The 257595-nt window shown below is 45.3% G+C and overlaps 7 protein-coding genes across 9 annotated transcripts; 4 read left to right on the top strand and 3 right to left on the bottom strand.

Annotated features, from left to right (window-relative positions):
* Positions 1 to 12873: 12873 nt before the first annotated feature.
* Positions 12874 to 14664, bottom strand: LOC126029611 (TLC domain-containing protein 2-like). Its single transcript, XM_049787945.1, has 4 exons — positions 14489 to 14664; positions 14224 to 14306; positions 13731 to 13813; positions 12874 to 13326 (listed from the first exon to the last, which is right to left on the bottom strand). The coding sequence occupies exons 1-4, from the start codon at positions 14662 to 14664 to the stop codon at positions 12874 to 12876; spliced, it is 795 nt and encodes a 264-aa protein (XP_049643902.1).
* A 19804-nt stretch (positions 14665 to 34468) lies between these two features.
* LOC126021264 (TLC domain-containing protein 2-like) lies at positions 34469 to 36595 on the bottom strand. Its single transcript, XM_049782631.1, is given in 5 exon segments — positions 34469 to 34973; positions 35560 to 35642; positions 35849 to 35931; positions 36113 to 36255; positions 36258 to 36595. Coding segments are annotated over 5 exon segments (795 nt in total). The 5' UTR covers positions 36291 to 36595; the 3' UTR covers positions 34469 to 34520.
* Positions 36596 to 55729: 19134 nt separating this feature from the next.
* On the top strand, positions 55730 to 67457 carry WDR81 (WD repeat domain 81). The gene is given in 11 exon segments (XM_049782037.1): positions 55730 to 58327; positions 58329 to 59427; positions 61968 to 62075; positions 62222 to 62412; positions 62491 to 62681; positions 62918 to 63083; positions 63158 to 63323; positions 64149 to 64838; positions 65423 to 65568; positions 65793 to 65972; positions 66998 to 67457. Coding segments are annotated over 11 exon segments (5841 nt in total). The 5' UTR covers positions 55730 to 55744; the 3' UTR covers positions 67319 to 67457.
* A 1070-nt stretch (positions 67458 to 68527) lies between these two features.
* SERPINF2 (serpin family F member 2) lies at positions 68528 to 77790 on the top strand. 3 transcript variants are annotated; one of them, XM_049782405.1, is made up of 10 exons: positions 68528 to 68632; positions 70448 to 70511; positions 70624 to 70662; positions 70768 to 70830; positions 71315 to 71516; positions 71923 to 72066; positions 72149 to 72352; positions 72831 to 72973; positions 75587 to 75791; positions 77297 to 77790. In XM_049782405.1, the coding sequence occupies exons 2-10, from the start codon at positions 70452 to 70454 to the stop codon at positions 77710 to 77712; spliced, it is 1476 nt and encodes a 491-aa protein (XP_049638362.1). In that variant the 5' UTR covers positions 68528 to 68632; positions 70448 to 70451; the 3' UTR covers positions 77713 to 77790. The 3 variants fall into 3 exon arrangements, with proteins under 3 accessions (XP_049638362.1, XP_049638360.1, XP_049638369.1); XM_049782403.1 differs by having other exon boundaries at positions 70448 to 70514; XM_049782412.1 differs by lacking the exon at positions 68528 to 68632 and adding an exon at positions 68835 to 68941 and having other exon boundaries at positions 70448 to 70514.
* Positions 77791 to 88358: 10568 nt separating this feature from the next.
* Positions 88359 to 102214, top strand: SERPINF1 (serpin family F member 1). Its single transcript, XM_049782539.1, has 8 exons — positions 88359 to 88495; positions 92825 to 92915; positions 95754 to 95952; positions 96540 to 96695; positions 97079 to 97282; positions 99376 to 99518; positions 101207 to 101417; positions 101820 to 102214. Exons 2-8 carry the CDS (start codon positions 92877 to 92879, stop codon positions 102077 to 102079), a joined length of 1212 nt encoding a protein of 403 aa, XP_049638496.1. The 5' UTR covers positions 88359 to 88495; positions 92825 to 92876; the 3' UTR covers positions 102080 to 102214.
* A 4564-nt stretch (positions 102215 to 106778) lies between these two features.
* SMYD4 (SET and MYND domain containing 4) lies at positions 106779 to 182765 on the bottom strand. Its single transcript, XM_049782651.1, has 11 exons — positions 182620 to 182765; positions 180902 to 181045; positions 156310 to 156454; positions 147027 to 147116; positions 141095 to 142247; positions 119997 to 120179; positions 119241 to 119404; positions 116402 to 116534; positions 115536 to 115652; positions 115232 to 115355; positions 106779 to 107556 (listed from the first exon to the last, which is right to left on the bottom strand). Exons 2-11 carry the CDS (start codon positions 181033 to 181035, stop codon positions 107403 to 107405), a joined length of 2397 nt encoding a protein of 798 aa, XP_049638608.1. The 5' UTR covers positions 181036 to 181045; positions 182620 to 182765; the 3' UTR covers positions 106779 to 107402.
* Positions 182766 to 183012: 247 nt separating this feature from the next.
* Positions 183013 to 252883, top strand: RPA1 (replication protein A1). Its single transcript, XM_049782654.1, is given in 20 exon segments — positions 183013 to 183110; positions 194500 to 194550; positions 195436 to 195514; positions 196226 to 196334; positions 214507 to 214612; positions 228245 to 228335; positions 232091 to 232223; positions 233624 to 233726; positions 237221 to 237289; positions 237443 to 237635; positions 237754 to 237893; positions 238276 to 238424; positions 243117 to 243135; positions 243137 to 243250; positions 246862 to 246981; positions 246983 to 247039; positions 248543 to 248587; positions 248590 to 248648; positions 250647 to 250737; positions 252347 to 252883. Coding segments are annotated over 20 exon segments (1881 nt in total). The 5' UTR covers positions 183013 to 183077; the 3' UTR covers positions 252467 to 252883.
* The last annotated feature ends 4712 nt before the right edge of the window (positions 252884 to 257595 follow it).

Genomic DNA, 257595 nt, shown 5'->3' with positions numbered 1-257595 from the left:
GGGGATGGGGCTGGAGCTCTAGCCTAGCTTCGCAGGTTTCTGGGGGTGTCTCCCCCAGAGGCCTACTTCTTAGCTTCTTCGCTTGCTTTCATGTTTACTTCTTACTTCCGTAGACTACTAGCTGCCAAGATTCACGACATTTGTTAAAGATTTCACGTTATTCTGCAACTAGCTTCAAGAATGTAGAGATGCAATACTAGCCCTGACTCTATTCTCTTTGTGCATGAATGTCTGCATCCATTCATTCACTTTGTGCCCATTATCTCATTAAGAAATAAAGCGCGGGCCCGGAGAGATAGCACAGCGGCATTTGCCTTGCACGCAGCCGATCCAGGACCAAAGGTGGTTGGTTCGAATCCCGGTGTCCCATATGGTCCCCCGTGCCTGCCAGGAGCTATTTCTGAGCAGACAGCCAGGAGTAACCCCTGAGCACCGCCGGGTGTGGCCCAAAAACCAAAAAATAAAAAAAATAAAGCGCAAGGAAGAAATAAATCCATGGAGTTGGTGGATAGAAGGGAGGCAGGCCAGAAACTTGTTTCTTAGGATGAGATGTGATGAGAGTTTAGAATTTGTCACTGAGGGGCTGGAGAGATAGCATGGAGGTAAGGTGTTTGCCTTTCATGCAGAAGGTCATCGGTTCGAATCCCGGCGTCCCATATGGTCCCCCGTGCCTGCCAGGAGCAATTTCTGAGCACGGAGCCAGGAATAATCCCTGAGCAGTGCCGGGTGTGACCCAAAAACCACAAAAAAAAAAAAAAAAAAGAATTTGTCACTGAACCTAGAAAATGAAGGGCCTGGAGGAACATTGGAATCGAGGCTCCACCCCTACTCCAGCTCTCCCTTTCCCACCAACCATTGCCTCGCCACTATTTTTAACTTTCTTAATGATTACATAGTGGAATGTTTAGTCTCAAAATGCTTGTCTCCTCAGACTCTGCCTGTGTTTTTTGGAGTGTTGATATGTTAGTGCATACCTAATAGTGCACAGGCCACACCTATTTCGATGCTCCAGGGACCTATGCAGGGCCCGGGTTCCAATCAAGTGCAAGGGCTGCAAGCTCCTTAACATTTGTACTATCTTTTCAGCCTTTTTCAGTATGTCTTGCTGCCTGTATTATTCTCCATCTGCTGTGATTAAGTCATTTCCCATCTCTCTTCTCTCTCTCTCTCTCTCTCTCTCTCTCTCTCTCTCTCTCTCTCTTTCTCTCTCTCTCTCTCTCTCTCTCATTTTATTTTTTATTTTTTGGCTTTTGGCCACACCCGGCAGCGCTCAGGGGTTACTCCTGGCTCTACGCTCAGAAATCTCTCCTGGCAGACCATATGGAATGTCGGGATTCCAACCACTATCCTTCTGCATGCAAGGCCCTACCTTCATGCTATCTCTCTGGCCCGATGCTCTCTTTTTTGGTACCAATTTAGAAACTGACTTAGTCAAGAGGTAAGTTGGAACACACAACTAGTTTTTCCTGGGGTATGTAGGGAATTGTAACCTGCAGCTTCTCGATCTATTTGAAAATTAAGGACACAAAAATGAAATGATTAGGGAAAACTATAAAGGACAGTTCAGGTGAGTGCTGACATGGGGTGAAAGTTCACACAATTCGAAGAAGGAAAATGGGGTCTAGAGGATTGTACAGCGTATAGGTTGCTTGCCTTGTATGGTGCACTAGGGTTCAATCTCTAGCATCCCATATGATTGGCTGAAGCTGCCAGGAGTGACCCTGGAGCAAAGAGCCAAAAGTAGAACTTGAGCATCACTGGGTGTGATCCAAAAACAAACAAAAAAAAACAACAACAATGGAAAAAAAAAAGAAGAAAAGGAGGAGGAGGAGGAGCAGCAGCAGCAGCCAGGTATACTTCCTCCAAAAAATAATTTGCTGGAGGGACTAGTGGTGATGGTGCTTGCCTTGCACCCACCAACAAAATTCTCTGGCACTTCATATAGACTCTAAGTGCCAACAGAAGTGACCCCTAAGCATAGAGTCCGGATTAGCCATTAAGTACCAGGAACAATTTTTCTTATGAAGGATTTTTTGTTTGTTTTTGGATCACACCCAGCAGTGCTCAGGAGTTACTCCTGGTTCTGCACTTAGAAGTCACTCCTGGCAGGCCCGGAGAGATAGCACAGTGGCATTTGCCTTGCAAGCAGCCGATCCAGGACCAAAGGTGGTTGGTTCGAATCCCGGTGTCCCATATGGTTCCCCGTGCCTGTCAGGAGCTATTTCTGAGCAGACAACCAGGAGTTACCCCTGAGCACTGCTGGGTGTGGCCCAAAAACAAAAAAAAAGTCACTCCTGGCAGGCTCAGAGGGACCATATGGGATATCGGGATTTGAACTATCGGCTGCATGCAAGGCAAACACTCTATCACTGTGTTATCTCTCTAGCCCCTATTTTATTAAGGATTTGAGAGGATTAAGAAATAAGGGAAAAGGTGATGAAAACTGATAATTTAGAGTGAGAAATGAGCATAACAAGCTCTGAAAACAGCCAATATACCAACTACAGTAGAAAGTCCAGCAGCATCATTATTCTGGTCATCACTGTCAACGTAATTAATTTCTTACTATACAAAAGGTTTACTGTGTGCCAGGCATTATCCAAAACCCTGATGAAACGCTATATTGTCTACAGATTCAAATACTGTTGTATAGGGGCTGAAGAGATTGTACAGGGGTTAAGGCACTTGACTTTCACAGTTTGATCTGCAGCACCACATATACCGTATATACTCATGTATCAATCGAGTTTATGTGCCAGAAAACCCGAACTCGGCTTATGCTCGAGTCATACAAGTTATTTGATTCAGTGCATGTGCCGCGCCACGAATCAAATGCAGTCTCCAGTTGTCTTCTGCCGTCTGCTGGAGGATGCGGTGCTTCAACTCAGTCCACAAATTTCTGCTGAGCTGAAGAGGTAGGCGGCTGAACTCGTCTGGATGCCACAATATTCTGCGCTTTGCATGACACCGACAGCAGTGATGATATCTGTGAACTCAGTGATAATGACAATGTCTATGCTGATACCCTCACATCAGATACAGCTGAAGCTCTGTTTGGACATACAGATGATGATGAGGAGGAATCCAATTTTGAAGGATTTTAATCTTTGTGATTTAGCTTGATTACCTCTTAGGCTACAATTTTCTACATTTTAAAGTTTTTTTGTTTTTGTTTTTGGGTCACACCCAGCAGCGCTCAGGGGTTACTTCTGGCTCTATGCTCAGAAATTGCTCCTGGCAGGCTCAGGAGACCATATGGGACGCCAGGATTCGAACCACCGACCTTCTGCATGAAAGGCAAACACCTTACCTCCATGCTATCTCTCCGGCCCCCTTTATTTAAAGTTTAAAGTTATTGTTGCTAGTTTATAGTTTTTCTTTAGCAATAAAGATTGAAAAAACATTTAACCTACTGATTCCTTAATTATTGTAATTGTTTTGGGTATATATTTTTATTTTTGAAATTTACCAGTGGCTGCTGCATTTTCTACCTAGGCTCATACTCAAGTCACTAAGTTCCCCAGTTTTTAAGGTAAAATTAAGGGGGTTGGTTTATACTTGAGTCATCTTATACTCGAGTATGTAGTTATATGAGCCTGTAGCGATCTCTGAGCTCAGACCAGGAGTAAGCTGGTCTAAAACTTATAGGGAAAAAGCTCAGAGGTCTAAAGCACATGCAGATGACCTGTTAACTTATGATCCCCTGAGCACTTCCAGGAATAAACTCAGAGTACAGAGCCAGGACTAGTTCCTGAGCACCACTGCATGTGATGACATATAAATAAATTTTATATCACAAAATAAAATTTAAATAATTTATTGATATAAATCTTGAATAATAAGACGGGATAATCTATGAGCACCTTCGTACGTGCAACAACTTCCCCAAAGATAAAGATAGAATATTCAAACTAGAGAGAGAGGACAATGGACTGGGTACGTGCTTTGTATGTCGTTGACCTGGCTTCAGTTCCTGGGATTTTATGATCCACCCATGCATTTCTGGGAATAACACTAGAGCCAGGAATAGTTCCTGAGAACACTGAGAGTGATCACCCCCCCATTAAAAAATGTTATGAGTACAATTCAGTGATTTTAGTACATTTACTAAATTGTACGATTACCACCACTATCTGTTTTCAGAGTATTTTTATCCCCAAAATAAACTCATTAGCACTTACCCCCGTTTCCTCCCACCTTCTACTTTTTAGCCTGAGGCAACTACTAATGCACGTGCTGTCTGAATAAATTTGCCTATTGTGGATTTTTCAAATGAATGATATTATCTAATACTGCTCTCTTTTTTGGGGGGGCGGCCACACCCGGTGATGCTCAGGGGTTACTCCTGGCTATGCACTTAGAAATCACTCCTGGCTTAGGGGGACCATATGGGACACCAGGGGATCGAACCATGGTCCGTTAATACTGCTCTCTTAAGACATTTAGTTTACCTAGCAATATTTTTTTAGTTTTGTTGAAATTTTTTTTTGATGGGAGTCTTCCAAGCAGTACTCAAGAAGCCTGAGTTTGATCTCCAATGATGCTGTGCTAACCCACTCGGATAGTTCATCTCAAGAGCCATAGGTATAAGAACTACTAGTTGGACCCTGTGGTGCCCAAACCATCTGGGCTACCCACATTGGTTGGTGTTCAGTGGCTATGTGGTCTTGGCATTCAAATTCAGGTCCTGTCATATGAGAAATGTGTGCTCTGACCACTAAGCTATCTCATTGCCTCTTTACCAATGTTTGTGAGGGTTTTTTTGTTTGTTTATTTTGGGGGGGTTGATTTTGGGGTCACACCTGGCGATGCTCAGGGGTTACTCCTAGCTCTGTGCTCAGAAATCGCCCTTAGCAGGCTCAGAGGACCATATGGGATGCTGGGATTCGAACCACCATTAATCCTGAGTTGGTCGCTTGCAAGCAAACACCCTACTGCTGTGCTATCTCTCCGGCCTCTGTGAGTTTTTGATTGTAGGTACCTTGATTCACAATATTGTTAATGACAGGGTTTCAGGCATACAGTTACAATGCTCCAATATTACATCCTCCACCAGAGTGTCTCTCTCAATCTACTCCATCCCTATTCCCTGACCAGGAAAGCTTAGTTCTGTAGACCTATTCTCGGATTCTTTTTGTTTGTTTCTTTTTGGGCCCCACCCAGAAGCGTTCAGGAGTTACTCCTAACTCTGTGCTCAGAATTACTCCTGGCAGGATTGGGGGACCATATGGGATGCTAGGGATCGAACCTAGGTCAGCCCCATGCAAGGCAAACACCCACACATTGATCTGTTCTCATCTGTTCTTAGACAGATTACTTCCAGATTGGCCTATTATGAATAGTGCTCAGGAGGCCTAGAAGCCCTTACCAGAAATTCCCAATCAACTGATGGGGCTGAGAATCAATATCACTAAGGCACAGTGTGTCTTGTAGTTCTCAGGAGCCACAGGTGAAGGTTCAAAGGGCAATATGGTACTGAGGATGAAACAAAGTTAGCTACATTCAAGCACCTTAGCCCCTGTACTATCTCTCTGGTCCCTACATTATTGTAATTCAAGTTTATTTGTCTAATGTTTTATTTATTTGAAGTCCAAAATAATATCTGGAATTTTGTTTGTTTGTTTTTGGGTCACACCCGGTAGTGCTCAGGAGTTACTCCTGGCTTTGTGCTCAGAAGTCGCTCCAGGTAGGCTCGGGAGACCATATGGGTTGCTGGAATTAGAACTGGGGTCCATCCTGTGTTAGTAGCATGCAAGGCAAATAAATGTCTTCCCACTGTGCTACCACTCTGGCCCTGATATCTGGAATTTATTTTTAACTATGTAAGTTATTCCACTGCAAGTTACTAGCCCTACCCTGATACTAATATATAGATTTTACTAAACAATGACTATCAAAAACATGAAGAAAAATTATATATTCCTCTTAGTTTTTCCACAGCCTTTGAAGCTTAAAGTCTATTACAAAGTACATCATTGCCAGAATGATAGCACAGCAGGTGGGGTGTTTGCCTTGCATGTGGACAACCAAGGACAGATCTGGGTTCGATTCTCTCTCATGGTCCCTCAAGCTTGCTAGGAGTGATTTCTGAGCTTAGAGCCAGGAGAACCCCTAAGCACTGCAGGGTGTGGCACCCTAACAAAACAAAACAAACAAGTAAAAGTACATCATAGATCATGAAGCAAAAACTACTTCTGTCTAGGTATTTCAACAGAGGTAGTAGACTGACGTTTGTACACTGAGACCTTTTCTTTTCTTTTGTCTTTTTTTGTGTGTGTGGGAGGGGGCCACACCTGGCAACGGATCAGGGTTACTCCTGGCTATGCACTCAGAAATTGGTCCTGGCAGCCTTGGGGAACCATATAGGATCGAATCTGGATCAGCCACAAGCAACACCTAGATGAATTGGGGGAGGGAAGTGTTTGATATTTGCTAAGGAACCATTCAATGCCAATATTGAACCCAGGCTTCTGCAAGAAAACCATGTACTCCAGCCCTCAGAGACATCTCCCCAAACTCTTTTGTAAACTTTTTGTTGCTTTTTGGGCCACACCTAGTGGTGCTCAGGACTTACTCCTGGCTCTGTACTCAGGGATCACTCCTGGCAGTGCTCAGGAGATCATAAAGGAAACCACAGACCAGACCTGGGTCAGCTGAATGCAAGGTAAGCACCTTAACCACTGTATTATCTCCCTAGCTGGTGCTTTTTGTGAATTAAAAAGAATTTCAGGGGCCAGAGAGATAGCATGGAGGTAAGGCATTTGCCATGCATGCAGAAGGACAGTGGTTCAAATCCTGGCATCCCATATGATTCCCCACGCATGCCAGGAGTGATTTCTGAGCATAGAGCCAGGAGTAACCCCTGAGCGCTGCTGAATGTGACCCAAAAAACAAACAAACAAACAAACAAAAATGCCACAAAAACAAAAAAAATTTCAGGGGCTGGAGTGGTGGCGCTAGAGGTAAGGCATCTGCCTTGCAAGCGCTAGCCTAGGATGGACCATGGTTTGATCCCCTAGCGTCCCATATGATCTCCACAAGCCAGGAGCAATTTCTGAGCTCATAGCCAGGAGTAACCCCTGAGCATCAATAGGTATGGCCCCCACCCCTCAAAAAAGACCCCCTAAAATTCAACTTGCTGGCTCATGTGTTGCTTGATATGTCATTCCTAAAAGATGTCTCCACATCTTTCCTTTAAGATGTGTACTTTCAGGGCCGGCGAGGTGGTGCTAGAGGTAAGGTGTCTGCCTTGCAAGTGCTAGCCAAGGATCAGGACCGCGGTTCTGAGCATCACATGGGTGTGGCCCGAAAAACCAAAAAAAAAAAAAAAAGATGTGTATTTTCTTTCTTTTTTGGGGGGGGGGCCACACCCGGCGGTGCTCAGGGGTTACTCCTGGCTATCTGCTCAGAAATAGCCCCTGGCAGGCACGGGGGACCATATGGGACACCAGGATTCGACCAACCACCTTAGGTCCTGTGTCAGCTGCTTGCAAGGCAAACATCGTTTTGCTAACTCTCCGGCCCCAAGATGTGTACTTTCATACTTCTTTATTTTCTAAAATAAAAACAGGTTTTGGGGGGGTTCTGAGGAAAGCGGGGGAGAGGAGAAGAGAGAAATCCACCTGAAAAAGTTCCAGTACACATTCCAGGATCAAAAAATGAAAGTACACATTCAAGAAGGGAATGCCGGGCCCGGAGAGATAGCACAGCGGTGTTTGCCTTGCAAGCAGCCGATCCAGGACCAAAGGTGGTTGGTTCGAATCCCGGTGTCCCATGTGGTCCCCCATGCCTGCCAGGAGCTATTTCTGAGCAGATAGCCAGGAGTAACCCCTGAGCAACGCCGGGTGTGGCCCAAAAACAAAACAAAACGAAAAACAAAGAAGGGAATGCCGGCAACAAGCACATGCAGGCACCATATGCATAAACTGGCAACACATATTTGTCTCACACTTTTATACTTTAGCTGGGATGTTTACCTGGGCTCTTTCCACCTTTGGAGAATACTATGCTTTTGGTCTCTCCTCTCTCTCTCTCTTTTTTTTTTTTTTTTTTTGGTTTTTGGTTTTTGGTTTTTGGGTTACACCCGGCAGCACTCAGGGATTACTCCTGGCTCTAAGCTCAAAAATCACTCCTGACAGGCTCAGGGGACCATATGGGATGCTGGGATTCAAGCCATCGTCCTTCTGCGTGCAAGGCAAATGCCTTACCTCCATGCTATCTCTCCAGCCCCATCCTCTCTTTCTTTTCTTTCTGGGTCACACTTGACCATACTCAGGGGTTACTCCTGGCTCAACCTTCAGGAATTACTCCTGACAGGCAGGGAAAGGGTTGGGATATGTGGTATGGTTTTTTTTATTTTTGTTTTGGTTTTTGGTTTTTGGGCCACACCCGGCGATGCTCAGGGATTACTCCTGGCTGTCTGCTCAGAAATAGCTCCTGGCAGGCACGGGGGACCATATGGGACACCGGGATTCGAACCAACCACCTTTGGTCCTGGATCAGCTGCTTGCAAGGCAAACACTGCTGTGCTATCTCTCCGGGCCCATGTGGTATGGTTTTTATGTTTGTTTGTTATTTTTGTTTTGGTCACATCTGGAAGCTTTCTGGGGTTACTCCTGACTCTGTGCTCAGAAATCACTCCTGCAGGCTCAAAGGACCGTATGGGATGCTGGGAATCAAACTCGGGTTGCAGTGTACAAGGCAAATATCCTACCCACTGTGCTATTGCTCCAGCCCGGGTTGGGCATATGGGATGCAATGACTGAAACCCAGGTCAGCTGTGTGCAAGCAAGTGCTCTAGGTTCTATACTATCACTCTGACTCACCGTGGTACTCTCTTGCGCACTTTATTCTCTGTCTCTGTGTGTGTGTGTGTCTCTCTCTCTCTTTCTCTCTCTCCCTTACCCCCTTCCTCAGAATTTCCAAGTAAAACTTGTTTTTACCTCACAAAATAAAAATTCAATTGTGTCAGGGCCAGAGCAATAGCACAGCAGTAGGGCATTTGCCTTGCATGTGGCCGATCCAGGACGAACCTTGGTTCAATCCCCAGTGTCCCATATGGTTCCCCAAGCCAGGAGCGATTTCTGAGCGCATAGCCAGGAATAACCCCTGAGTATCACCGGGTGTGGCCCAACCCCCCCCTCAACTCAACTGTGTCAATAAAATGTTTCTGCAGCTGCCCTGGGCTGTACCCCCTCTTTTTTTTTGTGCCACACCCAGCAGCACTCAGGGTCACTTCTGGCTTTATGCTCAGAAATGGCTCCTGGCAGGCTTGGGGGACCATATGGGATGCCGGAATTCAAACCACCATCCTTCTGGATGCAAGACAAATGCCTTACCTCCATGCTTATCTCTCCGGCCCCTGTACCCCCTCTTTTCCTTCCCCTATTTTCCTCCATCTTCCTATACTCTATCCTTGCTTGCTGCCAGGGCAAAAAATATTTGAATGTTCTAAAGAGTTGGATGTAGGAAAAGAAGTGCATGAGCTTGAGAAGAATTATATGCTTTGGGCCTAGGGGTGTGGTTCAGTGGTAGTGTGTATGTTTTGCAGGTGAGGAGAGTTCATGGGTTTGATCCCTAACACTGCCTCACATGCTGAAGTGTTGTTGATGTGTTTAGGATCCCGTGTCTTGACAAAAGTGCGTGGTCTTGGTCCAGTACAGTAGGTAAAGCACTTGTCTTGCATTCAACTGACCTGGATTATATCCCCAGCACTACATATGGTTTCCTGAGTCCCACCGGGCATGATCCCTGAATGCAGAGCCAGGAGTAAGCCCTGAGTATTTCTGGGTGCTAAATGTGACCACAAAACCACACATACTGGTATACAAGCACACAAGTCCAGCATGTAAGATTCAGGATTATGTGTGTGAAACTCTGGATGATCCCAAGATCAAAAAGGTAGGAAAATGGGGAGGAAAGAACATGACAGGATGAGAGGATTGAGTAAATAGGTGAATGATTGAGCAGCTATATTGTGTGAAGCCAGTGTAGCAAGAATTGCAGTGCTCTAGTTCTTCAGACTTCTTGGATGTCTTCCAGAATAGCCCTGATTGGCATCTAGAGCAGAGAGCCACAGTATCCATCTCTCAGCTCTGAAAATGAGCAGTGCTGAGCAGTCAAGCTCATGAATGTGAAGGGCACGGCACTTTTAGGTATATGGGTAGGTGCTTGAGGGAGGGAACAACATTTAAAGTAAAGCAATCATTTACAATCTCTGGGATAATAGACCAACTATCCCAGAGTCTGGATAGACAGGAAATCTCTTCCAAGGACCCTCAGTTGCAATGCATGAACAATCTACCATGTTACCCCTAAAGACAAGTTTGCATCCCTTCTCAGTTGAAAGAGTTCAACTTTGGCCAGAGCCAAAGTTCAATGGGTAGGGAACTTGCCTTGTAATGGGCTCACTAGGGTTCAATCCCAGGCATCTCATATGGTCCCCCTGAGCACTGCAGGAATAATTCCTGATTTGCAGAGCCAGACATATTATTAACAAGTATTATAAGTCACGTTGTCTTATTAAAAAAAGACACTAGAGCCAAGAAGACATGCAAAGTAACATGTTCAAAAAAGACTGATACAATAACTTGCATAGCAATTTACTCTTTTGTGATGGGGAGTGTTCAGAGACCATAAAATACCAATGTCCCCCATCCAGGAAAGCCCATCTGCTGTGCCAGAAGAGAAACCATGAGTCAGACAGTAGCTCAGGAGGCTCAGGACAATCTTGAGGAGCATTTGAGGAGCACAGAAACCTTGTGGGGATCCCCCGCCATTGGATCAAATGAAGCAGTTGCTCATTTCTGTCTTTTTGATTCTTTTTTGAAACTGGAACCAGGCAGTTTGATTCCCATCATTAACTTCTGGGTAACATTATCTGACAAGTTTTCTCAATGACAATCACAATCCAGCCTTGTTTTCTGTGTCACTATGTCCCCTTAAGAGAAACTTGTATGAGATAATACAGTAGGTAGGGTAGCCCATAGGTTTCCCCGATCACCCCAAGAGTGATCCCTGAACACAGAGCCAGGACTTAGCACTGACAGAGTGACCCCTAAACATAGAGGCATGAGGAAACCCTGAGTACCCCTACATAGACCAAAACCCACACACTAAAAAATGTCTGCATTTTTAGGGATACATCTTAGAGATCATATAGAAGTTAAATCCCAAATACTGCACATGGTTCCCCAAACACTGCCAGGAGTAAACCTTGAACAAAGAGATGGGATTAGTCCCTGAGCACCATGGGTGTGGCTCCAAAAGAAAAAATACATTTTTATTTGAAAAGGTCAGTATATACTAAAAACACTAAAAAGGCTGATTCTGGGCACAGGAGAAGTGAAATTACATAAGACATGATGGTGTAGCTTTGAGAACCAGAAAGAGCAGTAACAACTGCTGTGGCCAAGGTTCTCCTGCCCCTTAGCAACTCATGTCCAACTCTCCTGTCTATAGGAAGCCCCCTTTGAGTTTTTTCCCATGCCAGAACTTTGGAGAGTTTTCTCTTCCATCAGATGCTACCTGCTCCAACCATGTCTCCCTGCTCATAGCATCTCACCTGTCTTCCTCTGTCCATGATCTAAGAGAGTTGGGCTGGAGAGATAGTAATGTGGTAAGACACTTGCCTTGGTCATGGTCAGCTCTACGTCAATCCTGGCACTACACATGATCCCTTGTGCTCCACCAGGAGTGAGTTCACAAGAAGTACTGAGCATCATTGAGAATAATACAGGGGCTGGAGAGATAGCATGGAGGTAAGGCGTTTGCCTTTCATGCAAGAGGTCATCGGTTCGAATCCCAGCATCCCATATGGTCCCCCGTGCCTGCCAGGAGCAATTTCTGAGCATGGAGCCAGGAGTAACCCCTGAGCACTGCCGGGTGTGACCCAAAAACCACAAAAAAAAAAAAAGAGAATAATACAAACCCTTCCCTGCACCAAGTAAAATAAGAAATAAAATTAAATTAAAATTAAATAAAGGGGTTGGAGTGGTGGCGCTAGAGGTAAGACATCTATCTGCCTTGCAAGCGCTAGCCTAGGATGGACCTTGGTTCGATTCCCCAGCATCCCATATGGTCCTCACAAGCCAGGAGCAATTTCTATGCTCATAGCCAGGAGTAACCCTTGAGCGTCAACAGGTGTGGACCCAAAACAAAAACAAAAAAAATAAATAAAAATAAACAAAATAGGGGCCGGAGAGATAGCATGGAGGTAAGGCGTTTGCCTTTCATGCAGGAGGTCATCAGTTCGAATCCCGGCGTCCCATATGGTCCCCCGTGCCTGCCAGGAGCTATTTCTGAGCAAACAGCCAGGAGTAACCCCTGAGCACTGCCGGGTGTGACCCAAAAAAATAAATAAACAAAATAGTGTTTCCAGTAGCAGTTTCATCCAGCTTCATATTTCTGTTACCTTTGTATGGCAATGGCTTGTCTTCTTGAGTTTGCTAGTTTTCTGGAAAGAGCTTTGATGTGAAGACAGAATTGTATCAACAAGAGTCAAGCTCCCTCTCCTCCAAGAGTCTCGGCATATCCTCCAGATGCAAGGAATGGTGGTGGTGTTGACTTGGTGAGAAGTGGCATACTGGAAATCTAATTGAGCCTGTAACCACTGGGAGCTGTGCACTGAAGACCCCCATTTTCTTGTCTTGTTCTTTTTTTTGGGGGGGGGTCACACCTGGTGGTGCTCAGGGGTTACTCCTGGCTCTGTGCTCAGAAATCGCTCCTGGCTAGTACGGGGGACCATACCGGATTCCGGGATTCGCTCCACCATCCTTCCTGGATCAGCTACGTGCAAGGTAAATGCCTTAACACTATGCTATCTTGTCTTGTTCTTGCCTCCCCCTAGGATGGTTGGAGAAGCCTGAGGCTTTTCTAGTTTCTCATTCTGAGAGTAGACGAGTGTCCAGCAACTTGCTCACCAATTAAACAGAACCTGGTTTCTGGTGTTTCCTTGTGCCCAGATGTGAATGGGCAATGCCGAGACCGCCGAACATCACTAATAAGGATTTGGACAGCTCCTATAATGCTCAATACACCTACAGTAAACAGTCCAATGATACCTAGGACAACCAGGACAGGATGCACCTCATGATAATGCTGGCTCAGCCACAGAATCATCCACCCCAGTGGCACAAGGCGGAAGATAACAAAGCTGACCATAGTGGCCCAGGAGGCCATGTTGAAGGCCCGGGATGGGGCCTTCCTGGAAAACAGCAGCAACTTCCGTATGTTCTGGCAGATGGAGTTCAGCATCATGAGTAGAGACACCACCATGAAGCCCAGGTAGTAATGAACTAGAATGGCAGTGGTGAAGCAGATTGCTACCTGGAGGGCAGGGTCAGATGTCAAGAGTTAAGAGTCTTGTGATCTGCTACCCATGATATTCCAGTATTCCAGTGCTGAATTGTGGCCATCCAAGCACTATATAGCATACATATTTCGACACCCAAACTTTATGGGGGACCCACCCTTTTATCTGAGAACCTGAAAGGCCTTAAAACAACATTCCTGAGTCTGGGTGCTGTGGTCCTCCCAATTTGCCATCTATATAATTTTATCCCACTTCCAATCTTTCATTATGGCTCAGTCTTTGGGCAAGATTGGGAGGAAAAAGTACCAGTCCATGAGGGAACAGAGGTTTTGGGAACCTAAGAACATGTAGCTGAGCATGGACTCCCACACCAGACATGCCTCCCACGCTGTCTCCCTCCCCTCTCCCAGAATCTTACCACCACATGGTGACAGAGTTCAGGCCAGGTCTGTCTCAAGGCCTGGTTCCAGAACAGTTCAACTCCATCAGCCAGGAAGTAACCTGCAAGGTGGGGTGGGCAGTGGGGTTAGACTCCCCAAGCTGGGGTTACTGGAGAGAAATTGAATCCCAGTTTTTTTTTTTTTGTTTTTTTGTTTGTTTTTTTTTTTTTTTTTGGTTTTTCGGGCCACACCCGTTTGATGCTCAGGGGTTACTCCTGGCTAAGCGCTCAGAAATTGCCCCTGGCTTGGAGGGACCATATGGGACGCCGGGGGATTGAACCGCGGTCGCGATCTTTCCTTGGCTAGAGCTTGCAAGGCAGACACCTTACTTCTAGCGCCACTCGCCGGCCCAAATCCCAGTTATTTAATTTAGTTCAAAGCTGTCCCAACCTTTAACCCCTATAGAAGAGGATGACTGGAACCTGAAATTATCCTCCCTCCAAATGAGTCCAGACTTCCCTGCAGACTCACCCACAGATATAGAAACCAGCGTCAGAAACCAAGGAGAGTGGAAATGAACTGGGTCGGCAATTATCTGGGGGAAGAATACCACCCTGTAGGAAATGGGGCCAGAGTCAGTCAGTGTGGCGAAGCCCCAGCTTGCAGCACCCTGTGCTCTCAGCTCTCCCCATCTCCATCCCCGACTAACTAGCTCAGGATTCCAATGCCTGCTCTTCTCTCAACCTCCCACCTCGTGGCCCTCACCCCGAACCTCCCGAACCTCTAGGTTCCGCACCCGAGCAGCGCCCCGGTTCCGGCTAACACGCTGTGCACCAGCGAGACACAGGTGTACTGCCACTTCCAGCGGTTCCGAGCAGCAGCTTTGGGCATGGGCAGGTATTTCAGGATCCAGTGCAGCCCCCGAAAGCCAGCGAAGGAGGCGCCAATGATGAGAAACGCCAAGAGCTCCATGCTGGGCGGGTGGTAGAGGTTTGGTCCAAGCCTTCGACGCCCCCAGCAGAGCTTCTGCACAGTCTTTCCCGCGGAGCCAGGTTCCTGGGCTCCCAGTTCATCCCATCTCGAAACAGCTCTTAACTTTCCAGGACTTGTCCACGCCCCAATTCCTTTGCCTGGCGGTGATTGGAACAGCCGAGGAGCCACCGACCGCCCCTGGAGCCACGGCAACTGGTTGCTCCCCGCCCCTGCACCGGAAAGATGGTCAGGGGGCTTTGGAGCAACTAGGCTTAAAGCAGATCTGGCTGGGGTGGAGGGAAGACTTTGGGACTTCATAGGGGTCTAGAGTAACTACAAGTTCTGAAGTCCTCTGAATTACACAAAAGAGCTACTCATCTCGGGGCTGGAGAGATAGCATGGCGTTAAGGCGTGTGCCTTGCATGCAGAAGGACGGTAGTTCGAATCCCGGCGTCCCATATGGTCCCCCTGAGCCTGCCAGGAGTGATTTCTGAGCGTAGAGCCAGGAGTAACCCCTGAACGCCTCTGGGTGTGGCTCAAAAGTAAACAAACAAACAAACGAAAAAAAAAAAAAGAGCTACTCATCTCAGTTGGTATTACCTGAGACTTTTTACCTTTCCTATTGTGACCTTTTACCTATCTGGGTGTCCACCAGGCCAACTCACACTGACCTGAAGGGACCAGGATAAACACACATCCTCTTGCTTAAACCTCGCCTCCTCAGTGCCCACACCCTGGGCTTTGAAGGAGGTGATGAAGGAGGTGTCTCTCTTTCCTGTTGATATCCTGTTTTATCCCTCCCCTGAGTTTTTTTACTTAGCACCTCTTAATGGGAACAACATTTTGAAGAGGGGACTCTGGACTCTCCCCCCAACTTATAATGGGGAAGAGGTCTAAGACTTTATTATAATTATATTTATTCAATTATTTGTTTGTTCTTTTGGTTTTGGGACCATACCTGGTGGCGCTAAGTGGTTACTCCTGGCTCTACGATTAGAAATCACTCCTGGCAGGCGTGAAGCACCATATGAGATGTTGGAGAAAAAAACAGTTGGGCCATGTGCAAGGCAAATGCCCTACCAGCTCTGCTGTCATTCTGGCCTCTAAGGTCAGAGACTTTGGAGGAACCTTGTTACAAAGAAGTGGAAGCAGAGGGAACCACTGGTTGCTACTCTGGAAAAGCACTCTTCCCCTCTGGAAAAGCACTCTTCCCCCAGGGATTGGGCTTGGTAGAGATAGAGTTGGGGGCCCATTCAGAAAAGGCACAGAAAGCTCACTCAGGGTCATTTCTATTTTGAGAAAGAATAAAAGATCCCTCTTAATGAATCTGGAGCAATAGTAGGGCACTTGCCTTGCATGAGGCCAACCAGGGTTCTATTCTTGGTATCTTGTAGAGTGCTCCAAGCACCACCAGGAGTAATTTCTGGTGTGCAGAGCCAGAAGAAACCCCTGAGCATAGTTGGGTGTGGTCAAATAACAAAAAGAGCTCATATAGGGGCCAGAGAGATAATGCAAAGGTAGGGTGCTTGACTTGCAAGTGCTGACCCAGATTCAATCTCTTGTACCCAATATGGTTCTCCAAGCAGTCAAGGGTGATTACTAAGTGCAAATTCAGGAGCGGTCCCTGAGCACTGCCAGGTCTGACCCAACAAAAAATAAGAATAAGATAAAGAGCTCATGCAGAGCTGGGGAGTTTCTCCATGGACAGAGCACATGTGTTCATACAGGAGATCTGAATTACACCCCTAGTACAACATGGACCCTGGAGAGAAATAGCTCCTCAGCATCATGGTTATGGCTGCAAAACAACAAAACTAAAAATTCATACATCTGAGAATTACTTCTGTGCCCAGTTTCTGCAGATATATGTCATGGTTTATTTTTTGCCAGGTTAAGGCCAGTAAAGAATATGCTGATGAAAAGAGCCGGAGAGATAACATGGAGGTAGGACATTTACCTTGCATGCAGAAAAATGGTGGTTCGAATCCCAGCATCCCATATGGTTCCCCAAGCTTGCCAGGAGTGATTTTGCTGCTGGGTGTAACCCAAAAAAACAAAAACAAAAACAAAAAAGAATGTGCTGATGAGAGAGTGAAGTAATTCTTAGATCAGCAAAGAAAGGCTGGGTCCGGGCGGTGGCGCTAAAGGTAAGGTGCCTGCCTTGCCTGCGCTAGCCTTGGACGGACCGCGGTTCGATCCCCCGGTGTCCCATATGGTCCCCCAAGCCAAGAGCAACTTCTGAGCGCATAGCCAGGAGTAACCCCTGAGCGTTACCGGGTGTGGCCCAAAAACCAAAAACCAAAAAAAAAAAAGGAAAAAAGAAAAGCTGAGAGGCACTTCTGCCCAATGCAATCAAAGCATTCCTAAACAATAGAGAAATCACATATATTGAGGTAGGAATAAAAAAGATTTGAGGGGCTGGAGATATAGCATGGAGGTAGGGCATTTGCCTTGCATGCAGAAGGATGCTGGTTCAAATTCTGGCATCCTATATGGTCCCCTGAGCCTGCCAGGAGTGATTTCTGAGCGTAGAGCCAGGATTAACCCCTGAGTAGTGACAGGTGTGACCCAAAAACCATATAATCTGGTTTTCAAACAGAAGCATCCTGTGCTATCCTGTGTGATAGCACAGTGGGGAACACAGATGACATGAGTTCATTCACTAGCATCCCAGATGGACCCCTGAGCAGCATCAGAAGTGATTCCTGAGCACAGAGCCAGGAATAATCCCAGAGCATCCTAGATTTGGTCTAAAATCAAACAAAACCAAACAAAATGTAGCATCCTGACTTATAAATAACATTTCAGGGGCCAGGAAGGTGGCGCTAGAGGTAAGATGTCTGAGCCTTGCAAGCACTAGCGTAGGACGAACCCGGTAGGTAGGACGGACCCCGGTTTGATCCCCCGGCGCCCCATATGGTCCCCCCAAGCCAGCAGCGATTTCTGAGCGTATAGCCAGGAGTAACCCCTGAGCGTCAAATGGGTGTGGCCCAAAAAACAAAAAACAAAAAAACAAACAAAACTAAATAACGTTTCAGTGGCAATTTTTTGGGGGGTCCACACCAAGCCATGCTCAGGGGTTACTTTTGCCTCTGCAACTAGGGATCACTCCCAGCAATACTCAAAGCACCTGGGATACTACAGATTGAACCTGTGTCTGCTTAGTCTAAGGCCAGTACCCTACCCACTGTACTATCACTTTGACCTTTGGTTTCTTTCTTTTGGGGCCATTCCTGGCTCTGCTCTCAGGAATACTCTTGGTCAGTTCAGGAGACCATATGGAATACCAGGGATCAAACTCAGGTCAGTCATGTGCAAGGCAAGTGCCCTATCTACTATGCACCACTCCAGCCCTGAATGTCACTGAATGTCTTCCGTGACATTTTATCAGGCTTACCTGACCCTCTGTTTTCAACTGGTTCCTTTTTGGCCCTAGGGGGCCATCAGGTGATGTGTAAGGGTTAGTATTGACTATATACTGAGGGATTATTCCAGGTGGTGCTCTGGGAACAATATGTGGTGCCAGGGATTGAATCTAGGCCATCCCTGTACCAGGCAAGTGCCCTTGTACTATCTCTTCAACCAAAAGGTTCCCATTTTTTTTCTTTATTTATTTTTCTGTAAGGGCCCAGACCCTAGGTGCTTGACCCCTAGATTCTTATTTTCTATCTCAAATTTTCTCCTTCATTTTTCTATAAAAAGAGGAATTGTGTAAAGAATTCCTGCAGGGTGAGATAGGGGTGGAGCAGAGCAATAAAGCAGAGGGTAGGGCACTTGCCTTGCATGCGCCAACCCAGGTCCTACCAGGAGTGTTCCTGAGCATCCTGGCCCAAAAACATATGGAAAAACAAAGATCTCTGGGGTCAGAGAAACAGTATAGGGGTTAAGCCACTTGTCTTATTTGTGTCTGACTCAACTCAAATGATCCTAGTATGTCCTGAGCACTGCCAGGTGTCACTTCTGATCAGAGTCACTCCTGAGCACAGCTGGGTGTGATCCAAAAACACCAACAAAAACTTGGGGAGACCAGAAAAATAGGCTAGGAATTAATGCTTGTCTTGCATGTGACCCACCCCATTTAATTCCCAGCACTGTATATGGTCCCCTACACTGCCAGGAGTGATTTTTTTTTGGTCACACCCAGTAGCACTCAGGGGTTACTCCTGGCTCTTTGCTCATAAATCACTCCTAGCAGGCTCGGGGGACCATATGGGATGCCGGGATTCAAATCACCATCCTTTTACATGCAAGGCATATGCCCTACCTCCATGCTACTCTCTGGCCCTAAAACTTTATTTTTTTATTTATTGTAAATTATTATTATAAAGTTATAAAATAACACATTTTATTTTATTTTTTAGATATTTTTTGGTGGGGAAGAACTTGGCCAGACCTGATGATGCTCAGTAGCTACTCTAGGCTTCTGCTTGAGAAATGCTCCTAGCAGGGATCAAAGGATTCATGAAGTGTCAGGATTTAAACCCAGGCTTCCCACATACAAAGCAAACATTTAGCTATTGAGTTATCTCTCTGGCTAGTTGCATAATACTCAAAGTTGGAGATTCCTATGGAATGTGCTATATATGTAGAGCAGATGACAGGGACATGGAGGGATATTTATTATCATAAAATATCTAAAAATTGGGGCTGAAGAGGTGGCGCTAGAGGTAAGGTGTCTGCCTTGCAAGTGCTAGCCAAGGAAGGACCGAGGTTCGATCCCCTGGCGTCCCATGTGGTCCCCCCAAGCCAGGGGCAATTTTGAGTGCTTAGCCAGGAGTAACCCCTGAGCATCAAACGGGTGTGGCACAAAAAAACAAAAAAAAAGAAAGAAAGAAGGAAGGAAGGAAGGAAGGAAGGAAGGAAGGAAGGAAGGAAGGAAGGAAGGAAGGAAGGAAGGAAGGAAGGAAGAGGAAGGAAGGAAGGAAGGAAGAAAGAAAGAAAGAAAGAAAGAAAGAAAGAAAGAAAGAAAGAAAGAAAGAAAGAAAGAAAGAAAGAAAGAAAGAAAGAAAGAAAGAAAGAAAGAAAGAAAGAAGAAGGAAGGAAGGAAGAAGGAAGGAAAGAAGGAAAGAAGGAAAGAAAGAAAGAAAGAAAGAAAATCTTTTTTTTTTTTTTTTTTTTTTTGGTTTTTGGGCCACACCCGGCGATGCTCAGGGGTTACTCCTGGCTGTCTGCTCAGAAATAGCTCCTGGCAGGCACGGGCACCATATGGGACACCGGGATTCAAACCAACCACCTTTGGTCCTGAATCGGCTGCTTGCAAGGCAAACGCTGTGCTATCTCTCCAGGCCCAAGAAAGAAAATCTTAAAAGTGGGGCCAGCAGAGCCAGAGAGATAGCATGAAAGTAGGGTGTTTGCCTTGCATTCAGAAGGATGGTGGTTCAAATCCTGACATCGCATATGGTTCTCTGTGTCTGCCAGGGGCGATTTCTGAGCCTAGAGCCAGGAGTAACTCCTGAGCACTTGGGGTGTGACCCAAAAACAAAACAAAACAAAACAAAAAGTCATTCCTGGCAAGCTTGAGGGACAATATGAGATGTTGGGGATAAAAACCAGTTGGGCCACAAGTGAGACAAATGCCCTACCAGCTGTGCTAACATTCTGGCCCCTAAGGTCAGAGGCTTTGGAGGAACCTTGTTACAAGAAAGTGGAGGCAGAGGGAACTACTGGTTGCTACTCTGGAAAAGCACCCTTCCTCCAGAGCTTGGGCTTGGTGAAGATAGAGTTGGGGGCCCAGTCAGAGAAGGCACAGAAAGCTCACTCAGGGTCATTTCTATTTTGAGAAAGAATAAAAGATCCCTCTTAATGAATCTGGAACAATAGTACAGTGGTAGGGCACTTGCCTTGCAGGAGGCCAATCAGGGTTCTATTTCTGGTATCTTGTAGAGTGCCCCAAGCACCATCAGGAGTAATTTCTGGTGTGCAGAGCCAGAAGGAACCCTGTGCATAACTGGGTGTGGCCAAATAACAAAAAGAGCTCATATAGGGGCCAGAGAGATAATGCAAAGGTAGGATGCTTGACTTGCAAGTACTGACCCAGATTCAATCTCTTGTACCCAATATGGTTCTCTGAGCAGTCAAGAGTGATTACTAAGTGCAAACTCAGGAGTGATCTCTTAGCACTGCCAGGCCTGACCCAACAAAAAATAAGAATAAGATAAAGAGCTCAGGCAGAGCTGGGGAATTTCTCCATGGACAGAGCACATGTGTTCATACAAAAGATCTGAATTCCATCCCCAGTACTGCATGGACTCCGGAGAGGAATAGCGCCTCAGCATCATGGTTATAGTTGCAAAACAAAAACAACAACAAAACTAAGAATTCACACATCTGAGAATTACTTCTGTGCCAGGTTTCTAGTGATGTAGCATGTCATGGTTTATTTCTTGCCAGGTTAAGTCTGGTAAAAAATGTGCTGATGAGAGAGTGAAGTGGTCTGTCGTATATAGTCATAGCATTCCTGAACAATAGAGAAATCAAGAGTTGACTCATGTATTGGGGTTGGGAATGGGGAAATAAAAAAGATTAGGTACATATAATCTGGCTTTCATACTGAAGCATCCTGAGGCCAGAGTCATAGCACAGTGGGGAACACAGATGACCTGAGTTCAATCACTAACATCCCAGATGGACCCCTGAGCAGCATCAGAAGTGAGTCCTGGGGTTGGCGCAGTGGCGCTAGAGGTAAGGTGTCTGCCTTGTCAGTGCTAGCCTAGGGTGGACCGTCCCATATGGTCCCTCAAGCCAGGAGCGACTTCTGAGCGCATTGCCAGGAGTAACCCCTGAGCGTTACCGGGTGTGACTCAAAAACCAAAAAAAAAAAAAAAAAAAAAGAAGAAGAAGTGATACCTGAGCATAGGGCCAGGAATAACCCCTGAGCTCTCTTAGATGTGGCCTAAAAACAAACAAAACCAAACAAAATATAGCATCCTGACTTATAAATAACACTTCAGTGGCAATTTTTTGAGGGGTCTACACCAACCAATGCTCAGGGGTTACTTTTGCCTCTGCAACTAGGGATCACTCCCAGCAATACTCAAGGCACCTGGGATACTATGATTGAACCTGTGTCTTCCTAGTCTAAGGCCAGTGCCTTATCCACTGTACTATCACTTTAACCTTCACTTTTTGTTTTGGGGCCATTTCTGGTTCTGCTCTCAGAAATTACTCTTGGTCAATTCAGGGGACCAAATTGGAATAATGGGGATAAAATCCAGGTCAGCCTTCTGCAAGGCAAGTGCCCTACCCACTATGCACCACTCCAGCCCTTTTCAGTGACATTTTTTTTCAGTTTTATAATTTTTTATTATGAATTATGAGAACAAAAGATGCAAAGAAAGAGGATAAGGTAAAGTTACAGTGGAAGGACAATCACCCATAACATAATTATCAGAAGAAGTCCCCTTGCTGATATCTTAACTTTGAACTTTCACCAAAGAAAGTTAAGATAAATAAAACAGAATCCATGTGCAATTACTTTGTCCCTCAAGTCCCCAGATTGTAGCACATTATAATATTTCTTAACAGCACACAAGGCAATCTAAAGCCATCAAACTTACGTAACTCCTTAAACATTAGAGGCATAGTATTTTTTACATTTCCATGTACATGCATATTAGCTTAAGTTAACCTCAAATTTTAAGTGGGTGTGTTTTAAGGATTAGAGTCAAAGGAGCACAGTAAAAACGGTGTTAGAGTGGCAATTGTTGTTTGCATAGGCCCACAAAATATGAGAGGCATGGAAAGGAATAGCCTTGGCCTAAATACAAAGAGATCCTACCCCTGAAGTTTCCTGGCATAAGACCAGCTCTAGGCCTCAGGAAAGTTATCGTTCGCTCCAAGACATTGTCCGTAGCGCCAACACACTTATCACACAGTCTCTGTTGTCGGTCTCATGTTTCTGTATTAAAGATTCTGGAATCTGCATGTCCTATATTGAAGTCATGATGTGGAGTGCCTTCTCGTTTCACCTCACCATGAAAGGGGAATGCAGGAAGCCCTGTCCTGTAAGCAGGTTGTTGTTGTTAAGTCTTCTCATGTTAAGGGAAGTCTCTTTTGAGCAGGACGATGTCTGAGCAGTGGTAGGGTCTTCCGTGGTAGAGGATTGCTTCCAGGTGATGTTATAGACAAACCTCACCATAAAGGGGCAATACAGCAAGCCCTGTCCAGTAAGCAGGTCATTGTTCTTGTTGTCTTCTCAGTGTTAAGGGGTGTCTCTTTTGAGTAGATCGATGTCAGAGCAGCTGTAGGGTCGTCCCTGGTACAGGAATGCCTCCGGGTGATGTTATATACAACCTTGGATGTTTTGTAAATGTCTTCTGTAGATCAAGGGGTAAATGGAGAATGCCCATTCTTCTGAGGCCTGTGCCAGGTCTTTATGTCAATGTTCAAGGTGTAAGGTCTCATTGCACTACAAGATTTGTGTGTTCCCATTTCTATTAGATAAGAACTTATTGGTATGTATAGTATTTTCCCATGTTAGTGTGCCTACGCAAACAAGTAATAAAGCCACGTGGTGCTATCAGGTATATGGGGGCATAAGAACATTTCAAACAAGACCCATGACTTGGTTCAAACATAAGTATTAAACTGAGGGATTCTTTCACACCAAATTCCATATTGAGCAGTTCACAAAGAGAAGATAAAAAACATGGGAGGGGGGAATCATCACTGTATAAGAAAGTATTTAGCAAAAGTTATAGCCGTCAAAGAAAACACCCATAAAATGTTGAAAAGATATGCGTCATTTTTATGCCTTTTAAAATAGTTGGGTGGGTGTTAACTCTAGGGCACCATTTTGGTCTGTGAATTAGGACTCAACAGTACTTAAGTTAGAAAGGGTAAAAAAGGAGTAATGATGATAGGAGATAAAGAAGTTAAAGAGAAATATGAACTTATGAAGGGGTATGCAAAAGGGCAGAGTACAAAATGGACATTCTGCATACATAAAAACATAATTCAATGATAGTGAGTACTATTAATATTTCTTGTGAGAGTACTATTAATGTTTCTTGCTAGACTCCTCCTGCTAGACTCCCGGCTCCCAGGAAGGAGAGATCCTTCAAGAAGCTGGGAGACCAGAGGTTCAGAGTCCCACCCAGACCCTCCCTAAGGAGCCGCATGGATAGTGGGGGAAGGCCTAGGGTACCTTCAAGCTCCACCAAGGGACCCAACTCACCGGCTTGCCTCAGTGACATTTTATCAGGCTTAACTGACCCTCAGTTTTTCAACTGGCTCCCTTTTGGCCCTAGGGGACGGGTTAGTATTGACTATATACTGAGGGATTATTCCAGGTGGTGCTCTGGGAACAATATGTGGTGCCAGGGATTGAATCTAGGCCATCCCTGTACCAGGCAAGTGCCCTTGTACTATCTCTTCAACCAAAAGGTTCCCATTTTCTTTTCTTTCTTTATTTTTTTGTAAGGTCCCAGACCCTAGGTGCTTGACCCCTAGATTCTTTTTTTTTTTTTTTTTTTTTTATTTTTTTTTTTTTTTTTGTTATTTTCTTTTTTTTTCTTTTTCTTTTTTTTTTTTTTTTTTTGTTTTTTGTTTTTTGGGTCACACCCAGCAGCGCTCAGGGGTTACTCCTAGCTCCATGTTCAGAAATCGCTCCTGGCAGGCTCGGGGAACCATATGGGATGCCGGAATTCGAACCACCGAACTTCTGCGTGCAAGGCAAGCGCCTTACCTCCATGCTATCTCTCCGGCCTCAGATTCTTATTATCTATCTCAAATTTTCTCCTTCATTTTTCTATAAAAAGAGGAATTGTGTAAAGAATTCCTGCAGGATGAAGCAGGGGCAGAGCAGAGCAATAAAGCAGAAGGTAGGGCACTTGCCTTGCATGCGCCAACCCAGGTCCTACCAGGAGTGTTCCTGAGCATCCTGCCCAAAAACAAATGGAAAAACAAAGATCTCTGGGGTCAGAGAAACAGCATAAGGGTTAAGCCACTTGTCTTATTTGTGTCTGACTCAACTCAAATGTTCCTGGTATGTCCTGAGCACTGCCAGGTGTCACTTCTGATCAGAGTCACTCCTGAGCACAGCTGGGTGTGATCCAAAAAAAAAACAACAAAAACTTGGGGAGACCAGAAAGATAGTCTAGGAATTAATGCTTGTCTTGCATGAGACCCACCCCAATTTAATTCCCAGCACTGTATATGGTCCCCTACACTGCCAGGAGTGATTTTTTTTGCCCTGCCCACTGCCAAGAGTAATTTCTAAACACAAAGCCAGAACCTTGAGTGGTGCGTGGGGGACCATGTGGTGCCAGAGACCAAACCAGGCTTCCCACATGTTCAAGCTCTTTGGGTGTTTACTCCAACACTGTTGTTTTTAATATGTAATTATATATATTTTTGAATTAAAACTTTACTTTTATTTTTATTTATTTATTTTTTTTTGGTTTTTGGGTCACACCAGGCAGTGCTCAGGGGTTATTCCTGGCTCCAGGCTCAGAAATTGCTCCTGGCAAGCATGGGGGACCATATGGGACGCCGGGATTCGAACCGATGACCTCCTGCATGAAAGGCAAACGCTTTACCTCCATGCTATCTCTCCGGCCCCATTTTATTTTTAATTTTTATTTATTATACACAAATATTTTAATAAATATTTTAAATTTTATTTATTATAATTTATTATTAAAAAGTTATAAAATAAGTTATTTTATTTTACTTATTTATTTTTTTGGTTTTTGAGTCACACCGGCAGCACTCTGGGGCTACTCCTGGCTCTACGCTCAGAAATCGCCCCCAACAGGCTCGGGGGGGACCATATGGGATGCCGGATTCAAACCACCATCCTTCTGCATGCAAGGCAATGCCTTACCACTGTGCTATCTCTTCGGCCCCAAGTTATTTTATTTTTTAAGTATTTTTTGGTGGGGAAGAACTTGGCCAGACCTGATGATACTCAGTAGCTACGCTAGGCTTCTGCTTGAGAAATGCTCCTAGCAGGGATCAAAGGATTCATGAAGTGTCAGGATTCAAACCCAGGCCTCCCACATACAAAGCAAGCATTAGCCTATTGAGTTATCTCTCTGGCTAGTTGCATAATACTTAAAGTTGAGGATTCCTATGGAATGTGCTGTACATGTAGAGCAAATGACAGGGACACGAAGGGATATTTATTATCTTAAAATATCTTCTTTCTTTTTTTTTTTTTTTTTTGGTTTTTGGGCCACACCCTGGGACGCTCAGGGGTTACTCCTGGCTATGCGCTCAGAAGTTGCTCCTGGCTTCTTGGGGGACCATATGGGACACCGGGGGATCGAACCGCGGTCCGTCCTAGGCTAGCGCAGGCAAGGCAGGCACCTTACCTCCAGCGCCACCGCCCGGCCCAATTATTATCTTAAAATATCTTAAAATTGCCAGAGAACACAGAGTGGAAATGGTCTAAAGGGTAAGACGCCTGTCTTATCTTCGGTGAACCCAAACTGACCGTGGTTCGAATCCCAACGTCCCATATGGTCCCGAGCCTGTCAGGAGCCACTTCTTTTTTTTTTTTTTTTTTTTGGTCTTTGGGCCACACCCGGTGGTGCTCAGGGGTTACTCCTGGCTGTCTGCTCAGAAATAGCTCCTGGCAGGCACGGGGGACCATATGGGACACCGGGATTCGAACCAACCACCTTTGGTCCTGGATCGGCTGCTTGCAAGGCAAACCCGCTGTGCTATCTCTCCGGGCCCAGGAGCCACTTCTGAGTGCAGAACCAGGAGGAACCCCTGAGCGCCGCCTGGTGTGACCCCTAAACAAACAAATGAACAAAATACAAAAAAAAAAATTGCTGGAGAGATAGCACGGAGATAGGGCATTTGCCTTGCATCCAGAAGGACAGTGGTTTGAATCCCGGCATCCCATATGGTTCCCTGAGCCTGCCAGGAGCGATTTCTGAGCGTAGAGCCAGGAGTAACCCCTGCTGGGTGTGACCCAAAAAACAAACCAAACCAAAACAAAACAAAACTTAAAATTGGGGCTGGAGTAATAACATAGCAGTAGGGCATTTGCTTTGCACTTGGCCAACCTGGATTTGATTCCTGGAATCCCATGTGGTCCCCTGAGCTTGTCAAGACCAATTTCTGAGTGCAGAGCCAGAAATAACTCTTGAGAGCCACTGGTGTGACACAAAAACCAAAAAATATAAATCTTAGAATTATCTTAAAAGATCACTACAAGAAATTAATTCAGGGTCCAGAGCGATATCGCAGTTGTAGGATGTTTGCCTTGCATGCTACTGACCCAGGACAGACCTTGGTTCTATTCCCGCATCCAAGCTAGGAGCGATTTCTGAGCGCATAGCCAGGAGTAACCCCTGAACATCACCACGTGTGGCTCAAAAACAAAACAAAACAACACAAATAAAAAGTATTTAATTCAGGGACCGGAGCAATACCCAATGGGTAGGGCACTTGCCTTGCATGCAGCCAACCCAATTTCGATCCCCAGCATCCCATATGGTTCCCTGAGCTCGCCAGGAATGATTCCTGAACACAGATCCAGGAGTAACCTATAAGCACCACTAGGTGTGGCTCCAAATCCTAAATAAATTAAAATAATTTTTTTGTTTTTGTTTTTGGGACACACCCGGTGGCACTCAGGGTTTACTCCTGGCTCTGCACTAAGAAGTTGCTTTTGACAGGCTCTGGGGACCATATGGGATGCAGGGATTCTAGCCACTGTTTGTCCTGAATTGGCTGTGTGCAAGGCAAAAGCCCTACCGCTGTGCTCTCTCTCCGGCCCCATAAAAATTTTTTTAAATAACCAGATAATGAAGAGAAAAATGAAATTAATTCACTATAGATCACTATAAAGGATCAGGCACTGGGTTTAATACCAGGCCCAACATAAAGGGGGTGGCAGGGAGTAAGAAGGAGGCACTTATAAAGACAGATCCTCTCTTTAACAAAGAAATCTCTGTCCTATTCTGAGTTTTCATGTGTAAACTGGGTACTGTACTTGAAGACACTCTCATTCTTTCCACCCACAGGGCCTTTCCCTATTGTGTAGATTCATCTAAACCAGTCCTCGGTCCTCTCTTTCCATTTATCTCTAGTGTGTGTCCTCTCAGGTATTTGCTCCTTTGAGTAAAGTAATTCATTTGTGCAACATTCACAGGGGTTTGCTCCTACCAATTATGGAAGGTTGAGGACAGTCTGTAATCTTGCCCACATGCATTCCACTCATAAGGATTCATTGCATGGTCTGTGTCACGCCATGACTCTGAAGACACAGACTGTCTGGGATTTCTTCTACGTAGCTGTCAGCCACAGGTTCTTTCCCCACTGCATGGCCCTTCCTGTGCTTTCCTGTGCAGGACACCTGCAGTCTTGCCCCACTGTATGGCCCCACCTGCAAACTTTGCCACACAGAATGCATTCATTGCATTTCTTCCCAGTGTGAATTTTTACATGATTTTTTTTGGGGGGGCACAGGCAATAGTGTTCAGGGCCTACTGCCAGCTCCATGCTCAGGGTTAGTATCTGTAAAGCTTGAGAAGAACAAGTAATGTTGGGCATTATTTAAAGTGTGTGCTCCAGTGCAGGTAGCTATATTCCCCCAGTCCCACTCACATGCCTTTCAAGGAATGAGAAATAACTCACCCCTTACTTAATTCCCTCACTCCTTACTGTCATATGATTGGACTTTAATATTTGTTTACAGATCTTTGAAAGGAGGTGATAGCTGAAAATGTTCCATAGCACTGACATTTATGGGACTGAGTTGACGGCGAGCTCTCCCATGTTCTGCAGGGAAGGAGTCACCACTGAAGAAGTGATCACTCTGCTTTCACACAATTCTCTAGCAAGTGTTCTGAGGCACCTCCATAGGGATGGAGGAAGTCTGTAAACTACACATGCTCCTTACGCACAAACGCTTTTCTTTCCAGGGTGTATTCTCACCTGCAATTTCATAGGCTTGCTAGGATGCTTTTTCATTTTCCTTAATTTCAGACAGTTCTCTCCATATGAATTTTCAAATATGGAGTAACTTTATGATTATGTGTAGGTTTTCTCATATGCTTTGTTTTTGGTGGGGACAGTTTGGGGCTGCACCTGACAATACTAGGGGCTATTCCTGGCTCTGTGCTCAAGAGTGACCCCTGGTGGTACTCAGGAAATCGTGCATGGTGCCAAAGATTCAAACCAGATTCAAACATGCAAAGAATGGTCCTTAACCCCTTGCACACATGAGTTTTCTTTCTCTACTGGTCCTTCCCTTCAGATGTCCTTCAAAGAATAAAGGCACTTTACCCACATTTATAATACTTGTCTTTTATTTATTTATTTTTGTTTTGTTTTGTTTTTTGGGCCTCATCGGTGACGCTCAGGGGTTACTCCCTGGCTATGCACTCAGAAATCGCTCCTGGCTTGAAGGATTATATGGGATGCTGGGGAATCGAACCGCGGTCAAGGAAGATGCCGAACCGCTTGTGCCATCACTCCAGCTCCCAATACTTGTCTTTTTTTACTTCTGAGGTTCACATATATTAGCTTCTCTCCTGAGTATCCTGGCATTTACAGGATAAATGTTATATTCTACAATATCTGTTCCACGAGAGTGCTTGCAGCCAAACCATAGCTCAAATGCAGACATAGAACTTTCCCACCAACCTTACATTGGGTAACATTAGTGTCCAATAATCTTTGCAAATACTTATTTTGGCGGGTGGTGGTGGTGGTGGTGGTGGTGGTGGTGGTGGTGGTGGTGGTGGTGGTGGTGGTGGTGGTGGTGGTGAATCACACTCAGCTGTGCTCAGGATATAATCCTAACTGCACTCAGGGGTCACTTTGAGCAAACTCAAGGGACCATATGAGATGCTTCGAATCAAACTGGATTGGCCACATGCAAGCCAAACTCCTTATCCATTGTACTATCACTCCAGCCCCTCATTGCTGAACAACCGTGAAGACTTTTCTGTACTCTATTCATATAGATTTATTATTTGTTCTCATTGAGACAAAATTTGGGGCCAGAGAAATAGCACAGCAGATAGGGTTCTTGTCTTGCACACTGCTGACCTGAGTTCAATCTCTGATCTCATATGGTCCTATAAGGACTGACAAATATAATTCCTGAGTGTAGAACCCAGTGTAGTGTAAGTCCTGGGCCTGGAGAGTTAGCACAGCGCGTTTGCCTTGCAAGCAGCCAATCCAGGACCAAAGGTGGTTGGTTCGAGTCCCGGTGTCCCATATGGTCCCCTGTGCCTGCCAGGAGCTATTTCTGAGAAGACAGCCAGGAGTAACCCCTGAGCAACGCTGGGTGTGACCCCCCCCCCAAAAAAAAAAAAAAGTAGTGTAAGTCCTGAGCATTTCTGGGTATGATCTAAAAACTAAAAAAAAAAAAACTTCTTTGGGGCTGAAGAGATAGTACAGAGATAACATAGATAGTGTATGCAAAACATCTGTTCTATCACCCAGTCACATCCCCTTTTATATCTCTAGAATCCTCAACTTCCTTGTTAACTAAATATTTATTTGGAGGGCTGGGGAGATAGTGCAAAGGACTGGATTATAAATTTTGCATGCAGATGCTGGGGCTTCTGTCCCTGGCATTGTAGAGTCTCCTGAGTTTTGCCCAAAGTAGTACCTGATAAAAATGCTTGCCTTGCACATGGCCAACCCATGTTTGATTCCTAACACCCCATATGGTCCACTGAGCCAGTCAGAAGTGATTCCTGAACTCAGAGCCAATAGTACCACAGTATTTGTCCCTCACACACACACACAAAAGAAAATAAAAGAAAAAAAAGTAGGGTCCGTATAGTACAGAGGGTAGGGCACTCTCCTTGCATGCAGCCAACCTGGGGGTTTGATCTCCAGCATCTTATATGGATCCCAAACTTGCCTGAAGTGAATCCTCAGCAAAGAGATCAGAGTAACCCCTGAGCACCACTGGGTATATCCCTCTCAAAAAAAAAAAAAAAGACATAATTACTGATCAGTCTGATCAATAGTACAGTGATTAGGACACTTGTCTTGTATATTTCTGACCCAGGTTCATTTCCCAGCACCATGTACCCTAAAATCTGCCAAGAGTGATACTTGTGCACAAAGTCAGGAATAAACCCTAAGCATTGCTGAGAGTGGTCCCAAAATAAAATAACAAAATAACAAAAGTTGTAGTAGTCTCTAGTAATAAGATCACAGTAGTCCTCACACTGTTAGATGTGACCTTCAAATAAAAAAGATATATTCTTCTAATAGACTATTTTGGTTTCAACTGAGACTCATTCCACCTTAACTGAATCTATTGCTAAGTTTACTCTACTGAATACACTGCTTATGATAGTGAAATATTTCAGAACATTTTAGGGCTTCATAGGTCAAAACCCTAGGGCTTATGCTGGAGTGACAGGACACTGAGCAGGGCACCTGCCTTGCAAACATCTGACTTGGGTTCAGTTACCAGCATCCCTCATGGTCTCACTGTGCCCCACCAGGAATGATCCTTCAGCACAATTGGGTGTTGTCCAAAAATCTTAGTGCCAACTGAATACCTTTCCAAGGCAAAGTTTTCATAAGCCCATATTGCATTATGAACCAGGACACTGGAGCCAAGAAAACAAACGCAAAGTAATATGTTCACAAAAGACTGATGCAATAGCTTGTATAGCCGTTTATTCATTTGTGATGTGGAGAGTGTTCAGAGACCATAAAATACCAAAGTCCCCATCAAGAAAAGCTCCTCTACTGTGCCAGACGAGAAACCATTCATCACACAGTAGCTCAGGAGGCTCAGGACAGTCTTGAGGAACACTCAAGGAGCAGAACAACTTCATAAGTATCTGTCCCACTGGATCAAAAGAAGCTGTTTCCACCTCTGTTTGTTTGTTTGTTTTTTGTTTTTTTTTTTAGTATCTTCTGAAACTAGAACCAATGGAAACAACGACAATGATTCCCATTAATTTCCAGGCCATATAATCTCTGACAATCAATTTATTCAATGACAATCAAAAGTCAGTCTTGTTTTCTATGTCACTGGGTCACCTTGAGAGAAGTTGTCAGATAGTACAGCAGGTAAGGTAGTCCACAGGTTTCCCCAAACCCCATCAGGAGTGATCCCTGAACACAGAAACAGAACTAAGCCCTGAGCACCATTGGATGTGGTTCAACCTCCCCACACAATACACACACAATTTTTATTATGGAGGGCACAGAGGGATAGTACAGCAGATAAAGTACTTGCCTTGCACACAACTAGGGATTTTATCTCTGGCACCAATATGGTTTCCTAAGCACTGCTCAAAGAGTTAATCCCTGAGCTTAATTTTAAAATATTGTTTTGCGTTAGGGCCACACCTGGTGATATATAGGGATTGTTTCTGTCTCTGCACTCAGGGATCACTCCTGGTAGGGCACAGGGGACCATATGTAATGCCAGAGACCAAATCCAGGTTGGCTGTGTGAAAGGCAATTGCCCTACTCACTCTACCCGCTGTACTATCTTCTCCAATCCAAAATTTAAAACTTTGTGATGGGATAATTCCCTCTTTCTTGTCCTGTAGTAATCATTTCTTTGTTGATCTGGGACTGAGATAGCATTGGCTATCAATACATGCAGAGCATCTATTCTACCACTGAGCCATGGCCCCTTTGATCTCTCATTGTTTATTTCTGTGTTCTTTCCATTTGAGGAGGGTTGCCCCTTTAGCTATTTAATTACTCTGGCACCCTCCCTTTTCCTCTAAGTCCCTTTGTCTATATTTCATCTCAATTTATATTACTAACTCTGACTTCTCCTCACCTTCTACCTGTCTCTACTGTTCATTCCAGTCACTGTATTTTGCTATGTAGTGGTTTGTCTCTTGCTTTTCTGCCTTTCTCCAACATGCTTCCAGCTTTCTTTTTCCTTTTTTTTTTTTTCTTTTTTTCCTTTTTTTGGTTTTTGGGCCACACCCGGTGATGCTCAGGGGTTATTCCTGGCTGTCTGCTCAGAAATAGCTCCTGGCAGGCACGGGGGACCATATGGGACACCGGGATTTGAACCAACCACCTTTGGTCCTGGATCGGCTGCTTGCAAGGCAAACGCCACTGTGCTATCTCTCTGGGCCCCAGCTTTCTTTTTCTGCCCATCAATCTTTCCATAACTGCCTCTTCTACTTTCTTGTTTGCTTCTCGGCTCCCTTGATAAACCTAACTCCCCTCTCAATTTTTCTCTTCTCTCACTGTTTTCTCTTTGCTGCCTTTTCTTCTGAGTCTGAGCACTCCTTGTCACTCATTACTTTCTTTGAGGAGAACTAATGGTTGGCCCTTTTGGTCCACTCTCTAGTAGATTAGCAACTTTAATTTGCTCTATAATTCTCATAACCTGAGTGTTTTGCTTGAAGGAGAGACCTTGAGGAAGAGGAAAAAGAACAGCTAAAGTAGCAAGGTGGTGATAGTAGTGGTAGTGGTAGGGAGTTTGAAAGCAATTAAACAATTGTCAGGAGAGTCAAGACAGTCCTTACTCCCTCTGCAGTCAGGAAACCTTCCCTATTCTGTATCTATGTCTGCCCTCACTCTCTTGTGAGCCTGGGTCTGAGAGGATCCTGGCCTGATACCTAAAATGGGATGTTGAGTCCTTGCTATGGCATTGGATCTCAATATTATTCTAAGATTATCTCAGGTCCAAATTCACTCCTCAAAGAGTCTGTATTTTCCAGGCTGGAATAATTAATACGGGGGGTAAAACACTAGCCTCACATGGAATGGATCTTGGTTTGATCCCTGGCACCTCATATGTTCTCCTGAGCACTGCCAAAGTAACCTCTCAGCACAGAGGCAGGAGGAAAAGGAAACCCCGAGTACCACTACATGGATCTAACCCCATACACTGAAAAATGTCTGCATTTTTAGGTATACATTTTAGAGATCATATAAAAGTTAAGGCACTTTCTTTGCATGAGGCTGATCCCAGTTTAATCCTGGGTACTGAACACTGAACACTGTCAGGAGTGACCCTTGAGCAAAGAGCTGGGATTAGTCCCTGAGCACCATGCGTGTGACTCCATGCCACCTCCCAAAAAGAGAAAATGCATTTTTCTTCAAAAAGGTGAGGATATACTAAAAACACTAAAAAGGCTGATTCTGGGCACAGGAGAAGTGAAATTACATAAGACATGATGGTGTAGCTTTGAGAACCAGAAAGAGCAGCAACAACTGCTGTGGCCAAGGTTCTCCTGCCCCTTGGCAACTCTTATGTCCATCTCTCCTGTCTATAGGAAGCCCCCTTTGAGTCTTTTTCCATGCCAGAACTTTGGAGAGTTTTCTCTTCCTTCAGATCCTACCTGCTCCAACTATGTCTCCCTATTCATAGCATCTCACCTGTCTTCTTTGTCCATGATCTAAGAGAGTTGGGCTGCAGAGATAGTAGAGTGGATAAGACACTTGCCTTGATCATGGTCAACTCTAGGTCAATCCTGGCACTGCACATGGTCCCTTGTGCTCCACCAGGAGTGATCCTTGAGCTCACAAGAAGTTCTGAGCAACATTGAGAATAATACAAATCCTTCCCTGCACCAAGTAGAATAAGAAATATAATAAAATAAAAATAAAATTAAAACAAACAAAATAGTTTGTTTCCACTGGAAATTTCATCCAGCCTCATATTTTCTGCCACCTTTGTGTGGCAATAGACCTCTTGAGATAGTTTTCTGGAAAGGGCAGTGATGTGAAAACAGAATTGTGTCAACAAGAGTCAAGCTCCCTTTCCTCCAAGAGTCTCAGCATATTCTCCCAGAATGGTGGTGTTGTTGACTGGGTGAGGAAGTGACATACTGTATATCTAATTGAGCCCATAACCCACCGAGGGCTGTGCACTGAAGACCCCATCTTCTTGTCTTGTTCTTACCTCCCTCAGATGGTTGGAGAAGCCTAAGGCTTCTCTAGTTTCTCATGTTGAGAGCAGACACATCCCTGGTGACATGCTCACCAGCACAATAGGCCCTGGTGTCTGGTGTTTCCTTGTGCCCAGATGTAGGTGGGCAAGGCCGATACCGCAAAACATCATTGATCAGAATTCGTACACCCAGTACGATGCTCATGACACCTACAGTGAGCAGTCCAACGCCACCAAGGGCAACCAGGGCAGGAGGCACCTCTCGTTGCTGCTGGGCTAGCCACAGACTCATCCACCCCAGAGGAACAAGGCGGAAGAGGACCAGGGTGGCAAGAGTCGCCCAGCTAGCCATGCTGAAGGCCAAGGATGGGGCCTGGTGGGAAAGTAGCAGCAACTTCCGGAAGTGCAGGCAGGCTGAGTTCAGCTCCAGGAGCAGAGACACCACAGAGAAGCCTACGTAGTGGCCAGACAGAATGGCGGTGCTGAGGCAGCTTATTACCTGGAGGGGCAAGGGCAGGTGGGCAGGTGTCAGAGGTCAAAGCCTTCTATGATCTGCAATCCATGATATCCCAGTATCCTGGGCCGAAATATGGTCACCCGTACTCTATGTGGGCACACGCAGCCCTCCAACACCCAACCTTTATGTTTACCTTTATACTGGGAAACATGAAAGACTTTAAAACAACATTCCTGAGTCTGGGTTCTGGGGTGCTGAGTAAGTCTCCTCCCCAGTTAGCCGTCTACATAGTCCCACCCCACTTCAGTCCTTTCACTATGGTTCAGCCCCTCCTCCAATATGGAGCTCCCACTTCTCAGAAAATCTCCATATTCAACATTCCTGCATGAGCCAGATACAGTACAGATCCAAGATCCAAGATTCTGCAGGCTGTGCTCAAATTCCAGGAGATGAGAACCAACCAAGGCTCAAGCACCCACTTTTAGCCCAAAGTTGGGAAAGATAAAGTAACATTCTACGGGACACTAGAGGTTCTGGGAACCCAAGAACTTGCAGCTGAGCAGTGATTGAGAACCCCACACTAGACATGCCTCCCTCCATCCCTGTCTCCCCTCTCCCAGAATCTCACCACCAAATGGTGACAGAGAAGATCCCAGGCCTGGCCCAAGGTCTGGTTCCGCAACAGATCAGCTGCATCAGCCAGGAAGTAACCTGCAAGGTGGGGTGGGCAGTGGGTTTGGGGTTAGGCTCCCACCAAGTTGTGCTTACTGGAGAGAAATGGAATCCCAGTTAGTAATTTAGCTCAAAGTTGCCCCAGCCTTTTTAGCCCCAGAGAAGAGGGTGACCCGGACCTGAAATTACCCCCCCCCCCATCCACACACACACACAAATGAGTCCAGACTTCCCTGCAGACTCACCTACTGATACAGCCACTAGCATCAGAGCCCCAGGAGGGTGGCCCCGAATTGGGTCGGCAATCATCTGAGGGAAGAATGACAGCCTGTAGGAAATGGGGCCAGGGTCAGTCGGTGTGATGAAGCCCCAGCTTGCAGCACCCTGTGCTCTCAGCTCTCCCCATCTCCATCCCCGACTAACTAGCTCAGGATTCCAATGCCTGCTCTTCTCTCAACCTCCACCTCGTGGTCCTCACCCCGAACCTCCCGAACCTCTAGGTTCCGCACCCGAGCAGCGCCCCGGTTCCAGCGAGCAGGCTGTGCACCAGCGAGACACAGATGTTCCGCCACTTCCAGCGGTTCCGAGCAGCAGGCTTGGGCGTGGGCAGGTGTTGCAGGACCCAGTGCAGCCCCCGAAAGACAGCGAAGGAGGGGCGCCAGTCATGAGAAGCCCGAAGGGCTCCATGGTGGGCGGCTGGGATAGATGAGGCTCCCAAGTCCTAGGAGACCTTCGATGCCCCCAGCAGAGCAGCAGCAGAGGCTTTCCCGCAGGGCCGGGTCCCTGGGCTCCCCCGCGCGCCCCACCTTGGAACCCGCCCTAACTTTTTCAGGACTTGTCCACGCCCTAATTCCTTTGCCGGGCGGCGATTGGAGCAGCCGCAGGGCCACCGCCCCTGGGAGTCAAGACAACGGATCGCTCACCGCCCCTGCAAAGGATGGATGGTCGGGGGGCTTTGGAGCCTCTAGGCTTAAAACAGAGCTCTGGGAGGACCTTCTGGGACTTCATAGGGTTCGCGGCCAACTGCATGTGTTCTGAAGTCCTCTGAATAAAGAAAAGGGCTCCTCATCTCCCATGGTACCACCTAAGGCCCCGCCCTACCAGTTTCCACCTTTCCTATTGTGACCTCTCACCCACCTGGTTGTCCACCCAGCCAACAGTCGTTGACCTGGAGGGGCCCCACATCCCACGTCTTCTTGCTTAAACCCTGGGTTCTAATGGTGAGGAGGAGGCTTCTCTCTTCCCTGGAGCCATTTCACCTACTTTCTCCCTTAATTTCTTTACCTAGTACCTTTCCAAGGGAACAACCTTTTGAAGAAGAGACTCTGGGGACTCTGTTCCCAACCTATTATGGTCAGACTTTGGAGGAAACTTGTTAGTAGGAAGTGGAGGCAGAAGGAACCACTGGGTGCTACTCTGGAAAAGCACCCTTCCTCCAGGGCTTGGGCCTGGCAGAAATAGAATTTTTGGCCCAATTAGAGAAGGCACAGAAAGGTCACTCAGGGTCATCTCTATTTGGGGGGAAGAATAAGACTCCTCTTACTGGGATTGGAGCAATAGTAGAGTGGGTAGAGTGCTTGCCTTGCAGAAGGCCAATCAAAATTCAATTCCTAGCACTCCATATGGTCCCCTGGACCCTGGAGTAATTCTCTTTTTTTGGTTTTTGGGTCACAGGGGACCATATGGAATGCTGGAATTCGAATCACCTACCTTCTTCATTCAAAGCAAACGCCTTACCTCCATGCTATCTCTTCAGCCCCTGGAGTGCATAGCCCTTAGTACTGCCCTGTGTGGGCTACCCAACCGCCCAAAAGAGACTGATATTCCAACTGCAGGATTGTTAAGATTTTAGGACCTTTCAGCCGAGAAGGGAAAATGCACTGCACTCCATACCCCTATCATCCCTATCTTCTTTTTTTTTTTTTTTTTTTTTTTTAGCTTTTTGGGTCACACCCAGTGGTGCTCAGGGGTTACTCCTGGCTGTCTGCTCAGAAATAGCTCCTGGCAGGCACGGGGGACCATATGGGACACCGGGATTTGAACCAACCACCTTTGGTCCTGGATCGGCTGCTTGCAAGGCAAACACCGCTGTGCTATCTCTCCGGGCCCACATCCCTATCTTCTAAAGTGTGCTGAGATGGATTTTTACTGTTTTCCTTACTGCACTCTATACCACATTAAGTACCTAAGAGCCACCAGCAATTCAGGGACATTTACTGTATGCTGAGGTGAACTCCAGTTATTCCTGAGGAAAGAAGCTCATAAGTCATTACAAGCTCTCCCACACATCCTCACATTCCCCTTCCTTCATCAAAACTCCACTATCTGAGGTCCAAGGGCACCTCTTCATATTTACCTCCCCAAAAACATTTACATGGATATTTACATTTTTATTATACAAATCATACACAATATAGGTCATTTGGAGATTACACTTTATTTTCACCCTTCAAATATAATTACTATTGTTAACATTTTGGAGTATGCCCTCAGTCTTATGTTTTATGTAGACAAGTATACACCCGATTACAAAATATTGTAGAATACATACTATCTTTATAACCTTTTTAATATTCAAGGAACACTTCTTTCCAGTCAAATGTTCTTTTGCAGGACTTTTAATGGCTGTGCAGTACTCCACCATCTGGTTGAATATACAATAATTTACTTAAGCAATCCCCTATTGCAGATTTCCATTATAGAAAAAAAATGAATTCCCAATTAAACAGTTGCTTCCCATTTGTCTCTATTGCAATGCTAGATGAACATCTTATAATTAACTAAATCTTTAATTATTTTCTTCAGAAAGACACCAAAATGGAGACTTCATGGGTCCATGTAAAATTTAAGATATCAGACACATATTATCAAATAAACAGGATGGGTATATTCATACCCCATGGGTGTGTCAGCTCAATTCTTTGCTAATATTTCAGTCTTCATTGTTGTTATTTGCCTTCCTTTAACTACTAATGAAACAAACATTTTCAGGGTTATATCTGTTTGAGTTTCTTCTAGGAACTTCCTGTGTATAGACAGCTGCCTCCTGCTCCATGAAGCTGCTATATAAAATGATGGGGGGGGGTGTGGAAGGAGGAGGATGGAGTCACAAGACACTTTAGTAGGATCCCACAACTCCAAGGGAGACAGAAAGAAAGGAAGTGGTGAATTAAATACATGGCTGGAGGCTTGTTGTGGTGACAGAGGCTGGTGGTCTTCTCCTTCTTGGAGTACTTCTGGCTTTATTTATGAGCCCCTCTGGAGGATGCTTGGTTCTTCTGCTGGTCTTTTTTTTTTTTTTTTTTTTTTTGGTTTTTGGGCCACACCCGGTGACGCTTAGGGGTTACTCCTGGCTATGCGCTCAGAAGTCGCTCCTGGCTTGGGGGACCATATGGGACGCCGGGGGATCGAACCGCGGTCCGTCTCCTAGGCTAGCGCAGGTAAGGCAGGCACCTTACCTCGAGCGCCACCGCCCGGCCCTCTTCTGCTGGTCTTCTGCCTGCCTTTTACTCATCTCTGTGCCATGATGGATAAAGATGACAAAGTCAAATACTCAGAGGGATGGAGAGAAACACTGTGTCCAGTAAAGCAAGGAGAGGAAGAAAGAACAGAAGCAATGTCCACAAACAGAGTGACCTTTGTTGCAGCCTACAAGAAGACTGAGCCTGCTCACCCCCTAACCCACAGTCCCACATATATCAAATTTAGGCTACAGAAAGGTTCGGTTCAAAGGCCTACTCCCTGCTTTGCACTCTACTCTCTGCTTCCCATAAATGAAGAATGAAACCTAGCTCCCTATATTACAACCCCCATCACCCCCCAGATCAAATAGCTTCCTGCTGCCCCTGAATTTAAGGCTAGTAGGAAACAGGGGCAGGCAGAATTACATCAGAGTCGAAGCCCATTGGAGAGACTGGATTAGGGCTGCAGGCACAAGGTTTATACTTGATGCCCTAAAAGGGGTATCACATCCCTAAACCTATCTATGCTAGTTGTTGGAAGGGATCACTTCTGGCCCGCACAGGTCTGAGTTTAGCCTCAAGTACTAGAATGGAAAGTGAAACAAGGGAAGAAAAGCCTTTTTGGGTTTTTTTGGTTTTTTTTTTTTTTTTTTTGGTTTTTGGGCCACACCTGGAGTGCTCAGGGGTTACTCCTGGCTGTCTGCTCAGAAATAGCTCCTGGCAAGCACGGGGGACCATATGTGACACCGGGATTCGAACCAACCACCTTAGGTCCTGGATCTGCTGCTTGCAAGGCAAACACTGCTGTGCTATCTCTCTGGGCCCAGAAAAGCCATTTGGGATGTCAGTCCTACTTTGGTAGTGGGGTAAGTCTGAGCCCTCTCTCACACAGTCGGAGGCAAGTGTATATTGTGTAACTACTAGCCTCTTGCTTTGATTTAATCCCCATCCCACTCACCAAACCTCTCCTCTGCCATCCAGCTCCAAGGGTTGTGGTGGGAGGATGGGGAGAGGAGGGCAACAGCCTATGAGAGAAAAGCTGTTGTGTGCCCACCCACAGCAGAAGAGCCCCAGGCTTCAGTCTGCACCAGTGGACTTTGATTCCCTCTTGCATATTCAACTAGATGGTTCCACATTTCAGAGGCAGAGGAGACAGGATGGGAGATCTAAAGGATTTTCATAGTCTCCCTGTGAATCTAAAGGTTGAGCCAGTCACAGGAAATAAGGGAAATTAGAGCAGGGTGAAGACTACCAGATAGTAGTTTCATTGGGAACATTTCCCTGAAGAGGAAACTAACTTTGAATCTTACCAAGACCAAGGAAAGAATGGGAATCAAGGGGTTGGAGCAATAGCTCAGTGGTAAGAACATTTGACTTGCATGTAGCTGGCCTCGACTTGATTCTCGTACTGTGTATGTAGTCCCTCAAACATGTCAGGTACAATCTCTAAGTGCAGAGCCAAGAGAGAGCCCTGAGCACTTCTGGGTGTGACTCAAACTCTGTGTTCCCCTCCCCCAAATCAGGTAGAAGGATGGTCAAGTAAGTATCTACACAAAGTCAATAGACAGAGCTGACCTTGTTCCTTTTTTGCCTCCTCTCATACAAGGACCAGTGAACCTTCGGTTGTTAGAATCATCTACTCCCTTTTTGGCCAGGGTCTCTAATCTAAAACTGTTTTCTTTCTGGACAAATCTGGGTGGAGGCTTTCCAACTGAACATGATTTGGGCGGAGAAATGGCTCAAAGGGCTTTGTAAGTGGGAGCCCTAGATTTGATTCCTACCACCATATGGTCCCCCAAGCACCACAAGCTATAGCCTTTCCTTCTTGCCTCAAATAAACCAACCAACAAAACAGGGTTTTCTTTCTTTTTTTTTTGGCAGGAGATTCTGGGTCCACACTCAGCAGTGTTCAGAGGTTACTCCTGATTTTGTATTCAGAAATTACTTCTGGCAGGCTCATGGGACCATACGGAATACTGGTGATCAAACTTTTTTTGTTTGCTTTTTGGGTCACACCCGGCAGTGCTCAGGGGTTACTCCTGGCTTTACGCTCAGGCTCAGGGGACCATATGGGATGCCAGGGTTCGAACCACCGTCCCTCTGCATGCAAGGCAAATGCCTTACCTCCATGTGATCTCTCCGGCCCCGGGGATCAAACTTGGATTGGCCAAATACAAGGCAAATATCCTGACTGCTATGCTATCAATCCAGCCCCAGCACTGTCCAGATTTTCCCAGCCCCAGTACTGTCACCTTCCAAATGAGCAAGAGGCAGCTCCTTATCTCTTTATCTCCTCCTTCTCCTCCTTGAAGCCAGGGGCAGAGGGCAACAGTTCTTCAACTGGCAGCTTTAGCTGGGTCAGGACATAAAGCTTGCCACTGAAGAACTACTGCGGCTCAGCCAGGTGAGAATGTGGGAGGTTACAGGCTCCTAAAAGGAAAAGGAAGACAAAATAGGGAAAATCTGAGCAGAGCACACGGCCCTGTCCCAGTAGCCATAAAAACCCAGCATATGCTTAATCTTCTAATGAAGAATTCTTGGCCCTGTCCTGGATGGGCAAGAGCTGCTGACTTCAGTGAGAAGCATTTGTCTCTTCAAATAAACTCCGTTTGCTTTTTCCAGAACTGAAGACTACAGAAACCCAGGCTTGCTTTCACCCACTAATCACTGCATAAACTACACTGACCTCTGCCCACCCCCCAGCTTTCTCAACACTACATAAACTACACTACCCTTCCTAACTTTTTCAGAGCTGTATAAACTACACTGGGAGTCCCCCAGCTTTCTCAGCTCTGAGAGTGCAGAAACGGGACCCTGGACACACTCTACTGGTGCTCCAGAGAGGGGGCAGGAAGTTGTACTTGAGGTTCAGGAACATGAGTTCAGTGATGAGTCCAGCTGAAAGAAGAGTTTGGGGGCCTACATCAGGGGAAAGAGGCAAGTCTGGAAGATGGTCATTCAGAGGGTTCCAGGGCAGTTACCAAATGCAGGAGTGGCAGGAGGTATGGGCAGGGCGGCTGGGCAGCTTCCCCAGGACTCTCAAATGCCAGGCATTCCGCTTGCACATTCTCGGTACATCTGGTATGAATTCCAGGCTGTCTGCCGGCCCCTCTGAGTCTGAACTTTGTTCCAAGTTCCAAGCCCCGCCCCCACAGTTCTAACGCATGAATCAGCAGGAAAAGCCTGCAGCATGGCCCAAAGAGGGGGCCGGAGGAGGTGTGGCAGGCTTGAGGACCCAGAGCTTGGGGAGGGCCTGCTAGTGGTGATACTGTCCAAGGGTATGGCCCAGGCCAGACAGGGGCCAAGATGGTCTTGCCTTGAAATCTTTGTACTCAGAGCTTAAGAAAGGCCAGGGTGAGGGTGGGAGGTTTTCAAAGGACAGAATATTTCCTCTTGGGAGGGATGAACTTTGCCATCTCTTCCTTTCCTTAGGTGATCAGACCAGCTGCCTCTGTCTGAGCCTGCTCTGTTCAGCCCTCAGAACCCAGAGGCTGAGAGTCGGTGCCAAGCAGGTGCCCTTGGCTGCTGGGCAGGGTGGCCCAAGGCAACTGACCCTCTGACCAGCTGCTCCATCAACCCTTTGGCACGGGGACAGCGCCTAGCTCCGTCTGACAGCCAGGATGACAGGCCAAAGGCGTTGGAGCTGGGAACCAAGGCCGGAGGGAGGTGGGGGCGATACCCTAGCCGGAGGCCACGGGGAGGGGCCAAGAGTTGGCCGAGAGGTGGGGAGAGAGGGAGCCCAGTGATGACTAACCCAAGCGCCCCACCCAGCCAGCCAGCTTCCCAGGCGGCCAGGGCCAAGTCAGGGCTAGGGGCCCCACAACCGAACAGTCTTGGGGGAGGTGCAGAGGTGACCTTCTCCCAGTTCAAGACAGTCAGCTAGGCTGGGCGGGTGGTGGGTTGGGACAGAGTTTCCAGGCCCTTCTCTGCTCTGCTCCCCGCTACCCACCGCGGTGAAGCCCCAACCTTCGGCTTGCAGTAGCCCCTGCCTCGACGCCCCCTACTCTTTTCCCTCCCCACTTACATAACATCTCCAGCAAGGAGCGAGAGGAGGGGCTGCCGCTCCCAGACGGAGACCCCTTCCCTGCCAGAGCGCTGACAACTGGCTCCGAAGCAGGGAGTGCCGGGGAAGGTGAAGGCAAAGCAACTCCCCGATATCAAATGAGTCCAAATTCTTCCCCAACCTGGGAGGCCGGCCTCCGGTCTTCGGGTGCCAGAGGGCACCGAGGTTAGCCGCCCCCCGTCCTCTGGCCCTTTTCTTCCTCCCAGCTCCCCGCAAGACCGTGCCACACAACTTCTGTCCCGAACTCTTTTCTTGGAATCTCCTGACAGTCAGTCCCAGCCCCTCGTCCCCCCAGCGCCCCAGTCCCCCCGCACCTTTCCCCTTCCCTGGTAGGGCAGGGTGTGGCCGGCAAGACCCACTTTCCCCGCACACCCCGTTAACACATGTCCCTCTTAGGCGACCAGGACCACAGCTCACACCCACCTGGTGCTGGGTGGGGTGGGGGGGGGTGCTGAAGGTTGAGGAGCAAACCGGCGCGTCCGTCCCCCACGGCCCTCCGGCGCTGTCTCTTCCCAGAGCTCAGCACACACCGGCTCCAGTCTCCGATCAGCTGGCGGCGTCGTGACGCACAAGTTGCGATCGCACCGTCCGGAGCCAATCAGCGCCCGGTGCTGGGCAGCGTAACCACACCCACCGGGGGGAGCCGGCACTTCAACTCGAGTCCCGCCTTCCCCGGCCGTATTAGGTTTGATTGGCACCGCGGCCACCCTCTTACCAAGTGGGATAGCATTAAGCCCCGCCCAACAACCCACCGGCCAGCCAATGGGCGAAAAGGTGTGGTTCAGCGCTCCGCTCGGGTTCCTCGGGCTGAAGACTGCTACGTCAAACTAAAGTCCTAAAGAGCAGCAGGAAGTCCAGGAAAGTGTTTGCGGTGCATGTTGGGTAATGTAGTTCTCGGTCTGGCACCTCTTTTCCCAGCATCCAGCGCGCTCTGTGAGTTGGCATTTTTAAACTCCTGTCTGAATTCTTTCCGACCAAGTCCTTAAAGGAGTCCAATTCCTTTCTGTTGGGAGCTGTAACTGCTTCTTTTTGACAATCCCCAATCGGATTCGCTGCGCTCTGCAGCAGATACTAGCTCTCTAAGGAAAAAGATGGAGCCAGTGAAACTATAGGAGGGGGCCAGAACTGAAGTGGAAACCAGCCCACGAGGCAGCAGACTACTCTATAGAACGAGCTCACCCGAGGACTTGAGGACTTTGGCTTGCCCCGTGCCAGCTTTCACTGGGGAGATGTTAACATTATCACTTCTGGGTGGGGGGAACCTTCCTAGCTAGAGGCTTCTCCGTTCCATGCAGAAACCAACAGCAACTTCCTAACAAAAAATTTGGAGCACAGTTCTCACCTGCGGATAGAAAGAAGGAAGGTTCGCGGTAGGAAACTTTACTAGGTCTACCCAACGTGCAACTGGTCTCTAACCCCACGCTCTGCCTAGTACCCCCATTTTGGTCCCGCCTTCCCTAAGCTTTCCACTCTCTTCCCTAAGTAAGGATATTGCTTAGGGAAGAACGTTCAGAGATGGAAACCAATGAAGAAGCTGCTCCTTCCCCCAGGGACCAATCGGAGCCCAGAGGGTCAGGGGATGGGGTGGGGGTGGGGGACCCGAAAAGGACTCAATGACTTGGCAAAAGCTGTTGAGTGGCTTATTAAAGGGAGAAGTCTTGGGCACCCATCCACCCACCCTTATTCCCCGCACTCTCCTCCCACCTTAACTCTAGAGTTCCACTCGTCTAGTAAAAGAGGAACCTAGATCCATGGACTAGATCCTGGGACCTAGATCCAGGACTTTCCCCAAAGTTCCCAACTAGGATTAAAGAGTATCTGGGCTTGAAGCATGAGACTGGAGTGGGAGAAAGTTCTGTAATTAAAAACCACCAAGCGATTGTGGTGCTTCCTAGGAGCTCCTGAATTGCCAAGCTTGTGTTCAGAACCTTGTGCCTTTAAGGAAACTTCCTGCCTTCCACCCCAGCTGATTACTGGAAAGTGTGACCTCAGGGGACGAATCAGCTGTTACCACATCCACTCTAGGCTGGCTCAACTCCATCCCTTCTCCCACCCCCTCCCGAGGTGAGGAGAGGGAGCTAGAACCCCAAATATGGGGAACAGGATCGCATCTTCTTTATTCTACCTCTCACTCTTCCCAGTCTCCTAGTGGGCACCCCTCCCCCGGTTGCTGGTTAGTTCTTCAGAGGTTCTGAGCTTGGAACTTGAGGTATTTCCTGTAGACAGTCAATTCAAACCCGCCCTCCCTGGTCTAGTGGGGAGGCCAGTATTGGGGACACCCAGAATGTGTTGCACTTGGGTGTGGATGCCTCAGGAATGAGTGAGTACTGGGGAAGTCCTGAAAGCGTTGGCTCAAGCCTAGAAAGGAGTGGCCAGGAGAGCAAGACTTCCAGCTCCTGCTGCCCTAACTCTTGTCACCTCCTTTCTGCTCTCCAGACCTGGGCCTTATAAGAAGATTTTCTTGGCTTGGCCATTCATTCCAATTTTTGTTTTGGGATGGGAGGGCCGAAGGTGGGCCACACTCTCTAGTACTCAGAGGTCACTCCTGGCAGGACTTAGGTGACTTTATGCATGGTGTGGTGTTGGGGATTAAACCCCAGGGTAGGCCTTGCACAAGAAAGGTGTGAGTGGGGGGAGAGAGGGGGGAGGGAGAGGAGAGAGAGAGAGAGAGAGAGAGAGAGAGAGAGAGAGAGAGAGAGGGAGGGAGGGAGAGGGAGGGAGGGAGAGGAGAGAGAAAGACAGAGAGATAGAGAGAGAGAGAGAGAGGGAGGGAGGGAGAGGAGAGAGAAAGACAGAGAGAGAGAGAGAGAGAGAGAGAGAAGCCACACCCAACAATGCTCAGGGATTACTCCTGGCTCTGCATTCAGGAATACCCTCTTTAGGGACTATGTCCCTATATAGGGACTACAGGATACTGAGGATCAAGTTTGTGCTGGCTAGGTGCAATCAAGCTCCATACCCACTGTATTCATTACTGCCACCGCTCACTTCTGTACTATCTCTCCACACTCCATTTCTAATGTTCTTAAATGACACCTTGAACTTGGTGGCTTCATGTTTTGACACTTAAATCCCCACAGCAGGTACTAATGTGGAGCTCCCCAGGAGATGCAGGTAAAATGCATTGACTTGGGAACCCGGGGCTTTGGCTGGGAAGTCTTGCAAGAAAGACCCAGAGAAATATTCTTGTCTGAGTCCTGACCAGGGAGTCAGGGTCACTCCAGGACAATCTTAGTGTGAAGTCCCAGAATTGACTTGGCAGGGCCGAGAGAAACTGAGCAGGGCCTGAGCCAAGCTTGGAAGAAAGAACTCTCTTCCCCATTCTCCATTTCTCTGATCCCTACATAGAAATCCCATCCATTCTCACCCAATGCCTCTCTCCATTTTGTTCAGCTAGCTCTCCTTTTCCCTTTCCACACTATGAGAGGAATAGTACAGGTTTTAAGTCCATGCTTTCTCAATTTCAGTACTATGATATATATATAGAGAGAGACATATATATATATACAAATATATACATATATATTTTGGTTTTTGGGTCACAACCAGTGACCCTCAAGGGTTACTCCTGGCTATGCACTCAGAAATTGCTCCTGGCTTGGGGGATCATATGGGATGCCGGGGATAGAATCCAGTCTCTCCTGGGTCAACCACTTGCAAGGCAATGCCTCACCACTGTGCTATTGCACCAGACCCTGGATGATTTATTTTTTTGTTTGTTTTTGGGTCAAGCCCAGCAGGGATCAGGGCTTATACCTAGTTCTATGCTCAGATCACTTCTAGCTGGTCTCAGGAAACCTGATGGGATGCCAGGGATCAAACCTGGGTTGGCCACAGGTGCAAAGCAAGCACCCTACTCAATGTACTGAGCACCACCTGATGTGACATAGAAACAAACAAACAAACAAATTTAGGGTTTGGGGTATTAGGCATTTGCCTTGAATAGACAGACCCTGGTTTAATCTCCAATACTGCATATGGTCTTGCAAGCCCCACCAGAACTATTCCCTAAGCCCAAAGCCAGCCTGAACAACAGATGGGTATGGCCACAAAATAAAACAAACAAAATTCAAAATTGATTGTAGGGTATATTTTTTCCTTTTTGGGCCACACCCAGTGATGCTCAGGGGTTACTTCTGGCTATGCGTTCATATATTATTCTGGCTTGGGGAAACATGAGACACCGGGGATCGAACATCGGTCTGTCCTAGGTTAGCGTGTAGAAGGCAAATGCCCTATCGCTTGCACCACTGTACCCGATTGTAGGATATTTTTTGAGGGGGCTGCCAAGATCTAACTTACACTCTGCAGGCCTGATTCTATCATTGGAATTTTTATTTATCATTGGAATTTTTATAGTTTCCGTTTGGGGTTTGAGAGATTATAGAGTGGGTAAAGTGCTTGCCTTGCATGTGGCCAACCTGGATTCAACCCCCAGCACCCCATACGATCCCCTGAGCACCATAAGGAGTAATTCCTGAGTGCAGAGCCAGGCTTAATCCCTGAGCATCAGATTCCTAGGCCAGGGACTAGAGAGATAGTACAGTGGGTAAGGCCCTTCCCTTGAAGATGAGTTAGAGTCCTGATATCTCATATGGTCCCCTGAACCCATCAGGAATGATCTGAGTACAAAGCCATGAGTAATCCCCTGAGCATGCTATGTGTGACCCCAAAACAAAACAAAAACAGATTCCTGGGCCAGAAAGGAAGTACAGATGATAAAGCACTTACCTTGCATGCAGTCAACTCATGTTCAGTCTGACACCACATAAGGTCACCTGAGCCTTCCAGGAATGGTCTGTGAGCATAGAGCCAAGAGTAAGCTTTGTGTGGCTCCGAAACCAAAAACAACAAAAACTCAGATTCCTGAGCCTAAGATGACACTCAGTTGTAGGTTTTTGCCTTGTAAGGCCCTAAGTTTGATCCCTGCACAGGAAAAAACAACCCCATATTTCGTGGGTCTCACCCTAAACAACTAAAGAAATATGTCATAAAGTTTAAAGACCATAGATTTAGAGGTCAGAAAGGAAAATGTCTGTCTCCCCACCCTGTGTTGGAACTCAATGAGGAGACTGAGAGATGGCTCAAAGGGCTGAATCATTCTTTACATTAAGGAGCCCTTGCTGTGCCCAAAAAGGAAATCCCTTTTCAAGGGAAGGAAAGAATTTTGCAGAGGTCTCAAGGTCATTGCTGCAGTTCAAGCAAAAACCACTAGAGGGCAGGACATACATAGTCTTGCAGAGAGAAAAATTTGTGCCTTCTCGGACTGGATAAACTTAGACCAGAGCAAAATCCAAGTGGACCCAATTTCATTGGTACTAAGAAGAGGATAATACTTCCTGCTCATCAAAATCCGTTCTCTGATCTCAGGTTCTCAGACTAAGTTTGGGAATGTGACATAAACAAGAGACATCTAATTACCTAGGTAAAAAAAATAACAAACACATGACCAAGCAGTAGAGAGAACATTGGTTTTAAAATAAAGTGAGTGTGGGCTGGAGCCATAGCACAGCGGTTAGGCATTCGCCTTGCATGCGGCCAACACTGGACTGGATGGACTCTGGTTTAAATTCTGGCATCCCATATGGTCCTCCAAGCCTGCCAGGAATAAACCTTGAGCAACGCTTGGTGTGACCCAAAAACCACAAAAAAGGGAGGGGGGATGGAGAGATAGCACAGTGGTAGGGCACTTGCCTTCCATGCAGAAAGATGGTGGTTCAAATCCTTGCATCCCATATGGTCCCCCAGCCTGCCAGGAGCGATTTCTGAGTGTAGAGCCAGGAATGACTCCTGAGCCGGGTGTGACCAAAAAGCAAGCAAGCAAGCAAACAAACAAACTCTGGCCGGAGAGATAGCATGGAGGTAAGGCATTTGCCTTTCATGCAGAAGGACGGTGGTTCGAATCCTGGCATCCCATATGATCTCCTGTGCCTGCCAGGGGCAATTTCTGAGCATAGAGCCAGTGTGACCCAAATACCAAAAAAAAAAATAAATAAAATAAAACTCTAATAGAAGCCAGAGTGATGGTGCAGTGGTAGGGCATTTACCTTGTGTGCAGCTGACCCAGGACAGACCTGGGTTCTATCCCCCAGTGTTCTATATGGTCCCCCAAGCCAGGAGCGATTTCTGAGTGCGTAACCAGGAGTAACCCCTGAGCGTTACCGGGTGTGGCTCAAAACACAAAAATCAAAACAAAACAAAACAAAAAACCTCTAACAATAAGGCTCAGTAGTAGAAAGATGTGCCTCAGTTATATCTTGGTACCCTCTCCAAAAATTTTTGGGGACCCCCCCTACAATAAATTTAGAATTCTGTTTTATTTTGTGGCTATACCTAGCTGTGTTTAAGACTTCTTCCTTGGGGCTGGAACAGATTATGGAGGTAGGGTCTTTGCCTTGCAGAAGGACAGTGATTCAAATTCTGGTATCCCATATGGTCCCCCTAGCCTGCAGGAACGATTTCTGAGTGTAGAACCAGGAGTAACCCCTGAGAGATGCTGGATGTGACCCAAAAACCAAACCAAACCAAACCAAAACAAAACACTTCTTTTTAGCTTTGGGTTCAGGATCAGTCCTAGTGGGGCTCGCAGGACCATATACAGTATTGGGAATTGAACCAAAATCTGCCTATTCAAGGCAAGTACTCTGCCCATTTACTATCTCTCGGCTCCTTTCATATTTTCTAAATAAAACTGTTCACTTGGCACACAAAAATATCGATCTTTGGGCCAGAGAGATAGCACAGCAGTAGGGTGTTTGCTCTGCATGCAACTGATCCAGGACAGAATCCCAGAATCCTATATAATGCCCTGTGCCTGCCAGGAGCGACTTCTGAGCACAGAGCCAGGAGTAATCCCTGAGCACCACTGGGTGTGACCCCCCCCCAAAAAAAAAACCCAACCTTATTTTCTCTATAGGGTTGTAGTGAGAATAAAAATAATAAGTATGTGGGGTCTGGAACAATAGCACAGTGGGTTTGCCTTGTATGGGGATTTGCCTTGCATGATATAGACCCAGGTTAGATCCTTTGTATCTTATATGGTTCCTCCGAGGGTGCCAAGAGTAATTTCTGAGATTAGAGTCAGGAGTAACCCCTAAATGCCACTGGGTGTGACCCAAAAAGGGGAAAAAATAAGTCCGGAGAGATAGCATGGAGGTAAGGTGTTTGCCTTGCATGAAGAAAACGGTGGTTTGAATTCGGCATCCCATATGGTTCCCAGAGCCTGCCAGAGGCGATTTCTGAGCGTAGAGCATTGCTGGGTGTGACCCTCCCAAAAAATAATGTGAGTGCTTAACACGGGCCTGGCTACTAGTCAGTGCTCCATGATGGGTGGTGGTAAGTCGTTACAGTCCAGGTCATGTAACTGAGCACAAAAGAGGCTCCAGCTGCCCCTTCCTTGTGTTGTTCCTACGATGAGATACTGAAGTGTTGCAAGTCAGTCCTTGATGGGGTTGACTGATGGAGGGATGGAGGATGGAGGTCTTTCACCTCCAGCTCGGAGCATGCGTCTGCCACCCTGTTCAGCCGGCAGTTCTGAGAAGCGGCCGGTAAAAAGGCTAGCAGACAGTCAGGCTTGTGAAAATATCAGCTTTATTCAGAGGACAAGACTGAAGCCCAAAGCCTCAGCATCTGTTCCAGCCAAAAAGCCCCCCTGCCTTCCACAGACCCTTGCTTTTATGCCCCAGAATTAGGTACCACCCAATGGTGGGAGCAGAATGCCAGGTCACACCCTAGGGTAGGGCACAATCACCGATCAGGGTAGGGCCAGTAACATAATAATCCCAATGAAATGTTTACTTACACAACACTGAAGCTTGTATATTTTGTGATGTCAGAAATCAAATCTGGGGCCCGGAGAGATAGCACAGCGGTGTTTGCCTTGCAAGCGGCTAATCCAGGACCAAAGGTTGTTGGTTCGAATCCCGGTGCCCCATATGGGCCCCCGTGCCTGCCAGGAGCTATTTCTGAGCAGACAGCCAGGAGTAACCCCTGAGCACCGCCGGGTGTGGCCCAAAAAACAAAAACAAAAACAAAAAACAGAAATCAAATCTGAGTATGCCTCGAGTAAGGCACATTCCCTAAGCTTGCACACTTTGTGATGATGGGAATCCCAAACTGCAGACCCCCTCATACCTCCACAACCAACTTCTGCTTGAAGCCAACTCTCCTAGCAGCAAGACTCAGAAAACAAAAGCTCAAACCCAAGTCTATGGTTTCACTGTGGAAAAAGACTTGTTCTTCAGATGAGTGAGCATGGAGACCCTGCAGACTTGTTTCCCAGGGGGCAGCTCTCTGATTTCCACACCCCCTCCTTGCTGCACCCAGACATGGTGGCATCTGCGAGGCTCTAACCATAACAAGGAGCTACTAGGCAAAGAGGCAGCAAACATTCAACAGGAAATAGGTGGGGGCTGGCATTTCCTCCTGAGAGCTCTGAGTTTTTGGGCCAATTCTCTTAGATGGCTTAGATTTTTTTATTAAAATAATTTTGGGGGGCACATTTTGTGGTGTTCAGGGGCTACTCCTGGGTCTCTGTAGTGCCAGAGATGAAACAGGGATCTCCTGCGTATAAAGAATGCTCTCTAGCCCCAGATTTTTCACATCTTAAAATGTTATTATATTTTTGTGCCATCCTGCTGTGCTTGGCAGCTGCTAACAGCTTTTTGCTCAGAGATAGCTCCTGGGGGGTGCTTATGCTTATGTGTGTGGTGGGAATTGTCCCCAACCCAGCAGTGCTCATGCATATGTGCATAAGGGTAACCTCAACCCGGACATCTGCATGCAAAGCATGCTTGCCCTCAGCTCACTGAGCTATGGAGAATAATTTTTTTTTGTTTTTGGGCCACACTGGCAGCACAGGGGTTACTCCTGGCTCTGCTCTCAGAAGTCGCTCCTGGAAGCCTCCGGGGACCTCATGGGATACCAGGAATGGAATTAGAGACTGTTCCAGGTTGGCTGCATGCAAGGCAAATGCCCAACTGCTGTGCTATCACTCTGGCCTTTGAATTTTTATTTTATTTATTTATTTTGTTTTTTGGGCCACACCCAGCAGCACACAGGGGTTACTTCTGGATCTGTGCTCAGAAATCACTTCTGGCAGGCTTGGGGAACCATATGGGATGCCAGATGTCCTACCACTATGCTATCTCTCCGGCCTCAAGAATTTATATATATATATATTTTTTTTTAATTGGTTTTTGGGCCACACCCTGTGACACTCAGGGGTTACTCCTGGCTATATGCTCAGAAGTCACTCCTGGCTTGGGGGACCATATGGGATGCTGGGGGGACGTCCTAGGCTAGTGTTGGCAAGGCAAACGCTTTACCACTACGCCTTGGCTCCAGCCTTGAGAATTTTTTTTCTTTTTTTTTGTTTTTTGGGCCACACCCAGCGGTGCTCAGGGGTTACTCCTGGCTGTCTGCTCAGAAATAGCTCCTGGCAGGCACGGGGGACCATATGGGACACCGGGATTCGAACCAACCACCTTTGGTCCTGGATCGGCTGCTTGCAAGGCAAACGCCGCTGTGCTATCTCTCCGGGCCCGAGAATTTTTATTTTTAAAGGGCTTAGAGATGGGGGTGAACGAGCAAAGTGTAGTACAGTGGGAGGGGTGTTCACCTTGCATGAGACTGACTAGGGGGAAGGGTGTTCACCTTGCATGAGACTGACTAGATTCTATTCCCATCATTCCATGTGATCCCCCAGAACTTCCAGTAGTTATTCCTGAGGTAGAGCCAGGTGTAAACCCAGAGCACCACTGGGTGTGGTGACAAACAAAAATAAAACAAAACAGGTCTTAGAGAGTTGTCAGGAGGGGGCTCCTGGACAGAAAGTCAGTAGGGAAAATCTCAGTTCTATCACATTTTGTGAGGTGGCCACAACCGGTGGCGGCTCCCAGGAATTACTCCTAGCTCTGCTCTCAGAAATTGCACATGGGATGGTGGGGATCGAACCCTGTCTGTCCAAGGTCGGCTGCCTGCAAAGCAAATACCCTACTGCTGTGCCCCTTACTATCACTTGACCAAGTCTGTGGTGCCTCTTGGTTATCACTCATACATGACAAACGATAATAAAAGCTCTCCATACCTCAAGATAGTTTATTGTGAGGTTCAAAATAAATGTTACTGGGGCCGGTGAGGTGGCGCTAGAGGTAAGGTGTCTGCCTTGCAAGCGCTAGCCAAAGAAGGACCGTGGTTCGATTCCCCTGGCGTCCCATATGGTCCCCCCAAGCCAGGGGCAGTTTCTGAGCGCTTAGCCAGGAGTGACCACCCCTGAGCATCAAATGGGTGTGACCCAAAAACACCAAATAAATAAATAAATAAATGTTACTGATAAAACATTTTGGAAAATTATGGGGCCGGAGAGATAGCATGAAGGTAAGGCGTTTGCCTTTCATGCAGAAGGTCATCGGTTCAAATCCCGGCGTCCCATATGGTCCCCCGTGCCCAACTGTTCAGGAGCAATTTCTGAGCATGAAGCCAGGAGTAACCCCTGAGCACTGCCGGGTGTGACCCAAAAACCAAAAAAAAAAAAAAAAACATTTTGGAAAATTAAAAGCTCTTTGTTTTCTATTTCTTAAATTTTTTTTATTTAAAGAAAATGTATCATATAGTTGACATAACTGATCATAATACATTTTTTTCAAGATGAGGTAAAGAAAAATCACTAAAATATAGAAAGAGGGGGCTGGAGAAATAGCATGGAGGTAAGGCATTTGCCTTTCATGCAGAAGGTCGGTGGTTCCAATCCCGCATCCCATATGGTCCCCTGAGCCTGCCAGGAGCGATTTCTGAGCATAGAGCCAGGAGTAACTTTTGAATGCTGCTGGGTGTGACCCAAAAACCAAAAAAAAAAAAAAAAAAAAAAAAAAAAAGAAAAAGAAAAAAGAAAGAGGGCTGGAGAATTAGCATGGCGGTAGGGCATTTGCCTTGCATGCAGAAGGACGGTGTTTCAAGTCCCGGCATCCCATATGGTCCCCCGAGCCTGCCAGAGGCAATTTCTTTTTTTATTCTGTTTTTGGTTTTTGGTTCACGCCTGGCAGCGCTCAGGGGGTTTCTCCAGGCTCTATGCTCAGAAATCGCTCCTGGCAGGCTCGGGGGACCATATGGGATGCCAGGACTCGAACCACCGTGCTTCTGCACGCAAGGCAAACGCCTTATCTCCATGCCATCTCTCCGGCACCCTGGGGCGATTTCTGAGCACAGAGCCAGGAGTAATCCCTGAACGCTGCCGGGTCTGACCTCCCAAAAAAAGGAAGGAAGGAAGGAAGGAAGAAAGGAAGGAAGGAAGGAAGGAAGGAAGGAAGGAAGGAAGGAAGGAAGGAAGGAAGGAAGGAAGGAAGGAAGGAAGGAAGGAAGGAAGGAAGGAAGGAAGGGAGGGAGGGAGGGAGGGAGGGAGGGAGGGAGGGAGGGAGGGAGGGAGGGCGGAAAGAAGGGAGGGAGGGAGGCAGGGAGGCAGGGAGGAGCCGGAGACATAGCACAGCGGTAGGGCGTTTTGTCTGCCACGCGGCTGACCCAGGACAATGGTGGTTCCAGTCTATCTGAGCGCCGCCTGGTGTGACCTCCCCAAAAAATAGAAATAAAAACTAAAAACTGAAATGAAAGAGAAGAAAAAAGAAAGAAGAAAAAGTTCAGTAGCAAGCTTATTTTTGCGTTAATCCCTGGCCCAAAGCGATTTCATATATTTTCTCGGCCCACACCCAGCACTCTGTAGTGTAGAGCTCACTCCTGGTCGGCTCAGGGGACCGAATCGAACCCGGGTTGGCCTTGTGCAAGGCAAAAATCCCACCCACTGGATTACCTCTCCGTTCACTTCCCACCCCATCCCCAGCTCCTTTTTCCGGAAATCACCGTGGAAGCGCCCAGAAAGACCCGAATCCAAAATCCTCCAGATCTTGGAGGTAGAGGCCACCTGGCCCTTAAATGTGGCCTCAATAAACAGGTTGAAGGGGGAGGCTGAGCCGTTCATGAAGGGCTGGGATCTGTAGCCAGAGCGATATAGTACAGCGGTAAGTAAGGCCTTTGCCTTGCACACGGCCAACCCAGGATGGACCCGGGTTCGATTCCCGGCGTCCCAGAGGATCCCCTGAGCCAGGAGCTATTTCTGAGCGCAAAAAGCCAGGAGTCACCCCAGAGCTCCAAAGAGTGTGACCCAAAAGCAAAAACAAAGAAAAAGGGCTTGGCTGGGGGGAGGATGACTCTGGATGGAGCCACCCTCAACATCCCTAGACCAGAGTTCTGGAGGCGGCAGGAGGAAGGGAGTGCCGGGGGCGGGGCCTGCGGGGGAGCGAGGGCTGCGCGGGAGGCGGGGCCTAGGGCTCCGCCCAGCCACGTGCGGTTGTTTCCGTGCCGGGCGGTCACGTGATCCGCGTCAGCTGACCCGTCACGGTGGAGCCCGGCGCTGCCAGTGCTGCTGGGGCCCCGCCGCGCCCGCCGCCTCGCCTCGCCTCGCCTCGCCTCGCGCCGGAGCCTGCGAGGGGTAAGAGTGTCCCTGCTCTGCCCTCCTGCAGCCCCGGTTCCAGCCCCGGCCAGCCCCTTCCTCTCGCCCACCCCGGAAGGGACCCGGAAGACGTCGCTGCGCCTCTCGGACGGCGGCCCCGGCAGGCGTCCTGGCGGGGATGGCCCTGGGGAACAAAGGGCGGGAAGCCGCGCTTCCCGCGGGGACCCCGCTCTGGGCGCCGCCCCCCGGCCCGGACACGCGGGAGCTGCTGCAGAGCGTGGAGCGGGACTTCGGCATCGATGCCCGGCAGCTGGCGCCCGCCCCGGGGGGCGCCCACGCCGTCGCGCTCGTGCCCCTGCGCTGGCTGGCCGGCCTCCGCGAGCGCCGCCTGCCCCCGGGCCCCTGTCCCCGCGCCGACGGCCTGGGCGAGGCGGAAGTCAGGGCTCTCCTGCAGCGCTCCGTGCAGAGGCTGCCGCCCGGCTGGACGCGCGTGGAGGTGCACGCGCTGCGCAAGCGGAGACTGGCCTACCCACTGGGCGGGGGCCTGCCGTCGGAGGATGGCCCCGGCGGCCCCGAGACACTCAATCGTTTCATGCAGGATGTGGCTGCTCAGAACTATCGGAATCTCTGGCGGCACGCCTATCAGACTTATGGGCAGCCCTATAGTCACAGTCCTTCCCCCTTAGCCGGCCCTGCCCTGGATTCGGTCCGACAGGCTCTGCAGAGGGTCTACGGTGGCTCCTTCCTGCCCGTGGGGGAAGCCACCCCGTGCCCATCCGATATCAGAGATGGCTCCTGTGCCTCGCGGGCCGGCCCTGCCTGTCCCAGCCTTCTCAGAGCCGAGGCCCTGCTGGAATCGCCTGAGATGCTCTACGTGATCCATCCTTACATGCAGTTCTCTCTGCACGACGTGGTCACCTTCAGCCCCGCCAAACTGACCAATAGCCAAGCCAAGGTGCTCTTCATTCTTTATCAAGTGCTACAGGCCATGGAGGTCTGTCACCGTCAGGGGCTGGCTTGTGGGGCTTTATCTTTGCACCACATTGCTGTGGATGAGAAACTGTGCACTGAGCTCCAGCTGGACCTAAGGGCTTATGAGAGGCTCACAGAGGGTGAGGAGGGGGAGATCCCTGTAACAAGGACAGAGGCAGCCACTGAGCCTGCGAAAGCAAAGGGAAGGGTCGATGAGTGTGCCATCTGCCAGGAAGAACTTAGAGGCCTTGTGCTTGACTGGGTCCATGGCCGCATCAGCAACTTCCACTACCTCATGCAGCTGAATCGGTTGGCAGGACGACGGCAGGGGGACCCCAACTACCATCCTGTACTTCCTTGGGTGGTGGACTTCACCACACCACACGGTCGCTTCCGGGACCTGCGCAAATCCAAGTTCCGCCTCAACAAGGGCGATAAGCAGCTGGACTTCACGTATGAGATGACACGGCAGGCATTCGTGGCGGGGGGTTCGGGTGGTGGGGAGCCCCCACATGTACCTCACCACATTTCCGATGTGCTCTCAGACATCACTTACTACGTGTACAAAGCGCGACGAACACCTCGTTCTGTGCTCTGTGGGCATGTGCGGGCGCAGTGGGAACCCCACGAGTATCCTGCCAGCATGGAACGTATGCAGAACTGGACACCTGACGAGTGCATCCCCGAGTTCTACACTGACCCCTCTATTTTTTGTTCCATCCACCCTGACATGCCAGACCTGGATGTGCCGGCCTGGTGCAGCTCTGGCAAGGAGTTTGTGGTGGCCCACCGGGCACTGCTAGAGAGCCACGAGGTGTCACAGGACCTGCACCACTGGATTGACCTCACCTTTGGCTACAAGCTCCAGGGCAAGGAGGCAGTGAAGGAGAAGAATGTGTGTTTACACCTGGTGGATGCACACACACACCTCACCAGTTTTGGTGTGGTGCAGCTCTTTGACCAGCCACACCCCCGGCGACTGGCTGGGGCTCCTGCCCTGGGCCCTGAGCCTCCACTCATCCCTAGGCTGTTGTTTCAGACCATCCAAGAGAGCATTGGCCGGGAAGACTATCCAGGCCAGCCTCCTAATGGGGCAAGCCGGCTGGTTTTGGAGGCTACCCCATGTGAGGCTGGCTGGAACCTGGACCGGCCTATGGCCGGAGAAGATGATTTAGAGCAGGCCACCGAAGCCCTGGATTCCATTGCCCTGGCCGGGAAAGCTGCTGACCAGCTAGGCCCCTCTTCCTCCTCCTCTCCTTCCTCTTCCTCTAGTCAGGCCCCCCCAGGCCTCCTCTCTTTCTCAGTGACCTCTGCCTCTCGTCCAAGCCGCAGGAGCAAAGTATCAGGAGCTGACCCCGGGGAAGGGGAGGAAGGGAAGATTCTCCTCCCAGAGGGCTTTAACCCCCTGCAGGCTCTGGAAGAGCTGGAGAAACTTGGCAACTTCCTGACCAAAGGCCTTGGGGGCTGTTTGGAGGTGGCTGAAGAGCCCCAGCTCCAGCACCCCATGCAGCTTCAGGACCTCTTCCATAGGGACATGCAAGCACTGGGGATCTTATTGGCCGAGATGGTATTTGCTACCCGTGTTCGAACACTACAGCCAGATGCCCCCTTGTGGGTACGTTTTGAGGCGGTTCGGAGGCTCTGCACACGCTATCCCAAGGAGATTCCTGTGTCTCTTCAGCCTGTACTGGATGTTCTTCTGCAACTGAGTAGATCTGAAGGCTCCATTGGGGTGGGGCGGGGCAAGCCAGACCTTCTGTTTTCGTACAGGCCCATCTCCCAGGGATTGCCCCCCACCCTCTCCGACCCAGCTCCTCAGCCCTTTCAGCTCTCTGGTCCCCTTCCCGCCCTACTTCCCAGCGCTGCATAAATTCATCCTCCTTTATCAGTCTCGGAAGGTAGAAGATGAGGCCCAGGGCCGGGAGCTAGTCTTCAGCCTGTGGCAGCAACTTGGTGCAGTGCTGAGTGACATCACCCCAGAAGGTCTGGAAATTTTGCTGCCATTTGTGTTGTCCCTCATGTCTGAGGAACACACAGCTGTCTATACAGCCTGGTATCTCTTTGAGCCTGTAGCTAAGGCACTGGGCCCCAAAAATACCAATAAGTACCTTCTGAAGCCTCTCATCGGGGCCTATGAGAGTCCCTGCCGGCTCCACGGCCGCTTCTACTTGTACACGGACTGCTTTGTGGCCCAGCTGATGGTGCGGTTGGGCCTGCAAGCCTTTCTTGTGCACCTGCTGCCCCACGTTCTGCAGGTGCTGGCTGGGGTGGAGGTCTCCCAAGAGGAGAGCAAGGGTCTGTCAGGGGCTGCTGAGGATGAGGAGAGCGAGCTCCCAGGGGGCGGGCCCAACTCCTGTGCCTTCGGGGAGGAGATTCAGATGGGTGGAGAAACTGCTGCTTCTTCAGGCTTGGGGCTTCTGGACTATACGTCTGGTGTCAGCTTCCATGACCAAGCTGACCTTCCTGAGACAGAGGATTTCCAGGCTGGCCTCTATGTGAATGCAGCTCCACAGCCCCAGGAGGCTGAGGCTGTGAGCCTGGGCCATCTAAGTGACAAGAGCAGTACCAGTGAGACCTCCTTAGGTGAAGAGCGAGCAGCAGATGAAGGAGCAGCACCTCTGGACAAGAGCAGCCTCAGGTCAGGTGACAGCAGCCAGGACCTGAAGCAGAGTGAGGGCTCTGAGGAAGATGAGGAGGAAGAAGGCTGTGTGGTGTTGGAGGAGGACGAGGGTGAGCCGGAGGAGGGCCCTGAGGCAACTGAGCTCACTCTCTCTGATACTGTGCTATCCATGGAAACGGTGGTGGCTGGCGGAGGTGGGACAGACCAGGAGGAAGAGGAGGAACCATTGACAGAGCAATCGGAGGGCAAAGAACAGAAGATCCTTCTAGGTGAGTCCATAGCCCTCAGTTATGGCTCCGGTACTCAAGTTTCAGCAGCATGTGCCTAATGCCCCCACTCTGCCCTGCAGTGGGTTGCAGAGATACATAACTCAGACCTGAGGCTGCCCTCTGCAACATGTGTTTATTTTCTCATTTTTTTTAATTAATTTATTTTTTTTGGGGGGGGGGGTCACATCTGGTAGCACTAAGGGATTACTCCTGGCTCTGTTCTCAGAAATCGCTCCTGGCAGGCACAGGGAACTATATGGGATGCCAGGATTTGAACCATCGTCTGTCCTCAACCGGGTGCATGCAAGGCAAACACCCTACTGCTGTGCTATCTCTCCAGCCCATTTAAAACAATTTTTTGTTTTGTATTGGTTTTTTTTTTTGTATTGGTTTTGAGCCACATCTGGTGACGCTTAGGGGTTATTCCTGGCTATTTGCTCAGAAATCGCTCCTTGCTTGGGGGACCATATGGGATGTTGGCGATCGAACCTAGGTCTGTCCTGGGTCAGCTTTGTGCAAGGCAAATGCTCTACCACTATGCTTTCGCTCCAGCCCCTATTTTTGTTTTTGTTTTGGGTCACACCTAGCAGTGCTCTGGGGTTACTCCTGGCTCTTCATTCAGAAATCATTCCTGGCAGGCTCGGGAGACCATATGGGATGCCAGGAATAGAACCAGAGTTCATCTGGGGTTGGCTGCATGCAAGGCAAACGCCCTACTGCTGTGCTATTGCCCTTTTTTATTTTTGTGTCTGGACCACACCTTGTGTTGCTCAAGGGTCAGTTCTGGTTTCCTTGGAGGACCACATAGAATGCTGGGAATTGAGCCTAGGTCAAGTATATGAAAGGCAAGCACATTACTTGCTGTACTATTGCTCCGGTCCCCTAAAGTATGTTTAAAAGAGGAGACATCACATGATAGACAGTCTTCACTCAATGCAATATCTGTTTGTGCTAGAAAGAATCTGTCCAGATGTCCCAAGGGCCAAGGGAGATCGGGTTTTCAGGGGTCAGACAAATTTTTCCTGGTAATTCGGAGGTTGCTAGCAAAAATGGTTAGGTTTTGGGCTGGATATATGGCTCAAGTGTTGGAGGACCACATGACCTCCTGAGCCTCACCTCCAGGAGAGGCCCCATGTAACTAACTACAGAGCCAGAATGGTCAGTTCTGCAGCAGGAAGAACGTTCTAGGGTGGAGGCAGAGGGACACACAGTGAATGTAATTCCTTGAAGTGCTCATTTGTGTACTGCTTCACTTGCAGTTTCTCTTTCTTGCTTTATTTTTTCTGAGGTGGGAATTTGTGCCATACCCTGGTGCTCAGAGTTTACTGCTGACTATGTTCCGTGGCATTCCTGATAGGACTTGGGGGTTCATATAAATGTGGGAATGGGGATTGAACTAAGTTTGGGTGCAAAGCAAGTACCTTAACCCTTGTACTTATCTCTCCAGCCCCCCCCCCTTTTTTGAAGTAGGGGCCACACCCAGTGATGCACACAGGACAGGGGCCAAGGGGTTGGTGTTCATCCCGGGGATCACTTGCACAGTGGTGCTTGTGAGGCTGAGATGCAGGAAATAAACTCAACCACTTGAGTCATTCTCAATACCTGTCATTTTTTGTTGTTGTTTGTTTTTTTTACCACACACGATGACATGCAGGGATTATTCCTGGCTCTGCACTCAGGAATTACTCTTGGTGGGCTCAGAGTATATGGAGTGTCAGGGATAGAATCCAAGTCTGTTGTGTGAAAGGCAAATGCCTTACCTGCTGTATTATCTCTCTGACCCTTGTTCTTTTTACCAGCGAAAAGCCAATGTGTGTGTATATGGGGGGGGGGGGGAGGGTTGCAGAGCAATAGTACAGAAGGTAGTGTGTTTGCCTTGCATGCAACTGATCCAGGTTTGATCCCTAGCAACCCATATGGTCTGTCAGGTATGATTAAATCTGTCAGGTATGATTCTTGAGTACAGAGCCAGAAGTAAACCCTAAGCACTGCTGGGGATTTAAATTTTCTTTTTTGGTTCTTTTTTTTGGGGGGCCCACACCCGTTTGATGCTCAGGGGTTACTCCTGGCTAAGCACTCAGAAATCACCCCTGGCTTGGGGAAACCATATAGGATGCCGGGGGATCAAACTGTGGTCCTTCCTTGGCTAGCGCTTGCAAGGCAGACACCTAACCTCTAGCACCACTCTCGGGCCCCGACTGCTGGGGATTTATACCCCACGGAAAGACACCCCAAAACTAACATGTTTAGACTGAGAGGATTTAAAGAGTAAAGGAAATAGGAAAAATGGAGGAGAAAGACAGCGCCTAGGTGCCATCATTTCAGAGGTGGGAAGAAATGACTTTTCTCCAAGAAGTGCCTGAGGAGAAGGGCCCGGAGTAGCCACCACAGCAGAGGCCCGTAGTGGTGGGAGTTGGGGGTACACCAGGCTCCTAGGAAGGAATGCTGTGAGTGGGCTAGTGGGGTGGGTGCCCCATCCATGGAGTGGGAGGAGTGAGCCAGAGTTATCTCACGAGCTCAGGTCTGTTCCTGCCCAACAGATACAGCGTGCAGGACGGTCCGCTGGCTGGCTGCCAAGCTTGGCCCCACAGTTGCCTCTCGCCACGTGGCTCGGAACCTGCTCCGCCTACTGACATCATGTTATGTGGGTAAGGCAGTTGAGGGGCACTCCCCTATCTCTCACCCCCCCAGGGGACCCTTCTTTGACCATCTGAGACAAACTCCTGGCTGGGCACTGAGCATGGGCTAGCCAGCCTCCCTCTGGTAGGTCCTAAGGCAGTGCCCTTCCTGACAGGGCCCACCCGGCAGCAGTTCATGGCGAGCAGTGGGGAGAGTCCTCCTCTGAGTGCCGGGAACATTTACCAGAAGAGACCTGTGCTGGGCGATGTAGTATCGGGACCTGTGCTCAGCTGCCTCCTCCATGTTGCACATCTGTACGGGGAGCCAGTGCTCACCTACCAATACCTGCCCTACATCAGCTACCTGGTCAGTGTCTTAGCCGGCAGACCTTGGGGCGGGAGGTGAGCAGAGGCAGCCTGGCCCTCATATGCCCTGTGGCCCTAGGTGGCCCTGGGGGGCACCGCCAGCCCCAGTCGACTTAACAGCCGTAAGGAGGCGGGACTGCTGGCCGCGGTGACGTTGACCCAGAAGATCATTGTGTACCTCTCAGATACCACCCTTATGGACATCTTACCCCGCATCAGCCATGAGGTCCTGCTACCGGTGCTCAGCTTCCTCACCTCCCTCATCACGGGGTATGCCGAGGGGGCTACGGGAGTAGTCAGGGAGAGTCCAGTGGCCCTGGATTGGATGTCAAGTGTCTGGGTTCTCATGATAGTTCAATTCTAAGAGAATTGAACCTTCTTGTGTCTTAGTTTCTTCATCTGGTTGCCCTGTGGGTCTGGGAACTCATTTCCTCTTAACAGTTTTTGGATTGATTCTGGCCAATATCCATGGAGTGGCAGTCTGGGCTCATGAGCTCTGTTTCCAGTTTCCCAAGTGGAGCGCAGGCCCGGACAGTGCTGTGTATGAAGACCATCAGCCTCATCGCTCTCATCTGCTTGCGCATTGGACAGGAGATGGTTCAGCAGCACCTCAGTGAGCCTGTAGCCACCTTCTTCCAGGTCTTTTCTCAGTTGCATGAGCTCCAGAAGCAGGTAGGCAGAGCTGCCTGGTGGGGTAGGTGGGCCCAGGCCTGGCCAGGGCTGAATCCCAGGCTTCCTGGCTGCAGGATCTGAAGCTGGATTCAGCAGGCCGTGGAGAGGGCCAGTTACCCGAGGTGACCTTTTCTGATGGGCAACAGCGACTGGTGGACCTCACTGTACTGGACGAGCTGCAGAAGGTGTTCACCTTGGAGATGGCATATACAATCTACGTGCCCTTCTCCTGCCTGTTGGGTACTGCCCCATCCTGTGCCCTTAGCCTCTTGGCTCTCTCAGTTTCCTGGGAGGGCCCTGCATTCCTCCTGCTTTACCCCAAGTCAGTAGTGTATATTAAGCACTGTTTTTTGGGTCACAGCAAAGGGTTCTAGCTCAGTCTTCAACCTTATACTGTGGACCAGCATTAGTCCATAGATTGGTGGTTGAAGACCACAGATCTAGCCTCAAAGCCTGAGTCCCAGGTCCTGTATACACAGGGATTGAGCATTAGTGGGCAAGGAGGCAATCTGCCCTCAGGAAGGCAAAGAGACTGCTGTGCCATCTGTGAGGACCCAGCCGTCCTGTGCTTCGTGCTGGATGGCTGGGTAGAGTAGGCAGAGTCATGGCTGGAGATGTCTTGGCCCCCATGAAGTCAGCTGGCACGTCTGGTGCCCATATTTTATTCTCTTGTTTTGGAATATATCTGGTGATGATCAGGCTGACCCCTGACTCTGCACTCAGGAATCACTCATGGTGGGTTTAGGGGACCATATGGGAACCTGGGGATCAAATCTGGGTTGACCACATGTAAAGTAAGTACCCTGCCCATTGTACTGATTCTCTGGCCACCCTTTCCATTCTCTTTCTGACACCCAGTGGCACTGGCACACAGAAGGAGCCTTGAATATGTCCCAATTTCACATTCTGCTTGGGAGAAGAAAGTTTTTGTGAGGAAGTGCTGGGTGTGCTCAATGTGGCATATCCCAGGCTTATCTCCTGAGGTTCCCAAGCATTGGGCTGGGAGGTGGCAGGCACCGACAGTCTTCCCTGATCTCAGGACCTCTCACTCTATCCCTCATCCAGGTGACATCATTCGAAAAGTCATCCCCAATCATGAGCTGATTGGGGAGCTGGCGGGGCTGTATTTGGAGAGCATCAGTCCCAGTGGATGCAGTCCTGCCAATGCAGAGCCCACAGCACCCAGCACAGGCCCAGAGTGGGACCCTCAGGGTGGGGCCTGCAGCCAGGATGACGGCCACTCAGGGACATTTGGGAGCGTGCTGGTGGGCAACCGCATTCAGCTCCCCGACAGTTCCCAGGCCAACAACCCTGGGCCTCTTGGCTCCATCTCCGGGACATGTGGTGGGGGTCTGAGCAGTGAGAATGAGGACAATGCGCTGAAGCGGGAGCTGCCCCGGAGCACGCATGGGCTGAGTGGGAACTGGCTGGCCTATTGGCAGTATGAGATTGGTGTGAGCCAGCAAGACGCCCACTTCCACTTCCACCAGATCCGCCTTCAGAGCTTCCCGGGCCACTCGGGGGCTGTCAAGTGTGTGGCCCCTCTAAGCAACGAGGACTTCTTCCTGAGTGGTAGTAAGGACCGCACTGTTCGCCTCTGGCCACTCTACAACTCTGGGGACGGAACAAGTGAAACAGCGCCACGCCTCATCTATGCTCAGCACCGCAAGAGCGTCTTCTTTGCTGGTCAACTGGAGGCCCCGCAGTGCGTGGTAACCTGCGACGGGGCTTTGCATATCTGGGACCCCTTCACAGGTGAGTGGTCCCAGTGAGACTACTAGCCTGGGAAAAAAGGGCCATTCACACGAGTAGGCAGAATGGGGGAAGGCAGCATGTTCCAGGGTTTGCAGTTGAGGTTGCATAGGGGAACAGAGCTTCAACCTGAGTTCACCTACCTGTGGATTGGTTCTGCCAACTCCCTGACTGAGCCACCTTGAGCAAGTCACTTAGTGGTCAGAAGGTCCTTTTTTTCTCATTGCGGATGTGGGAGTCAGAATAACTAGCTTGGAATTGACTACGTAGAGATCTTTGGCTCAGCTGTTATGTGTGATAAGCTTGGCAACTGGTTGCTCAGATCTCTGTTAGCATTGTGCTGGGGGGATTAGATTAAAGGGGCTGAGAGGCTGGTACTGCAGGAGATGGGAGGTGGCTCTGTGCAGAGAGCAAGCTGCCTCTGAGTGGGCCCCTGGCTGGCTGTGGATATGGGATGATGATTCAGGGGCAGGAGACTTCTGGGATACAGGTGGAGAGTAGAGTAGGGTAAGACTGTGGAAGAAATCAGACACTCTCAGCAGTGTCTGGGACCCAGATCTGCTGCACCTTCCCTCCTTTCTTCCCAGGAAAGACCATCCGCACAGTGGAGCCCTCAGACAGCCGGGTGCCTCTGACTGCGGTGGCTGTCATGCCTGCCCCCCATACCAGCATCACCATGGCCAGCTCCGACTCAACTCTGCGCTTTGTGGACTGCAGGAAGCCTGGCCTGCAGGTCAGGGGGTGTCTGGTCCCCTAAGCTTTGGTGCATAGGGAGGGTGATTCCAGCCAGAGGACTGGGGCATCATTGCTCATGGGACACCTGGGCAATAGCCTTCTGGCCTGTGACTGGGAGTTGGAAAGAGAGGCTAAGTTGAGCAGACTTGGAGCTGGGCAGGTGTGGAGGGAGAAGTGGACTGTTTTGCAGGGAGTCCTTCAGCCATCCTCCTCTGCCCACAGCATGAGTTCCGCCTGGGAGGTGGGTTGAATCCTGGGCTTGTTCGTGCCCTGGCTATCAGCCCCAGCGGCCGGAGCGTTGTGGCTGGATTTTCCTCAGGCTTCATGGTGCTCTTGGACACCCGTACAGGACTGGTTCTTCGAGGCTGGCCAGCCCATGAGGGAGACATCCTGCAGATCAAGGTGACGCTCCTAGTTCCCTGTCCCTTCCCCTCTGTTCCCCTCTGTTCTCCAGGACAGGCTGGAGCCAGTCTCCCTTGACACCTGCCCTAGGACCCATAGGCAGGTGGCGGGCTCTAGGGGCGGAGAGCAGGGGGTCAAGCTGAATCTGCTGCCCCCAGGGAGAAGTTCTAATCAGTAACTCTTGTCCATATTTGTCTTGCTTGGAGGATAAGGGATCGGGCTCTGTCCGTGACCCAGTTCAGGTTAAATAAAGCTCAGCTGGGTCATTGTTTACTGCCCCCAGTCCACTGAGCAGAGTCCATGCCCCCTGCTGGGCTGCCCTGCTGGGGGAGGGGGAAAAGCCAAGCCTGGCATGGGAATCCTGCTCTGCCTTGTTCTCAGCCACAGTCCTTGTCATGGGGTGGTACAGGAGAATTTCCTCAACCATAGCGGCTGTTCCTCCATCAGTGGGGAGCTGCTACACCAGGCTTCTCAGGAAACCTCCCTCCAGGGGACCCTGGACTGAATGTGCCTCTAAACTCCAGTACTGTGAGGAAAGCGGAAGGAGGTTCTGGGCCAGCCTGGGTGTTAATCTTGGCAGCGGCACATGCTGGTGTTATGGCCTTGGTAGTGTTGCTTAACTTTCTGAACTTCAGTTTTTCCCTCTGTACAATGGGATCAGTACAGCAGCTACTTTATAGTGTACTTTTTTTAAATTGAATTACTGTGAGATTCACAGATCCAAAGTTGTCCGTGGTTTAGTTTCATTCAGTCATACAATGTACCAGCACTCATTCCTTCTCAGTGTCCATAGTGTACTTTTGAAGATGGACTATGGTGAGGCCTGACTAGGCACTTAATCATAGTGATAGCAAGGCCCATGCCACTGATTTACCTTTCAACATGATATGTGTATGTGTGTGGGAAACACATTCTGGGCACCTGACTTGCTGGGAGCTGTGGGAGGTGTTGGGAAGATCTTGGGGCTGTGCGGGCATGTGACAGGGATGGGGGAACATTGCTAAGACTCTGCTGTTCCTGGCCAGGCAATAGACAGCGGCATCCTGATCAGCTCCTCGTCTGATCACTCCTTGACAGTGTGGAAGGAGATGGAGCAAAAGCCCACGCACCACTATAAGTCAACCTCTGACCCCATCCACACCTTCGACCTGTACGGCAATGAAGTGGTCACTGGCACTGTGGCCAACAAGATCGGCGTTTGCTCTCTGCTCGAGCCACCCTCCCAGGCCACCACCAAACTCAGCTCAGAGAACTTCCGGGGCACACTCACCAGCTTGGCCTTGCTGCCCACCAAAAGGCACCTCTTACTAGGCTCAGACAATGGGGTCATTCGCCTCTTGGCCTAGCCTGTGGTGGCTAACAGACTAATCCCCACCATCCCTCCCTTTTCCCATTCTCTGCTGCAGCTCCTCCCAAATAAGCCCCAGGGCCTGTGCTGCCGGAAGGAAGCCTGCATGGGGAATGGTTGATCCCCAAGAAACAGGGAGAAAGAAAGCACCTCTGCTCTGTTCTCTGCTTTGCCGTCCTCTTCCTCATGGAAAGAGGAGCATTCTGGGGAGGGGAGGAAGACTGGCCCACCCTGCTCATCTCTCAGCCACAGTGCCCCGTCCCTGGCTGGGTCCCTCCAGGGACAGATAAGCCTGGGCAGCCAGGCTTTGTGGAGAGTTGGCTGTGGTCTAAGAACTCAGGGCCTTGGACTGGAGTCTTAAGTAAGTGTACACTTATCCAGGCCCTGCCCATGGAAGGAATGTAGGGGAAGAAGAGGGAAGGTGAACTGGACCAGTTGGTGTCCACCAGGAACACCCCAATGCCTTGCCTGCCCACCTCTCTCTACGATGTTTGTGCCTTGAACTGAGGAGGCAGCCCCCTGCTCTCCTGGCCCTACACCCCTGGGACGTGGTCCGTGACCCTGAGAGAAGGGGTGAGAAGAACACTCTCTGCATCTCAGGTCTCTCTGAGAGATCAGGAAGACCCAAGCACCAATGGGTCCCCGATTTCAGACTAGAGATGAGGTCCGGGATGGGCCCTGCTGCCTCTTCATTATTTGCAATAGATGTAAAAAAAATGACCAATAAATTATATGGAAGAGCTATGGAGTGCGAGAGGAACTGGGGATGGAACCCAAGCTCTCCCGCTTGCTAGGCAAGTGCCTTCCATGGAGCCACATTCCTGGCTTCAAGTTTTTTCTAGATGGTACCGAGTTTGAGAAGACTAAGTCCCAGCAACTTCTGGGGATTTGAGGGTGAGACATAGGGCAGAGGGTGGCGAGGCAGCTTGCTCGGGCTCCTAAGCTGCGGAGTTTGAGGCTTGTTCATGCTACCCCTACTATTCGGAGCTCTGAAAGACACGTGACTGGGGAGTGGCCTGGGCCCTGCTATCTCTGTATGCATCTAGATTGGAGGCAACCAACCAGGATTTGGGGTGGGTAGGGTAGGGTATTTTTTCCTGGTCTCCCCTTCCCACTCTGCTTCTCAGCAGGGGAGGAAGGAATACTGGAAGTGGGAACCTGGCAGTGGCTTGGCTCAGCCCCGTCCTTGGGCAGATCATGTGACTTTTCTGAATGTGACCCCAACCTGTGGGCTCAGGGAAGCCTGACCCAGCGTCAAGTGGCTGTCCTGCTTCTGACAGCCTCAAGTGTCTCCTGTTCAACCTTTTTCTAGGTTCGGGTAGGGTTCAGCTTCCTGCGGCCCTGGGTGGTACTTCCAGGATTAGACACACTGATGGGAAAGGTGCTTCTGGCCCCAGTACCAATGTTTAACCGGATGCATGGGCCAATATTTACCAGAAGAGAAAGCACTCTGGAGGGGGTTGGCTTAGAGCAAAGGTCCTGGTGGGAGGGAGGGCTCGACGGTTCAGGCTAGAGCCTGGACAGTGTGTGGGGAGCTTCCAAGTGTGGCCAGAAGGACAGCGTGTGCGACTGGACAGCAAGGAGGAGGCTGGCAGCAGCTCCAGCTTGGGCAGGAGAAGAGGTAGGGAGTATGAGCTAAATGTGATGTGGGGCAGGGGGCTGCACTTTACCAGCCTCCTGGAATGAGTCAAATATGGGTGTTTGGGTGGGGGAGTCCGAGGAACTAAAGAACTGGGGGCCTTTTCTTGCCAGGAAGAGTCTACCCAGATTGGAGTTTTGTGTCTGGTAGCGGTGGTGGTGGGGGTAATAAAAATTCTCCAGAAAAGTGCCAGAGCAATGGTCCAGTGGGTAAGGCACTTTGCATGTGGCAACATGGCTTCAATCCCCAGGACCCTATGATTCCTCAAGCACTGCCAGGAATAACTCATGAACATCACTGGGTATGAGCCCCACCCCCAAAAAGTCTCCAGAATGACTGGTTTGAGGAGGGAAGTGTCAGTGTGAAGCCAGTTTCAGGCCAACCACAGACCAGCTGCCACAGAGCAATGGAGCAGAGGGCAGGGGAAAGACAATGATTCCAGTAAGTCCAAAGGCAGCTCTGGCCTGTCATTCATTGGGTTTTGCTCTGATCAATAGGGCAGCTCTCTTTGCAGAACCCCATCCCCCCGTCTTAGGGTTCTGTTGACCTGTCTGTTCTAGCCGACACCAGATTCAAGGTACTGCAGATAACAGGGTGGCAGTGGTAACCCAGGGCAGGCTTCCTGGAAGGGGCACTTTTGACTAGGCTGGGCTCATAGAAACTCCATGCAGGAGACAGGAATGCTTACAAACATTTTCTTTTTTTCTCTTTTTAAAAATTAAAAAAAAAATTTTTTTTAAATTTTTGTTCTTCTGGTGGTGCTCAGAAGCTACTCTTGGGGGCCAGAGCAATAGCACATTGGGTAGTGCATTTGCCTTGCACAGAGCCAACCCAGGTTCAATCCCTAGCATCCCATAAGATCCCCCAAGAATGCCAGGAGCTATTAGCGTAGAGCCAGGAGTAACCCCTGAGTGTGTGGTGTGGCCCCAAAACAAAAAACAAAACAATTCCTCCTAGCATGGTGCTTGGAGGACCTGCTGGGGAGTGAATCTGGATCCTCTACATATAATGTGTGTGCTCAACCTTTTGGATCATCTCCTGAGCCCATTTATTTTTTATTCAACAGCAACCACAGCTAATGGTGTTGGTGCTGGTGGGGACAGTGCCTGGGGATCTGAATCAGGGACCCATACATATGAGGCTTCTCTACTCCTTGAGTAACAAGGAGACTTGCTGTCACTGGAGCTCATTGTGTGAGGAGAGATGAAGCCTGCGGGGTGAAGGAAGTCAGCCAAGCCCCCTGGAAAGAGGCAGAGTTTGGATTCTAATTTAGGTCTGACTGAAATGGCAAGTCAGGAAGAATTAGAATTTTTTATTTTTAATTTCCATGACTGAGACTAGAGACTGCTGGAGCAGAGCCATGGAGCTGTGCGTTCTCTGTGTGTGTGTCTGGGCTGGACTTTAGGACGGTCTGTCCCTGCTCATGTGTGGGTGGAATCCTTGGTGGATGTGGGGCGAGGTGGGGACTGAGTGCCCTATTCTCAACAGGAACATGGCGCGACTCTGGGCGCTCCTGGTGTTCGGCTTGTCCTGCCTGCAGAGCCTCTGCTCGGTAGTAAACGTGAACCTGGGGTCGGAGAAGGTGTGGGTGGGGGAACCAAGTGGGCTGGGATTTTTGGAAGTTCAGGCTCTGAGGTCAGCTGCTTCTCCCCATTTCTCCACAGTTCTCTCCTTCGATGGCAATGGAGCCCTTAAATCACCAGGTACTGGGCAGTGAGGTGTGAGTGTTGGGGAGAGGCAACCAGAGCCTTACAGGGTTGGGGAGCTGTGAGAAGATTTGCTCTCCATCTGCTTCCTCCTCTCTTCAGCTAAGGAGTGAGCAGACCCAGGAAATAGTGTCCCCACTCACCTTCCTCAAGTTGGGCAACCAGGTACAAACCAAGTGGGGCTGGGGAAGAGTGGTTGGGACCAAGGAAGGAGGGCCAGTCAGCGGGGTTAGAGGGTAGGGCAGTGTGCCCAGGAAAGGGTGTCTGGAGCCAGAGAGAAGGAGGGACTGATGCCCCAGAATATACTGACCAGAGACCTTCCTCCCTCTCCCATCACAACCAAGACGGCCCAAGACAAGGGGTCACTGAAGTAGATTTTTTTTGTTTGTTTGTTTTTGAGCCACATCTGGCAGTACTCAGGGGTTACTCCTGGCTATCTGCTCAGAAATAGCTCCTGGCAGGCACGGGGGACCATATGGGATGCCGGGATTCGAACCAACCACCTTAGGTCCTGGATCGGCCGCTTGCAAGGCAAACACCACTGTGCTAAATCTCTGGCCCCACTGAAGTAGATTTTTAGCTCAGAATCTGGGTGGGGGGCTGGCCCTTGATCTCATGGACCCCTGCTCTATTCACTCTCCCCCCACAGGATACAGATGATCGAAATATTCTAAAGAGGGCCCCAGAAGACTGCAAGAGGTTCCCAACTCCAGAACAGACTCGCAAACTGGCTCAGTCCATGATGGCTTTTACCAAAGACCTCTTCTCTTTAGTGGCCCAAACATCCAACAACCCCAACCTGGTCCTGTCACCTCTGAGTGTGGCTCTGGCACTGTCTCACTTGGCACTAGGTACCATGGGAGAACCTGTTGGGACTAGCAGAGCTAGGAGGTCAGTAGGAATTCACTTCTCTAAGGATACCAAGTCAGGGGGTGGAGGGGCGGAAAGTGCAGACACCTGGGCCCACCATCATCTCTGTCAACCAGAGTTCTGGGTGTTGGGCTCAGGATGTACTGATGGTGCTTTGGATACAATGACTGCACTTCCCGGGAGCATCTCATGGGAAACCTAGGTGTTGAGAGGGAAGATGACTGGCCTGAGATGAGGGGGCTAAGAGTATCAGTGACAGGGCAGGAAGCACACTGGGGAGTCTTGTCTCTCAGTTCAGCTTCATGTGGTCCTATGGGTATGCCAGATAGCTTGGGTGGGTCATGGGCATGGTCAAAGCCTGGTCCCCAGCTGGCATGGTGCCTCCAGGTGCTCAAAACCAGACACTGCAGAGGTTGCTGCAGGCGCTGCATGTGGACGCAGAGCCCTGTCTCCCTTTCCTGCTGAGTCGCCTCTGCCAGAATCTGGGTCCTGGAGCATTTCAACTGGCTGCCAGAATGTACCTTCAAAAAGGTTGGTGCTGGTTATGCCTACAGAGCACTCTGGGCAGACAGGAATGAGGGGGACAGGCTGAGTGGATGCCCCTATTGTGTAGGATTTCCCATCAAGGAGGACTTCCTGGAACAATCTGAACAGCTCTTTGGCTCAAAAGCCATGAGCTTGACGGGAAGGATGGGGGATGACCTGGAGAACATCAATCAATGGGTGAAGGAAGCCACAGAAGGCAAGATTGAAAACTTCCTCTTGGAACTGCCGCAGGACACAGTGCTGCTGCTGCTGAATGCCATCTACTTCCAGGGTGCGTCCCTGGCCCAGTCATATCCACCTCTGCCCTGGAGACCCGCTGAGGCTGCACCAGCTCTATTCCCAGCTCTGTTCTATCTCTGTTCCCAGATTTGTTCCTTCCTCTGTCCCTGGCTCTATTCCCTGCTCTATTTCCAGGGTCTTTCTACCTCCTCGTGTCCAGGCAGTGAGGCAGGGAGAGCTTGAGGAACTGGCTGGCTGTTGTGGAGGAAGTTCTTTCACGGAACTGAGTCTGAAAAAGCTGAAGAGGTTCCTGAGAGCCTGGCAGGGCCTCTGGGGCATTGGAACACAGATTTTATAGTAGCTGCAGGAAGATCCCCTTATTCAGAGGGTGTCAGATTTGCCCAGCACCTCTGGGTTCTTGGCTAACACCTTTTGCCTTCTGAGTGGGTGTTAGGTGAGATGGGGAAGACATGGTTGAAAAAGCCCATCCTTGCCCACATTGTGTTATCCCTGCTCTCTGCTGAATGCAGGTTTCTGGAGGAGCAAGTTTGACCCGAGCCTCACCAAGAGGGACGTTTTCCATCTGGATGAGCAGTTCATGGTTCCCGTGGAGATGATGGAGGCCCGCTCCTACCCACTGCGCTGGAGCCTACTGGAACAGCCTGAGATACAGGTCTCCAGGATACCCAGGCTCTGTTCAGGCGGGGCCTGAGTGCTGAGAGGGGGTGGGGAAGGGAAGGAGCAGCCATTGGGGGAAAACATGATGTGTGTGTGTGTTGGGGTGGGAGGCTTCCTCACTGTCATGTCCCTGGAACAGAAGTCTGAGACCTTGCCCTCTGCCCTTGCCCAAGTTCACTAACACTCCAGATACTTAGAAATGCATTCATTTAACATCCAACAAATACTGGGCATTTGCTGTGTGTCAAATTCTGTTCTAGAACCTAGGAACTCAGTGAATCATGAGGAAGACCACATTCCTGTACTCAATACATAAGCAAATACAAACCACAATAATTTCAGCAAATGCTATGTGCTACAAAGGAAAAGATTTGAGGGGGAAATGACCTGTTTGGGACAATTTCTTCAATAGAATGGGCTGAGAGAATTCTTTGGGGACAGGTCATTTGGTTGAGGACCAGATGATCTTAGGCTTTGAGACTTTTGGTTTTTTTGTTTTGTTTGTTTTGGGCTACACCCAGCAATGTTCAGGGATTATGCCTGGCTCTGTGCTTAGGGATCACACCTGGCAGTGCTCAAGGGGCCATATGGGACACTGGTTAGCCACATGCAAGGCAAGTGTTCATCTCTGGCCTAGATTTTGGGACCATCCCAGGATTGTGGGACAGTACAGAGACTTCCCAAGCAGTCACATAGCTCTAGAGTCAACTGTCAGGGTCTGAGCTACCCTCATCCCCATCACCTGAACTCTTCTGCCTGACCACTTCCTGAGGTTGCATTCTTTTTTTTTTTTTTTTTGGTTTTTGGGCCACACCCGGCAGTGCTCATGAGTTACTCCTGGCTGTCTGCTCAGAAATAGCTCCTGGCAGGCACAGGGGACCATATGGGACACCGGGATTCGAACCAACCACCTTTGGTCCTGGATCAGCTGCTTGCAAGGCAAACACCACTGTGCTATCTCTCCGGGCCCCCTGAGGTTGCATTCTTACTGGCTGCTCTGTTTTGCCACTGACAGGTACCATGTTGTATTAAATATATAAGGAAGGGGCTGGATGGCGATGGATGGAGGTGGATTTCTCTGTCTGCCATCCCAGGCCACGTGGCTCAGCAACCCCCATGCAGCCGGCGAGTCGCCCAGGTGAAATCACTCACTCACAGGCAGGCTTCAGGAAGAATTATCTTTATTTAGGCCCTAGCCACCACATGTGTGTGGCTTACTCATAACCTTTCAAGCATACAGCCATTCTAGGCTTGCCCTGCATCTTATCCTCTTTCAGCCATTTCCCTCAGAGCGCCCAGCAGGGCCAAAAGGCAAAAGCCCCTTAATCCCTTGGCTTCCGGGTTTATCTACCTATTCCAAGACCCCTCCCAGGAATGGGCCAGGCTTTGCAGGTAAAGTCACACCTATTATCCGGTACCCAAGACCCCTCCCAGAAATGGGTGGGTCTCAGGTCGCTACACGTAAATCCAGGGTGGAGTAACAGTACCATACCCTGGCTCTGGCCTTGATGTAGCCCCTTTGGCACAACTAAGAGAACAGTGCTGGGTATCTCACAAAGACAGTGTGACATAGTGTAGCGTTTGACATTGACATATCAGTACTCAATCCTCCACACTTACAGAGCTGCACATCCCAGCTTCTCTTCAGGATATTCAGAAAGAAGTGGGTGTGGCATCCCCTTCCTTCCTCCCTTCCTTCCCTTCCTTCCCTTCCTCCCTCCTTCCCTCCCTCCCTCCCTCCCTCCCTCCCTCCCTCCCTCCCTCCTTCCCTCCTTCCTTCCTTCCTTCCTTCCTTCCTTCCTTCCTTCCTTCCTTCCTTCCTTCCTTCCTTCCTTCCTTCCTTCCTTCCTTCCTTCCTTCCTGCCATCATCCCTTTCTTCCTACTTTTGGCCTACACCTAGTGGAACTGAGGGCTCTGCATTTAGGAATTACTTCTGGTGGATTTGGGAGACCATATAGTTTAACAGGGATTACCTGGGTTAGCTACATGCAAGACAAATGTCCTTCCCTCCTGTTGTACTATTTCTCAGGCCCTTCTTACTGTTTCTCTTCAAACCTTACCTCACTCCCAGTACACTCCTGGCTGTTTCCTACCTACTCCCCCTTCCCACCAGGTTTTCTTCTCGTCCTCTGCTGGCAGCCTAGGCTGACAGATACAGACTCCTGACCTGGGGGTCCTGTAGTCAGGGGTACTCTGAGGTCACAGAAACCAATAAATTTTGGGCTGGCTACAGTAATCTCATTCACATTAACTCATACCCCAAATCATGTGTACAAAGAACCAAGGGGGATAATTCATTGTTGAAAGGATAGGTTGGAAGAGCTGGAAACCAACCGTGTAGTCCATTGTATCTGGGGAGCATCTGAATTGGAGGACTCTCTCCCCAACTCTCTCCCCATGTTCTGGGACTGGCTGGTAATATATGAAGAGAGAAATCCTTCTTCAAGCTTTAAGCACTTCTGTTTTGGTTTTGATCATGTTGGAAGCAAGTGTAGTGCACCCCACTGAGAAGAAAGAGGCTGAAGAAAGCCACAAAAGTACCTGAGCCAGAGGGGTGGAACCCCAGGCCACCCCTCTCTCAGGCCTGTTTCCCTTCCTTGTCTGCAGGTGGCTCATTTCCCCTTTAAGAACAACATGAGCTTCGTGGTCCTCATGCCCACCCACTTTGAGTGGAACGTGTCTCAGGTGCTGGCCAACTTAAGCTGGGACACCCTGCATTCATCCCTGCTTCGGGAGAAGCCCACCAAAGTCAAGCTGCCCAAGCTGCATCTCAAACACCAGCTGGACCTGGTGGCCACCCTTAGCCAGCTGGGTAAGGAAGGGTTGTCCTTGAGCAGGAGGAGGCCCCCACTGCAGGGGACTGAGCCAGAGTGAGTCTTGTGTTGTAGTCTTTGTTAGAGGTCAGGGATAGGCTTTGTCCTGGGAGTAGCTGGGGTCACCCGGGAAACAAGACATATACTGCCCAAGTCTGCACATTGCAAAGAATCCTGGGTGGATGGACCTGGTGGCATGGGGCTTGGCAAGTGGTGTTGGGGTGGCCACTCAGTGGGTCTCCCAGAATAGGGTGGAAGAGAATCTGGGGTGTCATGTCTTTTTTTGTTGTTTCAGAGCCACATAGGTGGTGTTCAGGATTTACTCCTGGCTCTGAATTCAGGGATCACTCCTGATGGGCTCAGGGGACCATATGGGATACCATATGGGAATGCCCTACCCATTCTACTGTCACTCCAGCCCAAGGGGTGTCTCATATGTTTTTATTGGGGGGCACATTTCATGGTATTAAGAGTTACTACTAGGTCTACACTCAGGAATTACTTCTTGAGGGGTCAGGGACCCATGTGGGATGCTAGGGCTCAAACACAAGTCTACCATATACAAAGCAAACTCCTACTCTGACCCCAGGGGTGTCATACTTTTTTGGTCATATCCAGCAGTGCTCAGGAGTTACTGTGGCAGCAGTGCAGTGGACATTTGCTAGGACGGACCGAGGTTCGATCCCCCGGTGTCCCATATGGTCCCCCAAGCCAGGAGCGATTTCTGAGTAACCCCTGAGCATCACCGTGTGTGGCCCAAAAACAAAAAAAACAAACAAACAAAAAAAAAAGAAATCGCTCCTGGCAGGTTCAGGGGACCTTATGGGATGCCAGGGATATAATCCGGGTCCGCCTGGGCTGGCAGCATGCAAGACAATGCCCTGCCGCTGTGCTATTTCTCTGGTCCCCAGGGGTGTCATACTTTTTGTTTTTGTTTTTTTGTTTTTTTTTTTTTTGGGCCACACCCAGTGGTGCTCAGGGGTTACTCCTGGTTATGTGCTCAGAAATCGCCCCTGGCTTGGGGGACCATGTGGGAAGCCGGGGGATTGAACCACAGTTCGTCCTAGACTAGTGCAGATAAGGCAGATACCTTATGGCTTGCACTACAGCTCCAGCCCCGGGGTGTCATACTTTTAAAGAAATGCTTTTCTCCACCAACATTTGCTAAGCAACTGATCCATTCCAGGCACTGAGAGTTCAGCATAGACAAAGAACTCTGTAACGGAACAGGCAGAAGAGGAATCAGTGCTTACATTTCACCATAAGTCATTAGATAGGAAGCTTGTTCTCAGTTTACCTGAGAAGAATAGAGAAAAGGTGCCAGTTTGGACATTGGGGCAGGGAGTCTAGGAAGTGTGCCTGGAGGAAATGGTTCTTAGAATGTCATTGAAGGTTAAATAGGAGTTAACCAGGGACTTGTGGGCTTAATATGGTGAGGAGGGCAGGAAGACTCCCTCCTAGGTGGTGAAAGCTGCTCTGACCAGCTGTCTCATGCCCGGGATAGGCCTGCAAGAGCTGTTTCTGGCCCCAGACCTTCGGGGGATCTCCGATCAGAGCCTGGTGGTGTCCAGCGTGCAGCATCAGTCCACGCTGGAGCTCAGTGAGGTGGGCGTGGAGGCGGCAGCTGCCACCAGCACAGCCATGTCCCGCATGTCGCTCTCATTCAGTGTGAACCGTCCCTTTCTCTTCTTCATCTTTGAGGACACCACAGGCCTGCCCCTTTTTGTGGGCAGGGTGAGGAATCCTCACCCAAGCATGCCGAAGGAGAGGAAGGAGCAGCAGGATTCCCCGGATGACCGGAACTCTGACATCTACCACCTCCTGAAAGTATTTTCTCAGGGAGACAAGTCTTTAGGCCCTGACTTGAAACTTGTGCCCCGAATAGAGGAGGATTACTCCCAGCCTAGCAGCCCTAAGTGAGGGCCGAGGCCCACCAGCTTCCTGAGTCCCGGCCTGGACAGCCTCTTAACTCCTCTGACTCTTTCCAAACAGCTTTGGGGATTAGGGGTGGGAGATGGGGCTGGCTAGGAGAATGTGGGAGCTGGAGACTGATCCCCATTCATTCCTTCCACAGGGCTCAGAGGGGTCATTGTTTGGGGCTTGGGCCGAGTGAGGGGCAGTCTGTGGACCTAACTTTTGTCAGGAAGGCTGGCTTAGCTGGAGCACCTTCATGATGGTTTCCCAAAAAGCAGGGCAGGAGCAATGGTTTGCTCTGGCTGGTGAGGAGAGATGTCCTGGGGGTGGCAAAGCAGTGCCCTGGAGTCAGACCCACTAGGTCACCTTGATTCTGCTCTCAGGGTGAAGGTGGGACATCCACAATCTGCCTCTACCATCATCTCCAGGGCCACCAACACCCTGTCACTTCAGTCTTCCTGCTGGTCCTCAGAGACACCTCACAGCCAGGGTGCCCTGCCCTCCCCTCTCCCATATTCCCCCTTTGTGTAGGGTCTCAGAAGCTGACAGGGAAGGGCCCCATTGCTCTCTTTTGTAAAGTTTTTGTAGTGATTTTTATGCCACCCGAATAAAGAATGAATGGACCTGACTGCTGCAGTGTCTCTATTCTGGGCATGGGTAGAAACTTGGGGCTAGTGGGAGGGGAGGAGTCTGGAGGAGTGACTACAGCTCTCCCAGTGCCACGTTTGAGCCCTGGCCACTGGCCAGTGCTTATCCACCAAGAAGTCCACTATGACCCGGCTAGTCCCTCCAGGGTCACCTCCACAAAACCTTTCTCTGCACTCGACCCACTCAGCCCATTCCTCTGCATGCCTCAGGCAGCCAGGGTGGCTCAGAATAGTGCAGGCCTCCTGGTTTGGGACAAGAACTGGCAATTAGGGAGCTGGCGCAGTTTCTAATTACATGCCTGCCCCTCTGCCAGAAGCTGGCGCCCGCCAGCCTGGGGGCAGGCAGCCGGGAGTCCCCAGCTCCAGCTGGAGGCTGTCAGAGCCTAAAGATTTGGGGAAATGATTGGGGGCCCCTGAGCACAGGGCTAGGGGGAGCCTGAGGGTCCACGTGGGTGGGCCCTTGTCTGTAAATGTGTGCAGAGGGGATCCATGTGGTGCCAGCTACCGTCACCCTAAAATGGAGAGGTTGAGAGCAATTACCTCCTAAACTAGCAGGGTGGGGTGGTAAGACACACATTGGTGAGTGAAATGGCAGCAGAGATTTGAAGAAGGAGATGAGTAGCATCATGGCAATCTCAGGCAAGAGTACCCAGGCAGAGGTGCTCTGAGGAAGTGGGGGTGGTGTTCAGAAAGCAGTACTGGAAGGTTCTGGATGAATGAGATGAGAAGTGAGAGAGGAGTCAGAGAAACTGGGGACTGAAGTCTTTGCAGTTTCTGTAAAGTCGTGCTTGTTTTGTTTCATCTTTATTTTTAGTTTGGGGGTCACACCCAATGGTGCTCAGGGTTAAATTCTGACTCTGAACTCAGGAATCACTCCAGGTAGTGTTTGGGGACCTTTGGTGTTGGGATTTGAATCTGGGTCAGCTGTGTGCAAGGCAAGCACTCTACCCACTGTACTATTACTCTGGTCTCTGGTTTGTTTTTGGTTTTCATGAGCAAATTATACTATAGGCCTAGAGAACTAGTGTAAGGGTGCGTTCTTTACAAGCATAGGATCATGAGTTAAAATCCTGTGTTCAGGGCCTGGAGAGATAGCACAGCGGCGTTTGCCTTGCAAGCAGCCGATCCAGGACCAAAGGTGGTTGGTTCGAATCCTGGTGTCCCATATGGTCCCCCGTGCCTGCCAGAAGCTATTTCTGAGCAGACAGCCAGGAGTAACCCCTGAGCAATGCTGGGTGTGGCCCAAAAACAAACAAACAAAAAAAATCCTGTGTTCTAACATGTACTGGGCATGATCTGAGCAGCTCTGATATCTGTGCTCCTTGATACAGCAAGTGATTTTCAACCACAGCACAGCCAGGTCTGAGTGAGCATCAAAAACACAAGTGCCATCCTGGAGAGATCTACATGAAAAAGATGTGACAGTGCAGGGCCCAGAAAGAGCTCAATAGGCTTAATGCATACATAATGAGCAGGAGGACTAGTATAATCCTCAGCATGGTAGGGAAATAAAAAAAGAGATGGATGGAAAGGGAAGGAAGAAAGGAAGGAAAAGGGAAAAGGAAGAAGAACAAAGAAAGATAGGAAGGAAGGAAAAAGGGAAGGAAGGATGGAAAGAAGAAATGGAAGGATAGAAGGAAGGAAAGAAGGAAGGAAGGAAGGAAAAGACTCAAGTCAATTTGTATTTAAGTTTAATGCATTTTTTCCTTGGCCCAAATATGCCAGCACACTGGTTAGGAAGCAGCTTGCACTCCTCCGATGTTTAATAGTGGATGGGGTTTTCCTGCCTTTGAATTGGACTTGAAGGACTCAGACTCTGTGTGTGGATTCTTTTCTTCCATTTCCTGTTTGCAGAACTCATGCAGTTGTGCGTGGCATAGCTTATTTCCTGCTGAAGGCTTTTGAATTGAGAGGGGCCATGATCTCTGCTCTCCAAGGCTGATGTGGCTACTATGTGGAAAAGCAATTATAGAAGGACTTTAAGTGCAAGTGAGGATACAGGAAGGAAAGGGAAAGGGGCAGATGATGTGGCCCAGAGAGTTGGCTGTGGAAACAGAGGAAAGTAACAGAATTCAGACTTATTTTGTAGGTAGATAGTATAGAATTTCTGGGGAGAGTGTTTGGGAAGTGAGGGAAAAGAAATATTCAAGGACGGCAAAGTTCATTATTCAAATTCCTGGGCATTGGGGTCCAAAAGATAGTTAGCTCTTGCCTTGCATGTAGCTAGCCTCATTTGATCTCCAGCATGTTATATTGATCTAAGAGCCCCACCAGGAGTGAGTCCTAAACTCAGTGTCAGGAGTAAACCCAGAGCACTTCCAGAGGTGTCCCAAAACCCAACATCCAAACAAATAATAAATTCCTGGGTTAAATGGAAGGTTGCACATGTGTCTCGGTGGTTGAGAATATGCATGGCATGTTTGGAGGTCTTGGGTTCAGTCCCAGATGCTGGAAAAAAAGAACAAAGAGAATATTTTATGAAAATATGTATTATTGAGATGAAATTAGTGTGGGGGACAGATTTTATTTTTCTTTTTAATTTCTTTATTTTTGCTATTGAGGATACCAATTAACTACAGCAAGGTGGAAGCTGTTAATATTTGGAGATGAGCAGGTCTGTGCAGAAGGGGAAACCATTCTTCTCTTTTAGTTTATCTTCTCCCAGTGCCAGTGTTTCTTGTCCTTTAAGCTCTTAGAACTAGCCTGAGGATGGGACTGGAGCAATAGTACAGCAGGTAGGATGTTTGCCTTGTTCACAGCTGACCCTGGTTCAATCTCCAGTATCCAAGATGGTCCCATGAGCCCTCCAGGAGTAATTCCTGAGCACAGAGCCAGGAGTAACTCCTGAGCATTGCTGGGTGTACTTTCCTCAAAAACAAAACAAAAACAAAAAAGGAAAGAAAGAAAGAAAGAAAGAAAGAAAGAAAGAAAGAAAGAAAGAAAGAAAGAAAGAAGAAGAAAGAAAGAAAGAAGAAAGAAAGAAAGAGAAAGAAAGAAAGAAAGAAAGAAAGAAAGAAAGAAAAAGAAAAAGGGAAAAAAGGTACTGTCCTGAGATTGCCACACCTAGAGCCAGGAGTAACTCCTGAGCATTGCTGGGTGTACTTTCCTCAAAAACAAAACAAAAACAAAAAGGAAAGAAAGAAAGAAAGAAGAGAAGAAAGAAAGAAAGAAGAAAGAAAGAAGAAAGAAAGAAAGAAAGTAAGAAAGAAAGAAAGAAAGAAAGAAAGAAAGAAAGAAAGAAAGAAAGAAAGAAAGAAAGAAAGAAAGAAAGAAAGAAAGAAAGAAAGAAAGAAAGAAAGAAAGAAAGAAGAAAAAGGGAAAAAAAGGTACTGTCCTGAGATTGCCACACCTAGCAGGGCAGGGTCACAGGATAACATAATATTGTCATTGTCATCAAAGGGGCCTTTGAAACCATTAAAGTTTGCATGTCCTCAAGGATTGATTTCCTTTTGACTGCCAGGCCTATCAGGAACATCCACTGTTCGGGTCCATGGAGGTCCCAGTGCCATCTCAAAAGTTTCATCCTCCATTGGCTTTGTCTTCATTCCAGCATGGCAGTAGCCCTTCAGCCCACTTCTGAGAGCCAGATTTAGGAGTGACCAGAAAGTTCCATCCTTTTTAAAGGTGCTCTGATTGAAATGCCACATGGTATTAATGTAAGATGAGCAGATGGTCCCATTTGCCTGGGACAGTGAGTTATATCTTTAGTTCCCATTTAAGTTGTTTTTTTTTTTTTTTGTTTTTTTTTTGGTTTTTGGGCCACACCCTGTGACGCTCAGGGGTTACTCCTGGCTATGCACTCAGAAGTTGCTCCTGGCTTCTTGGGGGACCATATGGGACGCCGGGGGATCGAACCGCGGTCCGTCCTAGGCTAGCGCAGGCAAGGCAGGCACCTTACCTCCAGCGCCACCGCCCGGCCCCCCCATTTAAGTTGTTAACACCTTCTCTTGTGCACAGTGATATTTGGATGAGAAACTATGTGTGCCTCCAACCTAAATCCAAGATGTCCATGGAATATTATGGTCAGCATTGGAAAGAGATTTAGGAGTATACCGTTGCTCAAAAAGTCATGAAAGTGGCAGAAATTCTCTAAAAGGAGAGGTAGGAAGGGAGGGAATGGGAGCCTAGAATCAAGACAGCAGATGAGACAGGAAAGAAGCCACATCGCAGAAGAGAAACTCAGCAGGGACATAGCAGAGAGAAAGGGCTGGAGGAGGAATAAGGAATTCTTTTCTGCGTGCTGCCAAGGGCAGCGCTTGCTTTGGGTGGGCAAGACAGAGGTCACTTGTAAGTTTTGGCAACCACAGTTGCAAAGTAGATGTGGCTGAGGGGCTGGAGTGGGCAGAGCACTTCCTTTGCACTCAGTTGACCCATATGGTCCCCAACAACAAATGCAGAGCTGAGGAGGAAATGGGTATGAAGAGTGCACAGACACAGCAGGAAGTAACTTTTCAGTGTGACTCTAAGAGAGAACAGAGAAAGGGCAGTAGCTTGGGATGAGGCATAAAGGAAGTGTCTTTATTTTTTTCTTTTGGTGTATGTGTGTTTGACTTTTGGGGCTATAGCTGGCTGTACTCAGGGTTTACCCCTAGCTCTGTGTTCAGGGATCACTCTAGCAAGGCAAACACTTTAATCCTTGAATTATCTCTCTGGCCCCAAAGAAGAGTCCTTAATAAAGGGAATTGGGGGCAGGAGTTATATAGCACAGCCATAAGGATAGGGCATTTGACTTGCACGCGGCCAAACCGAAACAGACACAGGTTTGATCTCCGACATTCCATATGGTCCCCTGAGCCCACCAGGAGTGATTTCTGAGCACAGAGCCAGGAGTAACCCCTGAGTACTACTGGGTGTGACTCAAATTAAAAAAAAAATAAGAGGGGGAATTGGACTAGAGTAATAATGCATGGGTAGGGTGCTTACCTTGCATACACAGACCCAGGTTTGATTCCCAGCACCAATGTGATCTCCTGACCCTTGCCAGGAGTGATCACTGAGCATAGAGCTGGGAGCAAGCTCTGTATACCATTAAGTGTGCTCCAAAATAAAAAAAAAAAGGGGGGGGGACCTAATTGTGGCCAAGGAGATAGCCCAAAGGGTGGTATGCATTTCTGGCATGCACAAGGCCTAAATTTCAATCCAGAGTATTTATTGCATTGCATGGTTCCCTGACATGGTGAGTATAGTGCTGGTACCCCACAGCCTTACTGGGTCACTGCAGTACTCTATCCCCCCAGCCTGATTAATTTTCACCACTGGAGTGAAAATTACAGGTAGTGTTGCCCAGACCCAGAGAATCACTTGGTTGGTTGTTTTTTTTTTTTTTTCCCTTGGGGGGTAGGGGGCTGGGCCATACCCAGAGGCACTCAGGGGTTACTCCTGGCTCTGCACTCAGAAATCACTCCTGGCAGGCTCGGGAAACCACATAGGATGCTAGAGATCGAATCCAGGTCCGTCCGGGTTTGGCCATGTGCAAGGCAAACGCCTTACCACTGTGCTATCTCTCTGGTCCCAGAGTATCACTTGGGAAGCAATAAATACATAAATAAATAAATAAACAAAAAACAAGTAAGTAAATAAATAAGAGAGAAAAAATGGTGCCAGAGTAAAAGCACAGTGGTAAGGCATTTTGTCTTGCACACAGCTGACCCAGGACTGACGGTGGTTTGATTCCCAGCATCCCATATGGCCCACGAGCCTGCCAGGAGCGATTTCTGAGTGCAGAGCCAGGAGTAACCCCTGAGCGACTTCAGGTGTAACCTCCCTCTCCCCCAAAAAAGAGGAAAAAATAAGGTGAGAGTGATAGAGAACATGAGCTATATGTGTGAGGCTCTGGATTCAATCCCTGATATCACAAACAAAAATAAAGGTGTAGTAAAAGAGGCTTGAAAGATATGACTGAGGGCCGGGCGGTGGCGCTAATGGTAAGGTGCCTGCCTTGCCTGCGCTAGCCTCGGACGGACCGAGGTTCGATTCCCCCGGCGTCCCATATGGTCCCCCAAGCCAGGAGCAACTTCTGAGCGCATAGCCAGGAGTAACCCCTGAGCATCACCGGGTGTGGCCCAAAAACCCAAAAAAAAAAAAAAAAAAAAAAAAAAAAAGAAAGAAAGATATGACTGATCCTTCCCTAGGGTACATGGTTATGCTAACAGGGGTCCTCAAACTTTTAAAACAGGGGGCCAGTTCACTGTCCTTCAGACTGTTGGAGGGCCAGATTATAGTAAAAACAAAAATTATGAACAAATATCTATGCACACTGCAAATGTCTTATTTAGAAGTGAAGAAACAAAATGGGAATTAATACAATATGTGGCCCACAGGCCGTAGTTTGAGGACCTTTGTGAGGGACTCCCTGTAGAAGGAAGATCACTAGAGAACCTGGAAGCCCTTAGGCTGGAGGAAAATTGCTTTCATGGTCATCAAAGGGAGAAAGAATTCTTCATTATAATTGTTTGTATAATAGTTAGGACATACACTAAGTGCTACTTTGTGGCCCAAAGCAAACATTCTCAATTTAGTGGCAGCCTCACATTCCTTTCCCAGTCCTTCCTCTGTCTCATCACCATCTACTGGAGTTTGTTTTTATTATATTACATGCATTTCTATTACTTTTACCACAGAAGTTTTCTATTCCTAAGTTATAGTAACAACTAAGTTGTTTCTATTACTAAGTTTCTATTACTAATAGCACTCCACATTGTAAACCATAGAAGAAGCTTCCTTACACAATATAATTTTTTTTTGGGGTGCATGATCCTCACGGGTGATCCTCAGGAATTACTCCTGGCTCTTCATTTGGAAATTACTCTTGGAGGACTTGAGGGACCATATGAGGGGCTGAGGGATTGAATCCAGGTCAGTCATGTGCAAGGCAAGTACCCTACCCTCTGTATTAACCTCTTTGGTCCCAGTAACCCCCGCCTTTTTTTTTTTTTTCCACAATACTTGGCAATGCTCATTGATTACTCCTGGCTCTGCACTCAGGAATTACTTCTTGTAACTCAGGGGACCATATGGGGTGCTGGAGATTAAACTCAGGTTAGCTGAGTGCATAGCAAGCACCCTACCTACTGTACTATCTCTCTGACCACTCCCCACATCATTTCTCAGGTGAGCTCAGATTGATGGCCATGCAAAGAGCTTTGCTGTTTGTTTTTTTTTTAACACTACAAACAGGGCTGCTGTGACTTTTATGTGCCAATTTTTATGGGTGTTTGTGAAGTCTTTTCTACTTATTAGAGGAATTGCCAGGCTCAAGGATAAGTACAGTGGGTAAATCCATGAGCATAGAGCCAGAAGAAACACCTGAGCCACTGTGGCACTTTCAAAGAAAGAACTTTTGTTCTTTTGGGAAGAGATAGTTTAATCTCTCCTATAGTTAAATGAGCACATGGCCCTGCAAATATGGAGCCAGGAGGAGCCCCTGAACATTACTGGGTGTGGCTCTAGAGCCCAAACAAACAAAAAAAAACAAAACACCTCTTTAACTTGGCTCACCATGAGATACACAGTTATAAAGTTGTTCAATAATTGTGTTTTTGTCATATAAGTCCAACAATTCCATCATTTTACCAGTGCCCATTCCTGCCACCTTCACCCACCCACCTGGATTATGGCAGATGCTTCTTCTCACTCTTTCTTTTTACAGCACTGTATTTTGAAATACTGTTATGAAGGAGGTAACATGGCATATAACTCTTTTCTCTTTTCAGCACCCACTTCCATTTGCAAGTGATCATTTTCAACTATCATTGTACTAGGTGATCCCTTTTCTCTACCTAACTGCAGTCCAAGTTTCTTTTTTGTGACAAGCTTCCTAAATCTTCCTGGCCCTTGTTTCTATTGTTTTTGGGTATTATTACATACTATAAAAAGTATCCATATGTAATTTGGTCTTTAATATTTATTCTTGAAATTATTCGGGACCGATTTTTATGTTGAACTGAGTTCCATATCATCGATTTTCAGTTTTCTTTATTTCAGCTAGTAATTTATTGTCAGTTACACATATCTGTTATGAATATATTCTCCCACTGGGAGAAAGTAATTTTATAGTATTCATTGAATTTTATGGTATCTTTTTATGAGAGCAAAATTTTTTGTTTGTTTTGGTTTGGTTTTAATTTTTTGGGCTATACCCAGGGATACTCAAATTATTCCTGGTGGGCTTGGGGGACCATTTGGGATGCTGGGGATCTAAATCCAATCAGCCACCTACAAGGCAATAAATACAGGAACAGAGGATGTGGCTCAGAGTATAGCACATGCTAGGTTCAGGGGGACAACTGGGGTGCCAGGGATCAACTTGGTTAGGTTGTGGAGCAAGGCAAACACCTTATGTCCTGTATATTGCTCTGGCCCCAAGAGCAAGTTTTTTAAATTTTAGTACTAAATTCATCTTTTAATTTTTTCCCTTTTTTTTTTTTAGAGTGTATGGGGGTGCCTGGAGAGATAGCACAGCGGCATTTGCCTTGCAAGCAGCCAATCCAGGACCAAAGGTGGTTGGTTCGAATCCCGGTGTCCCATATGGTCCCCCGTGCCTGCCAGGAGCTATTTCTGAGCAGACAGCCAGGAGTAACCCCTGAGTAATGCTGGGTGTGGCCCAAAAACAAAAAACAAACAAACAAAAAAAGAGTGTATGGGGCCTGACTCGCTGTCCTCAAAGCTTACTCTGGCTCTGTGATCTGGCTCTATGTTGTGCAGGGAATCAGATTCAGGTCAGCTGCATGCAAGGAAGCATCTGCTGTACTAATTTTCCAACCTTAATTTGTTCATCTTTTGAGGTCTTATTTGAAAAAAGGCTTACTACTCATAGATCACAGAGGATCTTCTAGAACAGTTACAAATTCTTCTCCTGTCTGTAGATGTGTGTATTTTTCTTATTTTGGTGATGCCACTGATCAAATAAATGCAGGGCATGTGCTATACTGCTGAGCCACATCCTCTGTCCCTGTATTTATTGTTTGAAGCATAAAAATATCTCTGTGAGGATAAACAGGAAAAAAGATTAACATCAACTGTCTCCAGAGAATAGAACAGAGGACTACATTTTGTCTTTTATTTAGTTTTTGTTTGGGGGTCACTATAGGAGATGCTTAGGGGTTCCTGGCTCTGCATTCAAGAATTACTCCTGGCAGTGCTTGGGGGACCACAGTGGGATGCTGGGGATCAAACATGTGTAAATTGTATGCAAAGCAAACACCTTACCCTCTATACTATTGCTTGGACCCTTTGTCTTTTGTGTGTATTTGAGGGGGGGAAGGACACACTGGCAGTGCTCAGGAGTTTCTCCTGGATCTGCATTCTGGGATCATTCCTTGCAGGTTTGTGGGGACATTATGGGACACAATATGGGATGCTGGGAAACATTCCTGGGTCAGTCACATGCAAGGCAAGTGCCTTACCCACTATACTATTACTCTGACCCATCATTTGTCTTTTTTATTTTTCCTATGCCAGTGATTGAATCTAGGGCTTTCCACATGCAAGACAATTTATTTCTTCTCTCTTTTGGGGGTGCCAAGGATTGCAAACTGAGATCAGCAGCATGCAAGGCAAACACATGCTGTACTATCTTTCTGGCACTGTCCATGCCCTTTCTGATCAGAAGACATGACACGTTTCTGGGCTATATAGGCTATAGAGGTGCACAGGCTCCTCTAGGCACTTTTCAGTGAGGAATGGAGAGACACCATGAAATTTGTCTTGTCCTAAACCAGCTAGTGCCAGAGTCAATGATCCAGAGAAACCTGTGGTCCCAGCACTAGGCTATTTCCTCCTGGTTAGCCTCGTAGGCCCAGGTGGGCAACTTTCTTACCATGGCTTCTTCCCTACAAGCTGGCTAGGGTGGCCTCAGGAGCTTCCAAGAAGTAGAGGAGAAAGCTGGTGGAGGACTTAGTATGTAAATGGAGCACATTGGGATGGGAGCTGGAGGGTAGCTGTGGGTTAACATTAACCACACATAATGATGCAATCAGAGAATCCAAATAGAGCGCAGGCCGCTTTAAGAAAGAAGCAGCTGTAACCTGAAGCCTGTTGGACTGTCTTTGGAGGCTGCAGTAAAAGCTCCCGGGCTTGAGGGAGCCCCTTAGTGCTCAGGGCTTCCAGGGACCCAGGCTGGGCACAGCGGAGCACATCCACAGGTAATGCAGCTCCCTGTCCGGTCTTGTCAGCATCTCTGGGGTGGATGGGAGGGATTCTTCCATGCTGGGGGCAACTGTGGAGGGGAAGAGCAGAGAAGCAAGGGAAAAAAATGTGAGGAGATGGTATCCCCTGCAGTCTGGGCTCTAGAAAGAGTGGATGAGGGAAGAAGAGGGAATGGGGGGCCCACGCCAGGCCCACTTATTTTCTACTCCCTGCACCTCTGGGAGAAATGCTGGAAAGGCTTGAATGGAGCAAGGGTCCACTTTCGGAGGGGTAGTGTGGGGGAAGAGGCAGAGAGCTCAGCGGCTAATCAGCATCTCAGAGGGGTGGAAGCTGCCAGGAGGGGCAAGCATGTTCCCTTGGGAGATTTGGGGAGACAGTTCATCCTGCAGCTCAGCCTGGCTGTGGCTTCACTCCTGCTCCCAGAGGCTTTTCCATAATCAACTGGTGCTGATTTCAAAGGTAACTCTCCAGCCCTGCCAAGCAGCTGGCCTGCTGAGCGGTGCTGGGGCCCCGGATGAAGGACAGCTGGACCCTTGGATCCAGTTGAAGAAAAAGGGTGGGAATTTTTCTTTGGCCAAATTTGCCGTGAGTAAAAGCTGGAAGGCCAATGGGATTTGGGCTTTACATAAACAATGACCCCTGTTCAGCACAGCCAGTGTAGGCGGTGGGGCCCACTGCCAGTACTGGAAAGAATGGAGGTCCACACCCTGCGCCCCCTGGGGCATTTGCTGCAAGGAGTCAGTGTCTCAACCCAGGAAAAGCTGTAGCTTCCCAGAAACCCCACCAATGTCTGGCCAGCCTGGGCGTGGGAGGGACTGGGGTTCAGGGGCTCTACTCCTAGGACTGGTCCTTTTGGGGGTATGGGAAGGTCTCAATGACTCAGGTTCTACAAATTTGAAAGAAATATGGCTGAGGTCTAGTATAGTCACCATTGCAAGGGATGGATTTGGGGAGACCCTCTTAGCCTCTTTCCCAAAGCCAGAGGAAAGGGTGGTGCCCCTCCCCACACTGTGCCTGAGGTCAGGCAGTTCTGGGAGAAGGAGGGGATGGAGTTTGTCAGCACAAACCAGTTTAATCTGAAACACATGCGTTGGCACAAACGCATCCTCAGAACTGGAAGGCAAGAACCCCAGATTTCAGTGCTCCTGCCTTTTTTATTGGGTCTGACCTTGGCTCAACAGAGACTGTCCCTGTGCCCACTCCACCTGGCAGGGCATAAGTCTGGTTTGGATTCTTCCCTTGGACAGGGAAGCATCCAAGGCCTGTGTACTGTCAGCCAGTGACTGCCCACCTGCCTTCCCAGCTCAATCAATGAAGACTCAAGATGCAGAGGGGCCATGCAGACCCCTTCTTTGTCCTCTGTGTCCTTTGCATTCAGTCCTCTCTGTCCATCCCTTCTTGCTAGGCTTTGGTACAGCTAAGAAGGGGCTGTGTCGCCTGAATCAGGGTTGGCTTTGGACCCAAGGGCCAGTGTCTCTCTCTGCCTCTCCATCCAGCCCATGCAGTGACAGTGATCAGCCACATAATCAGGGCTCAGGCTAGGCAAGGATCCCACCAAGCAGGGCCTACCTTTCAATGAATATGGGTGGGTTTTTTACTTTTCTTACACACTACCTAAGATGATTCCCTCTTTCCTTCCTCCTGGTTCATTCCTCTCTGGTCGGAGAACCCAGCTTTTCCTATAGCCTTCCATTGGCACTAACATTTTGAAGTGATAATCAAGCCATGAGAGGTGCGGCCCGAGCCTTAGTGCAGTGGGTAGAGCTCTTACCTTGCACATGGGCCAATCTGGATTCAATCATCCTATGTGGTCCCCTGAGTAAATCCTGTGCGCTATTGGGTGTGGTCTCAAAACAAAACAAGTCACAGAAGATTCCTCCAATCCTGATGGGACTATTCAGGTAGTGAACCCAGGTAGAACACAGGTGCCTCACTTGTTTGGCAGAAATTTTTCCCCTTTGTTTCAGCTGAAATGCTCCAGAGTCAAAGTGCTCAGTAATTGAAGGGCAGTTGCTGAGAATCTGCTGTCAGAGACACTGCTCAGGATCTGATTAGGGATTTGGAAAGTTGGTCCCCAGCATGGGCAGTCCTGAGTGAGCACGAACAAGAAAAGCAAATTTAGGGGGCCAGTTTTTTCTTTTGTCTTTTTTGCTCTGTGTGTGGCTTAAACTAATACCCCTGGTATGAGGCCAAAAATTATGTCTCAGCAGTATGGTGAATCAGTGGGTTTACCATTTTATTTTATTTTATTATACTTTATTTTCAGAATCTTGGGTACAAATCACATGTGGCCCTACCAAGTTTTCTATTTGTATGAAGGTATAAGAAAAATATGTGGGGCCGGTATGGTGGTGCTAGAGGTAAGGTGCCTGCCTTGCCTGCGCTAGCCTAGGACGGACCGCGGTTGGATCCCCCGGTGTCCCATATGGTCCCCCAAGCCAGGAGTGATTTCTGAGCGCAAAGCCAGGAGTAACCCCTGAGCGTTACTGGATGTGGCAAAAAAAAGAAAGAAAGGAAGGAAGGAAGGAAGGAAGGAAGGAAGGAAGGAAGGAAGGAAGGAAGGGAGGGAGGGAGGGAGGGAGGGAGGGAGGGAGGGAGGGAGGGAGGAAGGAAGGAAGGAAGGAAGGAAGGAAGGAAGGAAGGAAGGAAGGAAGGAAGGAAGGAAGGAAGGAAGGAAGGAAAATATGTGTAGGTGCCAGAGAGGTAGAATAATGGGGATGGTGTTTGTCTGGCAGGCAGCCAATGTGGACTGAGTCCTGCCAGGAGTGATTCCTGAGAATAGAATTAAAAATAAGTTCTGAGGGCAGAAGAGATAGCATAATAGTGGGGTGTTTGCTTTGCATGCAGCTGATCCAGGATGAATGGTGGTTTGAATTCCAGCATCCCATATGGTCCCCCAAGCCAGCCAGGAGCAATTTCTGAGTGCAAAGCCAGGAGTAACCTGAGTGCCACTGAGTGTGACCGAAAACAAAACAAAACAAAAAAGAAATAAATTTTGAATATTTCCCTGAATAAAATCCCTGGGAAGTTGGGGGAGAGAGAGTAAGAGAAAGAGAGAAAAAAGAAAAGAAAAGAAGAGAAGAGAAGTGTGTGATAGCATGTATGTGTATATAGGGGGAGTCAGCTGATGACTGAGTCTCTGGAAAGATAATGAAGAAGTCTGTGTTTTGTTTTGGTTTGGTTTTTTTTTTGGGTCACATTCAATGGTGCTTATGGTTTACTCCCGGCTCTGTGTTCAGAGGTCACTCTTGGCATGCTTGGGGGATCATTTGGAGTGCTGGGGATAGAATCCTGGGTTGCCTGTTTGCAAGGCAAGTACTTTATCTGCAATACTATCACTCAGGCCCCAGAGTCTGAATTTTGTGTGCATGTTTTGTGTGTGAGTTGCCAAGGAGATGAGAAGCAGGAAAGACAGATGTTAAATCCCAGATTCAGACACGTGCATAGAGAATGTGGAACCACTGAAGGTCCTGGTGGCTTTGCTTTAAACAGAAGTCCTGTGAGATGATCTTATCTGTGGGCTTCCCTCTAGCTGCATCTACCCCTCCCACCCAGCATCTTGATTATAAGCACCAAGCTGTGAATGCAGAGGGCTAAAGAATGGTGGAGCTAGGTAGGAGAAATGGTAAGGCTCTTGCCTTGCATTCAACTGATCTGGATTTGATCCTCAGTGTCCCATACAATAAACAAAAATTAAGAACTCATCATAGAATTATTACCACAGAATTATTATAGGACTGTCTGAGAAGTGAATGGGCATCCTGATAAGGCCACAGGTCCCAATTCAAGGTGGGTCTGAGTACTTTATAATGTGAGATCCCAGACATGAGATCCAGGCTCAGTCCATCTGTTAGTAGTCATTGCTCCTAACCCTCTGGGAGGAGCTCATCTGCCGCCTCCAGAAAGCAGCCACCTGTGTACCACCTGTGAGCCACCTGTAAGCTGCCTGTGCACCATCTGTGAGCCCCTTTATGAGCCTCCTGAGTGTCACTTATGAGCCATCTGTGAACCACCATTGCCTCTTTCCTACTCTGAGCTCTTGGTCAGACGGGGGTTCCCAATACAGAACATGGGATGACAGCCAAGGTCTCCCTCACCAGGGGGCTGCTAAGAGAAAAAGCTCATTTAGGTGAGGTGCCATTCCAGCTGTGTGTGTGTGTGTGTGTGTGTGAGAGAGAGAGAGAGAGAGAGAGAGAGAGAGAGAGAGAGAGAGAGAGAGAGAGAGAGAGAGAGAGAGAGAGAGTGTGGCCCTGCCATCTCCTGTCCCCTGCACAGGGTGACCTCGCAGCAAGAGAAGCTGCCAGCTGTCCCTTACTTCCTTGCAGGCCAGAATGCAGGCCCTTGTGCTACTGCTCTGCACTGGAGCGCTCTTGGGGCATGGCAGCTGCCAAGACACCCCCCAGTGGCCCAGAGGAGGTGAGTGGGGTGAGGCAGGGGAGGTGGGAGTGTGAGAGGTGAGAGGCAACGTGGGCAGCTAGATCACATACACGGCCAACCTCTGATCTTTCTTTACATCTAGATAGGCCTTGGTTTTCCCACCAGCAAGACTGAGGAAACAATGCCTTTTCTCTCAGGGAACATAATGGGGCCAAAATTCAGACCTGTAGAGTGAAACATGAAGAACTTTAAACAACTCAGGCCTGTCCTGGAAGAGCCCATCATGCAACTTTGCATATTTCTGGTGATCTCCAACAGTGGTGCTGATCTGAGCCAGTGCTGAGTAGAGATGGGTATGGAAAGGCCTCAGCTCCTCTTGAGAGCAGAGTGGGGCGGCAGCAGCAGAGGCCCAGAAGCCCAGGCTCTACAGTGTTGTCGCACAAGGGTTTAAGCAGCTGGTCTACAGCTGGATCCTGAATAATGTTGTGACTCTGAGGCTGCATCTGCCTCTGACTCTCACTCTCTATGTAACTTCAGACAGGACGTTTTTACTGGAGTCTCTGATTTAGATTGATCTAAATCTGTTAGATTACTTGTTGGGTTTTATCTCTAACATTTAGTATAAATTTTTGGATGGGACACACTTGGTGGTGCTCAGGCTTGTTCCTGGCTCTGTGCTCGAGGATCACTCTTTGTGGTGCTCTGGGGTTCAAACCCATTTTGACCATGCCCTGTCTCCCCCCATCTCCTGCTCTGGCCTAACTATATATGGATTTTTACTGTATTATTTTTAAGCTTTTTTAATTCCCATTTTATTTTCTGCAGATATTAGAATTTTTATAGATGTAATATGAAATTTTAAAGAATCTTTATGGGGCGGGGGCCAAAGCAATAGCACAGCGGGTAGGGTGTTTTTCTTGCATGCAACCAACCTGGGACAAACCGATTCAATCCCCGGGATCCTATATGGTCCCCCCTGATCCTGCCAGGAGTGATTCCTTCCTTCCTTCCTTCCTTCCTTCCTTCCTTCCTTCCTTCCTTCCTTCCTTCCTTCCTTCCTTCCTTCCTTCCTTCCTTCCTTCCTTCCTTCCTTCCTTCCTCCCTCCCTCCCTCCCCCTCCCCTCCCTCCCCTCCCTCCCTCCCTCCCTCCCTCCCTCCCTCCCTCCCTCCCTCCCTTCTCCTTCCTCCCTTCCTTCCTTCCTTCCTTCCTTCCTTCCTTCCTTCCTTCCTTCCTTCCTTCCTTCCTTCCTTCCTTCTTCCCTCCCTCCCCAATGGCGCTCAGGGGTTACTCCTGACTGCCTGGCAGGCACGGAAGGGGGGGGGCAGGCCATATGGGATGCCGAGATTTAAACCACCGTCTGTCCTGGATTGGCTGCATACAGGGCAAATGCCTTACTGCTGTGCTATCTCTTTGGTCCCCAGGAGTGATTTCTGAGTACAGAGCCAGAATACTGCCTGAGCACCGCCAGGTGTGGTCCAAAATCAAAAATAAAACTAAAAAGAATCTTCATGGGGCTAGAAAGAGAGTACAAGGATTAAGGTGTTTGTCTTACAGGCAGCTAAACCTGGTCCTTGAACACCATCAGGAGTAACCCCAACGTACACTGGGTGTGGCCCTAAAAACCAAACCCCTTTCTGGGTTGGAGAGGTGGTTCAATGAGCACAGACTTTGCATGCAGGAAGCCCATATTTAATCCCCAGCACCACTTGGTCCCCAGAGCACTGGCGGAATAAGCCCTGAGCACCAGACTGGAAATAAGTAGCTCAGAGTGAGGCCCCAAACAAGCAAATAAAAACCAAACAGATATGGGCCAGGGAATTAGTACAGGAGATAATGCACTTGCTTTGAACACAACTGATCCTGGTTTAATTCCTGGTTTAAATGTTAGGAGTTATCCCTGACCAACAGAGAGACCCTGAAAACCACGGGATATAGCCTCCAAACTTCCTAAAATAAAATAAGACTATTAAAACAATAGCAAAATCAAATAGGTCCTCTCACCCCACGTCCAAGACCAATCCTTATAGGGTCAGTGTGACACACACTTGTTTTTATTCCCTGAATTCCTAACTCTGTGGGTAGAGATACAGAAGATTCATCAAGGACATTTTGAAGATTTTAGTCTTTTGGAGTTTCAGACAATTACATGCACAAATATGAAGTCAAATGAGAATGGCTTCATAGAGAGCTCGGCACAGGGTGGATGGTGGAATATTTGTGCTGCAGGAGGTAGTAACTGACCAGGACCTTGAAAGTGAGGCAAGAGGAGACATTTGAAAGGAAAGTCCAGGTAGAGATGTGGGATCAGAGAGAGTGAACAAGACTGAGAGGAGGGGCCAGAGAGATAGCATAGCAGTAGGGCATTTGCCTGGCACGAGGCTGACCGAGGATGGACAGTGGTTTGATTCCCAGCATCCCATGTGGTCCCCCGAGCCTGCCAGGAGTAACCTGAGCACTGCTGGTGTAACCACAAAACAAAACAAACAAAAGACTGAGGGAATTCTTGGGACATCTTTCTTTTTACTTTGTAATTTTTGTTTTTGGGCCAAATCTGACAATGCTTAGGGGATCGTCAGGTTCAAGCATCAGAACTGAACTTGGGGATTCTGCATACATAACTCATGCTCAACCCATCTAGCTACCTTGTCATCTCACTGCTGCTGCTGTTTGTACCATCTCTCCAGCACTCCGTATATTTTTTTAAAGAACATCCCAAGCTCATGTTTAAACCTAGCCAGTTCCTCTCTTAGGGCTGTATCTATTCAGGAAGTGCAACCAGGCAGGATACCCTGTAGGATCCAGAATGACAGTCCCACTCAGAGTTGTAAAAATTGTCTCTTCCTCCTGTCTCCCCTGATCCTTATACTCAAATCCAGGGCTCCCTGGTCCCCGACTCCACAGGGATGCCTACGGAGGAAGAGGATCCCTTCTTCAAGGTTCCTGTGAACAAACTGGCAGCTGCAGTCTCGAACTTTGGCTATGACCTGTATCGTGCATGCTCGGGTGACAACCCCACCACCAATGTGCTCCTATCCCCGCTCAGCCTGGCCACTGCACTCTCTGCCCTGTCGCTGGGTGAGTGCCCAAGGTACAAGGGTTCAGCAGTTCAGAGCAGCCATTAGCCTTGCTCATGTCCCTTGTTCTGAGGCTTAGGGAGGCCTCCCCCAGGGATCCTGGCGCCCATGAGTGGACTGGGGGAGCTGGGCACAAACATCCCCTGTGCCTCTTGGGTAGGGGGCAGGAGCCACTCATTGGCTTGGTAACTTCATACTCATTCATCCCTGCAATGGGCTGTTGCTCCTAGCCATTGGGCTATGCTAGGGCTTAAATCACATGTTGGCAGTGATGGTTGCTGCCCTCCGGTCACATCTGAGCTCTCAGGAAACTGATAAGTGGGTGATGGGGCAGTCTGGTGGGTTCTATGGAAAGAAAGCAGCAGCTTGTGCTCATCATTCCCACCTCTCTCTCTCTCTCCAGGCCTGATGCCTTTAGCCAATTTAGGAAAATGTATTTCTTTATTGTCTTCATCTCTCTTGGCCACCTAGAAAGTCTGTAAATCAGCAGACATACAAACTAGGAAGATGGAGTACCTGGGTTGACTAAGGAGGCTGTGGGTTGGGGCCCTGGAGGGGAATTATCCAGATCCCCTTTGTGTCTGTCAGGAGCGGAACAGCGAACAGAATCCAGCATCCATAGGGCCCTCTACTATGACCTGATCAGCAACCCAGACATTCACAGCACCTATAAGGAGCTCCTAGCCGCTGTCACAACCCCTCAAAAAAACCTCAAGAGTGCTTCCCGGATCGTCTTTGAGAGGAGTGAGTTGCTAGCCTGGGATCTTGGGGGACGTGTGTATGTAATTCTGAACAATAGATTCTGTCTTCCAAGGACAGACTTTGCTGCTATGGACAGGAAGGGGCCCTGTGGGCTCTAAGAGGATCAGAAAGAGGAAGTAAGTAGAAGAAGACAGGGGAACAGCTGTGGGACCACAGGAACGTGAAGAGAAACAGCAATGAGCAAAGTCTGTTGTTCCCTGTTTGGACAGGGAAGCTGGCACCAAGTCCTGGCAAGTCTCAGGAAGACGCTAGGCAGGAAGTCAGACCTGCTAAGCAGTTAGCCTGATCCCACACCTGGCTCACTCTCCGAGAAGGAACGCTTGTGAGCTCTCAGAGCTCCTAACCTCTTCTTTATCTCTTCTCAGAGCTGCGAGTAAAATCCAGTTTTGTGGCACCACTGGAGAAGGCCTATGGCACCAGGCCCCGAATCCTGACAGGCAACTCTCGCTTGGACCTGCAGGAGATCAATAACTGGGTACAAGCCCAGATGAGGGGGAAGATTGCGAGGTCCACACGTGAGATGCCCAGTGGAATCAGTATTCTCCTTCTTGGGGTGGCCTACTTTAAGGGTGAGGTTTCATCTCTTTCTTTGGGCCAGAACTGGGTGGTGGGATCAGAGGAACTGGGAAACGGGGGAGATGTAAAGATCCAATTCAACATGCACCCAGAGTCAAAGCCACAGGGAGTGTCTGAGTTTTCAAATCTAAGGCAAACAGGGGCCAGAGAGATAGTACAATGAGTGGGTAGGTAGGTCTCTTGCATGCAGCCTCCAGGTACCCCATATGGTTCCATGAGACCCACAAAGAGTGATCCCTGAGTTCAAAATCAGAAGTTAGGGCCGGGCGGTGGCGCTGGAGGTAAGGTGCCTGCCTTGCCTGCGCTAACCTAGGACGGACCGCGGTTCGATCCCCCGGCGTCCCATATGGTCCCCCAAGAAGCCAGGAGCAACTTCTGAGCGCATAGCCAGGAGTAACCCCTGAGCCTCACAGGGTGTGGCCCAAAAACCAAAAAAAAAAAAAAAAACAAAATCAGAAGTTAGTTCTGTGCACTGCTTGGTGTAGCCCCCAAATCAAACCAAACCAAAAACACAAACAAAAACCTAAGACAAATATTTGCTAAGAGTTCACAGAGCGATGGAGGTTTTTGGAGAAAGACCGGTCGAGTGAGAAGGCAATTCCGCACCTGGTCCTGTTGGGGGCAGCACTGTCTGAATTCGGGCTAAATAGAACAGTCCTGATCAGTGATTACTTGCAGTGGTGGCCTGCACAACCCTATGGCCCTTGTGGGCCTATTTCCTCATCTCTACCCAGGAACTGTACATTGATTTCAAGACATTTTGTTTGTCTCTCAACTGCACATCCCACCTTGGCGCTGTGCCCAGCACACAGAAGGAACTTAGTTAAACTGATCTCTAACAACAGCATTGCCAGGACCATTCCATAGACCCAGTGTGAGGCCAGCCCCATGCCGGTCTAAGCTGAGATTCAACCTTCCTGTAAAAAAAGCTTATAAGCAGAAATGGAAAGATGGCTCAGCAGGCTGGAAAACATGCTTTGCATATAGGAGGGCCAGGTTCAGTTGTCAGCATCACATGGATCCCAGAGCACACTGCCAGGAGTGACCCTCCCCAAGAAATGCACTAGAAGTAGTCCAAAAACATCACTGGTTTGGCCCTAAACACTCAGTCCCTTGGGGGAAAAATGCACACAGCTTCTAACTTCTTGTCATCAGTAGTAGCAAAACTAGATGCCTTGGCTCTTTTTTTATTATTGTTGATTTTGGTTTTTGGGCCACACTGGCAATACTAGGGCTTACTCTTGGCTCTGAATTCAGGAATCACTCCCGATGATACTCAGGTAACTATATGAAATGGCAGTGAACTGAACCCAGGTCAGCTGTGTATCAGGCAAGCTTCCTCTCCTTTGTACTCTCCAGCACGGCTTTTTTTTTTGGGGGGGGGGGGTATACTCGGCAGTACTTGGGTTGTTCCTGATGAACTTAGGGGACCATATGAGATGCCAGAGATCACATCAGTTCATCTACTAACTGTACCATTGTCCTAGCCCCTCCTTGGCTCTTTTATGAAAGCTTCTGGTGAGCGGGGGGACATGCCTGGTGGTACCAAGGTTTATTCCTGCCTCTGTGCTCAGGGATCACTCTTAGCAGGATTCAAAGATTTATAGGAGGCTCTGCCAGGGACTGAACTTGGGTCAGCTGTATTCCAAGCAAATGCCCGATCCACTATACTATTTCTCCAACCCTTTGTCTCTAAGAGCTCCATGGCTTCTTACTGAAGCACCAATCTCTCCAGGAAGCGAGCAGTACACACAGATACAGTAAGGGAGCATGCTCATAGATCCTCTGTGGCACCACCATTTTCCTTGACTTACATCCTTGGGCCCTGTTCCTGGACACACCACTATAGAACAGAGACCAGTTTTCTTCTCTTCCAGGCTATCAGAGTTCATGTAATCCAGTGAAACTAAAACCAAAGTGTTCCCAGTCTATTCCAGTCTATCTCATTGTGGTTCAGACCTTGATGTGTCATGGTCTGAGTACTGACTTCTCTCACTGTTGGTTTTCAGCTATCCTCTTCCTTCAAGGCTTCTTTCCTCCCCTTTCTGGTTTCCTGCGGCTCAGGACACTATCTATTTCATTCCAGGGCAGTGGGCAACTAAGTTTGACTCCAAAAAGACTTCCCTGGCGGACTTTCACTTGGACGAGGAGAGGACAGTACAAGTCCCCATGATGTCAAATCCCAAAGCTGTCATACGCTACGGCCTGGATTCTGATCTCAACTGCAAGGTCTGTGGTACAGGGTTGGGGTGAGGGAAAGGCCTGAGGTAGAAATGTGCTGGAGTTGGCTGAGCTGTATCTTCTTCACCTGATGAGTTACTTTGAGCAAGTTAATAGGTTCTTGGAATCTTGTTTTCTCAAAAGGAAAGGAAGTGGGTAGCTCTGTAAACTGTTCCCAATGGCTCCAAAGATTAGGCCACCCAGTGTATGTTTTCTTTCCTCCTCCAAATAGCAGGTGTTCTCTAACCCATGTCCAGGTGTTCACCACTCAAAGGTCAATTGTTTAAGAGACACAGGTCAATCAAAAACAAGTTTTACTCAGGTGCCAGCAATGTCAAAATGGGCAATTTCTGTCCTCAAAATTCCATGCTCTTCTCTGGCTAGAAATAATAGTTTATATGCAGGACTCATTGTTTATGTAATAGTTTATATATGCTAAAGTTAATTAGTTGAAAATCATGTGAAGTTAGTTGGTCAGTGGGATGAAGGCGTTGGAAGAGCTTTATGGGTGTTTTCAGAAGGCCTGTTTCTTTCTCCACTCTTTCATCCAGGACTGCACCTGGTATAACATCAAACATGCATAGCATGAGGACATTTTTGTTGTTATTCTTTTGGGCCATACCTGGTGGTGCTCAGGGCTTACTCCTCGCATGGCTCAAAAAAACATATGTGGTTCTAGGTCAACCACATCAAGGCAAGTGCCCTATTTGCTGTATTATTTCTTGGGCCCCATGAGATCATCTTGGGTTTTTTTTGGATGGATATATGTCACTACATTCATGAGAACATCTTGACCTTGGAGGACTGAGCAAGATTCAAGAAGTATAATTATGACATTTGTGAAGAACAGGATGGAGTATCTAAATTTTACTTGCGAATATTGGTATTAGAAATATTTCAGGGCTGGAGTGGTGTGTGCAAGTGGTAAGGCGTCTGTCTGCCTTGCCCGCACTGGCCTAGGACAGACCGGGGTTTGATCCCTGGCATCCCATATGGTCCCCCAAGCCAGGAGCGATTTCTGAGTGCATAGCCAGGAGTAACCCCGGAACTCACTGGGTGTGGCAAAAAAAATAAGTATTTCACATCTGACTTCTCATTTGAGATCTATAGTTCTTGGTGGTGGTGATTTTCTCAGAGGCCAAGGGTTTTATCTAGGTCTTATGCATGTTTTGCTACTAAGTCAGATCCTCAGCTCTAAGGTCAATAGTTCTTAAATTTTTTCTTTGAGAATCTGACAAAAATCTTGAGTCATTTGAGGGAAAAATCATTTTTGCAACTGCTCAGACCCATATTTCTGGGTATGATTTTAGGGGTTGTCCCAGAGGTTAGGGAAAAAATGACCCATTCTTGTGTTTCAGTTCTCAACTGTGTTTTTATCCCAGATAATCAGTAATTATTGGCAGACACATCTTGGGAGAAAACACAAATGCAGAATTCAATTCTAGTGTTTTGAAATCACAGGAGGAAATTGTTTCTGTGCATGTAACTTCAGCTGGTATTAAGCTAAGGTAAAAAGAGGCAATGGCCTAGTTTTGGAAGTAAGTATCTTTGCTGCCAGCAAGCACTAGCCTAGGGGGACAACTGTTTAAGAGATCAGTATGGGGAAAGTGTGGTGAGGGCCACAGAAGAGGAAACAGCTGGCAGTGAGCTAACCCAAGCTCTCAAGGGCCAATCCCCTACTTTCTCCATTCTTGCAGATTGCCCAACTGCCTTTGAGTGGAAGCATGAGTATCATCTTCTTCTTGCCTTTGAGAGTGACCCAGAACTTGACCTTGATAGAAGAAAGTCTCACTTCTGAGTTCATTCATGACATTGACCGAGAACTAAAGACTGTTCAAGCAGTTCTGTCCATCCCCAAACTGAAGCTGAATTATGAAGGCGAAGTCACCAAGGCCCTGCAGGAGATAAGTATGTTTGCAAGATCCCTTTCCTCTTGGGAAGGGTGGGGTCGTCTGTTGAGCTCAGCAGGACTCAGGGCCTCATTCCTTGATTCAACAAGAGGGTAGAGTGAGTTGCCTACCTTCTTGGTCTAATGCATCAGCCCTGTGAACACATTTCCTATGGCAGGAACTCACACCACCACCTCTACAGATGGCCTGCTGACCTGATTTCTAACCTTAGTCTCACTTGCTGTGTGCTCTAGGCAAATACCTTAACCTTTCACTAATCCAGAACTCCACATACCTTACCCAAGTTCAGAAGATGTGCTCTATTTACCTTTTTTGGGAATAGGAATGAAGAATCAGGATTGCATTTCTGGGGTGTTGGGTAAGATATGGTTTTAATGGAAATTTCCCTCAATTTCTGCAGAGCTACAGTCCTTGTTTGAGACACCAGACTTTAGCAAGATCACAGGCAAACCTATCAAGCTGACTCAAATGGAGCATCGTGCTGGCTTTGAGTGGAATGAGGATGGTGCAGGCACCACACCCAGCCCAGGGCTCCAGCCTGCCCACCTCACCTTCTCCCTGGACTATCACCTTAACCAACCCTTCATCTTTGTACTGAGGGACACAGACACAGGGGCCCTACTCTTCATAGGCAAAATTCTGGATCCTAGAGGCACTTAATGTTCTGATTGAATGTTTATTATTCTAGAATACTCTGGAGACAGGGCAGATTATATATTACTGGAAGGCTGCCAATGTTTCAGTATACTTCGCAATAAAAATACTTTTTAATCCTAATTTTGTTGCCATGTCCCTCCTTGTATTTTGAGCTATGATAAGGATACTATAAGGTAAATTGTTCTTTAGGAATCCGCTATTTCTATTTGAACTCTATTTTTTTTAATTTGATATATTTTTTTGGTTTTGGGTCACTACCCACTGTACTGTTTCTGGTCCCATATCTGAACTCTGTAGAAAGTCACCATTTAGAAGAGTGTTATTGGGGCTGGAGAGATAGCATGGAGGTAAGGCGTTTGCCTTCCATGCAGAAGGTTGGTGGTTCGAATCCTGGCATCCTATATGGTCCCTTGAGCCTGCCAGGAGCGATATCTGAGCATAGAGCCAGGAGTGACCCCTGAGCTCTGCCAGGTGTGACCCCAAACCCCCCCCCCCCCCCCAAAAGAGAAGAGAGTTGTTATCTGCACTTTACAGTGGAAGGAGTGACTGGTTGCTCTAGGGATTTTCATCTGTTAGGACCACTGATCCATTTAAGAAGCCAGCTCATGGGGCAAAAGCAATAGCACAGCAGGTAGGGCGTTTGCCTTGAACAAGAACAACCCAGGTTCAATCCCTGCATCCCAAATGGTCCCCCTGAGCCTGCCAGGAGTAACCCCGAGGACCCCAAACCAACTCCCCCCCCCCCAAAAAAAAAGAAGCTAGTTCCTGCATTCCATTTGCCCCCTCCCCTATCATGCATATTTTGGGGGTGGGGCATACCCAGCTGTGCTTTAAGTACTTACTCCTGGCTCTGTACTCAGGAATCACTCCTGGAGGGAGCTGGGGTGCTGGGGGTCAAACCCAGATCAGTTCATGTAAGACAAGTACTCTATCCAATGTGCCATAGCTCTGGTCCAAAGTAATTCTTTTTTTGTTGTGCTATTTTATTTTTTTTGGTTTTTGGGTCATACCCGGCAGTGCTCAGGGGTTACTCCTAGTTCTATGCTCAGAAATTGCTCCTGGCAGGCTTGGGGGACTATATGGGATGCAGGGATTCGAACCACTGTACTTCTGCATGAAAGGCAAATGCCCTGCCTCCATGCTATGTCTCTGGCCCGTTTTTTATTTATTTATTTATTTATTTATTTATTTATTTATTTATTTATTTATTTATTTTGGTTTTTGGGTCACACCCGGCGGTGCTCAGGGGTTACTCCTGGCTGTCTGCTCAGAAATAGCTCCTGGCAGGCACGGGGGACCCTATGGGACGCCGGGATTCGAACCAACCACCTTTGGTCCTGGATCGGCTGCTTGCACTGCTGTGCTATCTCTCCGGGCCCCCGTTTTTATTTTTAAACATTCTTCACTCAGAAATCACTCCTGGCAGGCTCGGGGGACCATATGGATTGCTGGGGATTGAGCCTGGGTCCATCCTGGGTCATCTGTGTGCAAAGCAAATGCCCTACCATTGTGCTATTGCTCTAGCTCCAACATGATAGAGTTTCGGTTACACAATGTCCAACACCCTTCATGAGTGCACATTTCCTCCTCCTAATGTCCCTGGTTTCCCTCCTGCCTGTTCTGCTGTCTGCCTCATGGCAGACATTTTTCTTATCTCTTTTCCATTTTTCTCTTTAGAAACCGTGGTTTGCTATAGTGTTACTAAAGAGGTATCATGCATATCTTTTTGTTTGTTTGTTTTTTTGGCCACACCCAGAGACGCTCAGGGGTTACCACTGGCTCTGCTCTCAGAAATCATTCCTGGAGGGGCGGGAAAGATAGCTCAGCAGTAGGGCATTTGCCTTGTACACAGCCAACCCAGGACGAACATGGGTTTGATCTCTGGCATTATGGATGGTCCCCCAAGCCTGCCAGGACTGATTTCTGAGGGCAGAACCAGGAGTAACCCCTGAGCGCCATGGGTTGTGACCCCCAAACAAACAAAATCATTCCTGGCAGGCTTGGGGGACCATATGGGATTCCGGGATCAAACTTGGGTCAGCCTCGTGCAAGACAAACACCCTACCACTATTCTATTGCTCTGGCCCTTATGTCTTATTTTTAATCTCTATGTATTTTGGTTTTGGGATCACATTTGGCAATGCTCAAGAGCAATGCACTCAGGGTCATTCTTGGTGGTGTTCTGGGATCAGGTGGTGCCTGGGATTGAACTTGGGTCTCCTGCAGGCAACACATGTGTTCCAGCCCTTGAGTTGTCTCTCTGGGACCCAAAAGAAGCTTCTTTTTTGTTTGCTTTGTTTTTGATCACACTTTATGGTTGTCAGGGATAACTGCTGGTTATTCACTGAAGGATCACTCTTGACAGTATTCTGAGGAACAATAAAGAGTGATAAGGATTAAATCCTGGTTTGATGCATGTAAGGCAAATGTCTTATTCACTTTTTTTTTTTTTTTTTTAGAAATAAGAACCATGACAACAGTATGGAACAGAATAATCATAGGACTAAATAAAAATAGATATATTTTTGGCTACATTCGACTAAATGCAGGGATCACTCTTGGCATGGTTTGGGTGACTAACCATATGTGGTGCCAGAAATTATACCTAGGTCAGTTATGTGCAAGGCAAGCACCCTACTCACTGTACTATCACTTCAGTCCTAAAACTAAATTTTTTACTAAAAATATCTCTGTCTTCTACCTGCTTTAGTGATTTACAGGAAGAGAAGTAAAATTCTGGGCCACTCTTGACTCTGTGCTGAGGTGGTGTTCAGGGAACCATGCAGTGGTTCAAATTGTGGTTGGCTGGGGCTGGAGCAATAGTACAAAGGTAGGAGCATTTGCCTTGAAATAGGTTGCTTGATCCCTGGGTTGATGAGCCTGTAAGCTGAGCAGGAGTGATTCCTGAGTGCAGTTACAATAAGCCCAGAGCAATAGCAGGTATGACCCCCTCCAAAAAAAAAACAGCTAAAACAAATCTTGGTTTGCCTTGTATAAGGCAAGGGCCTTGACCCCTATAATATTCCCTCGATCTCATTATTACATTTTAGTATTACAATGGACACTTCTTGGGTATGGTCAGTGTGGGACAGGACAGCAGATAGGGTGCTTGCCTTGCAAGAGGCTAAATCCTGGCTAAAACAAAACAAAAAATCAAAACAGCATGGCTTTATTTGTTTTGCTTCTGGGCCACACCCAGCAGTGTTCAGGGGACCATATGGGGTGACAGATATGAAACTGGGTCAGGTATGTGCAAGGCAATTGCCTTACTCACTGTATTATCTCTCTGGCTTCTGAACCTGGATTTTTTTTTTTCTTTTGTATTTTGGGCCATACTTGGTGGTGCTCAGGGGTTACTCCTGGCTATGTGTTCAGGAATAGCTCCTGGGGGCTGGAGAGATAGCCTGGAGGTAGGGTGTTTGCCTTGCATGCAGAAGGAAGGTGGTTCGAATCCCGGCATCCCATATGGTCCCCTGAACTTGCCAAGAGGATTTCTGAACATAGAGCCAGGAGTAACCCGAGCGCTGCCGGGTGTGACCCAAAAACCAAAAACCAAAAAAAAAAAAAAAAAAAAAAAAAAATTGCTCCTGGCTTGGGGGACCACATTGGTTGCTGGGGGATTGAACCTTGGTCCATTCTAGTCTAGTGTCAGCAAGGCAGACACCTTACCACTCCGTGCCACCGCTCCAGCCCTAAACTTGGCTTTTTTTTTGGGGGGGGAGGGCACACTTGGCAGTGTTCAGGTTTTACTCCTGGCTCTGCACTCAGAAATCGATGTTGGCAGGCTTAGGAGACCATACGGGATGCCGGAATAGAACCCAGCTCTGTCCTGGGTTGGCCTCATGCAAGCAAATGCCCTACCACTGTGCTATGTCACTCCAGCTTGAACCTGGCATTTTTATTTTCATTAGTCATCTGAACTGCCTGGTCACCAGTGGTGATATTATACATCTCACTATATTATAGACATTCAAAGTATCTCCTGGCCTTGTGAGAAGGCTGGGACCTTAACTAAATACTGCCTTACATCCAGAAGGGAGAAAGATGGTTCTTTTTTTTTTTGTTTTTGTTTTTGGGCCACACTCGGCAGTGCTCAGGGGTCATTCCTGGCTCCATGCTCGGAAATCGCTCCTGGCAGGCTCGGGGGACCATATGGGATGCTGGGATTCGAACCACTGTCCTTCTGCATGAAAGGCAAACACCTTATATCCATGCTATCTCTCCGGCCCCGAGAAAGATGATTCTTATCTTCTCTCCAGTTTAAAATACAAGCAGTAGTGCCTGTACACTCAGTATCTTTTGAAAGCACCTTCTTGATACTTATGCAATATATTTTGGGGACCCTCCTCAGTAGTGCTGGGGATCATTAAGGCCATACCTGGTAATGATAGGTGATGATGTGTTAGTAGATTGTTGCTGGAGTCCTGTACATGCTGGACATGTACTTTAACACTTTTAGATATCTCCCAGACTATATCATTCTGTATTTCATTTGGCAGTTAGAGAAAGACTGGTTAAAAAAGTAGATTTTTTTAGGCTTGCTAATAAATAGAACTCAGAAAGTAGGCATTTGTGTTATAAAAGCAAAGTATTTCATCAGTGAGCTTGCCTAGAGTATAGAAATACAGATAACAAAGATTGGAAAATTGGTAGAAAACAAACTTAAGAGTTGCCATCCTGTGAAGAAACTACTCAGAAATAAAATAGTCCCATATTTATTTCTTTCTCTATTCGCAATTTATACTCCACCAATTTTAACAAAGGATTCAAGGAAGTTAGATATCATAAATGAAATTTTGTCTCTAGAGGTAAAGCGCTTCAGTGATTTCTTGCTTTATAATTATTTTTCAATTACAATACAAGTAGTAAGCATTTAAGTTCCCACTGGAGTGGTACACAACATTTCATTACTACTAGAAACCATAGGAATGTTCCAAGGAAACACTACCATCATTTAGCAAGATGGAGTCTAGCCAAAACCCCAGGCTACTTTCCAGATGCCTGCAGATCAGCTAAAATACCTTGAAAGGGCTTCAGATCTCTAGATACCAGTTTTCAGTCTTTTCTGGGAACTGTTTTTTTTTTTTTTTTTTACTGGAAGGCAGTTAACTATTTCAGGAAACACTCATCAAAATAGTTGAACATCTCTTCCCAGTCAATGTTTTCCAAGACTCCATATCTTCTGTCACACACAATAAGCAATGAATGTGAGTAAAGTCCTGTATTTCCCAGTGGAACTATAGTTCCTCCGCAACAACTGAACCTCTTTTCTTTCCTTCATCTTCCTCATCAGACTATTTTCCTGTAGATCCGAGTTCCCTGGAGACTATACTGATGCTTCTACAGGGACTGGGGGCAATTCCAGTAAGCAGGATTTCATCTTTTGTAGCTCCTGGATCTCATCATCTCTTGGGTCACAATGCACCAGCAGGACCTGTTCTGCCCTTTGTATCGTGCTCAGTGCTTCAGGAATTGCAAAGCTGAAACAAAGAAGCAAAGAGAAGAGAATCCACTCATCTAATTGGGCAGATGCTTATGGAGGCCTGCTCAAACTGTCAAAAACACACAATCACAAAAGAAAATTTTTGTCTCAAAGGATCTTATACCTAGGGCACATACAAGATACTAAGGCATGGCCATAAGTACTCTGCATGACCGCATTTTAAAATTGAAAGAAAGAATAATGGCCAGAGGTGGCTCACAGACAGACGCGTGTGCATGCCTGTTGCTCATGACCTCTGGAGCACTACTGAGTGTTGCACTGGTGGGAATGCCCAGAGATAAAACAACAAAATAAAAACAAAAAACGGTAGAAAATATTTCAGGATCAGCAGAAGCTAGGAGTTATAGTTACTTTTCCAAGCACTGAACTGCTACATGGCCTACGGTTTACTTAAGAAACTTCATTTTTGGGCCCGGAGAGATAGCACAGCGGCGTTTGCCTTGCAAGCAGCCGATCCAGGACCAAAGGTGGTTGGTTCGAATCCCGGTGTCCCATATGGTCCCCCGTGCCTGCCAGGAGCTATTTCTGAGCAGACAGCCAGGAGTAACCCCTGAGCAACGCTGGGTGTGGCCCCCCCCCCAAAAAAAGAAACTTCATTTAATTAATTAATTAATTAGTTAATTAAAATGCCAGAATTTTTGTCAAACTTGAAACCTTTTTTTTGTTTGTTTGTTTTTGGGTCAACCGGCAGCGCTCAGAGGTTACTCCTGGCTCTATGCTCAGAAATCGCTCCTGGCAGGCTCAGGGGACCATATGGGATGCTGGGATTCGAACCAACGTCCTTCTGCATGTAAGGCAAATGCCTTACCTCATGCTATCTTTCCATCCCCAAATTTGAAAACATTTTACAAGGCCTTGGCACACTCCAAATTATTCTTGGTGGGTCTGGAATGATAGTATAGCAGGTAGGGTGCTTGTCTTGCACTAGGGCAATGAGGATTCAATTCCCAGCACCTCATCTGAATCCTGAGCATTGCCAGGAGTGATCCCTGAGCACCACCAGGTATGGCCCCAAAACAAAACGAAACAAAACAAAACAAAACAAACAGAAATGTTGCCTTAGGTATCTTCATTTTAGAGTAAACAAGTGCACCAGTTACCTAATTCTTTTTTTGTTCTTTTTTTTTTTGGGGGGGGCGTCACACTTGGTGACGCTCAGGGGTTACTCCTGGCTATGAGCTCAGAAATCGCTCCTGGCTTGGGATGCTGGGGGATTGAACCATGGTCGGTCCTAGACTAGCTCGGGCAAGGCAAATGCCTTACTGCTCCGCACCACTGCTCCGGCCCCTGGTTACCTAATTCTGACTTTTCTTCTCTGCTTAAATGCACTCCTCAGTCCCACCACTAGATCAGTAGTTATCATCTTTTTCTCTTTTTTCCTTAAAAGAGACAGCCTTGATTTTAAAGTTTTTGTTTTTGTTTTGTTTGGGGCCATACCTGATAGTTCTCAGGGCTCACTTCTAGTATGGTGATCTGTGATAAAATCTGACAGGGTTCAGAGGACCTAATGGGTATCAGAGATTGAATTTGGGTTGGTCTCATGCAAGTCAAGCACTCAATCTGCTGTACTATTGTTCTTTTAAGGATTATTGTACTAAAAAATGGAAAAAGTAACCTGACCTCTGCTACTTTGGTGGGCCCATGTCACAGTTCCTGTACTTTGTTTTCTATGCAACCCTTTCACTTGAGATAATCTCTGGCTAAGATCACTGGCCCTATTTGGAACAGAAGGCAGATGCCTTTCCTTCTAACTATGTACCAGTAGCCTCCACACGGGGCTTCTGTCAGATTAATAGGCCCACCAATGCCACTGAAGTGCTATGCAGTATAGATCTACTGACATACCAATCTACTCAGTAAATTTCACACTGCTCATAATTAGTCTTCCTGTCATCTGAGTGAAAAAGGTCAGGGAAGGAAAAGAGCAATGCCCTGCCTTATCCAGAGTCCCTCAGGGGATCTAACTACAAAGACTCACCCTCAGCACAGCAGAAACACTGGGAAACATATGAGAAAGATGTGCAAGAAGCCCACCAAGCTCAATGAGTGAAAACAGGAATACAGAAGGCATAACCAGAACCAATCAGCTCTGTGAAGCCTCAGAAAATGACTTTACTGACATCATGATGAGAACATTCAATGAGCTCAAAGAAACAATGACATAAGTAGTTAGCAATTCACGCAAAAGTGTGAGAGCCAAAATGAGATTAAGACAAGGAGAAATAAAATAAATAAAAATATGGTAGATGATATTAAAAAGTCATTAGTGACAGCATGAAGAGGAAGTTCAATGAGCTCAAAGAAACAATGGCACAAGTAGTCAATAATGCACACAAAAGTGTGGGAGCCTGGGGGCCGGAGAGATAGCATGGAGGTAAGGCGTTTGCCTTGCATGCAGAAGGTCGGTGGTTCCATATGGTCCCCTGAGCCTGCCAGGAGTGATTTCTGAGCACAGAGCCAGGAGTAACCCCTGAGCACTGTCGGGTGTGACCCAAAAACAAAAAAGTGTGGGAGCCAAAATGAGAATATGACAAGTAGAAATGACAGAAATAAATGATATGGTAGGTGATATTAAAAAGTCACTGGGGGCCGGAGAGATAGCATGGAGGTAAGGCATTTGCCTTTCATGCAGGAGGTCATTGGTTCAAATCCCGGCGCCCCATATGGTCCCCCATGACTGCCAGAAGCAATTTCTTTTTTTTTTTTTTTTTTTTTTTTTTTTTGGTTTTTGGGCCACACCCGGTAACGCTCAGGGGTTACTCCTGGCTATGCGCTCAGAGGTCGCTCCTGGCTTGGGGGACCATATGGGACGCCGGGGGATCGAACCGCGGTCCGTCTCCTAGGCTAGCGCAGGTAAGGCAGGCACCTTACCTCCAGCGCCACCGCCCGGCCCCCAGAAGCAATTTCTGAGCCTGGAGCCAGGAATAACCCCTGAGCACTGCTAGGTGTGACCCAAAAACCAAAAGCCAAAAAAAAGTCATTGGGCCCAGAGAGATAGCACATCGGGCGTTTGCCTTGCAATCAGCTGATCCAGGACCAAAGGTGGTTGGTTCGAATCCCGGTGTCCCATATGGTCCCCCGTGCCTGCCACAGACAGGCAGACAGTCAGGAGTAACCCTGAGCACCGCCGGGCGTGGCCCAAAAACCAAAAAAAAGAAAAAGTCATTAGAAGGGGCCGGAACAGTGACACAAGTGGTAGGGCATTTGCCTTGCACACGCTAACCTAGGATTGACCGCAGTTCCATCTCCCAGCATCTCATATGGTCCACCAAGCCAGGAACGATCTGAGCACATAGCCAGGAGTAATCCCTGAGTGTCACCGGGTATGGCTCAAAAACAAAACAAAACAAAAAACCAAACAACAACAACAACAACAAAAAAACCCAAGTCATTAGAAGCTCTGAGCAGTAGAAAACAGCAGATGAGAGAAATACTGAGACACACCAAGAGGGAGATAAACCTCTAGAAAACATCAGAAGATGGAAAAGAGTTCAGAAAAAAAATTGAATAGCACACCAGAGAACTATGGGATGACAGCTCAAGAAGAACAATGTAATCACTGGTGTCCCTAAGGACCAGGAAGGCAAATCTGGTGAAGAACTAATAGTTAAAGAAATTGTATTTAAGGGCTGGAGAGATAGTACAGCAAGTAGAGCATTTGTATTGTATGTGGCTGACATGGGCTTGATGCCCCTCATCCCAAATAGTCTTCCAAGCCTAACAGGAGTAATTCCTTAGTGCAAAGCCAGGAGTAAGACCTGAGCACCAGGGCCTGAGTGGTGGTGCAAACAGTAGGGCATTTGCCTTGCACATGCTAACCTAGGACTGACCACGGTTCTATCCCCCGGAGTCCCATAGGGCCCCCTATGCCAGGTGCGATTTTTGAACACATAGCCAGGGGTAACCCCTGAGTATCACAGGGTGTGGCTCAAACCCCCCCCCCCACACACACATAAAAAGACCTCAGCACCACTAGATGCAGAAAAGGTTTTATTTTCCTTTAAAGAAGCTCCTTTAAGGATTCTTTTCGTTTTGTTTTGTTTTTGGGTCACACCCAGAAGCGGAGCTCAGGGTAAAGCAAATGCCTTACCGCTGTGATATTGCTCTGGCCCCCTCGCTTTAAGGATTCTTTTTTTTTATATACTAGTTTGGAGGACCACATGAGATCCTAGAGATCAAACTCAGTTTTGTTTGTTTGTTTGTTTTTTGGGTCACACCCGGCAGCGCTCAGGGGCTCTGGCTCTACCTCAGAAATTGCTCCTGGCAGGCTCGGGGGACCATATGGGATGCCGGGATTCGAACCAACGTCCATCTGCATGAAAGGCAAATGCCTTACCTCCATGTTATCTCTTTGGCCCCTAATTCAGTTTTGATCCTGCAATGCAATGTAAGCGCTCTATCTGTTTTGCTATCTCTCTAAGCTAAACCTAGCTAAGGGATTTGATACATTTTTAATAAAGAATTAACATCTCATTTATATTGAATGTTCTATGTCTGATGAGGTTTTATTTTTATATCCATAGGTTTTTATTGTAACCTTTTACTTATTAATGCAGACACTTAAGAAATATCAATAATATATTTTCTAATATAGGGGCCAGAGCATTAGTATAGTGTGTAGGGCACTTTTCCTGTACCGGGTCCAATCTCTGGCACCCCATATATTCCCCTGAGTCTACCTGGAAGAATACCTAAGTGCAAAGCCAGGAGTAAATCCTAAGCACCTCTGGTTGTAGCTAAAAAATAAAAAACAAGGGGCCGGAGAAATGACAAGGAGGTAGGGCGTTGTTTGCCTTGCATGCAGAAGGACATTGGTTTGAATCCTGGCATCCCATGTGGTCCCCGAGACTGCCAGGAGCGATTTCTGAGTATAGAGCCAGGAGTAACCCCTGAGTGCTGCCAGGTGTGACCCCAAAAGCAAAAAATAAAGAAAAACAAAATAAAATTTTTTTTACTTCTAGGGCCGGAGAGATAGCATGGAGATAGGGCATTTGCCTTGTATGGAGGACAGTGGTTCGAGTCCCACATTCCATGTGGTCCCCAAGCCTGCCAGGAGCAATTTCTGAGCATAGAACCAGGAGGAACCCCTGAGTGCTGCTGGGTGTGATCCAAAAAAATTTTTTTTCCTTCTAATATAAAGCCAATATTCCCTTTCTTCTACTTTTTTTTTTTTTAACCTTGGGAAGGCCGCACCCAGTGGTGCTCAGAATTTACTTTTGGCTCTGCACTCAAAAATCGCATCCCTGGTCATCTGCTTGCAAGGCAAACACCCTACTACTATGCTATCACTCTGGACCAATTATTTAGTATTTAAAAAAATATTTTTATTTATAAGTTTGTGAAATTTCAGGAGATTAGCTCTGATCATCTCTATGTGTGTAGGTCCTGCCACATTCATGTATAAATACACAAAAGAGATCTCTCCTGTACATGGGATAAAAAGAAACATCGTAAGACAACAACAAATGGTCAAAGTCATCATTACTGAACATTTCATCCATTGAACTTACAGTGGGAGAGAGGCTTGAAAGGGTCCTTGGGATTCTGGTGGAGGGAAGGGGCTTTCTGATGATGTGTCTAATGTTAGAATGATGGATGTATGAAAAGTGTGATTAACAGTATTGTAAATCCCAGCACCTCAATAAGAATGGTTGAAAACATAAACAAAAAACAATAAAACCCAACTAAGTTATTGCAAAATTAACATATTATTACAAGAACAAAGTTAGCATTTGGCCTAATTGTGTATAATGCAGTGTATTTTCAGCTGCCTGCAAGCATGCAGGCTCTCTTACCAGATGGGAACTGGATGAATTATTGAATGAAACATGAATTATTAAATAAAAAATTTGAATTTTATTTAACTCTTAAAAAAGGAATTGAAAAAGTGATAAAGTACTTTTGGAATTTAATGATTTGTATTTAAAAGGTTGACAAGTGTTGACAAAGATTCACTGGAAATAATGCAAGCAAGCAGGAAAATAGTTAGTAGTACTGAAACATTACCAAAATAATTGTAGGATACAGGGCTGATCTGCTGTAACAACCCTCTTAGGTGCTGTCATTGATGTACAAAGTGATTTTTTTCCTAACACACTGTAGCATCATGAGCAACATTCAAAATACCAATGGGAAAAACTCATAGATCTCCTTAAATGTTTCTTACAGAGAGGATTTTTTGTTGTTATCTTTGGGCCACATCTGGCTGTGCTTAAAGCTTACTCCTGGCTCTGCTCAGGGATCACTCCTGGCAGTACTCAGAAGACCATATGTGGTGCTGGGGATCCAACCTGGTTCAGACACATTTAAAAAAAATGCCTTACCCACTATACTTTCTCTTGCCCCAGATATCACTTCAATTTTTCATACACTAGAAGCGTAGATTGAGTATATTTGGATCAAACAACAATCCACTTAAAAGGAACCGAGTCTAGAGCCTCATAGTACCAATATAGAGTTCAGGAATATAGTACTGATACTCCTAAAGTACAAAACATACATTTTTTAAAATTTTTGTTCGTTTGTTTTTGGGTCACACCCAGTGGCGCTCAGGGATCACTCTGGGCTCTGCACTCAGAAGTCTCTCCTGGCAGGCTCAGGGAGACTATATGAAATGCTGGGATTCAAACTAGGGTCTGTCCCTGTGTTTGCTGTGGCAAACACCTTACCACAGTGCTACCTCTCCGGGCCTCAAACATAAAATTCTTAGATGACACATTGCTATAAGCTCTATTAAATAGCTAGTCATAGAACTGGATCATTGGATAATTTAATTTAATTTTTAGTTTTTGAGTCATACCCAGCTGTGCTCGGGACTTACTGCTGGCTCAAAGAAAACCAAAACAGGATTTTAATACAGGGTTTATTGTGTTTTGTTCTTGAATCATATATCTGGTAGTATTTGGAGATTATTCCAACGGTGCTAGGATACTGTGTGGAGCCAGGGAATGAACCCAAGACCCCCTGTACATAAAGCAGTCCTTTGCGCGTCTCTTGGTGCCTGCTTTTTAAATTCATTTTTGTATGCAGGGGACCAAAGCCATAATTGTAAGGTATTCACTTTGTCAATGAGTCATCCTGATCCTAGAACAACTGCTTAACAGTAACAGAATTGGGCATGGAAATGGTTCAAAGGTCTGGAAGACATACTTTATCTAGGGGTCTATGGGAGGGTCTGATCCCTGAAATTGCATAGGTCCCCAGCACTATGGAGAGTGACCATAGAGCACTGAGCTATGCATAGCTGAGCACCACCAGGTGTGGCCCAACCCGAGCCCCTCTTGCTCTAATATAAATCCAGGATGGAACAGAAGGAAAAGGAAGAGAACCTAGTGTTGAGGGTGCTGATAATGAGATCCTCTCGAGGACTTGGAATAATTGATTTTCACATGGGTGATGGGGTTGTGTGACATGTTTTTCCAGGGAGCTAAAACATCATTTAGAGGTAGGTCTAAGACTTTCAGGAGGAAATATGAAAGCTTCAAGTTTTTTAGCAAAACAGAAATAAAGGCTCTCTCCTGGAAGGGGCATGAAGTTTGGACATGCTTAAACACACCATAGAAAAAAGACTCATACAGAGAAGAAGAGTCTAATGAAAGACAAAACAGGATTATATATCCAAGCCATGTGCTAGAAATGGGAGAAAGACTTACCCATTGAAAAAGATCTGGGCTAGTTTGAAGAGCTCATGGCCCATTTCAACACTGGATGGCCCATGGTGAACCTCAACTACTTGGAGACTCTTCTGTAGGTGGATAGCTGACTTCTGCCAGTCCCCTGCAAGGCAAGAAGAATCTAGTTAAAAAAAAAAAGAACCATAATCAACTGTGGAGGAATAAGTTCAAGGGGAGGAAAGTGAAGTGGAAGGGAGTGACAGCAGATGGTTGAAAGGCTAAGATGAGGCTCGGGTCTTAACCAAACATACAAGCAGGTTTGTTCCTCAGACTCACACCATACCTAACGCAGCATAGGCCTGGGCCAGGCCATCTTCGATCTCTCCCACCACTGTGTGTTCCTCTGACAGGAAGCTCTCAGCATCATGCTGGCAGCCCAGCAACACTTGAATGGCTTGCTCTACTGATTGAAAATAGCCTCATTATGGACAGAACCCAGTCCGAGAAATGAGAATACAGCGCTCAAGTCTATATTGGTGATGTTAAATGTAGCTACCTGCTTCTGTCTCCTTCACTGTCTCCTTCACTAACCCACAACTTCTGTCCCAAGAGACTTGCTACCTTCTCATGCTTTCTCCTCTCATAAGCCTCCCTATATTTACTCTAGGTTTCCAACTGCAGTTTGAAGTGGAATGACCACATTCCACTAGAGTTATTACTGCTCTTGACTCTGAATTCTAAGGGAAAGGTCAACTTTCTTAAAGCAGAAAAAAAAAATTCCCACAATGGCAGTTTTCAAGGGTAATGAGTTCTACAATTTCCTCTCTGAAAAACAAAATGTCTCTCCATTGGAATATGCCCACTGCTCCAGAACAATCTCCCTAACAAGTTTGGTCATTAGAATCCAAATAAAATAATACTGTAGTTCTGGAGCTGCTATGAGCTCATAGGTGTCAGCATCCCCCTTCAGGGGACTTTAACTTGGCTATCTGATGCCTAGAGAACAGGAGCCGAAATCATTTGGCTCCTTTTCAAGGACATCACGTGAGCTAGTTAGGGTTTGGTCTCATTGGCTTACACAGCCATCTTGTGGCTGGCATGGGGATAATTAAAGTCAACTCTTGAACCATCACAGTTTCCTTGAGTCCAAGGTGATCTCAGAATGAAAAAGGGAGGGACTGGAGGATCAAGGCAGGGAGCTGGACTCACCTAGTTTACTATTTTGAAGAAGCTTCCTGGCCATCCTGATCTGTTGCTGGAGGTCCTTTAACTGAGCGATGAGGCGATCCCGCCTGACTGATTCAGTACAAGATAAATTGCTGCAGCTCAGCACTTCATCTCCCTGTGAAAGTCAGTTTTGTCTTTATTTCTACACTAGGGTGGGCTAGTTATATTGCATGTGCTTATATTATATGCCTGGTCTATTGCTTCTTCCCAGATGGGAAAGACTGCAATCATGCCCTGTGACCAAAATCCACTAGACCTCCCTTCCTCCCTCCCTTTCTTCCTTCCTTCCTGTCATTGAGCCACACCTAATTATGCTCTCAGGGTTGCTCCTGGCTTAGAACTCAAAAGGGGTCACTCCTGATATTCAGGATCATATGGTACCATATATTGAACCCAGAACTCCCACATGTTAGATTTAATTTTTGTAACCAAACTGGTAGAGTACATAATTTCTCTTTATTATTGTTTTTGGTTTTTGGGCCACACCTGGCGGCCACTCTCAGGGGTTACTCCTGGCTCTGCACTCAGAAATCACTCTTCGCAGGCTCAGGGGACCATATGGAATGTTGGGATTCAAACCACCATTGGTCCTGGGTCAGCCACTTGCAAGGCAAAAGCCCTACCACTGTGCTATCTCTCCATCCCCATAATTTCTTTATTTCTATGACCCCCACACTTCTCTGGGGACAGAACTCTGAACTAGATACATTTCTAATGTTTATTAAAAAAAACACAACAAAGAAAATAGTAGGAAAAATCAGCCGGAGAGAGCATGGAGATAAGGCGTTTGCCTTGCATGCAGAAGGATGGTGGTTCAAACCCCAGCATCCTATATGGTCCCCTGTGCCTGTCAGGAGCAACCCCTGAGAACTGCCGGGTGTGACCCAAAAACCAAAAAAAACAAAACAAACAAACAAACAAAAAAAGAAATAGAAATAGTAGGAAAGATCATTAGTGAAGTCTCACCACATTTGACCCGGACTGAGCCTGCAGCTTCAGCTTTGGGTTTCAGGCCACATCCTGCAATGTTCAAGGCTTACTCCATTCTGACTCTAGGTTCAAGGAACAATTCTGGCAGGGTTCGGGTGACTGTAATTCACCCAAATAAAGTGCTGGGGATTGAACATGAGTTTGCCATGTGCACATTAAGCGCCCTATCCACTGTATTATCACTCTGGCACTTGTAACTTTGGCTTGCTAACAAAATGATTCCACATTAGTATTGATAGTTCCCTGAAGAACACTGTACCCTATGAGAATAATCTCTAAAGTAGATATTTACTGTTCCTCAGAAGCTAATATCCTTAGTCTCATTTGGAAATAGCAACCTTCTTTCTCCTGAGGATGGCTGACCTTCCCATAGGCAGTGCTGGCAGTTGAGGGAGAAAGCGCATGCCTCACATGCCTCCTGTCTGCTCACTCACTGATCCCAAAGAGCAGAAGAAAATGACATGGTTCAGATTTCCTTCCAGGCAGAGCACAATGAAATTTTAGTCCAGATCTTAGAATGGCACCTGTTAACCTCTTAGCAGAGAAAGAGGTCACAGCTGCTGGTAGCCATGTGGCTACCATAAAAGGCAAGTTTAGGACCAGGGAGATAGAACCAGGGTTAAGGTATTGGCTTTGCATGTGGCTGACATGCTATGGTCCCCTGAGCACTGCCAGGAATTACTCCTGAGTAGAGCAAGGAGGTCTCTGAGCAATGCCAGATGTGGCTCCAATCCTCACCCTCTATCTCCCCAAAAGGAGAAAAGGCAGTATGAGGAATGGGCTGAGAAAATGAAGCTAGAGAAAAAAACTAAGTCTTGGGGAGCCAGAGAGATAGTACAGTGGGCAAGGTGCTTGCTTGCTTCCATTTGATCAGCCCAAATTTGAACCAAACCAAATAAATAAAAATTAGTATTTTAAAAAATTGGGTGTTTGGGGCCGGGAAGGTGGCACTAGAGGTAAGGTGTCTGCCTTGCAAGCGCTAGTGTAGGACGGATAGCGGTTCGATCCCCCGGCATCCCATATGGTCCCCCCAAGCCAGGGGCGATTTCTGAGCTCATAGCCAGGAGTAACCCCTGAGCGTCAAATGGGTGTGGCCCAAAAACCAAAATAAAACACAAACAAACAAACAAAAAAAATGGGTGTTGGGGACATTGAGTCCCTGGATCAGGTTGTGTCAGAAGCACACCTGCCCTAGCATCTTATTCATTTTGTTTCTTTGGCTACACCAAGCACTGCTCAGGGGTTAGTCTTGGCAGTGTCAAGGGACCATATGGGATGCAGGGATCTAACCTGAGCTGGCTGCTTGGAAGGCAAATGCCCTCCCTGCTATACTATTACTCCAGCCTACTTTAATAAAGAATTATTTGGTTTTTGGAGCAAAAATTGCTTAGGGGTTACTCTCTCTCACCTCTCTCTCTTAGGGGTTACTCTTTCTCCTCTCTCAGGGGTTACTCTCTCTTCTCTCTCTGCTTTCTCTCCTCTCCTCTCCCCTCCTCTCCCCTCCTCTCCACTCCCCCCAAGGTTACTCTCTCTCTGCTCTCTCCTCCCCCCCTCTCAAGGGTTCCTCTCTTTCCTCTCTCTGTCTCTTTCTCTGTCTCTCTCTTTCTCTCTCTCTCTTAGGTATTCTTCCTGTTATTTGCAAGTGAAAGAAGAATCACTAAAAGTGACCTTCCTAGTGATTCCTGCAGAGGGCTAAATCAGTGGGGAAGGTTGGAAGGAGAGAGACTGTTCTGCTCTCAGCATTGCTAAATCCCAACAGCTTCTTCCTACAGATTTATGGCTTTTGCCTGGCTTCCAGGAGAGGTAGGGATGAGAAGAAGCACAGATTTACCTGCAAGAGTGCTCTGCAAACTTTACAACAGAAGGCTTCCCACCTGGGTATTGCATTGAAATTGCACTTCTCCTTTTCACAGGCGGGGCAGCAGCAGTCAAAGAAATACTGAGACCTCAGTTTTTGCTGCCTTTCTGCAACACCCATCCTACTTTCATGAGGCCCTGCAGAGAGATCACACTTGGCCAGTTTTTAATGCAAGAGAGTCAAGCACCAATTGAAGAGTCTTCAGCTCAGGAGTAGGTCTGGTTAATTCTCATCACATGACAGGTTCTTTTCACATAAACATTTGAGGAACTGGATAAAAGCATACATTACTCCCAAGTGGCAGATATAGGATGCAAAAGAAGCCAAAATACCATTCTTAGCTCATTTTCAGAATAGGAAGTTTACACAGAGATTAAGTAGTGGACTAATGAGTATTGTAGACAAAATAGGGCCTCAACAAGGAGGCTTTTTTTTTTTTTTTTTGGGCCACACCCAGCATTGCTCAGGGGTTACTCCTGGCTATCTGCTCAGAAATAGCTCCTGGCAGGCACGGGGGACCATATGGGACACCGGCATTCGGACCAACCACCTTAGGTCCTGGATCGGCTGCTTGCAAGGCAAACGCTGCTGTGCTATCTCTCTGGCCCGAAGAAGACATTTTTTTTAAGGAGGGCGGGGGGGGGGGGGGAGTATGTGCTCCCTCTTATAGAAGGCTGCACTGGCAGCACATCCCAGCTATGGCTCCTTCTCACAGGCTAGCTGGCTTACCATAGCAGTGGAGGATCTCCTGCCCTTTCCCAATCTTCTGGGATGCACGAACTGTGGCCACAGTGCCCAGGAAGGACACACTTGTGTTTGGGCTGCAGGAATGGTTCAGGAGGCTGACAACTGGGAAGATGCCTGTGGCAAGGCGGATCTGCCTGCTGTCAGTAATGATGTTCTCTTTAGAGCCTTGAAAAGACAAGAAGATAAAAGAGGAAATATGTCAGGACATTACTCCTGGCTTCGCATTTCGCTATCAGATGATGAGTTGGGCCACTGCGCCTGCAGCCCATCTGAGTCACAGCTCCACTGCCGGATCCAATGTGAATCAGATGGAACATGACGCACCCACAGACTCTGGCCCCCAGGAACCAAAGCAAAAGAGCACAGGAAAAGTCCGCCGGATGACAGATTCTGGCCACTGTGTCGCAGTACTGTTAAAAAATAAAACACAACAGAGGCCAGAGCGGTGGTGCAAATGGTAAGGTATCTGCCTTGCCTGCACTAGCCTAAGACGGACGGGCCACAGTTTGAGCCCCTGGCATCCCATATAGTCCCCCAAGCCAGGAGCAATTTCTGAGCGCATAGCCAGGTGTAACCCCTGAGCGTCACCGGGTATGGCTCAAAAAAAAAAAAAAACAAAAAAAAAACACCACACACAACAAAACAACAACAACAAAACACCCAAAGATTAGAATTAGTATAAAAGAACTAAGCAGGGAGCTTTCATCTTCAATAGTTTCATCTGTGATAATTTCGTAATGAAATGTTCATGAGGACATAGGACACAGAAACCTGACCTGTACAGGCTACTTTCCAGAGACCTGAATCCAAGTGCTTTTGATAACTGGTCATTAATTGCATCATAAAATAAGCAAGTAATTGAGTATCCCAAGCTAAACAATTTTATAGTATATTTTTTCTTGTTTTTGCTTTATTTAGTTTTGGTTTTGGGCCACACCTGGCGGTGCTTAGGGTTTATTCCTGGCTCTGTGCTTGGGAATCACTCCTGGGTTATGGGGAACATGTGGAATGTTGGGGATCAAACCCAGGTTTGCTGCCAGCAAGGCAAATGGCCTCCCTGTTGTATTACTGCTCCAGTTCTATAAACTAGTTTTTTGTTATTTTGTTTTGTTTTTCTGAGCCACACCCAGTGACGCTCAGGGGTTATTCCTGACTACGCGCTTAGAAATTGCTCCTGGCTTGGGGGACCATATGGGACACCAGGAGATGGAACAGAGGTCCGTCCTAGGTCAGCTGCATGCAAAGCACACGTCCTTACCGCAGCGCCACCGCTCCAGCCCCCTATAATCTAATTTTTAGAGAAAAATCAGTATTCCTTATGTTTACCTGTTCATTTTTTTTGTTTTGTTTTGTTTGTTTGTTTGTTTGACTAACTTTATGGAAAATCAGTTAGCAGCAGTTTTCTTTGTTTTTTTTGTTTTTTGGGTCACACTCGGCAGCACTCAGGGGTTTTTGGGCCAGACCCATAACGCTCAGGGGTTATTCCTGGCTCTTGCTCAGAAATTGCCTCTGGCAGGGTATTCGAACCACCATCCTTCTGCATGCAAAGCAAATGTCCTACCTCTAGGCTATCTCTCTGGGCCCCTAAGTTAGCAATAGTTTTCACTAGAAACTATGCTCTGTACTAGTTCTAGTCAAGCTAGTATTTGAGTTATATTCCCTTCTCTGACACATAATCAAGTAATTTAACAAAATGAATTAGGAAGAAAAAAGGCTCCTATAAAAAGAAAAAAATGGGGGAGAGACAGAGACAGAGAGAGGAGAACAAAAGAGGAAGAGAAGAAAAGTATCTGCCATAAAAACAAGCCGGGCAGTATGGAAGGAAAAGTGGGGACTTGGGTGGCAGGAAAATGTATACTGGTGATAGGATGGCTGTTGAAACATTGATTGAAACTCAACCATCTACAATTTTGTTAACTGTGTATCTCATGATGATTAAATAAACAAACAAAAAAAAACCCATAAAACAACAAAAAACAAACCAAGTGAAGGGAGAGGGTTTGAAGCAATAGTATAGTGGGTATGGATTTTGCCTTGCACACAGCGGAAGGAAGGAAGGAAGGATGGAAGGACGGGAAGGAAGGAAGGAAGGAAGGAAGGAAGGAAGGAAGGAAGGAAGGAAGGAAGGAAGGAAGGAAGGAAGGAAGGAAGGAAGGAAGGAAGGAAGGAGGGAAGGAGGGAAGGAAGGAAGGAAGGAAGGAGGGAAGGAAGGAGGGAAGGAGGAAAGGAAGGAGGGAAGGAGGGAAGGAGGGAGGGAGGAAGGAAGGGAGGGAGAGGGAGATAAGGGAGGAAGGGATAGAAAGATAAAAGCATCAAAGTTGGGCCAGAGAGACCATACAGAGGATAAGGTTTTTGCCTGTATCTGACTCAGATTTGATCCTCAGCATCCTGTATAGTATGTCTCCTGAGCATTGCTAGGAGTGATTCCTGAGTACATAACTAGGAGTAAATCCTGAGCATCAATAGGTGCCCTTTCCACACACATAAAAAAAAAAAAAAAAAAAAAAAAAAAGGAAGAAAAAGGCTTCTAAACATTGAAGTGATTTCTTTCCTTTTTTGTGAGGGGAGGGGTCACACCAGGCAGTGCTCAGGGGTTACTCCTGGCTCTGTGCTCAGAAATCACTTCTGGCAGGCTTGGGGGACCATGTGGGATGCCGAGAATTGAACCAGGGTCCAACTTGGTTCGGCCACGTGCAGGGCAAATGTTCTACCGCTGTGCTATTGCTCTAGCACAGATTTCTTTTTGTTATTTTACTTGGACTACACCCAGCAGTGTTCAGTTTTCTTCTGACAGGCTAGATAGAGAACCATATAAGGGATCAAATCGAGATCAGCCATGTGTGTAAGTCAAGGGCCCTACTTGTTTTACTATCTCCTTGGCTCCAGGGGTGATGCTATTTCTGCAGCAAAATCCATGCATGTGGATTCATATGTAAGGTCTCTGTATTCTTCCTGCAGGCCTACTTGCTCTTATTTTAGACACTATTCTAAATGACTCGTTATCCAGTTTCTCAGCATACACAATAGTCCACAGAGACTTGTACAGGGAAGTAGGTATTCTGACAACAATGAGAGAGACAGATGATAGATAGGAGAAGGAGGCAGACATTTACACTAGAACAACAGCCTTAAGGCAAACAAAACTGGTATACCTCACGTTTTACTGAGCTCTAATGTTTCACTTAACCAGACGCTTCTAGACAGATGCTACACTGCCATGAGTTTTTGCAATAGCCACACACATTCCAGGACTATGTACAGGTCATATCAGTAACCTTGGGGCACCCAATAATGGCCTGTTGAAAGAAGCTTTGGTTTAAGTATGAGAAAATGCTATTTCCAATAAAACTGAAAAATGAAAGATAGTGTAACTTAAAGGCAAACTTTCCATTTTCTGGAAAACCCTCAGATATTTGTGAAATATGCCAAGAATCCCAAACTATCAATCGCTCAAGAAATAGAGTAGTTGAGATACAAGTATAATAAAGAAAACATTATGAACTGCCATGTAAAAATATTCTAGAGGGGAAAATATCAAATATAGGAATAATGTTGTTTCTTTGAAGATTATCATATTAGCTATTCCTATGAATGATAAAAATAGATTTGAAAAAATTCACAGGGAATCCAAATGAGTCAATTTTGGTCAATCCTACAAATTGTATTGAAATCTTTTATCAGAGCTTCTCTCAAGTGCTTAACTGATTTTCGTCTCCCCTCCTTGTTCCTCCACCTTGTCCAATGCTTACCTTCTGGCATATGTGCTAATGAGCAGTGAAAATGCTAAAAGGTAGGCAGCAGGAAGGAGAATTACAGGGCATGAACAGTTTGTAGTCTGAATAATCAGCCTCTGCATAATTAAAAGTTGACTTGCATTCCCAACTACTGATAACTGGCAATCTATATTAGAACAGTTGCTAAAATTTTCCCAGAAGAAATGATCACAATACTGTGAGTAATGTCAGCTTCTTGAATTATTTATAGAATATCCTCTAAGAGAAGCAGGCTCAGGAACTGAGTGGGGTGCATATTTATGCCAGAGTTGAGTCTCTAATTGTTTTTAAAAATTAAGTATTGATTAAAAAAAAACCTATTCAATATTTTACATTCTTCATCTATTAGTTGAGGTAATAAAAAGTAAAAAATATATGTATGTACCCTATCACCAAAATTTAATATGTGACATTCTATGAATAAATATAAAAAAGGAGTTATTATTTAACCAAGTGTACCATGCTAATATCCCTAGCACATTTAAAATGAGATTCAAACCAAGGAAGGGGGAAGATTCATTCATTATACTCCAAAATAAACCTATTCTTTAAAAAAAAAAAGTTTTATTTTTATTTTTGGGCCACACCCAACAGTGCTCAGGGTTTATTCCTGACTCTGTGCTCAGGGATCACTCCTGGCAGTGTTCAGGGGACCATATGGTATTTGGGGATCAAATGCAGGGTGGCAGCATGCAGGGCAAGTGCCCTACTTGCTATACTACTGTCACAACAGTATATGTTTAAATATCAAGTAATCAAACCGAAGGCTGTCAATTCTTGGTTGCTGGAGAGTAAAAGCAAAGGACAATGTTTGATCTGAATCTACATAGACACTAAGCCTTATCACTCCTGGCAGGAATAGCCTGGTAGAAAATAGTGTTGTGATATTATACACCACCAATGTGCCTTTCCATGGAGAAACAACCACACACACAAGTCCAGGAGATCATTGGGGCCAACCCGTCCTCAGGATATGTTCCAGAGAGAAGCTTCTGAGCAACTTTGATTAAAGAAGATTATATAAAGACAACAACATACATTTTTATAGGTTTTTGTTAAAAGTCTATCCTTGTTTAACACTTTAATCTTTCTTCTATGTTACTAATGAAACAGCTGCTAATGAAATTCAATGAGAACACTAAACTGGGAGGTGTTGGAATCCCAAAGAAATAATAAAAAGGGATATAAGAAGATTAGAAATTTGAGCAGATAAAAACAAAATTAGATTGAATTCAAAAATGGAAGTGAACACTGCTGGTGGATAACAGGTATGACTTTCCTGGAGGGCAATGTTGTAATATATATTAGTGCCTTGACAAAGGTGACAGGGTCTGGTGAGGTAGAGGGGTAGCATGCTGGCTTCAAGCATCTGTTCTGCAAGTATGTGTAATGAATTCAAATTCCTGGTGTCCCTGCATACAATTCTGGCAACTTGCTGTGTGATTTTTGAGGCCACTCCATAGTTGGGTGTGTGAACACTACAAAACCATATGTGGGGGCCAGAGAGATAATACTTCAAGGCATGTGCCACAGTACTGCCTTCTGTCTCCAATGTGGCAATGTGGGGGGGGGGAGAGAGGGAGAGAAAAAGAGGAGAGAGAGAGAGAGAGAAAGAGAGAGAGAGAGAGAGAGAGAGAGAGAGAGAGAGAGAGAGAGAGAGAGAGAGAGAGAGAGAAAAGATGAGACTACTCTGGCAAATCTTGCAAGTTAAAATGAAACTAAAATGATATATGAATGTCAGGACCAGAAAGTTTGACCCTGGACAAGCACAACTATCATTTACACAAGCCACTAAGTAAGCACCATGGCTGGATGTGTGACCTTGGTCACTGCAACAACAAAGGGAAGAGAGGTGGAGGAGGGAATACATACATTTAATTAGAAAAAGGTTTTTGGGGGCATGTCATCCCAGTAGTGCTTAGGAAGCCCATAGGCTTCTTCCAGCCAACTGGCCAATTGGCTATGGCTCAATGATAGGGCTAGAGGATGCACAGCTGCTTGAGCCCCGTCCTGCCAGTGATGACCCAGGCCACTTTGGTGATGCTTTGGGGATCATGTGATGCTGGAGATCGAACCATGATCAGCAGCAGACAAGACAAATCTGCCTGAATGCCATTACTCTGGCTTTTGTCCCCATCTCCCAATTTAAAAAGTTGACATTAAAAAATACATATATCACTTGAATGATTTTCATTATAAAACAATGAGTTGGGGCGGGATCAGTGCCGCAAGCGGTAAGGCAATTACCTTGCAAGCAGCTAACCCAGGACAGATTGCGGTTCAATCCCTGACGTTCCATATGGTCCCCCAAGCCAGGAGCAATTTCTGAGCGCAAAGCCAGAGTAACCCCTGAGCATCACTGGGTGTGGTCCAAAAACCAAAAAAAGAAAAAAAAAACAAAAAACAAAACAAAACAAAAAAAAAAACGGGCCCGGAGAGATAGCACAGCAGTGTTTGCCTTGCAAGCAGCCGATCCAGGACCAATGGTCGTTGGTTCGAATCCCGGTGTCCCATATGGTCCCCCGTGCCTGCCAGGAGCTATTTCTGAGCAGACAGCAGGAGAAACCTCTGAGCACCACAGGGTGTGGCCCAAAAACCAAAAACAAAACAAAAAAAAAACAAAAACAAAAAAACAAAAAAAAACAACCCAACAAAAACAAAAACAAAAACAAAAAACCAATGAGTTAAGGGGGCCCAAGAGATCATACAGTGGGTAGTGCTCTTGCTTTGCATGCAGCTCATGTAGATTTGATTCCCATCATCTCATGGTACCCAAATGTGCCTAGATGTTATGTCTAGTAGAACCGTGTATGACAGTTTTTTTTTTTTTGCGGGGGGGTCACACCCGGTGGTGCTCAGGGGTTACTCCTGGCTCTGTGCTCAGAAACCACTCCTGGCAGACTCGAGGGACCATATGGGGTGCCGGGATTTGAACCACCATCTGACCTGTGTTGGTTGCGTGCAAGGCAGACACCTTACTGCTGTGCTATTGCTCCAGCCCCTGTATGACAGCTCTTTTCTATATTTTGCTTTCTAAATTTTTCTAGAAAAATTTATTCCTTTTTGATTTTCATTATTTTGTTTTTTTTTTGTTTGTTTGTTTTTGTTTTTGGGTCATACCCAACAGTGCTCAGGGATTGCTCCTGGCAGGCTCAGGGGACCATATGGGATGCCAGGATTCGAACCACCTTCCTTCTACATGCAAGGCAAACGTCTTACCTCCATGCTATCTCTCCGGCCCCATATTTTGGGTTTTTAAAATATTTCATTATTGGTGAGAAGGCCACACCTGGCGATACTTAGTCCCTTAAACACTCTTAGTGACACACTGGCCCAGCAGCTGCTGGGGGTATGCCACGCAATGCTGGAGATCAAGCCCATCCCTCATATCAGCAGGGCATGGGCTCTACCACTTGAACACATCCTTAGCCTCTTCATTTGTTTTATTATTTCTTCTATTTTTATGGTTTCTGGATCACACAGCAGTGCTCAGGGGTTCATTCAGGCTCTCCACTAGGAATTATTCCTGGAGGTGCTCACAGGGACCATATGGGATGCCCAGAGTTAAATTCAGGTCTGCCACATGCAAGGCAAGCACCTTACCCACTGTACTGCATCTTTATTTGCTCCAAGGACCCAAATAAAACTATTTTTAAAAAGACATTTGTGGGGCCCGGAGAGATAGCACAGTGGCATTTGCCTTGCAAGCAGCCGATCCAGGACCAAAGGTGGTTGGTTTGAATCCCGGTGTCCCATGTGGTCCTCCGTGCCTGCCAGGAGCTATTTCTGAGCAGACAGCCAGGAGTAACCCCTGAGCACCGCCGGGTGTGACCCAAAACCCCCCCCCCCAAAAAAAGACATTTGTGGGGCCAGAGTGGTAGCACAATGGTAGGGTGTTTATCTTGCATGTAACTGAGCCAGGACAGACACGGGTTTGATCCCTGGCATCCCATATGGTCCCCCAAGACAGGAGCGATTTCTGAGTGCAGAGCCAGGAGTAACCCCTGAGCATTGCTGGGTGTGGTCCAAAACAAAACAAAACAAAACAAGACATTTGTGTTTTCATGTTTCCTGGAGTGTGATCTACAATAGTCAAGATATAGAAACAACCCAAATGTCCAAGAACAGGTAATGAATAAAGAAACTGATATAAAGGGTTAGAAATAGTACAAGAGTTAAAGTGCTTGCCTTAGAAATAGTACAAGAGGGGGGCCGGAGAGATAGCATGGAGGTAAGGCGTTTGCCTCTCATGCAGGAGGTCATCGGTTCGAATCCCGGCGTCCCATATATGGTCCTCCCGTGCCTGCCAGGAGCAATTTCTGAGCCTGGAGCCAGGAATAACCCCTGAGCACTGCCGGGTGTGACCCAAAAACCACAAAAAAAAAAAAAAAAAAAAAAAAAAAGAAATAGTACAAGAGGGCCCGGAGAGATAGCACAACGGCGTTTGCCTTGCAAGCAGCCGATCCAGGACCAAAGGTGGTTGGTTCGAATCCCGGTGTCCCATAGGGTCCCCCATGCCTGCCAGGAGCTATTTTTGGGCAGACAGCCAGGAGTAACCCCTGAGCACCGCCGGGTGTGGCCCAAAAACCAAAAACCAAAAAAAAAAAAAAAAAAAAAAAAAAAAGAAATAGTACAAGAGTTAAAGTGCTTGCCTTGTATGTGACTAACTTTTTCTGGACCTACCCCCAGCACTGTATATGGTTCCCTGAGTACTACCAAGAATGACTCCAAGTACAGAGCCAGGAAAAGCCCTGAGCACCAGTACAGCTCAAAAGAAACAGAATTGGAATGTATGTACAACAGAATATTATTTAGTTATAAGAAAAGATAAAATCGGGCCGGAGAGATAGCATGGAGGTAAAGCGTTTGCCTTGCATGTAGCAGGTTGGTGGTTCGAATCCCGGCATCCCATATGGTCCCCTGAGCCTGCCAGGAGTGATTTCGAGCATAGAGCCAGGAGTAACCTTAACCCCTGAGCGCTGTCAGGTGTAACCCAAACCCCCCCCCCAAAAAAAAAAAAGATAACCCAGAGCAATAATACAGAGTTCAAGGTATTTGCCATGAACTCAGTCAACTTTGGCTCTATCCCCAACACTGCATATGGTCCCCTGAGCACAGAGGCAAAAGTAAACACTGAGCACTACCAGATGTGATCCCAAAACAAAAAATGAAATCATGTGCCCATATGTGGACAAAAACAAAGGGTATCTGCTAAGTTAAGACAGTCAGCGGAGGGCCCGGAGAGATAGCACAGCGGCGTTTGCCTTGCAAGCAGCCGATCCAGGACCAAAGGTGGTTGGTTCGAATCCCGGTGTCCCATATGGTCCCCCGTGCCTGCCAGGAGCTATTTCTGAGCAGACAGCCAGGAGTAACCCCTGAGCAACGCCAGGTGTGACCCATAAAAGAAAAAAAAAAAAAAAGACAGTCAGCGGGAGAGGGAACAAGAACAGAATAAATCTCTCTCCTATGTGAAATATAAAGAAACACAGTAAGAAAAATAACAAATGGCTGATGGCATGAAGCCCAGAGAGTAGGTCTACAGAGCTGAGTTTATCAAGTCATAGGGAAGGGTTTGGGGGGAACCGTGAGACATTGGGGGAGGGAATGTTGACATTCTGGGTGTGTTGTTATAACATTATATGTCTGAAATGCTATCATTAACAGTATTTTAATCAAGGTGCCAAAAGAAAAACTTAAAAAAATTCTTGGAGCCAAAGGAGAATGATATAAGGAATCAGAGATAGTACAAGGCTTGAGGCACTTGCCTTGCATAGGCTAATTCTGGTTTGATTAATGACACTGGACATGTTTCTACAAAACAAACAAAAATATATATATATATGAAACAAAAAGGGGGGGAGAGATAGCACAGCAGTTGGGAGTTTGCCTTGCATGCAGCTGAACCAGGACTGATGGTAGTTTGAATCCTAGCATCCCCTATGTCCCCTGAGCCTGCCAGGAAGGATTTCTGAGCGCACTGCCAGGAGTAACCCCTGAGCACTGCCAGGTGTGACCCGGCAGTCACAAAAACAAAAACAAAAACAAAAAAAGAAAAAAGGCATGCACTCCATAGTTGGCCACATTCCCAGTAGTGCTTAGCTACTCCTGACTCTGTTTTACCAGTTACTCCTGACAGTGCTTGGCGGTCTAAATGTGATATGAGGGATAGAATCAGGGTTGGCTATATGCAAGACAAGACAAGTACCTTAAGCCCTGTACTACCTCTTTGTTCTCCATAGTATTATTCATTATTAATATTATTATTAAAAAGTCTTTTATGGGCCTGGAGAGATAGCACAGTGGCGTTTGCCTTGCAAGCAGCCGATCCAGGACCAAAGGTGGTTGGTTCGAATCCCGGTGTCCCATTTGGTCCTCCGTGCCTGCCAGGAGCTATTTCTGAGTAGACAGCCAGGAGTAACCCCTGAGCACCGCCGGATGTGGCCCAAAAACCAAAAAAAAAAAAGTCTTTTACATTTGTTTTTTTGGTTTTTTGGGCCACACCCGTTTGATGCTAAGGGGTTACTCCTGGCTAAGCGCTCAGAAGTTGCCCCTGGCTTGGGGGGACCATGGGACGCCGGGGGATCGAACCATGGTCCTTCCTTGGCTAGAGCTTGCAAGGCAGCCACCTTACCTCTAGCGCCACCTCACCGGCCCCAAGTCTTTTACATTTTTATTTGAAGCACTGTGATTGACAAAGGTATTAATAATAGGGTTTCAAGCAAACAGTGTTCTAATATCACACCCTCCACTAAAGTGTCTGCTTTTATGATTTCTTTTATTTAATATATAAAATCTTTATTTAAGCACCATGATTACAAGCATAATTGTAGTTGGGTTTCAGTCATAAACAGAACACCCCCCTTCACCAGTGCAACATTCCCACACCAATGCTCCCCTCCCTCCTTCCCAACCTTTGCCGGTGTTTGAGACAGGCATTATACTTCTCTCACGCATTAAGATTGTCATGATAGGGGCTAGAGAGATAGCATGGAGGTAAGGTGTTTGCTTTTCATGCAAAAGGTCATTAGTTCGAATCCCGGCATCCCATATGGTCCCTCGAGCCTGCCAGGAGCGATTTCTGAGCATGGAGCCAGGAGCACCCGGGTGTGACCCAAAAAACAAACAAACAAAAAGATTGTCATGATAGTTGTTTTTGGGTCACACCCGGCAGTACTCAGGGGCTACTCCTGGCTCTATACTCAGAAATCAGCCCTGGCAAGCTTGGGGGACTATATGGGATGCTGGGATTCGAACCACTGTCCTTTTGCATGCAAGGCAAACACCCTACCGCTCTGTTAACTCTTCAGCCCCATGATATTTGTTAGTATAGTTATTTCCCTAACTGCACCACTACTCTTTGTGGTGAGCTTCAAATTGTGAGCCGGTTCTTCTGGACCTCATATCTATTGTCTCTGGGGATTATTACAATAATATCCTTAATTTTTCTTAAAACCCATAGATGAGTGAGACTATTCTGTGTCTATCTTTTCCCCTCTGACTTATTTCACTCAGCATAATAGATTCCATGTACATCCATGTATAAGAAAATTTCATGACTTTATCTCTCCTGATGGCTACATTATATTCCATTGTGTATATATGTACCAGTTTCTTTAGTCATTCAATTGTTGAAAGGCATCTTGGTTGTTTCCAGAGTTTGGCTATTGTAAATAGCGCTGCAGTGAATATAGGTGTGAGGAAGGGATTTTTGAATTGTATTTTTGTGTTTCTCAGGTATCTCTTGGAGAAATATAGCTGGATCATATGGGAGCTCAATTTCCAGTTTTTTGAGGCATCTCCATATTGTTTTCCATAAAGACTGGACTAGACAGCATTCCCACCAGCAGTGAATGAGAGTTCCTTTCTCTCCACATCCCCGCCAGCACTCACTGTTCTTGTTCTTTGTGATGTGTGCCAGTCTCTGTGGCATGAGATGGTACCTCATTGTTATTTTGATTTGCATCTCCCTGATGATTAGTGATGTGGAACATTTTTTTTTTTTGGTTTTTGGGCCACACCCAGTGATGCTCAGGGGTTACTCCTGGCTATGCGCTCAGAAGTTGCTCCTGGCTTGGGGGACCATATGGGACGCCGGGGGATCGAACCGCGCTCCGTGGAAGGCTAGCGCAGGCAAGGCATGCACCTTACCTCTAGCGCCACCACCCGGCCCCATGTAGAACATTTTTTCATGAGTCTTTTGGCCATTTGTATTTCTTTTTTGAGGAAGTGTCTGTTCATTTCTTCTCCCCCCCCACTTTTTTTTTGGTTTTTGGGTCACACCCAGCTTCACTCAGGGGTTACTCCTGGCTCTACGCTCAGAAATCGATCCTGGTTGGGACTGGAGAGATAACATGGAGGTAAAGCATTTGCCTTTTATGCAGAAGGACGGTGGTTCGAATCCTGGCATTCCATATGGTCCCCTGTGCCGGCCAGGAGCGATTTCTGAGCAGAGCCAGGAGTAACCCCTGAGCGCTGCCGGGTGTGACCCAAAAACCAAAAACCAAAAAAAAAAAAAAAAGAAAGAAATTGCTCCTGGCAGGCTTGGGGGACCATATGGGATGCCAGGATTTGAATCACCATCCTTCTGTATGCAAGGAAAATGCCCTACCTCCATCATATCTCTCTGGCCCCTTTTCTCCCCATTTTTTGATGGGGTTAGATATTTTTTTCTTGTTAAGTTCTGTTAGTACCTTGTATATTTTGGATATTAGTCCCTTATCTGATGGGTATTGGGTGAATATTTCTCCTATTCTGTGGTGGCATTAGTATTATTATTAACAATAATAACATTATTATTATTTTGTTTGTTTTTGAGCCACACCCAGCAGTGCTCAAGGGTTAATCCTGGCTTCTGTGCTCAGAAATCACTCCTGGCAGGCTTGAGGGATCAGATGGGATGCCAGGGATTATACCTGGGTCAGCCGCAGGTAAGGCAAACTACCTAACCACTGTATCCCTCCATATTATTTTGAGTACTCTAATTTGCTTATGATTCCTGACATATACTGGTTTTTTTTTGGGTCACACCCAGCAGCACTCAGGGGTTATTCCTGGCTCTGTGCTCAGAAATCACTCCTGGCAGACACGGGGGACCATATGGGATGTCAGGATTCTAATCTCCATTCATCCTGGATTGGCTGCATGCAAGGCAAATGCCCTACTGCTGTGCTATCTCTCTGGCTCCAGATTCCTGACATGTCTTTTTTTTGGGGAGGGGGGGTCCACGTGCGGCAGCACTCAGGGGTTACTCCTGGATCTATGCTCAGAAATAGCTTCTGGCAGGCTCGGGGGACCATATGGGATGTCGGGATTTGAACCACTGTCCTTTTGCATGCAAGGCAAACACCCTACCCCGCCCTCCGCTATCTCTCTGGCCCTCCTGACATAGCTTTTTTTGTGTGTGTGTGGTTTTTGGGTCACACCCGGCAGTGCTCAGGGGTTATTCCTGGCTCCAGGCTCAGAAATTGCTCCTGGCAGGCTTGGGGGACCATATGGGATGCCAGGATCCGAACCGATGACCTCCTGCATGAAAGGCAAATGCCTTACCTCCATGCTATCTCTCCGGCCCCAACCTGACATATCTTAACCACTATTATTTTTGTTACTTTTGTTTTATTACACTTTTATATATAGAACATAAGTCAGATTTCAATTCTATTGTTTTGGGGACACATCTGGTATATGCTCAGGACTTATTCCTGGCACTGTGCTCAGACATCACTTTGGCAGTGCTTGAGAGATTACACAGTGCCAAGATCTGAACCAGGCTTGATGTGGCCACATGCAAGGCAAGTGCTGTACCTCCTTTTTTTTTTTTTTTTTTTAAGGTGAGAGGGCACACCCAGTAATGCTCAGGGGTTACTTCTGGCTCTGCACTCAAGATCACTCTTGCCAGGGCTAGGGAGACCATATAGGATGCTAGTAATCGAACTCAGGGGTAGGCTGCATTAAAGACAAACATTGCCTGCTACACTCTCTCTCCAGCCCCACGGATGTTTTTCTTTATTAGTTTTGTTTGTAGTGCCCTGATTGAACCCAGGCTCTCATATACACAAGGCAAGTCTACCTCTACAATCCTGTGAGGTTTTTGGGGGGGATGGGAGAGGTGCAGGGACTTCTCATATTGGATTCAGGGAAACTGAGGATAATGCCTGAAGATACTCAGTGCTTGGCCAGCTGGCCAGGAACCTCAGTTATGGGGTTGGTTGAAGTCTATGGAGTTAGACCTGCTGGGGTGACATCCAGTAGTGCAATACGGAGGGCTCTTTGGCTACACCTAGTGGTACTGGGATTTGCACTTGTGCTCTGGCACATGATAAGCACATGCCTCTAGAAACTGAGAAATCTCATCTCTGGTCCATTTTTTGGGTTTGTTTCTGGGTCACACACAGCAATGTTTAGGGGGCTGCTCGTAACAGAGCTTGAGGAACCACTAAGTGCTGGATATAGAACCCGGGGCTGATATGTACAAAGCATAAGCTCAAACCCCGAGTCATCTTCCCAGCCTCCTCTCATATCATTTTTGTATCTTTTATTATTTTAGAGGTTAAAGCATACGACTCAGAAGCTGCTAACTTTCTCCTGTTATACTCTGAAAGCCCCATTTATAATGTTTTTTATATTCAGACAAACAAAACAAAATGAAAACAATATTTTTTTAAATGCCAGTGAATATACACAAGGGAAAACACAATTCTGGGACAATCCTCAACAGATGTAGTTTAGAAGATAGCAACGGCTCAGAGAGGCAGAGAGGAAAATGGAGACGGGCTTGCAGTGTGATTTTGTAGTATCACGGGATAAAGACAGTGCTATTTTTGGATATTCTATGTGCTTCAGGATGGGGAAAAGAATATTGTCCAAAAACACCTCTAGGGAAGTGCCTATATAGCCTGTAACTTGGCAGCTAAATTAAAATTTATGATAAAAACATAAGGGGGTCAGAGAGATGAGATGGGCAAGGCACTTGCCCTATATATTGCTAAACCAGGTTTTATCATCGGCACTCCATTTGGTTCCCAGAGCCTTCCAGGAATGATTCCTGAGTGCAGCACCAGGAGTAAGTCCTAAGCATAGCTGGGGGTGACCCAAGCCCTGAAAAATTAAAAATGAAAAGATTAAAATATAAAAACATAAAAACGGGATGGAGTGCTAGTACAGTGCATAGGGTATTTGCCTTGCATGTGGCTGACCTGGGTTCCATCCCAGGCATCTCATATGGTTCTCCATGTACCACCAGGAGGAATTCTCCATGTACCACCAGGAGGAATTCCTGAGCACAAAACCTGGAGTAACCTTTGCGCCAGATGTGGCCCTAAAATAAAACAAAAACAAAAACCCCAAAACAAAAACCAAATCAACTAACGAACAGGGCAGGAGAAATAGCATGGGGGTTAAGGCACTCGTTTTTCTTTTTTTGTTTTTTTTTTGGCCACACCCAGTGGTGCTCAGGGGTTACTCCTGGCTGTCTGCTAAGAAATAGCTCCTGGCAGGCACGGGGGACCATATGGGACACCGGGATTCGAACCAACCACCTTTGGTCCTAGATCGGCCGCTTGCAAGGCAAATGCCGCTATGCTATCTCTCCGGGCCCAAGGCACTCGTTTTTCACATCAGTTGAACCTTGTTCCATTCCAGGCACCACATATAATCTTCTGAGCACTGATAGGGAGTGACCTCTAAGCATCATTCGTGTGGTCCCCAAATCTAAACAAAAAACTAAAACATACCAACAAAAATTAGAGGAACCGGAGAGACAGCATGGAGGCAGGGCATTTGCCTTGCACACAGAAGGACGGTGGTTCAAATCCCGGCATCCCATATGGTCCCCATAGCCTGCCAGGAGAGATTTCTGAGGGTAGATCCAGGAGTAACCCCTGAGCGCTGCTGGGTGTGACCAAAAACAAAATAAACAAAACCAAAAAAAGTTAGACAAAATCCTAGGTTTCTTACTGTGAGAAGACCATGACTAAGCAGGTATAGATAGTTCTGTTAAACTACCCTTAATAATACCATTTCTATATCTAAGTGCTAGGTTTAGTTAAAACCCAATTTCTCCTCTCATTGAATTAATTAGAAAACTGAGAAAAATGTAGTGAACTGATTGCATTGAAAAACATCTGCCAAACTGGATGTGACAAGAGAGAAATACTGGGGGCCAGAGAGATAGCATGGAGGTAAGGCATTTGCCTTTCATGCAGAAGGACGGTGGTTTGAATCCCGGCATCCCATATGATCCCCTGTGCCTGCTAGGGGCAATTTCTGAGCCTAGAGTCAGGAGTAACTCCTGAGCACTGCCAGGTGTGACCCAAAAACCAAACCAAACCAAACAAACAAACAAGCAAAAAAACCAAGAGAGAAATGCTGTAAACACCATTTCTTATCTGTGCCTAGGATCTGGGTCAATGCAGCCACTTTAGAGCTGTCACCAAGATATAGGCAAATGCCTCATCCACCTTCAATAGGATCTGCTTCAGGATGCAGAAGTTGGCTGGTTGGCATCTACAGCTAAGCCTCAGATTGATGGCCTGACCAGAGTATAGGCTCAACACAGGCTGGTAGTATTGTGTGAAATGCTGTTAAACGTTTATTTTAAGGAATTAGAAAAAAGAAACTCAATTGGATAGAGATGAGACAGAGAAACTAAGCCACACAACCCTGTTAAAATTCTGATTCCTCGGGGCCCAGAGATTAATGGTCCTGACTTGTATGCAGCTGACCCATTTTGATCTCCAGCACAGCATATGGTCCCTTGAGCAACAATAGGGGTCACTCCTGAGCATGAGTCAGGAACAGCCGGAAATGGCTAAAATCAACCTCCCCCAATTATTCTGGTGCTTAATTAAATTTTGTAGCTGGTTTGTGTATTGTCAATTTTCTTTTTTTTTTTTTTTGGGGGGGGCCACACCCGTTTGACGCTCAGGGGTTACTCCTGGCTATGTGCTCAGAAATCGCCCCTGGCTTGGGGGGCCCATATGGGACGCCGGGGGATCGAACCGCGGTCCGTTCCTTGGCTAGCGCTTGTAAGGCAGACACCTTACCTCTAGCGCCACCTTCCAGGCCCCTATTGTCAATTTTCTGTCATCATGAATAACCACCACAAACCAACAGTGATAGGGCTTTTAACTTTCTCTTATTTCTCTCTCTTTCTCACCCCTTTAACTGTTGATACTGTATGCAGGGCTTGCACACATGTTTGGCTGTGGCATCTATACTGTGTGTGTGTGTGTGTGTGTGTGTGTGTGTGTGTGTGTGTGTGTGTGTGTGTGTATTTTTTTGGGAATACCCAGTGGTACTCAGAAATTATTTCCGAGTTCTGCACTTACAGATGAGTCCTCGTAAGGCTTGGAGAATCATAAAGGGGTTCTGGGAATGAAACCAAGGCCGGTTGCATTCAAGACAAGTGCTCTGCCAGCTATACTTATACTATTATCTCCATCCCGGACCATTGGATTTTAACTGAAAGTATTTTACTGATACATCATCTTTACAACTCTGTTATATTAGGAGGAATTAAGCTATTCATTTTACAAAGTCGAGTGGGAACTTCTCAATAAACATAAAATAAATATAAAGGGGCAGGAGAGATAGCATAGCAGTAGGGCATTTGCCTTGCATGCAGTCGACCAGGGACGGACCCTGGTTTGATTCCTGGTATCTCATATGGACCTGAGTCTGCCAGGAGCAATTTTTGAGCACAGAACTAGGAGTAACTCCTGAATACCACCAGGTGTGGTCCAAAAACAAAGAAACAAAAAAGTTTATATTATATATAAATATAAAATGTTTATAAAATATAAAAAATTATAAAAATATTGGGGCCGGAGTGATAGCATGGAAGTAGCGCATTTGCCTTGCATGCAGAAGGATGGTGGTTAGAACCCCGACATCCCTTATGGTCCCCCGAGCCTGCCAGGAGCAATTTCTGAGTGTAGAGCCAGGAGTAACTCCTGAGCGTTGCTGGCTGTGACCCAAAAACAAAACAAAACAAAAAAAATTATATATATATATATATATATAAATACAGGTAAGAGAAATATATATGTTTATATATATAAAATAAATATAAAACTATAATACAAGGCAGTTGTGTTTTTAAGATGGGGAACTACATAGGATGTGATCTTGCACCAATTCATTGTTCAGCTAAACTTTTTTTTTTTTTTTTTTTGGTTTTTGGGTCACACCCGGCAGTGCTCAGGGGTTATTCCTGGCTCCATGCTCAGAAATTGCTCCTGGCAGGCACAGGGGACCATATGGGATGCAAGGATTTGAACTGATGACCTTCTGCATGAAAGGCAAACGCCTTACCTCCGTGCTATCTCTCCAGCTCCTGTTCAGCTAAACTTTACATTAAATCTCAAGACTGGTTTTGGAAATTATCGATGCCAACAGATTCTAGCATCTAGAGACACTGAATACAGGCCAGTTTCCCCTTCCTCCCCCATGACCCACTTTCCTTCATTATATCCTAATTATAATGCATTACCATGATAAATGATTCCCTACCCAAGCCAGGACAGCTTACAATTGCAATGACAACCTCTGGATAAAGCCTTATAAAGGGTTCTAGGGGGGAGGAACCCCATTCCTCAGAGAACTAATTTCTAAATCTTACCCTGCTTTGCACAAAATAAAAACTGGTTATAAAACATCCAACATGAGTCCCTTCAGGATGTGAGCTTGGATTCTGTCCCTCTTGGTGCCTCTCTCTATGGTTTTTGTTTGTTTGTTTGTTTTTGTTTTTGTTTTTGGGTCACACCTGGCAGTGCTCAGGGGTTACTCCTGGCTCTACAATCAGAAATCACTCCTGGTAGGCTCGAGGGACCATATGGGATGCCAAGATTCGAACCACTGTCCTTCTGCATGCAAGGCAATGCCTTGCCTCCATGCTATCTCTCCAGCCGCCCTCTATGTTTTTAAATACATTTTGTTGTTGGTTTTTCTGGGGGAGCACAACTGGTGGTGCTGAGGGGTTACTCCTGGATGTTCACTCAGGATCACTCCTGGTGGGCTCAGGGGATCATATGGGATGCCAGGGATAGAACCTGATTTGCTGTGTGCAAGGCAAGTGCACTACCCATTGTGCCATAGCTCCAGCCCTAAAATCATTTTTGGGGGTGTTTTGTGCCACACCTGGTGGTGCTCAGGTGTTACTCCTGGCTCTGAGCTCAGAAATCACTCCCGGCAAGCTTGCTTGGGGCACCATATGGGATTGAACCCGGATCCATCCCAGGTTGGCCACTTGCCAGACAAACATCCTAATGCTGTGCTATTGTTCCGGCCCCCTAAAATACATTATTATTATTATTATTATTATTATTGTTTTGTTTTGGGTTTTTTTGGTCACACCCGATGTTGCTCAGGGGTTACTCTTGGCTCTGTGCTCTGAAATTGCTCCTGGCAGGCTTGGGGGACCATATGGGATGCCAGGATTCAAACCACTATCTGTCCTAGATTGGCTGTGTGCAAGGCCCTACCGCTCTGCTATCTCTCTGGCACTGTAAAATACATTTTTACATGGAAAGTTAAAGTTTTTCATGATTGGGTTTCAATCATACTGTGTCCAAAATCCACCCCTTCACCAGTGCATATTTCATGCCACCAATACCCCTAGTTTCTCTCCTGCCTTCCCCACCACCTGCCTTTATGACAAACATTTTTCTACTCTTCCTTTTTTTTTTTTGTTTTTGGGCCACACCCATTTGACGCTCAGGAGCTACTCCTGGCTATGTGCTCAGAAATCTCTCCTGGCTTGGGGGGACCATATGGGAAGCTGGGGGATCGAACCGAGGTTTGTCCTACACTAGCACTTGTAAGGCAGACACCTCTAGCGCCACCTCTCTGGCCCCTCTCTTCCTTCCTTTTTACCTTTTTTTGCCGCCTCATTTTGCCCATGTAAAAGTCCTTCATTTTTGGGTTCTTTTGCCTCCATCCCAAGTGACCTCAGTGACTTCTACATTAGTATCACAGCTCAATTCTTTTTTTTTTGTTCTTTTTTGGTTTTTTTGGCCACACTCGTTTGATCCTCAGGGGTTACTCCTGGCTAAGCGCTCAGAAATTGCCCCTGGCTTGGGGGGACCATATGGGACACCGGGGGATCGAACCGCGGTCCTTCCTTGGCTAGCGCTTGCAAGGCAGACACCTTACCTCTAGCGCCACCTCGCCGACCCCACTGTATAGATTATTAATTTGTATGTCTTTTGTTAGTAGTGGAAACATATCCAGTAGTGCTTGGAAATCAAACCCAGGGCTTTTACTGGAATCACAATCCCACCCCTCTCTTATTTTTGGAGATGGAAACATGGGGGCCACACCTTGTGATACCTGACTTGGCCTTAAGGTTAGGAGCTTGGGCCTGACAATGCAATTCTGCTTAGACCTGGTGGTGCTGTAGGTCACCAGTTTTGTTTTTGTTTTTGTTCCATACCCAGCTGTGCACAGAGATAACTCCTGGCTCAGCACTCAGGAACTATCCTTGGCGGGCTACAGGAACCATATGGGATACTGGGAATTGAACCCAGGTTGACTGTATGCAAGGCAAACACCCTACCAACTGCACTATAACACTGGCCCTCACGGTTTTTTTTAAATCCTACCCCTCCAGTTTTTTAAATACTGTTGTCTTTGTTGTTGTTGTTGTTCTTTTTTGGATCACACAGCACTCAGGGGTTACTCCTGGCTCTATGCTCAGAAATTGCTCCTAGCAGGCTCAGGGGACCATATGGAATGCCTGGATTTGAACCACGGACTTTCTGCATGCAAGGCAAATACCTTACCTCCATGCTATCTCTCCGGCCCTATGCTGTTGTCTTTTATCATTATTTCTCTTTAAACATTAGCCAAGTCAAGGGCTTGGAGAGATAGTACAGCAAGTAGGGCACTACCTATTATGAAGTGTACCAGGTTCAATGTCTAGCAACCCATATAATCCCCCTGAGCCCTCCAGGAGTGATCCCTGAGCACAGAGTCAGGAATAGATCTTGAACAGTTTGGGTGTGGCCCAAAAAAGCAAAAACAAAAAATTAAAAAAAACAGTAGCCAGGTTAAAAGAATAACACTGTGGGGATTCAGGGAGTTTCCTGGAAAAGCACCTGCTTCGGGTGCATGAAGCAATGAGTCTATCCTCAGAGCTACCCAACACAAGAACTATCCTGGGGTACAATTAAATGTGCAAACTCTGATGTGCTGCCACCAAGCATGTGCAGCCCTGGACAAGGACTGCAACCAAAATGTGTGTCAGCATGACAGCCAAACGTGGTCAACCTCGGATCATCACAACACAACAATAAAGAAATTCCCTCTTACCTGTGTGTTGTATGGACGATATTGCCTGGGCATTACACTGTAGCTGCAGCATGTGTCTCAGCATGGCCTCCCCCAACAGTGTCAGCTTTGGGCACAGCACCAGAGCCTCTGCTGCTTCCAGTGTGGAGGGTTTCAGACCTGTTGTGGGGGCTTCTACTCTGGAAGCTGCCAGCTGCTTACACAGAACAGAAACACTGAAAGCACACAGGAATTTGTGCTCTGGGCTATGGTTTTCAGTATGGGGCAAAAGGTTAAAGACAGCATTATAGTTATTTTTGTACTTCCCATTAATATCACATCCAGGAACTGGCATCTTAACTCCTTCGTCATTTTTCTTGCTCTCTCCCTGCAGGTGAGAACTGAGTGTTTTGATCAGATTCTTGCTTTCAAGCAAACAGCTGTCCTTGTTATGAACTTCACTACCAGGTCTCCTTATGTCTCTGCCAACTTCTTCAAACCTAGCAGAAAGAGTTGACCTCAGGGCAACGTGGCAAAAGATGCCGAGTGTGAGAAGTAGATGCCCTAGGGAACACTCTACACTGTGGTAGAGATTCCAAGCCTGCTGCAGACATTCTTGGCTACAGTACTTGACATAGCTGCAGCCATTGCAAGGTACAGTGGCTAAGGTGTGCTTCAAACATCGGTGACAGTAAAGGTCTGCATTGGTAACTCTGGTATCAAATTGACCATCTACGCAATGCTGGAGTTGAAGCATTTCTCCAGGGTTAAGGACACTCACAAAAGCCTCCTCCTTTACCAGAATCTGTCCTGGAAGAATATCTTTGGTGGCAACCAGATAGCGGCCTTTTAAAGGGTCTGTACATAAGCTGACAGACGATGAGGCACTGGAAATTTGTTCGTTCTCTTCCCTGAGATCCAGATCCTCACAAGCTTTTGTTAGAGCTCTTGGAAAGGTTTCTGGGAGATTTTCTTGTACCTTCATTTTTAGATGAGAAAGGTTTCTCTGCAGAGACTGGGAAGCTGCTAGGATTGGCTTAGCAGTAAAGTTATTTTCAAGCTCATGGATGGTCTGGCTGGCTTCCTGTGGTCTCCTGAGAGCCACTAAACATTCTGCCTTACGCAACATCATCTTGGGTTGCAATCTTTCTGGATGACCATGCCTCTGGGCTCTAATGATATCTTCGAGACATGTCTGCAAATAGAGAGGAGATGCCAGAATGAGATTTGGCCTTCACTTTCAATGCCTATTGCAAAATCTTAACAAAGGGGCCAGAGTGATAGCACAGTGGTAGGACATTTGCCTTGCACACAGCCAACCTGGGACAAACCCAGGTTCAAACCCCAGCATTCCATCCAAAAGCCAAAAGACTTTGTTTGTTTTTTAGGCCACACCTGGTAGCACTCAGAGGTTCTCTTGGCTCTGCGCTCAGAAATCACTCTGGCAGGCTTGGGGAACCATATGGGATGCTGGGAATCAAACCCATGTCCATCCTAGATGGGTCTCGTGCAAGGCAAATGCCCTACTGCTGTGCTATCTCTCCAGTCCCACAAACAAAATCTTACCAGAAACCTATAGAATAGTTAAAAATTATTAAATAATGAAATAACCATAGTCACAAACTTTTTTTTTCTGTTTTCGGGCCGCACCTGGCAGTGCTTAAGGGCTTTCCTGGCTCTGTACTAAGTAATCACTTCTGGTGGGCTCTGAAGACTATATGGGATGTGGGAGATGGAATCTGGTTGACCATGTGTAAGGCAAGTACCTCCTCCTATTGCTCCAGCCACCACAAATTTATTTTATAAAACATATCCTGTCATGTGACCTTCTATTTAGGGCTCGTACTTTTGTTTGTTTGTTTTGGAGCCATATGCAGTGATGCTCTGAGCTCACTCCTGGATCTGGTCTCAAGAATTAATTCTGGGGGCCAGAGAGATAGCATGGAGGTAGGGTGTTTGCCTTGCATGCAAAAGGATGGGGGTTCAAATCCCGGCATCCCAGATGGTCCCCCGAGCTTGCCAGGAAGTGATTCCTGAGTGCAGAGCCAGGAATAACCCCTGAGTGCCGCCAGGTGTGACTCCCCAAAACAAAACAAAACAAAAAAGATTTAATCCTGGCAGTGCTTGGGGGACCATGTAGGATCTAACCTGAGTTGGCTATGTGCAAGGCAAGAGTCCTACCTGATGCAACCCATTATTTTTCTTTTTGGGTAACACTGCATCAATCCAGCTCCCCCCTTTTTTCAAATAATATCTTTATTCAAGCACCATAATTACACGTTTGTAGTTGGGTTTTAGTTATTAAAAAAAGAACATCCCCCTTCACCAGAGCAACCTTCTTACCACCAATGCCCCCCAACTCCCTCTTCCCCCACCCCCTGCCTGTATTCGAACAGGCATTCTATTTCTCTCACTTAATACCATTGTCATGATAGTTGTCAGTGTAGTTATTTCTCTAACTGCACCCACCTCTCTTTGTGATAAGATTCATATCATGGCTGGTCCTTCTAGCTCTCATCTCTATTGTCTCTGGGTATTATTACAATAATGTCTTTTATTTTTCTTAAATCCCACAGATCAGTGAGACTATTCTGTGTCTATCTCTCTGACTTATTTCACTTAGCCTAATAGTTTCTATGTCCATTCAGAATAGAAAAATTTCATGACCTTATATCTCCTGACGGCCACATAATATTTCATTCTTTATATGTACTACAGTTTCTTTAGCCACTCATCTGTTGTCGGACATCTGGATTGTTTCCAGATTCTGGCTATTGTAAATAGTGCTGCAATAAATATAGGTGTGCAGAAGGCACTTTTATATTGTGTTTTTGTGTTCCTAGGGTATATTCCCTAGAGTAGTATAGCTAGATCATATGGGAGCTCAATTTCCAGTTTTTTTAGGAATCTCCATATTGTTCAGCTCCTTGTTTCTCCTATTCATGGTGCCTGAGGAATCCATGAGGTGTCAGCAACTAAATTCAGGGCTTCTGCATGCAAAATATGCATGCCAATCATTTGAGCTACATCTAGTTGCTTACTATGTGATTTTTTTTTCTGGGTGGGGGGCACACTTGGAGATGCTCAGGGCTCTTCACTCAGAGATCACTTCTGATGGTGCTCAGGAGACAAATATGGGAAGCTGGGGATTGAACTCAGGTCAGCTGCATGCAAGGCAAACACTCTACTTGCTGTACTATCTTCCTGGTCCCACCTACTATGTGATCATTTTTGTTGTTGTTTGGTTTTTGGGTTGCCCCTGGAGGGCACTTAGGGGTTACTCCTGACTCTATACCCAGAAATCACTCCTGGCAGGCTGAGAGGACCATATGGAATGTTGGGGATCGAACCTGGGTCTGTCCCTGGTTGGCCACGTGCAAGGCAAATGCCCTACTGCTGTGCTATCACTCTGGCCCCTTTTATGTGAATCTTTTTTTTTTTTTTAAGTCATAGGTATGTATGTATGTATTTATTTATTTATTTGGTTATTGGGGCCACACCTGTTTGGTGCTCAGGGGTTACTCCTGGATAAGCACTCAGAAATTGCCCCTGGCTTGGGAGACCATATGGGATGTCGGGGGATCGAAACGCGGTCCTTCCTTGGCTAGCGCTTGCAAGGCAGACACCTTACCTCTAGGGCCACCTCACCGGCCCCTTACTTATTTATTTTTTATTTTTGGGCCACACCCGGTGATGCTCAGGGGTTATTCCTGGCTCTGCGCTCAGAAATTGCTCCTGGCTTGGGGGACCATATAGGATGCCAAGGGATCGAACCGCGGTCTGTCCTAGGCTAGCGCGGGCAAGGCAGACGCCTTACCCCTTGCACCACCGCTCCAGCCCCTATTATGTGATCTTTTAATGAAAAGTTTATTAACATTTTTAGGTCATTCTGTTTAATTGTCTAGTTTGGGGTGTGTGTTTGTGTCATCCACCACAATGGTACTCAGGAGTTACTCTCTACTCTGTGCTCATGACTTCTCCTTGTGGTGCTCAGGAGACCATGTGTTACTAGGTGTCGAAATTTGTTTGGCAGAAAACAAGAGAAGTACTTAATCCTTTGTGCTATTCTTCCACCCCATAAATATCTCTGTTTTCAGAAGGGGGAAAGGTTTATAGATAACAGAATTATAGTACAATGGTGAAAGGGTAGACTCAGAAATTAGCAGACCTGCATTTCCATACTAGTAATTTCCATTACTAGCTCTATGACCTTGTGCAAGTTATTTAGTTTCTCAATCTTAATTCTGACACTAAAAAAAAAAGAGGTCTGGGGCCGGGAAGGTGGTGCTAGAGGTAAGGTGTCTGCCTTGCAAGCGCTAGCATAGGGTGGACCTCAGTTCGATCCCCTGGCGTCCCATATGGTCCTCCCAAGCCAGGGGTGATTTCTGAGCGCATAGCCAGGAGTAACCCCTGAGCGTCAAATGGGTGTGGCCCAAAAACCAAAAAAAAAAAAAAAAAGAGGTCTAATAACATTTCACAAGTAATTTTAAGAATGAAATAAGGCAGGGCTGGAGAGATAGCATGGAGGTAGGGCATTTGCCTTACATGCAGAAGGATGGTGGTTCAAAATTCCGGCATCCCATATGGTCCCCCGTGCCTGCCAGGAGTGATACCTGAGCGTAGAGCCAGGACTCCTGAGCGCTGCCGGGTATGACCCAAAAACCAAAACCAAACCAAAACAAATAGTGAAAAAATTTAGAACCTTAAATATTATTAGCAACATGCCTCACAGTTGATCTTGTCACTGAGAACAGCTGAGCCACAGACAGTTCTTGTGGTGCTCAACCCAATGTTTGCTTAGGAGCAATAGCACAGCGGTAGAGCATTTGCCTTGCACATGGCTGACCTGGAATAGGCCCGGGGTTTGATCCCTGGAATCCCATAAGGTTTGGTTCCCAAATCCTGACAGGAATGGTTTCTGAGCATAGAGCTAGCAGTAACCTCTGAGCACCATCAGGTGAGGCTCAAAGCAAACAAACAAAAAATAACAAATTTGGGGGTCCAGAGAGATAGTGTAGTGGGTAGGATACTTATCTTGCACATAGCCAACCACAGCTAGAACCTGATACCTCACTTGGTACCCTGAGCACTGTCAGGAGTAATCTCTAAGCTCAGAACCAGGAGTAACCCCTGAGCACTGTTGAGTGTGGCCCCAAAACCAAATAAAATTAAACTGAAAGAACAAAACTCAAAAACCCCAAAACCAAATTTGAAAGAATATCAATTTGCTTTCAAGTCAATCAATCACAGTTTGGGCCCATTTTAGTGTCCTGACCCACACAATGGTCTATTCAGTGGTCAGCAACCTGTGGCTCGCAAGCCACATATGGCTCTTTACACTTTTTTTTTTTTTCCGGCCACACCCGTTTGATGCTTAGGGGTTACTCCTGGCTAAGCGCTCAGAAATTGCCCCTGGCTCGGGGGGACCATATGGGATGCTGGGGATCGAACCGTGGTCCTTCCTTGGCTAGCACTTGCAAGGCAGACACCTTACCTCTAGCGCCACCTCGCCAGCCCCGGCTCTTTACACTTTTTTTTGTTTTGTTTTGTTTTTGGGCCACACCCGGTGATGCTCAGGGGTTACTCCTGGCTATGCACTCAGAAGTTGCTCCTGGCTTGGGGGACCATATGGGACGCCGGGGAATCAAACTGCGGTCCGTTGAAGGCTAGCACAGGCAAGGCAGGCACCTTACCTCTAGCGCCACCGACTGGCCCTGGCTCTTTACACTTTTAATTTGGCTCTTCTGTGTGCCGGGTGGCAGCTCCAGGAATCAGGACTCTGCTCCTAGCCTTTGTCAGTGCGCGCCCTGTGTGGCTCTCAAAATAAATTTTTTTTTTCCAAATTAAATTTCAATTGTGGTTTTGGTGAGATTTGGCTCAGTTTAAAAAAAGGTTGCTGACCACTGGACCTCGTCCATGAGTGGTCCCATCATAGGCCCCCTTCCAACCTTAGAAGGGCCCTCCTGATACTCACCTCGAACTGACCCAGGTGGAAAAGGGCTGCAGAGCGATTGGCAAAGCACAGTGAAATGTGTTCAGTGTTAGGCCTTGAATGTGCCACTCCCTGCAAAATAATGTACTGGTTAAATGCATGAATGAAAACTAGCATCTTTAGAGGACTTCCTTCTAAAAATAGAGACTTCATCACTAATGCCTGCATGAAACTGGGAATTACTGCATCTCCTTGAGCATTTCATTTTTAGTTACTTTAGAAAAGCTGTGAAGAGCAAGTAACATAATAAATATTCAACGTACTGTGAAGACAGCGGCACCTGACACAGTTTTAGATATAAATAACATTAAAGGTAGATGAAAGAGGAAAATGTTGTAAGCATAATCTACATATAACAAAGCATAAGTAGCACAGACACATTTACAAAAAAGATCTAGTGGCATATGAAAAATAGTTACTTCAAATATAGAATAGAAAACAAAAGCAAAAGAGGGTCATTTTTCTACTACCAAATTGCAAGGATTAATAATAATAATAATGTTGGCATCTTAAATCACTGGCAAAACCATGGATTATTATTTAATAAAAGAATTGGAATAATTTGGTAGCTCACTGGGTAAAAATAAAGTTGGCTCTATAATAAACCTTTAATTTGGATAAATTGCTAATGGATCAAAATTTTAATGTGGAAAGCAAAATTATAAACATACTATAGGAAAATACAGGATTAGCATAAAATCATATTGAACTGAGAATTCTCTTTTTTTTTTTTTTGGTTTTTGGGTCATACCCGGCAAATGCCCTACCTCCATGCTATCTCTCTGGCCCCAGAATTCTCTTTCTAACTATGATACAAAATCCAAAGGACAATTTGGCTTAATTAAAAAATTCAAGGAATAGGGATAGTTTAAGGATATTATCTCTTACCTTGCACATGGCCAACTTGGGTTGGATCCCCAGCATTGTGTATGGTCCCCCAAGCTCCACCAGGAGTGCAGAGCCAAGAGTAAGCCCTGACCTCACTGAGTAGCTCAAAACATAAACTCCTCCAACCCACCCCAAATCTTTACCAGGGGCCGGGTTGTGGTTTAGCTGATCATAAACCTTGCAGAGTTTTTCAAATCCCAATTTGAAAAAGGAGGAATAAAGGATGGGGCCGGCGAGGTGGCGCTAGAGGTAAGGTGTCTGCCTTGCAAGCACTAGCCAAGGAAAGATCTCGACTGCGGTTCGATCCCCAGGCGTCCCATGTGGTCCCCCCAAGCCAGGGGCATTTTTTTTTTGGTTTTGCCCTTGGTTTGTGGGGACCATATGGGACGCTGGGGGATCTAACCATGGTCATTCCTTGGCTAGCGCTTGCAAGGCAGACACCTTACCTCTAGCGCCACCTCGCCAGCCTCCAGGGGCAATTTCTGAGTGCTTAGCCAGGAGTAACCCCTGAGCATCAAACGGGTGTGGCCCGAGAAACCAAAAAATAAATAAATAAATAAATAAAGGGGGCCGGCACAGTGGTGCTAGAGGTAAGGTGTCTGCCTTGCCAGTCCTAGCCTTGGACAGACCGAGGTTCGATTCCCCAGTGTCCCATATGGTCCCCCAAGCCAGGAGCGACTTCTGAGCGCACAGCCCGGAGTAACCCCTGAGCGTTACCGGGTGTGGCCTAAAAACCAAAAAAAAAAAAAAAAAAAGGCGAAAATTATTTTTCTTGGTTTGGGGACTCCCAAGAATTGCTCAGGAAGCCTGCAGCAAGGGATACTACCCCAGATATGTGATTGGGCAGTATGAATCTGAAGAGTCCATGTCTAGCATGGTGATGCAGAGCTGCTCAGACACAGAGAAACTGAAGGTCACCAGGGACACAGGTGGTGATGCTGGAGAAATCATGTAGTCCAGGGACAGAACTCAGGGCCTCTGTGTGCAAATCATGTGCTCCAGCCCTAAATATCTATATCCCTAGAGCCTAACTCCACCTTACATTATTTACAGAGAAACCAATAAAAGCATTATTAAAGCATAAACCATGAACTGCAAAAGACCAGGAAGAAGGTTTAGTGGCACATGAATGCCTGTGCTGAGACCTGAGTTTGAACCCTGGCATCTCATGACTCCTAGAATACCTCTGGATGTTAGCCCTGAAGCTCATGAAGCACCAGTGAAGTGACCCTGCGGTCATTAGCATTGTAGGACCTGAGATCTCCATCTCAGTCCCTAACATTGAGGACTACCAAGTATTGTTGGAAGTGGCTGTCAGCACTGTTTGAAAAGCCCCCAAACAAAATTAATGAACTGGAAAAACTATCTGTAAAGCATAGCAGAGGCAAAGGGTCCTTTTCTCTACTTTATAAACAGTTTCAATAAATGGATCAAAATGACAACCAATAATTCTACCAAAGAACAAATAAATAATTTGAACAAATAGTGCTCTTTTGATTTTGGGTCACACCTAGTAGTGCTCAGGGTTTTCATTTGGCTCTATACTCAGGGATCACTCCTAGAAGGTTTGACCATATGTGATGCCAGAGATGAATTCAGGTTGGCTGAATGCAAGGCAAGTGCCTTACCCACTGTACTACTACTACCCTGTCCCTGAACAAATAATTCTAATGAGAAACAGAAATAGTTCTCAAACTTAAGAGAAATGCTCAATCTCATTAATATGTTATAAAAGGTAAATTAAAATTCTGAGATATAACCTTTATTTATTTATTTTTTGTTTTTTTTTTTTTGGTCACACCAGCAGCGCTCAGGGGTTACTCCTGGCTCCATGCTCAGAAATCACTCCTGGCAAGCTCAGGGGATCATATGGGATGCCGGGATTCGAACCACTGACCTTCTGCATGAAAGGCAAATGCCTTACCTCCATGTTATCTCTCTGGCCCCTGAGATATAACTTTTAACTTAACACAATTATAAAGAAAAAAAACTGATAGCACAATGGGTTGACAAAAGTAGGATAATGGGCATTCTCAGATGTTGCTTATGTTAGGCAATTTATCTATCTATTGATCTATATCTCTCAATATGTATATGTATATATATTGTTCTATCTGTATCTCTCATTACCCAAGAATTCTTCCACTAGAATTTTTATAGGACATTGGCCTTGTAGATATGAACAAAGTAATATAACTCAAAGCTTTTTATCTCAAAATTACTTGAAATAGTAAAAGCCTGAAAACAACTAAACAAAAAATATTGCTCCATAGGACACTGTGAAATAAATGATTGCATACTCATATAATGAAATGTCAGAGAAGGAGGAAGGTCTTTCTATACTGGTGCAAAAATGATCTTCAAAGTATCATTAATTGGGGGTCAGGAATGTAGTTCAGTGGTAGAGCACCTGCTTTGCATAGACCCTGGGTTCAGTTCCCAGCACCACACATAAAAAAAAGTGAAAGAAGGGCCTGGAGAGATAGCACAGCGGCGTTTGCCTTGCAAGCAGCCGATCCAGGACCAAAGGTGGTTGGTTTGAATCCCGGTGTCCCATATGGTCCCCCTTGCCTGCCAGGAGCTATTTCTGAGCAGACAGCCAGGAGTAACCCCTGAGCACTGCCGGGTGTGGCCCAAAAAACCAAAAAAAAAAAAAAAAAGTGAAAGAAGAGAAAGACATTGTTATATTTTAAAAAGTGTGCCTGGGGCTGGAGAGATAGCACAGCGGTAGCAGTAGCATGTTTGCCTTGCAAGCGCTGACCCAGGACCAATGGTGGTTTGAATCCCGGCATCCATATGGTCCTCCGTGCCTGCCAGGAGTGATTTCTGAGCAGGAAGCCAGGAGTAACCCCTGAGCATCCCCGGGTGTGACCAAAAAAAAAAAAAGTGTGCCTGACAGTAGGGCCTGAGTGGTGGCGCTAGAGGTAAGATGTCTGCCTTGCAAGCTCTAGCCTAGGACATAATGCAGTTAGATCTCCCGGCGTCCCATATGGTCCCCCAAGCCAGGAGTGACTTCTGAGCCTGTAGCCAGGAGTAAACCCTGAGAGTCAACAGGTGTGGCCCAAAAACAAAACAAAACGAAACAAAACAAATTAAAAAAATGTGCTTGACAGTATGTGTGTATATAATGTTTATAGGTATATGTGTGTTGTCAGACCATATACACAGTGCCTGCATCAGCACATGTCCCCTGCATCTCCTCTTCTGAGATGTGTACTTTTTTTTTTTTGGTTTTTGGGTCACACCCGATGGTACTCAGGGTTACTTCTGGCTCTGCACTCAGAAATGGCTCCTGGCAGGCTTAGAGGAACATATGGAATGATGGGGATTGAATATGGGTTGGCAGTATAAAAGCAAACAACCTACATACTGTGCTATCGTTCTGGCCCCAAGACATGTACTTTGATACTTGGATACTTTCTCTTTTGGGGGGATGAGTCACACCTGGCAGCGCTCAGGGGTTACTCCTGGCAGGCCTGGGGGTCCATATGGGATGCTGGGATTTGAATCAGCATCCTTCTGCATGCAAGGCAAATGCCTTACCTCCATGCTATCTGTCAGGCCCTGATACGTGGATACTTTCATGCTAGGATGTGTCCTGAGGCTCTCTTATCTTTGGAGAAACCAGTGTTCTCTCTTAGAGAATTTTTCTTTTTTTCTTTTCTTCTCCCTCCCCTTGCTCAGAATTTCCAAATAAAAACATGATTTTACCTTCCATACACACAAAATGTTAAAAGAATGTTATTGAAAAGAATGTTATTAGGGGAAAAAAGTGCAATGCAGAGTGGGATAGAATCTATATATACACACAGAAATGAATATATAATTATTATAAACAAATACATAAATATTAAAAATATTCACATACATAAGTGTCACTAGAAAGGGATGTTTAACACTGCTGGCAGCCTCTAGGAATGGTAAATAAAGTGGGAAGAAAGGTGGCTGAAGATGAGGAAGTAAATTATAATGTGACCCTTCCTAAGCAAATATGTAAATATACTTTCTATTCAAAAACAGAAAAAAAAACCAAGAGTAAAAATGAACCTGGGATGAACATATGACTGAGCAATATCAAAGGGTTGAGCACATGACTGGAGCAATAGTACAATGAGTCAGGTATTTGCCTTGCACACAGCTGACCTGAGTTTGATCCCCAGCATCCCATGTAGTCTGCTCAGCTGGCTGGGAGTAGTGCCCCTGTGGCCCACAACACCATTGGGTATGGTCTAGACACAAAAACAAAAACTAAGAAATAAAAAGTGACAATAGAAATAATAATGCCAGTACTGGGGCCAGAGAGATAGTACAGTGGTAGGTCATTTGCCTTGCACGCAGCCAATCCAGGACAGATCCCGGCATTCCAAATGGTCCTCCATGCCTGCAAAGAGCAATTTCTGAGCACAGAGCCAGGAGTAGCACCTCTGGGTGTAACCCAACCCTCCCCCCCCCCAAAAAAAAGCCAGTACTGCTTAGGAAAAAGAGAATTACAGTTCTTTTTTGTTGTTTTGTTTTTGTTTTGAGGCCACACCTGGTGGTGCTCAGGGATTACTCCTGGCAGGCTCTGGGAACCAAGAGAGGGCAGAGACAGAACCCTGAGCATGCAAGGCAAACGTCCTGTGGCTGGGAGATTGCTCCAGCCTCTGGAGAATTACCCTATACTCTTGCTAGAAGGGATGTTAACAAGTGAGCATCAGGTACAGAGGTCTTAAATATATGTGCATATATAGTCAATTGACCCAGCGATTGCCTTTCCAGGAATTTATTCTAAGGAAATCATCAAATGTCTACAAATATTTACACAGGAAGATGCTTGCTTGCAGCTCTATGAGTCCAATGTTAAATCAAGGAGAGTTCTCTGTACATGAACACTAAGCCAGGCAGAAAAAATCACGTTCTAGTGGGAAATTTAGTAACCTGAGAAAATGGTCAGAATAAATTGTCGAGAGGAAAAAGTAGGTTACACAACAGTAAGTGCAGCATTATCTCAATTTTGTAAAAGAAAATCATTTTCCAAGGAAGAAATCTGGCTGGCTGGCTAGGAACATAAATGTTAACAGTGCCTATCATTGGTTATGCAATTTCTTTCCCAGTCCTTATGTTTCTATTATCTTAAGTATACACATATCACACCTATAATCAGACAAAAACAACAAATATTTATTTCGAGAAAGGAAGAAAATCACAGGCTTACAGAAAATTGCCAAGTGTCATCATCACCTAAACACTAGTTTGCAAGAGAGGGAGGCTCCCTTTCCTTTCTAGTCACAAACCTTAACTTCTTTGCTTTTAGTTTTCACAACACGTTTTTTTTCTTGAACAAATTTCTATGCAATTGTATTCAATTATTTATTTTTGGGGGGGCACATACCATTGGCTATGGCTCCGGGGTTATTCCTGGCTCTGCACTCAGGATCTACTCCTAGTGGGCTTGGAGGACCAACTGGGCTCCCAAGGATCAAACCAGGGTTAGCTGTATTCAAAGCAAGCACCCTACCCATGGTTCTACCATTCTGGCTCCCTTTTTATTTTATTTTTTATTTATTTATATTTTTTGGCTATACCAGGCTGCACTTAGAGATTACTCCTGGCTCTGTACACAAAAATTAGTTGGCAGTTTCAGGGGACCATATAAAATGCCAGGGATCGAGCCTGATTGGTCCTATGCAGCGCAAATGTCCTACCTGCTGTGCTATTGTTTTGTTTTTGGGTTTTTGTTTTTGTTTTTGTTTTTGTGCTATTGTTCTGGCCCTCTGGCCCCGTTTTTTGAGAGACCTCCTTCCAAGACCTTTTGTTTTGATGATGGGGATCAAATTAAGCACCTCACACATTTGAGGTGTGCACTCTAGTACTGACTCCACACATACTTTAACATGCAGGAGGTCTGGATTCAATTCCTTGGCACCATCCACATGGTGAGTTACTCTCTTTTCTCTTATCAATCTGCCTCAGGTTTATCTAATTATTTGTCCAGGTTCTAGAAAACTCAAGGGGTAGATAATGAGATTTATTTTTTGTATTTTGACATTGCTATAAAATAGGGCAAATTACTAATTAAAACAGATTTCTAAAAGCCAGTATTTTCCCTCAAATACCCCAAATCTAGCTCAAAACAATTCTAAATATCTGCTGACAACTTTCAAAATGGAGTTCAGGGGCTGGAGTGATAGCACAACAGGTAGGGCATTTATTTGCCTTGGATGCAACTGACCCAGGTTTGATCCCTGGCATCCCATATGGTCCTCTGAGACTGCCAGGAATGATTTCTGAGCATAGAGGCAGGAGTAACTCCTGAGCACTGCTGGGTGTGCTCCTGCAAAAGAACTCAAAATGGAGTTCAACTGGATTGTAGTGATATGGCTTATTTTCCTTTTTTGTTTTTGGGCCACCCCCAGTGGTGCTCAGGAGACCATATGGGGTGCTGTGAATTGAATTCGGGTCAGCCACATATAAAGTTAATACTTGCTTGTTCTACTAGCACTCTCTTACTGCTTGCAAGCCAACACTGTGGTTAGCCAAATATCTAATTTTAGGCTAGATCTGGATTATGAAACCAAGAGCCATAATAAAAATATATATATAATTCAGGGGCCAGAGTGATAGCGCAGCAGTAGGGCGTTTGCCTTTTATGTGGCTGATCCATGATGGACCTTAGTTTGATCCTTGGTATCCCATATAGTTCTACAAGCCAGGAGTGATTCCTGAGTGCCTAGCCAGGAATAACCCTTGAGCTTCACTGCGTGTGGCCCAAAAACAAACACATAAACAAAAAATACAATTGTGGCCAGAGAGATAGCATGAAGGTAGAGAATTTGCCTTGGATGCAGAAGGACAGTGGTTCGAATCCCGGTATCCCAGATGTTCCCCCAAGCCTGCCAGGAGGGATTTCTTTTTTTTGGGGGGGGGGCCATACCCGGCGATGCTCAGGGGTTACTCCTGGCTGTCTGCTCAGAAATAGCTCCTGGCAAGGCACGGGGGACCATATGGGACACCGGGATTCGAACCAACCACCTTTGGTCCTGGATCGGCTGCTTGCAAGGCAAACGCCGTTGTGCTATCCCTCCGGGCCCCCAGGAGGGATTTCTAAGTGTAGAGCCAGGAGTAACCCCTGAGCGCTGCCGAGTGTGACCCAAAAACAAAACAAGAAAAAATACAATTCAATGAAATCTTACAGACCTGAGTGAGGTAGGGCCAAGGTCAATAAATCATATAGCATTAAGGTACCTAAAGGAATATAGAAATAGAAGTTTCCTGAATAAATTCCGGTCATTTAAAATCAACGCTTAATACACTTAAGATCAAACAGGGCAAAATATAGTCAAGAGCAGAATTTTACCTGTTTCCTTTCTTTTCCTTCCCTTCTCTCTCTCTTTTTTAAAAAGTCTCATTCCTGTCAGTGCATTTATGGCAGAGATCAGTCTGTGGGATGAAGCTCAGGGATCCCCTGCCATCTGACCTGGCTGTCCCTGGGGGCCACTGAGGCTGTGCCTTGTGGTGCTGGGGAGCTGGGAGTGGGCCATGTGATGTGGGGATCAAACTCAGGGTCTCTGACTATGCTGACCATGTATTCTACTACTTGAGTCATCTCCTCAGCCTACAGTTTGCTTGTTCAAATCCAATCCACAAAGAGTAGTTTTATAATACAGTGGGTAAGCCATTTCTCAGATTTGATATCCAGACACCCAAATGGTCTTCTGAACACTACCAGGAGTAATTCCTAAGTGCAAAGCTAAGAAGTCCTGAGCAACAACAAAACAAAATAACCATAAAATTGGGAGCTGGAGAGATAGCACAGTGGGTAGGGTCTTTGCCTTCCATGTGGCTGACCTGGGTTTAATATCCAATATCCCTGAGCCTGCCAGGAGTAATTTCTGAGTGCACAGCCAGGAGTAACACCTGAGCACTGGCCAGGTATGGCCCTAAAAGAAAAAAAAAAACTAAAAACACCAAACCAAACCAAATAAACAAACAAACAAAACCCATAAAACTGACACTGTACAATTGTACAATGAGCTCTATCTTCTGAAAATTAGGTAGCAGGAATCGGGGAGATAGAATGAGGTTAGGGTCCACGTATTACATTTATCTGACCTGACCATTGGGTTCCGCTCAATGTCCAGCACCACTTGGCCTCTGAAACACTGCTGGAAGTAACCCTGGAGGCTCTAAGCACTGCTAGAGTGATCCTGGTGGTCCTCAGCACCATAGGAGCCTTAAAGAACAACATACTTGGGTCCTCATAACAAACCACAGGTCTAGTTGGCCCTAGGTGCTCTGAGTACTGTTTGGTAGGCTCCCTGACCCCTCAAAATAATGCAGTCTAAAGTGTCAGAACAGCTGTGCCAAGTTGATGTCTTGCTAGGGGAGAGGACCTTACCTTAGAGTAAAGCACTGCTGCTCCCACATAATCTTTCTCTTGAAATTTTCTGTTCCCTTGTTCTCTGTAGAAAAGAGGAGCATCAGGGTCCTTTCTCACAAGGTAACTTGCAGAGAGTCTTTTCAAAAACTCCTCATCCTCAGACCTTCATGAAGAAATAAACAAACAAAAAGCACAAATGTGACATTTCAAGGGAGGTTCCAAACAACTGCACTTCAAAGGAAGGGCAGTGCTGTAATACTTGGGGCCACAGAGACTTTATATGGTATGTACTAGGATGGTATGGGGGAATCCTGTGCTCTTGCTATAGGATCTGGGAGTTTTATTTGGAGCTTAGGACAGAAACTATTTTTTTGTTTTATCTTGTTGTTTGGGCCACATTCGGCGATGCTCAAGACTTACTCCTGGCTCTGAGCTCAGGAATCACTGGAAGGCTCAGGGGATAAGGAATATCAAGGATCAAATTCAGGTTGGCTTTATGCAATAATACCCTAACTGTTGTATTATCATTCTATCCCTTCTCGCAAGAGAAGTTCTCGAATGATGAGTTACTGGTCCTATAAAGTTCTAGTTCCTATGAGTTCTGGTCCTATAGAGCAATTCTTTTTTTTTTTTTTTTTTGGTTTTTGGGTCACACCCGGCAGCGCTCAGGGGTTACTACTGGCTCTATGCTCAGAAATCGCCTCTGGCAGGCACAGGGGACCATATGGGATGCCGGGATTCGAATCACCGTCCTTCTGCATGAAAGGCAAATGCCTTATCTCTATGCTATCTCTCCGGCCCCTAGAGCAATTCTTTTTACTAAAAAAATTTTTTGTCACATCCAACATTATTCAGGGATCAGTCCCGGCAGTACAAAAGTAGTCATATATGTTGCCAGAGAGATAGCATGAGGTAAAGAGTTTGCCTTGCATGCAGAAGGATGGTGGTTCGAATCCCAGCTTCCCATATGGTCCCCCGAGCCTGCCAGGAGCGATTTCTGAGCGTAGAGCCAGGAGTAACCCGTGAGCGCTGCCGAATGTGACCCAAAAAACAAAAAATAAAAGTAGCCATATATAGTGCTGGGGATCATACTGGCATCAGGTGTATACAAAGTAAGCACCTTATCTGCTATACTATCTCTCTGGCCCATTATTAGCTATAATGGAATATATATAATGGTATATATGTATATATATGTATATATATACCCACACATGTATTTAACATATATTCAGTATGATGTACTATGGTGAAACCTCACAAAATAGATTGGGGGTGGGTGGGCCATATCTAGCAGCACTCAGGGGTTGTTATTCCTGGCTCTGTGTTCAGAAACCACTGCTATTACTCCAGCCCCACAAAATAGTTTATGTAAACTAAATTAATATTAAATGATTTAATACTTAAATATAACAGAAAACAAAACTAAATAAATAACCCAACAACTGTGGCTAGAGAAATAGTACAGATTACAAAGGATAGGGTGCTTGCTCTGCACACAGGTGACTCTGGTTCAGTCCTCAGCATCCCATATCCTCTGAGCATTGCCAGGAGAGATTCCTGAGTGCTGAGTCAGGAATAAACTGTGATCACACCCAGGTATGACAACTCCCCCTCCCCCACACCCAATGAGTGCTGGAGTTACCAACAGCTGATCCCATGTGAGGTGCTTCCTCAAGCACCGCCAGGTCTACTCCTATATTAATTAATTAATTCATTTATTTCTTGTGTTTTGGACCACACTTGGCAGTGCTCAGAGGTTACTCTTGGCTCTGAACCCAGAACTCACTTGTAGAGGTGCTCAGGGGATGACATGGGCTGCTAGGGATCGAACCAGGTTGGCTGCATGCAAAGCAGACACCCTCTCCACTCCACTGTGCTATTGCTCCAGCCCCCCCCCCCAATTTTTTTTTGGTTTTTGGGTCACAACCAGCAGTGCTCAAGGATTACTCCTGGCTCTATGCTCAGAAATCACTCCTGGCAGGCTCGGGGGACCATGTGGGATGCCGGGATTTGAACCACTGTCCTTCTGCATGCAAGGCAAATGCCTTACCTCCATGCTATCTCTCCGGCCCCAAATTTTATTTATTAAATAAATAAATCACGGGGCCGGGCGGTGGCGCTGGAGGTAAGGTGCCTGCACTAGCCTAGGACGGATCACGGTTCGATCCCCCCGCGTCCCATATGGTCCCCCAAGAAGCCAGGAGCAACTTCTGAGCGCATAGCCAGGAGTAACCCCTGAGCATCACAGGGTGTGGCCCAAAAACCAAATAAATAAATAAATAAATAAATAAATAAATAAATAAATAAATAAATAAATAAATCACCCAGAAATCGCCAGAGAGACAGCACAGCAGTAAGGCGTTTGTCTTCCATGTAGTTGACCCACAATGGAGCTGGGTTTGATTACTGGCATCCTATATAATCCTCCAAACCAGGGGCGATTTCTTTTTTTTGGGGGGGGGGGCACACCCAGCGGTGCTCAGGGGTTACTCCTGGCTGTCTGCTCAGAAATAGCTCCTGGCAGGCACGGGGGACCATATGGGACACCGGGATTCGAACCAACCACCTTAAGGTCCTGGATCGGCTGCTTACAAGGCAAACGCCGTTGTGCTATCTCTCCGGGCCCATGGGGGCGATTTCTGAGTGCAGAGCCAGGAGTAATCCCTGAGAGCGGCTGGGTGTGACACACACACACACACACACACACACACACACACACACACACACACACACACCACACACACCAAAAAACGCTTCTGGCAAGCCTGGGGGACCATAATGGATGCCAGGAATCGACCCATCCAGGGTCAGCCGAGTGCAAGGCAAACACCCTACTGCTGTGCTATCTCTCCAGCCCCCTATTTGTTTGTTCTTATTTAGTTTTTTGGTTTTTTTTTTTTTTTGGTTTTTGGGCCACACTCGGCAGTGCTCAGGGGTTACTCCTGGCTGTCTGCTCAGAAATAGCTCCTGGCAGGCACGGGGGACCATATGGGACACCGGGATTTGAACCAACCACCTTTGGTCCTGGATCGGCTGCTTGCAAGGCAAATGCCGCTGTGCTATCTCTCCGGGCCCTCTTGTTTAGTTTTTAATTAGGTTAAACCTAAACAACTCTAGTTCAGGGGTCTCAAACTCGCGGCCTGCGGGCTGTTTGCGGCCCTCCGTACAACATTTTGTGACGCTGCCTTATAGGAATCTTTTTTTTGTTTTGTTTTGTTTTAATTGTTTGGGTCACACCCCCCAATGTTCAAGGCTTACTACTCAAGGATCACCCCGACTTTGCCTCCTGTGGCCCCCAGGTAAATTGAGTTTGAGACTCCTGCTCTAATTCAAATCATAGGTTGTGGTAAATGGTAATAAGAGCAAAACTCTTCTTGTCTAATAATGTATATTCTTTAATCCTAATCCAAAATGATAATAAACTGTTTGGTACTCAGTCATCAGTGCAACTAAACTTGAGAGAGGCCTGGAGAAGGCTCAAAGGGCTAGTATGAGTGTTTTGAGTGCTGGAGGCAAGGTTCAAACTCTGGCACTGCATGGAACCCCTGGGAAGTGCTGGTGTAGCCTCCCAACAGCAAACTAAAACAAAATACCAAGCTGCAGGGATTGGAGAGACAGCTCAAAGAACTAAGCTGATGCCATTTATTTCTTATTTTTGTAACATACCCAGCAGTATTGAGGGGCTATTTTTGACTCTCTGCTCAGAAGTGACCTCTTAAAGTGCTTGGGGGATCATTAGTGCTAGAGATTCAAACTGGGGCCAGCCAGATGAAAGGCAAGCACCTTACTACCTGTACTATTTCTCTAGTCCTGCAATGATTTAATTCCATATTTCACTCAAAGTTTTAAAAAGGAGGGCCCGGAGAGATAGCACAGCGGCGTTTGCCTTGCAAGCAGCCGATCCAGGACCAAAGGTGGTTGGTTCGAATCCCGGTGTCCCATATGGTCCCCCATGCCTGCCAGGAGCTATTTCTGAGCAGACAGCCAGGAGTAACCCCTGAGCAACGCTGGTGTGGCCCAAAAACTAAAAAAAAAAAAAAAAAAAAAAAAAAAAAGTTTTAAAAAGGAAATGATCTCTCCCCCCCCTTCTGTTATTTTGGGCCACACAGGGAGGTATTGGGGGTTATTTCCAGCTTAGTGCTTGGGGGACACTCTGATCAGTGCTTGGGAATTGGCCTGTACTATCTCATGTGGTGTCAGGGATAGAACCCAAGTGTCTTGTTTGCAAAGCAAACCCTCTAGTATTTAAAGCTATTTCCCTGAACTCTTGTTTTGTTTTGTTTTGTTTGGTATTTCAAATGGTCATTTAGAACATTATGATAAAAAAAAATTGTGGTCAGAGAGATAGCACAGCTTGCCTTGCAAGCAGCCGACCCAGGACCTAAGGTGGTTGGTTCAAATCCCGACATCCATATGGTCCCCCGTGCCTGCCAGGACTTATTTCTGAGCAGATAGCCAGGAGTAACCCCTGAGCCGACCCAGGACCTAAGGTGGTTGGTTCAAATCCCGACATCCATATGGTCCCCCGTGCCTGCCAGGACTTATTTCTGAGCAGATAGCCAGGAGTAACCCCTGAGCACTGCCAGGTGTGGCCCCAAAAAACAAACAAAAAACAAGCAAGTGAAGGACTGTTGAGACAATTTAAAAGGGTTGAAGTGAATGCCTTGTATGTGTGAGGCCACAAGTTTGATCTCCAACCACATGGCCCCTGAGCATTGCTCAAATGACCCTGGGGAACCCTGATTACTAATGGGGTGGTTCTTATGGCCCAGCACCACAGGCCCAAGTCATACTGAATCTCAAGGCTGAGAACATGGGGAGTGACCTAATGGTCCTCTGAACACTGCCTGAGATCCCCCTCAAAACTGAGAAAGGGAGAAGAAACAACAGTCTTTCTAATTTAGTTTTACACTGCAGTAAAATACATGTAACAAAACTGATGGCTGGGGGCCGGAGTGAAATACAAGTAACAAAACTGATAGCATGGAGGTAGGGCATTTGCCTTGCATGCAGAAGGACGGTGGTTCAAAACCCTGGCATTCCAGATGGTCCCCCAAGCATGCCAAGAGCGATTTCTGAGCATAGAGCCAGGAGTAACCCCTGAGCACTGCTGGTGTGACCCAAAACAAACAAACAAACAAAAAGAAACACAAAACAAAACTTGGAGCTGGAACAGCAGCAGTTAGGATGCTTGCATTGCACATGGCCAATCTAGGTTTAATCCCTGGTACCCAAAACAAAACAAAAAAATTTAAAAATTGATCAATTTAACCCTTTACATGATAGTAAGCATATTTCCAATATTGTACTATCATCACGACTATCTGTTTCCAGAGTTTTGTCATAATCCCAAATGACATAAAACAATAAATTCTCATTTTTTTCCTCCATAGTCTCTGGTAAAAATCTACTTTTTTGTTTGTTTGGGCCATACCCAGCAATGCTCAAGGCTCTGTGCTCAAGAAATACAACTAGAGGGGCTCAGTGGACCATATGGGGTGCTGAAAATTGAACACAGGTCAGCTGCATGCAAGGCTGGTCTATCTCTCTAACCCTTACATCAACATCTTTGTTTCTATGAATTTGTCTATTCCAGGTACTTCACATAAGTGGAATTATATAATGTCTATGCCTTTTGTTTTGCTAACTTCATGTGGCCTAATATTTTCATTACCTGTTTTTGGGCCACACTTGGAAGCACTCAGAGCTTATTCCTGGCTATGTTCAGGGGTCACTCCTGACAGAGGTCAAAGGACCATATGGTATGCTGGTGCTCAGACTCAGTTCAGCCACATGCAAGGCAAGTGGCTTATATGCTGTATCATCTTTCTGGCCCTGGCCTAATTTTTTCAAGGTTAATTCATGTTGTAGCAAGTACTGGAAATGTATTCCTTTTTATATTTGAATAGTATTTTGTATACATGTTCAGACCACATTTTGTTTACCCATTCATTTGTTAGTGGACATTTGGTTGTCTTCTACTATAGGCTGTTGTGAAGAATACAGCTATGAGAATTGCTATTCAAGTATCTGTTCAAATCTAGGTTTTCAGCTCCTAGGGGTATAAACCCATCAATGAGATTGCTGCATTATTCAATGATTTTTGGAGGAACAGTCACAGTTTTCTAATGTCTGCAAATCATGCAAAAGGTTTTTTTTAATCTTTTTCCAATTATCCCACACTCTTGACAATGTTGGTTATTTTTGATAGTTTGAATAGCAGATGTGATGTGAGATGATTATCTGTACTTTTTGAAGGGTGAGGGATTTGAGTCACACCCAGCAGTGCTAAAGTCTTATTCCTGGCTATATGCTCAAGGGATCACTCCTGGCTGTGCTCAGGGAATCGTATGAAGTGCTGAAGATTGAATTTAGGCCAGCTGTGTGCATGGAAAACCCTCACCCGCTATATTATCTTGCAGTCCCCATACTGCTTTGTACTTTTTTTTTTTTTTTTTTTTTTTTTTTTTTTTTTTTTTTTTTGGTTTTTGGGCCACACCTGGTGGTGCTCAGGTTACTCCTGGCTGTCTGCTCAGAAATAGCTCCTGGCAGGCACGGGGGACCATATGGGATGCCGGGATTCAAACCAACCACCTTAGGTCCTGGATCGGCTGCTTGCAAGGCAAATGCCTCTGTGCTATCTCTCTGGCCCCACTGCTTTGTACTTTTAATTTTACGTTCCCTTGACATTATTAATGCTGAGAGCTTTTTTCAAGTTTATTGGATATTTAAATAATTTCTTTGGAAATATCTATTTCACTTCTTTGCCCATATCTTTCATTCTTCATGTTGTTTGTTTTTTAGGTCACACTCGAAAGTGTTCAGGAAATAGTCCTGGCTCTGCATGTAATGGTCACTCCTGGTAGGCTTGAAAGGCCATATAGGGTGCCAGGAATTAAACATGGACTGGCTACATCCAAGACAAGTACTCTAACCACTGTACTATCTCTTGGCCTCTGGACACTGTTACAGCTTTAAGTCAAGTTTAATTCTTTGATCCATTAAGAGATTTTTGGGAAGCCATATTCTAGTGATGTTAAGAGTTTATTCCTGGCTCTGTGCATTCCTGGAAGTGTTAGGGAGACCATATGAGATGCCAGAATTCAAACCCAGGTTGGCTGCTTGCAAAGCAAGCACCTTACCCACTGTACTATCACTCCAGTCCTTCAATTAATTTCTGTGTATGGTAGAAGGTAAAGGTATAACTTGATTTCTTTTTCATGTAGATTCTAATCCAAAAGCAAAGAGAACCAAGTTCCTTCTCTTCCAGCACTGACATCTCTCTGTAAAGCCCTAGAGAAAAATTAAATATCCCATGGAGCCAACTTGAAAAGTATAAAGTCTCAGAACCAATACAGAGTCGAGAAGATTAATACTGAGACTGAGAATGAAATAACTTAATAACATACACCTATTCATTTTCCCCAGGGCCCTAGAAAGTGAGTACAGTCATCAAGAAAGTTGGTCTCTAAATATTTCAGCAAGACTCTGCTAAGAGGAAATTCTACTTTATCTTGATATAACAGTTTTTTCTTACCCCAATCAAGGTTCCCTGGTACTCTTAAGTTGTTAGTCTCTTTAGAAGGAGATATATAGTGTGTATAGAGCAGGGATACAAAGCTTCAATTATGCACGGTGTGCTCTACCAGTGAATTACATCCCTAGCACCATGAATAATTTTCTTTAAGACTCAAAGTAAATGAAGCATATTCTTTTTTTCCATTTCTCTTTTCTTCATATAAGGACTATCTTGCAGTGATAGTCTATATAGCACAGGGGATTGAACTCAGGCCCTTGAACTTGTTAGGCAAATACTCTATCACTAATTTATTTTTTTCGGTTTTGGGTCACACCCGGCAATGCTCAGGGGTTACTCTTGGCTCTATGCTCAGAAATCCCTCCTGGCAGGTTCAGGGGACCATATGGGACGCCGGGATTCGAACCACCATCCTCCTGCATGCAAGGCAAACGCATTACCTCCATGCTATCTCTCCGGCCCCTATCACTAATTGTTTTTGTTTGTTTTTTACTCTATCACTAATTTTGCCTCTTGTTTCTTCACTTTCAGATACAGAGAGATAGTACTGCAAGTAGGGGACTTGCCTTACACATACCAATCTAGGTTTGATAATCAGAACCCCATATGATCCTCCAAGTCAACCAGAACTCATCCTTGAGTGAAGAGCTAGGAATAAGCCCTACGTACCACTGGGGATAGCAAAAACAAAAACAAAAACAAAAAAAAACAACCAACCAAACAAACAAAAAAACCAACAAAAACACCAAGAAAAAATAAATTAAAATATTCCCAGGCTAAATAATACTTAGCTGCATGCAGCTGCAGCTGTGGCACTGGCTTGAGTCCCTAACTAATACCACCAGGTGTGAGTCCTGAACACTCTGATGTGTGGGCTCAAAATCAAACCCCCACTCCCGAAAAAAAAAAAAAAAAACCTCACTTACCATATAGAAGAACAAATTCCAGGGGCTGGAGCAAGAGTGCAATGGGTAGGGCATTTGCTTTGCATGTGGCTGACCCAGCAGGTTTTATTCCTGGCATCCCATATAGTCCCCCAGCCTGCCAGAGGCAATTTCTGAGGGCAGAGTTAGGAGTGACCCCTGAGTGCCAAAAACCAATCAATCAATTAATAAAGTTTAAAAAACAAAACAAAACTACTTTAAGATGTTAGTATAAGGACCAGGGCTCAAAGGGCTTTAAATGCACATGCTTTAAATGAGATACCCTGTGTTTGATCCTCAGCACCGCATGATGCCCTGAGCACTCCTGCAAGTGATCCTTGAGAACTACTAAAGGTGGTTCCCAAACCAAAATAAATAAATAAAAGCAAAATAACAATAATATTTCATTATTTGAAAGCAAAGCAGAATATCCTAAAAAGGACAGAACCCAGATGTCATGAAAATATATGACAGACACATGCAGACAATTTTATGGAACACACCAGAGGTTGCTCAGTGGTAGAACAAGTGACCTTGACCATTGGCACAATGCACATGAGCACACACACACATCAAGACACACTTAATGGGGCCGGAGAGATAGCATGGAGGTAAGGCGTTTGCCTTTCATGCAGAAGGACGGTGGTTTGAATCCCAGCATCCCATATGGTCCCCTGTGCCTGCCAGGGGCGATTTCTGAGTGTAGAGTCAGGAGTAACCTGAGTGCTGCCAGGTGTGACCCAAAAACAAAAACGAAACAAACAAAAAAAAAAAACATAAAAAAGACACACTTTATGTAGAAATTTTTTTGTGGGGGCCACACCTGGCAGTGCTCAGGGATAACTCTTGGCTCTGCACTCAGAAATTACTCTTGGCAGACTTGGGGGACCCTATGGAATGCTGGGGATCGAACCCAGGTTGACCGTGTACAAGGCAATTGCCCTAAATTCTGTGTTATCTCTCTGGCCCCCAACACATACACACACACACACACACACACACACACTTTCAAACATAAAAATAGGCAGCTGGAGAGATAGTACAGTGGTCAGTGAACACACACACACACACACACACACACTTTCAAACATAAAAATAGGCAGCTGGAGAGATAGTACAGTGGTCAGTGCACTGACCAACATGGGTTCAATATATAGCCTCCAAGTAGGCCAGGAGTGATCTCTGGCAGAGCCAGAAATAATCCCTGGGCATGTATGGGAATGGCCTACAAACAAAATACACACCACCAAAAATTAATTAAAAAAAATAAGGACCAGGGGCTGGAGAGATAGCATGGAGGTAGGTGTTTGCTTTGCATGCAGAAGGACGGTGGCTCAAATCCTGGCATCCCATATGGTCCCGAGCCTGCCAGGAGCAATTTCTCAGTGTAGAGCCAGGAGTAAAGGAGTAACTCTTGTGCGCTGTCGGGTGTGACCCAAAAACCAAAACAACAACAACAACAAAAAAGGACCAGAGATATAGCTCAGTAATAGAGCAGTAGCCTAACATGTGAGTACCTGGGTTTGATCTTCTGCATCAAAAGGTCCCCTGAGGGGCTGGAGCGATAGCTTAGCGGTAGGGTGGTTGCCTTGCACACGGCTTATGCAGGACAGGGTTAATGCAGGACAGACCCGGACCCGGTTCAACCCCCAGGATCCCATATGGACCCCAGCCTACCAGGAGCAATTTCTGAGTGCAGAGCCAGGAGTAACCCCTGACTGCTGCCAGGTGTGGCCCAAACAAAACAAACAAAAAAGTTCCCTTAAGCACCACCGGCATAGACCCCCATCCAAGCACTGCTAGGTGTGATCACAAAACAAAACAAAAATAAGATACCCTGAATCCAGAGAGATAGTATAGTGGGTAGGGCCTTGCATATGGTTGATGGGTTCAATCTCTGGTATCCCAGATGGTCTCCTGAGCACAGTTAGGAGTGATTCCTGAGTGCAAAACCAGGAGTAGCCCCTGAGCACCACTGAGTATGGCCCCAAAACAAAACCAACCAACCAACCAAGCAAAAAACAAAACAAAACAAAACAAAAAAACCCTATGTAGAGCACAAAGATACAAAATAGATCTAAATAAAAGTAAATAACACATATAGCAAAGAAACTGACAATCAGATTTGTGACATTCTACAAATAAGACATTTCACTAGCAAAATGGGCAAATGACATAAATAATCCACAGAGGAAACAGAAAATGAGCTGTAACATCTGAAATGGTGCATTATTTCCTCAGTAATAAGAAAATTAGAGTCTTTAGTTTGCTTTGTTCTTATTGGTGTTCAAGGTCAGAAAAAAATTAAAAGAAGCTGGAGCAGGGATGTAGCTCTAATACAAGAGCACGTGTCTAGCCTGCAAGAAGCCCTGAGTTGGATCCCCCCTCCCCAAAGTCCCCTGGTGGTTCTTAGTCACAACTGTCCACCCTATTACACATCACCTTGAGTACAGTGTGCCAAGGTGTGAATCTTATAAAAAAGATGAAAGGAGGTGGGAATGCCCCTCATTCATTGTCACTATGTACCATAAATAATTCTGTAAAATATTTGTAATGCACTTTGGTCACAAAAATTTTTATTAAAAAAAAAGATGAAAGGATGCTGGAGAAGATACAGGAAAGTAAGTAGCACAGCTGGTGCACGGTAAACTGGTAGATGCTTTTGCAAAATCTTGAATTCCTTTCCAAATAATCTCTTTTAAATTCTTTTTTTTTTTTTTTTTTGGTTTTTGGGCCACACCCGGTAACGCTCAGGGGTTACTCCTGGCTATGTGCTCAGAAGTTGCTCCTGGCTTGGGGGACCATATGGGACACGGGGGGATCGAACCGCGGTCCGTCCAAGGCTAGCACAGGCAAGGCAGGCACCTTACCTTTAGCGCCACCGCCCGGCCCCTCCTTTAAATTCTTAACTATGTGTTCAAAAACACTATAAAAATTGTTCACTGTAGTATTGTTTATAAGAGTAAAAAAAATAACACAAGAGGGATCAAAACAATAGAACAGTAGGGAGAGTGTTTGTCTTGCATGCAAACAACCTGAGTTTGATCCCTGGCAAACCGTATGGTTCTCTGAGACCAACAAGAGTGATTCCTGAGTACAGACCCAGAAGGAACTCCTGAACACTGCCAGATGAGCCTCAGTACCAAAATAAATAAGTAAATAAATTCGTTAAATTATATAAAAACACAACAGCTAGCAAATAATGCAATTGCTGATAGGGTTAAGAAAAAGAAAATATCACTTCCCAGCAGAAAAATGGTACGGCTCCTCTTCCAAGCTCTAAAAGAAAATAATGAGCTGCCTATACTTCCCACACAGGCCAGTCCAGGCTCATATCGCTGTGGCTTTTTCAGAAAGGGAGTGAGCGGATTCCCCTTTCTGCATAAGCTACAACCACATCCTCACCCTCCAACGGAAACAGCCCAGCTCCTCAACTTAACCTCATGAAACTGCCAATCCACCAAATGTGTTTCAGACCTATAAATCCTGGTCTGTGTGGTTGCTGGCAGCAGCACAACATCTCAGAACTTTAGTGTAATGTCAGCTCAGCAGGAAATCTGATGGGAAAGTAATTTACCGAGCTTAGTGAGCCTAAACAGTAACACAGAAGGCTCAAGTAGAACCAACTGCAGCCCAGTAAATCCTTAGATACTGACTTTAGTTAACACCCCGGAGAGATGTAACCATCATTTTATACTGACCTTTGTTGATTTAATTTTTTTGCTGGGAAGCAATACCTAGTGGTACTCAGGGGTTATTCCTCAGAAATAAGGTTCTGCACTCAGAAAACACTCCTGGCAGGCTTGGGGGACCACATAGGATGCAAGGGATCAAACCTGATCTGGGCAAGTGCAAGGCAAATGTGCTACTGGTTGTGCTATTGCTCTAGCCCCTGATCTAAGTTTTGATAAAGCCATTGGCCTTTGTGTTGTAACAAACAATATGAAGTAAATTTGTTTGTGCCTACTGTGGAGGCAGATTATGGTAGTGGGTGGAAAATTGGAAACACTGGTAAAACGTCACACTAGTGATGGGATAGGTCTTTGAATATTTAATAACTGAAACGATTGTATATGAACAACTTGGCAAATCATGGTGCTATAATAAAAAATTTAAAAGAAAAGAAAAAACCCTAAAATAATGTATAATTATATTAGCAAAATCATATAGTTGTTAAAAGATAAAAAGGAGTGATGTTGAGTGGGAAAAAAACTCATCGAACAAAACAGATATGAAGCCTAACAAAGAATAAGGACAGGATGTATATCATCCACAAATGTATGAGAATACATAAAAAGAACTAGTTTTTAATACACTGCCTATCTAAGAAAAAGAACAAGAAAGGTAAGAGAGAACTCTCACGTTTACTTCATTAAATACCATTTCCCTAACTTTTTGGTGGGGAGAAGCTTCCTTAGGCCCCTGAAGCCTGGCAATATGGTGCTGTTTGGGCAGGTGAGGCAGAACTGGAAGGCACCAGGATCATACTGTTAGAGTCTAAGATTTAGAATTAACTGTAACCTAAAAAAAATTTTTTTTTAAATTTTTTGTGTCACACCCAGCAGTGCTCAGGGTTTCTCCTGGCTCTATGCTCAGAAATCACTCCTAGCAGGCTCGGGAGACCATGCCGGGATTTGAACCTCTGTCCTTCCGGTTGCAAGGCAAACGCCTTACCTCCATGCTATCTCTCTGGTCCCCCCTTTTTTTTTTGGTTTTTGGGCCACACTGGTGATGCTCAGGGTTTACTCCTGGCTATGCACTCAGAAATTGCTCCTGGCTTGAAGGACCATATGGGACGCCAGGGGATTAAACCGCAGTCAGTCCTAGGCTAGCATGGGCAAGGCAGATGCCTTACTGCTTGCGCCAACACTCTGGCTCTAACCTAAATGTTGATTTTAGAATATGGTGTGCCTTTGGTTAGAAATAATATTCACGCAGAAGGACAGTGGTTCGAATCCCGGCATCCCATATGGTCCCCTGTGTCTGCCAGGGGCGATTTCTGACCATAGAGCCAGAAGTAATCCCTGAGTGCTGCCAGGTATGACCCAAAAACCAAAAAAAAAAAAAAAAAAAAAAAAGAAGAAAGAAATAATATTAGAAATAAATATACTCTGCTTGCTTGAGGAAGTTAAATACTGTAAACCTGGCTTTGCTGTGAGCCTAAGTAAAGGCATGACAGGTTGCAGTTTTAATGTAGAAAGACTAGGCCCAAAGAAAATCCTGTTCCTGAACCAGACCCTAGGGGCAAATGCCAGGAATTACACCCATATAAGGCTAACCAGCAGCTGACAGATGGCCAGATGACAACCGCACCCTGGGTCTGCAACAACTGACAGATAGCCAGATGACACAGCACCCTGAGTTTGGGGACTGCAGTCCACCCAGCTGTTTGTCTGATGCTACATTTGAACTGGTTCCAATCCTAGCCCAACCTTGTACTAAGGACCGATGAGTTTTTTTTTTTTTTTGGGGGGGGTCACACCTGGCGGTGCTCAGGGGTTACTCCTGGCTGTCTGCTCAGAAATAGCTTCTGGCAGGCTCAGGGGACCATATGGGATACCGGGAATTGAACCAACCACCTTTGGTACTGGATCGGCTGCTTGCAAGGCAAACGCCGCTGTGCTATCTCTCCGGGCCCCAGGACCGATAATTTTAAAGATCAACTACCCAGAGATGGAAATCCCCTAGACTGAGCCTTAGTACCCTTTAAATTTGACATATGAACCATTCTTTTTCTTTTCTTTTCTTTTCTTTTCTTTTTTCTTTTTTTTTTTTTTTTTTTGGTTTTTGGGTCACACCTGGCAATGCTCAGGGGTTACTCCTGGCTCTACGCTCAGAAATCGCTCCTGGCAGGCTCAGGGGACAATATGGGATGCCGGGATTCGAACCACCGTTCTTTTGCATGCAAGGCAAACACCTTATCTCCATGCTACCTCTCCAGCCCCATTTGAGCTATTCTTGGGGTCTTCATTTCTTAGGAGACGTTGGACTACAGCATGCTGGAATAAATTCCCTTGCATTTACGTTACTGCCTGTCTCCCTAGTGGTCTTTTGGGTGGTGGAGTCCTGAGTTCCAGACTCTAACATTACCTGGTGTGCAGAATGGGGAAGAGCTTATGTCAGTGCATGTGAATGTCTTACATACATGAGTTTCATCTCTGATCCTCATCTGGTCCTAGGATCTAAACCTGGGGCCTTTAGAATGCAAAGAATGTGCTTAAGGTGGTTGGTTCGAATCCCGGTGTCCCATATGGTCCCCCATGCCTGCCAGGAGCTATTTCTGAGCAGACAGCCAGGAGTAACCCCTGAGCACTGCCGGGTGTGGCCCAAAAAGAGCCCCCCCCCCCAAAAAAAAAAAGAATTTGAGATTCTTTTTCTTAAGTCAATGCTATAGGCTACATAGCAAACCTAGGTGGGGGCAGGCTGGGAAAAGATCTACTGAAAACCAATTTTGTAAAGGCATATGAGGTACATTCTCTACTGTGGAGATTTGTATGCATCTTGACCTAAAAGGTGTACTTCCTTTTCTTAGGACACATTCTAAAGAAATGAACCAGTCTGCCCAACTTCACTTCCTCCAAGGGTTAAGACTGACTTTAATTTTCCTGCAAAGAGCAATTCTTCAGTCCAGCCCACAGCTGGTAAGCACCAGTACCTACATCATGAAGATCAAGTGGATTCCAGGTACAGATTGACAGCTGCTTTGTAAGGCTGGTGGGACAGTGGCATCATGATGCTATGAACACTGCTCAGAGCAAGCAGAGTTCTCTGATTCTGATCCACCCCAGGGAATCCCCCAGGTGATGGAGGCAATTTGAACAGGAATGTGGAAACATTGTTTTCTGAAGGCTAACTCCCTTGCTCTCCACTTCATGCAAGTCACCTGCAACACTTTGAGACATATAGGAGTCAGATGACCTGCCACACTATTCATGGGAATGACCTAAATCTTTAGGTGAGAGTTACTTGTCCCATTTGTAACACAATTAATAGAAGTCAGTTCTTAGAGTATGTTATAATGAAGAAATGATGGAAAAAACATTTCTTTTTCTGTTTTTGTTTCAGCCCCCATCCCATGCAGTGCTCAGGCTCCTGGCTCCATGCTTAAGAATCATTCCTGGTGGGGGTTAAGGGGACCATTTAGGGCCGGGGACCAAACCCTGACCAAGCACATTACCTGTTCTCTGGCCTGGGCAAAGCATTTCAAGCAGAAGAAATACAATGAATAAAGTCCATGTGACAAAAGCAGCAGCAGGGAGCTAAAGAAGAACCAACTAGATGGCTCAAAGGTCTGGAGTATATGCTTTGTGTGCAAGAGGCTCAGGTTCCATCCCTGGCACAAGCTTTCTCCTGAGTACCACAAAAGCAAGCCCTGACCACTGAGCCTGCAGCTTGGGTGAACCTCAAACCCCAAACCCAAACACTAAAAGGTAGTTCCTGTCAAGATACGAGAGTCAGGCAGTATAAAAGAGAGAAAGGGGTTGGAGTGGTGGTGCAAGCGGTAAGGTGTCTGTCTTGCCTGAGCTCGCCTAGGAGTGATTTCTGAGAACAGCCAGGAGTAACCTGAGTGCCACAGGGTGTGACCCAAAAACAAACAAAAAACCCAATATATATATATATATATGTGTGTGTATATATATATATACATATATATATTTATATAGGGCTGGAGTGATAGCATAGAAGGTAGGGCATTTGCTTTGCATATGACTGACCCAGGTTCAATCCCAGCATCCCATATAGTCTCCTGAGCAATGCTAGGAATGACACCTGTTTGCAGAGCCAGGAGTAACTCCCGAGAACCACAGGTGTGGCCCTTCATCAAAAAATAGTTATGTGATTATTGTCTACATTTCTATTTTATCCAGAAGCAGAAGTCCTACTCTTCAAGTTTAAAAGAAATCCATAGTATTCTTAGACCTGCAATGAATACAACTGGCATGGATTTAATATGCAGTCTGAGAGGGAGAGAGAAAACTGGGCATGATGGCTACATTTCTGGCTATAATTTAGGCAGTGGTGATGTATTTGACAATAATATTTTGATAGAGAGAAAAGAGTTTAGTTTAGTTTTCGATATTCCATAGATCTCTAGTTTTATGAACAGAATCAAGGTAATGCAACTCACTAAGACTGAAACCACTGGAAGAGAATTTAATTTGAGGGCAAGATTTTGAGTTTAGTTTTAGATATGACAAATTTTAAGTATCTCTGAGACTTTGTGCATTGGATTTAGAGATGTGTGTCTCAGATGAAAGGTGAAGGCTGAAGATATAATTTTAAAGGTCATCAGCATATAGGAAGTAATTTGTTATCTTGGGTGTGAATGAAGCAGCACTGGCTGAGAATATAGTGTGAAAAAGTAAGAGAGTCTTGAGATTTAAGAACTCCAATATTAAATTATGAGACAAATCTTATTTCTAGCCCTTCTAGCACACCAAACTTTCAAATGATCCTTGTGGATTATTTCTTTTTGCTATCAGCAGCTTCATCAATTTATCTTAGGAAAATTGCCTACAACCCAAAAAATTCACTAGCAATTCTACTTTAACTTTGGAACTTCCATAAAGGCAATCCTTTACCGATGCTAAACAGTTTCGGATATTATTTTTCATTTGTTTTTGTTTTTTTTGTTTTTTTGTTTTTTTTTGGTTTTTGGGTCACACCTGGTAACGCTCAGGGGTTACTCCTGGCTATGCGCTCAGAAGTTGCTCCTGGCTTGGGGGACCATATGGGACACCGGGGGATCGAACCGCGGTCCGTTCAACGCTAGCGCAGGCAAGGCAGGCACCTTACCTTTAGCGCCACTGCCCGGCCCCTCGGATATTATTTTTCAAAGTGCAGGTTGTTACTGTATAAATGTTACTGTATCTTTAAGGGGTGATGACTATAAAATGACCCCCTGTAAATCAATGGCCTGGGAAACACTCCTGCAACTGTCAATGACTGGGGAGGGGCCTAGGAAGAAATAGGGGAGAACCTACAGGTCTAATATGCATCTGCTAGAAGCACCTAGCTTCTCTCTCTTCTTTGTCTCTCTGTCTGCCCATCTGTCTCTTTCCTGTCAAACATTAGGTGACCATTAAAGGGCTATGTTCTTTCCCCTCCCTCTCTCTGTTTACATTTCATTTCGTTACACAGGTCATGAATTGGTAGGTCATAATGTCAATTGAGCTACTCTTGATTATAATTATTTCTAGGGGCCAGAGAGATAGCATGGAAGTAATGCATTTATTTGCCTTGCATGCAGGAGGTTGGTGGTTCAAATCCCATATGGTCCCCTGAGCCTGCCAGGAGCAATTTCTGAGCATAGAGCCAGGAGTAACCCCTGAGCGCTGCTGGGTGTGACCCAAAAAATAAAAAAGAAGATTAGCCACATCTGTTTACTCAGGGATCACTCCTAGCAGGCCTATGGGGCACCAGTGATCAAACTCAGGTTGGCTTAATGTAAGGCAAGTGTCTTGTCCACTGTACCATCTCTTCGGCCTCCATATTATTATTTTGGAGTTTGGGGTCACACCTGGTGATACTTGAGGACTGTTCTCTTCAGTGATCAGGGGACCATGTAGTACCAGGAATTGAACCAGGGCTTCCCACGTGTAAATATGTACTTAAGTCTTTTTTTTTTTTTTTTTTGGTTTTTGGGCCACACCCAGTGACACTCAAGGGTTACTCCTGGCTCTGCACTCAGAAATTGCTCCTGGCTTGGGGGACCACATGCGACACCGGGGATAGAACCGTCCTGAATCAGCTACGTGCAAAGCAAATGCCCTACCACTGAGCCACCACTCTGGCCCTGGTACTTAGTCTTTTAAGATATCCTTCTGGCTCCTTTTTTTGGTGGGGGAGGGGGCCCCACACCTGGCAGTGCTCAGGGGTTCTCCTGACTCTGCACTCAGAAATTGCTCCTGGCAGGCTCATGGGATCATATAAGATTCTAGAATTAGGGGGCCGGGCGGTGGCGCTAAAGGTAAGGTGCCTGCCTTACCTGCGCTAGCCTAGGACGGACCGCGGTTCGATCCCCCGGCATCCCATATGGTCCCCCAAGCCAGGAGCGACTTCTGAGCGCATAGCCAGGAGTAACCCCTGAGCATCACCGGGTGTGGCCCAAAAACCAAAAAAAAAAAAAAAAGATTCTAGAATTAGAACTCGGGTTGGCCCGTGCAAGACAAACAACCTACCCGCTCTGTGCTATCACTCCGACTCCTCTCTGGCTCATTACCTTCTACATAACTTAAATATTTTTTTTTCCTTTTTTGGGCCACATCTGGCGATGCTCAGGGAACCAAATGGGATGCTGCGGATCGAATCAGGTTCGAATGCATGCAAGGCAAGTGCCTTACCCACTGTTTAAGGGGTCACTATATCTTGTCCCTAAAATGTATTTTTAATTTCTGTGTATTTATTGTTTTTTATTTTTCCTCCCCATCTCTTCATTGTTTTATGCTGACTCAGCTTGCACATTTGTCTGGGCCGAAAAGCACTGCTTTGAAGTAACCCTGCCCCACAAAGAAACTAATCTTTAAAATTTGAGATAAGAATGATAGAAATTGATTATATTTTATTTTTATTTTATTATTTTTTTGGTTTTTGGGTCACACCCGGCGGCGCTCAGGGGTTACTCCTGGCGCTAAATTCAGAAATCGCTCCTGGCAGGCTCAGAGGACCATATGGGATACCGGGATTTGAACCACCATGCTATCTCTCCGGCCCCTGACTATATTTTATTTGTTTTTTGTTTGTTTGTTTGTTTTTTTCCTGATTATATTTTAAAGTAGGAGTTGGCTAGAAAGAAGGTTAGTGGGTAAGATAAATGTCTTGCATGTAGCTGACCTGGGTTCTGATGCCCATACTGCCAAAATAGGTAAATAAAAAATAGGGGGCCGGGCGGTGGCGCTGGAGGTAAGGTGCCTGCCTTACCTGCGCTAGCCTAGGAGACGGACCGCGGTTCGATCCCCCGGCGTCCCATATGGTCCCCCAAGCCAGGAGCGACTTCTGAGCGCATAGCCAGGAGTAACCCCTGAGCGTCACTGGGTGTGGCCCAAAAAACCAAAAAAAAAAAAAAAAAAAAAAAAAAAAAATAAAGTAGCAATCAACAAACTATATAGACTTGAGGTAAACACTGCCTATTTTTACATGGGTATCAGCTGAAAATGAATTCAGGTTCAATGTTTGAATCTGGTGATGTGATGCTGGTTGGGTCCACTGGAACTGCGTTGATCAGGCCTACCCTAGTAATGTTAGGTGGGGTTGGGCCTACTTCCATTTGCTGCTCAGAGATTGCCAGCTGTGGTGCTTAGAGGACTGTGCAGTGCCAGGGATGGAACTTGGGCATCCTGCATGCACAGCAAGTGCCATTTCCCCAGAGCCGGTGATATAGTACTGGAGTTAAGGTATCTGTCTTATTTGGGGCCAATTGTAGTTCAATCCCTGACCTCTACTGGATGAGTCCTCTCAAACCCCCTCCCCCAAAAGAGTATGTTTTCAGATTTATTCAGGTGGTTGACAGGAGCCAGTTCCTCACAAATGTAAGTCAAAGGTCTCTAGCTCCTTGTTAGCTTTAAGCCAGCTGCAAGCTTCTAGTGCATTCCAGATTTTGTCATCACTTCCATCTTAGAACAGTCAAATCTCAGAGAGTTCTCTCACTTCCTTTGTGCTACCTGCTGGAAATAATTTCTGCTTTTAAAGGTTCTACATGAAGGGGTCAGAGTGACAGTACAGTGGAAAAGGCACTTGTCTAACATGGGGCTGACCTGGGTTCAATTCCCAGTATCCCAGATGGCTCCCTGAACTATCCAGGAATGATTCCTGAGTACACAGCCAGAAGTAATCCCTGAGCACTTCTGGGTATAGCCACCAAACCAAAGCAAACCAAACCAAAATAAAGGTCCCAGTGATTGAATTAGGCCCACCCAGATAACTATTCCTAGGTCAGCTGATTTGGAGACTTTCATTACATCTGCAAAACTTATTTGCAGCAGTACCTGAGTTAATAATGTCAGACAGAATATTCAGGGGGCATAGATGGGCTTGGGAGTATCCTGCCTACCATAAGACTCTGTAGTCAACTTCTGAAGCACTTACAAGGTCATCACGATTTGAACCTTTCGCTTTTCCCCAACTCCCAGGTATCTCTCATTACCTCTGAAGTGATTCTCTCCCTCTGGCCCTGCACAGTCGCTTTCTTGCTGCTGCATAAAGATGCCAGGCACATCCTCTCCTTAGGATTTCTGCTGTGGATGCACTTCTCTCACTTTCTTACTTTGTTAACTGTGGTATCCCCAAAATCCTGTTCAACTGTTTTTTCAATGAGAGCTATCTTATCATTCTATTTAATAACCTGCTCTCACTCCTGGCACTCTCTATTCCTCCTATCCTGTTTATTTCTGCAGCACTTATTTCCTTTAACATATCATATACTTTATCTCTAATGTTTATTGTCTGTCCTTCTGTGGTAGAATTAAGCACCTGGAGGATAAAGATCTTTGTTCATTTTTTTTTTTTTTGGTTAACCGAAATATTTTTTAATATTGTTTAAAGTATTTTTTAGGAATTTAATACAAAATACATGATTAATAAATTCTCTAAATTGGGCCAGAGAGATAGTATGGCGGCAGGATGTGATCCTTGATACCCTATAAGCCTTCCCAGGAGTAAGCCCTGTGCACTGCTGGCTATGGCCCCAAAACAGCAACGCAAAAAAATTTCTGAATGAGAATTCCCTTTTCTTACATATGTGTGCACTAGATTATGATCTAAGATGTAATCGCTAAAATTTTTTTTTTGTTTTATTGTTTTTGTTTTGGGGCTATAATCTTGATGCTCAGTTTACTCCTGCTTCTATACTCAGGGATCATTCTTGGTGGGATGCCAGGGATTGAACCTGGTCCAGCCATATGCAAGGCAAGGGCCTTACCTCACTGTACGCTCCCCACTCCCTTAAAAAAAAAAAGTACAGGTGGAGCTACAGCTGTGGCGTAAGCAGTGGGGCGTCTGCCTTGCAAGCACTAACCTAGGACAGACCAGGGTTCGATCTCCCGGCATCCCATATGCCAGGAACAATTTCTGAGTGCATAGCCAGGAGTAACCCCTGAGCATCACAGGGTGTGGCCCAAATAAAACAAAAAACCAAAAGTATAGGGATCACTATTCCTATACTTCAAGTTCAGCAGTGCTGAGAAAGACCAGAGGGTTCATAGCCATTGGTGCTAAGTTGGAAGAACGTGGAAATGTTCAGTCCCAGGGAAAATCACATACTAGATATATGTTCTACCCCAGGTTTCTAATTTCTTTGATTTATAATAAGCATTCACATTTCTTTTATGTGTATGTGTGTCCATATATTATGGGATGAGTAGCAATCAACCCTACTGCATTATCACTATATTTAAAAAAAGTTTTTAATTTTAAGGGTTAGAGTGATGGTATAGGGGTTAAGACACTGGACTTGCATATGGCCAACTGGTTTCATTTCTTTTTTTTTTTTTTCTTTAGATTTCTCAGGGATTACTCCTGACTCTACGCTCAGAAATTGCTCATGGCAGGCTCGGGGGACCATATGGGATGCGGGATTTGAACCAATGACCTTTTACATGAAAGGCAAACGCCTTACCTCCATGCTATCTCTCCGGCCCCTGGTTTCATTTCTGACACCACTAGATGTTCCTTGAGCACTAAAAGGAGCAATCCCTGAACACAGAGGATTAGTTCTCCAGAGCACTGCTGCGTGGAACATCAGACAACCCCCCAAAAATATTAAAAAAAATTTTGCAACCCCACTGTTCACTTTGCCTTAAAATTTTTTTATATTTAAAATAATTTATATTTATTTCTATCTCATCCATTCCCATTTGTTGTTGTACTGACAGAAGTATCACACACTCTGGCTGTGGTGCTCGTAGAAAGTTGAGTATCAGGTTGTGATGCTTGAATCTATGAAAAGGTGCTCCCTTGAAGCCTGCTTTCCTTTAGCTATGTTGTTTACATAATGCTTGATAAGGGTTGCGTTCTTTAATTTTGGTGCTCAAATACACTCTGGTTATAGCGCTCAGCAGGGGTAACACCCATATGATGTGAGGCTTATACATACCTGGTGGCAGTACAGCCCAAAATAAAATCACTTACAGACCTGGGAATCACAGACTGCAGAGTTTCCTCTGATTATGCCTGGCATGTGTGGCAGCACCAGGGATTGAACTTTTGGACGATATGCTTTCAAGGTAGGCATTGGAAGTATGCATTTATCATTGAATCGCACCTCCCTTGTTAATTTATTTTATTTTATTTTATTTTAGGCTATTGCTGGTAGTGCTCAGGACTTACTCCTGGAAGGGCTCAGGAAATCATATGTGGTATGGAGAGATCGAAACCCAGGTCATCTGAGAGCAAAGCAAAGTAGTCTCCCTACCCCTGCTTTAATGAAGTAACATTAGAATTATAAATTTCAGGTGTGTTGTGTTAAAACAATCACACGTAGGGCCCGGAGAGATAGCACAGTGGCGTTTACCTTGCAAGCAGCTGATCAAGGACCTAACTAAGGTGGTTGGTTTGAATCTCGGCATCCCATATGGTCCCCTGTGCCTGTCGGGAGCTATTTCTGAGCAGACAGCCAGGAATAACCCCTGAGCACCGCTGGGTGTGGCCCAAAAACCAAAAAAAAAAAAAAATCACATGTAAAGGTTTATCAATACAGCATATGCCTTGCATGAAGTCCTGAGTTCAATCCCTGACACTGAAAACAAAAACAAAACAAAACCCCCAAAACATCACATGTAATTAAGCTCCCCACTGAAAGTCTACTTCTTTTTGTTTAAGGGAGGAAGAACACACTTGGAGATGTTTAGGGTATACTGTTGCTCTATGCCCAGGAATTACTCCTAGTGGACTCAGGGGACCATATGAGATGGTAGAAATTAACCTGGTCAGTCTCATGCAAGGCAAGTGCCTTATCCATGCTGCACTATCACTCCAACCCATTCATTTCTATTCTACCTAATACATTTGTCCCCTGTCCTAATTTACACCCCCACTTCTCTTATTATCTGACCCCTTTTGTAGTCCAAAAGTTATTATTTTATTTATTCATCTTAAGGGGAGAGAGAGAGTGAGAGAGAGAGTGTTAAGGTTCTGCCCTGCATACTTTGACCATGGGTTGATACCTAATACCACATATGATTTCCCAAACATGGCCAGGGATCACTCCTGAGTATGAGCCAGGAATAGGCCCTGAACATCACTGAATGTGGCCCTAAGTCTCCTCTTGTCCCCTAAAAATAGATTCTTTTTAGTGAAAAATGTTATCAAGAGAATTAGAAAACTCCTGGGGTTTAGAGTTTTCTAACTAATCTGAACTCAAAGGTCCTTTTTAGATTTTAGTGAATTTCTAGGTCTAAAGATGCAATTCAAAGAGCTAGAGTAAAAATCTTGCATTCAGAAAAAATAATCTTGCATTTAGGAGACTCTGAGATTGAGCCCTGGTACAGAATGATTCCAGGTCCCCCAAGCATAGCTGAGTGTGACATCCTCCCTGGACCCTGTTCCCTGCTCCTGCTCCTGAATGCTGCCTGAATGACCTAATGTCTCTACCATAGCACTATCAGGACCAAACACAACTATATCCTTGATCCCATGCACTGTCAGGCCTGCACTGCAGGAGCAAGTATCATCAGGAAATACTGCTAGAGACCTCCCATCCTCCCAGTTTTTGGGTTTTTGGGTCACACCCGGCAGTGCTCAGGGGTTGCTCCTGGCTCTATGCTCAGAAATCGCTCCTGGCAGGCTCGGGGCACCATATGGGATGGGATGCTGGGATTCGAACCACAGTCCTTCTGCATCTAAGGCAAATGTCTTACTGCTGTGCTATCTCTCAGGCCCCATCCTCCCAATTTTTTAAGCAGCTAGAAAATCTAGTAAGATAGCTCAAAGTTCACAGCCTATTGAATATAGTAAAAAAGTGATTACTGAAATATAATACTGACACTGAAAAAGTTAAATAGCACCTCATCCATCATTAAGGTAGCTTAGAAAAACTAAGTGTCTTCAAATAGAACAGTTGAACTTAATTTTCCCATCAAAACAAATTATTTAAGGGAACAAATAAAAAAATTAAAGATCAAAATATCCCTGGTGAAACTTCCCATTCACTTACTGAAGAAGCGAAGAGGAGTGGTGAAAAATATCACTTAAAGTCTCTGCTGTAGAAATTGTGACTTGAATAGACTTTGGGATCAAAGACCACTTTTGAAGTACATAGGATTTCCACTCATTCACTGGTAGATCCATGTTATTTTACCTGAAAAATAAGGCAGAAGATAAGGAATAAAGAATTAAGATTTCTATAAAATCAAGTTTTTGTTCAAGCAAATTTGAAAAACAAAGCTAATTCTCCTTCCTCCCTGTAGTTTATATATGCTGAGGGTGAATGAGGTATAGGCTGTCACCAACAGTGTTTTATGCAGAAATGCTTATTGAAGGTTTCGAAGACTTATTGTTCCAGGCATCAGGCTAAATTTTTGTTTTGTTTTGGGGCCACACCCGGCTGTACTCAAGGTTTATATCCTGGCTCTGCACTCCAGGCAGCCTAAAGGGACCGTAAAGGGTGCTGGGGATTTAACTCAGACTATGTGCAAGTGTCTTACCCACTGTACTACTTCTCTACTCCCTCACTGATGTTTTATATATATACATATATATACATATACATACATATACATACACATATATACCAGACAGCTACTACCCGTCACCTTAGCCTTCTGATGCCCTAATTTTTTTTTTACCACTTAATCCTGCAACTATTAAGTTAATAAATACTTCTTTTTTTTTTTTTTTTTTTTTGGTTTTTGGGCCACACCCTGTGACGCTCAGGGGCTACTCCTGGCTATGCACTCAGAAGTTGCTCCTGGCTTCTTGGGGGACCATATGGGACGCCGGGGGATCGAACCGCGGTCCGTCCTAGGCTAGCGCAGGCAAGGCAGGCACCTTACCTCCAGCGCCACCGCCCGGCCCAATAAATACTTCTATCTCTTACATAGCTCAGTTTCCTTCAGTCTCCCAGCCATCCCTTTTTAGGATGTCACTATCTCTTTTCTGGAGTGCTTTTCAGTGTCCTAATATGTCTCCATACCCTCTTTTCTTTTTACCTTCACTTTTTGTTGGTTTGTTTTCAGCCACACCTGCCAATGCTCCTGCACCCAGGGATCACTCTTGGCAGTGCTCTGGGAGACCAGATTAAACCCGGGTCCCCGAGTGCAAGGCAGAAGCCCTACCTGCTGCACTATCGCTCTGGCCTCTCATCTTCCAATTCTTTCCACCCTTCTTTGCCTTAAAACTCCTCAGTGTTCCACTGAGCATTTAAAGAAGCACCTCACCTTTCCTATCTGTCCCGTGGTTTACACTCTAAAAGCAAATTTTACTTATTCCATTCTACTCTACTATTCTGGTTTATTCCCAGCTTGTCGGCCTATATATCCCATCTCTCTTAACTTTTACATAAACTATTCATTCTGAATCATTCCTGTCCTCATTTGGGAGGCCCCAGGCAATTTCCACACACGTGTCCAAGTCAAATGGCACCTCCTTCTTCCTTCCAAGAAAAGGCCTTTTCTGACTTATGAATCTGGGATCCCAGCACGCTTTGGTCTGGTTTCTTTTTCTTTCCGATACACTTGATGGTGCTCAGGGCTTATTCCCAGATTTTGCACCCAGGGAAGCACCAAGGATGCAGGTAATGGAACGTGGATAGGTTGCAAGCCAGGCAAGCCTCTTACAGTTAGTTGTTCCCGTCCCGCATCATTCATTCTACCCTGCATTTATTGCTGCTTTCATATCCGACTCTCCGGTGCACTAAAAGCAGGTCTTATTTACCTTCGAGGCCTCACTGAGCCACGTTTATAGTCTGGCACCGCGGGGAGCTTAACACTTCCTCTACAGAGTTAGTAGTCAAGAAGCAGGTCTGTCCCAGGAGCTACTACGCACCCCAAGGCCCAGCCAGCCCCACCTTAGAAACCCAACTCGCTCCGGAAGCGCCGGAACCCAGCAAACCCGGCCCGCAGGCACATCCGCCTGGCGTTTGGCGCGCCCGGCAGCGAGACGCCCCCGCGAGCGCGCGCCAGCCCGCGATTGGCCCAGGACTAGTCGGAGGCGGGACTTAGGGCTCCTAACCGAGCTTCGACCAATAAGCGCGCAGCTTGGTCCTCGGCCTCGCGCACGTCCGGGGGCGGGAGGTAGCGTTTCTGGCCAATCGCGTGGCAGCGCGCGGGGACCCCGGGAGCGAAGCCTGGGCTGCTGGAGATCCGGAGCGCGGGAGTTGGTGCGGCGGAGTCATGGCGAGCCACCTGAGCGAGGGGGCCTTAGCGGTGAGCACTCGCCTGCCTGCAGCGGGCTGGTCCGGGGCTCCGAAGAGTGGAGAGGGAGAGAGAGGAGCCCGGGGGAGGCCGCCGGGGCGAGGACGGGCCGGGAGCCGAGAGCGGGACCTCGAGGGGGAAGGGAGGAGTCCCTGGCGACTACGCAGTACCGTTGTCCGGGCTCCGGAGTGTGCTTTTGGAAACGAGGTCGATTCCGTCCTCTCCCTCCTGTTGCCACGCTCTCTTCTCCCCACTCCTGGGCCAGAGTTGGACGCTTTTCTCTTGTCAGCTGTTGCTTTTGTTCACCTGCACCCTTTAGCCTCCTTGGATCGAGATCTCACAAGTCACCCTCCTGGAACCGAGCAGACCCTGAACGTTGCTGCCGCTTTTCGTCTTCTTTCCACCTTCTTTGCACCAGTTTTCTGCAGGGCTGGAGTATGTTCGTAACATTGTTTTTTTTGCGGCCTAGCTGTTGTAGGTGCCTCTTCGTAGGATTTTTCTACCAAAAAGATCCTTTCTCCCCAGATCCATCACATGAAGTGTCATTTAGTTGTCACACATTTCTTTGCCCCCACTTGTTTAGTTGCTCCGATCTTCTGATATCTCCAAGAGTTTTAAATGTAACCCGCCTTGCAAAAGATATGTTTTATCTGACTAAAGTTGGCATATCTAGATGCTTCTTACTATTATTCTTTTAAGTCATGTTAGGCAGTACTTGAGGCGGCATTCTTATGACAGATTTCACTTTGGAGATCCAGTTCTTCAAGTCCTGTGTATTTTCATATCCTTGTCTCTTAAATTTGTCGGCTAGTTTGCCTTTTTATGGGAGGGGGGAGAATACCCGCCAGTGCTCAGGGATTACTCTTAGGCCTTGAACTCAAGAACCTCTTCTGCCAAGGCTCTGTTGACCATTTGTGGTACTAGGTATCTATCATGGGGTTGACTGAGCAAGGCAAGCACCATGCCCGCTGTTCCTTTGCTCTGATTGTCTGCTTCTTGCTAACCACCTTTGTGCCATTGTTTCTCTCTTAGACACTAGCACTCATGCTCTCCTACTGGCTCTTGCCTCCTTTCAGCTTTTCTTTTTTTAAAGTTTCAGCTGTTACTCTGTACTCTTGCCTTTCACAGGACATTTGAACGTTCTTTTCTCTCGGCCTTTTACCTACTTAGTGCTTTATACCTGCCCTTGATTTAAGAAAATGTCTAAATTTAACTCGGGTTAATTCTTCAGAGGTCAGCTCTCTTTTATTTGAGACTCTTAATTCCAATTCATAACTTTGGATACTAGATTGAAATCTCTTCTGTAAAATAAGGATGATGATAACTAGTAGCTATTGTATAACATTAGTGGGAGAATTGAGCACGCTTCTGTATTTAAGGTACTTTGATGTGTTCAGTATATCTGATTATTACTGATTACAAATAAAATTTTTCATTTACATGTTGATCTGATAAATACCAGCTACTGTTTAACTCCCCACTGCATTGGAAATTCTTGGAGGCCTAATACTATGTGTGTGTTTTGATTGGTTTTTGGTCTGGGCTATACCTGACCGTTCTCAGGACCATCCACAGGACTCAGGTCATACCTGGCTGTATTCAGAAATCACTTCAGGTGGGGCTTGGATACCATATGGGTGCCTGGATCAATCCAGGTCAACTTGTGCAAAGCAAACGCTTTACCCAGGGTGTATATGTATTTCTCAACATAATATAATTAGAGAAGCATTGATAAGTATAGGCATGCAATAAGACTGGAAGGAGCTTGGGAGCTAGGAGTAGCTTGGAGGGGATGAAGATCAGACTGGAGGTGACATGGTGACATACAGAAGTGATGGGAGGGTCTTGGACATTTTGATGGTGTTGGGTTAACACTTGTAACTATGTCATCTAAACTAAAATAAAAATATTTTTTAAAAAGGCAGGGAAGCAAGGGTGGTACATTTTAAGGCTGAAACCTAATCATGAACAACTTTGTTATCATGGTATTTTAATAAAGGGGAAAAAAGGCAGGGAAGCTTGGGGGAGGGATGGAGGGGAAGAGGAATTGGAATTGAGCGAATATTTGAATAAATTAAGAATAATTACCCAATCACTTGGGGAGTGATTGCAAATTGTAATTATTTAATTACTGTCACCATGTGCCTTTAAGACAAGTGGGGGGAGGGTTAAAAAAAGGAATTGGGAGAGGCTGGAGAGATAGCATAGAGGTAGGGTGTTTGCCTTGCATGCAGTTTGGTGGTTTGAATCCTGGCATCCCATATGGTTCCCCACACCTACCAGGAGCGATTTCTGAGCGTAGAGCTAGGAGTAGCTGCTGAGCACTGCCGGGCGTGACCCAAAAACAAACAAATAAAGCAAAATTAGAGGAAAGAAAGGTGTTTCATGATATTAATGTTTTGCCCCATTTTGCCACTAAAAAAAAAAAAAAGGAATTGGGAACGATTATGAGATAGCTTAAGGGACTTCTCAGAGGCAGATGTTGGTTGGATTCCTAGTCTTACTAGGATTATTAGATTGTTACTCAAAACAAAAATAGGGGCCAGAGAAATAGCATGGAGGTAGGGCATTTGCCTTGCATGCAGAAGGATGGTGGTTAGAATCCCTGCATCCCATATGGTTCCCTGAGCCTGCCAGGGGCCATTTCTGAGTGTATTGCCAGGAGTAACCCCTGAGCGCTGCCAGGTGTGACCCAAAAACAAACAAATAAAACAAAATTAGAGGAAAGAAAGGTGTTTCATGATATTAATGTTTTGCCCCATTTTGCCACTATGTTTCTTAGAAGCAACTTCCTTTTTAAAAATTATCTATAGGCAAAAATAAATAAATGAATAATTAAAAATTATCTACAGGCTCAGAAATATTACAGAGTGTAGGGCGCTTGCCTTGCATGTGGCCAGACCAGGTTTGATCTCAACTACCCCATATGGTTTCCCAACTCTACAACAAGTGATTCATAATTGTAGACCCAAGAGTAAACCATGAATACCACCAGGTATGACCCCAAAACAACAAAAATTATTTGGATTGGAACCGGAAAGATAGTACAGTGGGCAAGGTCCTTGCCTTGTATGCAGCTGATCTGGTTGGGTTCAGTCCCTGATGCTACATATGGTTCCCCAAGTACCAAGTCCTGGTAAATAGAGCCAGGAGTAAGCACTGAGCATTGTCATTTTGACCCTTCTATTCTTCATTGTTTATATTTAGGGTTAAGATTAGGTCTAGGGTTAGAATTAAATTTGTAGTTAGGGTTCTTTTTTCTTTATTTGGTTTGTTTTGGGGCTCTGCACTCAGAAATTAGTCCTGGCAGATTCAGGGGACCATATGGGATGCAGTGGATCGAACCTGTGTCGGCCCCTTGCAAGCAAACACCCTACCCGCTGTGTATGGCTCCGACCCCTGTTCTCTCTTTTGCGGGTATGTTGGACTATACCTGATAGTGTTGGGAGACCATATGTGGTATTGAGATTGAATTTAGTTTACCACTTGTGGTGGTGTTTGGGGACTGTGTGTGGTGCCAGGGATCAGACTTTTGCATGCGAAGGAGGTAACTTTAATCTATTATATCTTTCTGAGACTTTTTTTTTTCTCTAAAGTAAACCTAAAGCCATAAAGTTAGTTAGAAATGTTCTTTTGTTTTCTTTTTTGTTGTTTTGGGTCACACCAGCAGTGCTCAGGGGTTATTCCTGACTTTGTGCTCAGAAATCACTCCTGGCAGGCTCGGGGGATTAGATTATATGGGATGGCCAGAGATCGAACCCAGGTTCATCCAAGGCCGCATGCAAAGCAAGTGCCCTACCGCTCTGTTAATGCTCCAGCCCCGACATACACAAATTTAGGTGCTGTTTTTATTTCTTTAATTAATTTTTTTTGTTTTGTTTTGAGCTCCTGGCAGGCTTGGGGGACCATGTGGGTTGCCGAGATTTCAACTGGGGTCTGTCCTGTGTTGGCCACATGCAAGGCAAATGCCTTACGGCTGTGCTATCACTCTGGCCCCTAATTAAAATTTTTTCTTATGGGATTTCTTTGGTACATAGATTACAAGAAATTTGTTGTACCCAATCATGGTGTTTAAATGAAGAAATTAATAAAAAATAAAAGAAAGAAAAATAAAAGAAAAAATAAAAGAAAAACTTGTTGTACCCCAAAAAAGGAATTTTTGTATAATTTGCAACTATTTGGAAAATTTTTAGATTTTACATTGTGGCTTTTTGTTTGTGGGTCACACAAAGGAGGGCTCAGGGGCTACTTCTGGTGTGGTGCTTAGAGGTCACTCCTGGAGGGCTTGGGAACCATATGGGCAAAGCATGTGCCCCAACCAGCTTGTTGAATCTTTTCAGCCCTGGATGGCATATTCTTATTGCCTTCTTTACTTCAATTCCATTTTGATCAGGACATGGACTCTGGTATGAATTCAGTCTTAACATTTATTGAGACTTGTTTTATTGCTCCTTAGCATAGACCAACTTCTTTTCTTCTTTTTGGGCAACACTCAACAGTGCTTGGAGTTATTCCTGGCTGTTCTCAGGTTCACTCCTGTTGGGCATGGGAACCATATGAATGCTGGGGGATCTAACCTGGGCTAACCTGGGCCAAACACATACAAGGCAAGAAGTACCCTATCTGCTATACTATGTCTTCAACCCCACTAGGCTATCTTTATGAAAATGTTCCAGATTCACTTCAAAAAATGTGTATTCTGCAATTGTTAAGATCATCTACTTAGGTCATATTGGTTGGTAGTTTGTTTCCCATTTTTCACTGATTTTTATTTTTTGTCTTTGAGTATCAGTTATTTATCTATTTATTTATTTATCTATTTATTTATTGATTGGTCACACCCAGCTGGCACTCAGGGGTTACTCCTGGCTCTGCACTCAGAAATTGCTCCTGGCAGTCTTGGGGGACCATCTGGGATGCTGGGGATCGAACCCAGGCCCATCCTGGGTCGGCTGCATGCAAGGCAAACGCCTTATCGCTGCACTATCACTCTGGACCCTGAGTATCAGTTACTTAGAGAAGACTGTTGAACTCACTAGTTATATGATAGATTTGTTTATTCTTTTAATTCTGTCAGCTTTCTCTTTGTGTATTTTCAGTTCTTTGGTGCCAAGGATTGAACCCAATTCCTTCATACATGTAAAGAGAGCATTATCTCTACTTCTTAGCTACGTCCCTGGCATGCTTCATGTATTTTGTAATTTTTTTTATTAGGTGCATATGTTTTTCATCATGTCTTGAGGTATCAGCTCTTTTAATAGAAACATACTTTAAAAACCCATGTAATTTGGTAGGGTATTGTGGTGGCGGCAGTTAACACTCTGGTGCTATGGAGTGACCCTTGGCTGTATGAAGAAGATGATAAGTAATTTTTTTCCCCCATTCCCCATATGTTGTTCTGGGGATCAAACCTGTATCAGCGGCAAGCACCTTACCCCTGTAGTATCTTTTCAACCCTGAAAAAATATAAATTCTTGGGATTTTATGATAAGCACTATCTTTTATTCATAATGAAGCCCTTCCAAGCACCTCTGAGTTTTGGTAATGAGGTGACTTTCTTTTGTTTGATTTTGGGCCACACTTGGCAGTGCTCAGTGATCACTCCTGATGGGTTCAGAGAACCATATCCGATGCCAATGATCAAACCCTGGTCAGCTACCTTTGTATTATCTCTCTAGCCCCACAGCATTGATTTTTGAGAAAATACCTTCTAAATTCCCCAATCTGAATAAGTATAGATTGTTGTTTACCTTTCCAGATAAAAATTACATTCTTGGGGACTTGAGCCATAGCACAGTAGGTAGAGAGTTTGCTTTGTATGCTGCCTACCCATGTTCAGTCTCTGGCATTCCATATGATTCTCTGAGCCTTCCAGGAGTGATTTCTGAGCACAGAGCCAGGAATAACCCCTGAGCACCACTGGGTGTGGCCCAAAACCAGAGAAACAAAAACAAAAATTCTGAGCATTAAGTGGCTTGCATTGTGACTGACCTGTATTCAATCTCCAGCAGCCCATGTGGTCCCTCAAGCAATGCCAGGTCTGGCTCCTAAATTAAAACTCAAACAAAAAAGTAAAAATTATGTTTCATGAAAAAAGGACTTAGTTTAGCCATTAATTCAAACAATTACAAGTTAGCTGTTCTTATTTTGGGGGGGGTGCACACCCAGCGGCGCTCAGGGGTTACTCCTGGCTCTGTGCTCAGGAATTGAACCTGGGTCCGTCCCACGTCAGCCACATGCAAGGCAAATGCCTTACCACTGTTCTATCATTCCAGCTCCACAAATTAGCTGTTCTTTGAGCTTCAGTATTATTTTTTTTTGTTTGTTTTGGTTTTTTTTTTGGGCCACACCTGGCAGTGCTCCGGGGTTACTCCTGGCTATCTGCTCAGAAATAGACCCTGGCAGGACGCTGAGATTCGAACCAACCACCTTAGGTTCTGGATTGGCTGCTTGCAAGGCAAACGCCACTGTGCTATCTCTCCGGCCCCAGTAATAAATTTTCATACTCAGAGGGTTAAGATTCATTGTAATGGGGCCGGAGCGATAGCACTGCGGTAAGGCATTTGCCTTGCACATTGGTCAACCCAGGACAGATTGTGGTTTGAATTCCAGCATCCCATATGGTCCCCCAAGCCTGCCAGCAGCGATTTCTGAGTGTAGAGCCAGGGGTAACCCCTGAGCGCTGCTGGGTGTGACCCAACCCCCCCCCAAATGACTCAATGTAATAAATAATTTTGTTGCTTCATCAAGCACATTCTTTAATGAAACCTTTTACCTTCCCTTAACTCTGCATGCAAGCCAGTGAAGAATACTGCCTCCTAGAATAGTAACTGCTAAGTTGCCAGTAATTTTACACTACTGCTCCACTGCTTTGCACCATCAGTGAAAATGTCAGCATATTTGAAAAGTTATGTGTTTCAGAAACAAATTAAACACTTTGAAGATAAAATGTAACATTTGTTAGTGAAGTTTGTCGTTGTTGTTTTTGGGCCACACCTGTCTGTGCTCAGGGTTATTCCTGACTCTGCTCTCAGAAATCATTTCTGGCAGGCTTGAGGGACCACATGGGATGCTAAGGATCTAACCCTGTCAACAGGATACAAAGTAATGCCCTACCCACTGTGGCTCCAGCCCAATAGTGAAAGATCTTAATTGATTTCATTGATACTGATACCAGATACAAACCTAACTGTAAGATTCTACAATGTAGAATCCATAGATTCATTGATAAGACAAAAGTAGAATTTTGCCTCAGAAATAACAAGTTGCTATATGAGCTGTCAATGTTGGTGCAATTGATTGCTCCAAGCACTATGTTGTTTCTTTTTTTTGTTTTGTTTTGTTTTGGGCAGGGTCATTCCTGGCTCTGCACTCAGAAATCACTCCTGGCAGGCTGAGGGACTATATGGGATGCCGGGATTCAAACCACCGCCCTTCTGTATGCAAGGCAAAACGCCTTACTTCCATGCTATCTCTCCGGCCCCATATGTTGCTTCATTGGGGGGGGGGGGCACACTCAGCTATGCGCAGGAGTTTATTCCTGCCTCTGTGCTCAGGAGTCACTTCTTGTGGGCTCAGGAGACTGCATTGGATGCTGGAGATTTACCCTGGGTTGGCCACATGCAAAGAAAGCATCCTTCTACTGTACTGTTTATTATTCCTCACTGTGTTTTCTGTAGCTGACTTTACATTTGACCAACATTCATATGTTAATAGTGGACAGTTTTAATAGTTCTTCAAGATTATTATTATATTGAATAAAGGAAAGTGACAAAGGTTCTTGTTATGTTATTATGTTGACATTTTGAGTTTATAAATCTTTGACTAGAATGTCAGCCTTTAGATAATATTTTGGTTAGTGTTTCTTTTTGGTCTATTTTTTTTTTTACTAGATACTTGGTACTATAAATGTTACACTATTCAGCGCATTAAAGGATATTGAGTTCTGACAAATTATTAATTTATTTAAAGATCAGCTACTTCCTTTGAGACCTAAAATAGGTTGATAGTAGTGTTTACTTTGGGGCTCACTTAACCCTTTTTTTTTTTTTTGGGTCACACCCGGCATTGCTCAGGGGTTACTCCTGGCTGTCTGCTCAGAAATAGCTCCTGGCAGGCACGGGGGACCATATGGGACACCGGGATTCGAACCAACCACCTTTAGTCCGGATCGGCTGCTTGCAAGGCAAACGCCGCTGTGCTATCTCTCCGGGCCCAACCCTTTTTTTTTTTTAATGGAAGTATTTATTTATTTATTTATTTATTGTTGAATTTATTTTTTTATTTTGGTTTTGGGGCCACACCCGACATTGCTCAGGGGTTACTCCTGGCTCAGAAATAGCTCCTGGCAGGCACGGGGGACCATATGGGACACCGGGATTTGAACCAACCACCTTTGGTCCTGGATCGGCTGCTTGCAAGGCAAACGCCGCTGTGCTATCTCTCCGGGCCCCTTAACCCTTTTTTTAAACCACGTTATTTTAGGAATCTCTTGAAGACATCAAGTTTAGTGGAATTATTTAAAAATTTAGTTCTCTCTAATCAGCCTTGTTGGAACTCAGACATATTCCAGCCTGTGTGAGCTCTTGGGCTTTTCAGCTTATAGCTTTCTAATGCATCTCTTGCAGTATGCGTACTATAGAGATGATACTTAGTGGTAGACCTCTGCGATAAAGCATATAATAAAGGAAGTTGCAGACCAGAAATTTTACTCAACAGGCTGGAATTGATGCATTTAATTCCTAGTTCCACATGGTCTCCTTGAGATGGTCACAAGTGACCCCCAAACCAGGTCACAATTTTATTGCTCTCAAATGCCTATAGAAGTTATACTTACACTATTCATTGCCATACTTTTTGTTTTGGGGCCACACCCAATGGTGCTCAGGGCTTACAACTGACTCTGTGCTCAGGAATCATTCCTGTCCAGTTTTTGGGGGGACCATATAGAGTCCAGTGGATAAAACCAAGCTACAATGTGTACAAGACAGGCACCTTACCTTCTGTGCTGTTACTCCAGTTCCCTATTCTGTAGCATATTAAGAGTGGAGTAAAAGGGCCCGGAGAGATAGCACAGTGGCATTTGCCTTGCAAGCAGCCATCCAGGACCAAAGGTGGTTGGTTCGAATCCCGGTGTCCCATATGGTCCCCCGTGCCTGCCAGGAGCTATTTCTGAGCAGACAGCCAGGAGTAATCCCTGAGCACCGCCGGGTGTGACCCAAAAACAAAAACAAAAAAAAAAAAGAGTGGAGTGGAATTATGTAAAAAGAAAAAATAACCACCACATATGTATATTTATACTTATTGTGGCAGTCAGGAAATACAGATTATTGGGTAAATGGTGTTAGTAGACTTGTTTGTGGCAGGTTTGCCACAAACCATCAATTTAAAAAAAAAAGGCACAGTAACTTTGAAGTACAGTAAAGCAAATTCTTTGGCTGCTCTTGTGGAGCCTCATTCTGTGTGCACAACTTAGAATATAGCTGAAGACTCGAGGATCCCAGTGTGGGTTATTAAGCTGCTCTGTGCACTCTTTCCCCTCTGTGCTCTTGCAGAAACAAATCCCTATTACTGCCCCCCAAATGCTAGTCTGTGCTCAGCAGCACTGTCATGTTCTTGTTCTTCACTACAACCCAGAAAATACCTCTGAAGAAAGCCAGAATAGTTACTAGGGTTCATTTTATTTGTTTCCCTTTCAGAAATCATAGTCTTGCCCTACCAGTTGTCAGGTATTTGAAAACAATTTATATATTTTGTCTTTTTATTTATTTTTTTTTTTAGTTTATGTTAGAAGAGCTAGTCTAATACCAAGTATCAGCATGAGCAAATGCAGACTTCAGATGTGTGTGTGTGTGTGTGTGTGTGTGTGTGTGTGTGTGTGTGTGTGTGTTAGCATGAGCAAAAGCAGACTTCAGGGGTGGTGGTGGTGGTGGGTGTGTCCCCGTGTGTCCATCCCTGTTTCAGGTTGGCTGCATGCCAGCCAAATGCCCTATCCACTTTACTATTTCTCTGGCCCCCAGGTGACCAATTTTTAATTCCTCTTATTTATTATTTCTGATGGCTTATTAAAACAAAAAAGTCACTGGGCTAGGAATGTAGCTCATCCAAGGAGTGAGTCGTTGGCCTTGAGTGTGGGAAGCCCTGGGTTCAGTCTCTAGCATTGCTAAAAATGACAAGAGTAGGACCAAGTCATATTACAGCCGGAAGAGCTATTACAGTGGGAAGGGTGTTTGCCTTGGATGCGACTGGCCCACCATCCCATATGGTCCCCCAGGTCTTGCCAGAAGTAATTTCTTTAGAGCAGAGCCAGGAGTTACCCCTGAGCATATCCAGGTGTGGCTCCAAATGAATTATTTTTTTGCATAGACCATTCTTATATGTCTGTTTTGGATTTTCTATAGTCACCAATTTGGTTCACCTTAGTACCTCCTTTAAGCATTTATCACTTTATCAGGAGTTTATCTGATTGATAATTATGAGTTGGCACCTCTTCAGGAATTAATTGAGAAGCTTAAGTCTAAAGACAAATGTTTCTTCTAGGACAGTTATTACCCTCCTTCTCCACCTACTTCTTGAGCTATCTCATTGCTCTCTGTTAGAGATGAGTGATAGAGAGATCAAGCAAAAAAAGGGGGAGGGATAAAAAGGATGTCTGTATCTACTGATAAAATTGTCCCCAAGATAAATTGGGCTAATAACTTAAGAGTGAGAAGTTGAGGACACAGCTGAATCTGAGACACTGTGACCACTCAACTTTAGATATATTTAGTTGTATTATACTTGTACAGTGATATGACCTGTAATGTACCAGTTCTTCTTTATGAAGAAAATGATTGTTTCTGTTCACTTGACAGCATAATGGCTATAAAGAATTTCCACAAGGATGGGAGTTACATAAAAATGTTTTCCCACCAATAATACATTTCTAGAACAAATTTCCTAATAACTCAAGTAGCTTAGTTGGTGCTATTCCCAAATGTGTCCCCCTCTTCACCCACAAGGCACCCATTATTGCATAAAGAATGTCTCCGTAAGGCTGCATGCTATTTTGTTTTAAGCATTTACCGTACTTATTATTTAATTCCCTCCCTATGGATACTATAAATTAACGTGCTGTTAGGATAATGAGTACAGATGTGATGCCAGTATTTCAGCTGTAGTCACTGTCTCTTGTTCGTAAGCATGTAGCTGTTTTGAGGATTTGATTTGTCTAGAGTAAAAAAATCTTAAACTAGATTTCAGGTTGATGAGCCTCAAAGGGAATCTTTAATATGTGTATGTGAGATATGATATGAATGTCCTGTGATTTATTCCAAATATCAGCTGGAAAATATACCAAACTGTAAAAGTATGTCATTTTAGTCATGATTAATATTCTCATTGTAACCTTTTATTCTTTCAGGCCATAATGCAACAGGGAGATACATCTATAAAACCCATCCTCCAAGTCATTGTGAGTATTTGTTATGCTTTATTTCAAACCTTTTAAATTTATATTTAAGTTTTGGATGTGAAAGTATAAATTTGTCTCTTAGAAAATTTCCCTATTGCTCACTTAAGATGTCAGAATATTCTGGGAATTGAAAAAGTCTATAGAAGCAGAATCCTATCTTATACAAGAGGCCAATGGTTTACCTGTTCCTCCTAGAGTAACTGTCACTCATTTTATATTTATATATCTATATGTAAGATATATATGTATATATATTTTTTATATCTATATATCACTTTTCAAAAAGCTGTCTCTGTTTTCTTTAATTGGGGCATATTTCTCAGCTTTGCCCCTATATTACCTCTCATGTCTCTACTCTAGTTGTAAGTTCACTTAGGGCAAGGATATTTTTTGGTTTGAGGGCCACATCAGGTGTTGCTCTCCCAGCTCTGCACTCAGGATTTACTTGTAGCAGGCTTGGAGGATCATATGGGTGCTGGAGATCGAACTCAGGTCACTGCATACAAGGCAAGCACCTTACCGACTGCTATTTCTCCAGCCTCTTATTTTATATTTTTAGCACTTTATCTCTCATATATTTGGTAGCTTGCTATATGTTCTATTGAAGTTGATTTTTAGCCAAATTTGGATAGAGGAGAAAGAACCCATGAGTATTGGCAATTTGTTTTATTTTATATCTATGTTGTGTTTAATAATGTTAGTGGAGAGAGGTTAGTGGGAGAACCGTAAAATCAGTTTTCTTTTATTTGGATTTAGGTGTCAGGAGAATGGGCAGGCAATTCAGTTTGGGTTGAACTACTAGGTTGAACCTACTCTCCTGCCATTTAGCTTTGCTCTGGGTACAGGGCAGAAAACATGGCTAATGAATCAAATTTTTTATCCTAGAACATTCGTCCTATTACTACAGGGAATAGTCCACCACGTTATCGACTGCTTATGAGTGATGGAGTGAATACTTTGTCCTGTAAGTATAATGTATGTTTATAATAATGTTTATATTATATATGTATACCTCTGTGTCTCTATATATGAATATATGTATATAAACACATATATGAACTTTTATTTAAATAATAAAAGCACACCCAACTCTTGATTGCAGCAATTTGAGGCATTTTAGAAGTCTATATTTGCTTGGCTATCACTTGATTCTAGAATTGCAGTTGGCAGGGAACATGCTAACAATACACTGGATCTAGTGGAAAGCTGCCACTTGGCTTAATTAATTTTCTCTAACTGGTGCTCTGTTTTCTTTGATTAATTTCCCTCAGGGTGATATTGATATTCAGTGAATGTGATGGGTTTAGCTGTCCTATACTTGTCTTTTCTGATTTCTATTTTGGAAGCTTTACAAAAGAGAAAGGGGATAATTTTCATCATACATATTTTCTGTTTCTAGTCACAATGTGAGAGACATAGCAAATATTTCTTAGTTTTGTCATGAAACCTGAGTGATGGGAGAAATTGTTTGGAGCACTTTAAGGATATGTAACATTTCAGAGTAGCGGCAAATTTACTGCACAGAAAATTAGACTTTTTTTTTTACTATGTGGAATCTGAGTAGTTTTAATTTCAGCAGCACATTTAAGGCATTTTTCTTTGCACAACTTGATTATCTTTTGTGTTGTTGTGATTGAAATATTTTAGAGACTAAAGTAATTTCTTTGCTTTTCAGCTTTCATGTTGGCAACACAGTTGAACTATCTTGTTGAGGAAGAACAACTGTCTAGCAACTGTATTTGCCAGATTAACCGATTCATTGTTAACACACTAAAAGATGGAAGGTATGTGCTGTTTTTTTCCTTCTTATTCTTCTGCATATTGTGTTATAGATTGGGGACTAATTTCTGAGCAGTGGGATTCTCTAGATGCCAAAATTCAATTAGAAATCAAAAAAGGCAATGATGAGCCTCCAACTAAGATTTTATAGTGATTGAATGCTGCACTCAGGTGACTAAAATATGGCACCATGGGGAGAGAAATGTAGAGACAAATTTTAGAGCTTGAGATTAGAGTGCAGAATGCTTCTTTTATCTTCAAAAAAATAATTTTTTTGTAATGAGTTTCTCTCTGGGTATAAGGGAAAGTAGTGCAAGGAACAAACCCAGAACTCCCACAAATGACACATACGCTCTGCCACTGAGCCAAACCCTTAAAATAACTTTATAAGTGTGTGTGTGTGTGTGTGTGTGTGTGTGTGTGTGTGTGTGTGTGTGTGTGTGTGCACTCAGGATTCACTCTTGGCAGTGCTTGGGTGACCATATGATATGCCAGGGATTTAATCTGGAGCAGCTGTGTGCAAGGTACATGTTCTAACCACTGTACTATCACTCTGGCCCTCAAGCAACTTCTTAAAAAAAGATTATTTTTATTGAGGCATTGTGATTTACAAAATTATTCATGATTGAGTTTCAGGTATACAATGTCCTAACAGCGATCTCTTCACCAGTGTTGACTTCCCTCAGCTAATAACATCTTTTTTCTTTTGTTTTGGTTTTTGGTTTTTGGGTCACACCTGGCAGCGCTCAGGGGTTACTCCTGGCTCTATGCTCAGAAATCACTCCTGGCAGTCTCAGGGGACCTGGGATGCTGGGATTCGAACCACTGTCCTTCAGCATCTAAGGCAAACACCCCACCACTGTGCTATCTCTCTGCCCCCCCCCCTTTTTAAATTTTATTTTATCAGGGCCCTTCCCACCACTAGTGTCAATCTCCCTCCATCAATGGCCCCCAAGTGCATCCTATACCACCAACCTTTACCACCTGGCCTGCCAGCATAACAGGCCCCATTAAGTTTAGATTGTTAAAGTTTAGGTCCCTAGATTTTATTATCATTGGCTTTGGCTTGGATATTTAGTTCTGTCCTCCTTTATTTCCCTATCAATGCATCTGAGACCACTTGGCCCCTGGCTCCAGCCTTTCTTTGATCCTTTCTTTGATCCTTTTATAGAAAAATGCAGGAATATGTGGTAAAATAAAGTAACCCCCATTCCAAGATTCTATGAAAAAGGCAGCAACCCCAATTTAAAAGAGAAGAGATCTGGGTGGGGGGTGAGGGGGCAGCAGAGTGGTAGCACAGTAGGGTGTTTGCCTTGTAAGAAGCTGACCCAGGACGGACACAGGTTCAATTCCTGGCGTCTCATATGGTCCCACTAGCCAGGAGCGATTTCTGAGCACAAAGCCAGGAGTAACTCCCAAGTGCTGCTGGGTGTGGCCCAAAGACTGGGGGGGGGTCGGAAAGAGAGAGATCCGGCTGAAGCAATAGCACAGTGGTAGGGCATTTGCCTTGCATGTAGTCAACCTGGAGCTCACCGGGTTCAGTTCCCAGCATCCCATATGGTCCCCCAAGCATGCCAGGAGTGATTTCTGAGTGCAGAGCTAGGAGTAAACTTGAGCACCATCGGTTGTGGCCCAAAACCAAAAATAAATAAATGAATAAATAAAAGAGAAGAGATTAAAAAAATTCCTCAAAAAGATGTGTGTATGGCAGAGTTTTTTTGTTTGTTTGTTTGTTTGTTTTTTGCATAGGCAAAGCAAACTATGGGGAAATAGAAAGGAAAAGCCCTTGGCCTAAAAACAGGGAGACCTTACCCATGAAGCATCCTGGAATAAGATCAACTACAGGCTCCAGGCTTACTAAATTGTTTAACCCCAAAGTCTTTCTCTGTGGTCCCAGTAAAAATTCTTCACAATACGGTTGTTGCTGTCAGATTTCTGTAGAGATCCTGGATTTTGTACAGATCCTATGTTGAAGTCAGGGTGCCATGGAGCATCTTGTTTCATCTGACCATTAGGTGGCGAATCAGGGACCCCTACCCTAAAGCAGGTTTTTACTGTTAACAAGTCATCAGGATGTCATGAATTCACTCTGGATCAAGTCGATGCCAGGGCAGCAGTAAGGCCTTCCCTGGTAAAAGACTGATTCCTGGTCCTGGTGTAGAAAACCATGCTGGTTCCATAGAAGGGATCTAAGGTTCAGAGGTGAATAGCCAATGTTTGATCTTCTGCAGGGGTCTCAAACTCACGGCCCGTGGGCCGTTTGCGGCTCTTCGTACAACATTTTGTGGCCCTGCCCTAGAGGAATCTTGTTTTGTTTTGTTTTGTTTTAGTTGTTTGAGTCACACCCCCCAATGTTCAAGGCTTGCTACTGACTTTGCACTCAAGGATCACCCCGATTTTGCCTCCTGCAGCCCCAAGGTAAATTGAGTTTGAGACCCCTGTTCTAGAGCCTAAGTCTAGTTACTATGACAACTATTCAGGGGGCCAGAGAGATAGCATGGAGGTAAGGCGTTTGCCTTTCATGCAGAAGAACAGTGGTTCGAGTCCCAGCATCCCATATGGTCCCCTGTGCCTGCCAGAGATGATTTCTGAGCATAGCCAGGAGTAACCCCTGAGTGCTGGCGGGTGTGACCCAAAAACCAAAAGAAAAGAAAAGAAAAGAAAAGAAAAAAGACAACTATTCAGGGTGTAGTGCCCCACTGCAATATAAAATTTATGTGTTCCTGTCCCTATAAGATAAGGACTTGTTTTACATGTAAGATTTCCCCATTTTAATGTGCCTATGTAAAAAGGAACAGTGCCACATTGTACTAATTGTGCAAATGGGGGTAAAAATAAGTCAAACAATCCTAATATCCTGGTTCTAACATGAACTTGGAGCACAAGAGGGACTTACCTACTAGAATTTCTTATTAAATAGATCAAAAAAAAAATGGGGGAAACTGCCGCTACATAAGAAGATAGACGATAAGAATTTTTTAAATTTTTTTTTGTATTTGGGCCACACCCATTGATGCTTAGGGGTTACTCCTGGCTTGGGGGATCACATGGGACTCCGGGGGCATCGAACTACGGTCTGTCTTAGGCTAGCTCTAGCACCACCCCTCCGGCCCTGACAATAAGAGTTATGCCTATTAAGGAAATACATTTGGGGGGGGGTTACACCCAGTGACGCTCAGGGGTTATTCCTGGCTATGTGCTCAGAAATTGCTCCTGTCTTGGGGGACCATATGGGATGCCTAGGAACTAATCAAGGTCTGTCCTGGGTCAGCCACATGTAAGGCAAACACCCTATCGCTGTGCTATCACTTCGGCTCCAATGAAATACATTTAAAGAAATATTTGAAGGAAATATACATGTCCCTTTAAGTCTTTTGAAATAGTCTTAGGGAGGGGATAAAATCTGGAGCACAGCTTCAGCCTGCGACATGATCTTGGGGAGTCTGAAAAATGGCTCCCAGGGGTAGTCACATATCAGGAAATGTCCTCGAGCTGGGGGCTTCTCAGAAACCAAATCTGGTAGCAAGCAACAGTCCATAATGAAGGGAGATGGAAGTAAAGGGGCTGTTGAGAGCAAATCAGCATCAGTGGTGGTGGCAGCTTCTTGGTCTGAGGCAAGGTGAGGTGGGAATCTGTCTTTTCTTTGGGAGCTGGTCGGCATCTGGCTGGGGGAGAGGGGAACATTTTGGTTCCTGAGGAGTTAAGAACTGAGGGTAAAAAGAATTCAATGGAGTTGTGGATAATAGATTTGGGGTAAGAGAGTAAAGGGCTAGAAAAGGATTTGTAAGGTGGTAAGCTGAGGAGTGGGGGAAGGAGGGGGTATGTATAAAGCAAAAGATAAGTATACAAGATAGACATTATGTATATTACAGACGGACATTAGACAGAGGTGGCCAATGCATAAACTCATGCGCACATAGACACTGAGGTTCGATCCATGGGTTACAATTGAAAAGCTGACCTAGGTGGAATGGTTCAGAATACTTAAAAAATGTAAAGCCGGCAAGTCAGATGGAGAGGTTTTCCATTTTCTAGGCCAATCATCATTAAGAGTTTTTGTTTTGTTTTTCTTTTTCTTTTTTTTTTTTTTTGTGGGGGCTACACCTGGAAATGCTTAGTTGTACTTCTCACTATATGCTTAGTAATCTCGCCTGGTGGCTTGGAGGACCATGTAGGGTGCCAGGGATCAAACTTGGCTTAACTGCATGCAAGATAAATACCTTACCTGCCATACTCTCTCTCTAGCCCTGTATTTTAAATTTTAATGGTCAGCACTTAGGGCTACTCTCCTGAGGGATCACAGATGGTAGGAATCAATTTTTATTGGTGTGGGGGGAGCAGACCAAATGGTACTCGAGTAATTCCTGGCTTTGTAGTAGTGCCCAAGGGACCATATGGAATATTGGAATAAACTGGGGTTGGCCTTGTGCAAGGCAAATGTCGTTTCTTTTGTACTACAGCTCTGGTCCTTGGGGATCAATCTTGGACTTCTCGAATACCAAGTATCCCTGGCAATGCATATAGTCTCCCTCTCCTACTCCCAACCATCAGGAGTGATCCCTGAGACTGTAGGATGTGTTCCCTCCCCCTCTTGCTCTATTAAAAAATGTCACTGACTGGGAATTGAGCTCTGTGATAGACTGCATGTTGGACATGAGGCATTGGTTTCCATCTCCATCACCAAAACAGTCTAAAAATGGAGTCACTTCAAGCAGTAAAGGCAGTATTAAGCCAGGCAGATAGCTCAAGGGTCTAGAGCACATACTGTGCATGTGGGAATTTATGTACAGTAGTTCTCTGAGCATGAAACTGGGAGTAACCCCCAGCAACTCTGGGTGTGCCCTCACCTCCCAGTTTATTTATTTTTTAATTTTTTTAAACTTTAATGATTGATTGATTGATTGATTGGTTTTTGGGCCACACCCAGCGGTACTCAGGGGGTCACTTCTGGCTCTGCACTCAGAAATTGCCCCTGGCATTTCTGGCCCAGGGGACCATATGGGATGCCTGGAAATGAACTGCGTCCCTCCCAGGTCATTCGCATGCAAGGCAAACGCCCTACTACTGTGCTGTCTCTCCAGCTCCCCAGTTTAAAAAGAAGTATGTGAATACCTGCAAGACACTACATCCTATAAATAAAGTGGCGAGCAGAACTGTTATTCACTCGTGGGCAACAAACTGCTAAAACAAGAGTTTTGTTGGGAATTTCTATTGGATAATTTCTTGAGTTTTTAAAGTTTAATTATAATACATCTGCAGAGATAGTGCAGGAGTGAAGGCCTTACAGGTGGCCAACCTGAGTTCAATCCCTGGCATCACATGTTGTCCTCCAGGTGTTATTCCTGAGCAAAACCAGAAGTAAACCCTGAGCATAGTCAGGTATGGCTTAATACCTCTGCCCCCCCAATCTCTCTGCTCCCCAAATCTAACATAGCTTTTAAATACATGAAAAGCAAATACAGCATAAATTATTATCCCGTTTTGCTTTGGGCCACACCCTATAGTGCTTTCAGTGTGTGCTCAGTGTCCACCCACGCATTTGACTATAAATATGTTACATTACTATGTACATTTCCAAAGTATAGTTTGATATCTCTTTAGCCATATTTTATCTTTCTAGCTGTCTATTATTTTGGGGTGGAGGGCCCTCCCGAAAAGTGCTCAGGAGCCCTGAATGCCATTACCTGTTTTATTTGGCCCAAGAGTGATGGTTAGATGGTTTTTTTTTTGTTTGTTTGTTTGGTTTTTTTTTTTTTTTTTGGTTTTTGGGCCACACCCGGTGATGCTCAGGGGTTACTCCTGGCTGTCTGCTCAGAAATAGCTCCTGGCAGGCACAGGGGACCATATGGGACACCGGGATTTGAACCAACCACCTTTGGTCCTGGATCGGCTGCTTGCAAGGCAAACGCCGCTGTACTATCTCTCTGGGCCCTGGTTAGATGGTTTTATACTCAGAACTAGCAGTGCTGGGCCTCTAGAGCTATAACTGGTGTCGCTAGCAGGGGGCACCATGTAGTGGTAATGGGGATTTAACTTGGGCCCTTCGTTTGACAGCTCTGCACTCCAGCCCTTTAAGCTATTTCTCTGGCCCTGTTTTATTTTTCATTTTTTAATTTTGGTGAGGTTTTGAGCCACACTCAATAGTGCTCTGGGCTTACTTCTGTCCCTGAGCACATGCCATCTCTCTAGCTCTCTCTGTTTCCTTTTTGCCTTTTATAAGCAGTATATAATTTTAGAATTTACTTAGAGATTTCATTGGTGAATTGCTTTCCCTCCCCCACACCCCAAGTTTTATTACTTGAAAACATTCATTCTGCTTTGGATTAATGGAAATTTTTTTTGGGGGGGTCACACCCGGCAGCGCTCAGGGGTTATTCCTGTCGATTCCTGGCACCTAGTGGTGCTCAGGAATCACTCATGTTAGTGAGAGAGGGATGGAGATGGGAATATTCAGTGCTGAGGACTGAACTGGAGTAGACCTCACACAGGGCAAGCAACTTAACCCCTGAAGAATTTATATTTTGAGTTAGCAAGTAATCTAAAGTGGGTCATTATTCTTACCATCCTTCTAAATTAAACAAATGTCTAAAAATGATCTGGTTGGTATTTTAGTTCAACTTCACTTACAGTGAATGCTTATTTAGAATTACCTGCAGTTTGTTACCTCACCTTTGCCCTTTTTATCACATTCTCTTGTTCACTTTTGTTTTTGAAAAACATCTCTTGGTGAGAAGTGTCCACATCTGGTTGTGCTGAGGGTTTATTCCTGGCTGTGTACTCTGGGGTTATTCCTGGTGATGCTTAGGGAACTATATGCTATGCCAGGGATCAAAGTCAAGTCTGCTTCATGCAAGGCAAGAGCTTTACCCCCTGAATTATCTCTTTTGCCCTAAAAAACATCTTTTTTGGGGGGGAGCCACACCCTGTGACACTCAGGTTACTCCTGGCTATGTGCTCAGAAATCACTCCTGGCTTGGGGGACCATATGGGACACTGCGGATTTAACCCAGGTCTGTCCTGGGTCAGCATATGCAAGGCAAACGCCCTACCGCTGCGCTATCAATCCGGTCCCCTTAAAAAACATCTTTTAGTAGCTCTTATAAATTTTAAGACCTAAGCAAGGAAAAAATAATTATAATGTCACTTCCTAAAAATAACTTACTATTTTTTTTGAAGATTTTTTTTTGTTTGTTTGTTTGTTTTTTGTTTTTGTTTTTGGGCCACACCTGGCAATGCTCAGGGGTTACTCCTGGCTGTCTGCTCAGAAATAGCTCCTGGCAGGCACAGGGGACCATATGGGACACCGGGATTCAAACCAACCACCTTTGGTCCTGGATCAGCTGCTTGCAAGGCAAACGCCGCTGTGCTATCTCTCCGGGTCCTGAAGATTTTTTTAATGAAGACAATAAATACTTACAAATATATTTTCAGGGGCCAGAGAGGTAGTGTGGAGGTAAGGCATTTGCCTAACATGCAGAAGGACAGTGATTTGAATCCCGGCATCCCATATGGTCTCCTGAGCCTGCCAGGATCAATTTCTGAGCGTAGAGCTAGGAGTAACCCCTGAGAGCTGCTGGGTGTGACCCATGGTGGTTGGAGAGAATAACGTTGAGACCATATATTAGCAGAGGTTAAGGCACTTCCTTTGTATGCAGCTGATCCTGGTTCAGTCCCACACAGTCCTGAGCACTTCTGCATGTGACCTAGAAGACGTTCCTCTGCCCCCACCACACAAAAAGATTTTGGATATAGCTAATGTGGTAGAGTTCATGGCTACAATATTCCTTTTAACTTTATAGCTCTCTTTTTGTTGGAATGTGAGGTTATCTGGTGGTGCTTGGTGGCTACTCCCAGCTTAATGCTCAGGGGACCATGCTAGTCCCACTTGTCAAACTTGATGCTGCTATGTGCAAAGCATGTGTACAGCAATCATTTTTTATCTGTAAGTATGCCTCAGTCTTCTGTTACTTAGTACACTATAGTACTGGTTGTACATAGCATTTCACTATGTAAAATGCTTTATTACTGTTTTCTTTGACTATATTCATAGATGTATCTATGTACGTGAGAATATTAATTGGGGGGGGCATGCTCAGGGCTTATTCCTAGGGATTGTTTTTGGTGACTTTGAGACCATGTAGTGCCAGGGATTAAACCTGCATCTCCTGCATGCCAAGCATGAGCTTCAGACTTTTGAGCTACACTCCAGCCCCTAATTATTTAATTTGTTTTGGGGCCACACCTGGCAGTGTTCTGGAGTTGCTTCTGGTGTGGTGTGGATGGATAGGTAGAAATAATTGTCATATTACAATGATACATAAGTATTTTTCTTGCTCTCTTCCTTTATGAGTCATTCAATTCACAGCCAAGGTGGGGCTAGCAAAATAGAGGTCCACAGGGAGAGGTTGGCTGTGATTTTGCACAGTGTCAGCTCAGCTGAGGGGAAGACATTATCTTTTCGGACTAGTGTGGGTTGTTGTCATGTGAGCAGGTTCAGAGAACACACATGCGGAGGGAGTGCCTGTGACCCAATTGGGACTTTTTTGTGGGGGAGTAGTGGTAGGGACATAGTGCTGGAGACTAGGGTGAGGAGGGAAGTCAGACAGCATAAGGAAGGTACCTGGGTAGGGAGTTGTGAAAACTCAATGTTGAATGGATTAGAATCAAAGTGGGTTGGGTTGGGAGGCAATTGTTTGCAATGGGTCTCAGTGTCCTTGAGCTATATATTCAGACTGGGACATAGTGAGGAGGGTATCTATGCAATTTGGGGATTGCAGTTGGAGATTGATTACATGCAAAGGAAAATTGATTTGTACATTTATTGAAGATGGTTGAAATTGGTCAAGGGAGAAATTTATAAAGTTGAATTGGCATTGAAAGTATCAGAATGAACTCAGGTTTTAAGATAGATTAAATAAGAGGAAGATGATGGATATGAATTGATTACTTGCAACTTAAAAGCTTTCTCTTTTTCTTTTAGCCACTGTGATTTGTTACTGAAGGGGTATCATGCATTTCACTTTACTTCTTTTAATTTCCAGTTCTTGTCCAGATCAATCATTTCCAACTAGTATTTTCATAGTTGTTCTGTTTTCTGTCTTAATTGTACTTCCCACCCATCATATCTTTCTTTTTCTTTTATTCCCTCATCCTATTTATTTTTTTAAATAATGTAATTGTTTAGTTGGGTTTCAGTCATGCAGTATATACCACCCTTCACCAGTATACCTTTACTGTCACCAGTATCCCCTATTTCCCTCTCTGGTATTTTGTTTCTCTTTCTTTTTGACACTGGTTTGCACTGTTATTAATGAAGGGGTGCCATGCATGTCACTTTATCCCTTTAAGCACCCAGCTCTTGTCCAAAGTGATCAGTTCAACTATCATTGTCATAGTGAATGACTTCTCTACTTTAACTGCACTCATCACTCTTTGTAGAAAGCTTCCTTCCATGGACTTGTCCTCCTGACCCTCATCTTTATGGTCTCTGGATATTATTACCATACTGTCTCTTATTTTTCTAAAATCCCACAAATGAGTGAGATTATTCTGTCTATCCCTCTTCCTCTGACTCATTTCACTCAGCATAATAATCTCTAAGTCCATCCATGTATAAGCAAATTTCATGACTTTATTATTCGTAATGGCTGCATAGTATTCCATTGTGTAGATGTACCACAGTTTCTTTAGCCACTCATCTCTGTTGGGCACCTGGGTTGTTTCTAGATTCTGTCTATTGTAAATAGTGCTGCAATGAACATAGAAGTGCAGAGGACATTTTTGTATTGTGTTTTGTGTTCCTAGAGTATATCTGTAGGAGTGGTATTGTTAGATCATATGGGTGCTCAATTTCCAGTTTTTGAGGACTATCCATAAAGTTTTCCAGAAAGGCTGGACCAGTCTACATTCCCACCAACAGTGAATGAGAGTCCCTTTTTCCCCGTATCCATGCCAGCACTTGTTTTTGTTCTTTAGTGTGATATGCGCCAGCCTCTGTAGTGTGATATATCTCATTATTGTTTTGATTTTGCATCTCCCTGATGATTAATGATGTGGAACACTTCTTCATGTGCCTTTTGGCCATCTGTATTTCTTCTCCCTCTCCCTTTCCCTCTCCCTCTCCCTCTCCCTCTCTCTCTCCCTCTCCCTCCCTCCTTCCATCCCTCCTTCCCTCCCTCTCCCTCTCCCTCTCCCTCTCTCGGTTTTTGGTTTTCGGATCATGCCTGGTTTGGTTTTCGGGTCGCACACGCTCTGTAGTTACTCCTGGTACCTGGTGGCGCTTTGTAGTTACTTCTGGCAGGCTCAGGAGACCATATGGGATGCTGGGATTTGAGTTGGGGTCAGTCCTGTGTTGGCTGCGTGCAAGATGTTTTTCCTTGGATCTCCTTGGGCATCTAGGTACTGGTACCAGGGCATCTTGTACTCTTTGCGCATCCAGGATGTGGTTATATATAGACTTTTTTTTTTTGGGGGGGGTGGTTTTTGGGCCACACCCGGCGGTGCTCAGGGGTTACTCCTGGCAGGCACGGGGGACCATATGGGATGCTGGGATTTGAACCAACCACCTTAGGTCCTGGGTTGGCTGCTTGCAAGGCAAACCCGACTGTGCTATCTCTCTGACCCACATATACACTCTTTAACTCTGGGAACTTGTCAGCAATGATGTCCTTGACTGTTTATTCTTCATGGGGGTTTTCTTCCTGGGATTCTGAGACTCCAGTAATTCTTAAGTTGTTTCTTCTATTAAGTTTATTCTAGAGTTCTATTGTCATCTGTTTGCTTTCTTTGGGGATTTTTTCCATCTTCTGTTTGTATTTTAAGGCTCTTCTTTTGTATGGAGGTATTATGCAGCTCATCTTCCATCTCACTGATTCTGTTCTCAGTAGCTGTTACTTTGCTGATGATGCCTTCCAGTGAGTTTTTCATTTTGCCTAACAAGTTTTTCAGTCCTGTTATTTCAGTTTGGAGTTTTCTCATTTCTATTTTTATATCTTTTTGAGTCTTAGTTGTGGTTTGTTTGGTTTGTTACTTGCTTTCTTTGAGTTCTTTGAACATCCATCAATACTGAGTTATAATTTATGAACCCCCTGAAATTCTATAAAACTGTAAGCTAGTGGGGCCGGAGAGATAGCACAGTGGTAGGGCATTTGCCTTGCACACAGCTGATCCAGGACGGATGGTGGTTTGAATCCCAGCATCCCATATGGTCCCCCAGCCTGCCAGGAGTTACCCCTGAGTGTTGCCTGGTGTGACCAAAAACAAAAACAAAAACAAAACAAAACAGCAACAACAACAAAAAAACCTTGTAAGCTAGTGATAATAAGAATTAAAAGAAAATTTACCTGGATTCGATTTCTGGCATCCCTTGTGAGTCCTTTGAACCTGCCAGGAGTTCTTCCTGAGTGTAGAGCCAGTAATAACCCCTGAGCACTGCCAGATGTGGCCCCCTATACATGCCCCAAATTAAAAAATAAATTAAGGGAGGGGGACAGAGAGTTATTACCATTGGGAATAGGGTTCTTTTTAGATTTCAGATGATCAAAAATCAATGCTCTGAAGTTGGATGGTAGCAGTCAGTTACTAGTGAAGATTTTTTTGTTTGTTTTTTTGTTTTTGGGCCACACCTGGCAGCACTCAGGGGCCACTCCTAGCTCTACGCCCAGAAATCGCCCCCAGCGGGCTCAGGGACCATATGGGATGCCGGGATTCGAACCACTGACCTTCTGCATGCAAGGCAAACGCCTTACCGCTGTGCTATATCTCCGGCCCCACTTGTGAAGATTTTAAAGTAGACTTTAAATGGAGCCAGGGAGATAGTATAGGGCACATGCCTTATTTGTATCCAATCCAGATTTGATCCTCAGTACTGTTTGTTCCCCTGAACATTTCACATAGAGTTCTGTGACCCCTGAGCACCACTAGGAGTGATGTTCAATGTTTTTGGTGCTTCAGCACAGTTGGGGGTCACCCAGTGGTAGTAGGGAGCCATGCAGTGCTATAGATCAAATTCTGATCTTGTGCATGGAAAGCCATACATTGTAGCATGTAAAGGTTTACTTTACATCACATGTAAAGGAGAGGTAATTTTTCCCCTCCCCACCCAATGAATAGTTTATACTCTGGGAATTTTGTATGCCCCAGTAATGAGTTCAGATTTTATTCTGAGTGTGATGGGAAGCAATATGATTTTGAAGCAGCAGAATAGTATTATGAAGAGTTAAATTTTAGTTTCTAAGAGATTATTGATAGCTATATAGAGAGTCATTGATTGGTCACAAAGTCAGAGAGATTGATATTCCATTTATCTGATTATATTCTGAGTTTGCAGTCCTTTCCATTCATCTCTTGTCTGCATTTGTGTTATTGTATTGGTGGATTTTTTATTCTTATTTTTAATAACAGTTTTATTGATGTCAGAGAGATAATGTAGAGGGTGAGGCCTTTGCCTTGCACATTACTGATTCAGATTTATTCTCTGTCATCCCATATGATCCCCTGAAGTTCACCAGGAATAAAACTGAGTGCTGCTGGTATGATTCTAAAACCAAAAGTAATAAATAATAGCTTTATTGATCTATAGTTCACATACCATACAATTTATCCAATTAAGGTTTAAATGGTTTTTTAGTATGTTTAGAGTTAGATAATTGCTATCACAGTTAATATTGGAATATTTTATCTCTTCCAAAAGAAACTTTGTTAGGGTGCCAAGAATGTGATTCAAGTGGTAAAGTACATGTGCTTGAGTCTGGCCACTGTAAAGACCTCAAAAGCACCACTAATTATAACCCCCAGAACAATAACAAAAAGATATGATGCCCTTTAACTGTAACCTTCAACCCCCCTAATCTCCTCAGTCCTTAATCTTCTTATTTTCATAGATTTGTCTATTATGTATATATCACAGAAATAATATGTATATTTCATAATCATATATGGTTCTCTTTTGTTTAAAAGATGCTTTATTTTATTTTATTTTATTTTGCTTTTTGTGTCACACCTGGCAGTGTTCAGGGCTTACTCCTGACTCTGCAATCAAGGATCATTCCTGGTGGGCTTGAAAAATCATTGATGCCAGGGCTTGAACAAAGCTTAACCTTGTGATAGGCAAACATCCTGCCCAATTATCCTATTACTCTAGCCTCCAAAAGATGTTTTCTTTTAAGTGTGTTTGTAAAATTGTGTTGTGCTTTTGTTGATTTTTCTTTTGGGGCCATATTTGATAGTGCTCAGGGCTGACAGTGTGTGCAGAGACCTCACAGGTAGTAATTGGGGGACCTTGTGTAGTGTCAGAGATGGAACCAGGATAAGCTCTATGCAAAAAAACCCAAGCACCTTAACTTCTGTACTTTCTTTTTTGCTCCTTAATTCTTTATATGACCAAATACCTTTTTATATGGATATGTTACGTTTACTTTACCCATTATTTTATTTTATTTTATTTTTGAAATACAAGTCTTTCACAATTGTATTTAAGGCACACCCTTTTTTAAATATTGGGTTATTTCTATTTTTTTGTCTTATAAACAATGCTATAGATTTTTGTGTATAAGTTTTTCTGTGGACATGTTTATTTTTCCATCTAACAGTGGAATTGCTGGGTCAAAGGGTAGCTTTATGATAAAGTTTTTGAGATACTACCAGAATGTATTCTGTAATGTATACATTACACAATGTACATTCTCACTAATAGTGTTTGGGTTTCCATTTTCTCCACATTTTCACTAACACAGATCATTAGAATGTCATATTGTTTCCAATCAAGTGTCATGTGTACAGTATTTTAGCAATGTTTTGTTGATGTTCTCCCTTTTTTCTCCAAAAATTTGGGCAGTTTTTAAATGTTTATTCTTCAATATAAGTCCTAGTTTTATATTCAAATTTTTATTTGGTGGGAGAGATCTTCATGCCACAGAGATAGTATGGCAGGTCATGTGCTTGCCTCCACACAGCTGAGCTGGGGTTGGTTCCTGACATCATTATAGTCCCAAAAGCCTGCCAGGAGTGATCCCTGAATACCACCAGGTATAGCTCAAAAACCAGTAATTTAAAATATTTGAAAGGTATTGTATATTTTATACCAATATGTATATACTAAATATATAATATTAAACATATGGGATTCAATATGAAATCTGACTCCTTAGCATATTGTTTCTTAAGGCCAAGTAGAGTAAAACATATGTGTGAATTGGGCCTGGGAGATAGTTCGATGAGTTAAAATGCTTGGTTTGCATGTGGAGCTCCAGTTTTGATCCTCGGCATCACTTGAACCAACCCCTTATCACCTGGGGAGACAGTCTCCCTAATGTCAGTATATGTGTGTATACAGATGTGTATGTCACTTTATACATAATTTTATCTATTTTCACCTAATACCCAATTCTGTTTTTATTTATATCTGTTTCACATCTGATTTTTTTTTTTTGGGGGGGGTCACACCTGGTGTTGCTCAGGGTCTACTCCTGGCTATCTGCTCAGAAACAGCTCCTGGAAGTCACAGGGGACCATATGGGACGCCACGCCGGGTTTCAAATCAGCCACCTTAGGTTCTGAGTCAGCTGCTTGCATGCAAACACCGCTGTGCTATCTCTTCGATTTTAACTTTTTTAGTTTTTGTTTTGTTTTGTACCACACCTGGTGGTACTCAGGCTCCATGCCTGGCAGTGCTCAGGGAAACATTTGTGATGCCAGACTTTGAACCAAGAATCAGGAGCAATAGTACAGCAGGTACAGTCTTGACCTAGCAGCATGTGGTGGACCTGGGTTCGTTCCCTGGGATCCGTGTGGTCCCCTGAGCTTGCCAGAAGTGATTACTTGTGCAAAGCCAGGAGTAAACTCTAAGCCATCTTCAGTGTGATCCCCTAGAAACAAATAAACCGAATACCAGAATTTGAACCAGGGTTGCAATCTCAGCCAACTACTGGGCAAGCACCCATATAGATGTTGGTGATCCAAATTGGGTTGACTGCATACAAGGCAATTTTCTATCAGCTGTATTTTGTCCAAGAACTTTTTTTTTGGGGGGGGAGTGTCACACCCAGCAGCGCTCTGCGGTTATTCCTGGCTCTATACTCAGAAATCGCTCCTTGCAGGGCTGGAGAGATAGCATGGAGGTAAGGCTTTTGCCTTTCATGCAGAAGGTCGGTAGTTCGAATCCCGGCATCCCATATGGTACCTTGAGCCTGCCAGGAGTGATTTCTGTGCACAGAGCGAGGAGTAACCCATGAGCGCTGCCGGGTGTGACCCAAAAACTGAAAAAGAAAAGAAAAAGACATCGCTCCTGGCAGGCTTGGGGGGCCATATGGGATGCTGGGATTCGAGCCACTGTCCTTCTGCATTCAAGGCAAACACTCTACCTCCATGTTATCTCTCCAGCACCCTCAAGAGCTCTTTTAAAAATGCTTTTAGGAGGCTGGAGCAATAGCACCTCTGTAAGGCCTTGCGTTTTTGCCTTGCATGTGGCCAGCACAGGAGGACCCCGGTTCGAATCCCGGCATCCCATATGGTCCCCCGAGCCTGCCAGGAGCGACTTTGGAGTGCAGAGCCAGGAGTAACTCCTGAGTGCCGCTGTGTTTGACCCAAAAACAAAACCAAAAACAAACCAAACAACTTTTGGGGGTGGAGTTTGGGCCACACTCAGCAGTACTCAGGGCTTACTCCTGGCTCTGCATTCAGAAATCGCTCCTGTCAGGCTCAGGGGATCATATGGGATGCCGTGAATAGAACCTGGGTCTGTCTCAGGTGTGCCATTGCTCCAGCCTCATAAAAATACATTTTTTATACTAGTATATCAAACATTCTGTTTGTTGTCAATTTCCAGCCATTTGTGTGTATGCTTTTGTCTTTGTGTATAATTGATTTGAATTTGGATCCAGAGTAAAATCTTCATGAGAATATGTGGTCTTTAAAGTCTCTTTGAATCTATGTATTTTTTTTCTCACTGTTTATTTGTTGAGGAAATAGGGTTATTCTTTATTTGAAAGCATAGTTTCTCAATTGAATATACAATTTACAGTGTTTGTGTTTGAGGGATGAGGAGTGCCCAGGGCTAATTTCTGTCTCTGTGCTTAGGGGCTCAGAGTGGTGTTCAGTGGACCTAATGCTGTATTGAGGGATTGAATGCAGTTTACCTCCTTCAAGGCAAACACCCTTTTACATGTGGCTGAGTTGGGGATTGAACCAGTGCCATTCACGTGCAAGGCAACTGCTTTAACTACTGCCTACCTCTGATCCTCTATTCTTTTTAAATTTCTATTGCCACTACCCTAATTCAGCCACTGTGAGTTCTGTTGGATTCACTGTCTCTTATGTTCACTTCAGATTCCTTCTTATTGCAGTACTTGGTAAAATATAGGCATGATCATGACATTTTCATTTAAGTGTATGTTGAGCAACAGCTTCTAGAGCAGTTGCTGCATTAATAATGCATTGGAAGATACCTGCCTTTATTGAAGGTATAATCAGGAAACTAGGGGATTAAATATCTAAAATGAACATATAAACTATGTTTGTTACTAACTATATGTTAATACATATGAATTAAAAGAAATTATATGTGTGCATATAGAAGAAAGCCTAACAGACATCTGGTCAGATTTAGGCAGTGTCTCTTGAAGTGATGTTTGAGATGAGAATCAGAAATGCAGATTATACTGGGTAAAATGAGAGAACACCATTATAGAGTGACCTGTATAGGCTGTGGGGGGGAGAGGGAGAGAGAGGGAGGGAGGGAAGGAGAGGGAGAGAGAGGGAGGGAGGGAAGGAGAGAGAGAGAGAGAGAGAGAGAGAGAGAGAGAGAGAGAGAGAGAGAGAGAGAGAGAGAGAGAGAGAGAGAGAGAAGAGAGAGAAATGATAAGGTGCTTACCTTGTATGCAGGTGCTGCCCTAAAACAAAAGCTCAGAAGGCAACCTGTACCAATGGTGGGGTGGCAAGCACAAACTGCAGTAGTAAGAACTGGTTTGAAAGCAGAGCTGCACATAGGTAGAGTCATTGGAGAGAGGTGAGCAAGGCCCAACCATTATGAGCCTGGCAGGCTCTATGAAAGAGGTTTATTTGCAGCCTATAGTCAGTCTTTGGGAAGTTACTGAAAGGTTTTAATCAGAGTTAAAGATGAATCAGAGGTCTGTAAATGCCTTGATAATGGTTCTTTTTTTTTTTTTTTTTGGTTTTTCGGGCCACACCCGTTTGATGCTCAGGGGTTACTCCTGGCTATGCGCTCAGAAATTGCCCCTGGCTTGGGGGGAACCATATGGGACGCTGGGGGATCGAACCATGGTCCTTTCCTTGGCTAGCTCTTGCAAGGCAGACACCTTACCTCTAGCGCCACCTCACCGGCCCCGATAATGGTTCTTTTTTTTTTTTTTTTTTTTTTTTTGGTTTTTGGTTTTTGGGTCACACCCGGTGGTGCTCAGGGGTTACTCCTGGCTGTCTGCTCAGAAATAGCTCCTGGCAGGCACGGGGGACCATATGGGACACCGGGATTCGAACCAACCACCTTTGGTCCTGGATCAGCTGCTTGCAAGGCAAACGCCGCTGTGCTATCTCTCCGGGCCCGATAATGGTTCTTTTTTAAGAGACAGTTTGGGGGCACACCTGGAGGTGCTCATGATTTACTCCTGCCTCTACACTTACTCCTGATGGGCTGTGGGATCATATAGAATGCCAGGGCTTGAACCCAGGTCAGCACCGTGCAAGGCAAGCACCTTACCTGCTGCTGTACTATTGCTCTGGCCCTAGATAATAATTACATAAATCTGATCATAATGGTTTTTACTGGGAAAAGGTAATGATTTAGATAAGTATGTTTCTGAAAACTGATCCTCTCTTGTTGTGCCATATATCCTGTGGTTAATAATTTAAATTCTTATCATGTCATTTGCTCCTTGAAGATAGGTATATAGTAAAGAAGCTGCATTTTAATTAAGGGACTAGATGAGAAATGAAAACCCTGCAATCATAAAAAGCCTTGATAATGATGCTGTGAAATGTTAAGGGAAATATTTATGTAGGAAGTGATATCATGTATTTCTCAAGTTATTCAGTAATGAAAAGCAATTGACATAGAGCAATAGCTTTATCAAAATGATTATTGGGGGAAAGCTTTTTAAGTAGCTTGTTATTTGAAGAACTTAGACATTTATATTTTCTAACTTTTTTTTTTTTTTGCCTTTTTAGGAAAGTAGTTATTTTGATGGAGTTAGACGTTTTAAAGTCAGCTGAAGCAGTTGGATCGAAGATTGGCAACCCAGTACCTTACAATGAAGGTAAATGCTTTTTAGAAGTAGGAACTCTCAGCTGAATACCTCTATAGAATTGGAATTCTATTTTTTGGGTTCAAAAGGTAGATTCATTTTGATTTTTAATCTTTATAAAGCTGGATTTAGGGATTCTTTCCTATTTTTCTTTTTTTCAATATTGAAGAAATGATAGTAAAATCTCATAAAGGAAAAGCATTCTTGCATGTATAACTCTGGTACTTTGGTGACTAGATTTGGAAGAGAGTAGGGAGATTTCATGCTAAGCATTTCTTGAGTTCTCTGGATAGCAGCCAGGTGCCCTTCACCTGTTTAGGTGTGGTGCTATCTGGATTTATTCATTCCTACAAGGTCAAGGCTCAGGCCCAAAAGACTGTCACCCTTCTTCCCCACTCCTCCCACTTTGGTTGCCAGTTATGAATCAAGCCTATCGCTGTGCTCTGACCAACCAGCTGTACATGAGAGGAGCCCCACACCTCCTCCTCAGGTTTGTTTCATTTGCTGGAGTAGCTCAAAGAAACTAGACAAGCATTTAGCTCACTGGGATCACCATTGATTATTGAGGCTACCAACTCAGGATCAGCCAGCTGAAAGAGGACGAGGTCTGATGAAAGGGGTGTGGAACGTCCTTGCTCTCTGGGAATAGCATCCATCTATCACCTCCATGTGTTTACCAACTTCGTTCTCTGAACCCCACTTAGGGGCAGGGACTAAGCCCAGACAAAGTGCACTTTGTCTGAGCTACATCCTCCCTCATTTAAAGGGTTTTCAGGAGGCCTCATTACTTGGGCATGATTAAGTCACTGGCCGTGATGGTTAGTTCCATTTCCAGCCCTGTACCCCCTCCCCAGATGTAGGATGATGGACTGAAACTTCTGTGTGCTGGGGCAGTTTCTTCAACTTTAATGAGTAAACAGTGAAAAATCAGAAAATGTACTGAGAAGAGGCATCACTTGTATTAACAGATGAATACTAAAATAATATTAATAAGAAATACGTGGTTTTTTGGAAGGTTTTAGGGCCACATACCACCACTGTATGCAGGAGCTACTCTTAGCTCCATGATCAGGGGTCTCCTTGGCAGTGCTCATGGGACCATGCTGTGCCAGGATTTGAACCCAAGGCCTCCCACATCAGTGCAAGTGCTCTACATGCAATGAGAGTAAGTTTTAAGATTATTCTTTTTTTTTTTTTTGGTTTTTGGGCCACACCCGGCAGTGCTCAGGGGTTCCTCCTGGCTGTCTGCTCAGAAATAGCTCCTGGCAGGCACGGGGGACCATGTGGGACACCGGGATTCGAACCAACCACCTTTGGTCCCAGATTGGCTGCTTGCAAGGCAAACGCTGCCGTGCTATCTCTCTGGGCCCTTTTTTTTTTTTTTTTTTTTTGGTTTGGTTTTTTGGGCCACACCCGGCGGTGCTCAGGGGTTACTCCTGGCTGTCTGCTCAGAAATAGCTCCTGGCAGGCACAGGGGAATATATGGGACACCAGGATTCGAACCAACCACCTAAGATTATTCTTATATTCACTTTTATTTTAAAGAAGTCTAAAGGGACTTTAGAGAGATTAGAACAGGAAGGAAGACATTCACCTTGCATGCATATGGGGCAGTTGCAACCCTGGTTTTGATGGATTTTCTTTGTTTTTACTTCAGTTACTGCTTCTTCCTTTCAGTTCCCTCTCTTCCCCCATTTACCTTCCAACCAATCTGTTTCTATGAGAGGTACTGTTTTTTTTTTCTTCTATGTCTTACAGTACTGCTGCTGATTGTTTTCATACATAACACTTGACCCCCTTTTAGCACCTCTCCTCTCAGTTAAACACTTCCCTCTACTACAGACATTGTCCCCACCCTCTCCTATCCTCCAGCCCCCGCCCCCAGCTTGTTTCCTACCATTTCTCATGTTCTTTTTCTATTGTCTTTGGGTATTCGTTATTCCACCATTCTGTCTCTGTATCCCACATAAGATTATTCTGCATTAGCCTCTCTCCCTGTGACTAATTTCACTCAATGCAATACTCTCCAGGTTCTTCCATGTAGCAGCAATTGGGATGCCTTTGTCTTTCCCTATGCTCAATTAATATTCCATTGTATACACGTGCTATAGTTTCCTTATCTAGTCATTTGTTTTTAGACATTTGATTGATTTCAGGCTTTGGCTGTTGTGGATAGTGCTGGAAAGAACATAGGGGTACATATGTCTGTTCTCTGCTCTACTCCCTAAATGATAAAGAGCCAAGGAGATTAGGCTTAGAAGGCTAGTGTGCATGCTTGCAGAAGGCCTAGGGACAACCCAGCCTTGCATGATCCCCCAAGCACTAGATGTGACCCTTTTAGCAATATCCCAGGAATAGACCTAGACCCTAAACACTGGTGGTAGGGCCCCAAAATCACATAAAAAGGGAATATAAAGTATGCCGTCTATAGTCCCTTGATAACACTGTAATAACACTTTTCTTTCCTTTTTTTTTTTCCCCCGGTTTTTGGTTTTTGGGTCACACCTGGCAGCGCTCAGGGGTTACTCCTGGCTCTACGCTCAGGCAGGCATGGGAGACCAGATGGGATGCCGGGATTTGAACCACTGTCCTTCTGGATGCAAGGCAAACGCCTTACCTCCATGCTATCTCTCTGGCCCCTTTAATAACACTTTCTTCTTTTGTTTTTGTGCCACACCTGGTAGTACTCAGGTTACTCCTATCTCTAGGTTCAAGAATCATTCCTGGCTGGCCTGGGACCATATGGGGTGCCAGGAATTGAACCTGGGTCAGCTGCGTGCAAGGCAAGCATCCTATCCACTGTACTATCATTCCGGCCCCCTGTAATAGCACTTTTTGGATTGTTTGATTTGTGGGGGCGCACTGAGTGTGGTGCTAGGGGTATCTCCTGGCATGCGCTAGGGAATGAATGAGTAAACCCGTACCTCCTGCATGCAAAGCATGCACTCAGTCCTTTGATCTATCATTCAACCCACAATAAACTTCCTTCTTTCCTTCCCTCGGATTTCATTACTATTAGATCTGTCTTATAGGAAATGCTTAAGGGAGTACTACAGAGTAATAAAGAAGATACTATATAGTAAAAGTTATAAGAAGAAATAAAGATCTCAAAAAAGATTAAGTTAGCTGTTATAAAAATGTGTATCGTTTGAGGACGATTAGAAAGACACTATAGAGGTTAAGGCACTTGTCTTGCATCCTGCTGACACTTGTTTGAACCCCCAGCACATGGTCCCTCATCAACAGAGTCAGGAATGGCCCTAAGTACACCTGCACAGGGTGTGGCTCAGTCAAAGCAAAAAAAGAATTTTTTGGTGGATGTCACACCCTATGGTGCTGGTGGCTGGCTGCTCATGGCTGGGTGCTTCAGGGATACCTGTGGAGCTTGAGATTGAACTCAGGGTTCGTATGTGCAAAGTGCAAAGTGTGTACTCCAGCTATTTGAGTTCTGAGCTCCTGGTTCTTATCTCAGAGATGATCGTGATGGGTTCAGGGAACCATTTGGGGTTCAGGGGGTTGAACCTAGTAGACTGCATGCAAGACAGCTATACCACTGCTCTGGAACTTTTAGTCCAGTCCTTTGTCTTATTTTTCCCCCATAGGAATCACTCTCAGCAGTAGTCAATGCAGGCCCTGTTGGTTCAGTGCTCGAATGTGGTGATATGCTGGCCTTCCACCTTTCAAGAGGCCCAGGGCTACATCCAATGGTGCTTTTGGACAGGTACCCTGTTGTGATGGGCATCCAACTCAGAGCCTCAAGAAAGCAAGGCACATATTCTCTCTGGTTTTGAAACACTTCAGACTTAGGCGTCAGAGAGATAGTAGGGTGCTTGCATTGCACAGTCAATCTAGGTTCAATCACTAGCATCCTATTTGGTCCCTTAAGCCCTGCCAGGAGGGATCCCTCAATGTGTAGAGCCAGGAGTGAGCCCTGAACCTAGCCAAAAAACAAACAAAAAAACATAAAACAGGCACTTGAGGGCTGGAGAGATAGCATGGAGGTAAGGCGTTTGCCTTTCATGCAAGAGGTCATCGGTTCGAATCCCAGCGTCCCATATGGTCCCCCGTGCCTGCCAGGAGCAATTTCTGAGCATGGAGCCAGGAGTAACCCCTGAGCACTGCCGGGTGTGACCCAAAAACCACAAAAAAAAAAAAAAACAACCAGGCACTTGAGGTTTGAGATACTTAGTGATCTTCCTTTTAAAAAATTAGTTGTGGGGCCGGCGAGGTGGTGCTAGAGGTAAGGTGTCTGCCTTGCAAGCGCCAGCCAAGGAAGGACCACGGTTCGATCCCCTGGCGTCCTATATGGTCCCCCCAAGCCAGGGGCAATTTCTGAGCACTTAGCCAGGAGTAACCCCTGAGCATCAAACGGGTGTGGCTCCAAAAACCAAAAAAAAAAAAATAGTTGTGAAGGGCTGGAGAGTAGCATGGAGATAAGGTGTTTGCCTTGCATGCAGAAGGACGGTGATTCGAATCCTGGCATCCCATATGGCCCCCGAGCCCACCAGGAGCGATTTCTGAGCGTAAAGCCAGGAGTAACCCCTGAGTGCCGCCGGGAGTGACCCAAAAAAAAAAGTTGTGAGGCCAGAGTGATAGCACAGCGGTAGGATGTTTGCCTTGCATGCAGCGGACCCGGAATGGACCTGGGTTCGATTCCCTACATCCCGTATGGTGTCCCGAGCCTGCCAGGAGTGATTTTTGAGCACAGCGCCAGGAGTAACCCCTGAGTGCTGCCAGGTGTGGCCCAACCCCCCCCCCAAAAAAAAAAGTTGTAGAGTTGTTTTGTGGCTGTTTCATATTTGAATAAGCCCACTACTTATTTTTTTCTAGTTTTTGAAAAGTAGCTATTAAGAGTGTTATAATGGGACCAGGGAGACAGCTGGGCAAGCCCTCATTTATAACAAATAGTAAAGTTTTGGAATATCTAACTCTACACCTGCAGATAGTTGAGGTAAAGATGAGATGAAAGGCTTTAAAAATAAACACTATTTAGGGGCAGAAGTCTGACTATAGGGAAATTCCTTCGACTCAATACAGTTTCACTCATTCCTCTCTCAAGTGTCTATTAAGGGATGACAGATTGGCTGTTCAGGATTATTTGCTATTGAATTTCATTCTAGCCAGATCAGTACCACACTTACTTGGACCATCATGTAAATAGTTTTGTTAAGGTGACTGCAGTGGATTTCACAGAAAATGACTGTCCATTGTGAACACAAGCTGTTATTAGTGGTAGATAACTAGGGTTGGGACCAGACAGAAACTGTGATATATATTAATTAGCTGACCAGAAAATTAACTGACTAGTTCCAGTTACCACGTTGAGTAATGATACTTTAAAAATTTTACGTTTTGAGGTTGGAGCAATAGTGCAAGTGGGTAGGGTATTTACCTTGCATGAGGCTGACCTGGTTTCAATCCTTGGCATTTCATATGGTTCCCTGAGCCAGCCAGGGGTGATTTCTAAGTGCAGGTCCAGGAGTAACCCCTGGGAACTGCTTAGTGAGGCCCAAAAAACAAAAATCAAAACCCCCCCAAAAACTCAGACAACTCCTTTCTCATTAAGCATTAGGTTAGATGATTTTCACTTTGTTTTACATACCATTGTATATTTTGCCAGTATGCATTATATATTATTTAATGTACCTAAGCTACTTCTGATCTTTTTGGGGGGGATTTTGGGTCACACCCGGCAGCACTCAGGGGTTACTCCTAGCTCTGTGCTCAGAAATCACTCCTGGCAGGCTCAGGGGATTCGAACCACTGGCCTTCTGCATGCGAGGCAAATGCCTTACCTCCATGCTATCTCTCCAGCCCCCTTACTTCTGATCTTTTAGTTAGATTTAAAGTTTTTGTTTTGCCCTCTGCATGCCCATGTTTATTGCAGTTTTTTTTACAGTAACCAGAATCTGGAAATAACCCAGATGTCCAACAGATGAGTGGCTAAAGAATCTGAGGTACATATACACAATGGAATACTGTGCAGCTGTCAAGGGAAAATGAAGTCATGAAATTTTCCTCTACATAGATGGACATAGAAACTATTATGCTGAGTGAAATGAGTCAGAGAGAGAGCGAGATAGATACAGAATAGTTTCACTCATCTGTCGGATTTAAGAAAAGTAAAAGACAGTATACTAATAATATAGTAAGAATACCCAGAGACATTAGAAATGAGGTTTGAAAGGACCAGCCAATGATATAAAGCTTGCCACAGAAATTGGTGAGTGCAGTTAGAGAAATAACTACACCAACAACTATCATGATAATGGTAATGAGTGAGAGAAATAGAGTGCCTGGCAGGAGATGGAGGAGGAAGGAGATGGGAGGCATTGGTGTTGGGAAGGTTGCACTGGTGAGGGACATGTACTTTTTTTTTAATAACTGAAACTCATCTACAAACATGTTTGCAATCATGGTGCTTAAATAAATATATTCAAGAAAAAAGTTCTTGTTTTGTTTCTGGGCCACACCTTGTGATCCTCAGGAGTTATTTCTGGCTCTATATTCAGGAATTACTTCTGGCCAACCTCCAGGTATCATCTGGGATGGTGGGTATCAAACCCAGGTCATCTATACGCAAGGCAGATATGCTCTAGCCCCATAAGTTAGATTCAAAGTTTTTACACGATGCTTATCAGTCTTACTCATCATTGGGAGATAATAGTGGATTTTGTTTGTTTTTGTTTTTGGGTCACACCCGGCAGCGCTCAGGGGTTACTCCTGGCTCTACACTCAGAAATCGCTCCTGGCAGGCTCGGGGGACCATATGGGATGCTGAGAATTGAACCACTGTCCTTCTGCATGCAAGGCAAACACTCCACCTCCATGCTATCTCTCCAGCCCCATTAGTGGAATTTTTTCAGTAGATTTTTTTTGTTTGGTTTTGTTTTTGTTTTTTGGGTCACACCTGGTGGCCATCAGAGGTTACTCCTGGCTCTGTGCTCAGAAATCTCTCCTGGCAGACTTGGGGACCATATAGGGTGCTGGGAATAGAACCCAGGTCCGTCCTGGGTCAGCCATGTGCAAGGCAAATGCCCTACCACTGTGCTATCTCTCCGCCCTCAGTGAAATTTTTTTATGTCCGTTTCTTCCAACAGGAAACTATAATTATTAAATTGACTCCACAGTTTGTATTTGTTTTGTAAAAGTACTTAACTAGCGGAAATTGAGATTTTTTTTTAAATTACTTTATTCCATTTTCTGTTAGCTAATTTTTGTCAGCTGATGATGTACCACTTGCCATTATAATAATGATAGAATAATGGGAGTAAATGTAAGTAATTTGATCCTCTGGAGTCTGCTTTTAAATGTCCTGTCTCTCTCCTAGGTCATAGCCAGTAATAAAAAGTTGGCTTAGTACAAAAGAGTCAAGAATTAGGACCACTGGACCGCAGTAATAGCACAGTGGTAGGGTGTTTGCCTTGCACGTGTTCAATTCCAGACGGACCCAAGTTCAATTCCTGGCATCTCATATGGTCCCCTGTGCAGCCAGGAGCATTTCTGAACATAGAGCCAAAAGTAACAACCGAGCACGGCCGGGTGTGATCCAAAAACCAGGGGGAAAACAAAGAATTAAGATTATAACAGGCTCAATAGATAGCACAACCATAGGATGCTTGTTTGCATGAGGCTGGCCCAAGTTCTATGCTCGGTATCCCATTAGATCCCCCGAGCTTAGCAAGGAGTGATTCCTGAGCTCAGAGCTAGGAGCATTGCTGGGTATGCCCCCCCCCAATAAAAACAAAAGATTTATGACCTTGGGGTGGAGAGAGAGTACAGTGGATAGAGTACTTAACCTACAGGTTAAGTACTTTATCCCCAGGTGTAATTCCCCAGCTGGAACGCCAGACAGAGCCAGGAGTAAGCTCTGAGCACCACCAGGTGTGGGCGCCCCCACTAAGAAAAAAATTTATAACCATAATCCATCTTATTGGAATAGTTGACTTGTAAATGGTACATAAAATTGCTAGGAATTGAGTTCCAGCTTCCTCCACCCATTTTGTTTTTGGGCCACACCTGGCTATACTCAGGGGTGGCTCCTGGATCTGCATTCAGGAATTACTCCTGACATTATTCAGGGTAAATATGGGTTGCCAGGGATCTAACCCAGGCCAGCAGCATGCAAGGCAAGCATCCTACCCGCTGTACTGTCTCTCCAACTCCTTGGCATTATTTCTTTGGGGCTTTAATTTTAGTTTTTAACAAGATTCTTTTTTTTTTTTTTAATTTTTATTACAGTCAAAGTGCATTACAATTGTTTTACAGAAATACTTAAGGCACAAAGTGACAGTGAATGAAGGGCATTCCCACCCACCCCCAGTGTTGTCTTCCCTCCACCTCTGTTCCCAGCATACACCCCATATCTCCCTCCTTACCCCCATAGTGCTAGCGTAACTGTTTCCCACTTGCACAGCTTGTAAATTGGGTATCAATTCTGTTGTCGTTGGTTTGGTATGGGTTTGGTGTTCAAGTCTGATCATTTTTTATTTCCACTAAATATTCTAGAATAAATTGTTTTTGTTAGGCTTTTTAATTAATAGATATTATTGAGTGAATGGAAATAATCTTGGTCTCTATCCAGTAATCCATTTCTTGAATCTACAAGGGTACCAGTGTTGTCTATCTAGTCCAGGGGTCTCAAACTCTCGGCCAGTGGGCCACAAACAGCCTTCCGTACAACATTTTGTGGTCCTGCCCTAGAGGAATCATTTTTTGTTTTGTTTTGTTTTAATTGTTTGGGTCACACACCCCAATGTTCAAGGCTTACTACTGACTTTGCACTCAAGGATCACCCCGACTTTGCCTCCTGCGGCCCCCAGGTAAATTGAGTTTGATACCACTGATCTAGTCTGTATTTTTATATCAGTCACACCAATTTTAATGCTCATAAAATTATATGGTTTTGATTTGGGAATTTTAATATCACTTCCTAGAATAACAGTTATTTTTATTCAATATTTAATTCAATATATATTTTATTCAATATTTTTATTAAATTGCACAGTTGATCTGCTGACCTGCTTCAAGCATATTAAATGTTATAAAATGCTGTATATTTCATTTGTTTTTTTTAATTAGCTAACAATTTATTAATCAAATTAATACAAATTAATTTTATGCAATGGATTTCCATTAAAAATACTTTAAATTTTACATTAACATTACAGAAATACACTATAAATAAATCAAGATATTTATTGATGAATACTAACTATAAAAAGAATCTAAAGACTCTCGCAATAGATTTTTTTATTTCAATTAATAACAAGATTCTTAATTGCTAAACCATTTTTATTTATTATGGGCAGCAACTTTGTGTGTTTTAATTTGAAGGGCAATTGTAGCTAGAATACACCAAGTCCTTTTTGTTTTGCTTTGGGACCATATCTAGCACTACTCAGAGGCTACTCATTGCATGCTGCTTGGGATCCTACGGTGTCAAGGATGGAACCTTTGGTCCTGCATGCATAGCTTGTGCTCCAGCCCTTTGAGTCACCTCCCCTGCCCTCCACCTGGATTCTTGGTATTCGTTTGGTCTGTGAGTCTTGTCTTGTATGTCAGAATTGTACTTCTAGTCCAAAGCAGTAGTTAAGGAATATTATTTTAATAAATAAATTAATTACTTTTGAGGGCTTGGGTGGGACACTTATCAATGCTCAGGGTTACTTCTAGCTCTGCACTCAATAATCATTCCTTGCAGGCTTAGGGTGGAGGAAAGACCATATGGGATGCTGGGGATTGAACCCAGGTTGGCCGTGTAAGCAAGCCTTCCTGGCTCCCTGGATGAGTTAGTAACTTTTATTGATTTTTAAATAAGAGAGTTGGTTGATCTTACTTTTGTTTGATGGGGTTGGGCCACCCCTGGCTGTATTTAGGTCTTACTCCAGGCTCTGCTTGGAAAATATTAAGTGTTACTGGTTTGATAGTCTTATCTAACTAGAAATACGGCATCAGTTGCTTTATATTTAATTAAAAACAAACTAGGGGCTGGAGTGGTAGCACAGAGCAGTAAGGTGTGTCTTGCCGGCGCTAGCCTAGGACTGCAGTTCGATCCTCCGGCATCCCATGTGGTCCCCCAAGCCAGGAGTGATTTTTGAGCGTATAGCCAGGAGTAACCCCTGAGCATCACCAGGTGTGGGCCAAATAAATAAATAAATAAATAAATAAATAAATAAATAAATAAATAAATAAATTAGAATTGGTGATAACATAGATGGATCTTTTCAGGCAAACTTGTTTGAGACTAGGTTGTGCCTCTAGCTTTGTGACTTTGAGCAAGTTACTTAAGCTCTTTAATGTTTTTTAATTTTTTATTTGTGTTTTTCATTTATTAAATGGGTGTAATAATACTGTCTGGGGGCCGGAGAGATAGCATGGAGGTAAGGCGTTTGCCTTTCATGCAGGAGGTCATCAGTTCGAATCCCGGCGCCCCATATGGTCCCCTGTGCCTGCCAGGAGCAATTTCTGAGCCTGGAGCCAGGAATAACCCCTGAGCACTGCCGGGTGTGACTCAAAAAACCACAAAAAAAATAATAATAATAATACTGTCTATATTAGAGAACTGAAGAACAAATGAAATGGTTCATTTAACCATATATCTGGTATAGATGCACTTTTAAATGATAGCTAACTAGTAGAGCCAGAGAATTAGCATAAGGGTTAAGGTGCTTGTCTTGCATGCAGCCAACCCAGTTCAAAACCCCAGCACTGTTTATGGTATTCTGAGCACTGCTCAGTGTCACTCCTGAGCACAGATCCAGGATTAGTGCCTGAGCACTACAGGTGGTACCCAAAAGCTCTTCTTCCCTCCCCTAAAACAAGTTCTTTTGGTTGAGGCTGTGTGTAACTCAGTAGTAGAGGACATTCCTTGCATGTATGTCACCGTCATTGCAATTCCTCCTGGCAGTTTAAAAAATGTTTTTATTCTAAAGCCTACTTGGAGTTTTGTTGAGAGCATGTATGTATGTTTTAATTTCATTAAAACACCATTATTTACCAAGTTGTTTGTAATACAGTATTCTCAGGCATTAAATGTGCAAGCACCAATCCCACCACCTCATGACCTTCCTTCCATAGTGTTCTGCAGTTCCACATAGGCACAAATTTACTGCATACTAAGTATGCATAATTTACTGCATAATAAGAATCAATGTGTAATAATTGTTCTCAGTGGTATTACTAAAGTCACTACGGGTTTACTGGTCTGTGACTGGTGCTAGTTGAGCTTTCTGTGTAAACTTGGTGGTCTTTACTCATCTTTCCCATCAGATTTGCTGTGATTTGGACTGACACTATTATGAAATTTTGAGGTGTCTCATGGCCACATTATGTAGCTGCACTGCCCAGCCCAAAAGATCTGGTGGCTTTGCAGTGTGATAGAGTGAAGAAGTGGAGATGGGCCATTTCTGTGGCTATGGGCTACTGTGTTTGGAGGCAGACAGGGGAACCTGCCTGCCTCCCATTTTGAGAAGGCCTCAGAGTTGTCAGCCCAAACCAGTGTACGTGTGAAGATTTGGTGCCAACTGCTGAAGTCTTGTTAAATATACTGTGCTTTATTGAGTTTAAGAAGCTGATGGTTGGGGCCGAAGCTATAGCACAGCAGTAAGGTGTTTGCCTTGTACACAGCCAGTATAGGATGGACCCTGGTTCGAATCCCAGCCTCCCATGTGGTCCCCCGAGCATGCCAGGAGTGACTTCTGAGTGCAGAGCCAGGAGTAACCCCTAAGTGTCGCCAGGTATGACCCCGAGAGAGAGAGAGAGAGAGAGAGAGAGAGAGAGAGAGAGAGAGAGAGAGAGAGAGAGAGAGAGAGAGAGAGAGAGAGAGAGAGAAGAGAGAGAGAGAGAGAAGAGAGAGAGAGAGAGAGAGAGAAGAGAGAGAGAGAGAGAAAAAGAGAAGAGAGAGAAGAGAGGCCTTACTTTCATGTTATCTCTCCGGCCCCTTAAATGTTGTTCTTAGGATAGGTAAATAGGTTACTTTTTCTGTAAACATTTTTGTTTTATTTTGATCCACCCCCTTTTGTTATCATTTGTGTTATTAACTGGGGGTGAGGGGTCCACACACTCAGTGCAGGTGCATGCTTGGGGATCACTCTTGGTTGTGCTCACATACATTTTGGTTGTGGTGCTTGCTGAGGGCTCTTGTAGTGCTCACACACCTACTGGGGGGGCGGGGTTTGCACTTAATGGCCATGGTTCCTGCTGGGAGATGTACTCCTTTGTCATGGTTGTTCACAGCCACCTCGATGCCGTGTGACCAGAAATAATTGCTTGCAACGCTAGGGATCACAAGACACTCAAGCTGCCAGGATCACACTCTGCTTCCGTGGTGACACTGGGGATTAAATCGCGTCTTTATACTTGGAAGGCACACACTCTGAGCCACTCAGCTATTTCTTCAGGCTCCTGTGCCATTTCATATGGCATTTTATAAATTCAGAAATAATGGGAAAGCAAAGACCAAAATTTATTGCCAGTAATCGAGGGTTTTTTTTTTCCTATGAAAAGACAGTATATACAGAGAACTAAAGAATGCATGACTATTTAACCTTTTTAATTTTATGCTAAATTTATTTTACTCCAATGGCACAGTTAACTCTCATTTAGTTATATCATTTAAGCGTAATATTGGGAAAAGGAAATGAGATTAGTGTATAATATGCCCAAATGAGTTAGGGCCTTGGAAAAACCCAACAGGAACCCAGTCAGGCATTAGAAAAGACCAAGACAAGGTGGCAAGCAGAGGGCCTTTGTTCTGAGGCCTTGCTAAGAAACGGTTTCAGCTGCTCTGGTGTGCTGCTGGCAGCCTTGGTGAACAGCTCAGATTAGGTTGACTTCACTTTTTGTAGAGATCATAAAGGCAAAATCAAATTCCATACATCTATTTTTAAATTAGGTGTATTTTGCAGTTTTACCATTTCATCCTTGGTAGAATGGGTGAAGGGCAAATAAACCCAAATGGTATGCCATTTGTTTCTACTTGAAAGACACATTCATTTCCCCTCCTTTCCTTTTAATCTTCCTATTTCCTTGACACACCTGCCTCTGAACTCCATTCTCCACTCTCCCTGCTGTGACAGTTCACTAGCACTTCACAGTACCGAAGGCTCTTTCAGTTCTTATTTTCCACCAACTGTCAGTTGCAAAATAAGGTTGCTTTGTTTGGGAGGGAAAGGATAGAATCCTTTCTGAATGTCTCCTTTTCCTTTGAAGCAGGAACACTTCAGAGACAATTGAACTGCTTTTAGGTTTTTCTTACCACCCAGCTCTTTTTCTGATAGGTCCTGCAGTGAACACGCAGTTCTGTTGATGACATTGATTTGTTGCTATGGAAATAGTGGCAATGTCACAGATCCAGTCCAGTGACTTTACTTCAGGTTCATGCAGGAGAAATAGGCCAGACTTTAGGGGGAGAGCCTCATTAAAACTGAAAGCTATCAATTATAAGCAGGTGAAAAGTAAATGGAGCCAGCCCTTTATGTAATGGAAACAAAAGTGAACCCCCTGCATGCAATTGAATCCTCAGCATGAAGTCTGACCCTTTGACAAATAAGAAAATTAAACTTTCTCAGAGTATTTTGTCTACTTAACTTTAAATCTTTAATCCACATTATTTGTATTAAAATGGACTTTCTCTTTTGATCTCAGGACATGCGCAGCAGCAGCAACAGCAACAGACTGCTCCTCCCCCAGTTCCAGTTGCCAACCCCTCCACCAGTAAGCCCCAGCAACAGACCGAGAGCTCAGGACTGGGTAAGATGGTCACTTAAAAACGCGCCAGGCATTTGGATAATGTTTGAAAATTTAATTTAGAATTTGAGGAAGGTTTTGTTCATGACCATTCTTCTTACGAAGAATTCTTCCAGGGCCAGAGTGATAGCATAGTGGGTAGGGCATTTGCCTTGCAGAGGGATGACTTAGGTACAACACCCCCCCCCCAATCCCATATGGTCCCCTGAGCATCTCCAGGAGTAACTGTTGGGCATAGCCCTAAAACAACAACAACAACAACAACAAAATATTTCTTTCAGTTTGGAGGGTAGAAGTGAGGAGCAGGGGGACCTTCCAGGATACTCAAATCACCCAGACCTGATGACTTGCTTTGAAGTCCCAGGTACAGAGCTATATCTGTTCTTGCTCAGGGAACTTTTGGGGTCAAGGTTGGACTTGGTTGTGTATCTTGTGCCTCTGACTGCTCTACTTTCTCTCTCTCTCTCTGACTCTTCTTCCTTTTTTTTCTTTTCTTTTTTTTTTTTTTTTTTTTTTGGTTTTTGGTTTTTGGGTCGCACCTGGCAGCACTTAGGGGCTACTCCTGGCTCTACACTCAGAAATCATCCAGCAGGCTGGGGGACCATATGGTATGATGCATGCAAGGCAAACGCCTTACCTCCATGCTATCTCTCTGGCCCCTTCTTATACTTTTTCTTATTTAAAAACCATGCTTTTTTAGAGTTGCTCATAATACAGTTACTTATACTATTCAATATTCCAATACCAATCCCTCCACCAGCATAACATTCCCTCCACCATTGTTTCCAGTTTCCCAACCTCCCCAAAGTCTATTCTTGGTAGGTACAGATAACTTACTTGTTATAACTAAATGCTAATGGAATTATCAAGTTAAGGCTCTTGCTTTGTACCTGGCTAATGCTGATTCCTCATACCCATCATCACCTTAACTGACTCTGTACAGTATCCTCTCCTCTATATGCACACACATATACTTTAAGTTTTTGGACCATACCCAGCAGCATTCAAGGTTACTCCTGTACTCAGAAATCACTCCTGGCAGGCTCTGATGCTGGGAATTGAACCCAGGTCAGCTGTATACAAGGCAAACATCCTACCTACTGTTTTATTGCTCTGGCTCCCAAACATATACACTTTTTAGAAAGGAAAATAGTAGGGAGTACACCCAGCAGTGCTAGGGATGTAACACAAGACAAGGCACACTCTACCATGTAAGCCATATCTAACCCTTACATTGTTTTTATTCTTTTCTTTTTCTTTTTGGGTCACACCTGGCAGCGCTCAGGGGCTACTCCTGGCTCACGCTCAGAAATTGCCCCCAGCAGGCTCAGTGGACCATATGGGATACCTGGATTTGAACCACTGTCCTTCTGCATGCAAGACAAACGCCCTACCACTGGGCTATCTCTCCGGCTCCTGGGTGGATTTATTTTAGAGGGCCTTTTTTTTCTGTCACAGCTTCACAGACACCACCTCCTTTCGTATTAGTTCCTATTTTTCAATGCTAAGTTTCTAAGAAAAGCAAGGTTGATGTCACTAATGTTTCTGTGAACCTTTCAGGACAAAGGACTTTTATGTGATTTTTCTCTGGTTTTGATGTTTATCTGCTTTGCCATATCTGTCTTTTGTCTCTCTTTAAAGTAGATTTATATACAAGTCTTAAATTACTGTTGAAAGGAATGGTAGCAAAATTATCTAAAATGGTAAATAATAGAAGAGTCATTTCCTTAGGTTGAAGTACAAATCATATGTTAATGTTGCCTTACTCCCTCCACTACTTTCCCACCAACCCCTGGTTATTTTGGTGGGGGTGCTTCATGCACTGGTTTGTAATGCAGGGGATGAAACCTGAGCAGCTGCTCACAAAGTAAATAAATGCCCTCCCCACTGTACTGTCACTCTGCCCCTCCTCCCCTGATTATTTTGTCTGTTGGGGCTGGAGTGATTGGTCCTCTGAGCAGATAGGGAGTTTTCTTGTAGATGGCTGACTCAGCTTTGATCCCTATTATCCCATATGGTCCCCCAGTCCTGCCAGAAGTAACCCCTGAGTACTGCCAGGTGTGATCCAAAAACCAAAAAACAAACCCCAAAACTTGTCCATCTTGGGGCTGTTTGTTGGGTAAGGTGATAAAGGCTGACCTGGGTTTGATCTTGCTCATCCTTTTTGGCCCCCTGAGCACAGATCCAGAGTATTCAGGCATAACCCAGTTATAGCCAAAAGAAACAAAAAACCTTGTCTGTCTTTAGCTTTCATTAGGCACTTTGTACATGCACATTTTATAAGGTACATGTTATTCCTTGTGTAATCTTAAGGTAATCATTACTACTGTATATGTGTGGTTGTCTCGACTCTCCAACTAAAATAGACATTTTTGGGGGGAGCCACACCCAGCGGTGCTCAGGGGTTACTCCTGGCTGTCTGCTCAGAAATAGCTCCTGGCAGGCACGGGGGGGGGGGGGGGGGGGGGCATATGGGACATCGGGATTTAAACCAAACACCTTAGGTCCTGGATCGGCTGCTTGCAAGGCAAACGCCACTGTGCTAACTCTCCGGGCCCTAAAACAGACACTTTTAAGATCTGGGACAATCTGTGTATTTTTACTAAGTGCTACAAATACCTAGAATAGTATTGTACATTCTGTGGAAGCTCAATAAATACTAGGTAACAGTAGATTTGCATTTCTAGCCAAATTCCATTTTGAAGAAATGTTTGGGTATAGTAAATATGAAGTCAGGAGACTAGATTATAATTCCTGAACTTGGAAATTGAATTTTTTTTTTTTTTTTTTTTTGGTTTTTTTGGTTTTTGGGCCACACCCGGCGGTGCTCAGGGGTTACTCCTGGCTGTTTGCTCAGAAACAGCTCCTGGCAGGCACAGGGGACCATATGGGACACCAGGATTCGAATAACCACCTTTGGTCCTGGATCGGCTGCTTGCAAGGCAAACGCCGCTGTGCTATCTCTCCGGGCCCGGAAATTGAAATTTTACAGAAACAGTGTATGTAGAAAGGAATTCATTTCCTTCATTGCCTGTTTTGTCCAGGTGTAGGACAACTACTTATGGGCTGGAAAGATAGTATAGTGGTTAGGATGCTTGCTTTGCATGAGGTCCGTCCAGTGAGGAAACCAGTTCAATTCCCCGTTTTTCCTTATGGTCCTCTGAACACCACCAGAATTGATTTCTGAGTGCTGAGCCAGGAGTAATTCTTTTTTTTTTTTTTTTTCTTTTTTTCGGTTTTTGGGCCACACCCGGTGTTGCTCAGGGGTTACTCCTGGCTGTCTGCTCAGAAATAGCTCCTGGCAGGCACGGGGGACCATATGGGACACTGGGATTTGAACCAACCACCTTTGGTCCTGGATCGCCTGCTTGCAAGGCAAACACTGCTGTGCTATCTCTCCGGGCCCAGGAGTAATTCTTGAACATTTCTGGATGTGGGCTTCCCCTCCCCAAACTAAGAAAGCTACTTAGGGGAACCAGAGCGGTGGCGCATTGGTAGGGCATTTGCCTTGCATGCAGCTGACCCAGGACAGACTGTGATCCCCCAACGTCTCTTATGGTCTCCCAAGCCAGGAGCAATTTCTGAGCGCATAGCCAGGAACAACCCCTGAGTGTCACTGAGTGTGGTCCCCCCCCCCCAAAAAAAAAAGGATAAAGGAAGCTGAAGGAATCTTATTAAGTAATTGAGTTCTTAAAAAACTTACCTATTTTAAGTTTGTACAATTTTAAGATTGTCCTTCTCTGTGTTTGTTTTTCAAGGCTCTTCTGCAACCAAGGCTTATGGTGCTTCAAAGATATTTGGAAAATCTGGAGGTACCAACCTAATGAACACACCTGGAGGAACACAGGCTAAGGTGGTACCCATTGCCAGTCTCACGCCTTACCAATCCAAGTGAGTCATTCCATAGAGTATGTTCCAAATATACTTAAGAGTCTTAAGAGGTCTGGGGCTGGAGTGATTGTACAGATGTGAGGGCTTAGCCTTACACGTGACCTACCTGATTTTGAACCCTGATTCTCTATCAGGTTCTCCAGGTCCACCAGGATAATTCACAAATGCAGAGCCAAGAGTAACCCTTGAGCACTGTCAACGTTGCCCAAAAGACAACAACCAACATAAAAGAGTTTAAGAGGTCATAGTGAGCTTTTGAGTTGTTTATATATGTGTGAACTTCAAGATTGCCACACACAATATGGATTTTCTCTTTTTGGGAGCCACACCTAGTGGTGCTCAGGAATTACTACTGGCACTGTGAATAGGGATTACTTTTGGTGGTGCTGAGAGGGAACTAATAGGGTGCCAGGGATTGGAACCAGGATGATCTGTATGCAAAACAATCATCTTAATCTCTGTTACCTCTCCAGCTCTCTTTCTCCAAAGGGGATAATAGGTACAAATTGTGGGAACGTGTAAGTTTCTTATAAAACTCATTATCTGGAGTGGTGGCACAAGTGATAAGGCATCTGCCTTGTGCATGCTAGCCTAGGATGGACCACAGTTCGATCCCCAGTTTCTCATATGGTACCCCATGCAAGGAGCGATTTCTGAGCACATAGCCAGGAGTAACCCCTGAGTGTAACAGGGTGTGGCCCAAAAACAAACAACAACAAAGAAAGACAATAAAAATTTGTTATCATGTTTTCCTTTGGTGGTACACCAACACCAAGCTTCATATCCTGTTTGTTTTAGAAATGAGACAGAAGTTAGACACCAATTATAACATCCCATAATTGAAAATAATAGCAAAATATAATTGCTGGTATTACTGCATTTTCTAGCTTAGAACTTTTCATTTGGGGGATATTGTTGCCTTGGTGATGCATTTTTTTTTTTGGAGAATGGAAAGAGTATAAATTTCTTACTTGACAGGAAGATGAGTTTGTTAAATCACCTGTAGTTTCACTATTTGCTTATTCTATAAACTGTCAAACCTGTATTCCAACTTGGGGTTTTAATGAATTGGATTAAAATATAGCTAATGTTGAAAAATGGAATCTACTTAAGAAAGGCTTTAGGGGCCGGGCGGTGGCGCTCGAGGTAAGGTGCCTGCCTTACCTGCGCTAGCCTAGGAGACGGACCGCGGTTCGATCCCCCGGCGTCCCATATGGTCCCCCAAGCCAGGAGCGACTTCTGAGCGCATAGCCAGGAGTAACCCCTGAGCGTCACCGGGTGTGGCCCAAAAACCAAAAAAAAAAAAAAAAAAAAGAAAGGCTTTAGGAACATGATAGGAAGTATTTCTGATCTCTTAAAAGCAAGACTTGGAACATGGATGTAATCTGTTTGGTTTTCAGGTGGACTATTTGTGCACGAGTTACCAACAAAAGTCAGGTCCGAACCTGGAGCAATTCCCGAGGGGAAGGGAAGCTTTTCTCCATAGAATTAGTTGATGAATCTGTAAGTATTTGTCAAGTGAAGAAATAAGAGTAGTTAATTCTGAGTATAGAGGACTTATCTCCTTGCAGATCTAGCAGATGAAAACCTCAGCTCTGAGGTATGGACCCAAGAGAAACATGATTGTTACTGTTTTTTCTCTCTTGTATTCTTCAAGTGCTATTGGGGCCAGGATAAAGGTCATAAATAAAATTTTTGTTCTTCAGCAAGAGCATTAATTAATTTTTTTTTATTCATTTTTTCTTTTGCCTTTTTTTTGGGGGGGGGCATACCCAGCTGTGCTCAGGGGTTACTTCTGGCTATCTGTTCAGAAATCCCTCCTGGAGGCACAGGGGACCATAAAGGATGCCAGGATTGGAACCACCTTTGGTCCTGGGTCGGCCACCTGCAAGGCAAACACCCTACTGCTGTACTATCTCTCCAGCCCCAGCAAGAGCACTTATACTCTATACTCATAGTTAACTACTCTTATTTCTTCATTTATAACAGTAGAAGTTCCTTCCTAAACATATTCTATAGCCTCTCAGAGTAAAAACCAGGCACTGCCTGACTTGCTGGCAGACTGAGTGAAAGCCAGTCTGAGGTCATGTTGCTTATGCTTTATGTGGAGCTTTGGGGATCAGGGAGTCTGGGGTAGCAGCCTGATAAGTGAATGCTTTCATGGGGATGGCTTCAGGTTATGCAGATGCTATGCTTTGCTTTGCTTTGCTTTGCTTTGCTTTTTCTTTCGTTTTTGTTTTTGTTTTTGTTTTTTTTTGGTTTTTGGTTTTTGGGTCATACCCGGCAGCGCTCAGGGGTTCCTCCCGGCTCTACACTCAGAAATAGCTCCTAGCAGGCTCAGGGGACCATATGGGATGCTGGGATTCAAACTACCGTCCTTCTGCATGCAAGGCAAATGCATTACCTCCAGGCTATCTCTCCGGCCCGCAGATACTTTTCTTAAAAACCAAAGCATGATGCTAAGACAAAATTTCCAAGTTGAGGAATATCTAAAAAGGCTTGTCATCTATTTCTCTCTCTCTCTCTCTCTCTCTCTCTCTCTCTCTCTTTTTTTTTTTTTTTTTTTTTGTTGTTGTTGTTGTTGGCTGGTTTTGGTTTGGAGGTCACACTCAGCCACTCAGCAGTACTTGTTACTCCGGGCATGCTTCTGGCAAACTCCTAGATAGCCATGCAGTGCTAGGGATCAAATCTGGGCCTCCAGCATGTGAAGTGTGGCTCAGCCCTTTAAGCTCTCACTGGCCTATTGTCTTCATACTTGTGGGTGTTTTAGTTTGTTTCATTTGCTTACTTTTGGTTCAATAGTTTTGGGTCCCCCTCTACTGATTCTTGGTCAACTAGGCAATTCAGTTCAAGGGCTCTGCAATGCTGGGAATTACCCAGTGGTGTCCAAGGGACTCCATGGCTGCCTACAGCATTAGTTGGGGAACCATACAAGTCAGGACTTGAACCAGGTTAACTGCATACAAGCCACATTTCTAACCCCATTACATGCTCATTGGTTTCAATTCACAAGTTGTTGTTGGGGTTTAAACAAAGGGCCTCATGGGGCTGGAGAGATAGCATGGAGGTAAGGCCTTTCATGCAGGAGGTCATCGGTTCGAATCCCAGTGTCCCATATGGTCCCCCGTGCCTGCCAGGAGCAATTTCTGAGCATGGAGCCAGGAGTAACCCCTGAGCACTGCCAGGTGTGACCCAAAAACCACACACACACACACACACACCAAAAAAAAAAAAAAAAAAAGGGCCCGGAGAGATAGCCCAGCGGCGTTTGCCTTGCAAGCAGCCGATCCAGGACCAAAGGTGGTTGGTTCAAATCCCGGTGTCCCATATGGTCCCCCCGTGCCTGCCAGGAGCTATTTCTGAGCAGACAGCCAGGAGGTAACCCCTGAGCACCGCCGGATGTGGCCCAAAAACCAAAAAAAAAAAAAAAAAAGGGCCTCATGCTGGCAATATACTGATTCTATTTTGTGTATAACTTTAAGCTTTTTTTTTTCTTTGGTTTTTGGTTTTTGGGCCACACCCGGCAGTGCTCAGGGGTTACTCCTGGCTGTCTGCTCAGAAATAGCTCCTGGCAGGCATGGGGAACCATATGGGACACCGGGATTCAAACCAACCACCTTTGGTCCTGAATTGGCTGCTTGCAAGGCAAACGCCGCTGTGCTGTCTCTCCGGACTCTGCATTTTTTACAAACAGCTGAATATTTTCTCTTTGTTTAAACCTCTGAGAGGGAAGAGAAAAACAGATGGTTGGGTTTGGTTTTTGGGAACGGGCTAACAACCCAAGTGGGAAGGTCAGTATCAAATCCTAATTTTTTTACCTAATATTGATGTTATCTTTCAGTGGATGAACATTTTATTTAGCGGCCATCTATAGCATTTTGACTGATGGAAATGTAATACAAAAATCAAAAGCACAAGCAACTTGAAAACATCACTTATTCTAACATTTTTGGCAATGAGTCTGTATATTTGATAATTCTAGCAAATGCAAGTGTGAGGGAAGCTGATGATTCACTGTGGCTCAGCACTTTTCCTGTGGTTTCAGTCATGACTCTCAGTGAATAGTCCTGAATAGGACTTTGTATTTTTGTTAGAATATTAAATTCTCTGTTGGATTTTTTTTTTGTTGTTGGTTTGGTTTTAGGACTAAATCTAGCGATACTCAGGAGTTACTCTGGCTCTGAGCTCAGGAATCACTCCTGGCTGTGCTTGGGTAACCAGATGGGTTACTGGGGATCAAACTGTGGGTCTGCTATACTACCTATTTCTCCCTTCTCTGTGTTTGTTGTTGTTTGTTGCCTCACCCAGGGATGATCAGGTCTTATTGTTGGCTCTGGATCTTATTCAGGGATAATTACTAGTGGGCATGGGTTAGATCTATATGGGGTGCCAGGGATAGAATGTAGGTCGATCAATGCAAAGCAAACAATACCCTACCAGCTATACTATCATGCTAGCCTCTACTGTTGGGTTTGTTGCAGTGGGGTTGCCTTTGTTTTAGGCTTCTAACTTGAAGCTAACAAAGCTGGGTAACAGATTTGGTTTCTTGAATATGTGACTTGAGTATGTTTCTTGAATTATAGTTTAAATATATTTCTTGAATAATAGCTTGAATGTGTAATCACAAAATGTGTATTTCTAGGTGTCTAAAGTCATCTCATAGATTCCATTCACTTTTTTTAAGCTTTTTTTAATTTTTTATTTGTATTTATTTATTTATTTTTTGGGCCACACCCGGCGGTGCTCAGGGGTTACTCCTGGCTGTCTGCTCAGAAATAGCTCCTGGTAGGCACGGGGGAACCATATGGGACACCGGGATTCGAACCAACCACCTTAGGTCCTGGATCGGCTGCTTGCAAGGCAAACACCGCTGTGCTATCTCTCCGGACCCGATTCCATTCACTTTAAAGTTATTATTTTGAGGTCAAAGTATCAGTTTCTCACTGGTAAAATATGATGACCCCCTACAGTTCTGACCTTCTCTCATGTTTCTTTAGGGTGAAATTCGAGCTACTGCTTTCAATGATCAAGTGGACAAGTTCTTTCCCCTGATTGATGTGAATAAGGTATGGTTGTATCCAGTCTGGAACTGAGATGGATGAGTGCTGAAGTGAGGGTGAGGGGATTGTGGTCTTTGGTCAGTCAGTCTATAGGGTGTTAATGGTTTTTATGAGGAGTTTTTTTGGACTCTGCCATATTTGTGGCTTGGCCTCTTGCAGGTCTATTACTTCTCTAAGGGTAGCCTGAAGATTGCTAACAAACAATTCTCAGCTGTTAAAAATGACTACGAGATGACCTTCAATAATGAGACTTCTGTCATACCCTGTGAGGACAGTCATCATTTGCCAACAGTTAAGTTTGATTTCACAGGGATCAGCGACCTAGAGAATAAGCCTAAAGACTCACTTGTGGGTAAGTCTGTGTGGACAGAGGGTGGTGTTAGGGGAGATGAAGGCCAATGGCACTCATTGTTCAGCCTTTAGCCCTGGTGTAATGGGAGTCTTGACAAGACATTTTGCCTACTGTTTAGACATAATTGGGATCTGCAAGAACTTTGAAGATGCCTCTAAAATCATAGTGAAGTCTAACAACAGAGAAGTCTCTAAGAGAAATATTTATTTGATGGACACATCAGGGAAAGTGGTGTGCGCAACCCTGTGGGGAGAAGATGTAAGTACTTTCCTTGAGCAGTTAAGTGCTCCATTGGTGGTTGTCTTGTCCACTGAGTTGTGGGCCTTTGGCCCTGAGGATGTGCAGACATTTCCTTATAAAGGATTGATTGTATTTGTACATATTTGTACAGGACATATTTATAATCCTGTATTTGTTTTACTTCTGTGAGATTTGCTTGGGTTTATGTTTTATCTAGTGAAGTGCTCTTTATAAGTTAGTTTTGATCTCTGAGCAGATTGCCACATATGAAGTTATTGTCTATGGTCATCATGTATTGTTTATTGTGTTTACTACTGACCTTTTTTTTTTCTATAAAAACGTTCTGTGTTCTTCCTATTGGTAACACTTGTCTGTGTTTGATGTTTGTGTTGTTATGCAGGCTGATAAATTTGATGGCTCTAGACAACCTGTAATGGCTATCAAAGGAGCCAGAGTTTCTGATTTTGGTGGACGGAGCCTCTCTGTACTGTCTTCAAGCACAGTCATTGTGAATCCTGACATCCCAGAGGCCTATAAGCTTCGTGGATGGTAGGTTTTGTGGGACTAAACAAAGAGTTTATTTGAGCCTAGACTGTGAGAAGAGCTGGATCTTTGGTTTTTATGATCAGTATGTGAGTTGTCTGCTGAGCAGAGGGCCCACTTATTGGCGAGAACAGTTCCTATAGATCTTGGAGGCGTTATTCCTTCTGAGAGAGAGGGTGGCTTGAAAGGCCTCACATTGACAAACCTCTAATCCTGTGACAAACATGAGACCGTTCAAATGGAAGTGCTGCATGCCTGCCTGGGTCCTTCCAGAGCAGGTTTTAGCAGCAGTGTGCTGAAGGACTGTAAACCCAAAGGCATTTTTCTTAGGTTTAAAACTGGGGGTGGGGGGTGAGGGGGAGTGTCGTGTGGAGAAAGTTCTTATTCTGGACAATCTTTGGTGCTGATTGCATCTTCTATTGTGAATTCACTCGACTCTGATAAAGTGCAGGGGGAACAATGGGCTTTTGTTGGCATTATACTGTTATTCCCAAAGCACTTAAGGGATGAGAAAAGCCTATTAAAATCGCCTCACTATATCTTGCTTTTTTAGGGTGTTAAAACTCTGCCTTTAAAAGAGCACTTCAAACTGAAGCGCATTATGCAAGAATTGATGTGGTCAGGGAAAACACTTTAGCTCAAGCTTAAATAATTTGTTTAGTTGTAGCAACAGGGGCAAGTGTATTGGTTTCCAACTGTATCTTAGGGTTTAGGCAACTAAAGAATTTGTTCTTGATAATACAGAGATAATATAGTAGCTAGAGCACGTGGCTGACCTGGGATCAATCTGTGGCATTCTATATGGTTCCCTGGGCCTGCCAGGAGTGATTCCTGAGTGCAGAGATAGGAGTGACCCCTGAGCACCACAAGGTGTACGGCCTCAAAAACAAAAACAAATTACTAGCTCTTGGGCCTGAGAGATAGCTCAAAGGGCTGAGCGTACGCTTTGCATGTTATATCCCAGGTTTGATTCCCAGCACTACATGGTACCCTGAACACTACCTTGAGAGGCTTCTAAGCTTCAAACCCAGAGTAGTCCCTGAACACTGTCAGGTGAGGACCCCCTCCCAGGAATTAGTTTTTATTATATAGTCTCCACTTTTGTTTTTGGTTTCATATTAACCAGTAGTACCAGAATTTTAAGTTTAACTATTATAGTATCTGGTTCATTAATAGTCTTGCCAAAAATAGACATCACTTTTTTTTTTGTTTTGTTTTTGGGCCACACCCATTTGACACTCAGGGGTTACTTCTGGCTATGTACTCAGAAATCGCCCTGGCTTGGGGGGACCATATGGGACGCCGGGGGATAGAACCGTGGTCCTACGCTAGCGCTTGCAAGGCAGACACCTTACTTCTAGCGCCACCTTCCCAGCCCTTAGACATCACTTTTTTTTTTTTTTTTTTTTTTTTTTTTGGTTTTTGGGTCACACCGGTGATGCTCAGGGGTTACTCCTGGCTGTCTCCTCAGAAATAGCTCCTGGCAGGCACAGGGAACCATATGGGACATCGGGATTCGAATCAATCACCTTTGGTCCTGGATCGGCTGCTTGCAAGGCAAACGCCGCTGTGCTATCTCTCCAGGCCCAGACATCACTTTTTTGATTGATTTTTTTTTTTTCCCCTTTCAGGTCTGGAGTTTAGGCTGGGTTAATTATGTGCCAATGTTTTCTTGTTTGGGGGAGGGAGCTTGGGGGGACACCACATGCAGGAATCTTAAGTAGGGTCCATTGTAGACCTTGACCCTGGGTCTGTCTCTCCAGCCCAGGTCTTCATACTCTGCTTGCCAAAACCTCAGTCACCACAAAAGACATGAATGTCACCAGAATAAAATAAAATAATAGCGTTAGCCAGAGAGATAGTGCAGTGGGTAGGGTACTTGCCTTGCAGGCCAACCCAGGTTAAATCCCCAGCACCCCATATAGTCCTTTGACTCCATCAGGAGTGATTCCTGAGTGAAGAGCTAGGAGTGAGCACTACGGAGTGTGGCCGAAAAGCAAAACTAAATCCTCAAATAAGAACATTGATTGCTCAGAAGATCAGTGCACCTACCATCCTGTGGCAAGGATTGGAACAATGCAACTCTTTTTTTTTTTTTTTTTTTTTTTTTTTTTTGTGGTTTTTGGGTCACACCCGGCAGTGCTCAGGGGTTATTCCTGGCTCCAGGCTCAGAAATTGCTCCTGGCAGGCACGGGGGACCATATGGGACGCTGGGATTCAAACCGATGACCTCCTGCATGAAAGGCAAACGTCTTACCTCCATGCTATCTCTCCAGCCCCTCTTTTTTTTTTTTTTTTAATTTGGTTTTTGTTTTTGGGCCACACCCAGTGACACTCGGGGGTTACTCCTGGCTTGGGGGACCATATCGGATGCCGGGGGATTGAACCATGATCCATCCTAGGTCAGCCGCATGCAAGGCAAATGCCCTACTGCTGCGCCACCGCTCCGACCCCAGTAGAACTCTTTAATTATAGCTATCATTTATTCGTAATGGTTTTGGACCGTACCTAGTGGTGCTCAGGGAACCATGCAGTCAGTGCCTGAGATTGAACTTGGTCTCATTGAGCATTCAGCTTGTTGAGCTAATTCTACAGCCCCTAATATAGACTATTTGGCTGAGGATTTGTCCTGCACAGTAGTGCTTGTGGCTTACCCCTGGATCTTCATTCAGGAATTACTCCTGGTGGTGCTCAGGGAATCATGTGGGGTGCCTGGGATTGAATTTGGGTTGTCTGCATGCAAAGCAAGTGCCCTATCCACTGTTTTTTCTCTCTGCCCCACTTTGTGGGATTTTTATTGTAAGAAGGACTGTTGCTCTGATGACTCCTCACAATCTGCAAGGAACTGCATTTGGTGGCAAATGTCTCTTTGGAGTCTTTGAAACTGTAAAATTGTGTAGTTAGTAGTGGGGAAACAGATTTATGGATGTTGCCGTCCTTCTGACAGATTTAGCCACTTACCTGACAGTCTGAGAAGGCAATTGTCTGTAGCTCAGTGTGACATTCTGTGAGATCATCTCTTTCAAGAGCTGGCTCACTGTGTTTAGCTTTTAGTTATTCTCCATTTGGATGACATTGGCGTGTTTTTTTGTTTTTGTTTTTTAATTGCAGACTCCACGTCACAAGTAAGTTAGTTTTTGGACCACTTTCTGCCTGGCTCCTTTTTCTCATATAACCTGGCTTATGATCAGGGACAGAGATCACTCAAGGAGCCAAGTGTATGTTGTGTAGATCAGAGGTTCCAGGTTTGGTGTCTGGGACCATCACATGGTTCCCTTAGCACCTCAGGGAATCTGTCGTAAGCTCAGTTTGAAGTAGTTATTCCTAGAGTTCCACCAGGTATGGCCTCCAAAATTAAATAAACTGATATATGATCAAGAAGCCTGATGTATAAGTAAATTTTGATTTTTATATTGTAAATAAAGTCTCGCTAAGAAGGTAAATCTATAAGAAGGCATAGTTCTTTACCTAATAAATTGCTTTGGGTCATATAGTCTTTGGATTCTATTTTTGTTCTTTTTTGGACCATACCTAGTAATGCTCAAGGGTTATTTCTGGCTCTGCACTCAGGAATCACTCCTGGCAGTGCTCGGAGGACCATATGGGATGGCAGGGATCAAGCACAGTTGGCCTGTGCAAGGCAAGCGCCTTACCCAGTGTCTTATCACGCCAGCTCGTCTTTGAATTTTATAGCAGGCTTGTAAGTTCTTTCGCCACTGGGACAGTTTTGCTACTGTGTTACAGGACATTGGCCCTGATTTTCTGTCTTGACAGTGATGATAATATATTGGCAGCTGCCCAGTAACTGTCAGCTGAATGGAGACCATTTTTACATGATGGCTTTTTGTTATTGACTTTCCCAGTAACTGTTTTTAGGCATTGGACCCTGTGGCTTTGTTGATATGCAAGGCTAATTTAACAAAATGTTCTGTACAGGCCTGGGCAACAGCTCAAGCAGTAGAACATTGGCCTTGGATGTACAGAGCCCTGAGTTCAATCCTTGGTATTATATGCCGTCCTCCACCAACCCATCAGAGCTGGGTATAGCCCTGCTGGTTCAAGCATTGAGCTTTGACTAATAGGCCAAGTAACACCAGGACTAGCCCCCAGATCTCCAAAGCTCCTCAGGGATATGATCCCTATAATTAAAAAAAAAGAAAAAGAAAAGGTTCTATGTCTTGTATGGTTTTGATTTTGGTTTTGGCTTTTGGGCCACACCCAGTGATGCTTAGGGGTTACTCCTGGCTATGTGCTCAGAAATTGCTCCTGGCTTAGGGGACTATCTGGGACGCCGGCGATCGAACTCAGGTCCATCCTGGGTTAGCCGCATGCAAGGCAAATGCCCTACCACTGTGCTATTGCTCTGGCCCCATGTTTTTGTTTTCTATGGGGGAGGCACACAGTAGTGGCTACCAGAACTACAACCTGGTCATTCTCAGGAGGCTGTGTTATGCTGGGGGATTAAACCTAGGGCCCCAGTGCATTCCATCTAGGCTCAGTTCTTTCCCTGGCCTAGTACTGTCTGTCTTGACCCACTGGGGGGCATCAAAGCAATTGGGATAAGAAGAGGCCATTGTTTTTCTTCATTGGACTTAGCACACAAGGAAGATTTTTAGCTTGAATAAAGCATTGAAACAAGTGGCATAATCAATAGGTATCTAATGTGTTCTTGATCCAGTTTTTTTGTTTATTTTCCAGGTTTGACTCAGAAGGACAAAGGCCTAGCTGGTGTTTCTATCTCTGATCTAAAGAGTGGAGGAACAGGGTCAAGCAACACTAACTGGAAAACCTTATATGAGGTTAAATCAGAGAACTTGGGCCATGGAGACAAGGTATCTCAGTTTCAATAGTTTTCATAACTTGCTTCATAGAAGTATGTGGTGTGTAATTTCTGATACCCACTGCCAGGTATAAATTCAGAGCTGAGATTCTTTCCTTGAACCCCTAAAATTATTAAGAACTCCGACAGTATTTTGATTGAGTTGGGGCTGGAACAATAGTATATATATTGAGTAGGGCACTTGCCTTGCTTGGGGAGGGTTCAAATCCTTGGCATCCCCTGACCACAGAGAGCAGGAGTGATAAGTCCTGAACACTGCCAGGTGTGATCCAAAAGCAAAAAAAAAAAAAGTTGATTAAGAAGTAGTCTCTAGTCAATGTGTATTAGAATAAAGTACTCTCCCCAGGCTCTTTTTCTTTACTGTGGACTGTTTGTAACCAGAGCCTATTAAGGCTCACACTGAGCATTAGTCAGGCAGTGAGTGGCAGGGCAGGAGTCAGGCAGTTCACGTGTGCTTTGCCTGTCGGGGAATGTTGACTTCCAGTGTGTTGGGAGGTGTCAAGTGTTTGGTGGCTAGAACTGGCTCTGTTACTGGACTTCAGTTGCAGCTTCTCGGCATTATTGGGGCCGTGGGGTTGACCTTTCCATTAGTGTTCAGGGAGCCTGGAGATCACCCCCAACAATACTTGGCTCAGCTGCACAGTGCTGTTCAGGCCCACTAGAGTTGGGCCCTCCAGAACTCTACCTGGGACTGCTTGTGAGGCCATGTGATATCTGGATTAAACTTGGTGCTTTGGCTTGTCCATTAAGCGTGTGTTCACCCTGGAACAAGGTTCTTTCTAAGTCTTTCGAGCTTTGTGTTCTTTCTTGAACACAAATTCTTCCTTTCCTTCTCTCCTTATGTCATCTTTCTAAGTAAGTTTCATTCAGTAAAAAACTACCTTGCTTTAAGCAATTAAACAAATTCAGGCCTTGTGCATGCTAGCCATGTGCTCCAGACCTTTGATATACTCCTCAATACCCCCAAGAATTTAAATCTTGTTTCTCTTTTATGCCTCCACCAAGCAATTCCTGCTTTATAATTTTCATATTATACAGTATAGTTTTTGACTCTTACTGCCTCATTTTGCTCTACTCTTAATTCACCATTGTCACAAACTAACATTAAAGCTACTCTAAAGCTCTTTGAGAATTAAACATTGGAAGCATCAGTGTTGTCCTGTTTTAGGAATATCTGGGGCTGGAGAGATAGCATGGAGGTAAGGTGTTTGCCTTTCATGCAGAAGGATGTTGGTTCGAATCCCGGCATCCCATATGGTCCTCTGTGCCTGCCAGGGGCGATTTCTGAGCATAGAGCCAGAAATAACCCCTGAGCGCTGCCAGGTGTGACCCAACCCCCCCCCCCTCCAAAAAAAAAAGGGAATATCCATGGAGGGTTAATTTTGTTCAATTTCTCTTAAATGTAAAGGAAGTCTAAATCTGTTGTAAGACTCTTCTTATGGGGTCAGAAAGATGATACAGGGTTAGGTCATGTGTCTGACTTGTGGCTGACTCCTGGTTTTGGTCACCTGAGCATCAGTATAGCTCTGGAGCCCTTGTGCATTCAGGTTGCCCACCCAAAAGGAAAAAATAAATCAACTTAGAAAATCCCTGTTTGAAGTCATGTTTTATGAATCTGGACAATACCTGGAGATGAAGCTCAGGAAATTCCCCCTACTATCAGTGACCCTCCACCCACATCCTAGAGCTATCAAGATTTTAGGGTACTCATCTAAAAGATCAAGCATCCTCTAAATTTTACATTATTATTTGCCTCTTTAGTCTGAAAATAATGTAAAATCCCTGAGATTCCTGGCCAGACTTAGAGTGTACCAAGAAGAATGAATGGCTCACCATAAAATTATTTCATTCCATATACTTTCTGTGGAGAGTTTAAAAAGCATTTAGGATCTGGATATAGCTCAAAGGGCTACAGTGCCTGCTTTGCATGTGTGGGACCCGTAGTTGAAACCCCCCCCCACAGCACATGATCCTCAAAACTATGGGGGCAGCTCTGTTGGCACCTTGCACCCCAACCTCACGTTGCTGGGCTGAGTCCTGAAACCTTTGGTTCACTTGCCCAAGTATCTTTTGGGATGTTTCCTTTCCCTTCCAAGCAGTGGCCTGGGAAGCCCACAGGAAAAAGATATAAACAAATAGCATCGACATAAAGAAAGCCCAAGCACATAATTTATCCTTGCTATATTTACTTATGCCTTTTTAAAGTCACTTATTTAGTTATTTTGCATTTTGGGGAGTGGATATCACACCTAGTCGTGCTTAGGGGTTATGCCTGGCTCTGCATTCAGGAATTAGTCCTTGTTATGCCCAGGGGATCATATGAGATGCCTGGGATTGAACCTGGGTAGGCCTATGCAAGGCTAATGCCCTACCCTCTGTATTATCACTCTACACACACACCCCACTTGCATTTTTAATCCTGGAGTTGACAAACTGTCACAGGCCAAATCCAGCCTACAACTTGCTACTGTGTATAAAGTTTTATTGGAACACTGCCACATCCTTTGATTTACTTATTGTCTACAGAAGCTCTTGAATCAAAACAGCTTAGTAGAGTAGCTGCAATGGAGAATGACCAAAATGGCTTGTATAGCTTGGAGTATTTACTGTCTGATTTTTTTTACAGAAAAAAACTTTGCTTCCCCTTGCCTCAGTAAAGATCAAGTTGGGTCTAGCTCTTTATATTTTTTGGGGGGGAGAGAGGGGGGTTTTGTAGGGGGAGGAGGGACTAGTGGGTTCGTTGATTTGGGTTTGGGCCATACTCACTTGTGTTCAGGGCCTTCATCTAACTCTGTGCTTAGAGATTGATCCCAGGTCAACAGTGTTCGAACCAAATTCTTTGCTTACTGTGCTGTCAAGCCCCTAGAATTTTGCTTGATTTTGGTTTGGGGCCTATGCTTGATTTTGTGCTCAGGCTTCATTCCTGGCAAGGCCCTGAAGACCTTACAGTGCCAGGGATTGAACCCAGGACTTCACACATGCAAAATGTGTGATCTGCCATGGAGCCACATCCCTAGCCTCCTCCTCTATGTTTAATATTTTCCACTTATATTTAAAATTTGTACTTTTTTATTTCAAAAATTAGGAGGGATTGGGCAGAGTGTGATAATACAGCAGACAAGATGTTTACCTTGCACACAAGCTGACCCTGATTATGTCCTCAGCATCACATATGGTTCCCCAAGCATGGCCAGGAGTGATCCCTGAATACAGAACCAGGATTAAGCCCTGAGCAGAGGAAGAGGAATGGCTGAATCTAAGCACGCTAGATTTTACCACATCACTCTTGTATTCCCTAAATCCCAGCAGAAGGACACGAGGTCCAAGTCATTGTTTTTAATGGTCTATTTCAGCTTTAATTAAGTCTAGGATTAACTCTTATTGTTAAGAAATTATGTGTTTTAGAATTTGGCTTTTATCTTTATGGCTTTGTCGTCAGTCCTCACAATTGATCACTAAAACGAATAGAGTGAAATGTTCCCTGTATTCATCTTGTGATCTTGAGAGGTGGCATATACAAACACTGTTTATATGTAAAGGGCAAGCCTTTGGACTGCTAAGTTTAATTCTGAATAGAGGCTGGTCTTGTGTCTTTTTCTGAAGGCAGACTATTTAGCTCTGTGGCGACAGTGGTAGTTTCTGCGCAAAGAGAACTGTATGTACCAGGCTTGCCCAACTCAGGACTGCAATAAGAAAGTGATTGATCAGCAGAATGGATTATACCCGCTGTGAAAAGTGTGACAGTGAATTTCCTAATTTCAAGTATCGCATGATACTGTCAGTAAGTAGAATGGGCAAATAGAGCTATTGTGCCATCTCTTTTTGCTTGGGTTTTTGGCTTTTGTTTTGTTTTTGGTGTTTGTTTTATTTTGGGCCACATAGATGTATTCAGGTCTTAAGACTTAGATTCTGTAGTCAGGGATAACCCCTGACTGGTAAACTCAGGGAACTTCATGTGGTGCCAGCATATGTCAAAGTGAGCAACAAAGTGTGCATAACTTTGGTTTGACCCCCATCCTTGAACCAACAATAGGGAAGGGAAATGGGGGAGCAAGAAATTTCAATCTTGGGACCATGGAGATAGTACAGCGAATAAGGCACATACCTTGTATACAACTTACCCTGGTTCCATTCCTGGCACCCCATATGGGTCCCTGAGTGCAGAGCACAGGAAGTAAACCCTGAGCACTGCCAGGATGCCCTGGGACTCCCATTTTCCCCCAAAAAATACACTTTAGTCCCAAAGCCATTGCCCAGTACTGAAGGGCACTAATATTCTCATATTCTCACAGATTAAAGCTTAGCAGAGCATCTTTCTCATGGTTTAAAATCACTCTTTCAGGGCTGGAGAGATAGCATGAAGGTAAGGGCGTTTGCCTTGCATGCAGAAGGACAGAGGTTTCAAATCCCGGCATGGTCTCCTGAGCCTGCCAGAAGCATTCTGAGCATAGGGCCAGAGTAACCCCTGAGCGCAGCTGAGTGTGACGCAAAAAAAAAAAGAAAGAAAGAGAGAGAGAGAGAGAAAGAAAGAAAGAAAGAAAGAAAGAAAGAAAGAGAGAAAGAACGAAAGAAAGAAAGAAAGAAAGAAAGAAAGAAAGAAAGAAAGAAAGAAAGAAAGAAAGAAAAAGAAAGAGAAGAAAGAGAGAGGAGAGAGAAGAGAGAGAGGAGAGAGAGAGGAGAGAGAGAGAGAAGGGAGGAAGGAAAGGAAGGGAGGGAGGGGGAGGGAGGGAGGGAGGGAGGGAGGGAGGGAGGAAGGAAGGAAGGAAGGAAGGAAGGAAGGAAGGAAGGAAGGAAGGAAGGAAGGAAGGAAGGAAGGAAGGAAGGAAGGACACTCTTCCATAGCATATTATGTTCCTGTTGCAATTCAGACTTAAGTTGTATACTTTGTTACTTTTCTTCATCTTCTTACTACCCCTCTCCTCCCTCTTTCCCCTCTTCCTCCTTTCTCCTCTTCCTCTTCCTCTGTAGCACTCAGGGGTTACTCCTGGCTCTGTGCTCAGAAATCACTCCTAGCAGGCATGGGGACCATATGGGATGCCGGGATTCAAACCACAGTCTCTCCTGGATTGACTGCATGCAAATGCCCTACTGCTGTGCAATCTCTCCAGTTCCAACTTTGTTACTTTTCACATACTAGAAAGAAGATAGTACCTATAGCTAACGATGGAAATTTGCTCCTGAAAATCATTTTAACAAGTGGGGAAAATTTGTCTCCCCTTCCATTCCTCTCCCCATATCTTTCCCTCTACCAGGTATTTGCTGAAACTACAGTTGTGTTTTTTAGGCGAACATTGCTGATTTTCACGAGAACCAGTGGGTCACTTGTTTTCCAGGAAATCTGCAGAAGCTATCCTCGGGCAAAGCACTGCTTATCTTGGGGAGCTGAAAGAAGAAGGTCCGAGCCACATCTTTTATTATTACTCTAATTAGTTCCTAGGCAATAATACCTCTTTTTCTGTTTGGTTTGGATGACACTCCATGCTTAGGGGAATGAATACAGGGCCCCGGAACAGGAAGGGCACACTCAGCCCATTGAGGAGTCACCCAAAGAGAAGCTCTGTTCATTTGCCTTTGACTCTCCTCTTTATTCTTTGGCCCATGAGATCTCTAGAAATAATCCCAACAAACTTGTACAGAAATGACTGGAATCCACTTTAAAGTGAGATGACATCTTTATTTTTCCTGGTCTTCTATTTTCATATTAGATTTTTAAGACTCAAGACATCTTTCAGGTTTTTTTTTTTATGAGCTTATTATATTTAACTATTTTTACTGCTGCTGAATGAGGACATATAGTCACTCTCCCCTCAGGAGTATGTGCTCCAAGCTTTTCCCAATCTTGAAAGAATAATGGCAGATGGTATAATTTTGTGAAGATTATACTCATTGTTGTATTTATGTATCTGAAAACCCACTGGAGGGGTGAAGGGAAAGGGGAGTAGAAAAGTAACTCTTACAAAAGACTTGTGTATAATAAAGCTGTTTACCCATGTGTCTTGTAGAGCTAAGATATGACTGTTGGGAACTAAATTTATTTTTTAATTAATCTGATGGATATTTTTTCAGTTAGAGCTAAATTTATTTTTTTGCATCTTTATATAAAATGCTCTCTCTAATCCCACTCAGTTTACCAGACTTCTAATAAGATTAAGTGGTAGTTGGGGGGGGTGAAAGAGGGAGAAGACTGAGTGTTTTCTTATATTTTCGTTGAATCAGTGAAACTTGAAATTTTTTTTCTGAACGTTTTTCTGGTTTTTGGTTTGTTTTGTGTGTTTGTTGTTTGGGCCATACCCAGCAGTGCTCCAGAGACCCACCGTTGCTGAGGGTCCAGGACTCCTACAGGCAAAGCCTGTGTTCTAGTCCTTCCTGCCATCTTCCTGGCTCACTCATTTCTTAATTTATTGATGAAGACAGTACACCTCAGATTGGAGGGGGCACACCCAGTTATGCTCAGGGGTTACTCCTGGTTATGCGCTCAGAAATCGCTCCTGTCTTTGAGGGACCATATTGTTGCCGGGGATCGAACCGCCGTCCATCCTGAGTCAGCCATGTGCAAGGAAAACACCCTATTGCAGCACCATCACTCCGGCTCTGGGCCCTCAGATTTTTTCTGTCACAAACTTTTTGTTTGGAAGTATGTTTCCGTAAGTGTTTAGTGCTTTTAAAATTTATTATTAGGCCTAGAGTGATAGTACAATGGGTAGAACGTTTGCTTTGTATGTAGCCAATCCAGGAGCCAATCCATAGTCTGCCAGGAGTATTCCTGAGTACCACTGGGTATGGCCCCAAGACAAGCAAACTTATTATTCTAATAAAGTATAATAGGAAATTGGCCAGGGGTGTGTATGTGTGTGCATACTCTCACTTTTTCTTTCTCTCTCTCACTCTCTCAGTCTCTCTCACTCTTTCATATGTCAGAGTGGAGCACAGGTACCCATCCTCCCAGGGCCCGTTCTTTCCCCTACACCTTCTTTATTTTTTTTTAACTTTTTGTAATTGAGGTGACAGGGTCCAGCTTTATTCTGGTCTTTATAAGGTCAGTTAGCTGTACAGCTATAACTGCTGTCTGTCTCCAGAATTTTCCATTATTCTAAACTGAACTGGTCATTAGTAGTGACTTCCCATTCTCTTCTTTCCTCAGCCCCACACCATTATTCTACTTTCTGTGCATATACTGCTTCTCTGGATAAATTACTTGAGTTTTTTAAAAAGATTCTTAACAGCTTTATATAAGAAAGTATCACCTGTAGGCTAGAATTCTTATTTAATTTCAAAAGACTAGGATTGATCATTTTTCTCACATTTCTCTTTTTTTTTCCAAAACTTTTACAGATTATTGTCAGTGGTCCAGTAGTTTCCATGCCTGAAAGTGTTAATCTTTTTTCTTTGCAGAATGAACATGCATTTGAGGAAGTTTTCCAGAATGCCAACTTTCGATCTTTTACATTCAGGATCAGGGTCAAACTCGAGACTTACAATGTAAGTAAAGGCAGCCTCCCTGCTGAGCTGCCAGGAGTTAGCAGTTGGAAGTGGCTGTTGTCACCCACAGCAGCATTCCAACCTCCTTGTTAGCACCAAACCCAGTGTGAGACTCCCCTCGTTTGTGTACTTATGCATTGAATCTTCTCAGTACTAGGGTGCTGATCCTGTCCCTGTTTTCATACGAGACTTTGAGAGGTGATGTGTCTTTGTAATGTCATAGACAAAATAGGAGGAATTTGTTGTGTGACCTTTTCAGCTAAAACCTCCAGGTTTGGGCTGGAGCGATAGTACAGCCAATAAGGTTGTCTTGCATGTGGTCCACAATCCTCAGCACCACCTACCATCTCCTAAGCACCCCAAGTGAGTCTTGAATACAGAGCCAAGGGCAAGCCTTACGACTGAACCAGGAGTAAGCCCTAAGCCCCTGCCCCCAACAAAAATCCCCTCAAAAAAAAACAAAAAACAAAAACCCTGAGATCTTTATATTTATGTACTGACAATGAATGCTGATTTGTCCAACCTTATCTTCCACCTGATTTGGGTTCTTTGCATACTTTCTGGGCATTCTCTCAATCTGCCTCTAAAGGCACTATTTAACCCCTGGATATAAAGGAATGGTATAAAGGAATGATCAATCTTCACATAGGCACCCCTGCTTATCATGGAGTTTACACATTTTCATTACATCCTACTGTAGTCTGTAAGCAGTGGATGTGTTAGGGATTCAAATGTCTGGTGCAGTGAGGGCTGGGTTAGAGCTGGAATGTCAGAGTATGACCAGGGAAGATTGAGTGCAAAGAGACCACCTCCTAAAACCTGAGATACGGCTCAGACTATATCTTCCTCCTCTGGTTTTCCTTCTAGGACCATATTCAGTTTCTTTGGAAATGAAAAGTGAGCTTTCAGAACTGGCTATGTGGTTCTAGGGAAGTCATTGATTCTCTCTCTTTCTGCCTTGAAAAGAGACATCATTGGCTTGTTAAGCCTACTGTGGACCATCTCCTTTTGACTCCAGCTTGCTGAGTGTTTAGGTCATGCAAAAAAAGACACTGGGCCTCAGTGAAAGGGAGGATTCAGGGCTGAAGTGATAGTACAGCAGGTAGAGTGATTTTCTTTTTTTTTTTTTTTTTTTTTTTTTGGTTTTTGGTTTTTGGACCACACCCGGCGGTGCTCAGGGGTTACTTCTGGCTGTCTGCTCAGAAATAGCTCCTGGCAGGCTCAGGGGGGCCATATGGGACACCGGGATTCGAACCAACCACCTTTGGTCCTGGATCGGCTGCTTGCAAGGCAAACGCCGCTGTGCTATCTCTCCGGCCCTAGAGTGATTTTCTTGCATGCTGCTAACCTGAGTTTGAACCCTATATTCCATAAAGTCCTCAGAGCCAGTAGCTGCCAAGTGTAGCCCCTGCCCAAAAAAATGAAGAAAGGAAAGATCTGTCTACTCTCTGGTCCCATGGATTCTGGATTTTCCTATTGGAATTAACTAAACTCTGAATCTTACATGCTTTTGTGGTTTCTCCTGCTGGGCTTGTTGAAACCACTGAAGCAAAGGGGGTTATCACCACTGCTTCAATCATATATACAAACTGCTTTTCTCTTCTCAAAGGATGAGTCTAGAATTAAGGCCACTGTGATGGACGTGAAGCCTGTGGACTACAGAGAGTACGGCAGACGGCTGATCACAAACATCAGGAAAAATGCAGTGAATGTGAGAAACGCAGGCTGACCGGACAGAAGCTTGAAAAGAAAGAGCTAAAATGAAATTGATTTTCTTGACCCCCTCTGTGGCACTTCAACATCTGCTGCTCAGTACACAGAACCTCTTGCTGGGGGACTAAGTGTTTCGTCTTTCTGCCTCTCGGAACCGGTGGTCGTCAGAGGAAAATGCAGTCAGGTGGCTTTGGTACAGATGGGTGGCCCTAGATACTCAGGCGGCAGGTGATCTAGTACCACTGGCCAGCCCAGCTTTGATCCCCAGAACACCATATGGTACCATGTGCCTGCCAAGGGTAATTCCTGAGTGCAGAGCCAGGATTGTTATGGATGGCCCCAAAACAGTAGCAACCCCACAGAAAGATTTCATTATATGTCACAAATCACTAACCCTAAATCTGCATCAGGGAAATAAAGTCTGTAACTTGCATCTCTGCTTTCCAATTTGGATTTCTTCTCAGGAGGGAGAACTGAGAAATGGTTGTCTGAACCTGGGTGTTCTCAGAAGCATGTCTTCCTGGAATTCAAAGGCTCGGTCTTTCGAGAGGTGCCAGATAGTTGTTAATGCTTGGAATGGAAATAGAGTAGAATTATTAATCAAAGGCTTATCTTTTATATCTGAAGAAGATCCTTCCTTCAGGGTTTAATAGACTGAGTCAGACAGGTCTGACGTTAATCAAAATTGTCTCTTCTGAGGAAGGCTGATAAGCATTGACTTGCTGTCCCCTGGGGACATCTGGGCAACTACAAAGCTTTGCTTTAGTTTTCTCTTCAATTAATGTTGTTTTCTCGGTGAGAACACACTTCTTTTTTTTTTTTTTTTTTTGAGCCACACCCAGCAGTACTCAGAGGTTACTCTGCACTCAGAGAGCACTCCTGGCAGGCTTCAGGGGAACCATATGGGATACTGGGGGATCGAACCCAGATAGGCCACATGCAAGGCAAATGCCCCTACCCACTGTGCTATGTCATTCCAGCCCCAAGACACACTTTTTCCTTCCCACCTTGTACATATTGCTTGTATTTGTATGTTTCATTTCTTGATTAAAGTTAAGTTGGAGGAAGAGCCCTTTTGTTTCTCTTGCTGTGTCTTAATAAACAGTATATTCTCCACTATGAATGCCACTTTTTTAGACTGCAAAGGGGTCTGGTACTGGAAAGTAATTAATTAGCCTTCATAAAATAAATGTTCACTTGAGGGAGATGTTCACTCATTACAAACTCAAAGATTAGTCCAAGGCATGGAGATCACTCTTCTTAATGTTTACATCACTGAATTGTATCTTTAAAAGAAAGAAAACATTATGGACCAAAAGCCATTGTGCCCAAGAATGCTGATGATATGGCACTTTGGGATTTTATTGATGTTGATACAGCAGCCTAACACACCAGCCAGACTTTGAAATGTGTACAGACAGTCAGCTAGTAAGAAAACAGTAATTATGCTACTGGGCTTTGCAGTCAGCAAGAGCATGCTTCCTCTGTGTGTTCCTAATCATATTAATTATCTGTCTGGTTGCTGCAACCCACCACTTGTCATTTGCTGCCCATTAGTCTCCCAAGTATCCAGGTTGAGTTGCATTGTTGGGTTTGCATGTGTAAATGTGGCCTGGCAAGGCCTTGGGTAGACCTCTCCTTTGTGTTAGAGTCTGTCTCTGGAACCTTTGCCAGCCCTCTTAGTGAGAGGAAGAGCCACCAGCTCCAGGCAGGTAGATTCTACTCCTCAGAACAGACACTGGGGGCGGGGGGAGGGGGGGCTTTTTTCAGGCCTACTAATTGTTTGGACACATTCTTAATCTCAGAAGATGGTCACTGGGTCGCGTTTGATTCGAGTTTGAGACGATGATTTTTATGAAGTACTTTTCTGTCTGACCTTGTTTATAAAGCACTGACTAGGAAATTATAGTCTTTGACACTATCGTGGATTGACAAATTGTGGGTTGAAAGTGGTAATCTAGCTTTCAGTCCAGTAACCAATCTCTTATTATATCTCCTACTCCTGGCATTCCCTCCTCTTCTTGATATATGTATGTATCCCCAGGAAGGGGCTGAACCAGCCTTGTTGCCCTGACACAACTCCAAAATACTGTACCAGTCATGCCAAGTTCTCAATGGCTGGGTGATGAAACTGAAACACGGATAGGGATGGGATTAGAAATCCAGTGGGGGCGGGGTGTTTCTCCTGAGGGAGGAGGTTTAGTAGATTTCTCTACTAAAAAATCAGATTGCCAGTAGAGGAGTATCAGAAATTGGCTCCACTGTTGTGCTTTTAAGAGATTTAGGTCCCCAAGGATTGTCTAAATAGATTCTGGCCCTCAGTTCTTAGAATTCTCCTGGATCTAGTTTAGCTCGAAAAGCTGTTTAGTTGTTCTATTTCTCATCTTTCACTTAGAGATCAATGTTTATTTTGTGTGCTCCATGACATCAGTGTGAAACAATTAGGGGGGGATAAAAGCTAATCACTGCACCTTATTTTTAATGGTCCTTGGATTCCCTCCAATATTCTTGCAAAGAGGTGAAATGGGAGGGGGAAGTAATAATCTGATTTCTGTTCGTATTTTCAGTGTTTTATGCTTTCCATTAAAGCTTTGGCAGGCCTCTGGTGTGTGCTATTCTGATTTTCTTGAACTGCAGGGTCAAGAATTTCCCCCTCCCCACTTTGTGTTTCTGAGTGGCTTATCTTCAAAAAGTATAAATAATATTGATCATGGTATTTAATACACTAATGAAACCCGTGATTATTGACTACATAATTAATATACTGTCTAAAAGTGGCCAGGCCAGTATGTAAAGGTTTATATTGACTTGTGTTTTGTTTTGGCAGTCTGCCTCCCCAGGTTTTATTTATAGGAAGGAAACAGGTTGTTTGGTCTTATTTCCTTCTTTACACTTGCTAGACAGCCATTCTCCCCTAGTGAATTGTTTTCTTTTTACAGGAGGATTTCTCCTTTCCCAACCCCCATATCTAGTTTGATTACAATCTTGTAATCCAGTGTTGGCCTGTTGGTAGAGTTCTGGCTTTTATAAATACTTGAATATCTTTTTCCAAAGAATGTTTTGTTTTCATTTGAGGAAACCTTAACTGAACAAGTAGTATTGTGTATGTATATACATATTGTATATGTTTTTAAAAGGAAATAAATGGAGGGGCTGGAGCAGTGGCGCAAGTGGTAGGGCGTTCGCCTTACACGCGGCCAACCTAGGACAGGGACCGCAGTTCAATCTCCTGGCATCCCATATGGTCCCCCAAGCCAGGGGCGCTTTCTGAGTGCATAGCCAGGAGTAACCCCTGAGCATCACTGGGTGTGGCCCAAAAAAACAAACAGGAAAAAAAGAAAGAAATGGAGATTATTTAGACCACTGAACCTTTTTTACACAAGTTATCCATATCCATTGTACAAACAAACCTAAAACTATAGGGGAAATCTGGTGCAGGAGGGATAGTGCTATGGACTGGTTTGGTACCTGTGTTTTACATTCAGGTGGCCACAGTCTGATCCCCAGTAGCACACTGCCAGGTATGACCAAAAAAGAAAAGAAAAAAATAACTGCCCATAATCTCACCAGTCAGCAAATCCACTTGTTTAGCTCATTGCTTTTTAGAAATAGAAGCTTAGAATGATAGGAGCCAGGGAGATAATTTAAGTGGCAGCCTTGTATGTATGAGACCCTGAGTTTGATCCCAGCACTGTCTGTCACCATCAGCCTCTGCATGGCTGGGGTGCCGCCCTGGTGGCCCCTAAGCATCACTAATCCTCAGCAGACAGAAGTCTGAGATGTGGCCTCCCTCTGTAAACCATATATAACATTGGGATTGTGCTGTGGATCCCGTTCCAGTACTTCCTAGCACTATAAGATAGATGCCTTTTTGATAGAAAGTAGGTCTGCGTAATTTTAATTGATCTTTGGCTTTGTGGGTCTTTACGTTTATTGAATCAGTTCACCTTGGCGGGATGTGTATACTTTCTAATTGTTACTAACGTTTGATGGGCAGGGGCATTGATTCTTTGTGCCACTGAGAAAAAGCATGCTCTCTATCGTTCTGTTAGGTTCTGATTATTTATCCTTTGCCTTAGCCCAGAGATAACACCTCAAGCCCTCTCTGGCATCAAGGGCTGGCAGGTAATTTGAGCAGCCCACGGATCCTCTACAGAAGCAGCCAGATTAATGTCGGGAGAAGAGGGAGAAAGGCAGACTTCAGCGCCCAGTGATTCATCCGACCATACAGACAAGGGTGTGGCTAGGAAGAGGCCTAATTCCCCTTGGGTTTTGCTAGCACTGTAGAAAAGGCCTCTGATTTCCTTGACCTAATGATAACTAATGATCAGTCTTTTTATTGTCTTTGTGACTTTTTTTAACTAGTTGAGAAAAGCATATAGAAACTAATGATTGTAGTACCCCCCTTTTGAGGATTCTTAAAGTCAAATTACGTGGTCTGTTTAGAGCAAGACATGGAGGTTAGTAGTAATATAGATCATATTAAATTTAGTTAATAGAGCTGGGAACGTGGCTCAGTGGTGGAGTGCTGACATTGCATGTGTAAGGCCCTGTTACCATCCCTGGCTTTTCAAAAACAAATTCAGTCCGTGCAGGGACTGGAGATAGAGCTCAAAGGACAGTACTTGCCTTGCATATATGAGGTCCTGGGTCCTTGCCCTGATGCACAAGGGTCCCTGAACATACCTGAGTCACTGTGAAAGGTGTCACAAAGTCTCAGTGATGGACTTGATAACTTTCCTCTAAGTCAAGGGTTGTCTGATTAGCAAGAAAGGTCTGCAACCTTGATTCCAAGTTTATCATTGATGTCCAAACCTTTATAGATGCCCTGAGGAGTTGGATAGGCATCACCAAAAATGTGGATTCTTTTCCTCCCCTGAGTTAATTTTTTGTTTGTTTTGTTTTGGGGCCACACCTGGCAGTGTTTAGGGCTCACTCCTGGCTCTGTGCTCAGGGATTATTTCTGATGGGCTGCAGATCAAACCCAGGCCTTACACACTGGAGCTGCATCCTTCACCCACTGCAGTTCACGTGTATGGATTTGGTTTTGGTTTTGTCTTCACATTGAATGGATGTCGAACATGGGAAAAGCTTCCTCTTACCTGCCTCAGGAGAAATGTTCATATTCAATTCAAAAGTAATCAT

This window comes from Suncus etruscus, chromosome 1 (genome assembly GCF_024139225.1).
Source record: "Suncus etruscus isolate mSunEtr1 chromosome 1, mSunEtr1.pri.cur, whole genome shotgun sequence".
Taxonomy (NCBI): domain Eukaryota; kingdom Metazoa; phylum Chordata; class Mammalia; order Eulipotyphla; family Soricidae; genus Suncus; species Suncus etruscus.
This window is presented reverse-complemented; position numbering and strand designations above follow the sequence as displayed.

Coding starts and splice junctions, on each gene's coding strand:
- LOC126029611 (XM_049787945.1), bottom strand. CDS start 14,664: ATGGAGCTCTTGGCGTTTCTCATCATTGGCGCCTCCTTCGCTGGCTTT. Junction 14,307..14,488: donor GGAACCGGGGCGCTGCTCGG/GTGCGGAACCTA, acceptor CATTTCCTACAG/GGTGGTATTCTTCCCCCAGA. Junction 13,814..14,223: donor GCTGGTTTCTATATCTGTGG/GTGAGTCTGCAG, acceptor CCCACCTTGCAG/GTTACTTCCTGGCTGATGGA.
- SERPINF2 (XM_049782403.1), top strand. CDS start 70,452: ATGGCGCGACTCTGGGCGCTCCTGGTGTTCGGCTTGTCCTGCCTGCAG. Junction 72,353..72,830: donor GAATGCCATCTACTTCCAGG/GTGCGTCCCTGG, acceptor TGCTGAATGCAG/GTTTCTGGAGGAGCAAGTTT. Junction 75,792..77,296: donor GGCCACCCTTAGCCAGCTGG/GTAAGGAAGGGT, acceptor TGCCCGGGATAG/GCCTGCAAGAGCTGTTTCTG.
- SERPINF1 (XM_049782539.1), top strand. CDS start 92,877: ATGGCAGCTGCCAAGACACCCCCCAGTGGCCCAGAGGAG. Junction 92,916..95,753: donor CCCCCAGTGGCCCAGAGGAG/GTGAGTGGGGTG, acceptor ACTCAAATCCAG/GGCTCCCTGGTCCCCGACTC. Junction 97,283..99,375: donor TGGGGTGGCCTACTTTAAGG/GTGAGGTTTCAT, acceptor ATTTCATTCCAG/GGCAGTGGGCAACTAAGTTT.
- SMYD4 (XM_049782651.1), bottom strand. CDS start 181,035: ATGGATCTACCAGTGAATGAGTGGAAATCCTATGTACTTCAAAAGTGG. Junction 147,117..156,309: donor CAGCAGTGCTTTACTCTAAG/GTAAGGTCCTCT, acceptor ATTATTTTGCAG/GGAGTGGCACATTCAAGGCC. Junction 119,405..119,996: donor GGAGATCCTCCACTGCTATG/GTAAGCCAGCTA, acceptor ATCTCTCTGCAG/GGCCTCATGAAAGTAGGATG.